Source organism: Leuresthes tenuis, unplaced genomic scaffold (genome assembly GCF_036924035.1).
Source record: "Leuresthes tenuis unplaced genomic scaffold, fLeuTen1.0.hap1 SCAF_16, whole genome shotgun sequence".
Classification (NCBI taxonomy): domain Eukaryota; kingdom Metazoa; phylum Chordata; class Actinopteri; order Atheriniformes; family Atherinopsidae; genus Leuresthes; species Leuresthes tenuis.
Genome location: NW_027325370.1, coordinates 25,697,661 through 25,975,030, shown reverse-complemented (window position 1 = coordinate 25,975,030; position 277,370 = coordinate 25,697,661). Strand labels below are relative to the sequence as shown.

The 277,370-nt window shown below is 41.4% G+C and overlaps 5 protein-coding genes across 9 annotated transcripts; 2 read left to right on the top strand and 3 right to left on the bottom strand.

The window, feature by feature from the left end:
* Window positions 1-61,272: 61,272 nt before the first annotated feature.
* hipk1a (homeodomain interacting protein kinase 1a) lies at window positions 61,273-104,012 on the bottom strand. 3 transcript variants are annotated; one of them, XM_072366479.1, is made up of 16 exons: window positions 103,535-104,012; window positions 102,124-102,857; window positions 97,502-97,875; window positions 97,291-97,414; window positions 91,850-91,969; window positions 91,649-91,735; window positions 90,674-90,855; window positions 90,411-90,561; window positions 68,316-68,520; window positions 68,092-68,210; window positions 67,441-67,589; window positions 67,212-67,364; window positions 65,443-65,610; window positions 65,104-65,291; window positions 64,596-64,720; window positions 61,273-64,342 (listed from the first exon to the last, which is right to left on the bottom strand). In XM_072366479.1, the coding sequence occupies exons 2-16, from the start codon at window positions 102,853-102,855 to the stop codon at window positions 63,929-63,931; spliced, it is 3,291 nt and encodes a 1,096-aa protein (XP_072222580.1). In that variant the 5' UTR covers window positions 102,856-102,857; window positions 103,535-104,012; the 3' UTR covers window positions 61,273-63,928. The 3 variants fall into 3 exon arrangements, with proteins under 3 accessions (XP_072222580.1, XP_072222582.1, XP_072222581.1); XM_072366481.1 differs by having other exon boundaries at window positions 64,596-64,714; XM_072366480.1 differs by having other exon boundaries at window positions 67,441-67,586.
* Window positions 104,013-107,850: 3,838 nt separating this feature from the next.
* acap3a (ArfGAP with coiled-coil, ankyrin repeat and PH domains 3a) lies at window positions 107,851-222,055 on the bottom strand. The gene is made up of 25 exons (XM_072367257.1): window positions 221,874-222,055; window positions 162,450-162,507; window positions 154,657-154,776; window positions 154,029-154,082; window positions 137,402-137,460; window positions 136,983-137,166; window positions 136,224-136,268; window positions 136,015-136,110; window positions 135,509-135,583; window positions 131,701-131,712; window positions 126,501-126,613; window positions 125,907-125,958; window positions 125,549-125,649; window positions 124,428-124,539; window positions 123,308-123,516; window positions 121,194-121,263; window positions 120,641-120,735; window positions 120,332-120,549; window positions 120,001-120,090; window positions 119,743-119,835; window positions 119,423-119,649; window positions 118,596-118,705; window positions 117,899-118,009; window positions 117,735-117,796; window positions 107,851-108,222 (listed from the first exon to the last, which is right to left on the bottom strand). The coding sequence occupies exons 1-25, from the start codon at window positions 221,918-221,920 to the stop codon at window positions 108,116-108,118; spliced, it is 2,520 nt and encodes an 839-aa protein (XP_072223358.1). The 5' UTR covers window positions 221,921-222,055; the 3' UTR covers window positions 107,851-108,115.
* A 27,582-nt stretch (window positions 222,056-249,637) lies between these two features.
* On the top strand, window positions 249,638-250,912 carry LOC140271608 (P2Y purinoceptor 1). Its single transcript, XM_072366878.1, is given in 3 exon segments — window positions 249,638-250,085; window positions 250,088-250,542; window positions 250,544-250,912. Coding segments are annotated over 3 exon segments (960 nt in total). The 5' UTR covers window positions 249,638-249,949.
* On the bottom strand, window positions 250,450-262,837 carry ints11 (integrator complex subunit 11). Of its 2 annotated transcripts, XM_072366877.1 has the most exons (18): window positions 262,788-262,837; window positions 262,640-262,692; window positions 262,319-262,416; window positions 259,583-259,656; window positions 259,245-259,473; window positions 259,014-259,112; window positions 258,897-258,931; window positions 257,571-257,709; window positions 257,401-257,465; window positions 256,836-257,025; window positions 256,657-256,740; window positions 256,487-256,576; window positions 255,246-255,408; window positions 255,030-255,140; window positions 254,135-254,196; window positions 253,675-253,817; window positions 253,256-253,385; window positions 250,450-251,342 (listed from the first exon to the last, which is right to left on the bottom strand). In XM_072366877.1, exons 2-18 carry the CDS (start codon window positions 262,665-262,667, stop codon window positions 251,277-251,279), a joined length of 1,806 nt encoding a protein of 601 aa, XP_072222978.1. In that variant the 5' UTR covers window positions 262,668-262,692; window positions 262,788-262,837; the 3' UTR covers window positions 250,450-251,276. The 2 variants fall into 2 exon arrangements, with proteins under 2 accessions (XP_072222978.1, XP_072222977.1); XM_072366876.1 differs by having other exon boundaries at window positions 262,640-262,824.
* Window positions 262,838-263,784: 947 nt separating this feature from the next.
* On the top strand, window positions 263,785-274,316 carry cptp (ceramide-1-phosphate transfer protein). Of its 2 annotated transcripts, none has more exons than XM_072367468.1 (3): window positions 263,785-263,844; window positions 263,969-264,121; window positions 273,206-274,316. In XM_072367468.1, exons 2-3 carry the CDS (start codon window positions 263,988-263,990, stop codon window positions 273,726-273,728), a joined length of 657 nt encoding a protein of 218 aa, XP_072223569.1. In that variant the 5' UTR covers window positions 263,785-263,844; window positions 263,969-263,987; the 3' UTR covers window positions 273,729-274,316. The 2 variants fall into 2 exon arrangements, with proteins under 2 accessions (XP_072223569.1, XP_072223568.1); XM_072367467.1 differs by having other exon boundaries at window positions 263,793-263,839; window positions 263,967-264,121; window positions 273,206-274,315.
* The last annotated feature ends 3,054 nt before the right edge of the window (window positions 274,317-277,370 follow it).

The following is a 277,370-nucleotide window of genomic DNA, read 5'->3' as shown; positions in this document are numbered from 1 at the left end:
TGTTTTCCTCCCAGTTTAGAGAGATTTGTTTTGTAAATTTCATAGCTGCGCTCTTCCTGCGCTTAGTTACTGAGGAGAGCGCTTAGGTTTTTCATAGCCTTTTCTTTGCGCTGCTTGGAGATCGCCCTGCCTTGCCTTTCCTTCCGCTGATGTGTCTGTGCCTGCCTTAGCTTAGCATGCTACATTGTTAGCCCCCAGCGTGAACTTGAACGCTCTCAACGGCAAAAGCTTGTTCAAATTGAACTTGTTGGAATATGAATGACCTTCAGCTCTCACTGGAGCGATTCGCAGCCGAGTGTGAAGCGGCTGGGATGAGAATCAGCACCTCCAAATCCGAGACTATGGTTCTCAGCCGGAAAAGGGTGGAATGCTCTCTCCGGGTCGGGAATGAGATCCTTCCCCAAGTGGAGGAGTTCAAGTATCTCGGGGTCTTGTTCACGAGTGACGGACGAATGGAGCGGGAGATTGACGGGCGGATCGGTGCGGCGCCTGCAGTGTTGCAGGCTCTGCACCGACCCGTCGTTGTGAAGAGGGAGCTGAGCCAGAAGGCGAAGCTCTCTACTTACTGGTCAATCTACGTTCCCATCCTCACCTATGGTCACGAGTTGTGGGTAGTGACCCAAAGAACAAGATCGCGAATACAAGCGGCCGAAATGGGTTTCCTCCGCAGGGTGTCTGGGCTCTCCCTTAGAGATAGGGTGAGAAGCTCAGTCATCCGGGAGGGGCTCGGAGTAGAACCGCTGCTCCTCCGCATTGAGAGGAGTCAGATGAGGTGGCTCGGGCATCTGGTTAGGATGCCCCCTGGACGCCTCCCTGGGGAGGTGTTCAGGGCCCGTCCCACTGGGAGGAGACCCCGGGGAAGACCCAGGACACGCTGGAGAGACTATGTCTCTCGGCTGGCCTGGGAACGCCTCGGGGTCCCCCCGGAAGAGCTGGAGGAAGTGGCCGGGGACAGAGACGTCTGGGTTTCTCTGCTCAAGCTGCTGCCCCCGCGACCCGACCCCCGGATAAGCGGCAGATGATGGATGGATGGATGGATGGAATATGAATTGAATGAGTTTCTTTCAGTATAAGGTTTGTGTTGAGTGGTTATATTGAACATTATATGTCGTTGAGCTTGGCGGAAATATGAATGTATTTGAGTTAAACAAAGAAAATTTCCTTCCGCTTATGTGTCTGTGTGCCTGCCTTAGCTTAGCATGCTATGGCAAAAGCTATGTGCTGGTGTTGAATGATTCAGAATGTGAATGTATTGTGATTTTAAAAGCAAAATGAGCACTCAACACAAGCCATATTCTCTATGTGCTAATGTTGAAATTGTCAAAATGAGACTTTTACAAAATATATGGCTTGTGTTTTGTACTATATGCTGTAAATCAATACTGCCTTTGCTTTGTAAGCTACACTGCGAGCTCTCAGAGACAAACATCAAATGTTCTCAACTGCTGACGGGCTGGCTGAGGTGGAATTAAAGCTTTGCTAATTTACTTTAGTTTTCCCTGATTAATCTAATTTAAATGAAGTAAGTTGTATTTTGAAATGAGCTTGGAGAATTTAGGAAAAACATTAAAGTGGCCTAATGATGATGTTATGTTATATCTGATTAATTAGAAAATGAACTGGCTTTAGCTCTGAAGCTGCTTGAAAAGCAGTTATATTAGTCTCTTCCTGTGTGGTGAACAGTTCAGGTTTTACTTTCCTCACTGACTTGTATAACTTCTATCTTCACATTATCCATGTTCTCTCTGCTGATCATCTTTTTCTTTTCTTTTTAGTGTTGTGACTGAGCTTGTCGGATACCCTGTAAGTTGGAAACTATTCACGATTTTTGTGTTTCCATGAATCTTTTTAGTTTACTGACAAGTGTATAAATTCCAAGGTTTACAATTTGAACAGTTACATATTCACTTTCTTCAAGTTTTAAGGACAGACAACTATAGTTTGTGTTATTAATCATATTCTGTTCTCTTTTTTTTTTTTAGCTCCTAAGCCTTTGGATTGCAAATTCCTCTGTGGAAAGCCTTCCTACCTACAGACTGACTTACAAACCTACCTACATACTCACCTACAGACCTACCTACATACCCATCTCTATACCCATACATATCTACCCACAGGACACACACACACACACACACACACACACACACAGAACACTCTCAGACCATTCACCTTTTACATCCTTAATTTGTTTAACTTTACTACATTCTACAGTTTTGTTACATTTAAACAGAACATATATTGAGCTTTGTTATTCTTTATAGTTTGTTGTCAGATTGTTGTGCTCTTCCCTCCTCTCGTCTTTCTGTTTTTTCTTCTATTTTTCTCTGCAGGATGCCGAGGAAGGGAAGGAAAGTCCAGGCCGCCAAGGACCGCTGGAGGAAGCTCGACGTGCCGGAGGTATATTTCTCACATTATTTATTTGAATGTATTACACTTGATGAAAATATATCACCATCTTTCTGTTTGTGCTTGTCAGTCATCCTGTATATTTAGAAAAACTCCAGAGACTTCAGGATATATATAATTTTTCTGTAAATTGCCCTCAAATTTTAGGTTAAATATGCAATTCTACTTAGTTATAAAACAATATTGACAAACAAATTTTTTAATCACAGACCTTGCAGTGTACTGTAGAACCAACAGCTTTGCTTTGCACACATTTAGCTTACACTGCTTTCATTTTTTTATCAGTATTGTAATGTAATTTTTACTGTTTAATTTCTCAATCTGTGCTGGATAATTAAAGTTATTCTTTGACCTTCAGGGCAGAGCGGTGCCAGGGACTGAGCTGGTTGGCCATCAGCAGCCCTCTGGGGCTAGCACACGTATGTAATCTGTTTTTATTTCCACGTTCAGGTTCATCCATGTTGTATAGCTGAAGTAAATAGTTCCTTTCACTCCGTGTTAACCAATTTGTCGACATATCAGTCTTTCTTTTTTCAGTAAAGGTTGTTGTTTGTTGTGTTTGTCTCTTCATGGCGGATGGGACGGAGTGGCGTCACAAGGTGCGCAGGTGGCAGACATGTCCTTTCAGCGGGAAGAGCCACAAGCTGGTCATCCCTGCCCAGCATCCCGATAAGAAGGTATTTATACATGTCTAAAGAACATTCAATATGAGTGCTTATGATTGGTTACTATCATTCCAGGTGACCTCTCTATAACTATATACTGCCTCTCACTGACTGATGCCTTGGAAAGGCTCCTGCTTCTTCCGCCCTGTGTCCCTGATCAGGATGAAGCGGGTATGAACAGTTAATTATTGAATGTTATTTTTCTAACGTAAATCTTCTCTCTTGTCCCAGTTTGTTCTTCTTGTAGGAGATTATCATCTGTGATTCGTCGCAGATGGAATCGTCACCATGCCGGAGGGGCGCTTCTCCTTTGGCGTGATGTCCACTCCGGGGGCGTGTGCCAACCAGCTCAGGAAAGAGGTACTGTCCTGTGCTCTTCCTCAGGTTCCTGACGCGGTGTGTGTCCTGGCTCCCAGCAACGACCTGACAGCCAGCAGGACTGTGGAGGAGGTGGGCGCAGCTTTTGGCCGTTACCTGGCCACAGTCTGCACCTGCTGGCCTAAGGTAAGCTCTTCAGGTTTACTTTGACTTGAAGCCATTGAGGTTCTCCGTTTACATCCTGGCATCATTCCTAATGACCCGTCATTGTTTTTTAAAGGTGTTCGTTGCGGACTTCGTCCCGCGGCTGACGGTGGATGAGGGTTACCAGAAACTCATTCGCCAGGAGTTTCACCGTGTGGCGGCCAGTTACGATATGTTTTCATCAAATGAATGCATGTTCAGATGGATTTAGGATGAGTTCTGCTTTATTAAAATATGAAATAATTCTACATGTTTATCTTTATTGAAACATTTTTTTTCTGTTTGCCTTTAGGCCTTAAATACTGCCACATGGCAGATGAGTTCCCTCTACACCGTTTGGAGCTGTGGGCCTGCGATGGTGTAAGTTTTTTGAAAATTATAAAGACTAACATTAAACAGCTAAATGTGGGACGTTTACAACCCTGTTTAATCTCCATTTTCTGTCCTGTTCTCCTTGTTTCTGCAGGTCCACCTCAGTGACGACACAGGGATGCCCATCCTTGTGCAGTTGCTGTGGCGGGCTACCTACGAGGCTCTGAAACCACCAGCAGTGAAGCCCCTCGTGCTTCACAGGGTCTCCCCACCATCACCCAGGATGCGTCCTCACATCGTGGTGAGAGGTGAGGTAAGAACTTGGACATTATAGTCATGTTTTTAATGTTTTTACGTTAGATAAATGATGATCTAATCATTCATCTTTTTTAATGTGGCATCATTTCAGTGGAACCATTCAGGGGGGAAGCTGAGTTGTCTCTGCTTCACCCGACAGGAGGATGGTTCTGCATCATCTTAGTGATGTTTTCTTTCATCACTTTAATCGTGTAACTGCATCTGACGTTTATCAAACCTCATCTCTGTTTTCCTCCTTTCCCCTGAATCCTCAGAAGTTCTCCGTTGAGATCCTGGAAGCCATGGAGCAGCTGTTTCCATCAGCCCTTGGTGCAGGTGTTCCTGCAGGCAAATGGGTACGTTGCTGCCTCGTTGTACATAATGGATGATGTAATGTTGTGAAATTGGGTTCCCTCCTTAATCCTCAGATTAATGACAAAGTGAGACATCTTCATTAAGAGCCTGTTTCCCTGATGTTTGATCATGTCGTGCATTTGCTCTCATTAGGCAGCGCCTGTGGAACATCGGGGGAGGTCTGCTGGCTTGAAGCGGAGGTGAGCCCAGCCACAGGTTTGTAATGTCTTTGATCCCTTTGTGGTGCAGTTTGGTCAGACGAGTAACTGTCAAACTGACATGGTTTCACTTTCATTCATGGCTTTGTTCTTGGTTTTCAGGTGTCACCGACACCTATTGTTCCTGTGCCTGCTGGTGTGGAGGAAGGTGTGCGGGTGGAGAAGGTTGGTGCCGTCTGTGTTCAGAACATCCACTGAATTTTCTGTTTTCTTTTGTTTGGGGAAAGTGCTGATGACTGATGCTGCAGAGCAGACTACACCTTCAACACTACACTGTAGAAGATGTTGACAGACCTTGGTTTCCTGAAGAAGTTCAGTTTGCTCTGCGCCTTCTTGCAGACGGTCTCAGTGTTGCATACGCTGCATCTTTACTAACTAATGTCATGTGTTGGCAGAGAGCTGAACGTCGCGCCAGACTCTTCAGGGGACGCGAGACCAGACCCACCGTCTCTTCAGCTGATGAGGTAAACTTCATTCTACCACTGGGTAAACGCAGGATATTTGAAGCACAAACATGTTAATGGTGACATGTTGCTGATATCACTACGTTATCACAAGTGTTGTGAGTTCTGTTTGGAATATCCAGGTTTTCATTTATAACCGAACATTGTCAGAATCCCTCCTGGTCCCCTCCTCCCCCTGAAAAGGTATTGTCTTTGTACACACCAGCATTAAGCTGAGTCAGCACAACAGGCTTCAGTTTCTGAACCCTTTTTTTTTTTTTTTTTCTCTTACTGTGTTTAACTGTTAACTGAAAAATTTGAATCTTCACGTGTAGTAATTGTTTCCTGTGTTATCTAACATCTGTTTTTCAACCAGATGATTCCCTTGGTGGCAGCAGCTCCTCCCTCGGCGCCGGCTCCTCCTGCGGCGCCGGCTCCTCCTACTCCAGCGGCGGTGGCTCCTCCCTCGGCGGCAGCGGCTCCCACAGCAGGACCAGTGATGGAGGAAGCACCCTCTTACTCCCATGTTGCTGCAGAACAGGTGTTTTTTTTTTTTTTTTTTTTTTTTTTCAATCTTTCTTCCGTTTGCATTCTTGTCAGAAATTACACGATGACTTTTATTTCACTGCGGGATCATGTGAATTTTCTTCAGGCGTCTCCAACTCCGAGACACTTCTGGGCAGACCATGAAGGCTCCACCCCCGTCCATTCTCCAGCTCAGAAGGTATCTCTTTCAATAATGCAGACATCTGACATTTGTTGATGTTCTGAAGCTAAAGCTCTTCTACGCAGCTGGTGGTTTTTTTTTTTTTATAGTCACTGCAATGATCCATTCTTGCAGATTCCCAGACTTCTGACACCTCAACAGCCAAACATATGGATGAAGAGCACTCCTTCACCTGATGAGGTACACACACATTCTTTCTACTGTTCTTGGAAACCCAAATCAGTGTATTTAAACCGTGTCAAACCCAGATTGTAGGTCTGAGTTCATGTTGATCATTTTCATGACAGGACTTCTGTGTTACATCTCTTCACTGTGTCGTACTGACTCTCAATTATAATGTCTCATCAGATGGCGAGCACTCCTTCACCATCGAGCTGCTTCCCGCTAATGGATGAAGTTCCTGGCCACACTTCTCGGAGGATTTGGACTGTGACATCAACTCATTCCCAGGGTGATATGAGGTATGAAAGGTTTTCTAAAAATCACCAGTGCACATGTAATGCACTCATATTCCTGGCCTATCATGCTGAGGGAATGCACTTTAGTACAGCCAACTTAGATAAAGTCTTAGAGGGGGATTCGCTGTACATTTGGACCAAAATTAAGCTTCTGCACGAAGGTAGGTTTGTAGATGACAACTTCACAATAGAGGAAACGCCAAACAAAATTCAAACGGACAGCAACATCTACAACGTGCACAAGTCTGACATAAAATATGGATTTCTGACGGATGAAGAAGACAGCCCTGAAAGAAGGAAATGGTGGCTGCCCCTTGCCACACGCCTGGAGTGTCTGTCTGAAGACGTCAGTCACGCTTTGCTCGTGGTCTCACCAGAGTGCTTTGCCGTGTTCCGTGACAGCACAGGCAGATACAGATTCTTTGATTCTTACTCGAGAAGTGCTTCAGGTTTTCTTCTCCCAGGTGGAAATGCCATCATGCTGACTTTCAGTCACCTGAGTGACCTGGTCAGCCACCTGCATGAGCTGTTTGGAGATCGTGGAGGTAAGACCAGCTACGAGTTTGTGCCAGTTTCTTTTGAAGCACTCAATGCTTCCTGTGGACATCCCACAGCTTCACAGAACCGTGCTGAATCAGCAGGACCTACAGAGACTGAAGCCCAAAGCTCTGTTGAAGACCCAGTGCCAGAGACCAGCACTGGTGAAAATCTGGAATTCAACGTTGGATACCGAGTCTGAATGCAGAGGCAACAGGAGACGTCTACAAGTTAAATAAACAACGGCGTCGCAAAGCAATTTGGAAAGTAAGTACACGCCAAACCCAGAAGCAAGAAACATCTGTCTTAAAACGCAAGATGAGAAGCCAGCATTACAGACGACGTTATGCCAGCCGTTCAGAGGTAAGGACCAAGAAGTTGCAGGCGATGAGATTGAAATATGGTAAGGATTCTCGATATCATAAGCAATGCCTCTCAGCAAAAGAGACACAGACTGGCTGCAAATCCTTTCCTTCACATACTTCACAAGTTGCAGTGTGCCTTGAGAATAATACAGATACATCAGTAGATCCTGCCAGCAAACTGTGCAGCCTGAAATTCCACCTGTGGTCAGTGATGTAATGCAAGCTGCCATATCTGCATTCAGGGAACAAATTCAGGAAGGACCAACTCTGATCTGCACAGTGTGCCACAGAACTCTGTTTCCTAATCAAGTAAAGAAATGCAACAGATCAAATTATGTGATTAATGTCCACATAGTTGCTGCTTGCTTGACAGGAACATATGTGCACGCATGTAACACTGAATGCTCAGCTCCTTGTACCGTTCCACCACAGAGGATGCAGGAGTGGATTTGCCACAGCTGTGACTGTCATTTGAAAAGGGGGGAAAATGTCTTCCATTGCTGTGGCAAATAATTTGCAACTTGCACCCATCCCACCAGAGCTGAGTCAATTAAATGTATTAGAAAGACAATTAATTGCCAAAATTTTGCCATTTGCAAAAATTGTAGCATTGCCAAAGGGACGGCAGAGAGCGGTACATGGAGCTGTGGTTTGTGTGCCATCAGAGGTGGAAGTAACCGTAAACTGTCTCCCAAGATCCAGACACAAAGCCCAGCTGTTACAAGTAAAGCTAAAAAGACGCATCAGATACAAGGGGTATCAACAATTTTTATAGCTGGGCTATTAAAACTTACATTCTGAGTACAAAGATGTGTCAATTGATGAGGATGCTACTTTTGAAAGTGTCATGGATGATCAGCCCAGCGAGACAGTTCCTGAACACCCAGATGCAGAATTGGAGAATGCAGCATCCACCATGCTAAATGACCAGATGGAGCCACAACAACCGTGACAGCTGGTGGAAGTGATGAACAGCCACAACCCACAGAGGCAGAAAAGGATGATTTACGTCCTGGTTTGGCCCTGGACTCTTGCATGCAGCCCTCTGACATAGCACAAGAGATTTTGTCCTATGGTCAAGGCATATTCAGCATCGCACCGGCCCAAGGCAACAAACCTGTTGGCTTCTTTCCAACACCCAAACTAGAAGCCAAAGCCTTCCCCGTCCAATTTCCTACTGGGAGGAACACCATATGTGAGGCCAGAAGAGTTAAAGTCTCCCCCAGTATGTATTTTAATGTAAGGCTCTTCTCTGCAGACACTCGCTTTGCAGTTGACCAGAGTTATTTATTCTTTGCACAGTTTGCCACAGAGACACACATAGCCACAAACAGCATGTCCATCCAGATGAGGAAAAGTAAACCCATTACGAGAGATGGATGCGTCGTCTCAAGCAGGATGCTTCAGGACAAAGACGAAGTGGAAAAACTCATCGGCGACAGAGATGCAACTCGCTTCATGAGACCACTGAGAGGGACCCCGGCTTACTGGGAGAAAGCACTTAAGGATCTCCATGCCATGGTCAGACAGTTGGGTAAACCAACTTTCTTTCTCACATTTTCAGCTGCTGAAATGAGATGGCCTGATGTTATATCAGGGCCATAAAAGCTCAACAAGGAGAACAGGTGGACTTTTCACAGCTGGACTGGAATGAAAAATGTGAGATCCTCAGCAGCAATCCTGTCACAGTCATGAGACTGATGGCTCATTTGATTCTGTCTCCAGCTCAACCAATTGGCGAGGTTGAGGATTATTTTTATAGGGTAGAGTTTCAGGCCAGAGGAAGTCCTCACATCCACATGTTAGCGTGGATCAAAGATGCCCCCAAATTTGGAGAAGACCTGGAGGATCGTGTGTATAAATTTATCGACCGCTACATCACGTGCCGGATGCCTGACCCAGACACTGACCCTGAGCTGCATAAGATTGTGTCTGAGGTCCAAGTCCACAGCAGGAACCACTCCAAGTCATGCAAGAGAGGTAATGTAATCTGCAGATTTGGGTTCCCAAAATTACCCGTGGACCACACAAGGATTACCTTTCCCAACCTTGGGGAACTGGAGGAGATGCTGGGTGATGGGGAGCCCAGCACAAGTGCAGGTAAGACCAAAGGTAAGAAATAAAAAAAAATAAAAAAAAGATTATGGAAAGCAACAGAGGGAGGCCAAAGAAAAATTGAAGCCAGTGAGGGATTTGTTGTGTGACCCAACGGTCACATTTAACAATTTAGCAGAGCTGCTACTAAGATGCAAGATGACCTATGAAGAATATTTAGATAACGTCTTCAGTTTGACCAACGGCCACGTGATTCTGCTGAAGCGCCATCCGAAGGAATGTTGGGTCAACACCTACAACTCGGATCTTCTCAGAGCCTGGAATGCCAACATGAACATCCAATTTGTTATCGATGACTGCAGTTGTTTGGCCTACATGATGTCCTATTTGTCAAAGCCAGAACATGAGATGACCGAGTTCCTTGATGGTGTCATTCGTGAAGTTAAAAAAACGAATGTTAATGAAAAAGACGAGATGAAGCAGATCATGCAGGCGTACGTCAAACACAGGGGTCAGTGCTCAGGAGTCTGTAGCAAGAACATGCAGCCTGCCCCTCAAAAAGTGCTCCCGTAGTGTCTTGTTCATCCAGACGGATGATCAAGGAGTGCAAATGAGTCTCCCCATGAGCAGGTTAAAGGAAATGGCAGAAGATAGTGAAGAAGTCTGGATGTCTGGACTCCCTGAGAAGTACACCTCCAGACCCCAAACGCGTGAGTTTGAAGGCATGTGTTTGGCTGAATTTGTGTCAGAGTACAGGGTGCTTTAAACTCAGGGTAAAAATTTCATTCCTCTGATGAACGATAAAGGGTTCACTCAGAAAAGAACAATTGGAAAACCTGTGGTGATTAGGTACACTCGATTTTCTGAGAAGAAACAGGCAGAGAAGTTTTATGGGTGACTTCTCAAACTCTATTTTCCACACAGGTCAAGCAATGACCTGAAAAATGAGGACCATCCCACGTACGAGAGTTTCTATAATAATGAAACTAAAGGGGAAATCGCAGTTAAAATATGGACAGATTTTAACAAAATGCGATATGAAGGACGTGGGAAGGAATTTGACAGGGCCATGGAGAGGCTTAAGGAGCAAGGTCCTCTTCAAAATGCCTGGAATTCTTTTGCACCAGAAGTCGAGGTCGATCGGTTCGAGTGTGTTGCCGAGAGAGAGCCGGTGAATGACGAGAATCAGAGAGAAGCCATTCCCGACTATCAAGTGGAGGGCGGTGCAACCATTCCAGCCATCGAGGTACCAAGACTAAGCCCAGATTTGGTTATAAAGTTGTACAGAAGCCTCAATGAGATGCAGGCATCTGTTTTTTACACTGTTCGGGACTGGTGCTTCAGACTCGTCTGGGGGCACAGTCCTGAACAGTTCTTTTATTTTGTTTCTGGAGGAGCTGGATGTGGAAAATCTCATGTGATCAAATGCATACATGAGGAGGCCACAAAGATCCTGCGCCAGCTCCCCAGATTCAGGGACCAGACAGACATGTCCCAACCCACGGTACTCCTGACAGCTTTTACTGGAACAGCAGCTTTTAACATCTCTGGTAAGACACTGCACTCAGTTCTGAAACTGCCAAGATTCCTGAAACCTCCATACCAGGGTCGTGGAAACTCGCTGGACGAAATGAGAGCAGTGCTGTCAAATGTAGAAATCTCCATGGTGTCCAAATAACTCTTTGCGTACGTCCATTGGAGATTTCAGCAGATCAGAGGAAACAAACCATTTGGTGGGATTTCCGTATTCGCAGTGGGAGACTTTTACCAGCTACCCCCTCTTGGTAGAGCCAAACCACTGTGCGTGTATGAGGAGGAAGTGCTTGATCTTTGGAAGGAAAACTTTCAGATGGTTAACCACAGAGATCATGCGTCAGAAAGATGATCGGACTTTTGCTGAGCTCCTCAACAGGATCAGAGTAAAGCAGGAGACCGATTCTCTCAGCGAACAGGACAAAGCTTTGCTCGCACAGACAGTCCACGACAACCAAGACTGTCCACCTGACGTCCTCCACATATTCGCAACCAACAAAGAGGTCGATAAGCACAATTCTGAAACGGTTGTTGCTCTCTGCTCTGATATCATCAGTATCAAAGCAGAGGATTACAAAAAAAAACCTCAGACAGGCCAAATGATTACATTGGGAACATTAAAAGGGGAAAAAAAGAGATTTACCCGACAAAATTGAAGCGGCGATAGGAGTGCACGTCATGATAATTCGGAACCTGGATGTCGAGGATGGGCTTGTGAACGGCACATTTGGAACCATTACACACGGTCACAAACACACAACAGGGACCAACCATGGTCAGGCTTATTGGACTCAAGCTTGACAATTCGACAGCGGGTCAGAGGTTTCGCCAAAAGATTAAGGGACCGTCGGACGACTTAGTTTACATTGACAAATCGGAGGAGAACCTCAGCTTAAAGGGTGTTATGAGGCGGCAGTTTCCAATGAAGTTAGCCTTTGCCTGTACAGCCCACAATGTACAAGGCATGACCATGCAGTCAGCTGTGGTTTGTTTGAAACACGTTTTGAGTCCGGAATAGCGTACGTTGCCCTCAGCAGGACAACGTCACTTCAGGGACTTTATATTACAGAATTTAATGAGGACAAAATTTATGGTAATCCACAAATCACAGCTGCACTGCAGGAGATGACACACACGTCATTTAGCGACACAAGGCCATTATTGCAATTGGGACAAACAATCGATCAAACACATCAATCATCACCATCATCCACCACAACACAAAGGGACTGCCGTCTCACATGGAGGACTTAAAATACCACCATGAATTGCAATTAGCTGATGTATTATGCCTAACAGAAACGCATCTGTCTGGCTCACACATTTCCCCACATTTAAGTGGGATACACCATGTTGACCCGCAACAGACACGTCTCGTAAGCAACCCATCCTGACATGGCCAAAAAAGATGGCGGCGGCGTTGCGGTTTACTGTAGGAGCAACATTCGAGCGGAACCACGGCGGTACAATTTTTACCCCAAATGAACCATTTATTGGATTCTTTGGACATGATGACCGTCCAACCCGTCGTCATCTGTGGAGACTTTAATGAGGACCTTATCTCCACAGGTAAAAAACCCATTCACCAATTGTTACAAATCACAGGGTACACACAAATAATCACCGCAGCAACAACCGAAAAGAACACTTTAATCGACCATATTTAAGTTTCCCAGCCAAATTGCTGCCTCCAGTCAGGAGTACTGCACACGTACTACAGCTATCAGTCCAGTTTATTGTGTACTGAACAATACTGGCTGCTGATTGGCTATTTATTTATCCATTTGTCTATTTATTCGTCTATATATTCTCAAATCATGAGCACTTTTGAATGATAATCATGGTATTTTATTTGACAGTTGGCAATTATGATGTTAATTATTGTACATATCTTCCAATCAGTGAAATATGAACTTTGATGATCATGGCTTAACTCAACCTGGTTCTCAACCTTTTTGAGTCGCGACCCCTGTTAGAGTTTTTAATTGTTATCTCATGATATACCCTGTTTTACAATTATATTCCTGTGCTTTAATTGCACTTATATGCTATACCATAAAAATCATGTGTGATGTATGGATCTTATACTACATTAGTTCTAATCATGTGATGATGAAATGTGTGTGTGAGTATGAACAAAGGGAGATGCTTCAGGACAGAGCCTTCCGGAGGTCAACTGAGTTTAACTGAGTTCAAACTACAACGCACAATGCCTGATTCAAACTAGTTTGTAGATGCATCTCTTTGAATGATTATCGTCAAGGTCTCACACTCTGAAGTTACAGATGTGTCTCCATACCTAAATGTTAGACAGAGTCACACGCTCTGAAATTTCTATGCAGCCTTTTGTTTTGTAAAACTCTTCCCCTTTTCTAATCTTTGAATAAAACCAGGCTGCTGCAAGGAGAGAGTCGGAGATTGTTGTAGGTTGCTTAGACACATACACCTGTGGCTGAAGCAGCGACGGCTCTCCCCTTTTGCAAAAGCTGAACTTTATATTGATCTCTTGTGTGGTTCTTTCTGTTTAAGGTGGGACTTCGTTAGTAATAACGAAAAACCCCATCAACTTGGTGCCGTGACCCGGATCCCAACATACCTGACCGCTGGCGGACGGAGGACGACGCGCTGAATCCGTGCACGGCCAGTGTCAACAGGACCTGGAAGAAAGTCCTGGGGGGTAAATTCTTCGCTGGGCCAGCGTCATAGGTCCGACTTCGTCTGCCAACGGTGGATTGACGGGATTCGGACGGAGTGAAACGAACCAACAGAGAAGATCAAGTAAGTGAAAAGCGCTGTGTTACGGGTCAGAGGCTCTGTAAGAAGAGAGGCCTTGTGTCCCAAAGAGTACAGGGTCAGAGGCTAAAAACCCTGAGTTCCAAGAGAGAGAGACTGCTGCAAAAGTCTGCTCTTTGTCAGAAGTAGTTCCTTGTCGAAGGTTTGCTTCTGAGTAGCAGGGAAAGAATTTGTGCTTTGTGCTGTACAAAATACTTGCTGCTGTGTAAATACGAGTGAATGAGTGTGTGAATGACAGAGTACACTGACTGAATCAGCATTACTGGTGGAAACCTAACGGTGTTAACACAAACCAGTAGTTTGTTGAAGTAGGTCAGTTTAATCTGTATTAAGGACATATATTAATAAAAATATACGCAGAGTACTAAATTAAGTTAAAATAAAAAATGGGTAATCAAACCAGTAAATCCTCCCCCAGAGGTGCCGAAGGTGATGAAAAATATATGGTTGGCAAATTTCCTGGTTGTCTACGTTATATGTCAAAGTGGCAGAAGAAGTTTGGTGTTGACAAAAAGTTGAAAGTTGATCAGTGGACAGGAGTGGTTGTGATGCTGGAAGGAAGCATAGCTGCAAAGCGTGGAGCAAAGAGGGAGAGAAAGGAAAAAGAGTTGCAGTACGCTAACTTGTGGTTGAAGGCATCTGAAGAAAGGAGAGAGCAGATTCAGAAGGCAAAACAGAGAAATTTGGGAGATAATAAAACAGCAAGCTTGTTTGTAAGACCAGAAGATAATGAAACACAGGCTAGCAAGCGCCCACCTCAAGCTGCAGTACCCCCAACACAGGCTGACGGGTGCTCGCCCCCTGCAGGGGCAGAGGCTATTTCTCCCACTGCACCCCCTACTCAGTTAGCGAATACCTCTGATTTGTATCCTAATCTGAGCAAACCTGTGCCTCATTTCACGTTGCACCCAAGTCCCACAAACCCCTTCGTCTCCCCTATGTGGCTTAGAAGTCATTCTAAAAAAGAAACAATGCCTCCTCAGAACACAGTCTAACATTATCCAATGATTCAAGTGGCCAATCCTAACCCTGGTGAAGGACAGGCTGCTCACATGTATGTGTACAGGCCGTGGACTTTAGAAGAAGCCAGAAGAGCTGTGGAAGGATGCACACCTGCAAAAGAGGATCCTGCCCAGTGGGCTGAGGACATGCTAGGAATCATCCTTTCATATAGATTAAATGGGCTTGAAGCAGGCCAAGCAGCCATGACTTCACTCGGGAAGGATTGGGCCCGAGTCAGAGGAGATTTTACTGGCGCACGTGATAATCGCGTGCCCTTTCCTGCCCCAAATGATGAGCCAGCCACACTCGGTGCTGAGTTTCAGGTTCAGTGGAACGCTCTCACAGGAAGAGTGGCAACATTGTACCGCAGATTATGGCCGCCTGGCGGGAATAAAACAGAAAAGTGATGAAGATGTTGAAGATTTCCGTTTGAGATTTGAAAAAGAATTCAGAATACATAGCGGTATCGAGGTTAATATTAACGATCGTTCTACTTATCAGCAACAGCTGAAAAATGGTCTCCTCACAGGATTCCGCCCTGAGATTGGAAATTGGATAAGAAAACATGTTGAATCCGCTGAAAGCACAGTCGGCCAGACCATGCAATGGGCCAGACATGCTGAGAGAGTGGTAAATGAGAAAGAAGGAAATTCAGATGTGTTTTACACCGATGGTTTGGAATCCAGCAGCTCCACTGTTTTCTTCCGCGGCAGCCAGAGAGATGGCGGTCGAGGCAAAAACAGAGGGAGGGGAAGAGGCCAAAGGCCCTTCCAGTCTGGATCTGATAGAAATTTTGACGAATGCTGGAACTGTGGAGAACAGGGACATTGGTCCAGAAATTGTCCAAAGAAAAAACAAGATAATCACAAAGGAGGAAGAGGAGACAGAGGAAAGTCTAACTCCTGACTAGACATGAAAACCTCTGACTCCTCTAATCCTACAGATGAGATGGTTGTTGATGTCCATGCAGCTTGGGACGTTTTGAATGCACTCAAAGAGAAACCCTATATAGTGTTGAAAATAAATGGTAAACCTAAAGAGTTTCTATGTGACAGTGGTGCATGCAAAACAGTTCTTAAAACACATGTCCCAGGTTTAAAACAGTCTCAAAATAGCATTTGGGTTAAATCGGCAGATGGACAAACACACAAAGAATATTTTTCGAAAGCTTTGACTGTTGCAGATGAAGAAGCTAAACTCACTATCTCAGCCTCTGTAGTGATTTCACCAAAATGCCCCGTTAACCTGTTGGGAAGAGACTTGATGACCCGGCTGGGCATCGCCATCGTCCCAATTAAAAACGGCATGAAGGCTTGCAGAGTCAGAGATGTTGACGTTTATGCATCCTGCACAGATGACAACAGTGTGCATTGTTCATATGATTTGAGCCCAAAGTTTGATTCTCACCTTCCTAGCAGAATGCTACGAGAAGCACGTGAACAACTACTAAATCCAGAGACAGAAATGACGCATAGTCAATTACATGTCACCATGAATGTTTTGACTGATCCCCATGACACATACGTCAAAGAATTTGCCAAAATGTCTCCTGTTGTAGTGGGATTGCTTCACATGTACACTGACCGAAGGTCATTTGCTGCTGTGACTGTACTCCTCCCTGTGGATCGAGCATCCAGCTACAAGTTATCAACTACCCCTCATATCTCTCTGTTCAAGCCTGAGAACATAACTTGGACAGATGCTGGCATGAGAACGAAAATGGCAGCAGTTGCAAATGATTATGAGAGCAGTGACGGAAACTGGAGTTACAGTCCCAGCTGTGACATGTGGAGACAACCTTTCGGTGGTGCAGCAACGTGCGAAGCACAAGTGCACCCCCTCCCATGACAAACTGACGTTTTTCTAACTGCCAAAGAAGAAGCTGAATTGGCAGAGATCCCAGAAAAACTGTGGTCAAAGGGTCCTTCTGATATTGGACTTTTAACATCCATACCTCCAGTACAAATTAAACCTCGATCAGACTGGAGGCCCAGAGTAAAACAATACCCTCTGAAACATGAGGCAGTGAAGGGCATCGCACCAGTGGTAACAGACCTTAACAAAGGGGAAATAATCAGACCATGCCCAGATTCCCCATGTAATACACCAATCTTTCCAGTGCAAAAAGCAAATGGTAAAGACTGGCGTATGATTCAAGATCTACGTGCTGTAAATGAAGCAGTTGAAACAAGAGCTCCAAATGTACCTGATCCACACACATTGTTGAACTCTCTAAAGCCTGATAAAAAGTTCTTTACTGTAGTTGACCTCAGTAACGCCTTTTTCTCAGTCCCAATTCACCCAGACTCTCAGTTCTGGTTTGCATTCACATATGAGGGTCAAGGATACACCTACACCAGATTGCCACAAGGGTTTGCTGACAGCCCCACTATCTTTACCCAAGCAATAATGGCCTGTTTGGCAGATTTTCACATGCCCGAGCGAAGCCAGTTGCTTGTCTATGTGGATGACATTTTGGTGGCATCAGAAACAGAGGAAGCATGCAGAGAAGACTCTCTTGCCCTGTTGCAGCACCTCTGCAGAACTGGAAACAAAGTATCAAAAGATAAGCTCCAGTGGGTGAGAAAAGAGGTGAACTATTTGGGCCACACACTGTCAGCCGCAGGCAGGCAGATACAAACAGCTAGAAAACAAACTATAGCTGATGTGCCTAAACCAGAGACAAAGAAACAAATGATGTCCTTCCTAGGACTTTGCAACTACTGCAGAGCGTGGATTCCACATTATGCAGAAAAAAAACTCACAAGTTGCCACTGTAAGTTACAGAGAGTGTTGGACCCCTAATTTCAGAGTGGTGGGGAAGCCTGACTACAAAGGGACCTCATTGTTTAGAGTGAGGTGTCTCAACGTCAGTGAAGAAACCAACTGATCCTCACTCTGATAGGCCGAGGGTGCACCTGCATCTCTGATAACTGAGCAGCAATGGGAACACAAAAGGTGTTACTCAGCTGCGCTGCGGCTGTAGCGTGTGTATTGTCTGTGTTCATCCTAGGTGTCCAAAGTGATCCCAAACCAAACCGGGAAAAGAGATGGACCCATGATGTGGACTACAAGGACTGGACATGGGACCCGAAACACCCATTCGACACAAGGTATGTGAAATCCACAGTGGGACAACTCAATGGCAGGTATTGGGTTTCAACATGGTAACATTGTGATCAATGACTCTGATTCCCATTGGGGAGTAGAAAACAGGACATGCAGTACATTGTTCTGGGCTAACGTGAACATTACAATCAAAGGAAAACCCACACCACAAGTAGCATATCTCCACATTCCCAAAGGGCAGAACTTCACTTGCTTCACTCAAGGAAATGAGACGCATCTGTGCAAAAGCAAGGGCTGCCCACAGGGAGGAGCCTGGATGGGAGCTCTAAACATCACTTCTGAGTGCCAAGACGGGATTGCCACAGCAACTGGAGAAGGCTCCCCAACCAACATGTCCGCACCATCGAACGGGACGTACCTCATCCAGAACGGGTGGTGGTTATGCGGACATAATGTATATCCGATGTTGCCCATCAACTGGACGGGAGTCTGTGCACCGGTGTGGGTCACCGACCACACCTATAAGATCTACCGTGGCCAATTACCCTCCCTTCATAAGCGACAACAGAGAAGTGTTGCAATCTTCAAACCACACAATCCTATCGGGGCTCAGATGTCCCATACGAACATAAGGTTTGGAGCACAGGCTCAAAAGTTATACATTCCCTCTTCCCTTGGGAGGGTATTGGAAAACATGCACTGTATATTGAAACTCTGAATTATCGCTTCCAGTCTTTTGTCAACTTTTCTTTGCAGGTAGAAAATGGCCAGAATCGTGAACTCCAAGCCACACGGCTGATGGTTCTCCAGAACAGAATGGCTCTGGACTTGCTCACCGCAGCACAAGGTGGTGTGTGTCACATTATAGGTACTTCTTGCTGTACCTATATCCCTGGAGAAAATGACACCCACATAAACGAAGCAATGGCCTCCCTGCTCAACCTGCAACAAACCATGTCACAAGAGAAAGCGCAACAACAATGGAACTTTCTCGCATGGCTGATGACCGGCACCTGGTGGCAACCAATATTAAAGATCGTGACCCCCCTCTTTGGTGTATTGATCTTATTCTGTGTGTTTACGACTTGTGTGATTCCCTGTTTCAAGTCTGTGATCACTAAGACGGCTACTTCCACCATGGTGAACCTACAACTGCTCCGCCAACCCACAGAAGATGCTGATGATGATGCTTTTAGTGATGATTTTAGTGATGACTCTGATAACTGTTCTTCACATGTGTAAAGCGTAAAGAAACTAAGAATGACCTCTACATTGAAAATGTCCAAAACAAGTGATGTAGACTGATGTACTGTTTCTGCCTACCACAGTGAACCAAAAGAAAGTTTGCTTGCTTCGCATAAAATGATTGCATATGCTTTTGTTTTTTTTTTTTTTGTATCTCATTCGATAAACAGGAGGGAAATGTTAGTTTTTAATTGTTATCTCATGATATACCCTGTTTTACAATTATATTCCTGTGCTTTAATTGCACTTATATGCTATACCATAAAAATCATGTGTGATGTATGGATCTTATACTACATTAGTTCTAATCATGTGATGATGAAATGTGTGTGTGAGTATGAACAAAGGGAGATGCTTCAGGACAGAGCCTTCCGGAGGTCAACTGAGTTTAACTGAGTTCAAACTACAACGCACAATGCCTGATTCAAACTAGTTTGTAGATGCATCTCTTTGAATGATTATCGTCAAGGTCTCACACTCTGAAGTTACAGATGTGTCTCCATACCTAAATGTTAGAGTCACACGCTCTGAAATTTCTATGCAGCCTTTTGTTTTGTAAAACTCTTCCCCTTTTCTAATCTTTGAATAAAACCAGGCTGCTGCAAGGAGAGAGTCGGAGATTGTTGTAGGTTGCTTAGACACATACACCTGTGGCTGAAGCAGCGACGGCTCTCCCCTTTTGCAAAAGCTGAACTTTATATTGATCTCTTGTGTGGTTCTTTCTGTTTAAGGTGGGACTTCGTTAGTAATAACGAAAAACCCCATCAACCCCCAATTTAACATGCATTGCCGTCCACGACCCCCCCCCCCCCCCTCACACACACACGCACACATGCACACTGCCTTATACGTCCCATTTACATAATCAGACAAGCACTTATGATATGAACTCACTTCAGCTATTAGTTTCTTTATCATTTTATTTTGAAACACATGGAAAAACATGAAGTAGCATCAAGAGGCTAACTTTCTGAGTAACAGACCGACAGTGGTCGCAACATCCCATCATTTTGTGGTTAAAATGTACCTAAACAAATAACGAAAACTTTATTTTCTTTTTAATTAAATAAAACGATAACCGCGCGTGCTAAACTAACAAAACACACTAGAAAAACAGCCCATGCTTAATTTTAAACACATATATTTCTGAGAGCTTAAACATGAAAAATAACGTGTTGGTCAAAGCAGAAATGTTTTTTCTGCAACTATTTAATGTGATGGCTGGGCCTGCTTGTTTGAACAGAGCAGCTGCATTCTTGGCTTTATGTTAGACACGGCCACGCGAAGATCACTCTCAACTCTGAGGAGTCGTGATCGCTACAGCTGCGGGACGGATGAGACTCTCCGCGATCGTGTGAGCCTTTTTCGATTGGGCCACTAGATATGCCAGCTCATATGAAGTTGCCAGGGCTTTTGCAGGGACAGTAGTACATTCACTCACCACTGTTTTTTGCATTTTTAGTTCTTGCTCTCTGCGCTGAAAAAAAAATCAATTGGTTTATTAATTAAGCTGCTGTGTTTTGACTCTAAATGTCACTTAAGGCTTCAAGCTCTCGTGTGCCAGCACCTCAGAGCAAATGAAACATTGTGGGTAGTCAACGCTGTTTTTTGTTGTGCAGGAAAAGCCATATTTCAAAAAGTCGGGCTGATATTTACGGAGCCTCGAACCTTTATTAGCTGCCGGTGTCGGCCCGGTCAGTGCCCTTCTTTTCTCTGGTGGTGGTTCTGGTGGCTGATCTTGGGACCCCTGCTGCTGCTGACTGTCTGGAACACTTTTTCTTTTAAGCCGTCGCTCCATTTTTCCAGCTAGCAAGGTTGCTGCAGATGTGGCTAAAACAACAACGTGCCTGTTTTTAAAAAAAATAAAAAAATAAATAAAATCTTTTTCTTCGTTCTCCCTCAACCCCCACCACTTCACCACAGAGTGCTTCACTGACCAGAATCTGACCCGCACAGATTAGAATCGCATACAAACGCTGTGTTGATACATGAATTTTGGACAAACAATGAAGCAGAAAACAACTCTGTTCGAAATTATGTAATTTAATATGAATGTAACAACGCTTACTTTTATAATGTTTAAGTAGCCTAATGTTTAAGTTTCCGTTCTGCGATTTCAGACTTCAGAACGCTTTCTGCAGCCGCCGCTCCTGCTGACAGCACACCGAGGAGAAAAAATTATTCTTTGCTCTGATGTGTTGATGACAACGGCAGACATGAGACTAGTGGACAGGTTCTTTGTTGTTGTTTTGGTGTAGCCTAGTTACGACCGACAGTAACTGGTTTTGAGTAATAAAATGCCTGTTTAAGACCAACCGCTTGTCGTCCTTCTAACGTCCAGTCGGAAGCTACATTAATTTTGTGCTTTTATATTTTTCCAAAATGATTTGGCGACCCCCAGAAATCATCTCGCAACCCCAATTGGGGTCGGGACCCCAAGGTTGAGAATGGCTGGCTTAACTAGTAGAGTGTGATTCTTCCTGATTGCTGTACCGTGCTGGTACGGTGATGCTTTGACAATTAGTTTATCATCCTTGACCATGTTTTTGTGAGAAGAGCATCATGAGTTTGTTCAGTCAGAGAGCAGCAGCAGACACAGAGGAAAGAAGCCCACAGTGAAGACCAACTACACCACCAGTGATGAGAAGCTCAGAGAAGGCAGACAGGACAGAGACGGAGCAGCTTCAGTCAGACAGAGAAAAAGATGAAACTGAGGTAAATGTTGGAGTCAAAGGTTCAGAGTTACACCTCACTCTGTTTAACGTGAATCCTTAACTCATAACATCACCAGATTGTTCCATTTATTCATTACAAGTTATCATGCTTTTGTTTTTCTTCTGTCAGAGAAACCAACACAACCCCCCCCAGAAAACACTGATGCAGCATCTTCGGTTGGAGAAGCAGGACCTCATTAGATGTAACGCTGCACTTACAGGTGAGACTTCTACATGTATGAAGACAGTTTCAGTGCTTTTCATCATGTGTGCTTGGTGCTAATTTCATGATTGTTGTCTCCAGCTTTTAAAACATGAGCAACCAGATGGAAACCAGCATGAATCCAGACTACAGTCATCATGCAGATGCTGCAGAGACAGACAAAAAGGTCTAAAGTAAGTACTGACACTACCCCTCACAGCTCACATACAGTAAGGATGTCTGTTTATGATTAATGCTGTGATTATGTGTCCAGCTTTCCATCTGAGGTCCTGCTGAACCGAACCCCTGCGCTTCCACAGGAGGATTCAAACTGCATTGTGACGTGTCCAAGGAGAAGAACTATGAAAAAAGATGTGTTTTTATCTTTACTCAATACATTGATTGTACTTTAGATATTTTTTGTGATGAATCAAAAAGAAGAAAATTGATCTACATTGACATGAGAAACTCAACATTTGGTTTCCTCTCTTTTTGTCTTATGAAGCAGAGTGACCCAAACAACCTTCAGCAACCACAGATGTGACCGAGGACTCAGACCCACATGCAGAGCAGAGCAGAGCCTGGAGGGACATGAGGATCATCAGTTTCTGTTTTCCAATACTGTCCTCCTCCTCTGGTTCAGATGGGATCTCTGCTTCAACCCCCCAAAAGGGGACTCGGTTGTCTAAAAGACCAGTAACTGAGCAGGTGATTGGATGTTTAAAATCTCCTCCTTAATCAGGTAAACATAATGGCTGCTAACATGTAAAGTGGTCCATTGTGTGCAGCCTGTCTGTGTCTGTGTGTGGACGGGCAGCAGTTTGGCACCCATCAAAATTTCTTTCTTCGACACTTTTTTCCTCCTATGGTCGGAATGGCGGTATGTTTTTTTTTTTGTTTTTTTTTTAACATACCGCCATTCCGACAGTTCCTTTTAATAGCCTATTTTTTACCCAAAACATTTTGCACTAATGATATGCCGGCGCAAATACGACCTAAAGTTTGGCGCAGAAACTCTGCACATACAGAGGCCACAGCCTCGCAAACAAACTTTAATAATCTATTATCAAAATCCCCTGAATTTCAAATATAAAAATACAGATATTAATGTAACTCTGGCGAGACTGAAACTGATTAAGCAGAAATACAGTGTCAGTGAGCTGTCACAACAGCCAGCTGGAGCGGAGCTCTCCACAGAGCCCATGCGTCTTTTGCACGCTCATCATATGCAAAAGTAATAATTGCAATTACAGATATCACGGCTACTGCACAGGACACAGTTGCGAGCACTCTGCCTTGCCTTCCCAATAGGAGAAGAGAGAAATGACAGCATAGAACGTATAAAACGCAACAATATGCAGTAAAAACGTTTATTCATGTTATTCACGTGATTTATGAGTACTCGCTCCAATTATGGGAAGCGCGGATGGGCTTTGCGCATTTGGCACAAACACAGCCGTTGTGCAAGGCTTTATACAGCCGGTTGATATCTTAAGGACCTAACTGGTCACACCTGGGAGTAAATGTCATGTAGAGATTGTTTTTACATGACATTACAGCTGAACATATAGCTTTCATCCACAAACAAACGTGGGAGAGCCCGAAGACGCATGTGCCAGACGCACATAGGCATGCGTAAAACCAATTTTGACCACTTCATGCTGTTTATTTGCTTTCTTTTAGTTAACTTTCGTTTCTTTTGGATTCTTGTGCGTGTTATGGAGCAGTTTCGTTTTTTTTTTGTTTTTTTTTCCTGGATTAAATTTTCGGAAGTTGAAACAAGTGGCATTGGAGTGTGTAATTGAAAACCACCGCGGTCTGCTTCTCCTCCTCCAGTTGCCGAGATTTTGTGTTTTTAATAACGCTTATCTGTAAACATGTGTTAAACATATAAATTGCATGAACAGAAAGAAGGGACTCACCTGTTGAGTAACGCACATTTCCTTATAGGGAAAGCCTTGTTGGAATAGTGGGACATTTGAATGTCGGAATAACGGGATGTCGGAATGGTGGGACGTTTGCATGGTGGGATGTCGGAATGGCGGGATTTTGGAATGGGTGTTGCCACCCTTGGATCTTATGTCCACGTTTCACTTCACAGACGTCACTTCACAAGACAAGCACAAATTACAAACATTTTTGTGTTTATTGTACAAATCAAACCTTACAAATAAGTCTGCGAGCATCACCAACAGTGATTGCAGCTTCAGGTTACAAAGCTCTCCTGAATGCTGTTCCATGTTAGACAAATGCAGCCTCAACAGTCCTCACGAGTGTATCCTGCTCAGCGCATCATTCAAAACACTGAACATAAATATAAAGTAAGTTAATGGCCAGTACTCAAAAAGAGAAAAAAAATAAAATAACACCTCATTAGACAGTATTGCACGTAGCTTATGTTCACCAATTGTTTTTAGAACACAGTTAAAACACACACGCAACGCAATACATACATACAATACATACATACAATAAAAACATTCATCCAGCTAATCACAATGTGCTTTAAAGTAAACCTTTAAATAAAAGAAACTGCCCGAATAAGATGACTTATTGAACAATTGATGCAAAATTGTTTCGTAATATTTTACCACTGTGACAATGTAAAACTCTCTCCAAACATCTCATTTTAAATGAAAATCTTGGGATTTGCACATGAAGAATTAACTTAAAATTGCAGTCTGTATGTTACAGTCCAACTGACTTTCATTTAATTCACTTCCATTAAACTGAACTCTGTGTATAAAAAGGCTTATAGGTTTGACATGATGTGGATACATGTTTTTTCAATTTTCAATTCAAATTAGTTCAGTTTAATTTGTATAGCTACAAATTACAACAAATGTTATCTCAAGGCACTTCAAAAATATAGTCCAATTCAAGCCAACTGGAGTTCAATTCATTGTAATCATAATCTAATCAAATTCAATTAATTAAATTCAAAATTAGTCCAATTCATACATACAGAGCCAATTCAAAACTAATTTCCTAGCTAAGGAAACCAACAGATTGCACCGAAACTTATCTTCGGTCCAATCTCCCATCCTGAGCATGCATGAAGACACGACGTGGAGAGGAACGATCCCCTTTTAACAGGAAGAAACCTCTGGCAGAACCAGACTCAGGAAGGGAGGCCATCCGCCTCGACCAGCTGGGGTTTGAGAGGACCGAAAAAAGGGGACAACAAACACCATAACACTATTCAATGGATACCTGTTGAGACAGGGAAACACAAGTTAATGACAACAATAATGCCAAATGTAGGGGGGGGGGGATTATTGAGATTATTGCTGTTGCTAACTCAGAGAGATCAACTGGACAGAAGCAATCTAAATACAAATCAGGTTCTAAAGATACTTCTAAAGCTGCTATACTTGATGATATACCAGTGATAAGCTCAGTCACTTCATCAAAATGCCCTGAAGCACAACACTGACAGACTTGACACTAAACAGACTGCGCTGTTGCTTTGATGCAACAGAAAGAAAGTGGGATAGGTTCAAATGAAACTGGACCATGATTAAAATACCAACACTTTCTGGGACAGCACAGTCACTCCAGATAAAAAAGTAAATCTGATAACAATGCAATGAGCTTGCACTCGTCTCCAGATTCGGTCTCAATTTGGTTTCGGTGCAGAGCTGCTTTCTCAGCTGTTAGTGCTCACATGTAGGGATACTGGTTGAGTTTTCGCTGGTAAGTGGCACTGGAGCGGGGGAAAGGCTGTGCTCCCAGCTGCTGCTGCTGTTGGTTGCTGTACTGTCCCGAAGCAGAGGTGATGCCGGGTAGGCGTAAAGGTTCGGGGTTGAGCTGAAGAGGGTGCTCTCGTGGAGGCGGTAGGATGAGTGGGAGGAGACGGTAGGGGGATACGTGGACTGCCGTCTCAGCAAGCCACTGCTAGCTGCTTGGTTTTGGAAGGATGACATCACAGACTGCTGCACCTGAAATGACAGACAATGACATTTAATTACATGTAAACTCAATGCGCTTTACGTGAAATGACAACAATATTGTCATTTTGACAATGTGAACATCAACTCTGAAAATCTGTTTGAATGGTGACTTTGGAAGGGCACTGTTTAAATGAAACCACTTTCTTTTCCAACGAGTCCTAGTTTGAGCAGCTATCAGGATGAATCCAGAATATTCCAGCAAACTCTGATGAACCTGCTATTTGAACTCTTACTTGACTCAGGTTGAGAGGCTGAGATCTGCTGGATGGAGCCCATTGATGGCGATCAGTTCTGGAGTCTTCTGGCCAACACGAGGGCTGAGCGGATGCCTTCTTGCACTTTTCAGAACCACCTGCAGCTTGATGTAACAGTAAAGAAACAGACAGGGTACTGTGAGGATAAGTGCAGATCACAGCAGCTGAAGGTAGAACAGATCAACGTCAATCACTTTACAGTGAACATTAGTAGAACTTAACACACGTATCCTGGTTATAAAACTGATGATCGGGGACAAATTTCAAGCTTGCCAAAGAATTTAGAGGTAGTGGGTAAAGAACCAACCAATGTAACCCAACTCGCATCTGTAACTGAGATTCAGGGTTTTTAAGACATTTTAAGACACCTTAAGACACCAAAAGATAAAAATGACTAAATTGCTTTTTTTAGCCTATTTTTCTCACAAGCTGTTTTATCCTATTAACTTTTGAACTTTTTTGTAGTTAAAAATGACATGGATATGATTATAATTCCAAGGGTGTGTGGGTGAATTTATCACATTATGGCCATCATAGTCTAACAGAGGGAGGGCCAGGTTAGTATTTTTCACCTAAATTATAGAGCACATTAGGGAGTCCACCAAGTGGGTAATTTAAAAGTGTTGAATATCTTTAACTTTGCTGGTCATTTCAGCGTTTGACATTGAGGTTCTTGTCAAAAAGAAGGCACCCAAAAATAGCTCAGGTTAATATAATAAATCAAGGATACCCCACTTATATTCCTTCTTTACTTCTAACTATTATGTTATTGTGAACACCCAGTGTATGCGTTTTAAAATATTGATTTTAAAATACTTAAAGTCGAAATACAACTGACACTAAAACTGTTGTAGTGTGCAGAACATCGGGGTATTCTTTTTAGATGGAATTGTATTAATGAGTGAGTGAGTTTCTGAGAACCTGCAGCTTCTGCAGCTTTGTGGGCTGAGATCTCTTCAGGCTGAGTCTTCACAGCGGGCATGGTGATGACCAGAGACTTGCAGTGCTGTGTGCTGGTTTTGGGATTCAGAGGGCTGCTGGTAGAGGAGTCGGAGTCATGAGAGTCGTGCACAGTCACACAACTGATCACGTTCGTCCTCCCTACAGAGCTGCAGCAGAAAATAAGAGTAAGACATGATTAGCATACGCTAAAACCTTATTGTTAAGAAAAAAATAGAGAAGAATTTAATGAAAAAAAAAAGTTTAATACAGTTGGTAGAGTCACTGTCCAAGATAATCTAATACAATGTTGCTGAAACAGGAGCTCACCAGGCAGCAGGGACCTTCGCGTCATCCTCATCCTCTGGGTCACTGTGGATGGTGATGATGCTGACGGCAGGACTTGGTGTGTCAGAGATAACGATGGGCTGATACTGGTCACCAGGAAAAGAAGTGTTGTGGACCACAGTGGCGGCCGACTGCACTAACGACACCACCCTGGAGGGGAGGGGAGAATGATGCACTCTCACTGTTTTGCACTCTCTTATAAAGGTCTGTTGATCTTTTCATCACTCTTTTCAAGCCTTTGTTCTGCTAGTGTTAAAACATCCGTTTCCTCCATGCTTGTATTTTGAAGGCGCGTTTTAATGTTACCGGCCTTTATTTTGGTCCTTTTCCAGCGGCACAGGAAGTACACAGGAAGTGTAGATCTAAGAAGGAAGGGTTCGGTCTGGCCACACAGTTGGGTTGACATGAGGGAGACGCTTCCAAAAAAGTCCGCAATTGCATTTAAGGAAGGAAGGAAAACGGCTACACGCTGTTGCTGTGCAATGCAAGGATGTGTTTAAAAATTATATGTGCCTAGTTGGAATGGGAACAAAGGTATTGTATTATTTCATTTGTTTTATGATGGGTTTCAGTGACATGTGAATTTAACTTAACTTTGGGCTATGGGAATGGTTTTAGGACTCGGCAGGCAAAGATTCCCGGGTTATTCCCCATATCTAGAAACTTTGTCTTACTTACTTACATACTATTTGTATTATACTTTTATTACTACTAATAAATAGGTTCATCATCTTTATAACACTAGTAACGGAAAGGACGAAGCAGCCTGATTGGATGCTAAACAGTCAATCAGGAAACTGAAGTTGACGTTGTCTATTGCAACAGCATAGCAACAGCTGTCACATGCCAGAAGCATGTTTTTTTAATTTTTAATTTTTTTTATTGAGATTGAATTATTTACAATAATAAAAGCCATAGACAATTGAGAAACAAGTTAAATAAAATAGAGACAATACTGAGGGTGGGAGTAATCGTGTACCTATTAGGGCTCGGTGAATGTTTTATGATCTTCATATGCTGGAAGGAGAGACTGTGCATGTTTCCTGTCAATCAGTTTTAAAGCACTTCGGTGAATGTCTAAAAGACTCTTTTTGAAAACATAGAAAAGTGGTTTTAGTTTTTTCCATTTGGATGTGTGGATGAAGAATTTTGCCAGGATAACCAGTTTTCAAATTAACACCAAACACAACATTTTCTCTTGTGAGAGGGTTGAGTTGAATTTTAGTTGATAGCCAGTCCTGCAGATCCTCCCACAAGGTCCCAGAGTATATGCAGTGGAAAAACAGATGATCTGCATTCTCAATTTTAGTTTCACGAAAAGCACAGTTGTTATGATTAATACCAAATCTCATTCTTAGCAATTCATTGGATGGATAAATATTATCCATGATCTTGAAGTGGATTTCTTTTGTTTTAGGGCTTATCAGAAAAGTGGGTTTTAGACCAGATATTTTTATCCATCCAATGTTAAAAGAAGAGAGACTTGCCATTGCATGTGCCATATCTGTTGTTCCATATTGGGGTTTGATGAGCAGGGAAACTGTGTGAACATGAGTTTATGTGAACATAATAAAACCTGTTTGTGGAACGAGAACGGTTTGGTTGAAAATTTCCCAACCTGACAATCACATGTAAGGACAAATTCAACACCAATTTTTTTGAAAATACATCTGAGAGAGTACCAAATACAGTTCAACTGGTTGATAGCTTTCATGAATTTAGAAGATATGGGCATAGAATATGCAGGATAAATACATCTGGAAGAACATTCTTAACTAAAATGGAATCCTTAGCCAAAGACCCTTTGTCCCTTTGTAATCACATATGGATTACATTCAGTAATTTTGTCTTGAAAATGTAATATTTCACAGGTTATTTCATCTTTGGTTATATGGACTCCAAGATATTTAGAAGCGTGAGAGTTGGCAGCCGCAACACACACAAAGTTTAGTTTGGGAACCTTTATTTTATTTTGGATTGAAGTCTTATATAATGGTAGTGGTCTTAACTTGTTTAATTTAACTATTGCCATTTTATCCAGCAGCCATCACGTTTTATTATGTGTATTGTTGCTGTAGCAGTCAAGCAATTGTTAGCTTCTTTTGTTTAATTGTTTATATGGTCCTGCTAGCTTTCTATTTTGGCATGGTTTGACAAAGGAGTGCTATATACCAGTAATATTGTGGCTAGTATTTGCACATGTATGGTTACATTGTTGTTTTAAGGTGTAAAAGTGTATTTGTACACCTGTAAGAGCTAATTTATATTTATTATTTATTTTTGTTCCATGTTTATCTTTTCTGTAGCTCTTACGGTGTTTCCTGAAGAAAAGAATGTCTGAAAGGTTAAGTGATTTTGTGTTCAGGAAAAGGCTGATGGCTGAACATAAATAAAGGCTTTATGGGACATCATTATGCTTCACCGTTGTCTTGCTGGGGTTTGCTACAACAAATGCAGTACCTATTTGGGGCGCCATATAGCTCAAGAGATTGAGCAGGTGTCCCATGTACATAGCTATAGCTATGTACAGCTATAGTTGCTTAACAGCTGGTCCAGGTTCGAGTCCCAGTTTGGGCACTCTTTCCTGCATGTCTGCCGCCACTCTTTCTGTCCCCTTTCCTGTCCAGCTACTGACAAATGATGGCCACAAGTACCCAAAAACACTAAACCTTGAGATAACAAAAAATATATATAGAAAACCTAATAAAATATTTTGAACAAACTGTTAAGATCTGATACAACAATTATACGTCTGTGTGCATTTAATGGGCTGAGGGTTTCCAAAACTGCAGAAACAGACACAGATGACCCAAAACATACTGTAGTTATGTTTGGTCACAAATCTGCTCTGAGATTTTTGCATTTTACAGCTTACCTTACATATTTCTTTTCTATAAACAATTATCAAACATTCATTATAAAATGTGACTGTGTGAAAGCCAGATGAGATACCTTGTTCTGTTCTCAGGATGTCGAGCCTGCGTTCTTTTGCCCTGTTGGGATCTTGCATGAGTGGCCCCTGTGTTGTGGTTTTGTGTGGAAGTGTGACAGCCGACGCCACACTGCTGGCTGGTGCTATCATACTGGCTGCCAGGATGACCCCTGAAAAAAGGGGTTGACATTTCCATGTCAGCCACCTTTGCTGGATATCCAAGAAGAGTTGTTGAGCTGAACCCACCTCCATCCAGGAGCTTGCTGGTTGTCAGATACTGGAGCTCCCAGTGAGTCAGTCACCACAGCCTGCCCCGGGTAGTGGATGGACATTCCAGGCATCTGCTGCCATGTTGAAGGGATGAGGATCTGCTGTGTCCCTGTTGGCCAGCCCTGCTGTACAGTCACACATATAAAAACAGAAGATAGATTCAAAGTGCAGTCACCAAGAGTAGAGTAGAAGTCGCAAAGACTATTTTGAAAAGACAGTGTGAGCACATGCATTAAAGGAGAACAATTATATAAACTATAATTCCACCAGTTCAGACAGGTCATAGGCACCTTAATGACATGTCTGTGAAATAATTTGGTCAAATTCCTCACGGATCAAGCACAGCATTTCGGATGTGTAGCTTTTTTTTTTCCATGGTGGCAGGTTGAGGTGGACATGAAATTTGCTAATATATGATTAAAGACCCTTATTGGTTTGAAAGCCTATAAGTAAAAGACAAAGGCAGATTGGACCCTGCATGCTTTTTATGCGGTTATTACTGTGGGGTACACAGTTGCTGATAGGTTAAATTGTTCCTGCATTCTCACCCTGGATGGTTGGAGGGCAAACTATGAGTGTTTGCTGGAAGGGTTCGGTCTGGGCACACAGTTGGGTCTATCTGGTCTGCAGAGGAATGCCCTGCTGGGTCCAGTCGGGGATGTTGATGGTTGCCTGCTGGTAGAGGCCAGGTTGATAGTTGATCAGCGGGACGTTACTGCTGAGGGACAGGGACTGGCCTCCTGCAGAGGCCATCTGGAAAACACATTATTAAGCTTTAAATGTTGGCATAGCAACCATCCCCACAAATGACATCAACTACATGTGGCTGCAAATACAGAAGTTGGGGTCAATTTACAGACAAACTGCCAATCACAATAGATGACAATCTTTTATCATGTTTTTAATGTAGAATGAAAAGCTGCTTCCCAACATACACAGGGGCAATAGACTGAAGAAGTCTTATTTCCTGTGTTTCCGCCTTATTACTGTTGCACTGTTTTCTCGAGAATTTTCTGTTTTCTCACATTGTTTGTTGCAACACACTTAGTTCAGATAAACTACTTCCACCATGATCTTCCATGATCTTGTCTAGTTCCCATCAGAAATAAATGAACTCTTTTTCCATGGTGATGGATCCATGGCACGAAACCACTGTGACTGAATACATTTGTTTTGATTAATTTTATTGGCATTACAAAAACAATATATGTCTCTTAGATGAATCCATTAGAATTAAGAACCCCAAAACAATTCTTTACTGAGCCAGATTTATTCAACTGAGTCCCATAAAAAGATTGCCTGTGGTTGTCTTCACAATCACTGATAATAAACCTGAGAAGTCTGATGGTTTGTTGAATGGAAGCATCTTGGAATTTGCTGTTGGAAACAGTTTGGAAAAGAGCTGGCACTGTTGAGAAATACCTATTTTTTAGATTATCTAGATGAACCTACTACTTCTCAACCTACTATTCCTCAACTGATAAATACCGAAGAAGAGGGAACAACAAGATAGTAACAAGATAGTATTTAATCATTGGAGAGACAAAAAATCCTGCTAATCTCCTACAGTAAAAGCATGACATTTTTTTTCAGCCAGACCACAGAAAGGGCAGTTGTTTAAAACACTGCTATTGAAAACAGATAAAAAGGCGTTTGTTGCAATAGCACCATGTAAAGTTCTCCGTTGGAGATCTCCTGTTCTCTTCTTCAGAGGAGGTTTATACAGAGTTATCCACTGTGGGCTCAGTCCACCTCGCCTCTCAGTCCACACGATCTCCGCTCTATTGCACAAGCTGGCTTTGTGGATGGTTTTTACACAGTTCATGTACAGAGTCTTTTTATCGGCCTTGTGCAGACTTAATTTTTCCCCATCACAGAATTTTAATCGAGGACTGCTGAGTTCTGTGAATCCAGGGCTCATGTGAATCTCTGGATGTCTTTGGAGTCAGGTTGAGTTTCTCCTCTGCCGTATCCGAGAAGAGGATTCTCTTTATCTGTCAGCCTCTTCCTCCTGAGCCCCTGAATCCTCCCCATCAGCCGGATAGAGCGCACCCCCAGAACAGAGCCCAGAGCTTGGCCATCTGTCAGTGTGGGTCCTGCTGCATCTACCAGCTGGTTCAGACAGACAACCTTTGTCCTGTACAGCGCCCCCATCAGTCCAGGCACAGTACTGCACCACAAATTAGAGGCTCCTTTAACAGCCAGTACAGAGAGTCACAATTCTCACTTCTTTTATGTTTAAACAGCGCCCAGGATTTAAAAGCACCTTGATAAAAAGGAGGCAACCCACTTCCCTTGAGAGAATTAAAACCAATTAAAAACAGAGCAGCACCCAGCCCCATGTTGTTAACACGCCTGAGTATGCAGCTGGCTACGTCTCTCCACACCAGATCTTCAGGTCCAGTCAGATATCTTTGAATAAACTGGAGCCTGAAGGTGGCTGTCCTACTAGCCAGGTGGACCAGGCCCTGGCCCCCCTAATCTCTGGATAGAAATAACACAGACTGTGGTACCCAATGAAATTTATCCCAGAGGAATTTGACCATTTTTACTTGGATCCCAGCAATGAGACCTGATGGAGGGTCCAGACAGGCTAACCTGTGCCATAATAAAGAGGACACCAGGTTATTTAAAACCAGCATCCTTCCTCTAAAGGACATTTGTGAGTGGAGCCACCTCCACTTAGCCAGTTTGCTGTCTACTTTCCCATTGATGTTGTCCCAGTTTTTCTTTCTCATGTCGTTGTTCCCAAGATAAATACCGAGGTACTCCCTTCTCTCTTCCATGTTAGGCATTGACGGGGAACAGGGAGGCCTTCACACCGCTCTCCAACAGCCAGGGCCTCACTCTTCCTCCAGTTCACCCCCGCAGCCAACACAACAGAAAACGTGTCAACTATAGAGTTTAAACTACTCACATCCTGCTGGTCTTTGATAAAATCAACAACATCATCAGCATATGTAATAATACATATGCATATGATAAAACAACACTGCTGTTAAAACCAGGTAAAATGATCGTATCTTCTGTAGGAGGGGTTCCAGGGAGAATGCATAGAGCATCCCAGACAATGCACAGCCCTGCCGGACGCCTCTATGCACTCTCAAAGGAGCACACAAGCCACCATTAAACTCTCAGTGTCACTGTACAACACCTTGATCTTGGCTATAAGACCTGCGCTGAACCAAAACCTCTCCATGACCTTCCAGAGGAAGCTGTGCTCAACGGGGTCAAAAACCTTTTCTTGATCTAATGAGATCAATCCAGTGTTTATGCCTAATGAACTGGAGACCTCCAAAACATCCCGAATAAAGTGGATATTATCTACCATAGACCTGCTGGGGACACAGTATGTCTGGTCCAGGTGGAGAGTCTGCTCCATGGCTCCTCTCAGCCTATAACGTTATACTTTGCAGTATCGGAAAGAACAATACTAAACCTTCAGGAATCCGAGAATACGCTTCTTTTCACGAGTTCTGCACGATTTCGGATTTTGATATTCAGTGAATTCCTTCAATCAAACCAAATTAAAACTGCTTATTCAAAAACTCATATTCATGCATATCTAAATAAAATCCTTCATCTTACCCTTTATGAGAAAGAACCACACTTGTGATTGAGCAATACGCTCCTTTTCAGCAGTTAAGCACGAATTCGGATTTTGACATAGAATGATTTCCTTCAAGCAAAACAAGTTAAAACTGCTTTGTCCTTCATATTTTTCCATGTCACAATAAATGTAAACAAAAACTAACATTGTACTTTGCAGTGTTGGAAAGAACAATACTAAACCTTCAGCAATTCAAGAATGAGCTTCTTTTCACGAGTTCTGCACCATTTCGGATTTTGAAATAAAATTATTTCCTCCAATCAAACCAAGTTAAAACTGCTTTGTCCTTCATATTCATGCATGTCTAAATAGGTTTCAAGCATAAACTCCTTCATCTTACCCTTTATGAGAAAGAACCACACTTGTGATTGAGCAATACGCTCCTTTTTAAAATTATTTCCTTCAATCAAACCAAGTTAAAACTGCTTTTTCCTTCATATTCATGCATATCTAAATAGGTTTCAAGGATAAACTCCTTCATATTACCCTGTATGAGAAAGAACAAAAATAAATATTCAGGAATCCGAGAATAAGCTTCATTTAAAAAGTTCTGCACGATTTCGGATTTTGATATTCAATGAATTCCTTCAATCAAACCAAGTTAAAACTGCTTTGTCCTTCATATTCATGCATGTCTAAATAGGTTCCAAGCATAAAACTTCTTCATATTACCCCGTTGGAGAAAAAACAAAAATAAACATTCAGGAATCCGAGAATAAGCTTAATTTTACAAGTTCTGCACCATTTCAGATTTTGATATTCAATGAATTCCTTCAATCAGACCAAGTTAAAACTGATTTGTCCTTCATATTCATGCATATCTAAATAGATTTCAAGCATAAACTCCTTCCTCTTACCCTTTGTGAGAAAGAACCACACTTGTGATTGAGCAATACACTCCTTTTCAGGAGACGAATTCGGATTTTGTTGTAAAATTATTTCCTTCAATCACAATGTTAAAACTGCTTTGTCCTTCATATTTATCCATGTCTTGTCACGTTTTATATTCTCTTCCATGTCTTGTCTCGTCATTTCCTGTTTTATTTTGAAATCACTGACCTTCTCCTCTCGTTTCAGGTCTGTTGCCCTTCCTCCCATGTCAAGAGGCTTGTCCTCCCTGATTCCCAAGTGTTTCTACCTGTTCCCCTTGGTCCCTCATGTGTTCAAATATTCTGCGTTTCCCTTGTCTTGGACAACATACTGTGTTTTCTCTGCACATGAGCATCATTACCAGCCCTTTGTCTTGTTCCTTGATCCATAGTTCCACAAGCCTGCAGTGAGCAATTTTCCTGAAGTGCTATCTTGTGTTGTAATTTATTCTTACCCATAGCCTTAGCATTATTTATTCGACACGGTAAGTTCCATAGCCTTGTTTTTCCTCCGTTTGCAAGGAGTGAATTTTCGTTGTTACCATTCATAGTCGCCTCCATTAAAGGAGAGCCTTTGGTTATCGTTAAAGTTCATAGAGCCTCTGTTTTGTTAAGAGTGCGTCTTTTGTTTTACTCCGCCTCGTTTTGAGAGCGTATCTTTGTTTTGTTTAGTTTATAGCTTTTATGTTTTCCTCCCAGTTTGGAGAGATTTGTTTTGTAAATTTCATAGCTGCGCTCTTCCTCCGCTTAGTTACTGAGGAGAGTGCTTAGGTTTTTCATAGCCTTTTCTTTGCGCTGCTTGGAGATCGCCCTGCCTTGCTGTGCTCTGTTTGATAATAAAACCCTCTTGGAATCCAAAAGACCCTGCGTTTGTGTCCTGAGTCCCCTGGTAACTGACAGTCTGGTAGTTGTTGTTATTGTTGTAGGCGTCATGGAGGACAGGAGTCCAGGTCTGGGTCCCGCACAGCGAGATCGCTCAGGGTGGGGTAAAGAGGTGTGGCATATGTAGCGAACTCAAGTGTGGAATTTAATACAAACTTAAGATTTTAAATGACTGCAACATTCTTTTGTGGGGATGGTCAGTGTGGAAATACCAGATGGGGGATTCTACATCAAAGAAGAGAAATTTACAACCACCTTTGCCCACAAAAGCATTTTGGGGGAGTTTTCTCAGCCCCTCTTTCCACAGACCTGTGCCATAAATTTAGATAAATGCATTAATAGCTTAGTGCTAACTAAGCTGAACAAACAACGGACCCTCTCAGGAGAGTATTGGGGCAAACCAGAACAGGACCCCTCCGACCATATATGGTTCAAAGTAAACAATGGTGACAGTTTGCCCTGACTCTGATTCAAGCCAGAGACAGCCGCTGCATGGAGCTCTCAAAATGATCTCACCCAGAATCAGTTTTTAACTGAAACTGTATTAAATGTGCTTTGTATCTTTGTACAAGTTCTTTCATGTTCTCAGTGATATCACAAGCTGCATTTTAATACCTTTTTCATGATCGTACGTGGAACGATACGGAAGATATTATTATTTTGGAAAATTACTAATCAGCTTATGGAGCCACATTGCCCCCGAGTGGTCCGTAGAACTGAATAGTTCAATCCAAAACTAAGTCAACAACTTGCATATGACATGTGACATTTATATGAAATAATGCAACTATTAACCAATTCTTCAGCTGTTTCTTATTGTATTCTGTGTTTAACACAGGAAAATAACATTGGTTGGTTCGTTATTCATACTTCATAACTTTACAGATATCCATCTGAATTTTGAGACTCATAACCATCATGTTATGTTATGTTATGTTGTTTTTATGTCTTTATATCCTAAGTTTATGCTATATATTTCCCTTTATATCTTAACAAGTTATGGTGTTTTAGAATCCTCTGAACAAATGTTTATGAGATGGAGGAATGCATCGAATTGCTTTGAGGCAAACCTCCTTGCAGGTCGCCTTACAAAATACGCCCAGGCAGACGTCACAACAATTTCAGGCATACCATGGGCTGAAAGTGTAGCGTAGGCCTACGTCATGCCCCGCCTCCGCGAATCAAACTCCGGAACCCGCGAGGAAAAGTTAGTTAATGTCCAGTTATGGCATAAGAGTTATTGCCCAGTTCGCATAGGTTCTTGAATAGAACATGGACGGAATATTGTAAGAGAATATTGAAGGTCCAGATCAATAGAGAAGATGAAGAGCAGAGAGCTCTAACTGATGGAATGAGAGTCTGGTGGAGAGTCTTTGAAGATGGCAGGAGAGGAAGATGAGACGGAAGAAGAAGGTCCGAACAAAGACCGAAAGAGAAGAATGTAGTAGAAAGATACATTTTGAGTTTTTGTTCGTCCGTCATCCTGTCTCCTCTCTATAGCACGTTTTAAACTCTGCTGCTGCAGCATCCTCACCTATTTTTGATCAGAAAAAGGAGCCAGCATTCGGCTTGTCAACCTTTTTGTCAATCTTTGGTGAATTTAAGTTCACCTCATCAGAGTTGGTCAGCAACCAAAACCAACTCCACCCTTGGACAGTTTTATCATTATTTGCGTGAATTCCGACACACCACCCATTCGTCTTCAAGCTACCAGAAGAAACCCAGGAACGCGACCGGTCCAGTCCCTGAAAGTCAACCACAACGAAGGCCGCGAGACGCGGAACCGAGAGAGACCCAGTGGGACCCGCTGGCGATGACCTGTGGTTCGGAGCTGACCTAACCGTAAGATCTGCCCTGTTCTTACATTTCAGACGGTATGCGGTGGGTGTCGAGAGAATTCGCTGTTAAAATGATAAATCAACCCAAGTTGTTAGCTTTTAAATTCAAATAGTAACACAACGCGACTATTTGAATGATTCCGGTATCCATCCATCCTCTCCCCTTAGTTCTTTTCAATTCACTAAGTGTTTCTTATATAATCATCCATTTTCAATGCATTTCTCCTGTTGTCTTAAGGTTCATGTCTTTGGTCATATCATTTTAATAAATGGTTCATACATATACATATATAAAATCAACCGGCTTTTGTGTATGTGTTCTTTACGTATGTGTGAGTCCAACAAAACGAGAATTCACGAGTAGCGACTATATGAGACTGGAATTTATTAGTTATTAATTAATCATTGATTACCAGAATACCAGAATCGTAAGATTCTGTCTTTTTCCTTCGATTGAAGGTGGTGCCCTAAAACGAGGTTAAATAAGGCTTATTCAGATAGTGAGAACTTTCGGATAAATCCTTATATCTTATCACATCACACTACGTGTGTCCGCTATAAATATATATTGTTGGTGCCTTGTGTGCCGGCGATATATAATTTGGCTACACAGAAGAAGGAAAAGTGTTATCAGTGTCGTATGGTGGTGGTTTAAGTCTTAGAAATAAATTGTCTTTTCGTCCACATACTAAATTATAATCATCATTCCATCCTGGCATTTGTTTAGCATTTTTCTTTCTTTTACTTCTCATATTCGCAAACCTTTTCTCCTAACTTTCTTATTTCTGACATACTAAAAGAACCTTCAGGGGGAAAACTCCAATTTTCTAGCAAATATCTAGTCCACTTTGCACTCTTTGGACCATATTTCTTTTCCATTATACTAAACCTAGATCCCCTGGGAGGGTTAGAAGTCTGAGACTTACTGTTTCCCTTTCTCGGACTTAGAATGGGGGAATATATTTCTTAATCAAAAGGACGTCTCCAATGAGGGCCTTAATCTGTATTCCTTTAAAAAATTCACTTACCCGTGAAATCTTTGTCTTGCGAATGACTCAACTGGGAAACCCTCTTATTCAAATATCTTATCATCTCAGATTATCGTGTTTTAAAAGAACTGATTCCAACGCTGGTATCCAGGAAACGGACCGGTAAGTCCTCTCTCTCCGAAAGGCCTTGGAGGTATGAGGCTGGAACCCTATTTCAGTCCAGGCTGCTCAGGCACTGTGGTCCAGGTAAATCAGTCGAGGGATCCTGTTCGTGAGCAAAGATGGTTGTGGAAATTTTAGAAAGGCACAGAGTCGGTTATTTTCTTCTGAGGAGATAAGAGGATTTTATTAACAAACATCCTTCAAGAGAGAGCAACACAGTACAAAGTACAGAATTGCACTGACAACTGAGGCAAAGACACTTCAGTTATATTGAACTTCATATGAGATGTCCCTGCAGGGTTTTGTGGCGTTCTTGTGTGCTGATTGGAAGCATCACCGACATTCCTCCACAAAGTGTTTGTGGACAAGATCTAAGCCAACATATCAGAAACATAAGCCAATTGCAAAAAAAACTTCAGATCTAAGGTAAGATGGCTGATCCATTGATGCGCGTCACTAATTAGATGACGAGACATTTGGCTACCTTAAGAGAGTCATAGTTACTCCCACCGTTTACTTCCGGGCTTCATTGAATTTCTTCACTTTGATATTCAGAGCACTGGGTTCATCGCTCCTTGGGTGTAGTTGATCGTTCTTATCTGATCTGCCTTTCCTCCCCAATCACAGTTGAGGTTACCCAGATAAAAAAAATAGGAAAGGTTGATTTTAGGAGAAAAGCTGCCAGCATTTAAGTATCGTATGAGTTGGGGCCAGGAATGACGAAAAATCCTCATCGGAGATTCTATCCCTGTAAAGTAAAGATGAGAAAACAATTAGATGTGGGAGGTATTGTCTGTCCCGTGACTTTGAGAAACCAATGAGAGGAATGGGTGGGGTTTTAGTAGTAGATAAAACCCAGAGAGAAGCCATGTGCGGAGAACAACGTCAGTGTGAAAGATAGCTGGTTCAAGATGATGAGGACAAGAAACAGAGTGAGGCCAAAAGAAGAGAAATCAACACAGACAATGGAGAGGGTATGGACTCCTCGGTCTCTCATTTGCGAGACTCCAGTAACAATACATCAAGATCCTCATCTGATACCAAATGCTCCTAAGAAGAGTATGATGTTTCTGTGCAGAACACAGCAACCACCGCCCGGATCTCTCCAGGAAGAATGGTCATTGGAGCCCTATGGAATGCGTGGAAGATGGGGCTATGTGTTCAAGTATGAAACAGGCGACCTCTGTCTGTATCAGCTCAACGAGGAAGATGAGAAACTGGGCCTTCTGACCACTGTGGGTATGCTAACTTCCAGTGACTGGGGAGTGTTGAAACTCGCCGTTCCCCGTCTTCTCGGAGGAGCACGAGGAGGTTTGGACTCAGCGGTTGAAGTGGTATCAGTGAAAGAAGAACCTGAAGAAATCCCGACAACGCCTGCAGCCAAACGTGCGAGATTGGAGGTTCCTCTGAATGACATCGAGCTAGCCAAGAGAAGGGTAGTTTTCACTGCTGTGTGGCAGTCGAGAACACAGGTGTCTTCCGTGCTGGCTACCGGAAATCTAATGAAAAGACGCATGGGGAAACCAATGGCTGCTTTTTGTTCTCGAGTGTTTTAACTCTGACTGTGGTGTGTTTAGAACGTTGCTTGCGATACCTCAAGCAGTGTGGGTGGAGAAGATGAATGAAATAGTGGATTGGGCTTCCCAAGTCTTCCACGGCTGCCAGAGTTGGATTGAAATTCTAGCTGTCAAAAAAACATGAGCTTTGTAAACCCGTTTCCTGCCAAGTTTTTCCTCTTCCAAGACATTAACCACACTCCCTGCAGGTTTATAAGGAGGCATATACACAGACCCACACATACAGCAAACAACTTGAAGAACGGGTTGAGAACCGACGTCCAAAAGATGCTATACGAGGAGGCCCCTGATTGGGATTTGGAGAGTGGTTCTCCATCGCTCTTGATCCCGCCAGGGAGTTCTTCTTCATCGTCCACAGAACCGTAGTTTGGATCACCAGACAGCGATAGATACAGCCAGGATCTGTATCACCCACCCAAGAGCTTCTCCGCCTCTTCTCCCGAGATTGAATTCTCACCTTCGGCACCAGATGGGGTCCTCCTAACTTTCTACTGGGTAGATTCCAAGACCACCACCGCCAGAACCAGGGTATTGGAGGAAGCAGAGTCTGATGAGATGGAGGAATCTCAGCTTCCATCAGGTCAAGGGACCCCGACAGGTTCTCGGGATGATAGAGGAGAGGAGGGTGAGGATGAATTCGATGGGTGGATACCTTCAGGTTTTATCAAAGTTATCAAAAACTGCAGCGTTACACCTCCTGAATGAGACCATTAAAAAGTTTATGATAGAATGCTGCCATTCGGTTGTACGGTGGACCACCCCAATTTATGCCAACATCAGTGCAAAGACGTGCTTGAGGACAAATTCTTTCATAAACATTACTGCGGTCTGATGCGAAACCTTTATAGTCAGCGATCCATTGCTTCTATTCAACATCCTCTGACTGCACGCAACATTCGTGAGGACGACGGCAGAGTCAGGGCTGTGGTGGAAGTTTACTTGTATGAACTGACAACGATGAAACAAATCAACATGCCTATTCACGACATGAATGAGCAGTTGATTGGAGAAGATGTAAAGAAATTGCAGCAGCTTCAGAACATGACAAAGTTTTAGGAGGGATAAAGGAGGGATGTAACTTTTTTTTATATGTCTATATTTTTTTCCTGTTTAGATTAATATTTGTGTTTACACTAATATTGTAATCATGTGTATATATATATATATGTATATATAATATATATCCAGATTCTGTATATATATATATATCTATATTGTCTGCACCAACTACACCAAATCAAATTCCTTGTAAGTGCAAACCTACTTGGCATTAAACTTGTTTCTGATTCTGATTCTGATTCTGAGTGAAATGAACATGGAATGTGCCAACTTCATGTCAACTTCATGGCTTACATACGCACATTCCTACAGCTTCTTTGGCGACACTTAGAGGTTTTATTATAACATAAAACATAGCTGTAAGCAGCGGGGGGGGGGGGGGGCTAGCAGCATAGCAAGCAAGCCTATGGTTGCTCAGGAAGGCATCATGAGTCCATTCACCAAGTTTGGCATCGATACATCAATGCATCACGGCCTCACTTCCTTTTTGGCATGTTGGTGCTGAGTTTGATTGGCTGCTACAGGCAAACGGAAGCGAATATCAAAAATAAACATGATAACTTTTATGAGGCTTGGTCTGAAGATTCTATGTGTCAAGTCCTCTGGAAATCAGACAATCTGGGTGACCTGAAATGCTTTTTGAAGAATTTTGATAAAATTCAAAATGGCGGAAAATCGAATATGGCGCAAATGACGTCATAGAGTGCGATGAACTCGTCTTGATCCAGGGATTCCAACGGTTCCAATATCCAATGAAATTTGGATCAACGAATCCAAAGATAAGCCCCCTAAAGGTCAAAGGTCACCTAAATTCTGGGGCCTCTTAAAGAAGTGGTCATGAGTCTGTGTTTGAAGTTTGATGTCAAAAGATCAAAGGGTTGCTTAGATATGGCCTCACTTTGACGTCAAGTTTGATTGGTTGTAGTGGGTGAACAAATTTGAAAGTGAAAAATTCATCTCCTAACTTTTGTGCGGCTTGGTCCATAGATGGTCAAAAGAATCTAGAATAATTTTTGAAGGTTTTCTACAAAATCCAAAATGGCGGAAAATCTAGTTCGGCGGAAATTGATGTCACCAATCCTTGGACTCGTCATGATCCAAGGATTCAAATGGTACCTCATTTGTGAAATTTGGACCAACAAGTCCAAATTTATGCAGCTGAATGCACTTTAAACTTTGACATTTTGGTGGAGTTCACTTTTTGGGTGCGAAATTTCTTGAATTTGCAAATGGCACTGTCCTGAAGACGTCAAACTTCAAAACTTTTTACCATTTTATTCTAGGGGCTACCATAGACTTCAATTACAGAAGAAAGTAGAATAATAATAGGAAAAGCTCCTAACACTTGCTGCTAGGCCCCCAATAAATGTGAAAACAATTAGTCCTCAGACTGAGTGATGTGCACATTTGAGACACATGAACAATTAATATTGATGAACAATTAACACACCCATGTGTCTGCAATCACAGGAGTGGATATAAAAGCATGTGCAAAGTGGTGCAATACATCCCATTGAAAACAATGCCTGCTTTAGTGGTATTAGAAGACATTGCAAATAGTGCAATTCGAAGAGAGCGTCTGTTCAGAGACAGAGAGGATTTGCTGGCACATGATAACAACTGGCTCATCAGCCACTTTTGAGGGCAATCCTCCTGGAACTGTGCGCAGGGCTGTGGCCAACGTTGGAGCGCAATTATCTGCATCTCAGCCAGGTATATCAAATTCCCATACAATGCAGTTGAACAGGCCAACATTAAAGGTCAATTTGCAGTGTGAGCCGGTTTTCCTAATGTAATCGAAGCCCTCGACTGCACACACATAGCTATAAAAGCGCCATCACATAATGAAATTTGTCAACAGAAAACATTTTCATTCGATCAAATGTAATTAACCAACATTGTGGCGAGGTGGCCTGGGTCAATGCACAATTCATACATTCTGAGAAACAGCATTGTTGGGAACAGACTACAAGCTGGCACTGTGTGCTGTGACTTCTTGGTGACTAACTTTATTTGTGTAATCGTCCTAACATTATTCCCTGTGATGTGCATTGAGCATGTGCGCCCCCAATTTCAATCCCGTCTTCACAGAATACTAGTCAGTGGTTAAAGTTAGTTTCTTGCTGTTTTTTGCTGGTTAAACTACAGTTTAAGATCTTTCTAACAATCCTGTGATTGTCTCTGTGTGCAAAGTTCCCATGTTAGTAAACAGTCGATCGCCGAATGAATGGACTTCTCCAGCTTTTGATTTTAGTATTGTTTCTTATATGAGGCTCAATTTTAAATAAGGGATCATATTGTTTTTCACTAACGACAAAACAATTATTTGAATAGATAATGCCATGAAAGGCTGTATGTTATGGCCTCTGTATGCCAAGCTGTCTAATGCTATACTGCCCACTGTGGAAGCAATAATAAACGCAGACTTAACGCCCTTTTTGTTAAGTTTCACTTTCAGTTAGAAGGTAGAAGGAGAGCACATGGCTGGTGCTGGAGACCATTTACTTCGTCTTTTGAGCTGTGGGAAGATTTTAATTTGGTATTGAAGCCACAGAAGACCATATCTGTAAGTTTCTATGTTTCATAAGTCTATTAGTGAAGATGCGTTACAACACAGTTTTGTGTTGTGTCGAGCCTCCGAGTGTTTTAAAGGTAGTTTGTTTGACTTGAGAGTGCCCCATAGTGTCCCATTAAAAAGGCAATTGCACCCCAAAAACGTATACGCTTGATCTCACAAATGGTGCTTTCATCGTAATTATGCTTTTAAAAGGAATGTTTGACTCGCGTACATTCACAAAAACGCCAAAGTGTAATTCTGGCGCTAGTTTTGCTTTTAAGTGTAGTGTTCTAATAAAATACTTGGATATATCATTTTATATAATGATTCAATGGCTTAGCCGACTAAATAATAACTACTTTCATTGCAATAATTCAATTACAGATACCAGATTACGACATAACTGCCACGTGTAGAGCCCAGTCATGCAACGTAAACCACAGTCTATTCTACAGGCATTGTTCATGTCGCCCCAAAACAATAAAATGATGCTATCATTACAAACCCTCAGTCACTTCTGTTCATCTTTTTTGGAGGACTGAGGACCAGTTGCTTCTCTTCTCCTCTTCTGGCAGTAATGTTACTGTGATGGTAAATTTAAAATTTTATGAATTTAAACCCACCATGAATGAACTAAAGAGACTCCTGATCATCAAGATGAAACCCACAGACTGGCAAAAGATAGCTGGAAAATTCCCATCAAATGCTGACATCCGCTGCAAACACATCACCTGCGAAGATGAGTCTAATGCCCAGTACAGAGACGCTGTCTGTCATCTCTGCAGTGCATTTACTCAAGCCTTCCCTGTAAAAGTTAACATGGAGAAAATCACCGCCTGCAAACAAAAGGATGGTGAAAACCCTGATGAATATCTCTCTGACAGAGGTATTCAACATCCACAGTGGCCTTCAACCACCTGGTGAGTTAAGCAATGCTCCAGATGTGTGGGAAATTCATCTCTGCAATTGTTTTTTAAGTGGACTAAAACCAAACATTGCCTCAGCTGTAAAAAAATCCTGCATTGGTTGGAATGATGCGCACCTGTCTGAGCTTCGCAGACATGCCATACATGCTCATGACCAAATACTCTTAAATAAAAGGGACAAAGAAGAGAAACACAAAAAGAGATGCACATGGCAGCAATAACCATGTATAACACAGTCCGAGATTATGAACTGAAACAGGATGAAGATAAAGAAAGAAGACGTGGCCACAACAAGAGCAGCCTACGGAAAACTCAAAGGGATATCTGTTACCTCTGTGGGGAACGTGGACACTGGAAACGTGACTGTCACAAAAACACCTCATCAGCAAACAAGTCGGACTGAAGGTGGTTGGGGGTCGCCAGAAGGAGATGGATTCCTGCTGAGAAGCCCAACCAACTTGTGAATGGAAAGGAAGGTACTTCACCACACTCACAGACACATGGTGACATCACTGAGTCACAATCTATTGAGAGCTCTCACAGCACACATGCAATTCTCCTAACATATGTTCATTACACATCTGATCATTACAAGAAATTTCCAGAACATACACTGAACATCACACAACAAAACATTGTATTCTTAGTTGACTCAGGAGCCACACATTCTGTGATAAAAACTTCAGAATTCACAAAAAAGCCAAAACTACGTGGAAATAATGTGTATTCTATTGGTTCATCGGGTCAAACAATTAGAGAGAACATAACCGTCCCACTCAAATGTGTAGATGAGTCACATTCAAGCTACCAACACGCATTCTTGCTCTCTGAAGTCTGTCCTATTAACCTGATGGGTAGGGACTTGATGTGCAAATTAGGCCTTTGTCTAATCTCAACCCCAGAAGGCGTCAAGAGTGCTCAGACTATCTGACCTGGCACCAAATGCTTCACACACCTTTGTCCACCACACTCCGAACATGACATATGCATGTCAATGGCAACTGCAACCACTAACAACCTTTCCTGAGTTTGTTTCAGCAAAAAACACAATTTCAACAGCCTCAACAGACTTCATGGCACCAGAGGACCTGCAGTGTACCTCCCATCTGTCACCAGAATCTGATGAATCATACGAGGAGAGCTCGTTAAGGGAGAGGTTTGACAAACTAACACTGACAAACATTTTTTGGACAGAACATAAATGCGCTGTGTCAGTCTATCTCACACCAGCTCAATGTAACATGTACACCATGGACTATTCAGTCCCACACATCCCTCTTGCGAAACACACATCAGATAATTGGGAAGATTTGGGCCAATTTGTGGAGTCATGTAAGCATGCAGCCGATTGGCAAGAAACATCTGATCAAACTGTCCTTTTTTAACCTACACTGCAGTGCTACTCAAGAAGGTTGACATCTGTTGTGCACGCAGAAAGAACAATCCAGCTGATACCCAGAAGTACTTCCAAAACTTTTTCTTGCTTGTCCGAAGATCAATCCACACATATCGCAGCCCTACAAGAAGTTCCTAAGACACTTTGGGCTGTCGGTAAATATGATGTAGGCCTCATCAAAGATTGTGAACCTGTAATCATCACTCCAAAATCTGACTTTAGACCTTGCAAGGCTCAGTATCCACTTAAACAAGAAGCCATCGATGGCATCACACCAGTCTTTGAGTCTCTTAAGACAACAGGAGTAATTGTTCCATGTAATGATTCGCCGGTACGCACACCTTTGTTTCCTGTCAAGAAGATCAGAGATAAAGACCAACCAACAGAATGGCATTTCGTTCAGGATCTGCAAGCAGTTAATGCAGCAGTCCAACCCAGGGCCCCACATGTTCCAAACCCCTACACCATCTTGTCTCAGGTTCCAAACAATCCACCCAGACAGCCAATTCTGGTTTGCATTCAACTTCAATGGGCGAGGCTACACATTCACACGTCTGTGCTAAGGATACTGCGAAAGTCCCACCATCTACAATGAGGCTCTCAGACAAAGTCTGGAATCTCTTGTTCTCTCCCCAGGCACTGCCTTGCTACAGTATGTGAATGACTTCATGATCAAATGGATGAGATCAAATGGACTCCTGAAACTTGCCTTACAAAGCACTCCAACTTTGGGCCTGCCTGACCCTACCAGACCGTTCACTCAAACAGTAGATGAAAAAGATGGATGCATGACTTCTGTTTTGTTGCAGGATCATGGAAATAAGCTGCGGCCTGTAGCTTATTTATCTTCAAAACTGGACCCCGTGGCTGCAGGTCTCCCAAGATGTATCAGATCTGTGGTGGCAGCTGAAAAGGCAGTTATGGCCTCCAGAGACATTGTGGGCTATTCTGATGTAACTCTCCTGGTCCCACATGCTGTATCCATGATTCTACTTGAACAAAAAACTTCCCATCTCTCCACAGCACGCTGGCTACGATATAACACAATACTTCTAGAAATGTCTAACATCACTGTCAAACGCTGTAATGTGTTAAACCCTGCCACCTTGCTCCCCACACCAGACGATGGAGAACAACATAACTGCATTGCTGTCCTCCAACAGGCTTGCTCACCAAGGCCTGATCTGCAAGAAACACCATTAAAAAAAATCCTGATTTGGTTCTCTTTGTAGATGGATCAGCTTCACGCGACCCACAAACTGGTCACAACAGAGTTGGATTTGCTGTTGTCACTAACCATGAGACTCTTCTCTCTAGCTCACTCCCCCCTCACTATTCGGCACAGGCGGCAGAACTGATAGCTTTGACAGAGGCATGCAGACTAGCTAAGAACAAAGCAGTAACCATCTACACTGATCCCAGATATGCTTTTGGTGTTGTGCATGATTTCGGCACTCTGTGGAAACACAGACAATTCCTAAAATCTGACGGCAAACCCATTCTCCATCATGACAAAGCCGCAGCTCTTCTTGATGCCATCTTGCTCCCAAAGTCTATTGCTGTTTGTAAATGCCTTGCTCACACTAACCACACAGATCCTGTTTCTCAAGGAAATGCACGGGTCAATGCTGCTGCAAAAAGAGCCACTCTCCAATCCACATTAACTGATACTCTGTTGGTATCAATTCCTGACTCTATTCCCACATCTCTTACAGCTGTACAGTCTTTTGCCACTCCACAGGAAAAAGCGCTGTGGAGCCGCTGCTGTGCCACACCACAGGAAGATGTGTGGCGAGGACCTGATAATAAACCTTGCCTGCCTAAACATTTTTTCCCTCATTTCGCGAAATTGACACATGGATTGGACCATGTGTCAAAAGGGGGGATGATGGATGCCATAACCCAACACTGGTTCACCAAAGGATTTTCAGTTCATGCGCAGAAGTTCTGTCAATCGTGTATGGTTTGTGCAACGCAGGTAAAACCAAAACAATCACACACGCCGCTCACCCATCACCAGACAGACCATTCGAACACTTAATGATGGATTTCATAGAACTGTCACCAGCAGAAGGAAAGAAGTACTGCTTAGTAATAGTTGACATATGGTCAAAATGGATTGAAGTATTTCCAGCAAAACACCAGAGTAGCCAAGTGGTAGCAAAGGCTCTGCTAACAGAGATTATTCCCTGATGGGGAATACCAACTAAACTGAGCAGCGATAATGGCTCTCACTTCTGCCATAACCCAAATCAGTGAATTTCTCGCTATTGACCTCAGACAACATTGTGCATATCACCCCGCCAGTGGAGGTGCTGTTGAACGAGAAAATGGCACTCTAAAATCAAAATTGGCCAAGTGTTGTGAGGAAACAGGACTGCCATGGACAAAAGCCTTGCCTATTGTTCTAATGCATATGAGAATGCGGAAACGATCTAGAGTAAACATGAGTCCCTTTGAAATTCTTTTTGGCAGACCTCCATCTCTGGGAGTAGAACCTGTAACCAGGCCACTCCCCTCCACTGGCCTATGTGAGGACAATATGTTACAATATTGCAAAAACTTATCCTCTTCTCTCTCTCAGATCTCGCAGCAGGTGAAATCAGCCCTCCCACCACCAGCTTCCACATCACTCCATGACTTCCAGCCTGGCGACTAGGTGGTGATAAAAGACCTAAGAAGGAAGCACTGGCATTCCAAACGGTGGCGAGGTCCATTCCAGGTGCCTCTGACGACACATACCGCTGTGAAGATAGCCGAGAGGGCAACGTGGGTTCACGCCAGCCACTGCAGGAAGATCCCCGAGCCAACGGAGGAGCCCAGCCGCCAACCTGAACGACACGAGGACGGACGACACGAGGACGAGCAGAGGCCGAGGAGGACGGACGAGGACGGACGACACGAGGACGAGCAGAGGCCGAGGAGGACGGACGGTGCAAGGACGCACAGACGCCAAAGAGGACGGTGCAAGGACGCACAGACGCCGAGGAGGACAACACGAGGAATCAACTCTGTCAATTCAACAAACACCAACTAGTCGTGTTCAACCAAACCCCACCATGCATCACTTGATTCTGATGCTGTCATGTTTGGCACAGCTGATGGAGGCTTACACCTACGAACCTGCCAGAACTGTCACTTTGACTGAAGGACAAAGTGCAACATTCACCTGCCTCGTTTACCCTGAAATTTGGCGATCAGGACGGGTTCAGGCACATACTCCCAAGTATGACAAATACCTATGCAGAGACCCCTGTGGCCCACACGATTGGCATTTGATCCTTGCCGCCACGGACAAAGCCCTTGCTCCAAACAGAGATCCCCGCTTCACAATAACAAAAGTCCCAAATTCAAACGGAGCTCAAATTACCATCTCTGATGTCAGGCCCACTGATGCAGGCACGTATTGGTGTGGAATTGAATATCCAAGCTCGGATATGTACAGACATCTCACAGTCATAGTCAGTGGACCACCAGACCCAACTGAAGCAACACCTAACATGCTGTCAGGTGTTAAGACTGTCTCTGTAACATCTACAATGGAAGACAACCACTTTTACACAAAAAGGAGCTGAATATTCCTGGTGACTGTTAGGTGTGCCATGCCTTAACAGCTAGGTGGCAAGCGAAACCTCTAACAGCAAGTGTTGTATTACAAGGTCATGTGAAAGAATCTTGGGGCAGAGAAGATCACGGTAAATGCACCGTTCCCCTGGGAATGATGATGGTGTTAATTGCTGGTCAACAAATCAGAAATAATGTCCCGGTGTCTCCACATCCCAATATTACCTGTGCGGACTCCCGTTCAACCCCGACTAACTTGGCATTTGAGGTCCCTCTACAGCATGCAGAGTCCAATGGTGTGGACTGATCTTTTTCCTTGCAACGAAGAATAAAAACTTAGCTGGCCGGCAGAAAAAGTAAGTATCTCTATGTTATAATTGGCTTTGATCTTAGACATTATAAATTCATATTCTGTATTTTCCTAAATAACCTAGCTGGTACTTTTCCACTCTGCTCATACTGCACAACAGATGACCTTAAATGGTCCAAGACCTTAGAAGGACATAAACAACTGGGTCAGACAGAATATCTCTATTAGGGCAGATAGGTCTGGTACATTAGATCCACGCCTAAAACAGCACTCACACACACACACATTGTTTATCACATCCAAAGAACACAACAAGGACAGCAGCTGGCCTGAGCATGTCACCCAAAACTGGCCAATTATACTCTGACAAGTGTGAAAACAACTTCTGTGAGATAAAGCTGAATATAAATATGACATGTTTCAGGCTTGGCCTGACGGATTTCCTGCGGGAGCTCTGGCATTCCGAGTCCAGCGCTGCAATATACTTTACTTGTGACCACTAATAAATACTTTTTTAATAAACGATTTCTCCAGCTTGTTCTTGAGCTTCCAATGAAAAAATCGGGCTAACAATTGGTGCCGTGACCCGGATTGGCTGACTCTGAGACCGTGTCCGATCGAGGACTTCCGGAGCTGGTTGGAGGGGACTCTTCTTCAGACAATTCAAGGCGCCTAAAACACAAGGTGAGCAGAAAACCTCTTGTATCAAGATATGTGAAATTTCTGCACATTGGTCATTCTAAACTAAATTGTCTGAATTAGGATGTCCTCCGATCACTAAATCAAAAGCACAAAATATGTGTCTGCAGGTTTAGTAGGTGGTCACATGTAAAGTATAAACACATAGTCTCACATAGGGAGAGTCATATGTGTCCTAGTTTAGTACAATTTGGCCAAATAAAAGACATAAATTAAGATAACATAAATTCATCCTGTCTTCTAAATTGAATAGGAATTAGATGCCAATGGGCGGGGGTCTATTAGTCCGCTATCCGGTGTGAGTAATCTCGGTATTACTGCATGACCGGATGTGAGTAATTTCTGCGCACAAGGGCGCTTGGACCTTTATCTGCAATCGGCGGTGGGTCTGTATTACTGCACTATAGGCGGCGTGAGTAATTTGTGCGCACGAGGGCGCTTGGACCTTTATCTGCAATCGGCGGTGGGTCTGTATTACTTCACAATAGACTGTGTGGGTAATTTCTGCGCACAAGGGCGCTTGGACCTCTATCTGCAATCGGCGGTGGGTCTGTATTACTTCACGTTTGGTGGTTGGACTGTAAAATCCGCAATTGGCGGTGTGTCTGTTTTTGTTTTTTTCTCTCCGCAATCGGCGGTGGTTCTGCAGTTGTTGTGCATAGACGATATACTAAGGGTTTATCTCTGCATAAGGACACAGGGCTAAGTTTTATTATTTTTCATGAAAATGTGGGGTGGTTTGCTACTTGGTTGATATTTTACTGTGTTAGTGGAAGTGTATCGAGCAGTCGAGACTGATCGAGAATTCCTACACTGACACAGATCTCAAGTGGTTCTGTAAAAGGGGGGCATTGGAATAGAAAATAAAGGGGAATTTAGTTAGGGTGTTACAGAGATTGGTGAATTAAAACGAGTGAAGGGACTGGGAGAACCCCCAGCGATCAAGCGCACAGAGTAAAAGATTCTGTGTAGAAGCTTCTTGGTCGGGTCCAACACTCGGGCATTGCGCCATTCACCCATTCTGATTAACACGTGTAAAACATTTAAACATGTCACAAATCATAGTTGAGAAGTGGAAAACAGGTAAACCCGGCTCATTGGGGTCGGTATTGTTTAACACCTTGACTAGATGGATAAAAAAGGTTCGAAGAGAAGATGAAAAAGGAGGGACTGAGAGAGTTGTGAACTGGACGAGAGAAATGCAAGAGAGAGGAATGTTTGGGGGGTGTGAAAGTGCTCCACCGCTACTGAGGGATTTCTTCATGTTTTCAAAACAAGCAACAGGCAGTAAGAATCAAGCAACAGCAAAACTAAAGGAGGCAGGTTTATTCCAGAAAGCAAGGGCAGATAAAGACGAAAAAAAACCAAAACATTTCTTGCAGACTGTCAGCATTTTTAGGAGAAGTTAAATTCTATATTCAGACGCAGTCCTCTGCACCACTACCACAGCATGTGCCAGACACAACGTCATCTTTTCCAGGGACACATCCTACTACACTAGAAGATAAGACACCTCTTCCCAACATCACGCATGCTCAATAACAGAAGCATGCCATTTAGCAAAAGAAAAAACTGACCATTTATACAGATTCAGCATAAACAGCTTAGGCTGTACATGTGGACATGTGTAATTGGAAAAGACAAGGTTAGATATCCTTAGCTTTGTCATAAATGCTCTCACCCTAAGATTATCTCATCCCAACCCTGCTTCCTTCTTCCCCCATTCAGCCCTGAGAGTGAGGACAGATTCTGATTGATCATTGGCCTGTACTTAAAGAGTACCAGAGTTACATATAGTTATTTAGTCGAAAAATTTACAATGATAATGGAAGTTTTTACTAGAGCATTTATCATCAATTCAACAATTAATTTATTTTAAAATAAATTTGAATGGGGGAAGCTTCCTCCCACCGTCCAAAAACAGGCATGTTAGGTTAATTGGTGACTCTAAATTGTCCTTAGGAGTGAGTGTGAGTGTGCATGGTTGTTTGTCTCGTTTGTCTCTATGTGTGGCCCTGTGATGGACTGGCGACCTGTTCAGGGTGTACCCCGCCTTTCGCTCGATGACTGCTGGGATAGGCTCCAGCCTCCCCCCCCCCCGCTACCCGATTAACGGACTGGCGGTAAAGAAAATGGATGGATGGATGAATGGGAGAAATACCAAATTGAATGGACAATCTGAAATCCGCTTTTCAATGCAAGTATCACAGTGAAGAGATAACAAAATAAAAAATCCAAAATAAATCCAGGAATACAGACTGTTTAAAACTAAACATTAGAACCAGTTTGTTGTTGAATTAAGATTTAACAGCTCTCTTAAAAAGTTAAGGTCAGACAAACAAACACAGGATTTAAATCTTTGATCCTTTAATTGAAAAACTGCCTGAACAAAAGATGTTCTACAAATTGAGACTTTATGATTTCCACCTGAAGCAGGTCTGAGACCGGACAGTCAGACCATATGACATATTAGAAAATATCAGGATTTAACAGCAAGGTCAGACAGATAGGTGTCAGACAGTTTCTTACCATCTTAAAGCATTAAAGGTTAGCCTGTATTGTGTTAGAGATCACAGTAACATGACTTAAAATTTAGCTGATCTAAATACTTCTCCTCTGCTTATTTTCACCAATTCTGAGCCAATTCATCATCAGTATTTATATTTGATCTCATTAAACCATTTAACTATTTAACTGCAGCAGATCTATGAATCAATTGATCTGTTATCTTAACAGAGCAGCAAAATGCTTTATATAAAGGTTTAAAGTGAGTTAGATTATTAGGAAATTAACAAGAACACGGCAATAAAAGGCACAACGAGAGTCAGATATCACCAATGAGTTTCTTGAAGAAGAAAACTCTAAAAGAAATTTAAAGACAGCTGCGCTGCAGTAAGTCTGAGTCATAACAAGTCAAGTCAAGGTTTGTTTTCATGGCACATTTAAAAACAGCCACAGCAACCAGAGAGCTGTACAGCTGAACAATATATTAATACTATTAGCAAATTCTAACCCTGCAGATAACTATTAATTAATCTAACAATAAACATTGAATAAATGAGTGAAATTAAAACAAAAACAGTGTTTACAGTTAAAGACATGCCTCTAAACCAGACATGTGTCACTGGAAAAGGAAAGGCTTTGTGACCTCAGCAGGCACCCCGGTTAAACACTTGAATCAATTACTCAAACTATATTATGCCATACTTGAACCAAAACAAGTTGCTATAGTCAAGTGCAGAGGACATCAAAAGGGAGATGGGAGAGTAGCGAGAGGCAACAGTGCGGCAGATAAGGCAGCAAAAACAAAAGCAAGATATACTGCATTTAACCAGATGTCTCAGAAAACATTGGAGGTAAAATCACAACAAGAATTATGTTTAGAAAACATTAAAGAACTTCACGAAGCAGCGGCACCATCTGAAAAGCAAGCATGGAACGGAAAAAAAAATAAAAAAGGATTCCACAAGACTCTGGAGGAATCATGAAGGCAAAATAGTAGCTCCAACTGGACTACTAAATTTGCTATGTCAAGAAGCACACAGTAGAGCACACTGTGCTAGCTCAAAAGTAACAGCGCTAATTTCACAACACTGGTGGCACCCCCATCTAAAAGACACAATAAAATATCTTGTGCAATCTTGTGAAATTTGCAAGCTGTTCAATCTCAAAGCAGGACTAGACAAGTTTCCCAGTACCTGATGCCCCTTGGAAGCAGATAGTAATTGATTGTACTGACATGGGAGCAGCAAACAGGACTGAAGGTAAACGATATCTTCTAGTGGGTGTGGATCCCTTTTTTAGATGGGTAGAAGCCACACCTACTAAAACCGAAAAAGGAAAAGAAGTCATTAAATGGCTTACAAGAGAAATTATTCCAAGATTTGGGGTACCAGAAGTGATAAGATCAGACAATGGTACTCACTCACTTTTCTAATGAAGAACTAAGAGAAGTAGAAAAGATGTTTGGAATTACACATAAGCTCGGTGCAGTCTCTCACCCAGCTTTACAAGGACTAGTGAAAAGAGCAAATAGAACCATCAAAAAGGCCGAACAGAAGTCTGTGCAGACACACAGTTAACCTGGGCTGAAGCTCTACGTATTGTGTTAGCCTAAGATTTACTCCAAATGCCACCATGAATGTTGTCATGTTGTCCCACATGAGGTCATGACAGGGAGGAAACACCCTGTCCATTTACAACTGCACCAACAGGCTCACCCCTTGTTATACTACAGTATGGAAACTTGTGTGAATGTGAAACAACTGAATAACACGGTGATGAGTATATCTCAACAGGTTACATAAATACTCACCAAGGAACAGGACCAGGAAAGTGAACAAACTTAACTGGTCCTCTCCTATATGGACAGGACGCAGAAGCTACAACACATTGTGTAAAGGTATGGTTGACTGAGAATAGACTGAGTAACTGGATCCACAAGGATCACTGTACTTAGGCTCAAGATCCTGCCGAAAGAACATTAACTGAGGTCCGGACTGACTTAGGAACCTCACCTACTGACAAAGACTAGACCACGGGGACTAAAACTCTATCAGAGACTGAACGGACCACTGACTATGAAACCAAAGGAAAACACTACTGTGGAGACTAGACTGTAGAACCACAGTAGCAGAAACAATAAAGGTTACAATAACTAATTTTCACACCTCTCCGGTGTGCAAGTCAGACAGTAAAAGCTCAAGTGACAAAGAACTACAACAATAGTCTGGACACACCCTCTCTTCCCACCACTCCACACCAGGTGACTAAAAGATCTCTGAAAAATGGCAATCCACAATCCACTTCAATTGCAATTTATTGAGAAACAATATGTACAATCCAATCTGTGCTCAGTCATGACATGTTGGTCGAAAGAAAAAGAGATGAATGGGATGAATAAAATGTTCTGTGAGAACAGTTTTAATCATATGTTCTGGTCCATTCGAGAAATTACACGGGAGATGACCCAAGTTGTTTAATCTGGTGCAATCAATCAATCAATCAAACTTTATTTTCATAACACTTTTCATACAAGAAAATGTAACACAAAGTGCTTCACAAGATAGAAGAAAATAAAACAAAACAGTGAAACCCAAGGCCACATACAGACACACACACACACGCACATATATACGCACACACACACCCACATACATCCACACATACTGGAAGAAAGAAGTAAAGATTAAGTAAAACATAATAAACTGAGGCAGAGCTGCTCTAAGTAAGGTAAAGCACAGAGCTTTGAACTGCACAATTAAAGGTCTAATACATGTCAAGGAAAAACAAGAAGGATCCTGAACAATTTAGCTAACATTCCAAAACAGCTATGAGCAAAGAAAAATATTACAAAATAATATCAAGAATCTGGGCCCTTAGGTCAAAGCATGCATGCAAGGTAACAGTGATCAATAACCAACCAAAGATCTGATGTCTGACAACACAAGCATGATGCTGTGGCACTGCTAAGGAAAAAGTTAGCAGCACAAGGCCACATGGCTCATCTAAAAAATAAATAAATGAGGAATTAAGACAAATAGAAAAATAGAATAAACCTTTGTCTTTGATTCTAATTTGTATGGAAATATGTTATTGTATCATGTGATGTTATAAGAAACTCTGATGCCACACTGTTGGTACCACATGAAGTGTTTCTAATTTAAATTAAAAAAAAATAATAGTAATTTAAAAATTAAAAATTAAAAATTAATGCTGATCCTGAACTGTCTGTGGATGGCTCAGCATCACGAAACACAGCCACTGGTAAGAATTAAATAGAATTTAGTATAAAGTAACAAGTGAGAATTAAGCAGATCATGCTGAAATTTTATCAAAAGCACTCTGAGTTGAATTAAGAGGACAGACACTATTTATCCCAAAAAGGTTAATCAGTTACTCATTGAGAAGAAATGGCTGCTTTCTTGATGCTGTGCTGCTCCCAAAATGAAATCTAACCACAAACATTTCTGTCCTGCAGCAACAACACAGGAGCAGAAACTGCAGTGGAAGAGTTCAGCAGAACTAACATACGGATGAGACTAAGTCTCATCGGGGGGGTGGGGACACAACAATTAATCATAGTTTACTAACACTTCTCAAGTTTTTCCCAAAATTCTGTGAGTCGTTGTCTTCCTTTTGTCTTTTGTTCTATGTTGTCTTGTGTTTTGTCTTTGTCTTGCTGTGTTCTCTAAATGGTTTCAAGTTTTTCCACAGAAAAAGTTGATGGTACTGGATTTCTCATTAATGCTGTACAGCAGGTTGGTGAGTCTAAAGGTACTGTCCTAAAACATGGTTTCTATTAACTGGCCAGTTGTTTTCTTTTTCATTTCATTTATTTTTATTTTATTTAATTTTATTTTATTTTTTTTTTTTTTCGGTTTATTTATTTGTTTTTGTTTGGGGTTCATATGAAAACTTAATTGGTCGACCAATGAATACTGGGATTAAACCTGTTAAAAGGGAATTCCTGAATATAGAACATTGTGAAAATGAAATGTTGTGCTGCTCGGTTCTCTCCTGCTAACATTCATCCACAGCTTAAATTAACTGCATCGGCAGCAGAACCTCTACAGGACTCACAGCCAAGTGACTGACAAGACGTCAGTCTGAAATTCTGGGAGGCATGATCATGCCAAGATAATGGTTGAACAACCACACAACCTTCAACCACTGTCAACAAAATAATCTGAATGCTCTCCTGAATTGTCCCAAAGAAAAAGATTAGTTAGGGAAAACGGGTGGTAAAGACCCCTTTGTGGAAGTGAAGTGCTGGTAACCTCTCCTTCCTAGTTAGCTCAGACTGCTGAACTGAGGTTCAGCCAGAAGGACAACCAAACACCAAGCAGTGACAGGATTGGACCAGAAGAGACTGAGCTGCACTGCACCACTCGGCACAATGTTATCATAAAATTTTCACTCAAAAGAAATTGTCAGTTTTTACACTATCATTACTCATCTGTTCTCAACAGGGTCATATCTTCATATTCACATCATGTTTAAATGTCTGTACTGTATTGTTTTGTGTGTTGTGTTTTGTGATGTTCCTATGTACTTTAATGATTTTAAGTAGACCAAGTACTAATCATAGCCAATCATAAATATGTCCATTGCCATTGGTGTGAATCGGCTGTTCGGAGCGGGACCTTAGGCACTGAAAGGTAATTAAGTGGTCGGTCGCCAAGGGGGAATGGGGCCATAGGAGAATTTTATCAGACATCGGGTTTTTCGCTCCTATTCGCTGCGAACAGTGGACGATCCTGATGGTGATGTTAATTGCCTTAAGCACGTTTTGGGTTTCAATATTTTATGAATTGTTGTAGCTTAGTTAATTATTGTTATGTGTTGTAATGGTACTTATGGGTGAGCAGGGTCTTGCCACTGCTTAAACCACATATAGTTTTGGGCCAAAATGAACTAAGATTCTACACAGAGATTGGGTTCGGGGCCACATACACACACTAATTTTAAGACATATTGAAACATTTATTGATTTATTCCTTGCATACACGTACAGGCGTGATACTTATAGCTTTTATGAAATGTGCTCATTGCAGAGTTATGATCAGTTGAGTAATGAAGGTTGAACTATTCTGGGAAAGAGGTTCTGTTCCCAGCATCATGATAAACACTCCTGATACAGAAAGGTTTAGCTAACGCATTACAATTGTTTTACACATGCATATGCAATGAAAACTTGCTTGCTGCTGATAATCGCAAAGAAGAACAGCTTACACATAACAGCTCACATAATGAAGTTGTATCAAAAGGGGGATAACAAGAATCTCCTGTCTGGTTGTGCTGCACCTCAAGGTTGGTGGCCACTTGCAGTTTGGGGACCTGCTAAGTTGGCTGCCGCTAACAGGTGTGACACAATACAGAATATAACGGTCCTACCTCATTTAGTTGACATGATTAAATCATGTCAAAAGGGGGAGTTGTTATAATTGGCTTTGATCTTAGACATTATAAATTCATATTCTGTATTTTCCTAAATAACCTATGTTCCTAGCTGGTACTTTTCCACTCTGCTCATACTGCACAACAGATGACCTTAAATGGTCCAAGACCTTAGAAGGACATAAACAACTGGGTCAGACAGAATATCTCTATTAGGGCAGATAGGTCTGGTACATTAGATCCACGCCTAAAACAGCACTCACACACACACACACATTGTTTATCACATCCAAAGAACACAACAAGGACAGCAGCTGGCCTGATCATGTCACCCAAAACTGGCCAATTATACTCTGACAAGTGTGAAAACAACTTCTGTGAGATAAAGCTGAATATAAATATGACATGTTTCCGGATAACGGGGCTTGGCCTGACGGATTTCCTGCGGGAGCTCTGGCACTCCGAGTCCAGCGCTGCAATATACTTTACTTGTGACCACTAATAAATACTTTTTTAATAAACGATTTCTCCAGCTTGTTCTTGAGCTTCCAATGAAAAAATCGGGCTAACATCTATTTCATTGCTCATCAGAGGTATTAGGAAGGAAGCGATTGAAAACTTCCATAACAGTTACCCTCCTTTGTCAACCCCTGTCAGTGCGAGCACCTCAACCCTGGACTTCTTCCTCGGACATCCATAACATTTCTCTTCTCTCAAAAAACATAATTAAAAAGCACCGCTTTGTCAGTCGGTCGGGTCGCGGGGGGTGCGACCCGACAGATTAAGTGGGTATAGAAAATGGATGGATAATTAAAAAGCATCAGTTCCAGTGCTATCTAAATCTCTACCTCTCTTATGTAAAGTTACATTATATTGGCATCTAACATTGGCTGCAATGCTAAAATATTTACCAACACTATATCTTCACTGGACGAAAGGCTTGTGGATCTTGTCGCTGAGAAAGACATCTTTGCTTGTTTATTTCTGAAAGAGGTTTGGCACTGTAGCTTTATAACAGCGCTTTGAATGGAAGGTGTTTATGAAGGAAATTTGAAAACCAAGCTGCCTTCAAACTGATCGCTAGATGCCAGTAATTGTTACACACTGGGGACTTTAAGACGCTTTGATATTTCCTTGCTTGAATACAATGAACTGGCAAGATAAACAAGGTTAATCACAAACATCCAAACAAGCAACATTCTGTTTTACCTAATACTTAACGTGACAATCTACAGATCTGGGACTGTTGGGTTTACCTATGTATTGTGGTATTCAGCTAAATTTCTATAAGAAATGATGATAGATTGTTAGTGAAACCAACAAATACCAAAAACTATCAAATACCAAAAATATTCTTCTATTATTCTATCATTATAAATTGACCACAGCTGTGTGCATGGTCGTTTATCTCATTGTAGGCAAAATAGCTGTGGTCAAAATTTGCAACAAGCATTATGGGAGCTTGCACATGACCTTTGCAATAGAAAACATGACCTTTGTAATAGCACTGGTTTGAAAAAGTCCCACTATCTTTCTTGCCTTGTTCCCTAATTTGGATATCCAGGAGTTTAGTGATGCCCCACTTAACAATGAGGGATGCCTTTTCTTAAGCTAGGTTCGCATATCTGCAGTGAACTTAACAGCTGCCACCTTCACATCATGGGACTTTGCATTTTGATTCCACCATTGCCTTAGAGCCTAAAAAGAAGAACTAACATTTGGTGCTGAAATTAAGTCCAAACAATGTCTACAGAAAATACAAAAACAACTAGGTAGGCAAAACATTAATAGGGTCATGTTTTTTACACCAAAATCCTCAAAACGTTGGTCCTCCACAAAGAAAAATGGCGTGTTGTCCTTGATAAATGTACAAGGCTCTTGTTTCCTGGTTGCTAACACAAAAAACGCAAGATAAGCACAAATATTGGAGATTTTCCAATTTGTTCTCTCAGCTCAATTTGGTACGATTGAGCCCATTTTTTTATAATCAATTATTCTCAGATGGAGTTTGTCCCAAAGTAGTGGAATCTCCTTTTATATCCAATCCTGACACCTTCACCTGGCACCAGTAATATGCTGTTCCAGGATACTTGTATAATCTATAAGCTTTTCTTTCGTTGCATCTTGATGCCAGCAACGCACCTCTTTGAGTGTACTCCACTGTACCTTTTCCTTAATTAAAAGTTCAAACGAACTTTTCTGAATATGGAGCTTGTTCATTGAAATGGGAATACAATAATAAAAAATTATGTTTTTGATGGATTTGTAGGTCTCATTTAGTATATATATATCATCACTGGGACACAAATTCTTCTTCAATAAGATTTTATTGCGATATACAGGTTAAGGTCCTTTGTGTGTTCTCTGTAATGTGGCACTTCACAACACAGCAGTATGTAAGAACAACCATCATTTCACCAAACCAATTATTTGTTTAGAAGCAGAAACATACTGAACATTTCATTATTCACAAATTAAAAGGCAATACCTGGAATTTCCACCTAAATGGATTCCCCTTTTACATGAGTGCGATACCCAATTGGATCTTATGTCCACGTTTCACTTCACAGATGTCACTTCACAAGACAAGCACTTGGAACATTTTACCAAACATTTTTGTGTTTGTTGTACAAATCAAACCTTACAAATAAGTCTGCGAGCATCACCAAGAGTGATTGCAGCTGCAGGTTACAAAGCTCTCCTGAATGCTGTTCCATGTTAGACAAATGCAGCCTCAACAGTCCTCACGAGTGTATCCTGCTCAGCGCATCATTCAAAACACTGAACATAAATATAAAGTAAGTTAATGGCCAGTACTCAAAAAGAGAAAAAAAATAAAATAACACATCATTAGACAGTATAGCACGTAGCTTATGTTCACCAATTGTTTTTAGAACACAGTTAAAACACACGCAACGCAATACATTTATGAATAAAAACATTCATCCAGCTAATCACAATGTGCTTTAAAGTAAACCTTTAAATAAAAGAAACTGCCCGAATAAGATGACTTATTGAACAATTGATGCAAAATTGTTTCGTAATATTTTACCACTGTGACAATGTAAAACTCTCTCCAAACATCTCATTTTAAATGAAAATCTTGGGATTTGCACATGAAGAATTAACTTAAAATTGCAGTCTGTACGTTACAGTCCAACTGACTTTCATTTAATTTACTTCCATTAATCTGAACTCTGTGTATAAAAAGGTTTATAGGTTTGACATGATGTGGATACATGTTTTTTCAATTTTCAATTCAAATGAGTTCAGTTTAATTTATATAGCTACAAATTACAACAAATGTCATCTCAAGGCACTTCAAAAATATAGTCCAATTCAAGCCAACTGGAGTTCAATTCATTGTAATCATAATCCAATCAAATTAAATTAATTAAATTCAAAATTAGTCCAATTCATACATACAGAGCCAATTCAAAACTAATTTCCTAGCTAAGGAAACCAACAGATTGCACCGAAACTTATCTTCGGTCCAATCTCCCATCCTGAGCATGCATGAAGACACGACGTGGAGAGGAACGATCCCCTTTTAACAGGAAGAAACCTCTGGCAGAACCAGACTCAGGAAGGGAGGCCATCCGCCTCGACCAGCTGGGGTTTGAGAGGACAGAAAAGAGGGGACAACAAACAACATAACACTATTCAATGGATACCTGTTGAGACAGGGAAACACAAGGTAATGACAACAATAATGCCAAATGTAGACAATGTCATTTGAGAAATTAAATGGGGGAAAAAGAGAGCAAAGTGAGGAAAGATGTGACAGATGAGGCTCCCTTTAGTCTAGGGCTAAAGCAGCTTAGCTATGGGATGTTTCAGAATGACCTGAGCCATCCCTAACTATAAGCTTTATCAAAAAGGAACGTTTTAAGCCTAATCGTAAAGGTAGAGAGGGTGTCTGCTTCCCGGACATATACTGGCAGCTTGTTCCACAAGACAGGGGCCTGATAACTGAAGGCTCTGCCTCCCATTCCACTTTTAGAAACTCTGGGAACCACAAGTAAACTTGCAGTTTGGGAGCGAAGTGCTCTGTCGGGAAAATATCTAACAATAAAATCTTTAAGATATGATAGAGCTTGGTCATTAAGAGCTTGATATGTGAGGAGAAGAATCTTAAATTCTATTCTGAATTTAACACGGAGGCAACGAAAAGAGGCTAAAGCTGGAGAAATATCTCTCCTGTTAGATCTCATCAGAACTATGGTCGCAGCATTTTGGATCAGCTGAAGGCTATTCAGAGAATTTGTGAGACAGACCAATTATAAGGAATTACAGTAGTCCAGTCTTGAAGTAACAAATGCTTGGACAAATTTTTCTGCATCACTCTGACACTGATTTTGTCAATATTACGAAGGTGAAAGAAGGCAGTCCTAGAAACCCTTTTTATATGTGCGCCAAATGATAAATTCTGGTCAAATATAACTCAAATATTTCCTCACTGTAGTACAAGAAGCCAACGAAATACCATCTAGAGCAATTATACAGCTAAACAATAAACAACGATTAAGGGGAAAACTTCCTTCAACAGTCTGGTTGGGATTGGGTTTAAAATACAAGTTAATGGTTTAGAAGATATTATTGCTGTTGCTAACTCAGAGAGATCAACAGGACAGAAGCAATCTAAATACAAATCAGGTTCTAAAGATACTTCTAAAGCTGCTATACTTGATGATATACCAGTGATAAGCTCAGTCACTTCATCAAAATGCCCTGAAGCACAACACTGACAGACTTGACACTAAACAGACTGCGCTGTTGCTTTTATGCAACAGAAAGAAAGTGGGATAGGTTCAAATGAAACTGGACCATGATTAAAATACCAACACGTTCTGGGACAACACAGTCACTCCAGATAAAAAAATAAATCTGATAACAATGCAATGAGCTTGCACTCGTCTCCAGATTCGGTCTCAATTTGGTTTCGGTGCAGAGCTGCTTTCTCAGCTGTTAGTGCTCACATGTAGGGATACTGGTTGAGTTTTCGCTGGTAAGTGGCACTGGAGCGGGGGAAAGGCTGTGCTCCCAGCTGATGCTGCTGCTGCTGCTGTTGGTTGCTGTACTGTCCCGAAGCAGAGCCTCTGAGGGCCAAGCTGCTGTTCTTCTGCAGCAGGGCCAGGGAGGAATAAGTCCCGCTCACCCTGCCGTGTCGGGATGCTCCAGCCTGCATCTGGTCCACAGCCTGGGACACGGAGGCCAGCGCGGCAGAGGCCGGGTAGGCGTAAAGGTTCGGGGTTGAGCTGAAGAGGGTGCTCTCATGGAGGTGGTAGGATGAGTGGGAGGAGACGGTAGGGGGATACGTGGACTGCCGTCTCAGCAAGCCACTGTTAGCTGCTTGGTTTTGGGAGGATGACATCACAGACTGCTGCACCTGAAATGACAGACAATGACATTTAATTACATGAAAACTCAATGCGCTTTACGTGAAATGACAACAATATTGTCATTTTGACAATGTGAACATCAACTCTGAAAATCTGTTTGAATGGTGACTTTGGAAGGGCACTGTTTAAATGAGACCACTTTCTTTTCCAACGAGTCCTAGTTTGAGCAGCTATCAGGATGAACCCATGAATCCAGAATATTCCAGCGAACTCTGATGAACCTGCTATTTGAACTCTTACTTGACTCAGGTTGAGAGGCTGAGATCTGCTGGATGGAGCCCATTGATGGCGATCAGTTCTGGAGTCTTCTGGCCAACACGAGGGCTGAGTGGATGCCTTCTTGCACTTTTCAGAACCACCTGCAGCTTGATGTAACAGTAAAGAAACAGACAGGGTACTGTGAGGATAAGTGCAGATCACAGCAGCTGAAGGTAGAACAGATCAACGTCAATCACTTTACAGTGAACATCAGTAGAACTTAACACACGTATCCTGGTTATAAAACTGATGATCGGGGACAAATTTCAAGCTTGCCAAAGAATTTAGAACCAACCAATGTAACCCAACTCGCATCTGTAACTGAGATTCAGGGTTTTTAAGACATTTTAAGACACCTTATGTCAAAAGATAAAAATGACTAAATTGCTTTTTTTAGCCTATTTTTCTCACAAGCTGTTTTATCCTATTAACTTTTTTGTGGTTAAAAAGAACATGGATATGGCTCATATGGATATGAGTTTCTGAGAACCTGCAGCAGCTGCAGCTTTGTGGGCTGAGATCTCTTCAGGCTGAGTCTTCACAGAGGGCATGGTGATTGCCAGAGACTTGCAGTGCTGTGTGCTGGTTTTGGGATTCAGAGGGCTGCTGGTAGAGGAGTCGGAGTCATGAGAGTCGTGCACAGTCACACAACTGATCACGTTCGTCCTCCCTACAGAGCTGCAGCAGAAAATAAGAGTAAGACATGATCAGCATAAGCTAAAACCTTATTGTTAAGAAAAAAATAGAGAAGAATTTAATGAAAAAAATACAGCTGGTAGAGTCACTGTCCAAGATAATCTAATACAATGTTGCTGAAACAGGAGCTCACCAGGCAGCAGGGACCTTCGCGTCATCCTCATCCTCTGAGTCACTGTGGATGGTGATGATGCTGACGGCAGGACTTGGTGTGTCAGAGATAACGATGGGCTGAGACTGGTCACCAGGAAAACAAGTGTTGTGGACCACAGCGGCGGCCGACTGCACTGACGACACCACCCTGGAGGGGAGGGGAGAATGATGCACTCTCACTGCTTTGTTACAAATGTAAATGACTCTTATAAAGGTCTGTAGATCTTTTCATCACTCTTTTCAAGCCATTGTTCTGCTAGTGTTAAAATATCCTCCTCCATGCTTGTATTTTGAAGGCGCGTTTTAATGTTACCGGCCTTTATTTTGGTGCTTTTCCAACGGCACAGGAAGTGTAGATCTAAGAAGCGGTTCCTTGACATGAGGGAGACGCTTCTAAAAAGGTCTGCAATTGCATTTAAGGAAGGAAGGAAAACGGCTACACGCTGTTGCTGTGCAATGCAAGGATGTGTTTAAAAATTATATGTGCCTAGCTGGAATGGGAACAAGGTATTGTATTATTTAATTTGTTTTATGATGGGTTTCAGTGACATGTGAATTTAACTTAACTTTAAAACTAGGTACCTTGAGGACTGGCTCAAGGTGCCTAGTTTTAGCCTGTCACTATTTTTTTTATCCCATTATTCTATTAGTTTTATTTATCAAATAATTAAGTATTTTATTGGGCCTTTTACTTTTAGTTCCTTGGCACTGTGATATAATTAATAGATTTGGGCGATAGTTTCTATTCTGGCTCATGATCCGGTGCTATTTGCAAGACTTGGTTTTACTTTGCAGTGTTAACCTCCCCTTTTATTCAGTGTGTGTTTTAGTTTGGGAACCTTTATTTTATTTTGGATTGAAGTCTTATATAATGGTAGTGGTCTTAAGTTGTTTAATTTAACTATTGCCATTTTATCCAGCAGCCATCACGTTTTTTTATGTGTATTGTTGCTGTAGCAGTCAAGCAATTGTTAGCTTCTTTTGTTTAATTGTTTATATGGTCCTGCTAGCTTTCTATTTTGGCATGTTTTGACAAAGGAGTGCTATATACCAGTAATATTATGGCTAATATTTGCTCATGTATGGTTACATTGTTGTTTTAAGGTGTAAAGGTGTAAAAGTGTATTTGTACACCTGTAAGAGCTAATTTATATTTATTATTTATTTTTGTTCCATGTTTATCTTTTCTGTAGCTCTTACGGTGTTTCCTGAAGAAAAGAATGTCTGAAAGGTTAAGTGAATTTGTGTTCAGCAAAAGGCTGACAGCTGAACATAAATAGCTTTATGGGACATCAGTATACTTCACCGTTGTCTTGCTGGGGTTTGCTACAACAAATGCAGTACCTATTTGGGGCGCCATATAGCTCAAGAGATTGAGCAGGTGTCCCATGTAGCTATGTACAGCTATAGTTGCTTAACAGCTGGTCCAGGTTCGAGTCCCAGTTTGGGCACTCTTTCCTGCATGTCTGCCGCCACTCTCTCTGTCCCCTTTCCTGTCCAGCTACTGACAAATGATGGCCACTGGTACCCAAGAAAACTAAACCTTGAGATAACAAAAAAATATATAGAAAACCTACTAAAATATTTTGAACAAACTGTTAAGATCTGATACAACAATTATACATCTTTTGGTCACAAATCTGCTCTGAGATTTTTGCCTTTTACAGCTGAACTTACATTTTTCTTTTCTATAAATAATTATCAAACATTCATAATAAAATGTGACTGTGTGAAAGCCAGATGAGATACCTTGTTCTGTTCTCAGGATGTCGAGCCTTCGTTCTTTTGCCCTGTTGGGATCTTGCATGAGTGGCCCCTGTGTTGTGGTTTTGTGTGGAAGTGTGACAGCCGACGCCACACTCCTGCTGGCTGGTGCTATCATACTGGCTGCCATGATGACCCCTGAAAAAAGGAGTTGACATTTCCATGTCAGCCACCTTTGCTGGATATCCAAGAAGAGTTGGTAAGCTGAACCCACCTCCATCCAGGAGCTTGCTGGTTGTCAGATACTGGAGCTCCCAGTGAGTCAGTCACCACAGCCTGCCCCGGGTTGTGGATGGACATTCCAGGCATCTGCTGCCATGTTGAAGGGATGAGGATCTGCTGTGTCCCTGTTGGCCAGCCCTGCTGTACAGTCAAACGTATAAAAACAGAAGATAGATTCACAGTGCAGTCACCAAGAGTAGAGTAGAAGTCGCAAAGAGTATTTTGAAAAGACAGTGTGAGCACATGCATTAAAGGAGAACAATTATATAAAATATAATTCCACCAGTTCAGACAGGTCATAGGCATCTTAATGACATGTCTGTGAAATCATTTGGTCAAATTCCTCACGGATCAAGCACAGCATTTCGGATGTGTAGCTTTTTTTTTCCATAGTGGCAGGTTGAGGTGGACATGAAATTTGCCAATATATGATTAAAGACCCACTGTGTATTTCCAAATAATGTTTATTTCCAGAATTTTCTATAAGTTTTTGTCAAGTTTATCACAATTTTCCCTCTGACATGTAAAAAAGTGAAATATGTGCATGTCAGGTTGTGTTGAAGTCCATTAGCTGAATACATGTACTTATTATTCAATACAATCCACTGAGGCTGAGCTCTGGGGGTCTGGCAGTAACTCCTACCTGTGTAAGCATAGGGGGCTGAATGTGAAGAGACTGGGAGGACTGGTTCTGAGGGACTAAAGGTACCGAGTTGTCCATTGTCACAGGGTAACCTGATGGCTTATTGGAGGTTTGAAGGCCTATAAGTAAAAGACAAAGGCAGATTGGACCCTGCATGCTTTTCATGCGGTTATTACTGTGGGGTACACAGTTGCTGATAGGTTAAATTGTTCCTGCATTCTTACCCTGGATGGTTGGAGGGCAAACTATGAGTGTTTGCTGGAAGGGTTCGGTCTGGGCACACAGCTGGGTTGGTCTGGTCTGCAGAGGAATGCCCTGCTGGGTCAAGCCGGGGATGTTGATGGTTGCCTGCTGGTAGAGGCCAGGTTGATAGTTGAGCAGCGGGACGTTACTGCTGAGGGACAGGGACTGGCCTCCTGCAGAGGCCATCTGGAAAACACATTATTAAGCTTTAAATGTTGGCATAGCAACCATCCCCACAAATAACATCAACTACATGTGGCTGCAAATACAGAAGTTGGGGTCAATTTACAGACAAACTGCCAATCACAATATATGACAATCTTTTATCATGTTTTTAATGTAGAATGAAAAGCTGCTTCCCAACATGCACAGGGGCAATAGACTGAAGAACACAAGTCTTATTTCCTGTGTGTTTCTGCCTTATTAATGTTGCACTGTTTTCTCGAGAATTTTCTGTTTTCTCACATTGTTTGTTGCAACACACTTAGTTCAGATAAACTACTTCCACCATGATTTTCCAAGATCTTGTCTAGTTCCCATCAGAAATAAATTAACTCATGCTAAATTTCCATGGTGATGGATCCATGGCACGAAACCACTGTGACTGAATACATTTGTTTTGATTAATTTTATTGGCATTACAAAAACAATATATGTCTCTTAGATGAATCCATTAGAATTAAGAGCCCCAAAACAATTCTTTACTGAGCCAGATTTATTCAACTGAGTCCCATAAAAAGATTGCCTGTGGTTGTCTTCACAATCACTGATAATAAACCTGAGAAGTCTGATTGTTTGTTGAATGGAAGCATCTTGGAATTTGCTGTTGGAAACAGTTTGGAAAAGAACTGGCACTGTTGAGAAATACTTATTTTTTAGATTATCTAGATTAACCAGTACTTCTCAACCCAATATTCCTCAAGTGATAAATACCGAAGAAAAGGGAACAACAAGATAGTAACAAGATAGTATTTAATCATTGGAGAGACAAGAGACCATGAATAAATTAACATGATGGCAAGGCTGGTCAAAGAGAACACAGAAAGAACAATGGAAACTACAACTCTGAAAAACGAACTAACAAACTAACTCGGTGTTCTTGACAGAGTTCTGCAAACAGCCCACGCGTGTTTGTAAGCTTACGATATATTTTATTAAAAGCACTTTGAAGTTTCTTTGAATTTTTGGTGTTTCCACCCAGTTTTTTCAAATAGAGGACATTTCCCACACTCTGTTACCACAACGTTATCTAGTGTTACCAAAACCCTGCAAATAGGAGATTGGTCAAAACCAATAAGCATGTTTACAGGACCTGGTGATAGTCCAACCAAAACCGGCCTTTGTTTACTTGTAAACATATTATTCTGACTAAAATTGTTTGTAACTGGGCTTCTTGAAACTGGACCAACACACCCAAAGACAGTGGTTGGCGAACAAGTCCATGCAAAGTTCCATCTTTTTGCATCTTGAGAATAGAATAGAAAAGAAAAACACTTTATTCATACCCCAGTGGGGGAAATCCAAATTAGTCAAGTAGCTCAAAAATTTTTAAATATATACAATGATTGTATATTAGACAACAACAACACTATTACTACAACTATTGCTACTACTACAAAGAAGAAGACGAAGAAGAAGCACTTTATTTACAGTTGGTATAAAACAACACAGACAGTTTACTAAAATGAATGAAAAGAATGAATCAATTAAAAAAGGATGCAAATTTCAGTTCTCCACCAGCCACCTGGCACTAAAGTCCCTCATGAGCCCATTGATGTGCAAATACATCGACGTTCCCTGTGGCTCTCTGGCAGCAAAACTCCAGCCTCAGTCTGGCCTTCACGTTGTACCTCCACAGAGTCACAACATCAAGAGTCGACCCTCCCTGCAGCCTGTCTCTTCGAGTCAGGTAGATGGACATTTTTGCCTCTCCTACAAAAAAGTTTAGGAGTTGACACTTTTCCTTTTCTGTTTTGTTGTATCTAACTCCACAAATAAAACCCAAGGCAGTAAAAAATAGCACCAAATAGGTTAAAAACATGAGTTAAAACAAAAAATCCTGCTAATCTCCTACACTCAGTAAAAGCAAGAAACATTTTTTCAGCCAGACCACAGAAAGGGCAGTTGTTTAAAACACAGCGATTGAAAACAGATAAAAAGGCGTTTGCAATAGCACCATGTAAAGTTCTCCATTGGAGATCTCCAGTTCTCTTCTTCAGAGGAGGTTTATACAGAGTTATCCACTGTGGGCTCAGTCCACCTCGCCTCTCAGTCCACACGATCTCTATTGCACAAGCTGGCTTTGTGGATGGTTTTTACACAGTTCATGTACAGAGTCTTTACTGTGCAGACAATGCACAGCCCTGCCGGATGCCTCTATGCACTCTCAAAGGAGCACACAAGCCACCATTAAACTTCAGCACACTCTCAGTGTCACTGTACAACACCTTGATCTTGGCTATAAGACCTGCGCTGAACCCAAACCTCTCCATAACCTTCCAGACGAAGCTGTGCTTAACGCGGTCAAAAAACTTTTCTTGATCTAATAAGATCAATCCAGTGTTTATGCCTAATGAACTGGAGACCTCCAAAACATCCCGAATAAAGTAGATATTATCTACGATAGACCTGCCAGGTACACAGTACGTCTGGTCCCGGTGGAGAGTCTGCTCCATGGCTCCTCTCAGCCTATTAGCTAAGATTTTAGACAATATTTTATAATCAGTGCAGAGGAGAGAGACAGGACGCCAGTTTTTTATATCCTGCAGGCTTCCTTTTTTTGGGAAGAGGGTGATGATGGCTCACAAGCATGATAAGGGCAATGACCAAGACACCAGGCTTTCATCAAAAACATCCAAGTTGTCATGGGCTAAAATGTCCCAGAAAGCCTTGTAGAACTCTACAGTGAGGCTGTCGGTGCTGTCTTCGCCCCTGCATGCTCTGCAGTGCAGCGTACAGTTCTTGTGGAGTCAGTGGCCTGTTGAGCTGTGAGTTAACATCTTCAGTCAACTGAGGAAGTCCACCACAGACCTCTTCCATCAGTTCTTCATTCTTTCTAAATTCACTTTTGAAAAATGAGGTGTAAAACTCGACAGTTCTTTTCCTCATGAGGCCTGGTTCTGTCAGCTCAGACTGACAAACTAGCTTTTTTCTGTCTAAAATTATTCCAAAAGAAGCTTAAAGCATCCCTGAAAGATTTATCAACAGTTAAAACAGAGTTAAAATGCCAATATGCGCTTTTGGGTCAAATATTTCTAATAAAAACGCTACATAAAACCAAAGAATGTTCAATAAAACCGACCGGCAAAATCTTACACATTTTAACGACACTGACTCTGTGCTTAAAAACATAAAAGCGATTAGAGTTGTCACAATACCAAAATAAGTAACCATGTTACTATACCAGACAAAGTATCACGGTTCCGGGTATTATCGCGATACTGCGGCCTTTTATTATTATTATTATTATTTTTTTTTTATGAACTGCAATGTATTTGTACAAGTTATTAATACTTATTAATTGTGAGAATGCATTAAGGCATTCTCACAATTAACTTTTTCTGATATTCAAACAAATTCCTCTAACTTTAATACTGTTTAACTCAGACAAACAAATGATACCTTAAAATGTAGGTACACTTGTCCTCTTTCAGCTGATGTAACTACTAAAGAGCTCACATTTACAGAATTTCAGCTATGAGCCTTGAAGCGAGAGAAACTTTTCAATTTCTCTCACTAACTCCAATGGAAATTTGGTCTGACACCAGAGACAGGTTCAACTGTGTTCAACTCGCTGCCGTTTAAATTTTTTTCACTCCATTGAAATAAAAACTACATTGCCGCGTTCCTCCAAGCCTTCTGCGTCTTACGGTCTTCAAATTATTTTCCTCGCTCTTCCAGTTTTCTCACAGGAGGTCAGTATCCAAAAAAGCAATTTCTGTAGGTTATACAGGGAGAGAGCTCGTTAAGCTGCAGCTGTTGACAAACATTGCTATCACTGATGACATCACTCTTCCACTCCCTGCTGTATATTACACTGAAGCCATTTTAACTATTACTCACTTGATTTCTGCTAAATTTTCACTAGATTCAGCTTTTTGAGCATGTTCAACTAATCCCATTCAACTTAAAAAGCATTCTCACTGCTGTTTCGCAGGAACAGCTTTTTTTCTAGTTACATATGTTATGTGCATGATAAACATAATACTAATATAAATAATCGACTTAGGATAACAAATCCACTGTCTTTTTAAAAAAAATGTATTTGACAATAATGCTCCACAACCTGCCAGCTGCATCTTTGAACCAGCTCCAACAAAAATTCAGTTTATAATATTTATCTTTCACTGTAATTTGCTGGGAAATGTTGATTTCAGGCTTGTTGGGCCCCAAATTCTTAACGAGAAGTTTTTCCACTGTCTCGCAAAAGGGTACATTACTAATGATTTCCCCGAATTTAGTGGACGCTGCTCTTGAACTCCGGTTGTCACCGCCATCATCTCTTTTCGTAGTCTCACGTATTTTTTTCCCTCATAGCGTAGGTCAGAGTCTGGGAGTCGCACTACGAAAAAAAAACTATTACTGGCTCCTCATGTAGCTTCAGCAATCCTAAACCGTCACCCATTTTCCGTAGCAGTTGGGGCTAAATCTCCAGCGCCCCACCGGCGTTAAATTTGGCGACGTTGATAGGCCAATTATTCATGATTTCCCCCTAGCAACCACAACTGGATTGGCTGTTTAGCTGCAGGTCTGGGGCTATTTGCCAATAGCCCCATGAGAGAATGATACACTGTCTGTCAATGGAAATTCACTGTTTAATGAGTGTCAGTTGGTGGAAATGATGTTTAAATAGTTTAAATTGCATGTAGGCACACACACTATTAAGTAAAATAGTTTTTTTATTTAAAAAAAAAAATGCTATTTACTTTTTCCTCTCAACAGCTGGTGGGGCTGAGCCCCAGCGCCTCCTAGAGGCCAGCCGCCACTGGGGGTACGTTTGTTGACGTAAAACTTGTGGCCGGCTACATCAGTGGCAGCTCAAACATCCCATTCACTGTGATGCCCGTCTCTGCCAACCTGTTTACCTGCTCCACCTTCTCCACAAACAACACCACAGCTTTGTTCATACGGGCAGCAGACCTCACTGAGCTGTGCCCGATCGCCTGCCCCACGGCCAGCGCCACCTCTTCCATGCTGCACGGACTGCACCAACAACCCTGTTGCCGTGCTTCTGGGACAGCATGGAGAAGCCACCAGATACCATTGTGGCCTCCCAGCAAGGCTTGGAAGCACACCCAACAAAACAACAAGAAACCTAAAATAAACTCTCAACACACTACACAAAGTACTAAAAACCAACACAACTAATGAAACATTAAACAAACAAAGACAAAGAGAAAAAAAGTAAGAAAATCACTTTAACTCTCAGCTGTTCCACTTCCACACCTCTCACACAGAAGAAGAAGAAGACAAAAACATTTTATTTACTTTTTAATAAAATACATGTCACTGTGTCAATATATCAAACAGGATAAATTAATTTTGGAGAAAATGTGCAAAATGCTGTCTGTTGTCAACAACATTACAAAGAATACTTTTATAACACCAGATGTTTTTAAAACTTTCTAAATCATCTCTGAGTTTTTAAAAACTGAATTCTAGCCTCAGTCTGCACCTGAGACTGCCTTCTGACCTGCTTTGTCTTGTACTTTGTTTTTCCTGGAAACATAAATAGCCAACTTCACCAGAGATAAAATTTAGGAGCAGATACTTTCTTTGGTAGGCTTTCTTGTGCCCTGCGCCATAAATAAAATGTATCATATTAAAAGGCTCATTAAACAGATTGTTCTGACTCCTGTCAGTGTCTTAATAATGTTTAGTGCCTCTAGTGGCAGGTCAAGGCTTTGCGCCTGAAAAGGTCTGACTTGAGAAGTGACCTCACACGCATAACACACACAGACTGGTTGTTGTTTAGGCCTTGGAGTAGATCCATCAGTAAATATGACCGCTGTTAGCTCATTTTGGTTGTTAATAGTGCATTACAGTTAAGAACCTTTTATTTTAGTTGGTGAAATAGTGCTTACAGTGCTAATCCTAACAGGTTCATAGCTAGAGCCTAGGCGGATTCAATTCAGGCCTCAGTCATGTTACATTTTATGTTTATGTGTGAAACATTATCGCCATTTACTGTGTTTACGCTGTTACTTACCTGTAAGAGCATATTGTAAAAGATGTGTGTATGCCTCATGTAATATTGTGTTGTACTTACCTGGTTTATAACCTGAAAAGAAAGAAGAAAGTGTGACCAGAGTTGTTGCATATATCTAATTTCATTGTGTTGCAGTTTTACAAAAAAGTCTCAGAGGATTTCAGTAAATCGCTCTCAACCTGGAATCACGCCTACTGGGTCTTTCTTGTTAGCTATCTGTCTACAAATACAGCTCACGTATTATTCAGGGCAGAATACAGATTAAACACAGTTGTTAAAAGAGTGAAGAGCACTGTGAGTCTCTTACACTCGTTAAAAACATGAAAAACCAATAAGCATGTTTACAGGACATTTACCTGGTGATAGTTCAACCAAAACCGGCCTTCTTAAAATACTCTTTAATGGATTTATTAATTAATCAATTATTTAATTGATTAATTAATTATTAAATTTATTATTAATTAAATTTATTAATTAACCAATTAATAAATTAATCTGACTGAAATTGTTTGTAACTGGGCTTCTTGAAACAGGAGCAGTTTCTTGAGTTTCTTGAGCACAAGTGTTTTACATAGCGCTTTCATCAGTCCAGGCATAGCTCTGCTGGACCAGTCCAGCCGGGCTCCATGAACTAGTGGCTCCTTTAGCAGCCAGAACAGGGAGTTAGAGCTTTTTTGTGAAACACGTTTAAAAAGGACCCATGACTTAAAAAACTCCTTAAACAGTAGGCAACACGTTTAACTTTAACAAAGTACAATCAGTTAAAAACAGTGCAGCATCCAGTCCCAAGTTACTCACACGTCTAAAAATGCAGCTGGCCACTTCTCCACACTAAGTCTGCCGGACATGTCAAAAACTTCTGAATAAACTGTAGCCTGAAAGTAGAAGCTCTACTGGCCAAGTAGATGAGGCCTTGTCCCCCCTCCTTTCTGGGTAAAAACAACACCCCCTGTGGCACCCAATGCAAACCATCCCAGAAAAAAAAAAAAATCACAATCTTTGCCTGAACCTGGGCTAATAACCCTGATGGGGATCCATGCAGGCCAGGCGGTGCCACAACAATGATGCCACCAGAATGTTCAGCACAAGAACTCTACCTCTAACTCTACCTGTAAGACATCTGGGGGAGCAGCCATGTCCACTTTTTAAGTTTTCCTTAAATTTTTTCTGTGATGCCTTCCCAGTTTCTTTTGGTGGCGGCTGTAGCTCAGGAGGAAGAGCAGTCGCCCACCAATCGGAAGGTCGGTGGTTTGACTCTGGCTTCCCCGGGCTACATGTCAAAGCGTCCTTGGGCAAGACACTGAACCCCACGTTGCCCCCCCAGTGTATCATTGGGGGTATGAATGTGTGTGAATGATTAGAAAGCACGTAGTTATGCGTATCTTAAGACGTGCTATGTGAGTGGGGTGAATGCAGCATGTAGAGAAGCGCTTTGAGTGGTCAGTTAGACTAGAAAAGCGCTATACAAGTACAAGTCCATTTACCATCTCCTCGCACCCGAGGAATACACCAAGGTACTTTAAACAATCTTTATTCCATTGTAGGTGTTGAGGAAAAACTGGGAGAGCATCACATCATCCACCAACTGCAAGGGCTTCACTTTTTTTCCAATTCACCCTTGCTTCAGACAGAGTGATAAAAGAAGTGGTTAACTCAACTAAAACATCAACATATTTCTCGGAATTTATCAGAACAATAACATCATCTGCATAAGCAGATAACACAATGTTCTCTCTAAAACCAGGTAAAATTAAGCCATCAATGCTTGTGCGAATCTTACAAAGGAGGGGTTCTAGGGAGAGTGCATAGAGCATCCCAGACAGAGCATAGCCCTGCCGCATACCCCTGTACACCCTGAAAGGAGCACACAAACTGCCATTGAACTTTAGCATAATCAATGTCAATGTCACTGTATAATACCTGGATCTTGGCAATAAAACCAGCGCTGAAACCAAACCTCTCCATGGTTTTCCAGAGGAAATTGTGTTCAACACGGTCAAAAACCTTTTCCTGGTCTAGTAAATGAGACCAGTGTCAATGCCCAATGAGCTGGAAACCTCCAAAACATCCCGAATTAGGTAGACATTGTCCACCATAGACCTGCCAGGTCTGATGGATGACCTGCTCCATAGCGTTTCTCAGCCTGTTCGCCAAAGCCTTCGAAATAATTTTGTTTTCCGTGCACAGGAGGGACACAGGGCGCCAAGTCTCGCAGATTACTTTTTTTTGGCAGGAGGGTGACAGCAGCCCTGTGGCAGGACAGTGGCAGAGAACCCAAAGCCAAACCTTCATTAAAAACCTCTAAAACATCAGCTGCTAAAATAGTCCAGAAGGCTTTGTAAAATTCAACACTCAGACCATCGATGCCGGGAGCCCTCTGTCCCTGCATGCTCTGCAGAGCAGCCCGTAGCTCCACCATTTGTAATAGCTGATCCAGCTGTGAATTAGTCTCCTTACTCAGGTAGCTCACTCCCCAGAACCCCTCCAACAGTGCGTCATTGTCCTCATGTGCACTTGCATAGAGGGATGAATAAAAATCCACAGCTCATCTCAGTGAGTTCTGCCCTGTGTCAGAGAGCAGAGAGTGGATTACCTTTTTCTGACCTTGCTTCTTCTCCAGGCCGAAGAAAAAGCGAGAGGGAGCATCAATCTCTGAGATGTTCAGGATCTGGGATCGAACCAGTGCACCCTGTACCTTTGTCTCCAGCAGGTTGGCCAGTGCCATTTTTTTTGGACTTGAGGACTTCAGTATATCCTTGATTTCCTGTGGAAGTGTTAATTGTCTCCAGTTCCACTATCTCAGTTTCCAAGTATTTAATAGACCAACAGGCATCCCGTGTAACATTGAGCGTATACGGCTGACACAAGAGTTTTATCTCAGTTTTACCATGGTCCCACCACTGCCTGAGACATGTAAAATCATCTTTCCTTTGCTTAAAAAGGCCCAAAAATAACTTAAAGCTTCTTTAAAACCTTTATCACATGTTAGCGCTGAATTAAAATGCCAATATGCGCTCCTGGGTAAAACATTTTTCATAACAACATGACATAAAACCAAAGAATGATCTGTAAAACCAACTGGCATGATTGTACAGCCCTTAAAAACATTAAAATGATGTTTAAAACGATCAAGTCTGGCTGAGGAGATCCTGTCCTCTGTCAGGTGGCACAATGTGTACTGTCTGCAGTCTGTGTGCATCATTCTCCATCAATGCAGGCTGACTGAGAGCAGACCAGCCGCTTTAGAATGAGCTGGGAGGCTGGATGAGGCTCTGAATGGTTACGGTCTAAAACCTCATTTCCAGTACAGTTAAAATCCCCACCCAAAAATAGAAAATCCTCCGAGCCACAGCAATTCAATCCATTGTTGATCTTATTAAAAAATCTCTCCCTCCCCGCATCATTGGTTGGGGCATAAACGTTGACAAAAAAAAAAAAAAGTTTGATGCTCAAATTTTGCTTTAACTAAGAAGCACCTCCCATTTACTATATGCTCAGCATCCAGAGATAACAGAGTGAATGTTCTGGAGAAAAGAAAGCCCACTCCTGCACTCTGAGTGCTGTGATGGCTTAAAAACACTTGTCCTTCCCACTCTCTGTTTCAGTCTGCCTCATTGCTGTCATCACTATGGATTTTTTGTAAAAACAATACATCGATATTTTTCCTCAGTGCTGACACAGCATTGAGGAAAAACCAGTGCTCTTTTCTTAGCCTCCCTAGCTCCATTAACATTTAACGTCCCCACTCTCAAAGAATTCATTGCGAAGGATATGTTAAAAACAAAGACTGTAAAATAGAGAAGTAAAACCAATTCCAGAACCCTCATCATGAAAGCCCGATTTGGCCTCTCACCTTAATCACCTGTTTTCTGAGTCTGTAAATCTCTTGATCAGTGAGACCTGTAGCTGCTCTGTGTCACGATTTATGTCCTGTTTCATGTCTTGTCTCGTCATTTTTCGTTTTATTTTGAAATCACTAACTTTCCCCTCTCGTTTCAGGCATCTTGCCCTTCCTCCCGTGTCAAGCGTCTGATTGTCTTCCCTGATTCCCAAGTGTTTCCACCTGTTCCCCTTGGTCCCTCATGTGTTCAAATAGTCTGCGTTTCCCTTGTCTTGTGCCAGTATGTTGTCTCCGTTTCCGAGCTTCATTACCAGCCTTGTTTTGAACCATAGATCCGCAGTCATAGTTTCCTCGAGCCTGAAATCGAGCGATCCTCCTTCAGAGCCATCTTTGTTGTAAGTTTTCATAGTCATAGTTTATGTATTTATTGAAACGGTAAGTTTCATAGCTTTGTTTTGTTCCTCCGTTTTAGGAGAGTTATTGATTTGTAAATTTCATAGTTCCTCCCCTACAGGAGCGGTTTTGGGTTTTCATTTATTGAAAGATTTTGTGCCGCCGTTATAGGTGAGTTTTACGTTTTCAGTTCAAGTTTTATAGTGCCTCTGTTTTGTAAGAGTGTGTCCTTTGTTAAATCCGCCTCATTAGGAAAGTGTGTCTTTGTTTTGTTATATTTAAAGAACCCTTTGTTTTCCTCCTAGAGTGGAGCACTTTACGCTCATGTTAACTGTCATAACTGCGCTCGTCCTCCGCCATAGTTACTGAGGAGAGCGCTTAGGATTTTCACAGCCTGTTACTTTGCTCTGTGAGGAGATCCTCATCCTGCCTTGTCTTGCTTTGTTTATATTAATAAACATCATTGACTCTGAAAAGACCCTGCATCTGTGTCCTGAGGTCCCTGACACTGTGCTTAATAATATGTGTCGTGTAACAGAGTCAATTATACAGCAGTAATATGTAGAATCATAATTACACAAAATCTGTTTAAATAGTTACCTGACATGTCTGACCTCCTCAGTCAATATGTGGAACGTTTGAGACTCAGTTTCTGTACCTCAACATTCACTTTCAAGGGTCCCTCCTATATATGTGTCTCATGCTTTTGCCTCTCCCCTTTTGCTATTGTACTCCTTGGGACTCCACTGGTCATAGAAATTTCCGAGTTTTAGCCTCTATTAACCTGCCAGCTTAAATTTATTGTGTAGTGCGCTAACGTATTTCTGTGTGATTTAATTTGTAGAGGAGCTCAAGTTGATCACGTTTGACCAGAGGATTTTGGTCTTTTTTACATCTTTTGTCAGGTATGTTTTCTGTGGTTTCATGTGTTGAATGCGGACCTTTTTGCTGTTGTACTCCTTGGGAGAGGAGCACAAGTTGATCACAATTGACCGGAGGATTTTGTTTTTCAGAATAAACGGAGAAAGATATCCTGGTCTGGGCCTGTTCATGTTCATAAAAACACAACGCAGACGCTAGAAGCTAAACGGTTACATTCGCTGAGTTATAAAACGTGACCAAGTTTGGAAAACGTTGTTCCAGATGCAGGCCCTTCATGCCTTTAGTCTGTTGCAGGAAAGTTTTTAACATTTCAGCAGGATACAGTTCACTTTCTTGACTGACGGTTATCTGACTGAGACAGCTACACAGCCTTTGCTGTGGCTGCTTTCTGCATCACTCACTTATTCATATGGGCAGCAGACTTTACAGAGCTGTGCCCGATCACCTGCCCCACGGCCGGCGCTAGCTCCTCCACACTGCACAGAGAGTCGGCACCAACCCTGATGCCATGTTTCCGGGACAGCATGGAGAAGCCACCACCCTTGCTGGGAAGCACACCCAACAAAATGACAAACCTAAATTAAACTCACAACACACTACTCAAAGTACTCAAAACCAACACAACTAATGAAACAAAGATAAGAGAAACACTTTTACTCCCAACATTTCTCTCAGCTCTTCCACACCTCTCACACAGAAGAAGAAAAGACTACATAAATAAATTTGAAAAGAACATGTCAGTTATTGTTAAAAAGCCTTATGGCTGTGAGGACAAAGGACCTCCTGAACCTCTCAGTCCTGCAGCGCAGAGAGATGAGCCTCTCATTGCAGATGCTCCTCTGTCCTGTCAGGATTCTGTGGAGAGGATGTTTATTATTCTCCAAAACAGAATATAATTTCCTCCTCATCCATTGCTCCACCACAGCACTGAGAGGGTCTAGCCTTCTGCCTGCCACAGAACCAGCCTTTTTCAGTAGTTTGTCCAGGCGCTAAAGTTTTTGTCTGTAGTGCAACTCCCCCAGCAGACAACAGCATAGAACAACAGCATAAAACGGTGCACTCTCAATGATAGTGTGATAAAACATGCATATCATGTCACTGCAGATATTGAAGGACCTGAGCCATCACAGGAAGAAGAGACTGCAGCTCTTCTATGTTGGCAGACCACTCCAGTTTATTATCCAGCTCCACCCCCAGGTATTCCCAAGTCTGAACCTGTCTCTAACCTCTCTTTTATATCTAAGATTATTGAGAAAGTTGTATTTAACCAGCCCAATGACTTTCTGAATGAAAGTAGAGGTCTTGATAACTAACCTCTTCTGTTTAATTTGTATATGCTCTCTTTGGGTCAGATATTGCAGAACTTTAACTTCAATTATCACAGTTATGCAGATGATACACAACTTTGTCTCTTGGTCACCAGATGACTGTACTGTGTCAATGTCTGTAGGAAATAAACACCTGGATGAGAGAGAAATTTCTACAATTGAATGAAGACAAAACAGATCATTTTGTTTGGTAGCAAAGAGAAGAGGGTCAGCATTGGTAAATATCTTGAGACTCGGGCCCTAACAATCACTGACCAAGTTTGTAACCTTGGAGTGTTGATTGACTCAGATCTGACTTTCAGCAGCGACATCAAAGCTGTCACCAAGGCAGCTTTTTACAAGCTCAGAAACAACAGAATTAAAGGTTTTCTCCCAAAAAAAGTCCAGGAGAAACTCATCCCATGCATTTATCTCCAGTAGACTCGATAACTGTAATGGTCTTTTAACTGGACTTCCCAAAAACTTCTGCGGCTCATCCAGAACACTGCTGCTAGAGTTTTAACCAGGACTAAGAGATCTGAACACATCACACAAGTTTTAAAATCCTTACACTAGCTTCCAGTCAGTCACAGAATAGATTTTAAAATGATGGTTTACAAATCCCAGAACGGTTTAGGCCCAAAATACATCTGTTCAGAGAATATAAACCTAGCAGAGCTCTTAGATCCAAGGACTCAGGTCAGCTCGTCTAGTCCAGAGTCCAGACTAAACATGGAGAAGCAGCATTTAGCTGTTATGCTGCAAACAAGTGGAACACACTGCCAGTGGAGATTAAACTTTCACCAAATGTAGACATTTTTAAATCCAGGTTAAAAACATTTCTTTTCTCACGTGTCTATACATTAAATCTGCATGATATCTTTTAATTTATCTAGACTGTTGCTCGTTTTCAAAAATGTAATCAATTTTAATTATTTTATTTGTTTCTCTTTATATTCTTTTACATTTTCTTAATGCTTTTATTTTATGTACAGCATTGTTTTGTACATGAAATGTGCTATACAAATAAACCTAACCTAACTTTACTTGACTTGAACAATCTGTATCTCCCCTCCATCAATGCAAACTGACTGGTATGAGTTTTAGATCTCCTGAAGTCACCCACCAGTTCTTTGGTCTTCGTAGTGTTCAGGAGCAAACAGTTCTTTTTGATTCAGCCATTAAAGTACTCCACAAGGTCCCTGTACTCCTTCTCCTGTCCACCATGCACACATGCCACAACTGCTGTATCATCAGTATACTTCTGAGGACTCTGAGTTGTACCTGAAGTCTGATGTGTACAGAGTGTGGGGTGGGGTGGGGGGGGGGGTACCCTGCGGAACCACAATACTGTGTTCCAGAAACACATCTCCCCATCTTGACATATTGTGGTCCGGCAGTCAGATAATCCACAATGTCAGGGAGGGATACACACCCATACCTTGAAGCTTGTCTTTCAGTATGGGAAGCTGTATGGTGTTGAAGGCACTGGAGAAGTCAAAGAACATGATTCTCACATGAGAAGCAGGCACATCCAGATAAGCATATGCCTGATGCAGCATGTACAGAATCGCGTCTTCCACTCCTATGTGCAAACTGGAGGTGGTGAAGATCCTCAGCAACCTGCAATCTCATGCAACGAACAAGGAGTCTCTCCAAAGTCTTCATGACGTCAAAGCCACCGGTCTGTAGTCAGCTCCATCGGTTGCGCTAATTTGGGCACCCGTAAGCGACAAGAAGTTTTCCACAGCACCGGGACTTTTTCCATCTGAAGGCTCATATTGTCCGTCAATGTCCATTTCTTCATCCTCCAGCAGTACAGCCCAGTTTGTGACATCAAAGCAGTCTCTCAATGCATCACTTGCCACTTCCTGAACGATCTGGTAGTAACAGGAAGTCTTTGTACACACAAAGACTTAGTACAGAAGGTCTGTATGTGGGTTGTAGATAGACCATGCAGTGATCAGATCTACCCAGTGGTGGAAGAGACACTGAAATACTGCCCTATAAGCTTCCTTCATATTAGCATAGAACAGATCTAATGTTTCTTCCCATGTCGGACAGTCCACATACTGTACAAAGCCAGTCAGGCAGGAGGATAGAGAGACGTGGTTGAAATCCCCTGTGATTGCAATGATTGCCTCAGGATACTGGGTCTGTAACCTAGAAACGGCGTCATGGATGACGTCACATGCCATTGTAGGTTCCGCCCTGTCCGCTCTTAACCCATCCAGGTTGGCACCTGTTGACATGCACAGGGCACTCGCAGCGCCAGGAATTTGATTCTGGGCGGGCCTCGAGAAAACTGGATAGGCCAGTTAAAATAAGCCAAAAAAAAAAAACGGGTTCCCCTTCATCTCTGTTTCAGCGCTTTTGTGCGGAACTGAACAGTGTCGATGCTAGGCTGCTGAACCCTGTCTCCTATAACACATAAAATGCTATCATAAGTTACCTCTGCCTATTATTTTTCCCTCCAGAAAATGTGTATACAGACAGCCAGACACTAACGTTAATGTTAGTCTAACTGTCAAAACCGTGCTGGTGTGAGGGGGTGGCTACAGGAGGACTTGATGATGAGAGGCCGGCCGAGCTGGATGGTAACGTTAACTTGTTGTCACTCGTAACCGTAGCTTCCTTGTGTTTCTTTGTGAAGCTATATGAAAACAAGCTCAACAGAAGACGCTAGCCCAGTACTCCAAGCAGAGGACGTGGAGGTGGGAACGGCTTCAAACATGGATGTTATTCAGAAACTTGACAGGATGAGAAACGACTTCGCCTCAAAGATTGATGTGGTACTGAAAGCTTTCCATGATGTCAAAAGAGATGTACGAGATTTCTCGTTACGCATGGATGAAGCAGAGGCGCGCATTAGTAATGTAGAGGACACAGTTGACTCAGAGAAACAGAAGTCTGATGCTCTGGCTAAACAAGTGACCCTCCTCATGAACAAACTTGACGACCTTGAAACCCGCTCTCGACGGTCTAACCTATGACTAATTAATGTGCCGGAGAAGATGGAGGGAACAGGTGCAGTTGCTTTCCAGGAGAGGTGGTTACCTGACGCACTGAAGCCTGCAACATTCCCGACACCGCTCCTCATCGAAAGAGCACACAGATTACCCGGTCAGACGCAGCCCAATCGTTCTGCCAGACCGAGAGTCCTCATCGTGAAGTTTTTAAACTTCCAAGATAAAGTGATGAGAGCTGCTCGAGCAAAAGGCAAAGTTATGTGTAGGGATCAAGAAATCCTGTTTATTATGGCTCTGACTTCCCCAGAAGTGTTTCAATTTAACTCAGTTTAGTAACATTAGTAACAGGTAACAAGTGGCCTGTTTTGAACATAAATAATAATATCTTAATTCTAGCTATTTGACAGTATAGTTAGCTTTTTGGTACGAAATTAAGCTGCAAATTTCACGTTCTCTAAATGCTGTTGTTGTGGAAGGTTTTCCTTTTTTTCGTCTCGCCAGGGGACACTGTTGACTAATCTTTCCTCATATTTTTTTTCTGCTTTCTTTGTAAAGTTATTAATTCAATGTATGCTTGGTTTGGTTTAACTGCGCCCTTGTTTACATTGGATCAGTGCATGCAATGCCCTGCGCTCAGAGATCAGGGGGAGGGGGGGAGGGAACGAAGATTCTGTCATGTTCAGGTTGACAGCCAAGGGGATGTTTCTAAGGCAGTTTTTAAGTTTTATGTTTGTTACTCTGTGCCGGTACTTTCCCCAAAATATTACAAAAATTTGGTGTATTAATAAGTTTATATGACTTCAAATAAAAGTTTTAAATTCACTTCCTGGAATGTAAATGGCATGATAAAATTGGTGAAACTTAAGTAGGTTACTACCAGGCTCAAACAGCTCAATTCATCAATAGCTTTTATTCAGGAAACGCATTTACTCAGAGATGACCTGTTGAAAGTTTGAAGAAGATGGCCAGGTAGGGTTTTGGCATCCTGTTTCCCTTCCTATTCTAGAGGAGTTATGGTGTTGATACACAACTCATTGCCGTTCCAAGTTAATAGTACTATTTATAGTAAAGCTGGTAGGTTCATGGTGGTTCAAGGAACTCTCTTAAGTGAAAATATGATGACAATCAAAAATTTTTTGAGAACCTGCTTTTGCTGATCACATTCTCAAACAAGGAAGAAAATTCAGCAATATATAAAAAGATCTGAATCTATGTAACCCATGGAGAACTTTAAACCCCAAACAAAGGGGAGTAGTCTTGTTACTCAGCATCTTTTAAAACTCACTCACTCAAAATAGTTTCCTTGATAAGCTGGATATTCCCCATATTCCTGAAGAGTCTAAAAATGAATTGGAGAAGGAACTAAGTTTGGAGGAGGTGCAGATGGGCTTCCGATAGATATGCATAAATTATATAAATAGAAATTATTAGCCCCTTTACTAGATGTGTGCTTGGAATCTGCGGTAACAAATTGCCACTCCCCCCTTCATTTCGTGGTGCTATGATCACTCTTATCCTAAAACCAGGTGAAGTACCAACCAAACGTGGATCTTACAGACCTATATCCCTTTTGAACACTGATGCAAAGATAATAGCAAAAGTACTCGCTATGAGACTAGAGAGGGTATCACCAGTCATTCTACATGATGACCAGAATGGTTTTGTAACAAATCGCCAGGGGTTCCATAATGTAAGGAGAGTCCTCAATTTGATCCATGCCTGTGAAGAATCTCTGGACACTGCAATTTTATCTCTCGATGCAGAAAAGGCATTTGACCGTGTCGAATGGCCCTATCTTCTTGAGGTGCTTAAATGTTTCGGATTTGGAGATCATTTTAGGAGATGGATTAGAATTTTACTAGAGGATTCCACTGCAATGGTATTTACTAATAACCTCATCTCTCAACCTTTTGGGTTATCTCGAGGCACAAGACAAGGGTCACCAATTTCCCCTCTACTTTTTGTAATAGCAATGGAACCATTGGCAATAGGGATTAGATCACGCTCTTCAATACATGGTATTAAAATTGAAGGTATGGAATACAATACAGCAATGTATGCTGACAACACTATTGTGTTTTTAATCACATCTTGCAGAGTCGATACCATCCCTGCTGGAATTGATTAGTCAATTTGGTAACTTCTCAGGTTTCAAAGTAAACAAAGAAAAATCCTCCATTATGTTTTCAAATGAAAGCGAGAGGAAGAGACAAATACTTCCTCATCCTTTTGTAAACGCTACAGAAGAGTTTAAGTACTTGGGCATCAAAATTACCCCTAAGATATGCAATCTCAGCTCAGTCAATTATGAACCCATGCTTGAAGAACTCTCAGAAGAGATTTCCAGATGGCCCACATTGCCTCTAACTTTACTAGGAAGAATTAATACTATAAAGATGATTATACTTCCAAAATTTCAGTATGTTTTTCAGTCGATTCCACTGGCCCCTCCACCTTCTTTTTTCTCTAAGACCAGGAAGCTTCTCTCTCACTTTATTTGGAACAATAGGAAGACTTTCTCTTCTATATTTACCGTATGATAGGGGCGGGTTACAGATGCCAAACCTTGAATGGTATTACTGGGCTGCCCAGTTGAGAGCTACAATGTTTTGGTTTTCCATGGATGTTCTTTTGCCCTGGCTAGAAATTGAAAAATTGTCTTCAAAGGGTTTGACACTGGACAGCTTTTTGTACTCAGCCCCTTTGAAGAAATTAAGGAAAAGTACAACTAATCCTTTTGTAAAGAATACTATTGTTGTCTGGCATATAGTACAAAAGATTTTGGGCAACATCAGGATTATCCTCTTTCTCTCTAATCAGGGGAAATTATCTTTTTACCCCAGCAAAAACGACATGGGCTTCAAAGCATGGTTGAACAAAGGTATTATAAAGTTACAAGATGTATATAAGGATAACACTCTGATGTAATTCAACGAGTTAAAGGCAAAGTTTGATATTCCTCAGAAACACTTTTTTAAATACTTACAACTTCGAAGTTTCATTTTAGCACAGTTAAAGAACTTAGTGCAGCAACCTCAAATGTCCACATTAGAATAATTTGTTACAAAGAACTGTTTTGTAAAAAAATTGGTTTCACAGTTTTATAATATGCTGGAAGATAACCATCATGATAACTCAGATAGTAAGAGACTGGAGTGGATACATGATTTAGGAGTAGACGTCTCATTAGATGAGTGGAGTAGAATATGTTCAAAGACACATACTCAAACTATCAACACCCGTTTAAGATTGGTACAATTTCACTTGCTAATGCGGACTCTCCCCTGTACGATTAAATAAATTTGATCCTAAGATACCTGATCTGTGTTATAAGTGTAATGTACATCAGGGTACTTTATATCACTGTTTGTGGAAATGTGACGAGACTCAAAAATTCTGGAACTCTGTGTTAAAATATGTGTCCCGGGTTACATCTTGCCCAATATCCTTGTGTCCTAAGCTATATATATTTGGCATTTACCCTGACAAATGCCCTTTGTCTGCTAAAGAGAGAAAAATGGTTCATCTCTGCTAACTACAGGCCAAACGACCAATGGCCTTATGTTGGAGGAATGTTGGTTGCCACTCTCTCGATTTCTGGTTAACTAATTTAACATCATGCCTGGCTCTTGAGAAACTGACATACACAGTTAGAAAGAGAGCTTTGGAATTCTATAAGATTTGGAAGATGTTTCAAGAACTAATTGAGAGTGGTGATGTTGGAGGGATAGTGAATGACTGACTGACAAAATGAGATAATATTTTATTTTCTGTGGGAATGAACATGTACAATCTTATTTCATTTTTACTTTTCCTTTATATTTGATGTTTAATGTGTTTATGTAATTTGACAACTGATTTCTTTTTGAGGTTCATTTTATTTATTTTCATGTATTTCTTTTGCCTTTTTTTTTATTTTCATTATATATTTTTTTATCTATTGATTTACTCTCTGCCATGTTCAAAGTGTTTACTGTTTTATGTTTTTACTTAAATGAAAAACAATAAATAAATGTTTCCAAAAAAACCCCAAAAAACCAGTATAATACCCCTGCCTTTCCGCTTACCACTCGTACTCAGGTCTCGATCTGCTCGTATGGCGCAAAGCCGGGTATATCCGCACAAGTCTGGTGTATTGTTGTTCAGCCAGGACTCAGACAGACAGATCAAACTGCTCTCCCTATACAGCTGTTGGTTCAGCACAAGCGCCTCTAGCTCATCACACTTGTTTGGTAGTGAGTTAGCGTTTCCCATAATCACCAAGGGCAGAAAAGGCTTGTATTTCCACCTCCTGCTGTGCCTCTTTGCCTTTAGTTTTGCTCCAGCTCTGCATCCATGATACAGCTGTCTTAGCTCGGTCGGAATTGGATGATTAATTCTGCATCCAATATGTGACAGTGCCAACAGTTCTTGTCTTGTGTACACTGCTCTAGTACTGGTAACAGTGCAAATTGTCAAAAAATAAAAATAAAACGAAATGTAAATAAAAAGCAGGTCACTAAAAATCACAAAAAAATGTTTAGATAAAAACTAAAAATTACATATAATTATATAAATGACGAACAAAATAAGGCCAGCACATAGCAACCGAAATGCAAAAACAGTAAAGGTTAAGTGTATATTAATACACAGCCAAATTCTCAATAAAGCTGCTCTCATTCTTTGGTTTCTTAGTCATATAGCTAAACACATCAGGAATTGTGACTGAAAATCAGCACATTAAGGTTTTGTATCAACTCACAGTTGCTTGCAGCATTTCCTGGCTGTCACTCTGCAATAATAAAATCCTGATTTTCAGGAACGGCTGGTATAATTGGGCTAACCGGGGTACATTATTCAATAAAAATGAGATTATAATATATAAATAATTAAAAAACTTTAAACAAATTGTTTTTTAACTTTTGATCAGTGGCGGAGCAAAATCTGAAATGAGACCATGAAATTGGTGAACACGGGCTAATTATCTACAGCCCAAGCCAAGCAACTCAGTTACACTTGACTTTTCTTCAACATTTGAGTGACAGGTTGCAAGTACCGCCCCCTCCATTTGCGGCTTGTTTGGGCTAAATCTGTACAGCCCAAAGCCAGAAGATTTGGGCCAATCACAGACGCCTCTACTTCATGGGAGTTGTGCACACGTGCTTGTGTGTGTAGGGCGAAACTTTGACAATGGCAGGCATCAACGTTAACAAAGTGGATTATTTACTTTCGAATCCGTTTTCTACAATGTCCTTAGAAGAAAAAATTTAGGTGATTGAATTGAAGCGCCAAAATCGTAGCTTTTGTGTAACTTAGTTTGAGAGAAAGGACTGGCTAACGGCTAGCCTAGCTAAAAAGTCACTTTTCTGACCCTGAAGAGGATCAAGTCTTTTCTGAGAAGTAGTATGGGACAGGCAAGACTGAGGCTGTGCTTTCTATTGAGCGGGACTTAATTCAGAAATCCCCTGACTTTAACGAAATGGTGGCTCCCTTAACTATTTTAGTTTTGTGCTGATGTTTGGATTATTGTGTTTATAAGCAAATTGCAATAGGCTAGAGTTGAAACCAATTTCTTAGTACAAGTCTGGGTTGACCTTTTTTTAAAACCTTGTATGGTATGAAAGTATGTGTATTTACAGAGAGATGGGTAGATGGTATATTTTCCATCAGTGCATTCTTCTAAATAGTGTTTTCGTGGTTTGTCGAAAAGGCCCATGCTGTTGTGATAGTTTAAACTTACATTCTAACAGGACACCTTATGTTGAAATACAACTACTTGGCTTTTATAATACATTAGCCCAGCCATTCAATGTCACCACAAGCCGTCACTGCTGATTTTAAAACTACATTACATTATCGGACAAAATATATTCAATAGCTTAAAGACAACGTCTGTGCAGGGAGTTTGGCCATACGTTCAGAACGAGGATCTCCCACAAAGAATGGTAGAAAGTTGGATTTATCACACAGTCCACAGCTTTGTGACATTGGACATACTTTGGTCAATTACTCAATTCTTCTCCCATGCCTGTATACCGGGATGAGGAAAGTAATCATATCAAATAGCCAAATCCAGATGTAACTGTAGCTCAACTCAACTGTGCATGTAACCATGCCGACTGTTCCTTGGACACAAACCATCAGTTTGAAGCCTGGCATGATTGAAGCCTTTATAATTGTGATCTTGATTCTTTTTTCAAGAATCTATCTTCCTTTCAAAGTGAACTCAGTAACTTGAAAACAACTATAATGTGATGAAGCCCCCAATTTAAAGAAATAAAAGATTTGTGTAGATGAAGTTTTCATGACCACGGAACTACAATACTCTGAAATATTACCCTTCAACGCTGTAATGTCACTCTTCCACAAATGAAGGCAATCTTTCATACCCAAGAAGAAACTGGTGAATCAGATTCTACAGATAGAAATTAGCAAATGCAGGGTTGAAGCACAAAACTGCCAAAACCAGGACAACAAACAGGACATCATGCTCTCACCTGATTGTGCTGGTTCAGTTGGCTACTGAATGTGACAGTGAGGTTGGTGGCTGCACTTGGGGTGTTGGTGCTGGCAAACATGTTTTTTCCATTTTCAAAGGCGCTGCATCTGCGTTTGCATATATCCATGTTTTGAAAGCAAGACTTCACACTGTTGAATTAAAATAGCAGCATAAGAATCATCAGACAGGAGAAACACTGGATTTCTGGAGCTGAAACGCTTCTTAATCCTTCCTTGTGAGAAGCCTCTCTGTTTGCCTTACTGTGAGCTGTGAGGGAAGTGCAGCAGGTGCGTCATGGTGACAAAAGGGTGGTTCAGCGTCTTCATGGGTGTGATCCTTTTGTCAGCGTCTAGTGTAAGCATCTTCTTCAGCAGGTCTATAAACTCCCGCCTGTCGGCCTTCTCTGCTAGGATGTCAGTGCCTTCCAAGGTCGTCATGTTCACCTACGGAAGGGTCAGTGTTTGTCAAACACCATTTACACAAATTTGTATCTATAAAGACATTAAATGTAAGTCAAGTCAAGTTTATACATAAAATACATAGAACACATAAAAGAATATAAATAGAAACAAATAAAATAATTAAAATTGATGCAGATTTCATACAAATACAAGGAGGAAATACTTTTTTTAAACCTGGATTTAAAAATGTCTACATTTGCTGAAAGTTTAATCTCCACTGGCAGTTTGTTCTACTTGTTTGCAGCATAACAGCTAAATGTTGCTTCTCCATGTTTAGTCTGGACTCTGGACTAAACATGAGAGCGAGCATGCTAAAATGCATAATGTGTCTGTGTTTACAGATTAAAATGCTTTTCCTTTCTACACACTGGAGCCTGTACTTTTTCCATTCATGTGTGTAACAGATGTATTTTGGGCCTAAACTGTTCTGGGATTTGTAAACCATCAGTAGGCTTTTAAAATCTATTCTGTGACTGACTGGAAGGATTTTAAAACTGGTGTGATGTGTTCAGATCTCTTAGTCCTGGTTAAAACTCGAGCAGCAGCCTTGTGGATGAGCTGCAGATGTTTAGTCGTGGATAAGCTTCTCCTGCTCTTTTTGAGAGAGAAAACTTTTAATTCTGTTGATGTTTTTGAGTTGGTAAAAAGCTGCCTTGGTGACAGCTTTGATGTGGCTGCTGAAAGTCAGATCTGAATCTAAACTAAAGAGTTCTACAATATTACCTGTAAACGACACCTCAGAAGTGCAGCGGTTAATCTGAAATTTAAAGGTTACCTGCATCATATCATCCAGACAGTTGAAGATGTATTTTCTTGCCTCCTTTGACTTGACGCCCATCTCTGCCTCATGCTCTGCTGGTGTCTGCAGGACCGAAAACAGCCACATCAAGTCCTCATCTTATGTACTCCACAAATAGTAAATGCAGAAATGTTTTATTTATTTTATTTCTGGGTTCAAATCAGTGGCGTTGCCTACTTTGAGTCTCCAGAGTGGGTAGCTCGAGTCGGGGCCTCTGTTGAAAAAGCGGCTGGTCTTCGTTCCTGCACTCAGCAGGTACTCAGCGGGAAGGCCCTGTGTCTGGGAGATGTAGCGAATCTGAGAGAAACCAGTGCAACAGAGTGTGACAATGAATGATGTGCTCCTTGTGACTGACAGTGGTGCTTATTTGCGCTCAATAGCAGTTAAGGGCAGTCACAATGTCTGGCCACACAATTGGACTGTTTGCAAAGCACATATGCCTCTTCTTTACTGGCTGAGTCATACTGCTTAAGGACAAAGTGGTAAAGAACATCTAAAGCGGCCGTAGAGTGTTTGCTGGAAAGTTAGCATTAGATCCTTTGAGCTCTGTGGGTTATGGGGTGGGGTCTTTGTGGATTGGATTTCCCATGTATGTCATCATATTTGGAACCTAGGATTCTTTGTAACGCTTTTTACATTTGAGATTTTTAGCAAAACTATAGAGAACTGGCCTCGAAAACCATAATTTCTTTGCCAATATAGAAATTCTAAATGAGAAGTTAAACCATTGGCTTTTGTTATAAATTACTTAAAAAAATAAAGCAAGTACACAATTTTTCTGCATCTTGGCTTATTTTTTGTTCAATAAATAAAGACAGTGTGATATGTCATGTTATCGTTCCTGTAATGTTGTATTTACATAATATCTGGTAAGGACCAGGGGCCTTATGTACAAAGGGTGTGTACGCCACTTTTTGGTGCCCAAATGCCCTCCTACGCACAAAAAAATCTGGATGTATGAATCTGTGTGTACGCATGAATCCAAGCACATTTCCTTTGTACATCCTAATCAACATGGAATTGAGCGCACATGTCAGAGTATCCGACTCCTCCCTGTCCATGCCCATACTTAAATATGCAAATCATATTTAAATGAGCCCTGCACCTGCGATTTCTCTCTCTGCACGATCAGAAAATAAAGGAAAAAAGAACAACTTCATGGAAAGCGAGGTGCTACTTTCTGAAGTGGAGGCCCGCAAAAATGTGCTCTTTGGTACGCTGTCCTCTGGCATAAGCAGCAAACATAAGAGGAGTGGGTGGGAGAGCATGTGTGAAGCTGTCAATGCTTTGGGGTCTGAGAAGCGCACAAAAGCAGAGGTGAAGAAGAAGTGGTCCGACATTAAGGTGGATGTGAAGCAGAGACTGGCTGCCCACCGCTGAAATGTGGCCAAAACAGGCGGGAGGGATAGGAGAAGAAGGGCCCACCCTGTTTGAACAGAGAGTTGGCGCAACTATGGGTGACACTGCTCTCTCAGGGGTAGTGGGAGCCCATGTGGGTGACTCTGATTACCCCCAAGGTACATATCTATGTTTTTGTGTATCTCACATCAAACATATTCATACAGTAACCTAGTCAGAAGTGTGCCGGGGAAAAGGTGAGGCTGATTAAGACATTTCACACTTTACGCACGGGTTACTAACATTTGCACACAGAGACAATCAGGGGCTTGTTAGAAAGACCTTAAGCTACAGCTTAACTATCAAAAAACACGATCAGAAAATAAAACCATCACAAAAACAGCAGGTTGCTAACTTTAACGACCAATTAGTTATGATGCTGTGAAAACGGGACAGAAATTGGGGTGCACATGCTCAATGCACGTCACAGGGAATAATATTAGGACAATTACACAAATAAAGTTACTCACCAAGAACCCAAGAATGTGCATTGAACCAGGCCACCTTGCCACAATGTTGGTTAATTGAAAATGTTTCCTGATGACAGATACAAATTCATCATCTGATGGCACTTTTATAGCAATATGTGTGCAGTCAAGAGCTTTGATTACATTAGGAAAACCGGCTCTCGCTGCAAATTGCGCTTTAATGTTGGCCTGTTCTATCCCACACGGCTGGCATGTCTCTGCTCAGGGTCTACTTGCACAATCCCAAACGGTTGGCCAGCTCCCTCTGGAATGCCACAGTTGCTAGGAACCCCAGTGTACCCATCACCTGCAGGCACAAGCAGCGCATGGCTTCTCGCCGTGTTGCGCTCCAACCCTGGCCGCAGCTCTGCGTAGAGTTCCAGGAGGATTGCACTCAAAATGGCTGATGAGCCAGTTACCATCATGTGCCAGCAAATCCTCTCCGTTTCTGAACACACGCTCTCTTCGAATTGCACCATTTGCAATGTCTTCAAATACCACTAAAGTAGCCATTGTTTTTAACAGTATGCATTGCACCACTATGCACGTGCTTTTATATCCATTCGTGTAATTGCAGACACATGGGTGTTTTAATTGTTCATGTGTCTCAGATGTGCACATCACTCAGTCTGAGGACAAATTGTGTTCACATTTATTTATTATAACAGTTTCCCAAAATCACCTGTAAGTGTCGCCAAAGACTCAACAGCTTTAGAAAAGTATGTACGTCAGCCCTGAAGTTGGTGTGAGGCACCACACATTTCCACGGTCATTTTGCTGACGTGAAAAAGTGCGTACATATTTTGTGCCAACGCACTCTTTGTACATGAGGCCCCGGATGATTTCTATGTGAAGATGACTATGTTCAAATCAGTGTTGTGCATAAGTTCAATTAAATTCAATTCAGTTTTATTTATATAGCGCCAAATTACAACAAATGTCATCTCAAGGCACTTAAATAACATAGTCCAATTCAAGCCAATTGGAATTCAATTAATTGTAATCATAATCCAATTAAATCCAATTAATTCATTTAAAAATAATCCAATTCATTCATTTAGAGCCAATTCAAAAATAACATCCTAGCTAAGGAAACCAACAGATTGCACCGAAAATTGTCTTCAGTCCAATCTCCTGTCCTGAGCATGCCTGACAGTCTACAGACTTTTCCTCTGTGGAAAGGAACAACTCCCTTTTCACAGGAAGAAACCTCTGGCAGAACCAGACTCAGCAGGGGTTTGAGAAGACAGAAAAGAGGGGAAAAAACACCATTCAAAAGATACCTGTTGGAACAGGGAAACACAAGTTAATAACCACAATAATGTCACATGTACAATCTCAGAGAGAAATTAAAGGAACGGTTGGGGTGGGGTGGGGGGTTGGGGGGGGAGTGAGGCCCCCAGCAGTCTAAGCCTATAGCAGCTTAACTATGGGATATTTCAGGGATCACCTGAGTCATCCCTAACTATAAGCTTTATCAAAAAGGAATGTTTTACGCCTTAAAAGTGGAAAGGGTGTCTGCTTCGCGGACATTTACTGGCAGCTTATTCCACAAGAGAGGGGCCTGATAACTGAAGGCTCTGCCTCCCATTCTACTTTTAGAAACTCTGGGAACAACAAGTAAACCTGCAGTTTGGGAGCGAAGTGCTCTGTTAGGAAAATATCTCACAATGAAATCTTTAAGATATGATGGAGCTCGGTCACTAAGAGCTTTATATGTGAGGAGAAGAATCTTAAATTATTTTCTGAATTTGCACATAAATAGCCAATGAAGAGAAGCTAAAACTGGAGAAACATGATCTCTCCTGTTAGTTCTCATCAGAACTCTGGCTGCAGCATTTTGGATCACCTGGAGGCTTTTCAGAGAATATGTGGGACAGCCCAATAATAAAGAATTACAATAGTCCAATCTTGAAGTAACAAATGCAAGGACTAGTTTTTCTGCATCACTCTGAGACAGGATGTTCCCGATTTTGTTAATATTACCAAGGTAAAAGAAAGGTAGTTTTATATGTGCGTCAAATGATAAATTCTGGTCAAAAATCACTCCAAGGTTCCTCACTGTAGAACTAGAAGCCAACGAAATACCATCTATAGTATGTATATAGACTATACAACGAGACAATTTCTCCCTGAAGTGCTCAGGTCCAAAGAGAACAACTTCAGTTTTGTCTGAATTTAGAAGCACATAGTTCTGAGTCATCCAGGTCTTTATGTCTTTAAGACATGCTTGTAGTCTGACCAACCTATTGGTTTAATCTGGTTTCATAGATAAGTACAGCTGAGTATCATCAGCATAGCAATGGAAATGTATGCCATGCTGTCTAATAATGTTACCTAATGGAAGCATGTATAAAGTAAAAATAATGTCCAAGCATAGAACCCTGGGGAACTCCATGACTTACTCTGGTGTGTGAGAAAGATTCTTCATTTACAAGAACAAACTGGAATTTATCAGATAAATATGACTTAAACTAGCCTAATGCAGTTCCTTTAATCCCAACATGTTCAAGTCTCTGTAACAGAATGCTGTGATCAACTGTATCAAATGCAGCACTGAGATCCAACAGGACAAGCACCGACACAAGTCTGCTATTAGAGGCTAAGAAGAGATTGGTAACTTTCACAAATACAAATATTTACTTAAACATTCCGGCAGAAGACTTTATAATCATTTCTATACCACACAAGAGTGTAACTAACAACTAACACACAACTGCAATAAGACAATACAGACGTGTAGTGACGGACTTAAACTGACATAAATTGCAGTACTAAAACCATAGTGGGGTTTTCACGGGTGAGCTCTGAGCCTAAAACCCGCGAGCTTGAAGGGATGTAATGGAAAAATCTGCTCAGATGACGGCCAGAGGAGAGTGAGTGTTATATAAGCTGAACTTTTAATTTGGCCTTGGTGCAAACAGCTGCTCTGTCTTCACCTGTGTGAAGTCACTCAATATAACTGAATCTGAGGTGGTGCTCCCACAACAGATTCTGTCACACAGCTGCTTGTCTGCTTTCTTAGTTTCTTTAAGGCATATTTTGCTGAAGGTGTTTGTTGTGAAGTTGCATTTCTTTTTAACCCGCTAAGAGTTACCTTAGCTTTTGTTCACTGTGCGACTGAAGCATTTGTCTCTGTTCCTCTACTGGCTAATAAACTTTTATCAGTGTGCAAAAATGCTGTCTTGCAGTTCGCTTTGACCAAAGTGTAGTGGAGCACAGTGCTGATTTGTTACTCCACTGGCTCCAGAGTACTGTTTTAAAAATATATTGATTTAAGTGATGTATGAGAAATGCTAACTAATAGAGCTCCACATTTAATGATCATTTAGAGGCAGTTATGCTCCAGAAGCATAATTTCTGTGATAAGTATCATATAATTAATGTGACTTCTTGATAAATGCAGAGATGTGCACGCATCTGATCAGATGACCATGGAGTCCATGTTCCAGTACTATGTACCATTTAAAGGGGATAATTCATAGGAGTTTATGAAAATAATGAGAAATGAACATGAACAGTTTAATTTTACGACTGTGAACCTGGTTCAGAATTTCAAATCATGAATTATGAACTTTAACAAATTCAGTTTCAATCAGCCTGAACTGAACTTTGTACTACCTCTTGTAAAGTGTGAACATGTACAACACTAATCCTCATGTGTAAAACATTTTAATTAAAAGAGAATGTACTTTCATTTACACATGACTGCAAAAGTCACTTCACGGTATTTATGCGAGTGCTGCAGATGACCTGATCGTACTCTGAGGCACCGGGATAAAGGGGCCATCCCAAGAACAGCTCAGCAATGACGCATCCCAAAGACCACATGTCGATCGCTTCACAGAAAGGAAGACCCAGAATGATCTCTGGAGCTCTGCAATTACAATAGATCAGTAGATGACATTATCACAGCACAAACACAATTGGGCAATAATTGGTAGTTCTGGGCCAAGATCCAAACCTGTAATATCGTGACTGCAGGTAGGTGGAGCAAACCGCTTTGGACACATGGCTAGCAGAGCCAAAATCAATGACCTTCACCCTGTATGGCTGCCTGAGAGGGTCGACCAACATGATGTTCTCAGGCTTCAGGTCGGCATGTATCAGTCCCAGGCTTTTCAGTTTCATCAGTGCAGTGGCTACCTGCTGCAGGATGGGCCTGATACACTTTAGCAACAGAGGACTGAACTTGCTGTGTTTCAGGAAGTCGTAAAGGTTCTGCTCCAGCATCTCAAACACAAGGCATGTGTGGTTCTTGTGCTGGAAACACTCATACGAGCGGACAAAGTTGAACTCGTCAGCGTTCTCCGTGCTCAGTCTGCTGAGAATGCTCACCTAGAGGGAGAGGACAATGGCTGATTAATGGATAGATGATTAATGGATTAACTGAATAGATATCGTACTATGCTGTGAATGCTCTATCACAGGTTTACAAAGCAGATTAAACTTTTTTAAGCTGTAGAAAGTAAAAAGTAGTAAATGCGGATAACAACACTCCCAGGAAGGTGACATATCATCACCCAAGTCTACTACTAGAAAAGAAAGTCTTAATGAGAGAAAATGCGGTGTTCATCACATGATGAAAACTGGAACACATCATAACTTAGAAGTTGAAAACATAATTTGCTAAACACATGGACGCATAAGCACAGCGTCAGTAATTCATGATGGGACAGAAGACAGAAGCAGCAGATACATTCTGAAGTGTACGGAGAGATATCATTGTCTGCCAAGTACAATAACAATGATTGGGTGGTGATTCACAGGACAGATACTCAATGACCCAAACATAGCAGAAAGTTAAGTTGAAGGAAGTGGGATAAAAGCAGTGATTCAGCAGAAACCCACAATCATTGAATACAATCACATTAAAGTTGTGACCAAGCATCACAAAAGTGGACAAAACATGCTTTGATGATATTTATGGCTTTCAGGCCTCTATATATTATTTAATAATTCATAATTATTATGCCCCCACTGTTGATGTTTTTAAAAAGAGGCTCAAGACTCCCCTTTTTAAAATCAGGCTTTTATTTGATTTGATTGATTTCCTTTAAATCAAACTTTTTGTCATATTTAATTTTATACTATTTTAATCATATGTTTTAACTACATGCTTTAGTTAATTTCACGAGCTGAAAAGCATTTTATCTATTTTGTTCATTTTACACCTTTTTATCTTATTTTACTGCTTTGGTCTTTCAGTTTTTAGCTCCAGTGTTTCGTCATGGGGGTCAAACACACTGGGAGCTGCTTTTGGTCCACTGACGGGGGTGCTGTCTAGTGGACTGCTCTTGTCTGGGTGGCTGGAGGGCTCTGCACCTTGGTGTGGGGCCTCTTGCCTGCCCAGGTCGGGGCTGTCTCTGTGGTGGCGCTCCCTGTAGTCGTGTGGTCGGCCCCCAAGGGTGGCTTTTTCCTTGACTTAGGTCTTGGTGCCCGGCCATGTCTTTATGAATGTGTGCGTGTGTCTGTATGTCTCTGTGTCTCTCAGGGTATTTATGGGGGTGGGAAGGTTTATTTGTTTTGTCATTGTTGTTTTTAGCCTGTGAGGCACTTTGTGTTGCTTTTTAAGTATGAAAGGTGCCATATAAATAACATTTTACTTGATTTGATTTTAATCTGACTTATTAAATGCAGAGCTATAACCTGATGATGAAGTTACGGTCAGCTAAAGTTACGGTTAAATGAAACAAAATATGGGAAAGTGGCAGGCTAAGCTGGTTGAGCAGGTACCCCAGGTAAATAATTGTGTTGAAGAAGACCCTGCTACGTTAACTACATGTAACCCTCTCTCTCCTCTGCCCCCCTGCGCAATTTTACCACTACAGTCCTTAGAAAACTCTTCAAAAATTGGCATAGATACATTTCTAGACCAAACTTTACATGCAGAAAATATGCAACAATAATGGCCAACAAATAGCATAATATTTTATAGCTTATTGGAATGTAAAGTATACCAGTGATGTTGGAATATTTATGGAATTAGTTGAGGAGAAATTAAGACTCGGGGCTCTTGACGTGAGTGGCTCTATGACTTAATGCTTCGGGGATGCAGGCGTTTTAAGCTGGCTAATGTTAATATTACAGCTGATGCAGATGAGAATCTCATTACTTTTGATGGGGATTAGATCAGAAACTGATGTACAGCACAACTTAACATTTCCTGGCAGTGTTAAATGAAACAGAAAGTTCTTAGAATTGAACATCAAGTAAGAGAGTGAGCAGGGTTTATGCAGGAATCCTGAGGTTAAATTTAATACCATTTAATACCTTTTTAATACCTTTGAAACATTTTTTTAAAACCTCAACGCCACTTGCCTCTAGCCAAATAGCAAAAACAGGATCAATAAATGGGAGGACATGCGCACTGTTACTGTTAATCCATTGCTTATTGTAATGCTATAGTGTGCATGCTCAACGGGCCTGACGTCACGCTGCAGCACCCAATCAGACGCTAGGATCAGACAAACCTCCACAGTCAGCATGAAATGTCAATGAAGCTGAGACTATCCAGGTGGATTCATGGACTAAACTCTGATACGCTACCTGTTGTGTTCTGACTTTGTTTATTTCATGTAGCCAGCTCCTAAAGCTGAGTCTGACTCACAATATATGCTGCAAACGGTGACATGAAGATTTAATTTGATTTGCGTCCGATGGGTTGATAGGAAGAGAGCCCCCTCCACCAACTTATCACGTTATAAGGTGATAACGGATTCTGGCATGGCAGCACTACGCTTCCGTGAAAACATTATAGACACTCTAATAGGCTAAAATGAATGAATTGTATATTTTACTATATTTATTTGAATCATTCCTCATTCAAATGCCTCAAATATGCATTCTTCATTTGACATATGTTTTCCCTTAAGTGAAGAATATAAACAGACAATTACTAAACTGATAGAAATAAAGACAATATGCCATTTCAACATGTATCTGCTCTGTGCCGTGTGCTGTGTTGTGCTCCTGCAGAAATATATAACTGGTTCAACATTCAACATTGAGAAATCAACACTGAATAAACATTTAATTTTCAATCGAAGACATCGCTGACATTTCAATCGCAAAATGACTGTTGACTCAACCGGTGGAAATTGATTGACGACCGGTACTGACGGAGTTAACCAAAATTAAACTTTAATTCATGTTTCCTTGCTATCAGAGTAGTATGCTGGGCTGCAGTAAATATATCTCCACATGAAAATGCATTTTTTTCTCACAGGCATCTACCACTTAAACTGCTCTCCACCTTTAGCTTGATGTGCTCCCCTTCCAGTGACTGGTGTGACTGACTGACTCACTAACGGTAGCAGTAACATCAAAATCCGACTTGTGTGTGGTAGTTACCATAGCGAAAGTGCGTGTTGTTGATGACGCGCAGCAATATGACCAAACTCTCTAGCTACTCTTTTGTGAGAGACCATGATAATCACATGCGCATTCCCAAAACCGCACATGGACTTCCAGTTGTTTTTTTTTTTTGTTTTTTTTTTTACTTATTCAGGCTCTCATCAAACATGAGCACAAATGACCCGGCCTTGTTGCTGCGGTCAACCAGCTCCTTCTTAAAAAAACGGCACCAGTCCGAATCGTATAACGTAACCGTTTTGTCTTCCCCGCATGTAAATGTTTTTGCAATTTCTGAATCGGGAAATATGACTTGAAACATTTTGCCGATTCCTTCATTTGAATTTAGGGATTGGTGCTTGGCAACAGTGTTAAGATACCACAAAACCTCTGCCCGGAGAGTCGGTGTCGCTCCCATCAATGTCCGGAGATCCCCAGGGCTGGCAGTGGATGAGGTAGAAGCCTGGCTGATGGTGGGACTCGGTTGAGGCGTACTGGGCACACGAACAGCAAATAGAATGGATATGGATAGCTGCTCTCCGTGACGTGTAGTCGATATGTGGCTCGCAGACAGCATGTGCGAGCGAACAGCGTTTATGCCAATCCAGGTAATACTCATAGTTTTCTTACAGAATGAACAATATGTCTGTCATTTCCAGCGACGGCCCTCAGCCGCGGTTTAAACTCCGGTTCGTCGGTCCATTTTCTGCTACATTTGCATTTCCCGATGTTTAATCTTTCTTTCTTTCAGCCTCAGTAATATAAATAGTAACTTAGACAGCAATACAAACTGAGCCCGCTAAAATGTTTACGTCATGACATCAGTCAAGTCACAGATTTAACCACGTAGAACAATCATGAATCTGCGCAGTATGGAAAATAGGTCTACTGTACAGTCTATGTAATAAATTCTGGCGAAGTTTTAACAAACCAACTTACCAAAAGTCATGTGTTATTTAAAAAAAAAAGAATACCTTGTAATCAGGCATTTAATACTATTTAATATTTATTAAGGGACTTATTTTTCACCAAGTTGATTTACTACCTTTTAATACTTTTTAATACCCCACTGACACCCTGGTGAGTTGTTGCTCAAAGTCTTGCTATTAGCACTTTGCAACTTCTGGGCATTAATTCTACAACTTTTGAACAGATTTCTTGAACGCCACAATTGCCAAAGCTTTCCGCTTATCCAAACTGCTGCTTTCGTTATTTTTAGCACAACATACTCACCTCAATTTGGCCTTGTCGAGCATAAGAAGGATGGTTTTTCAGTATCTTAATCGCCACTATCTCATTGGTGCCTCTCTTCCAGCATTTTGCCACCTGTCCAAAGGTGCCACGTCCCAGAAACTCTAGCACCTCGTAACTGTTGGACATGGAGCACAGAATCTCATGTTGGACCAGCTGGTAGTCGCCCTCGCTGTGGGAGTTGCTGCTCTTGGTGGTGGAGGTGGAGTGTGCTATGGACTGAGCGGTGGTGGTTCCCCCTCGGCCACCTGTGCGGTTGGAGATCACAGGGGCTGAGAGTTCCTCCAGTATCTGAACACTGTCGCTGCTGTCCACCTCCTCGCTCTTCCTCTTCAAGCTGTACTGCTTGTGGTAAAGGTCGCAGGACTGGGAGGAGGACTCTGCATCCTTTATGCGTCGGCTGGATGATGAGGAGGAAGATGAAGAGGAAGGAGGTCCATGAAGGCTACCTGTGCTGTCCGCTGCCCGCACCACTGTCTGCTCCCGGGAGCCAGCCGTAGGCGGATGCACCTGGTTGGAGTTGTATGCCAGGTTGAAATTGGAGCCGGAGGTGGAGGCTGCAGCTCCCAGAGATGGACTCTGCTGGTAGTAGCTGCTGTCTGCCAGCTGGTTGGACACATCCCAGGCAGGGTTCTCCACTTTGAGCCTCTTGGAACGAGAGTAGGCACTGGAGGACACAGAGGGAGAGGAGAACACCTGGAGCTGCAACGCCATGTCTGTGGGCAAGATTACAGATGAGCATCAACACGAGATCTGACGCCAACAGAGACAAAGATGATGCGAAAGTGTTGACAAATCTGCACGTTTTTTCATAATTCAATGCGTTTATTTTAGTTTAACATCTGTTAAAGTTCCTGTGCCTGACATTCAGAGATTTATTTTCTATTGTTTGTTAATTGATAGGAATTATTGATGGAACTAAAACAACCATTTTCGTTGCTTCCTGGTTCAATTTTAATCTCTTTTTCTCCAATTAGACAAATTACAACTGGCTGAATAACGGAAAATCATCACAAAACCTCTAACCACAGTTCATGAAACAGAAACCTTCATTTCAAAGTTGCGTATGACCAAGAAAAGAAGGAAATCTCACACTTGATACTTTTGAACAAACTATTTAGTTATCTTTATTTGTTCATTTAAAAACAATGGGGGGGGGGGGTCACGCCTACAATGACAGCCACAATGACAGTAGACAATACAACCAAAACCAAGCAGAGCAAAACAAAACAAAACAGACCCATGGTCACATGAGCATGAGCTGTACAGCTATCTTTTCATCCATAGGTCTTCTCTGCTTAAACCGGATGACATAGTAGGGTCAGAGTTGGGCCCTTCAGTACCACAGGTGCCTGACAGTAAGCAGACCGGCACCAGCCACGAGTGACAATACCTGGAATTTGCTGACTGAGCACACTGTCGCCGATTTGACATCAAGGCCTCAACATCTTCACGCCGGACGCTGCGTAGTGCTGCAGCGGATCAGGTGAGCCGTTAGCTCCCTGCAGGAGCTCCGACGGCTGCGGCACGGGCGAGCTCTGAGCCAAAACCCCGCGAGCTTGCAACTAGCATCCGAGGGCACGTCTGACTCCGACACGCAATCACATCGCGCGTCAAGCGAACAAAAATATCCACCGAGACCCCCAAAATGTCAGATGTCATCACGACGAGCACCACCGCCTGGACTGAGCTCCATCATCACCAGACCGTCTTCTCCGCTCGTCCAGCTTCCTGCCGACGGCGCTGGCGAGACGCAATATACGTCACCAGTGACGAAGATCGTATATAGCCGCTAAATCTCTTACTGCTCAATTCTTTTCATTCAGCCACTTTACTTCGGCTGACGAGACCATAGATATATTCACGCATTCGGGCTTGTCACGCACGTCAACACGGCCGCCATCTTGGGACGGGGTTTCTGACAGCAGTTAGGCTGTTAGAGCGGGTCTGACAGCTGTGCTTCTGGCAAAATGCCAGACTTTTGTGCCGCTTACGGATGTTCCCTTGAAAGAAACGCCGAAACGAATAAACTAGAAATAACATTTCGCAAGTAATAAGTTCTTTTATATTATTCAACTGTTATGGACGTGTTGAATTTGATGTATCTTTTAAGATAACATAAATGAAACTAGCGTATTACTGGCTTACGTCAGGACAAGAAAACCAAAGATGTTTTGTTAGTAAGACATCAGTAAGATGATGAAAGTGACATTTGGCAATTAGCCACTGTATAATATTGTGCTAAGTAGGCCATGTTATGTGTATATATCTATGTGACAAGATGATCTGACAAGCTTGCGATGATTCGCCTCCTCACATGACAAGATGGGCTTCTAATATAATTTGATGACACATAACATTTTTTTAGATGATTTTCCTACGGTAGTGTGGTGATTAGCAACGTCGCCTCACAGCGAGAGGGTTCCAGGTTCAACTCCCACCTGGGGCCTTTCTGTGTGGAGTTTGCATGTTCTCCCCGTGTATGCGTGGGTTCTCTCCGGCTTCCTCCCACCGTCCAAAAACATGCATGTTAGGTTTGGTGTCTCTAAAATTGTCCTTAGGACTGAATGTGAGCGTGTGTGTGGTGTTGTTTGTCTCTGCGTGGCCCTGTGATGGACTGGCGACCAAGGTGTACCCAGTCCGATGACCGCTGGGATAGGCTTCACTTTATTTATCTCTACTTGCATTTGTCTCCTTCTTTTTATTGTCATTGCACCATAACAAATTCATTGTATGTAAAAACATACAAGGAACATACAAGCAATAAAAAGGAATTCAGATTCTGACTGAATGCTGAATGTTTCCCTACAGTTTTTTGTTCAGTGCCCTCCTGTTTCTCACTGACTCAGAAGTCCTCAGGTTCTACTCAATATATATATATGTATATATATATACATATATATATATATATAATAGATCTTGTTTTCCTGACATTTAGGAGCAGATGATTCCTGCCAGACCACTTATCAAAGCTGCCCAATAGTTTCCTTCCCTCCAACTCCTGTTCATCTACGAAGGTGGCATAATTTAGAAAATAATTGTGTTGGTTTTTTTGTGTTTTGAATGGTTTTGAATGGTTTATACAATCAATAACGGGAAATGGCAAATACAATCATAACGGTGACATATGACCCTCGCATCAGTTGGCCATGTCTGAGCCATTATCATTTTCCATCTGAACATCTCTACCTGCTTTGTTTGTGTTGTGTCGCCTAAAATTAAACCTGTTATATTGTTTTCCTGCGCAGGTGTCACTCTGCAAAGAGAGGCACACTATGCAAACCTAGATTAAAAAACTAACTAGGCGCATATTTAACCACAAGAGGGCGCTGTTGTTTGACCTACAAGGGAAAGAGCAATGAGTCAGCCGACCAGACAACTTTTATTTCCACCCATCTCTCCTTCAGATATATTAACACCTCTACAGCATGTTTACATGAACACGAAGACTGCATTTCACAGTGATACTGCAAGTACATTCCATCAAAATGTCACAAAGACTACACCAGCATAGTCGATGCAAAATACACACATTTAATATCAAAATAAACTGCTCGTCAAGAGAAATAACACTGCGACTTTAAGGCGAGGAGAACTAACACTATAAGACACCTCTTATCTGTGGCTGGATTCAAGTTTGAATATGAAATATAACCGAGTGTATGCATGCAGTACACATACAAAAAAACTAACATTCATATATGTTAAAATAAAAAATAATCCTCCAATGAATCAGACACTGTTGACAGCAAACAAGTAGTCATTCAAGCCACAAGAAACAAAACAAGTGTTCATCTGACACTGTAGGAAAAATGTGTTCATGTACATCATTAAGAGGAAAAGACCAGCAAATCCTCAAAGAGTAAAGTCCTCTGCAAAGCAGAGTTTTTATCTAAAAATGCAATGCATCTATCCTAAATGTATTTTAGTTTTAGAGCCAGACCGATATGAGGCATTTTCCAAACTATCGGTATTGGCATTTATAATGGCCGATAAATTAATATTTTAAAAAAACGGACAAAACATTCTTCAACCATGTTATGAGTGTTGCCGTTGCATCGTTTATCCACCAGAGGGCACACCCTGTTGGCAACGAAGCCACAAACTCTACAAACAGCTGATCCAGCCAGAGTTGGAAAGAGCAAATCATCGGTGAAGTGTGTTCATGGTAAGTTGGCAACTGTCACGAGACATACATTGCTTGAATAACAATTAAAAGAACATCCACATCAGTTCTCTAAACTCAAATAATCATGACATAATTCATGACTACCATGTCTAGCTTTGCTGCTGTTACGTGTAAGCCGAGAGTGAAACCAATTAGCTCATACATTGTTGTTTCACTGTTGGTTTAACTCTTGAAAATGACTAAAGATGTATTTCTTTATAGCGCGACAGTTATAGCAATGAGACGTATCATCGCTCCCAAGCCCGTTATTTGGAAAGACTATGTTTTACAATAATTTGCGGCAGCATATGACGTTATCCATTGCTAAATTATGGCTTATCAAAGACTAACCACAAAGCTAGCTAATGCCATGACTATCAGTGGAAGACCACTCACATTAATGAGCTTGGAAACCACAACGAACTTATTCTGCCTAAATAAAGTAATGATTACTGTATTTATAACTAGCATATTTGTAGTTACAGATATTGTAAAACGTAAGTTTGTAATGCGAGGAGTGAACATTTAGACAAAATATCAAACAGCTTGTGCATAAAAGTTAGCTTTTCCTTAGCGTGTGCAATTTTGGATGGGCCAGAATAATTTAGGATGGGCCACTATTTAATAGTAAAAAAAATAATACTTACTAACATACATGGAGTTGGAAATTATCCCTTCCTGACTTGTTTAGGTTTATATTGCCTTCTGGTGTAGATTGGCTTTGACAGTGCGGTGCGCTGATCTCTCTCCCGTTAAAAGTGAATGTCACTCACCCAGCGGACCTCTCTTTTTCTCTCGCTCCACTGTCTCTCTCCTGTTACTACATCACGTGTTCAACCAAATGCACGAAAAGCCAAATCAAATCAGAAATGAGTAGACCACTTCTTTTTAACTCGCATACATATTTATTTTTAATAAAGTAGCCCAATGTGTCTCTCGAGCCATACTGTACTTATCTGTACGCTAACAATGGATGAGCTCGCCCAACCATTTCCATTTACTCGTCTTCTCTTCTGCCTGTAAGTTTGTCTAAAATACGAAATGTAAACTGTACAGAGCGGACGCAAAAAGGCTTGCTGTGATTGACCCAGCGCCAGTAATGAGAGAGGACATACAGGAATCGCACAACATATGTTTAGTCTAAACAGGAAGTGAAGTACAGGCACGGTTACTGTGACAACCAGTACACTACGTCATATACTGTGTATAGTTTATATTTTGCTGTTGTTATTTATCAGAACTTTTGAGAACTTTTATTTTGAGAACTGCTATTGTGTTTTTGTTCAAAGGGCTTTGAGTTTCATATCTTAAGTTTGTATTTTTATACATTTTATTTATCAGAACTTTAATATATTTGGATGTTTTTCTGTTCTGTTCTGACAGTAAAAAAAAAAGTTTATTTTTAAACTGGATTATCCTATTATTTTAGCGAGGACTCATAAATAACTACATATAACTAATGTTTGGGAAATCTGTATATGTTTTGTTACACATTTCTGGAAATTCATTTTTAATATATATATTGGCCGATATATCGGAATATCGGATTTTTAAATCACCAAATATTTGTATCAGTATCAGCCTTAAAAATCCCATATTGGTCGGGCTCTATTTAGTTTTAACAGACTTTTAATGTGACTTCTGTGGATATCTCACTGGAGTACAACAGAGCGTGTAGTAGTATATTATGATATTGGAACCTTTTGGAATCTCCTTGGGTTCACTTGTTGTGGTACCCCAGCTCTGACTAATGTACAGAAAGTTTCTCTGCTCAAGTTTTATGTCTCTCTCCAGATGCTTGGCCGACTATCTGAAGGAGTGTCGGAAGTGCAAACTCCTTCGCTTCAGTTTCTCTGGATTGTGGGATGCCATGTGGGAAAATTCCCGGAAGATGTCGAGGTACGTGGCGTCTCCTGAAGGAGAAAACAACAGGAAAGAACGGTGAAAATCACAGCCTGAGACCTGGTTTTCTTTGAGCAATCTAAACATCCTTTACAATAAAGTTAAGAATACAAGTGGAGGTGTAAAAACAGCGGAGGAGCCTCATGAGTGAAGGGTTAAAAACAGGCTGAGGCACCATGAAGCTTCCTCTCTTTCAGCTTTCCAAATACAGAGCGTTCACCTTTTATCATTTTCATGGCAACTGCTGAGTCTACATCCACAACACTCTTTAGCTAATGCAAAACAACAACAAAAAAGGAGGAAGTTTCTTACCATTACTTTATTTTAACCTCCACTGTTTGGTGTTTAGAAGCAGCATATTGAAAGAAGAGCTGAGACTATTGTTGCATTTGTCAATTTGTTGAAAGCAAATTAAATTAAAAATAGATTAATCATTTGAGTTTTAGAAAATAGTCAATGAACAGTCACTTCTGAAAATATTCCAGAGCCTGGGGCAGCAACGGAAAAGGCTTGGTCACCCCAGTGCTTGTATTTTGACCTGGGCACTTCCAGCAAAAGTTGATTTGTTGACCTCAGAGCTCTACTAGGATTACGGACAGTTAAAAGCTCAGATAAATACGATGGGACGAGGCCGTTAAGAGCTTTAAAAACAAACATTAAAATTTTAAAATCAATTCTATAAAGGACAGGAAGCCAATGAAGGGAGTTAAGAACAGGAGTGATATGTATATGTCTGTTAGTGTTGGTTTAAAGACGGGCAGCAGCATTTGTCACAAGTTGAAGGCGACTGAGAGAAGTCTGGGAGACACCGACATAAAGTGGATTGCAGTAGTCTAACCTTGAACTTATTAGGGCATGGATGGCTAGAAAACATTTTAACTTTGGCCAGGAGACGCAACGGGAAAAAAATAGTCCTGACAACATTGGTAATTTGTTTGTCAAACCTCAGATGACTGTCAAATGTCACTCCCAGATTTCTGACGGTTGAACTGAGCTTTGAAGGGGGTGCTTCTCAGCAGCAAGGACTGTTACACTAAACTGCAGAAACCTAAGAATAGGAAATTGGTTCAGATTTCTGCAAAACAACTTACAAAAAGCCAAGACATCAATGGGGTGGCTTAAAGGCATGTCTCTGAATAACCCCGTGTAGCTCAGTCAGAGCCTAGATTAAACCCTATAGAACATCTGCTGAGAGTACTGAAGATGGCCTCTCACATCCAATAAGCAAAATCCTTCCAAAGACTTACCAAACAAGTCTTGAAGCTCTAATGTCTGCCAAAATTGCTTCTACATACAGTAGTACATAAGTTATCTGTGAAGTCACGTTTTAACTTAGTCATTTAACGGCCAGTTAGTCATTTGACTTAGTCAGTAAGCATCCAATTCATAACACTAAATTGTGCAAGTGAAGGCAACCAAATATTTTCTGAAACACAAAGAAAGCTTACAAATTCAGATAAAAAGCTTGAAAGAGTAAAACAAGCAGCATGCAGAATAAAGCATATGCAATGTAGACAGCTGATAGGGGATGGTGCTGAGCAACTAAGAAGTTAAAAGGTGTCAACATAAATACCTAAATCTAAGAGGTAATATCTAAATAGGCAGTCTGACAAAAGACAAGCAAGACTACAGATATGTACAGCAACGTAGGTTTAGAAGATTTTATTGTGGACAGATACCTTACAAGAGGTTTGTTGTGAAGGTCAGGGAAGCCCTTCTTACTCTGGATAAAAGTAATTTGTTCATAAGTATGCAGCATGTAAGGTTTTCATCAAACCCATTACTCCTACAACACCTCAATGTTAATTATGCCATGAAGTGCTAGATATCTGTTCCATCGTTAGTGCCCATGTTAGAAATATAGTTTGTTTAGAAAGTTAGTACAACTGTCAAAGCATGGGAAAGATGTTTTACAAATGAAGCACAGATGCAAAGAGAGAGGTTAGTGTTTAGCCACACATTCTGTTTATTTTCAGTACAATTTTAGAGCATACTAGAAGGAAACATGAGCATTAGGTAGTGTTAATATGCACAAAATCTCTTTCAACATTTAAAGAAACTGTACAGATAACAGTCAGAGAGAGAAAAAAAAAATTTTACAAGCAAGAGAGTTAATAGTTTTTTGGTTTATATACAGTCACTGTAGACACACCAAGCTATACAAGATAGAATCCTTCAATGGCTGAATGCAAATCATTGTTTTATTTGTCACATCAGTCATCTTGCAAAATTAATTCACTTTGCTGTCCACCAACAAACAAACAACAAAATACACAAACTAAGAAAAAGATGCATTAAGTAAGGGGCAGTGTTCAAAGTGCTTTGAATCTATCACTGGCAAAATAAATAAATAAATAAATACATTTAAAAAAAAAGGGGGGGGGGGGGTGTAAGCGAGCTGCTTTTTGTTTCACTGCCAAATCATTTGAAAGCTTTTAGTTGGCAAATACAAGTTGAGGACTATGCACATAATTTGAAAAATCAAGTGGGGTTATGCAATCCAAGCCTTTCCCTAAACATAACAAATCTTTCACTTGATAACTTATTTGAAATGTCAACCATGCATGTTTTGGCTACACTTCAAACTTTCCGAGAGTTCGTCAACTAATTTTAATTTCAAATTTCATAGTGGGGTGGCTTAGTCAAAGAATTGTGTACTTTATGATCAAAGCATGAAATTTGTTACGGGTATAGCTGATGACATTCTAAGAAGAATTAGATATTGGGCCATTGTGGATTTTCAACATTTTAAAAAATTCATTGACATTCATTGGGGAGTTGATGCCCCAGTTAGTTTACCATACATTATATTAAGAAGTTACTACTTGAGTAATACATTATGTCATTGAAAATCCAAGATGGCGGCTGTGGTTAGCATGATGGGTTTAATTGGAATTGCGACAGTTGTGCAGATTGACTTGATAAGCATAATCTCCATGCTGAATAGTTTTTTTTAGAATACCGGATTCAAATCCTCATCTGAAGAATATTCTCGATACCCCATTATTGCTTACAGTCAATTAGTTTAATTTTGCTTCTAATCTCACAGTGTGGATGTTCCCCAACATCCATACCCTGAATTATTGTTTTGTATGTAACTTCATAAAAGTCTTGAAGCAAAACTTTATTTCATGTCAATAATGTCAAAACACAGCCAGGGCACACTGGTGACTCCACTGCTGTGAAACTCAGCATGGGGTTCAGTGTCAGCTAAATACACTCTGCTTTTACATCATGCTTCCTTAAGTCAATAGTTCAGTTTTCAATCAACTAATCTACCGGTTGTGGTGACAGTTCTGTGGTGGTGTAGCTAATTTCCTAAAGGCTACTTAATGTTAGCCCCACATTTTAGTGTAGACTTAAATGTAGTTAGATAGCCGCACATGAATTGACAGGATGTTTCAGCACGGGAGAGCCGAGCCAAGGGTAACGGGGCTTTATACGACATTCATATAGTTACCCAGATGGTGTACAGATCGCACAGGAATTAAATGACACTGGATGAACGATCGGACTAGGTGTAGGGTAATGTTTATCCGAACCTAGTTGCATCCCATACTTTAGAATCAAGAAGACCAGATGACAGTCGTTATCATGACCAATCAACAAGTGTCCAAGTCTCATTCATCAAGGATGTCTGCTCACTGATCAGTGAATTTGAAGACCTTGGAAATCCTTTCAAAGAGGAAAGTAAGGACCTGATTGCACTTCACTCCAAAGAAATTGCTGGTCCTTCCGCTGTTGAGGTAGTCAGGAAAGTGAAGCGTACAGGAGAGCATCAATTTGAAGCTTTCACAAGAGAGTGCCTTATTGACAGAACAAAATCAGTGGATATTCTGATTGCACGTAATAAGATGGTTGTTTTTGGCAATTCAGCTGTCAGGTGAGTATAAAAAAACAAGCAGCAATTAATCTCTGTAAAACAAGACATGCAGCTGTTTTCAAGGCTTGCTTGCCAGACCAGAGATGGAAACCTTCATGAGTTTTTTAGACACAAGAACCAGTCATGTCCACCAGCACTGTCAGATGGAGGTGGTCTTTGTCTAGGTGGGAAAAGTGACCTTCTTTCGTGCCTGGAAGATGTTCACAGTGCATACTCTGACAGTCCAAAGGTCACCTGCACAACTATAGATGGGGCAGCCACCATCCAGATGCTGAAACCAACAGATGTAAAGACATTCAACAAATATGCCCACAACATCTTCATCCCATATCTGACCAGAAAACTTAAAAGTGTGACCAGGCTTGATCTGTTTGTGGGACCGTTACTTGACTGATTCTTTGAAAAGAGCAACAAAAGCTAAATGTGGGAGAGGGATGCAGAGGCGTGTAGTAGGTGCTGCCACCATTCCCAGGAACTGGCAAAACTTTCTTAGAGTTGACAGCAATAAAACATAATTGTTTGCCTTCCTCTCTGATACCCTGATCAAAGGGTATGGTTATGACCAGGATGGCAAACAACTTGTTGTTACAGGTGATGTAGAAGTCCTCAGCAAGCCACCACTGCCAGATCTGTGTTCAGTTTCTCCATGCACTCATGAGGAAGCTGATAGACGTATGTTGTTAGATGTGGCCCACGCAGTAAGAAATGGTCACAAGAAAATTATGATTCAAACAGTTGACACTGATGTTGTGGTTCTTGCTGTGGCAGCAGCCCAGAAACTAAAGCCAGATGAGCTCTGGTTGGCATTCGGCGCTAGAAAGAGCTTTCGGTACTTAGCAGCCAATTAAATTTCTCAGGGCCTTGGTACGGAGAAGGCATGTGCTCTTCCAGTATTTCATGCATTGACTGGCTGTGACACTGTGTCAAGCTTTGTTGGCCATGGGAAAAAGACTGCATGGACTGTATGGGGTGTCTTTCCAGAGCTCACACATACTCTGGTAAAACTGTCATTCCACAGGAAGTAATGGCTACAATAGAAAGATTTGCTATTCTGCTCTATGACTGAACAAGCTCATGTACAGAAATAGATGTAGAAAGAAGGAAGTTGTTTGCAAAGAGGCACAATGTGCAGTTAATCCCTCCAACAAAGGCTGCTCTACATGAGCATGTTAAGAGGGTAGTATATCAGGGAGGCCATGTATGGGGTCAGATGCTGTTATCCACACCAGAGCTACCTTCTCCGTACAATTGAGGTTGGTCCAAGACACAAGAGGGTTATTATGAACCAATCTGGACATGCCTTCCAGATGCAGGCCAGTCCAGCTATGAACTTGTCTCCTGCAAATGTCAGAAGGGTTGTGTTAAACAGTGCAAGTGCAAAAAAGCTGCCTTAAACTGCACAGTCCTTTGTTACTGTGAAGAGTAGTGCTGACGTATCCCATGACAGAAACTATATTTGGACACAATCATCAGTTTTTTTGCATTGATAGTTATTGTGAAAAATATGTGCTTTGATACCAAGATCCACCATATCATATTAATAAACACAACCTTGTTGCAATTATAATTTTCATACCGTTTAGGGCATCTATCTTGAAATTTCAATTATATATACACATATATGTATACATACATGTAATAACTCCGAAGAGCTATGTATAGTAAATCAATCAACTAACAAGATCATTAATGTCACATTAAAACCAACACCAGTAAGATAATTAATCAGAAAACAGTTATCAATCCCAGCCATTTTGAAAAATGGCCATCGCAAAAAATTGGCCATCACGAATTTTCCAATATGGCGCCCATGGCCATTTTTTGGGGGCTGCCTTAAACCACAAGTGTACCAAATTTCATGCTTTTATCACAAAGTGCACAATTCCTCTGAAACTCTCAGCTAACAGACTCCACAATTAGTAATTTATACTGCTACAATGACATTTCTTTTGGGGATAAAAAAAATTTGTTAATTACTTCAATTCAATCAAATCATTAAATTGTTGATTGTAATACCTCTAAAGCTAATTGAGCTATGGCCATGACAGCTCAGTCTTTAAGAAAATAAATTTGGTGCTAAAAATTAATCAAAGACTAAACATTATGGAACTGTGTTGATATATTATAAGGTACTTCATGTCCTGAAAGGGACCATACTAATGAGCTGTTTACTAACACTAAGTGCTAGAAAGCATTAAGCATAAGTAAGTTTGTGGGTGTGGATTTTTTTTTCTCCTGAAAATCCCTAATTGAACTTGATTACACACAACTGTAAGAATGAAACATGAGTTTCATGAGGCAATAAACCGCTCAGGAAAAGAAAAGTACTCAATGTTCGAAGAGTGACTGGCTAATGCTAGGAAGTTAGCTCTTTACCTTGAAGTAACTCATCATCAAACTTCTAAAGCAAAACAGTTCATATCACGAGAAAACGATCTTTGTTATATCGACATAACGAAATAATTAATTGGTTATCACGAGAAAACACGACTTTGTTATATCGAGATAACAAGTCGTTATCACGAGATAACAGTGCATTAGAAAAATAATAATCTACGGCCATTCTCGGCTTCCATAATTACACCTAAAATCTGTAAATGTAAAATATAAAAGCCTTTATAAAAGCCTAATATAAAAGCTTTTGCACAGTCCTTTTTCATTTAATTGTTCGTGTCCTCCAATGAAAAACGGAAATGGTAAAAAAAAAAAAAAAAACTTGCTCATGACATCCATGCACTGATGTTATGATCTGGCAGTGTATGATTGTGGATATCCAGATTATTTAACAATGCTAAATGTTACATACTCATATTCGCTACATTGAGTGGAGAAGTTAACAAAAACAACAGGGCTTTGGAGAACCAGGGCAACCATGCATTATAAATAAAGAACATATGTAACAGGCCTAGTCATGATACAACGGACTGCCATAAACACCAATTTTAACAAACAAACACTGTACATATAGTATACTTTGAGTGATTTATCAAAAAAAATCCACCTTCCAGAACAGAAAAACTCAACCGACAAGTGATTCAATATGAAGAAACCGTAGAGAACTTTAAGGAGCGCTTTATATTGGTTTTGTGTGTGTGTGTCAGAGAGTGCGTGCTCGGTAAATAAACAAAATGTATCCAGCTTAAAAAAATATCAACTGCACCGTTGTAACAAATAATAGTATTAAAAAAAATACTGATTATCTGTAGTGAATTACTCATTGCACACAATTTCCATAAATTAAAAAAAAAAACTGAAATCGCTGTTGGTCAGAAAAAGTGCATCATCTTACTTTTTAATAAGCATAAAAAGCGTCATGTGATCAAACTTTCGGTCAGTCTGGAAAAATGATTCCAAAGATCATTTCCTACTTTTCTCTCAGTCACAGTTATTGCTAGCTTCATCTTATCTCTCATCACAGCCGTGATCTTCAAATAAAGTGCTGCAGAGCTTCTGATTAATATATCAAAAAACCATGAGCACAGGTTTGATTGATCGTGAGTTAGCTAGTCAAGGAGGTCTTATGTGGCTCATCCTAATGAGCCACATAAGACTCAACATGAATCCTGTAAAAAGTTTTTTCGTTTTTGAGCCTGGCAAAAGAAATGCACAGAAATCAGCTGTCTGGAATGGACATTTTGCTAACTGCATCAGGAAACATCTGATTCAAAAACTTTCCTCGTCGGCTTATGGGAAAGACGCTGGGGACTGTTTTCTGTTTAGCCTATGTTTGTGCTGTTGAGTCATTATAAAACTAGATTAGATGCATGCACAGAGTGCAGCACAAGTTCATTGGGCCTCATGCAAGAACATTTTCGTATTCTTATTCTAAATTTCTCTCTTTTTTCGTATGAAGGTCTCATACGAACATGTCACGTCAGATTCAACAAACGCTCTTAACTTCGGAAAAGTGTGTAAACGACCTGTGTAAATGATGATTGCCACCTATGCGTATTTAAGTGCACGTGCACGAGGATAGCAAATTTGCATACTCCAGGCGCAAAAAGTTTACGGGCTCTGAGATTGAAGTTCTGCTTTCAGAGATCCAAAAAAGAAAATCTTCTTGCATGTTGTCTGCCTGGGCTGGTTCAGGTAGTGGGAGACCCTCGTTCATGGCAATATTGTGCAAAACTCAGTTCCTTCTATGGGCTATAGAGCAGTTTGCCCCCCCCCCGCTGTATCGATACACATCCACCTGGCCTACTAGTGCGCACACTAGTGCGCTCCACAACAGTATGGGTGCTTTGATGCGTATATGTTTGCAGTCTATTGTTCCGATTATGTTTGGCAGTCCAGCCATGGCATGAAAGTCCGTCTTAGTTGTACTTGTTCGACAGCGGTGTATGGGAATTTGATGTACCATGGGTGATAAACTGATGAGAGCTTTGATGACCAAGAGTAGCACACAACACACAGAGGACTGGGACACACCCGATCTCTCCGATCTCCCTCTGAAAAGTTCTCGTGGCCAAAAATCCAAGGGTGGTGAGGACCTGGACGTGTGGTGGAATTGGGTTTGATTGGCGTGTTTCTCTCTGGAGTTGTGGCTCTAGCAAGCTGCATCTTTGAGGCAGCACAGTCCTTGGCAATCTACACTTACACTTCTCATTGACCTTTTTATATACAGTCAAATTATATACAGTTAAATTAAAATTAATCTTCAATTAGTGCATAATTTAAGCCAAACAAAATGTCAGCATAAGCCAAAATGTAAATGTCAGCATAATTGTGGGGTATAATGTATATATTTATTTATGATATCTTCAAAGTAATTAAATATACAATCCATTAGTCAAGTAAACTTGATTTGAATAACAGACTATTTTACGTGACTCCTATGACAGGTCTGGATCACTCGTAATTCTGTTCGTACCTGAAAGAAAACTCAAAATACAAAAAAATTGGTGAATGCGCAAGTTCTCTTAAATCACTCGTATGCACGACTTATCTATTCGTACGAGTGGTTCTTGCATGAGGCCCAATGTTATTAGTTAGTGTTCAACGGTGGCACAGACACAGGTGTGAATGAAGTCTCCTTGGAAGTAGGATAGTGTGCATGTGGTCATCATTCCAAAAGTGATGACTTACAAACATCTCATTCGATCAAACAGCTAAAACATTCTCAACCACACAGCTGCTCTTCTTGTATTGATGTTGATCTATGTTAACTGGAGTTTCAGGACTTTCTGTGTTTTGGTGCTGCAATTTCTAGTTATGCTTACAGCTAAACTAGGCAGTTACATTTCCCTTAGATCATTAGGTGAGGTAGCAAGGGCGAGATTCCCCAGATCACTAATGCAGGAAGCACAATAAAGGTCAAATCTGACATCAGTAAAGGAGATAAACACTGAGCTGCTCTTGTATCCTGAGAGTGTGGCTGACTGCTGGCAGGTTTCTGGTCTAAAAGTCAACAGACTGTGCAGGGGAGAGGAACACGACGTACATACTGATGTGGAGAAAAAAATAAATCTAAAAAAAGGTCTCTTTCAGACAAGCAACATGTCTCAAAATATCTATACTAGCACCCCCTGCACTATGTCACCCTGTTTGGACTTAATCAGCAGTCCACTATATGGAGACAGATAAACTCCTGAATGCATTTCTTATACTGCTGCTCAGTGGGGCTGCTGATTGGGTATTGACCTGGTTGTCCGAAGGGACCCTCCGACTCACGCATCTCCTCGTTCATCCTGGCCAGACGCAGCCTGAAGAAGAGACAGAAAAACAAGAGGAGGAGCAGAATGTTGATTATATGCCAATGCAGGCGTAAACAACTGAATCTACACCATGTTTGTTAATGAACATACAGTGTGACGATATCTGCATTGGCTTGCTGCACGGCTATACATAAAGGGTCCTGGCCATCTTCATCGCCATCTTTCTGCGTAGCTCCCCTTTTGAGGAATAAACAAACCTGCCTGGAAATATAAAAGAAATGGGGATCATTAATGACAAGCACACGATCAACCAGATTTGTCCTCTCCGAAGGCGTGTGTTCAGCTTAGCAATCCAAATATTTTATTTTCTAAAACTGTGTTTCAAGCCTCACAGTTGGTGTGCGCAGGTTCTTTTTAAAGAAACAGCTGTGAAAAAATTAAACCTGTAAATTTGCTATCAGTTCACGAGTACAGTTCAGTACACTCAGGAGTTTTGCTGCGTTAGTAGTTGCATTAGTGTGTGCAAAGCGACAAGGAAATATCAGTCCTACAACTGTCAATGATGTAAGTTAAAGCCAAAATAAACTTAATATCTAGTTCTGTAAAGACGAGGTCAGCTGCAGATTTGGGTGACACCACGTGAAAATTTTGTCGTCCAGACTTGTTTCTCCAGTTTCTGAATTTAAAGTGCACGAGGGCCACGGTTTCAGTCATACCGAGTTCAGCTTTATTGAACTGTAATCCATTTGTGCAGTGGTAACAAATGTTTTTGCAACCACTTCACACACTGCATCCAGCAGAGATGCAGCAGATGGAGTTAACAGCTCCTTTGATGCTCATGACTCACCCTGTGTGTCCCAGATATGTGGCATGATGCAGGGGGCCCCTCCCTCTCGCGTCCCTTTGGTTGACATCAGCAGTGTTCTGGAGCAGGAACTCACAGGTGATCAATGAACCCTAAAAAATAGTTACTATTTAGCCGGATATTCACAACAAAACTCTGCTAAATATTCAGGAAAACAAAGCAATGTAAAAATTAATATTCACACATTTGTATTAGCTAGTTGAGGCCTTCTCTTTTTCAGAGTCTTCCTCTTTTGAGACTGATGAGAACCGCCCATCCCTCTGAGTGTAAAGGTTTTGGCAGCCAACATTAAAAACTGTTGGTGATATGACCAATATTTCACATGCTTGTTTTTGTAATAGCCATTACCAGTGCTGTACCAATGGTGCATTCAATAACAAAATAGGAAATTCTAACTTCTGACTGGAAAAAAAATTAAAGAATGCCATTTGGAGATCAGATTTCCTTGTCGTGATATGGAACATTGATATATTGTTAATTATGAGCATCATAAAAAACTGAAGTTAGATGGAGATACAGAGGTTGGATAAGTTTGAGAAGTGAAGTAACTTTCCCCTGAACGTCTGAACATTTGACAGGATGTCACATTTTCAGAGCTATCGGGCCCAAAACAAAATGCCAGGGTTATGATTTCTTCCAAGTTTTGATGTGGTGGTGGGTTTCAACACTCAAATATGAGTATATAAGAAAAGGGTGATTTTTCTATAATGTGACCACTTTAGTGTTTATGGTCCATCACTAATACACAAACTGAGACAAGATGCTTCTGGTATGAGTATTTTCTGGATGTGCTTTGCTGACTAACTCACCCCAATCACAGCTTGTATGAGGGGTGTCTTTCTTTCGTCGTCATTCTTAACCGAGTTTACATCGGCCCCATGAGCTAATGCTTCAGCCATGACTGGCAGGTTGCGTGCTTTCGAGGCTTTGTAGAGCAGCGCTCCAGGATGGAGCTCCCTCACATCTTCCGGGTCCAACGTCTCTGCCTCCGCCTCCTGCTCAGCCTCACCACTCGAGTCTTCGGACACCTCACACTCTGCAGACAACCCAACCAGAGATCCTCATGAGGCTTCCCAAAACATGAAAAATTCCTGTACTTATTATGTACTGTAAAATGTTCTAGACCCACCCTCCTCTGTGACGCTGTTGACCACTGTGCCTAACACCAGGATGTCTGAGCTGCTGTCGGTGCTGCCGCCCAAGCCGCTGTCACTGCTCAGACCTGTCGGACCAGGAGACGCCACAACATGGACACATTATTCAACACTGTCTCGTTACAGGCTGATCAGAATTCTTTAATTCATGCACAGGCACGTGTCAACACATGATTCAAACATTGTATCCATATATATTCATAAGGGCGTGAGTCAACTTGTGAGTTGCTTACTCCGAGGCCCAGATCCTGTGTCAAAATAGGAGAAGAGAGAATCCAGTTCATCTGGACAAAATAGAGACTCTCGTCTGAACTTGGCAGCTGCTGTCAAACAAACATAGGAAAACAATACAAGTTAGACCACAAAGCAGAACCATTCGTAAAATAATTTTATATGTTATTGTCCTACAGTCTACTCTATTTTTTTTTTTTTTTTTTTGTACAGCCCAAGAGAATATGTACACATAATTTTGTATAAAGACATCAAATATGGAAATTATCAATTATCAGCTGCTGTGGGCCACAACTCGAATGTGAAACAAATTAAACTCCTCATCTCACACACCTGTGGAGAAGGTGGACAGTGAGGTGCTCCCAGGCTCTTGTTGGTATCTTCGCCGTGTTTTGGGTGCAGTGGTGGCACTGTTGTATCTCCGACACTTCTTCACGCTCCACTGCCGCTCCGACTTCCTCTCTCCATTGATGAGTATCTCCGTGGAGCCCAGCTTATTCAGGAATTTCTTCTCCACATACTTCGCCTTAATCCAAGCCTCTTTTTCTTGCCTGCACAGGAAAATGCCACATTAGATTTTAGCTCCTCAGAATAAGATACTTTTGTAACCACGGTTGGCTGTTTTTTTTAATACATTCCTACCTTGAACTGGATGGTAATGGCTTCTTCAGACCTTGGTCTTTATATGAGCCTTCATAGATGTGGTTGATGACACTGTTTCCGAGCTCACACATCAACTGCAATTGGGAAAAAAATAGAAATTATATTAAGATATTAAGGGTCTTCTCACTAAAATGGTGACCTGCAGCATTTCACTTGTAGCATTTCAGCTGCTGCCTGCCACCTGCCCCCCTTTCTCAAGACACATTCATTCCAAAGTGTGAGGTGGCCTTCCTTAGGTTGAAAAGCTCAGATAAATCGTTTTTGGGAGGGAGTTTGACTGTTATCAGAAACTAGTTCATACCGAAGAACAGACCATTTATGCATTTACTTCAGTGTAGATATATAAAAATAAGACCAAAGTGTGATTAACTTCGCTCACTTCTCATGTTTGTACGACATTGAACAACATAATTACAATTTAATAAAACCAAGCAAAAATGTGGCACATTTCCTTCAAACTGCAAACAGAGGGGAGGCTTAGTGTCTCAGATTTTGGAAACTTGTGCTCTAAAGTAATAACAGAAAACTATACCTTTAATAATTCTGGTTCCCAGGAGTCCAGTGTGAGTGAGCGCACCTTTGAACAGTGAACCCCAAGACTCCTGCAACAAAAGAAACCCCAAAACATATTTTGAGTACAAAAAGAAATGTTGCTGTACTGCGGTCAAACAACTTAATGGTAAAGGTGGAAGACTTTGATATGACTGTAAGATTCCAAATGAAGACCAAGTCAAGAGAACAAAGGCAGCTAATATGAAAATAGGAAGTTGAACAAATGACTCGTACAGTTTGGGGTTGTGCGATGACCTGCTCTGAATAGCTACAAGTATTATTCCAGCCTCCTAATGTCATGCAAATCACTGTCTGGTATCCAGGCAACAGTTCCACAGTCGGGAAAAAAACCGCATTGGGACAAAAAGCCTCGTCTGACCTCCATGGGAGAGGGAGCATGAATATTCAGCAGGTGGAAGCACACTCAGGAGCAGCGTTTGTGAATACATGAGCAGCAATGACCGTAACTTAAAAAGAACACACACAAGTGCTGAAAATAATTTATTTCACCGTGACACCTCGATGGCTAAAACAAACAAGAAAAAGACGCAATAGTGTGATGTAATAGTGCAGTAAACCGATGTGGGTCATGAAGGAATCCGATTTTCCACAGCATGGCACCTTCATTTAGAAGCTTTACATCCTCCAGATCTGTCAGTGAATTCAACTCTTGAGCGGACTCAATGAAAACTCAAACTCAAAGCCCAACTGATCCAATAAAGCAAAGTACTGCACTTTAATCCTTCAGCAGTGTGCAGCAGAATGTGCTTGCCTTCTTTAGCAGCACAAGGTTGAAGTAACGCCTGGCACCTCTTTCAGTGTTCTGAGCCAGCAGCTGCACAGCACATGGCAGTAGGATTCATTACTTAAATCCACTTAAAGGTACGCTATTTGTAACTTGCTTGTTGGAGCTACACAGTGCAGTGGTTTTACATACAACTATGTAAATGCAGTTAGACCCCGTTTTCCCGTTCTGTGGTTAAAGGGGAGTGTGTAAAAAGAGAAGGCTGAAAACCGAGGGTGCCTTCCCCTCAGTGAGAGATATTTTCATTGGCATTACCTCTGCAATTATTTCATAATTATTCTAATCCTTTTTTTTATGCATCAATAAATATTATAATTAATTCTAATATACAATCATTGTAAATATTTAGAAAAAATAAAATAATACATTTTGATCTACTCGACTAATTTTGAATTTCCCCCACTGGGACATGAATTGACTCACGCCCTTATGAATCTTTTCTTTTCTATTCTATTCTATAATAATTTCAAATAAAAGCTTCATTCTTTCATTGGCATTTTACATACTGTATATGGGTTTAAACATTTTGAGCATAAAATGATCTGTTGTAGTAGTGCTTGAATTTTCAAATGCTGAAATATGAGACATATAAGATATTTGCTTATCTTGAATTTAATGGCAACATCACGTCTCCAAAAAGGCTGATGGGCAACAAGCCAGTAACAGCACCTTAGAGAGACAGAGTCTCTCACAAGTAAGACCTGGTTCACACAGATGAAGGTTAAAGCTCCATCATACAAAGGAAAAGTCATATGTGAAATCCAGATCCAGAAATTCCACCGTGATTACTGGACCTAAGCCTGTTTAAGATTATAAAATGGACAGATGGTTTTAGCAGACTGTTTGAAATATTCCAGAAAACTTGGTTTCAGAAGCATATTTTCAAAGTCTTAGATCTGAGTGGATTCATATTTCTGTACTTTCAACGGAACAAAAACATGACTAGAAGCAACAAATACTTTTGTTCATTCTGAACTTTCCGTGACACCCTCAAGCTGAGATAACGCCACATCTCCTCTGTTATTAGTCTTAAAACTAATTTATTCAGCTCAAATACTTGACACAGAGCTCCTTGTGGAGCCATAAAGCACCAGTCATATATACATTAATACCCAAGACTTTAAACAAATGTAGGAAGATTTAGCAAAAGTGCAGTTTTTCATAAATAAGTAACATTTTAATGGAATACTGTCATCTATCATATGCTTGTCTCACACATGTAGTTGAATAAATGTATGTTGATGTATGTATGATTTATCTAAAAAACAGATGCTATTCCTGCTCTGTACCTGTGGATGCCAGAGCACTCGATACACAAGAGGATGCCCAGGTTGATCGAGGCCCAGCGAGGGTCGGCTTGACCACAGTCGCAGCACTGCTCGTTCCCTGGCAGACGCTGTATGCGCTGCAGGATGGTCTCCCCCCTGCCATCTCGCTCCCGTGGCTCACTGGCTGAATCTATACTGCTGGTGGACGGAGAGGCTGTTCTGTCCAGATGCTAAAAATAAACATTACACACGCATCCATTAGGATGCATGGCAGGAAAGCAATATATCTATTTCCTAATTTAATAGTGTCCAGCAAAGGCTCAATTCAACAATAGCAGGGAGAAAGAGACCTCTGACTGAAGTAAAAGTGACTATCACATAGGGCTGGGAGATAAAACAATAACTATCGAGGAATAACTTTTCCTTGATAGAGATATGAAACATGGTCGATATTCTTTTTCGATAGATTACATTCGTCCATCTTTTGACGGACAATACGAATAGCCAATGACAACGAGAGTTGCACCCGCGCTGAACCAATCATTTGGCTGGAATACAGCCATGCTAGCAGCTAGTCGTGGCATGTTTGTTTGGGCTGCTGCAGCCGTATAAAAAAAGAAAATGAGTGCTCCCTCGGAAGAAACGACGGAAGACACAGCCCAAGGCATAAGGGGTGACATTGTTGATAAGAAGGCCCCGAAAAGTTCGGTAGTGTGGCAATATTTTGGTTTTTTAAAGTCCGACATGAAACGGAGTACACTGCAAATTATGTCTAGCCACATGTTCCAACAAAGACAGGGATGGAATACCACTAATCTTTTTCATCACCTGAAGCAGCGCCACCCGTTTGAGCACAGAGAATGCAAACTTTTTTTGATTAGTTGACAGGTCAGATATAGGATTTTGATTTAAAATACCTGTTCTGTATTTATCTGAAACAGTTGTATAGTGTTACATGTCATGTTCAGCTTTGACAGAAAATAAATATTTAATTAAAAATTATCTTCTGATATCTTCAAATCTCAAATAAAAGTAACTTGGAACATTTAAAATTGACAAAATATTGATTTGTTTCATAATGTGATATATATCGACAGTAAAACTTAGCTATAATGTTTCATTACCAGTAATTATGACTCACCTCTATGTAGTAAGTGTCAGGGCTCTCTCTGTATGCTGAAGCAGTGCTAGCTTGAACTGCCTGAATCCAAGCTTGTCTTAGCTTCTCAGACTCGGCTTGAAGCATACAGCTCCTGTTAGACACACAAAACATTCCCCAATCAAAACGCACTTTCCTTACAATTGCGTATGCTTATGTGCACGTTAACATTTGCTAATTAGCAATGTACAGGTAATAACCAGGTATTTATAGCTTTCCCCAAAAATGTATTGATAATTTCCAAAAGCACAATAGAAAAAATGAAGTTAGTCAAGACTGCTAACAGTCTACAAGACATTGTAGCAACCTGGTGGTATTTTTTTAAGACATGGCAGTGCTTTGGACTAAATGTTTAGATGTTTAGCAGGTACTGTATGTTCACTCTGTTCATCACTCTCACATATTGACATGTGACCATTTTCAACACATTACTGAACTTTTATTTGAGCTGTGGCAAGAAATCAATCAAATGTTATGTAACTTAAATCGTGTTTAAATAAGAATTAAATGAACTAATTCTAACGTCAGCTAACATGTATCCTAACTGGTGCATAATGCTAACATTTGCTTTTGTAATTAACTTACTGTTGCACCTGAGACTAAGATTTCCTCAAAACATGTAAATTCATAACTAAACAAAATAAGTGTTATTACAATTTTCAAAAGCAGAGTTTCAAAATTGAAAGAAAAACTGATTGTTAGCATGTTAATAGTCACAAATCACAATCATCAAACATATTTTTCATTTAAACTCGTATTCTGGTAGGATTTTAATTAAAATTCTTCAACAACTACATTTTACCATTAATGTATTAATGTTAAATGTTACATGGATGCATCTTAGTATGTTAACAGTTGTTAATTGCAGCTCGTAATAAAGAATAGAAGAGGCTAATGGGAATGTAAACTGATTTTAACAGTAATAATAATAAAATAACAGTCACTGGGCTTCAACCTCTTGAGACCATGAATGTGTTTCAGAATCAAATTTTTCTTAGATATTTAGACTGGACCAAAGAGCACCAACCGACAGATACAACCCCGAGAGCAATGGTGCCATTACAGTTCAAAATTAAGTTTTGATGAGAGTGAGTGTCCCTTACTTGGAGGGGGAGACAACCTCAAAGCAAAACCTCCTCTCAATGTCTTCACATGGTTTAACAGAGCACAGTCGGAGGTCCTCAACCACAACCGTAAGAGAATCCTGCCAACAGAAAAACAACTTTTAATATCATTCCAAATCAACACAAGTAGAAATGAGTTGTTCAGATATTTTCCCTGGGGTTGGATGTCTCAGGGTACCTAACCGGCTAACAGTTTTTCCGTGGGGTAAAGTGAGCTCCGAGAGGTTAAGTACTGCTGTAGTGATTTTTTTTTTTAACTCTCCCCCTACATTATAACTGCACTTAACCTCTCAGAGCCCACAGGGAAGGCTGACATTTAAAAAATAGATGAACTTGCCTTGAGCTTCTTCTGATAGACCAGCTGACTGTTCTGTATGGAGAACCACCGTCTAGAGAGACAGTAAGTAAAGAAAACAATTTAGATGAATATCCTTTAAATGCAAATGTGTCAGCAAAGATGAAGGACTAGTAATACCAGTGATCAATTACACTGCTTCACTTTTTTGCTTTCATTAACCCACTACTATTTTTAATGTATGCTAGTTGGGAATTAGCATCTCCTGGTGAAACTGCGTTCCACCATATCTAATATTTGGAATTTTTTTTCCCATTAAAAACTCCTCAATAAAATAGAGTCTACAATACACCTTTTTCTTCTCTCAGTGAATAGGGATCTATAGGCTTTTTCAAACACGCCTCTCAAGCCGGGTCTGATGTACCTCTATTGCACAGTATTAATTTCCTCCCGTGTATCAGTATCATCTCTTATGTCATTAGGATTTTAGTGTGTGCTGTGTGGAAAATATTAGATTCTCTAGTTTCAGCTGTTATCTTTATATTACTGAGAAATGCAGTGTATGCATATTTGCTGTACATATCGTACAGTGTGATACAATGTATTACACATTGATATTTTTGTTGTGGTGGTTACCTGTTCCAGGTCTTGAAGGCATTGCTGGCCCTCTTAAACAAGTAGCCTTCCATCACCACACCATTAGGCGCATCCACGTTGAACTCCACCTTTGAGTCGTCATATGAAATGTCCTGAAAAGAGAAGACAAAATTCATCCTGACTGACACAGAACGAACTCTAAAGTCTCCTGATTTTTAAAAGCGTTCAGAGATCAAATAGGAAACCAAGCATTTTTCTGTTGCGAGTTGGCTGCAAAGATGCTCCTTAAACACTAGCAGCATTCAATGTGTACTATACAGTACAAAAGTCCGCAAACCAACCAAATCATCATAAATCGTCTGATCATGTGGAAACGTCACATGTGAGTCCATGTATGCATTTGAAAAAAAAAAACAACACTTCCAGTGTTAAGTACTGGGGTATTCATAACTCAACACGTGTGAGCATGATTCAAATTAACCTCAAACCTTCTAATGGCACTAAAATACTAGCCCACAGAATGATTCACCGAAATTTAGGGCTTGGGGCAGAGTTATGGTAATAATCTCTGAAATAAAGGCTTTTAAAAAGCACATAAAACATCACTTAAATTTGCTTAGTTGTTTTGATTACGTGCATCTCGCACATCGTCACCTATGCTGTACCATAGTATCAATTAAATTGTGCTTTTTGTGCATGTATTCCAGAGAAAAGAACAGACCCACCACAATGCATTCAGGTTGGTTGTGTTAACATGGAGAACGTGCTAACATCACTCAATTCTTATCAATTCATATCAACTATATGTACTTAATTTCAGCTGCCTGCACACCATTCACTTTTAATGCAATTAATAGAACGGTTTACTGTATTCCACATGTCACCGCTTTAACTTGTGAAAGAAAAAGAAAAAAGGTTGATTTCCTGCACACTGCCTGGAGACAACATTTCAGCAATGAAACCTTGTCAGGCACTGGAGTCAAAACGTCAGGAAACACTTTGTTTTACTACGATAACCAATCCCACTTAATCTCAGTCAATAACTGAGGCAGTGATCTACGCATGTCAGGCAAAATTAATAAATCAAAAAATAATCTTTGCTCTTTTAAATGCTAAAAGATGGTCAATGCAAAATCTCAACGTACAGAAAACCGGATGAAAGATTCTGTAAGTCTTCAGAACTCCCTAAAACAAATCAAGCACGTTAACCGTCTGAGGTCTATGATTACACCAGCGTGATCAGATCGCATGACGCCATTACGGCTCAGACCCCAGAGGGTTAAAGAATTACCTTTCTGAAAAAGGTATTAGTAAAAAAAATACTGTTAGTTTGCAGCAATGCTACATTTATATGCAATGCTACCGCTTTCCTGCCAGCATGCATTCATTTTAACAAGCATGTATATTGGATGACTGGGTAGTGTAAGTAGTATGATTGCCACCTTCTGTGTGGAAGACCTGGGTTTAAATCCCCTGCATGAAAGGCACTACTTCCAGTAGAGGTGCTTACATAACATAACATATCTAAAGTGTGCATATATCAACAAACATTATGCTGAGAGAAGGTAAGAGCGAGGGAATCACAAAAGGACAGCGATAAAAAGAGTGCGAGTCCATGTTACATATCTCTGATGTTGATTCAAAGTCATTACAAATACATAGACAAAATGAGACATCGTCATTCTTAGAATAAAGCTGATAATTCATTCAGTAAAAGGAGAGTAATGCAAAGCTACCCACCAAACTGTCGTCCCACTGGCAAAAGATATTAATTTTCAAATGTTTAGTGTGTTCCAGCAACATTGAAAAGCACACACACAAAAAAGAGTAAAGGAAAATAAAAAAGGAACTCCTGAGAAACAGATCTCTCAGAACAGAGGCATGACTGTCCTTACTCTCAGATGGCTGCAGCTCTCACAGCAGAGAGTAATGCTTGGTGACGCTGTAGTCGGGAGAGTAATTCCAACACTGACGTGTGCGCCTTCCATCCACTACAGCCACCGGCCTGCCGCACTGTGAGTAACTCAGGATTACGACTAATTATCATACAGCTGCCAATGTATCCATGGCAGGAAACTGTGATCTTCACCATACAGTACTGTAGATGCTCTTGACCCCAAAACAAGCAAACTGCTTTGACATTGGAGAGTTGGGTTTGCTGCAGTTTCACAGCTCCCTCAACACATTGTCTGTGCTGAAGTAGGTGGGATTTTCACCCCCATGGTGACCCAAAGGGAATTTGTTGGCAGGAAGCCAAGACCTCCAACAAAAACTACATTTACACAAACTGCCAGAAACTCTGCTCACTGAAGTCTCTGCAAGAAAGCTAACAAATCAGATAATGGAAAAGCTCGAATCAGAGCAGCTTACCTTCACCTTCTCTTTTGAATGTTGCACATCAGAAATGTGCGAGGATAAACCGAACAAGCTTTGCACCGACTGTCTCTCTGCAGTCTCTCAAGCCTATGACAAAGATCATCTATTTTTTAATAAAGCAACGTCATGCAGACTGAAACTGAACATTAGTGAATTATTGAACAAGCAGGAGACTTCAAAATGTTACAGGCAAATAAGTAAATTGCTGTGCAGCCACAGGAAAAAAAAACAAAAAAACAGCAGGAACATTGGATGATGCAGTCAACATGTCGTGATGCGTCACCCACCTGCTGCTGCTTTCAAACTGTAGACCATGCTGAACACCAAATGGTGAACTTTCTAATGTGAAAGGCTTTGTTTATCACCTGGAGGCTCCTTCTACTACAGCTTTCATCTGTAAAAATATCTGCCAGACATCTGCTCGGTCGTCTCCAACTAATCCTCCTCTAAACTCACCAAACTTCACTGCAAAGTTGTGCAACCTCATTTCAAAGCCTATCCTACCATGACACACTGATCACAATAGACAGTAACCAGGTCCAGTCTACAGGTCCCTGTTGTTGACTTTTTTGTGCAAAAGTGAAGGATAAAAAAGATATATACATACAACCCTAATTGCATAAGGCAGGCTCAAGTTAATGCTTAAATCGATAAATGAGATTTAAGACCAGTCTGGCCACTCAAATCCCTGCCAGCAGTACAAAGAAACTTTCCTCTGAACACATTTCTCTGGAAATAAAGCTCAGCTTTCCGCAACTCCTCTTCCAAGTTGTGTGGTTAATGTTTCAGTCTTTAGCCTCATATTATGAAGGTCTGAGGCAAGACATTTTGTGTTGATAAACAAATATGCTAAGATGTATTTGTTTCAGAAATCTGAGTCCTCTTTGGCTCCCGAAGGAGCAGTAGATATAGGCAGAGAGGACAAACACCTCTCTGACACCTTTTGCTTCTCAAATCTTTCATGAGACAGAATGGTTTAGGCAACAAGCAAAAAGTTGAGCTGCTACTAGGTTTGATGCTCAATTCAATTGGAGTTTTCTGGCACATTTAGTTTAAAAACATTATTATTTTTTTTTTTTAAATTGTTAAGAAATTCTTCCACAGGAGCTGTTACAACAATTCTGCACCGCCTTCTCACTTTCATCCATCGGGCAGGTGCTGCAGAGTCCTCTGTGACAGAACCAACAGACACACAAGCAGCTCGTTTCCCTTGTATCCCCAATCTTAAATAGCCGGCAAAAAATTATTTACCATCACTCTACAACACTGTACTGTAGTTCACCTCTGATACACCATTTCATGTCTCCTGATTTTCCACATCATTGTTATTATTATTATTGCTTTGCTTCTTTGGCCCTCTGTGTTGACTCTGTGTTTGTTGTACATATTTCAATAACAAGTACTGTATTCAAACGGTGTCACTGTATATGTATGCTAAGCTAGTAAATTGTCTAAATATTTGTTTATTACCAGATTTCATTAAACAATAATACTGAGTCCATACATTTGGCTTTTGAGAGGTGATTGTAATTTAGAAGTAATGAAAGGAGGCAATGTGTGTCATCACCCCAACAGCATCATCATAACATAAGCTCATAACAAAGTTTTGTTCTTCCTCTCTAGACTTATATATATTCTAGACTTGTATATATTCCCACATTTGTAATTCTTGTGTTCAGCAATGAATCAGCAGTCCTTCTAACATCACTGTCATTCAGCTGCATTTATGTCTTGCCCATGAGGCGATATGTGTATTTATAATGGAGTTCAACGTTCAACGCTTCAGAAAATTCTTTTGAAAATGTCCATTTACAAGCCTGCTGGTATAATTAAATCTTTCTGTGAGACTTCTCCTCTCAAGTTAAATCACAAAATGGATGTACTAGTTCATAAACTGATCTCAATTTCATCAGAAATTCATCCGCTTATTATTTGTCAATTAACAAGCTCCTGAACAGGCTGCACAAAAATGACCTATGATTCCTAAAAACAACTTAAAGTAGTGAATATTCATCAGAATCAGTTGTATTAGACAAAGTACGTAAACCCACATTGGGAATGTGACTCCAGCTATTGGCGTCTTCCTAGCGTTCCACAGAAATTAAACAAAGAATGCAACATGTAATAAAAACATTCAATCAATGTTTCATGACGACACGTATGTGCCGTTTCAGACAGTAAAAATAAACCCAGTAATGCGCAGCAGGTAGCTGACGTGCCGCGCTGGTGATGCAAATGAAGGGACTGCTGTTGTTAAACAGGAGCTCTCCATTAAAGCTGGAGTTAAAAATGAATGGCTTTGACATTTGGACGTTTTGGATGCTGTGTGTGCTCAGCCAGCAATAGCGACAGTCTGCACCTGGAGCACTTTAACTCCCTTTCTGCTCCCCTGAGTTTTGCTTGCACTGAGTAAAGACTGCCACTGTTGTTAATGTGTTGATGAAGACATTTTAAAAAAAAATTTCTTCTACAGTACTTTTACAGTTTGTAAAAGTAAAACAAGTGTTAAAGAGCATGAAGCAAGTATGAAGTACTGGGCTGAATTACTTATTTTGCAGGAAGAGCAAATTCAATAGTAAACAGTTTCACCGTTCTCTGTTTGAAGATGCTGCAAAGATCCCTTTCCATTAGCTGATGTAACATAAAGTTTGCATCTAGGCCATTCAAACTAAGTTTAGTGTTTCTAATTGTGCACTATAAAAGATTCAGGATCCACTTCAGCTTGCCCTGAAGGCCTTTGGAGTTCATCTGCAGCAGAAGAAAACACTGCTTTAACAGTGAGCGTTCGCCAACATTCCCTGCTAATGTGGATCACACATCAAACCAGAGCTTTGAGTAAAAACAAAGACGGAGGCGTACTCACCTGCATGAGGGTCTGGGAGAAGATGGTGGCATTGTGAACATGCAAGCAACAGAGAAGAAAACAGAGAATTAGGGTCTCCAGTGGCAGAATGGTTTAAAGCTTTAAAGCTGCGAACAGGAAGGCCTTTTCTTTGCAGTGCGATCCACTTCTGAACCTCTTTGTCGCTTCTTTGGGTTCTCCGCCATGTTGCTTCTAGCAGCACTCTCCTCCCCCCTCCCTTCTCATTGTCAGGTAAAACCAAGTTGAATGCATCATTTCCTGTGCACCAGTGCGGGAATGTCGCCCATCAACACCAAATACAAAAAGAACAAATACTGAAAAATACAGCGAGGTGTTAGAGGAGCCAAACGACTTAATCAGCATTATATCATCTCCTCTTGTAGTGGCTTGAGTGAAACGGATATTTATAGACACGTAAAAATTATGCACTGTAGCTTTAAATCGGGATAATATGATAAGCATTCAGGTGCAGTGCACCTCTGACTATCCTCCTTCCTGGCTTTCCATCAGACTTCAACAACAGAAAGCATCACTGATCAACCACAGCTACATCTTTGAGCTTGTGAGTTTATCTATTTACCACGACATGTCCCCTGTTGACGGATGTTGTATGAAGTGTCTGATCAATAACTGGCCAAATGTGACCCCAACCTTTCCCCATGGATCTGCTCACAGCGCAGACGACGAAGAACACATAGCAGAGCTGTCTGACAGATGGCCACTGATTCTGGGGTTCAGGGGAGCCAGACACTGGCCATCTGAAAATAAAGCTTTCTGAATTATTACGGATGTAGATGCCAGACAGGGAGCGCACCCACCATTTATAGAATTCCAATTATTTGAGTCACAGGCAATGTAATATATTCCTGCAGCGTACTGGAAACATATAAAAGTGTCGCTAATCGAAACTAAATGTAAAAGAGTTGACCGCTAAACTTTGGTGGAATATGCTTTCAGTTTAATGCTAAAATCAGCCTGCTAACTCGCTAATAACAGCAGATACGGCTGATGCGTAGATGTTTAGTAGCTATGTTTAACTGTTTACTGTATTTGTGTAGAATGCCAGCAAGCCAATTACCACTGAACCCAATGTAAGGTTAAAAGGAATGTCATTAGTCTAACAGATATTTCTTCATAGTAGACTCTAAACCTGCTTTGATCTTATAACTGCAGACATGCCCAATCACAGTAGTAGCTCGCTGACGGCAGCATAACAAGGGTAGAAAGTTTTTAATCCCAGACACATCGGCACCTGCGGAAGGTGCCAGGGAGGGTCATGGATGTCTACAGCAACATTCGTGGACATTAAACCATTCCAGTCAAAACAATAAATATCAACCTGGCGCTAGAAAAGGCCCAACATCCCTTTTGGTCGTACCACTTGCCCATACCCCACCATTTGGCATGCTGGCACATAAAGTATCCTTTTTCCTTTGGCAATACAGGAGTAGTCGGTATTTATCTGACCAAATAGCCCGTCATTCTCCTGTTAAGGGGCTAGATTACCACAAGCCTGGGAAAAGAAGAAGAAAAAGGGCCAATCAACCCTTTCTGGCAAAATGCAAAACAGTAGGGTAAAATTAAGAGGGGGAAACTAATACTGTGCAAAAAGTAATGGGACAACGGATTCTAAGGTCCACAGAATGGATTGTCTAGGAACTATAAAGTTTCGATCCCACTAGGTTCATCAGGTCAAAACTCCAGGAAAAACTTGCACTATAAAGACCAACTTTACTGTTAGATTAACGTATTTCTCACAAAACACATTGGTCAAACAATTGAGCTGTTTTGTATACAACTGAAGAGGATTCCTGGTTCGAATCCCGGCTGGAGCCTTTCTGTGTGGAGTTTGCATGTTCTCCCCATGTATGCGTGGGTTCTCTCTGGGTACTCTGGCTTACTCCCACCACCCAAAAACATGGATGTTAGTTTGATTGATGACTCTAAGTTGACCCGAGGAGTGAATGTGAGCGCAGATGGTTGTTTTCCTCTGTGTAGCCTATGATGGACTGGCGAACTGTCCAGGGTGTACCCTGCCTCTCGCCCAGTGACAGCTGAGATACGCTCCAGCCCCCCTGCTTAGTTGGATTAATATAGAAAATGGATGGATGGATACAACTGTTGCTCAAATTTGAACATCTTTTGTCTTTTTAATTCCTCTCTAGATGTACATTAGAAGTAGGTAAAGCTGTCCCAGAAGCTTCTACAGCCTGGATCAGCCAGCCTCTTTAAGTTTGGCAGTGCCATCCATGGAGCCTCTCTGCTGAAAATGCAAAACAAACTTCAGAGTCAACACTTTAAAGGACTAAAGGTTGTTTTAGCCTCCTGCTCGTGCATTTGCATTTATGTGCTGACAGTTGCCCTCTACAGATGACGACAGAGGGATTAGTATCGCTTAGAACACTTAGTTCCACCTGATTTAAAGCTTTAAATCAATGCCCAATGTTAGGGAGATTAATCAAACACCTCCCAGCAGCACAGGTCAAATCCCTCCCCAGTCACAACAGACACTACTGCACCAAGTGGGCAGACTGGATCTCAACGACAGAGCTCAGTCAAAGCCTGAGCATCACTTCAATCATGTCCCTTGTCTACATCATACACAGTCTACAACATGCGGAAGACATGCAAACATGAAAGGTAGTACTCAGCATGAACAGTCAGCCATCATCATCATGACCTGAGGTCCATTCATCCATTTTCTAAACCTGCTTATCAATTCAGAGTTGTGGAAACTTTCGGAGATTATCCCAGCTGCTTTAAGTGAGAGGCAGCATACTCACTGGACAAGTCGTCAGTCCATCACAGGTCAATACGGAGACAAACAACCACCATATGGTCAGATTAGAATGACCAATTAACCTAAAATGCATGTTTTAGAGTGGGAGTAAACCGTCAAACATTCACGTGCACAGGGAGAAGATGAAAACTCCACATGGAAAGGCCCCAGTCGAGATTCAAACCAGGAACCTTCTTGTTGTGAGGCGACAGTGTAAACTATCACTGCACCATGATCAATTGCATCTGTAAAGCCTTCTCTAATTTTGTCATCAATGTGCAGGTCCTATTTATTATAAGTAAGAAAATCTTATTCATCAGACAGTTAAACATGTTAAAAAAATCTCACTGAACAACTACATATCAACTCACAGTTGCTTGGTAAAACTGTCATTCTACTCTAATAAAATCTTAATTTTGTAACTGCAGGGTCATTTGAAAAAAGTAACAAAGACAACTTCTATTCCAGTGAATTCGGCTATACATGTACAATGATCTCCAACAATGCAAGTTAGATGCGGAAAAAAAAAGGGTCCTGAACATTTTCTCAAACATTACACACCATACTTTAGTGAATAACTCTATTCCACTCCTGTGCATGTATACCGGGACAAGGACTGTGCATGTAACTATGGTGACTGAATCCGCATGACAGGTCATTTATCATCTGTATCAGAATCATGGTGGCAAAAGCAGGGAAGTACATGGGAAAACCAGTGGAAATAATATTGTCAGGAAATCCCATCACAGAGGTAGACCGTATAACAACAACAAATTCTGATGATACCAAAACAACTTGACTGGAAATTCATGAAAGTAACTGATGCTCCTGACTGAAACAAAAGCCTTTGCAAAAAAGCCTTCAATCAGACGCAAAACCTTTTAGAAGTCTATGACAAGTAAGCAAAATGTAAAAAATTGTCTGGAAATCACAGACATTTCACCATGCTAAAATCTTTTATCTGAAAAAAGCCAACTCAATAATTACTCACAAATTTCGTAAGTCTGTGTAAAAGAAACAGGAACTCACCCTCTGCTGAATAGTTGCATGTTTGTGATCCATCTCCCTCTTCTCCCTGGCTGAGTCAATCACCAGCTGATCCAACTAAAAGTAAAACAATTGAGTGGCCTCAACATGGACTCTAACTACTGTTATACAACACACTGCAGAACTAGAGTGATTCAGTCCAGCTGGCTCTGAATAATTTTTCACTGGCAAACATAGACTGAGCCTCCCATCACACGCTGGTTGGGTCAATCTTTGGTAATGAAGAAGCGATTCAGTTCTCGACCTGCTGCAAGAGAAAGGCTACTCCACAATGACAAATGCTCGAAACACCCGCAGGAAAACCTGTTTTTTAAGGAATTTTCTGAAAATCAAAATTACAGTGCGTTACATTATTTCAGTCATCAAGTTGAAACCTAAAAGAAGTTTTTATGCAACTGCCCGATCTCAATGGTTCCAAAGAGAGACCCAACGCAAGGGGAGATGGCTCAGCTGGGTTGAGTGGTGCTAACGATGATGAAGATACTCACCTCAGCAGCCAGCTTCTTTGTGTATGGGTCCATCTCATCCAGCAGGTTGTAGCCCTGCTGGAACAGCGAGTACTGGGCATGCATGAACGACAGCATCTGCACGGGATACATGAACATCAAGGAGCACCATGAGCAGTCTGTTAGCCCTCTGTGTGTGTGGAACACATTACAAATATGCAGATGAGTCTTGGTGTTCTGCACAGACTTACAGCATCTAGGATCTCAAACTTCTTCCTTGCCTGAAGGACATTAATCTGCCAAAGAAAAAAAAGGTTTTTAGATATTAGATATGCCTTGACTTTTGCTTTACAATACACAATGCTTTGTTTAATATCTACAACTGAATCTAAATAACTCCCTTTAGAGGAGGTATTTTCTTTAAATTTAAGTGCACAGTAACAGCTTGAAGGTTGATTTGTGGTCCCAACGTGTCCTTTATACCTCAATGACAAACACGCCTTCAGGCATTTCATGGGTTAAAGCCTTTATACTGTATGTCGTAAGTGATGCGAACCAAAAAGACATTTTGTGCTACATTTGATATGTCACTTACATACATAGAGCATCTCCCTACAGCTTCGACCTTCTCTGCCTTGAGACATTTTCAATTAAGACTCAAAAGGGTCAGATGTCCGAGAGCTGCAAGGGAAGTCTACCAGCAGACAAACTGAAGAATGGAAAGAGGGCAGAGTCTCCTTTTGTTCCCGGCAGCAGTCATGTGTAGGGGGTTAATACTACTGGACAAAAAATACCCATGCTGTACATGACTAAGGCAACGAACGTGTCACACAAGTGGATGGACACAGAAGTTGTTGCAGGCTAACGGGCTATGTCTCATTCCCTGGTTGTACTGGCAACACAAGTCCATCAAGTGGGAATATAAAGTCATATCACGAACGAATATTTTGATAATTAATTAAATTTTGCTGATAAGGATCTGGGTGCTTTCTGCTGCTAATGTTTCTGACCTGCAGTACGTAGTCCAGCGCGAGGTGTCGGAAGCACTTGCGGGTGATGCTGAGTGCACTGGTGGCTTCCTCCACCTCATGAGGCTTGTTCCTGGGCGCCTGAGCGTTCTTCACCTGTGCTATTTCCATATCCTCGCGCACCCTGTCAAAGTGCTTCTTGGTCTCCTTAAACTTCCGAACATCCCTGACGCACAGAGGAGCAAAGTTCAAGTCAGAGACCTCACACAGAATTATGGTCCTAATTCAATGTTCAGGGCTGCAGTAGGTTGTACTCCGGTTAATATTTAAACACAGCAAAAAGGTTTTCAGGGGTAACAAGGGCATGTTTGCCTTTTAAAAGGTCATGGGCCCTTGCCTTTTTCAACATGCATTTTTTAAACAAATCAACAAGAAGTAACGTGAATCAGAGCTTTACTTACTCTTTCACAAAGTTGTTCAACTGCTGTTTCACAGACCGCTGAGCTTGGTCAAACAGTATCTGTGAAGGGATCAAACAAACATATTACTGCTTCTCGATCACAGTTTTTTTTTAATCTGGGGAGGTGAGAGGTATGGAAACATTTCAGACACTGCAAAGTTGCCAGATACCATAAATTCCGGACTATAGAGCGCACCTGAACATAAGCCGCACCGTCTAATTTTAAAAATAAAAAACATTTGGATTATAACCCACGAGTGCCCACAAGTTTTCAAGTTCGGGTCATCTGCTATGATTACCTCTGAAAGCTTTTGTCGTCTTTTTGCATTGACTTAGGTCTTCATGTTGGTGCCTCCACTGTCACACCATCGATTCACTGATGCCAAGATTACATGCAGCAGCTCTGTTTCCTTCTTCAACAGCCAGATTGATCGCCTTTAATTTAAAAGCTGCATCACATGCATTTCTTCGTTTGTTTTGCCATGTTGAGGGTGAGTACAAATGACTGATTTACAATAATTTAGTAGTGTAACTGTTTGATTTATTGTACAATTTCATTGACCACTATTCGTTAATTTTAGTGGTCTAATGTTCCTTAAAAATTTGATAATCAGTTTTCTGTCATCGTAAAAACTTTTGAGGCCATCGGGATCTCCCGGTTGGCCGGCCAGCCAGTGAGCTCAAGAGAACCAGTCTGTAGACTGCCCTGCGCAGCCGTGTGAAGTTCATGAGCGGCCCATTGAGTTAAAACTGTTATCAATCAAGCATGTTCCCGTGAAAATCTCCAAGATCTCCGACAACTATACCATAAAGTAGTCCAACCAATATATATAAAACTTAATATATAAAACTTGTTGTCTCTCTACATCTCACTCATGGTTGCTGGAGTGTCAAACTTACTCTCATTAATCCAGCCTACTGATTTTTGTTTAGCCTCCTGTCTTGAACTGAATTATTTTTATTCAGACCTTACTTAACTTTCATGACCACAAATATAAATTGGCCAGTGATTTAATTAGTTTTTTTGTTCATAAATTAGTGTAGAGTGGTTGGAGCAAAGCCTCGTGGGAAATGGGACCTGCGTATCGCCTTGCATTTATCCAATGGACGTAGGGAGATGAATGACCGGTTGCCAGAGAGAGAAAGCGGGCAAGGTTGAAGTAGTGGATTTTCTTACAGTCAAAGAGGAATCTGAATTGCATGCTTGTTTTGCTCTGTGTTACACCTGATGGAGGGAAAGAAGAGAAAGGAGAAAGGAGGACCCGAAAAGGCCAGAATGAAGAAGAAGCAGATGCTCGAGGAAAGTGCATCAAAATGGTAAAAAAAATTACGGATTTATTCTAAAACAACCAGGAGTCAACTAGTGATGCAGGTGAGTTGACAGGACACATTGTTACAAATTAGCATAACATTTGAGCTGAGTTCTTAGTCATATTTCCATTAAGTCCATACATTTTATTTGTGTAGTTGATATATGGGAGGTGGAGGGGATGGGTTGGGCCAGTACAGTCAGAAGTGTACTGGTGGATTTTTGTGTCTTACTCAGCCTCTGGTATCTGACGACACTACACAACTCAGTTTGTTCAGATAAAGCCACTCCTTAGTTCTTTAGCCAAGTTTAGTGTTCAAATTCAATTAGATCTGTCTCATAAGAACATCAGTGTCCTGCACAGCCCATGGATGAAGCCCCAAATTATTACAATTTGCTCAGTCCCTTTTTGAGTATGTTCAGGCCCTGAAAAGGGCCATTTATTTACTGGAAGAAGAAGAAGAAGAATTAGAGGTGATGCTAATTTTGTTGTCTAAGCCAGTTGCTGTTATGCAGTTAAAATGTTGCCTTATACAGCACTTCATACAACTATTCCTTACATTTGAAGAAGTCAAGCAACTTGCAACTGTTCAGCATTGTCACCGCTGAATAGTCATGTGAATTGTATATCAAGATGTGTTAATGCGGACAAAGATCATTTCAGAAGTCATGCTAAAATTAAGGTTTTTATTTAAGAAATGTTTGTTGTATTAGTAAAAATGTAGTCGTGTTTTTTACATTTAGGAGGACTGAAACTGACCATCATCCAAAATACATCCAAAAGTATATCAATGACCCAATAAGTACTTCAGTCAAATCTGAACAAAAAGCAATAATAATACAGCGTTAAATTTATACACTTCGAAACTGAATTCATCAATTCAATTGTACGTTTTAGTATTTTGTCTGTATTTATGATGGTTTCAGTCCTCCATATCTAGGTGGATTAAACAAAGGTGTCAATTAGTGAGCTTCATGTTGTTGCTAAGAGGATTTTGTTGGCTCTGGATGGAGCCAGGCCAGCCTCTTCCTCCGATCCGTGTCTTTATGTTAAACCCGTTGTCCACTCCCTGTAGCTTCACATTTAACTTATAAGCATGTATAAATGTATAAAGGGGAGAGTTGTTTTATTACTGGTGTTACTGACAGTGTTACTGACAGTTGTACATGTTCAGTATGAACATTTCATGTGTTCCCTTTTAATGACCATTCACAACGATGGGTCGGTGCAGAGCCCGCAACACTGCAGACGCAGCACCGATCCGCCCGTCAATCTCACATTCCATTCATCCCTCACTCGTGAACAAGACCCTGAGATACTTGAACTCCTCCACTTGGGGAAGGATCTCATTCCCGACCTGGAGAGAGCATTCCACCCTCTTCCGGCTGAGAACCATAGTCTCGGATTTGGAGGCGCTGATTCTCATCCCAGCAGCTTCACACTCGGCTGCGAATCGCTCCAGTGAGAGCTGAAGGTCACGGCCTGACGACGCTAACAGAACCACATCATCCGCAAAAAGCAGACCTGATTCTGAGGTTGCCAAATCGTACACCCTCAACGCCCTGGCGAGGGTATAGAGCTGGTCCACTGTTCCACGGCCAGGACGAAAACCACACTGCACCTCCTAAATCAGAGGCTCGACTATCCGACGGATCCTTCTCTTCAGTACCCCCGAATAGACCTTACCAGGTAGGTTGAAGAGTGTGATACCCCTATAGTAAAGAGGGGGACCACCACCCCGATCTGCCAGTCCAGAGGCAGTGTCCCCGATGTCCACGCGATGCTGCAGAGGCGTGTCAGCCAAGACAGCCCTACAACATCCAGAGCCCTGAGTAACTCAGGATGGACCTCATCCACCCCCGGGGCCTTGCCACCGAGAAGCTTTTTGACCACCTCGGCAACCTCAGCCCCAGAAATGGGAGGCCCCGTCTCTGCTTGGCATGTCGGTACCCATCAGCTGCTTCCTCCCAGTCACACCCCTCCAGCTTTCACTGTCATTGCCCACGTGAGCATTGAAGTCCCCCAGCAGAACGAGGGAGTCTCCGGTAGGAGCATTCTCTAGTGCCTCCCCCAGGGACTCCAAAAAGGGTGGGTACTCTGAACTGTTGTTTGGCGCATAAGCACAAACAACAGTCAGGAACTGTCTCCCTACCCGAAGGCGGAGGGAGGCTACCCTCTCGTCCATTGGGGTAAACCCCAATGTACAGGCACACAGCCGGGGGGCAATAAGTATGCCCACACCTGCTCTGCGCCTCTCACCACAACTCCAGAGTGGAAGAGAGTCCAACCCCTCTCAAGAGGACTGGTTCCAGAGCCCAAGCCATGTGTCGAGGTGAGTCCGACTATATCTAGCCAGAACCGCTCAGCCTCGCGCACCAGCTCTGGCTCCTTCCCCAACAGAGAGGTGACATTCCATGTCCCAAGAGCTAGCTTCAGTAGCCGAGGATCAGACCGCCAAGGCTGCTACCCATCTCACATGGCACCCGACCCCCTTGGCCCCTCCCACGGGTGGTGAGCCCGTCGGAAGGGGGACCCACGTCATGTGTTCCGACCGAGCCCCATGGGCACAGGCCTGGCCATCAGGCGCTTGCTGCCAGGCCCCACCCCTGGCCCTGGCTCCGGAGGGAGGCCCGGTGTCCCACATCCGGGCAAGGGATGACATTGTCCAAATTTATTTTTCATCATAAGGAGTCTTTTGAGCTGTTCTTTGTCTGGCATACCTGTTCCTACTAGGTTTTGCTTTTGTCTTCCAGCTTCCACACATACAGTAACTGTGAGACACTGGTATCCCAGGTGGGAATGGATTAATTCAGAGTGTGCATCCCTCCGCATGAGCAGACTTTATTTTGTTCATAAATCATGCAGAAAATGTACATTTAAAACCTAAAGACAGTATCACTTACATTACTTGTCTACTTTTTGTAAATACTATCAGCCACTAGATATGATATTTCACTGTTTTCCAACATTCACATTCAAGTTTCTATTTGCATATGTGCGTCAGTCTCCCCTAATTTCTAATATACATTATATTGCTAAAAGTCTTTTGCTCATCTGCCTTTAACTTAAGTGACATCCCATTCTTAATCTATAGGGTTTAATATGACGTCAGCCCACCCTGTGCAGCTATAACAGCTTCAACTCTTCTGGGCAAGCCTTCCACAGGGTTTAGGAGTGTGTTTATGGGAATTTCTGACTATTCTTCCACAAGCACATTTGTGATCCTGACACTGATGTTGGACGAGAAGGCCTGGCTCGCAGTCTCCGCTGTAATTAATCCCAAAGGTGTTCTATCAGGTTGTGGTCAGGACTCTGTGCAGGTCAGTCATGTTCTTCCACACCAAACTCACTTATCCATGTCTTTATGGATCTTACTTTGTGTACTGGTGTGCAGTCATGTTGGAACAGGAAGGAGCCACAAAGTTGGGAGCATGAAATTGTCCAATATCTCTTGGTATGCTGAAGACTTCATAGTTCCTTTCCCTTGAAATAAGGGGCCAACCCAAGGGGCCAAGCTCCTGAAAAACAACCCCACACCATAATCCTCCTTCCACCAAACTTTACAATTGGCGCAATGCAAAATACCGTTCTCTGATTGCATTGTAGAGAAGTGTGATTTTTCACTCCAGAGAACACGTCTCCACTGTTCTAGAGTCCAGTGGTGGCGTGCTTTGCACCACTGCATCCAATGCTTTGCATTGCACTTGGTGATATATGGCTTGGATGCAGCTGCTCGGCCATGGAAACCCATTCCATGAAGCTCTCTATGCACTGTTCTTGAGCTAATCTGAAGGCCACATGAAGTTTGGAGGTCTGTAGCGATTGACTCTGCAGAAAGCTGGTGACCTCTGCGCACTATGCGCCTCAGCATCCGCTGACCCCTCTTAGTCATTTTACATGGCCTACCACTTCATGACTAAGTTGCTGTCATTCCCAATCGCGTCTACTTTTTTTAATACCAGACAGTTGACTGTGGAATATTTGGTTGCGAGGAAATTTCACAACTGCACAGCTGGCATCCTACCACAGTACCACACTGGAATTCACTGAGCTCCTGAGAGTGATCCATTCTTTCACAAATGTTTGTAGAAACAGTTTGCATGCCTAGGTGCCTGAATCTATACACTTGGAAGTGCCATGGAAGTAATTGAAACACATGAATTCAATTATTTGGATGAGTGAGTGAATACTTTTGGCAATATAGTGTATGTTCAAGGAGTTAAACATGAGTCAATAATAATTTAAGTAAGAAAAAAAGAGCCATAATTGGCCTTCTTTGACAGGGCTGGTTTGTTCTGTTGTGAGAAATCAAACTGGTAAAAGCCATCAGGAAAATGGAGGGAAGCAATGGCCAAGTATTTTAAACCTTTCATGGATCCATGCATTTGGCTGTATACATACAGCCCACACTGAAACATATGTGATACTTTTATTTATTTTCTGGGTTTCAAAAGCATCCGAGCATGGCCGGGACAAGTGTCATTTAAAATTCTTGAAAGGGGAGAGTGATGCTGTAGTGTCGGGAGAGTGATGCTGTAGTGTCGCGAGATTGTGTGAGACTATCGGCAGATTCAAACAAGGCGCGCCTCAAATAGAGCAAACAATATAGTAAGATTATAATTACGCCAATAACTACTGTTTAAATAAATATATTATCGGGTGAAACAAAAACAAAACACTGGAGTACAGTGAAGAAAGCCTGGAGAGCCTCACGGATTTCATCGACGAGTGTTTTGACAGGATCGTCATGGGGAAAACTAACCAAACCCCATCTGCTAGCAGCAAGGCTTCAACCTCAAAGAGAAGTCGTAATGAAGAGTCACCCGGAGCGACGTCTCCAGCTGGTAATGATTCGACGGACATTTTAACATCGATCGATAACAAATTATCCAGCTTCGACGCCCGTATGTCTGTTAGAAATTCTACACAGAGAGTTCCAGGCATTACGGGAGTCGTTGGAGTTCAGCCAGCAACAGGTGCAGACGCTGGCTGCAGAAAACGCAGCCCTCAGAGGATCGGTGAAATCACTCACCGAAGGAATGAGCCGGATCTCTGATGAGAACAAGAGGATTAAAGAATCAATTATTGATCTCCAGGCTCGTAGTATGAGGGACAATCTGGTGTTTTCTGGAATCCCGGAGCAGGCAGACGAGGATCCTGAACTCGCAGTGAAAAACTTCATCCAAAATCAACTGAAACTTCCAGTAGATGTAGTGAAAAACTTTACTTTTCACCGAGTCCACCGCCTGGGAGGGAAGAGACCTGATGCCCGCCGACCGACCGATTGTGGCCAAGTTCGAGCATTTCCAACAGAAGGTCCAGGTGAAGGGCCGCGGCAGGGAGCTGAGAGGAAAGGACTTCAGCGTCAACGACCAGTTTCCCAAAGAAATCCTGGAAAGACGCAGGGTTCTGTTCCCCATCCGGAGAAAGTTCATGGAAGGAGGCTCCCGAGCTGTCATCGCGGTGGATAAGATATTCATCAACAGGCAGCTGTACCGCGACCAGGAAACCACTCCTTGGCTCTTCTAAACTCCAGGTGATCTGTATTCGTTAACTTGTATGAATCATTTCACTGTAGATGACATATAAGCAAGATGAAATAATCTATCCAATTCACAGTTATCTATCAAGGCAAAATATATAGCTCACTGCCAGTCTCACCAGCACAGGATATATGCAGTTCATATTTGTTTATTTGGGTATGTTTTTTTGTTTTTGTTTTTTCTATCTCACACTTCCACTCTTTCTTCCCCAACCCGCTGCGTTTCCACCTTAATAAGTAATGTTAACAAGCACGGCGCACATAGAGTTTTGAGCAGAGCACATAATCAAGTTCCACACAGCATCGACAGCGCAAGTACATATTGTAGCAAGCTCATACTGACAACTGAAACACCAACAATGGCATGTTCATGGAAGCATATATGCACACACGCACGGGATGATTTTAGCAAGCATCCAGCACTCACTGCGTTAGTCTGAGCATGTCCACACTGAGGTTTATCTCATGGAATGCGCATGGAGCTGGGTCCAGGAAGAAGAGATTAAAAATCTCCAATAAATTGAAGGATTTACAGGCGGACATTGTTTTATTACAGGTGATTCATTTATCAAAGACTGTAGCTAATGTTTTCACCACAGCACAGTTTCCTCATGTGTACTCAGCCTGTTACAACTCCAGACAAAGAGGTGTAGCCATTCTGATAAATAGAAGAGTCAATTTCACCGTAAACAACACAGTTATAGATCCAGAAGGTAGATTTCTAATAGTTAATTTATCTGTTCAAAATATGAATTTATGCATTGCAAATATATATGGTCCAAATGTGGATGACCCCTCATTTTTTCACTCCTTTTTCACTTCACTCTCTGATCACTCAGATAACACACTCATCATAGGAGGGGACTTTAACATGGTATTAGACTGGAGACAGGAGTAGATCGACTCAGTACTTCAGGAAGTCAGCGGAACTGGCAGTCCACGAATATTGTTAAACAGTATATGAAAGATTTTGGTCTTTGTGATGCTTGGCGCTCCCACCACCCCACTCTTAGAGAATAAACCTTCTTCTCACCGGTACACCACTCATATTCAAGAATAGATTATTTCTTAGTTAGCAGTTCCTTGATGAGGGATATTTCAGACACCAAAATCCACCCCATCACTATCAGTGATCACGCTCCAGTTTCTATCACACTGAAGAATAACAGAGTTACACCACCAGCTAGGAATTGGAGATTTAATACATCATTACTAAAAGACCCTGATTTTATTAATTATTTCAAAAGGGAATGGTCTGTATATTTAGAAAATAATGACCTGCGAGGAATGTCAGCTTGTACTCTCTGGGAAGCCGGAAAAGCAGTTATGAGAGGCAAAATAATCTCTTTTTCATCAAATAAGAAAAAGAGGGAAAGTTCAAGGATGTCAGATTTAGAACTCAGGATTAAATCATTAGAAATTGTCTACAGTACCTCCAAAGAGGAACACATACTGAATGAACTAAGAAAAGCTAAACTTGAATTAAACAAAATTATTGATAAACAAACACAGTTTCTGATACAAAGACTTCGCTTGGAGAACTTTGAGCACGGCAATAAATCTGGAAGGTTCCTAGCTAACCAACTAAAAAGAAACAAAGAGAAAACAACAATCACTTCTGTTAAAGACTCAAAAGGAAATGTCACCCATGACCCCGATGTAATCAACAATGCTTTTAGGGACTTCTATAAAACTTTATATTCATCACAAAATGATCCATCAGACAGTAACATAGATCAGTTTCTTAGTAATATCAACCTTCCAAAATTACAAACCGAACAGGCAATGGCTCTGGATTCACCTCTTTCAATAGGAGAACTCCATGAAGCCCTTCAACATATGCCTAGTAACCAGATGGTTTTCCAGCAGAGTTCTACAAAGAATTTTGGACTGTTTTGGCACCTATATTTCACAAAATGGTATTACAAGTTAAGCAGAATGGCAGAGTATCCCCACACATGAACTCTGCTAACATTATCTTGCTACAGAAACCAGGAAAAGACCCCATACTTCCATCCAGCTATCACCCAATATCACTAATAAATGCAGACCTCAAAATAATTTGTAAAGCCCTTGCCAAAAGAATGGAAAAAATAACTCCACTTATAATACATCCTGACCAGACAGGTTTTATAAAGGGTAGACACTCATCCACTAACACTCGCAGGCTAATTAATCTCATAGACTATTCTACCATCAACAATCTGGAAACCACAATAGTCTCTCTAGAGGCAGAAAAAGCATTTGATCGAGTGAACTGGAAATTTTTATTCGCAGCATTAAACAAATTTGGGTTTGGGTCACACTTCATCAACTAGATAAGGATATTATATAGCTCCCCAAATGCGTATGTCAGGACAAATGATCAAACCTCTCCAAGCTTCAGTCTGCAGAGAGGTACAAGACAGGGTTGCCCACTTTCTCCCTCACTTTTTGCTATTTTCATCGAACCTTTAGCAGCTGCTATCAGACAAGATAGAAATATTAAAGGCATCCAACCCCAAAATATTGAGCATAAAATAAGTCTTTATGCTGATGATGTTTTACTTTTCCTTCAGAACTCTCAAACGTCTCTCACTCACACGATCGCACTCATAAATAACTTCTCAGCACTTTCTGACTACTCTATCAATTGGTCTAAGACCACAGTTCTGCCCATTAACTGCAGAGTCCAGAATATACCTGCGATCACTTTACAGTCAGGAAATATTAGATATTTAGGCATAAACATTTCCTCCAGGCTCTCAGAGCTAACAAAGCTAAATTATGTGCAATTATTAAAGACAGTAGAGGACGATCTCTCTCGTTGGAAGTCCTTACCTATATCACTTATGGGGAGAGTTACAACCATTAAAATGATGATACTACCAAAAGTTAACTATTTGTTCTCAATGATCCCCATAAAACCATCTGCTACTTGGTTTAAGTCACTAGATTCATGCATCTCCAAATTTCTGTGGAAAAACAAACCACCACGTATTAGTTTAAAAGCCTTACAGAAGACCAAGGACTGTGGTGGATTAGATTTACCTCATTTTCAGCACTATTCCTTAGCCAATAGGTTACAGTATATATCAAAATGGTTTAAACCTAGCCCAATAGATGAACCATGGATAAATATAAAACAAGCATTGTGTGATAATCTGGAAATCTCTGACCTGCCACTTATTAGTCAAAATGTGTTTCAAAAGCATTAACATCAGCACCTCTCTGACAGCCTGGTGGGAATTTCTTAAAATAACAAAGTCTTCAATTGTCCCATGTAAGCTTACACCCATCTGGAACAATCCTGACATACTGCAAAACAAAAAAATGCTAAACTTTACTCTGTGGAAGATCAAAGTAATCAAACATCTGGAACATATAATCCAAAATGGAAATTTTATTTCATTTGATGAGCTCATATCACAACACGAGATAGGCAGCAATAAATTCCTAGAATATCAACAACTTAAGTCTATAATAACAAAGAAATATATCCTCCACCAACCAGACTTACAACTCCCGACTAGGGTAGCAGAATTTCTAAGCATCTGCACCCCAAAACTACTATCAAAAATATATAAATTATTGTCTAAGATAGATGACAAAATGTCTCTTCCATCCTCAAAATGGGAGGCAGGTTTATCCATCAGTTCTAGTCATAGCTTCTGGCCACAAATATGTTTGAACACCTTCAGAATGACTCGGAATCCTAATTTACAGCTCATTCAATACAAAATCCTTCATAGAACACACTATACAGGACAAAGGATGTTCAGGATGGGTCTAACACACTCAAACATCTGCTCACATTGCACAGATAACACACCTGATGATTATGCACACGCTTTGTGGTTTTGTGCGCCTGTCCAGAAGTTCTGTCTTGAAGTCTGTGAGGACCTATCAACATGGCTAAAGTGTAGCATCCCTGCATGCCCCACACCGTGCATACTGGGTGACTTAGACAACATCAACATGGAAATGAACTCAGCACACATGGTTCTCACAGTGTTATGTATCGCAAAGAAAACTACTCTCATGAACTGGAAAGCGAAGAACAATCTGTGTATTAACCAGTTTAGAAATTTTCTTTTAGATTATATTAGCATGGAAACAATGTCTGCCTCCTCAAAACATCAATTGGCTGAATTTCATTCTCTCTGGTCCCCTCTGATTAGCTTTATCACATAGTGGTGGTGGTGGGTTGCTGTCCCGTCGCTCTGGGCGGTCGGGTGTGTGCTGGGGGGGGCTGTGTGGCTTCGGGCGTGTGGTGGTCTCTCGGGTCGTGGAGGGCTGTGTCGGGCTTGGAGGGCAGTTTTGGGGGCTTGCGGGTGGGGCTGTCTTGCGGTGTGGGGCGGGGTCCCTTAGGGGCCTTGGGGTGGTGGCTGCTCTCTCTATGCCGGGTGGCCGGGCCGCTCTGGCGTGGGTGGTGGTGCTAGGCCTGGGCCCTGGTGGCTGGGCGCTGCCGGGGGGGTGGGGGGGTGTGGTGGGTGGGGTGCTGCCTGTGCCTGGGGGGGGGGCTGGGTTGCCCTGGACGCGCCACAGTATGGGTGGGTTGGTGCAGGTCCTGGTGCCAGGCTTGTTGCTCTGGGACCTCAAAGGTGTCCGCAGATGGTTGGTTTTTTTTCAGGGTGCTGGGGTGTGCGGTGGGGGGGGGGGGGGGGGGGGGGGGGGTGCTTTTCCCCTGTTGGGGGGGGCCTGGGGTATGGTGGGTCTCAGGCCCGGGCTGCTGCGACTGGTGTGACCGGGTGGTTTGTTTGTTTGTTTTTTGTAGAGGTCCTCCGGGGTGGGGTTGGGTTGAGTGGGGTGGGGCGGGATTGGTACCTTCTGGGGGTACAGTAGCTCCCGGAATATGGTCGTTGCAGGCCCCGAGCCTGGTGGACATCAGGCCCTCCTGCCCTGTGTTGGCTCCCAGGTAGCGGGGACGCCTATTGCAGCCAGTCCCTGGCTGCCCTCTCTGGGGGAGAGTAGCTCCCCCGGTGTATATCCCCATACCCCTCTCCCTTCTGGCTCCTGTACACAACACACACTCACACATCAAGTGTTTTGGGGGCGTGTGTGTTCGGTGGGGTGTAGTGGATGGGGCCACGTAGGTGGTCCCCTTTGGTTGCACTCTGCAGTTCCCCGCCCCTGTTTTAATTACACCTTAGACATTACTACTTAGCAAACACTCACACACACACATTAGGTCTTGGGGGGTGGTTACACTGAGTGGCATCTGGTGGGCGGGGCTCTTTGGGTATGTAGGCTGCCCAGAGTGCCGCGCTCCCAGTTCTACAAGTTTGGCTGCCCCTCAATTTTAATTGCTCACTATTAGAAAATATTGAAGAGCCAGAAGGGTGAGGGGAGGGGTCTTCTTCCCACACCCCTGCTTCCTGGTTGCTGCTCGGGGCGGGAGGGGCCAAGAGGATTAATTAATTGTTCTGCTGGTTCGGGGTCTGTGGTGGCTGGGGGGCTGCTGGCCCCCTGGTGTGCCCGCTGCACTACACCCCAGCGGAGTCGAGGGAGGGAGGACGTGTGGATGTATGGGACGTGAAAGTGTGTGTGGTAATGATTGGACATGGATCTGGGACTTGCTGTCGCCTGGCCTGCCTGTGCTTCTCCCGATGGGGGGGTGGCGTTGCCTCTCCCCGCTGCTCGCGACTTCACCCACCTGTGGGCACGTCTTGACTCCCAGGGCACTTGGCCAGGGGCGCTGGGGCAGGCGCTGACCCACTGTGTGGCTGTCTGGGGCGCTTGGCCCTCCTGGGTATTGGGTGGGGCCTCTGCCGGGGGGTTTGGGGGCGCTCGGGCTCCTGGGGCCCGGGTCCAGTGCACGGCCCGTGTCTGGGCGGCTGGGGCCTGGCGGGGTCGGTGGGCTGTTGCCACTGGCTCCCGGAGGGCCTCTGCCCTATGCTTATGGGGGCTCTGTCCGGGGGCTTCCTCTGCAGTCTTCTGGGTGGATGCGTGGTTGCCCCTGCAGTGGGCTTCCTGGGTTCTGTGCTCTGTGGGGACTGCTGGTGGCCTGGGTCTTGTGGCCCTCTCTGCCTGCTTCCAATTGCTTGGGGGAGCTGTGGATTGTGGCCCTGTACGCTTATACACTCATAACTAAGCACGGTTATCATGTAGGTCCTGTGCCATGGGTGTTGCATGTTCTCCCACACACACACACACACACACACACACACATTCATTAGTCCAGTAGCATGGTCGCTAAGTAGTTGATGTATTATCATGTCGTCTCAGGTCATCTATATCCACAGCTGTGTTGTATGCGATTGCCGCTTCTTGTGCTTGTTTTTGTTTGTTTGTGTGTTTGTTTTTTCTCTGCTTGTCTGCTTTCAGGTGCTCCTGGTGGCGCTAAGGCTGGATTCCCCTCAGAGGCCATGGATTGTTGTCTGTTTTGTTTTTTACAGGTGTAGCAGCTGGTTGTCTGGTTTTTGTTTCTATTTTTGTTCTGTTTCCTCTTCTTTCCTCTTCTTCTTTCCTTGTCCCCCGGTCCGGTTCAGTTCTATTACATGTCATATATTGTAAACAGAAATAAATAAATGGGCATCAAGGGGAGCTTTACATTTATAAAACTTCCCTTGGCAAAGCAAATCTGTTTGGCATCAAAGGTATTCAGACTACAATTCTGCTGCCATAATGCTGAACAGGACAAGGGGAAAAAATTAATAAATAAAAAGTAAAAAATAAAAAATAAAAAAAATAAAATTCTTGAAAGTCTGCTGCACAAGGGCAACAAAGCGTGCACAATGAGGGACATCCTTCTCAAGTAGCAGATACAACTTTCATAATTTATTATTTACGGAGGCGCCGCAGGAGTGCAACACATTTAAATGCACATTGCGTCTTTCCTGAAACAAAGAACGACCATGTACAGTAAAAGATGCCACTCCACATTGTTGTTTTGTCTCGGGGGGATCCCCCTCACCATGCCGCACTTGAACTTCCCTCCTCTGTTACTCATTACATCAAAGAAACAAAGAAAACCATTGACGGAGTCATATTAGTGTCAAGTCAAAGTTGCGGCACTAATGGATTGGAGGGAGGAGGAGGGGGAAACAGGAGGCTTAAGACCCAGCTGAGCATACAGTGGAAGAGGCCAGCTGGTCCCAGGCCAAACCACACTCTCTTATGACCTGTAAACTGTGACACACAAGCAAGACAAACAGGGGATCTGTCAGTCTGACAGAAAACGCTGACAGACAGATGGAGCTCCAGTAATACAAGATATGTACAAGATGACCAGCAATAGAAACAGAAAAACAACATATTACATTAACACAGCTAAAGCGCTCGTATAAATAAACTTATTAAAGACCTGCAAATAAAAAGGAACTCCTTATGAAATAAAGTAAAACACTAAAAACACACTGGAAAGTCTTAAAAATTACTTTGACTTCACTTCAGGTTCTATTCCTGAGAGTGTGAGGAAAAAAAAAAAAAAATAAATAAAAATTAAAGGGAAGCAAAACTTCCCCTTACATACGTTAAATGTTCAGTTGAGGACCTTCTTCTCTTGAATGAGAAAAAGGTCCTTCAATCTCCTTACGAATATAGGGGTTCTGCTGACAGTTGCAATCACATCCAGGGACATTTTACATTTCAATTTACTGCCAAACAGAAGCCAAGAAAAAATATTAAATAAAACTGAAGACTTTTTAATGCTTTTCACGGCTTTTTTTTTTAAGGGAACCTAAACCTGCACAGGAGCACCCATTCTGCCGCCGGCAGTCATGCACATCCATACTGGCCAACTCCCTGGCCTTAAGTAACACAGTCTGCAACATGTCAAGGTTATACAGGGCTACCCCAGTTATCCAGAAGCTAAATCTAACCCATGCCTGCACGAGTCCCCCATTAACCCTCCATCTGAGAAAGTGACCTCCCTCTCCACAAATAGGCAGGGAGCACAGACATAAACTTTGTGCATTTAGAAGCACAGAAGCACTCAGTGGTTCAAAGCTAATGGATTTCAAAGAGCTTCAGAGGGGCAGGGCAGTGGCTGAAGGTCAGAAGCCTTAAAGGTAGAGAGGGGAAACAACCCAGCAGGAACGCACGAGCTCCATTTCATAGAAGAGGAAAAAATTTAAAAACTCACTTTACGAAATGATTACGTCTGCAACCAGCCATGTTTTCCAATAAAGTAATAAAGATGCAAGACACTAAAATGGACTGAATTTCTGAAACACAAATCGGAATCTATGCCAGCAAAGTTTAACACCTCTTTTATAAAAAGAGGCGGATCGAGGCGCTGGCCATCCTTCCCGAGTCTGGTTCTGCCAGAGGTTTCTTCCTGTTAAAAGGGAGTCGTTCCTTTCCACAGTCGCCACAGGCATGCTCAGGACGGGAGATTGGACTGAAGACAAGTTTTGGTGCAATCTGTTGGTTTCCTTAGCTAGGATATTAATTTTTGAATTGGCTCTATATGAATTAATTGGATTATGATTACAATGAATTGAATTCCAATTGGCTTGAATTGGACTATATTACTTAAGTGCCTTGAGATGACAATTGTTGTAATCTGGCGCTATATAAATAAAATTGAATTGAATTGAATTAAAACTTGACATGAAGCCTTTATTTTATACAAAGCACCCTTAAAATAAAGCAGGAGTTGAAGTGACAACTCAAGGTTTCATTTATGATTAAAAAGTCACATACAAATGCTTTATAGAGGAAAACTATTTATTTTAAAACTTTTTTTTATTCATCTTAAACCCCTGATTCAACATTTAGTGACCATTTTCTTTGTAAAATGAAAAACATGTTTTCAAGAGGCCACGTCTACTGCTAAATACATGGATTATAATGCACAATAATATACTGTAGCTGTAAGCAGATATGATTTTTTGCCTCTAGTTGTCAATATTTTTGACGGGATGCTGGAATGCAAACAGACTTTCACTAACCCTGAAAATTTCCACATATTTATATATATTAAAAAAAATGTAGACTGTCAATAGATGATTTACACTAAACTGTCACCAAGTGTAACTTAATACTGGTGTAGAAACGTAATAAAAACATGCATTAACATACACTTCAAAATGCATTGACTATAAACATCTGTTTGTTAAAAAAACAAAAAAACAAATATGAACTACTGACCTAAAAGATAATTAGTAAACTGATAAACCAATTAACTGCTAACTGGAGTTGCACAACTGTCACAGCCACAGCTGTGACACCTGGTTCTTAACTCACCTGTGTTCCATCTTCCTTTGATTGCCCCGTTAGTTTAAATATCTGGTCTTCTCTGCCATTCTTCGCTCGTGTGTTAATGTATTTGTTATGCCTGTTTGGTTCACGACCTGGATCCTGACCTTTAGTGTTTTGTGGATTATTTTCAGTTCTTGGATTACCTTGTTTTTTTGTTCCGGTCCTGCAGGCCGACTTCCCTGCTCACCAGGCCACGTTTTTCCTCTGTGTGAGATTTTCTGTTATCCAATAAACTTTTGTTTGAACTAAGAGTTCTTGTTCTCCTGAATCTGTGACCGCACCGGGGCCCGCACTTCATTAGGGTGTGACAACGACCTGGCAATGCCAAATTTGTCTTTAATCGTGGCTATAAGTTAAGCTTTAAAGTTAGATAGTTTCAGGTTAAATGCATGCGCTTTGAAACCATTAATAAAGACACGTCTTCCCATGTAAACAATAGATAAGATGATATGATTGAGATAATTCACACACAGGTTTAATGATATGAGAAACAAGCTGGATGTCAATGTTGGTGTGGCCACTCCCATTGTAAAAAAAAGAAAGAGAAAAAAAGGACGGTCTCAATCAATCATATGTGGGACACAGCTTACCATGTGGTAGTTTATGATCTCCTGTAGGCTTTCCCCGCACTTTTCCAGACACTCCTGCAAAGAAAACACCCAAAAAATATTCTTTAGCCACACAGCACATATGGAAATATTCTCATAACTACTGCTGTAAAAGCGCTTTTGAGAATTAAAAAAAATAAAAAAAGAAGCAAATAAAAGCTGTCACACGCAACCCAGAATTAATCTGAATTCCATCTTCAAATACGGGAAACCGAAACCATCATTGCAGAGCTGATTCACCATTTTTGTTTATAATGGAAACTACACATAAGAACAAGAATTTTAATAGGAAGCTCTCAATTCGTCATACTTTTGAATGCAAGTGTGCTTTTAATAGTACTTAATGTCAGCAGCCATGAAAATACCCTAAAAACCATCTGCTGTGGGTTGAGCCAAAAGGTTCCAGGCTCAGTCTTCTCCTCGCTGACTAATCTGTTAGTAACAGGTTTATTCACACACAGACATAACTGCAGGACAAATGTCCAAAATGGAAGAAAGTCACACAACAAAAAACTACCAAATGGCAAATAAAGACAGTCAAACCACAATTAAGTGTGTATAGGATCAAAGAGAGGATAGCTAAAATGTCTCTGCCTCGTGACAACCTCACCGAGATCATCTCATCCTTCTTGCACTGCTGAGACAGGTCCCGGATTCCATTGACAAAGAGCTTGTTGGCATTGACGTACACCTTCCCAGCTTCAATCATCCCACTGCATAGCTTCACCAGCTGTGGACAAAGACACATGGAGGAGTTTAAGGAATGTATCACAGCACTCACAATAGACTGACACGAGCAGGTGTTTGCTTTTTGGTTCATTCAGAAATTGTAGAGACTAAATTTCTAAAGTATCATAAGGACAAATTAATTAATTTATCCACTGTGGAGCACGAAATATTTCTCTAAACAAGCCAACACCTTCGAACATTATGAATAGAACATAATCAATGTGTTTTCACATTATTTCACTTATTTTTTGACCACATAATGATGAAAAGAAAAGACTCAGATCCATCTTGCCTTTCTTCCCTCCTGTGCCACCACTGGAATGATTTGGCTTTGTCCGTGTTCAATAATTTTCTGGTGGAAATACTGTCTCAACTGATAGGCACTAGTTCAGTGCAAATGTGCCTTTAAACCACTTGGAATTAATCTGTTTTGGGACAAAAATAACCCCAAATAAATGGAATTTCTTATTAAAAATGTATGTCCCTGTCATGTTCATTGGTGCAAGAGAAGGAAGGACCCAGATGCAGACTTAAAAAAAAACTCAAAGGTTTATTCCAAAAGGCAAAAAGGCAAAACAGAGGAGCCGGTTATCAAAAATACTGTGAAACTATGAAAAGGCAAAACAAAACAAGACTATGGCATGGAATAATTAAATAAACAGGACTATGAATCCCCTCCTCCCCTCCCCCCCGAGCTGTCACCTTATCGTGGTGGGGGAGTTTGCGTGCCCCAATGAGTCTGGGAGCTATGTTGGCTTCAAGCCCCTGGTAGGGTCACCCAAGGCAAACAGATCCTAGATGAGGGACCAGACAAAGAACAGCTCAAAAGACTCCCTATGATGAACAAAAAATTTGGACCTCGTGATCCCTTGCCCGGATATGGGACACCGGGGCCTCCCCCCGGAGCCAGGCCCGGGGGTGGGGCCCGGCAGCGGGCGCCTGGTGGCCGGGCCTGTGCCCATGGGGCTCGGTCGGGCATAGCCCGAAATGATGACGTGGGTCCCCCTTCCGACAGGCTCACCACCCGTGGGAGGGGCCAAGGGGGTCGGGTGCTATGTGAGCTGGGTAGCAGCCGAAGGCGGAGGCCTTGGCGGTCTGATCCTCGGCTACTGAAGCTAGCTCTTGGGACGTGGAATGTCACCTCTCTGTTGGGGAAGGAGCCGGAGCTGGTGCGCGAGGCTGAGCGGTTCCGGCTAGATATAGTCGGACTCACCTCAACGCACGGCTTGGGCTCTTGAACCAGTCCTCTTGAGAGGGGTTGGACTCTCTTCCACTCTGGAGTTGCCCGTGGTGAGAGGCGCAGAGCAGGTGTGGGCATACTTATTGCCCCCCGGCTATGTGCCAGTACATTGGGGTTTACCCCAGTGAACGAGAGGGTAGCCTCCCTCCGCCTTCGGGTGGGGGGACGAGTCCTGACTGTTGTTTGTGCTTACGCGCCAAACAACAGTTCAGAGTACCCACCCTTTTTGGAGTCTCTGGGGGAGGCACTGGAGAGTGCTCCTACCGGAGACTCCCTCGTTCTGCTGGGGGACTTCAATGCTCACGTGGGCAATGACAGTGAGACCTGGAGGGGTGTGATTGGGAGGAACGGCCCCCCCGATCTGAATCAGAGTGGTGTTATGTTGTTGGACTTCTGTGCCAGTCATGGACTGTCCATAACGAACACCATGTTCAGGCATAAGGGTGTCCATATGTGCACTTGGCACCAGGACACCCTTGGCCGCAGTTCGATGATCGACTTTGTGGTTGTATCATCGGACTTGCGGCCGTATGTCCTGGACACTCGGGTGAAGAGAGGGGCGGAGCTGTCAACTGATCACCACCTGGTAGTGAGTTGGCTCCGCTGGTGGGGGAGGATGCCGATCAGACCTGGCAGGCCCAAACGTATTGTGAGGGTCTGCTGGGAGCGTTTGTCAGAATCCCCCGTCAGAAGGAGCTTTAACTCCCACCTCCGGCATAGCTTCAACCATATCCCGGGGGAGGTGGGGGACATTGAGTCCGAATGGGCCATGTTCCGTGACTCCATTGCCGAGGCAGCTGATCGGAGTTGTGGCCGTAAGGTGGTCTGTGCCTGTCGTGGCGGCAACCCTCGAACCTGCTGGTGGACACCAGTGGTGAGGGAAGCCGTCAAGCTGAAGAAGGAGTCCTATCGGGCCTTTTTGGCCAGTGACAAGCACTGGGAGGAGTTCGGTGAGACCATGGAGAACGATTTCCGGACGGCCTCGAAGAGATTCTGGTCCACCATCCGGCGTCTCAGGGGGGGGAAGCGGCTCACAGTCAACACTGTTTACAGTGGGGACGGGGCTTTGCTGACCTCAACTAGGGATGTTGTGAGTCGGTGGGGGGAGTACTTCGAGGAACTCCTCAATCCTACCAACACGTGCTCGGAAGAGGCAGAATCGGAGAGCTCGGAGACGGGGCCTCCCATTTCTGGGGCTGAGGTTGCCGAGGTGGTCAAAAAGCTCCTCGGTGGCAAGGCCCCGGGGGTGGATGAGGTCCGTCCTGAGTTTCTCAAGGCTCTGGATGTTGTAGGGCTGTCTTGGCTGACACGCCTCTGCAGCATCGCGTGGACATCGGGGACAGTGCCTCTGGACTGGCAGATCGGGGTGGTGGTCCCCCTCTTTAAAAAGGGGGACCGGAGGGTGTGTTCCAACTATAGGGGTATCACACTCCTCAGCCTCCCTGGTAAGGTCTATTCGGGGGTATTGGAGAGGAGGATCCATCGGATAATCGAGCCTCGGATTCAGGAGATGCAGTGTGGCTTTCGTCCTGGCCGTGGAACAGTGGACCAGCTCTATACCCTCGGCAGGATCCTGGAGGGTGCATGGGAGTTCGCCCAACCAGTCTACATGTGTTTTGTGGACTTGGAGAAAGCGTTCAACCGTGTCCCTCGTGGAGTCCTGTGGGGGGTGCTCTGGGAATATGGAGTGCCGGACCCCTTGATAGGGGCCGTTCGGTCTCTGTATGACCGGTGCCAGAGTTTGGTCCGCATTGCCGGCAGTAAGTCGGATACGTTTCCGGTGAGAGTTGGACTCCGTCAGGGCTGCCCTTTGTCACCGATTCTGTTCCTAACTTTTATGGACAGAATTTCTAGGCGGAGCCAGGGCGTTGAGGGTGTCCGATTTGGCGACCTCAGAATCGGGTCTCTGCTTTTTGCAGATGATGTGGTTCTGCTAGCGTCGTCAGGCCGTGACCTTCAGCTCTCACTGGAGCGATTCGCAGCCGAGTGTGAAGCGGCTGGGATGAGAATCAGCACCTCCAAATCCGAGACTATGGTTCTCAGCCGGAAAAGGGTGGAATGCTCTCTCCGGGTCAGGAATGAGATCCTTCCCCAAGTGGAGGAGTTCAAGTATCTCGGGGTCTTGTTCACGAGTGAGGGACGAATGGAGCGGGAGATTGACGGGCGGATCGGTGCGGCGTCTGCAGTGTTGCAGGCTCTGCACCGACCCGTCGTTGTGAAGAAGGAGCTGAGCCAGAAAGCGAAGCTCTCTACTTACTGGTCAATCTACGTTCCCATCCTCACCTATTGTCACGAGTTGTGGGTAGTGACCGAAAGAACAAGATCGCGAATACAAGCGGCCGAAATGGGTTTCCTCCGCAGGGTGTCTGGGCTCTCCCTTAGAGATAGGGTGAGAAGCTCAGTCATCCGGGAGGGGCTCGGAGTAGAACCGCTGCTCCTCCGCATTGAGAGGAGTCAGATGAGGTGGCTCGGGCATCTGGTTAGGATGCCCCCTGGACGCCTCGCTGGGGAGGTGTTCCAGGCCCGTCCCACTGGGAGGAGACCCCGGGGGAGACCCAGGACACGTTGGAGAGACTATGTCTCTCGGCTGGCCTGGGAACGCCTCGGGGTCCCCCCGGGGGACAGAGACGTCTGGGTTTCTCTGCTCAAGCTGCTGCCCCCGCGACTCGACCCCCGGTTAAGCGGCAGATGATGGATGGATGGATGGATGGACTATGAATAAACAGGACTATGGAGCTATGGCTATGAGGCGAAATGTGACTTCAAACATGGAAAGGTTGAGTGAGGATTTCGCAATGAACGATGGAAACTATATACTGTGGGAGGTGATTCGTGACAAGGTGCAGCTGTGAAAAAGAAAACGGGTGACTAGAGTGAAGCTAAGTGACAGGGGAAAAAAAACATGACAAGAAACCTGAAAACATGATAAAGAACCTGAAAACATAAATAACCTGAAAACAAGATTAATCAAAACATAGAACGTGACAGGGCCTGAAAACAAGAATAATCAAAACATAGAGCGTGACAGTCCCTAGCATTGAATTAATTTCTTCAGTGCGAAATTCAGAGATATAATTAAATAGAGTTAGAATTACGCTATATTCCTTTTTGCCAATGACAGTAAACAAGGATTGAATGGTCTATTTACATGTGACAAGACTTTATAAAATAGAGGCTCCATCTGACCATCCACTGAAGTACAAACAACACCTGAAGGCAGCTCCACATCATTCTCCCCAAATAAACAACTCTAATTTCTGTTTTGTTTCCAGCACAAAACCAAATGCAGATGAAAGAGGTCAAACATTTGTGTGTTTGCATATTTGTTGTCTACCATCACCTGTGTTCACACACCATAGAGGGAACAGGACATCAGCATGGCATCCTCAGCATGTGTCAGCACAAGTCTGTATGGACTTCATATTGTCCAAGACAGATATTAAAAGATACCAGTAACTGCTAGATCAGTATGAATAGTTTTTATTTGTGTGTACATTAATGGTTAATCCACAATTTCTCGGCAACTGTCAGCATGATAGGTACAACAAAGTCTGCTTTGTTTATCTTCTGTTTTGTTTTTGATGAGAGAATAGATTTCCTTGAGTTCTTCTCTGTGTTCTAATGCCAGACTTCTGATTTTCAGCATCCGTGACAGCAATCAGGAATGATGCAAATTAAGTTAAAGTCTGGAAAACTGTCCATAGGACAGCCAGTATGTCAAATGACTACAAAGGAATTTCTGTGAGATTTAACTGAATCTGTGGTGGAGCCTTTTAGAAAAAATAAGACAACTTAAGAGTGACAAAACTTGTGGAAAGGAAAACAGCACAGATAAACTTTACTAACATGTTAAATATAAAGTGTTCCTATGACTGCAGAAATTATCTAATTTAGGTGAAGTATAAAATATAAAGATAAATACATTTATACTAAATATAAATACAGTATGATATAAATACTGGTATACCTGTTTTCCAGCTCTGATGGCGGTAAAAGAACAGCCTGACTAATCCTGGCTCCATCTGACATGCACTGTGATTCAAAGTGAGGGTCAGGGTTAGGTTAGGGACAGGGCCAGATGGACTGCTGACATGAGCATTACAGGAAAGGCATCTGGCTGCCTCATTACAGGGCAAGTGGATACTTTGAAAACCAACATCACGTTTGATGATCCCTTGTTGAACTGTTCAGTCAAGTTGAGTGACATTACATTGTTCATTATGCAGACACATGACTGCCAGTGACTCAAACTTTTAATGTTTGCAACATGAAAAATGGGGCACCACATTACTGGGCATGAACAGCTGAGAGTCATATGTGTGTAATGACCTCTGTGACAAAATGTGGTGAACCACCAAGTAGGCCTCAGATCAGTGAGAGAAAATGTGTTTTGAAAATCACATGGTCCCATATGTTGCTTGAATTAATTTATTAATGATTTAAATCATGACACCCAGCATTAGACTCTTCTGAACAATGATTAGTGGGAGATATTTAGACTGTATTTACAGTTTTTTCAGTGGTAAAAAGACTTTTCATTCTTTGAGTTTATCAAGACTCAAACTGGAACCACAGAAAATTTAATTTTTTTCTGCAAATTAGGACTAATATTTTGTACATTTATTAAGTCTTAGACTTCTGAAAGAAGAAATTGAAATGTGGTATTTGTATGCACTTTTTTTTTTGTCCAGGGTGTACCCCGCCTCTCGCCCGATGACCGTTGGGATAGGCTCCAGCCCCCCCACGACCTGACCGACAGATTAAGTGGGTATAGAAAATGGATGGATGGATGGATGGAAAGTTTTCTGTAATGTTTTTAATTAGACCATTTGTGGTGTAGATATAGATATGCTACTACAACAACAAAAAAATCCCTATGTTTTTCTCAAGAAATGCTTCATATACAAATTCATGTGTCAAGTGGCTGGTTAAGGAAAAAAGTGCTTGCATGTACAAGGATTAAAGTAGATTTATTATATGCAATTGTGTGTTGCATATAATAACACACAATTGCATATGATAAATTTGTTGAAATACTTTATTTGTTGAAATAAAAGTATCAACGAGTGTGAAGCGGCTGGGATGAGAATCAGCGCCTCCAAATCCGAAATCCGAGACTATGGTTCTCAGCCGGAAAAGGGTGTAATGCTCTCTCTGGGTCGGGAATGAGCTCCTTCCCCAAGTGGAGGAGTTCAAGTATCTTGGGATCTTGTTCACGACTGAGGGACGAATGGATCGGTGCGGCGTCTGCAGTATTGCGGGCTCTGCACCGACCCGTCGTTGTGAAGAAGGAGCTGAGCCAGAAGGCGAAGCTCTCTATTTACTGGTCAATCTACGTTCCCATCCTCACCTATGGTCACGAGTTGTGGGTAGTGACCGAAAGAACAAGATCGCGAATACAAGCGGCCGAAATGGGTTTCCTCCGCAGGGTGTCTGGGCTCTCCCTTAGAGATAGGGTGAGAAGCTCAGTCATCCGGGAGGGGCTCGGAGTAGAACCGCTGCTCCTCCGCATTGAGAGGAGTCAGATGAGGTGGCTCGGGCATCTGGTTAGGATGGCCCCTGGACGCCTCCCTGGGGAGGTGTTCCGGGCACGTCCCACTGGGAGGAGACCCCGGGGAAGACCCAGGACACGTTGGAGAGACTATGTCTCTCGGCTGGCCTGGGAACACCTCGGGGTCCCCCCGGAAGAGCTGGAGGAAGTGGCCGGGGACAGGGACGTCTTGGTTTCTCTGCTCAAGCTGCTGCCCCCGCGACCCGACCCCCGGATAAGCGGCAGATGATGGATGGATGGATGGAAAAGTATCAACCTATCCGTTTAATAGTTTAATAAGCCGGTATTTTGCTATGTAAAACTAGAGCGATCGTTAAATTAAATCATTGTAGTTTTAAAAAATGTCACAACAGGAGTCTCGTCTTGAAGTGTTGTTGGCAAAGGTAAAAAATGTAATTATATTTCAATTTAAAACAACAGGGGAATGTCATTGGCCTGATCCCAGCTGACTGCTTGTAAATCGAGAACACAAAACAAGCACCAACAGTCTGGGTCGAAATGGCTTAACATTAATGGCAAGAATTCTTGCCTGTCTATGCCAAAAAAATTATAGAAAGACATCTTCAAATAATGCCTGTATTGACAGAAGGTCAAGGTCACATTTATTTATGTATTACATTTAAAGCACACATTCCAATTTGTCCTGTATAGTCTTGTAGCGATCAAACAACAAGAACAATTTTTGCTTTACAACAGAATTTACAAAGTGCTTTACAAGGGAGCCGAAAATAAAACAACTCAGGTCTGAACTCAGACTTCCGTTCTCTGCCCTTGAACTTCTTCTCCCACCTTCTCATATGTCTTCAAATGTGCATCCAATAGTTTGCTCCCTCAACATATGCTGACACATGTAGCAGGTGGATGACCAAAACAAATGTCTTACCTTGTCTAGCTTTGCCTCAATTTCCACAACTTCTGTCTCCACTTCATCGATATTTGCCCTGAAAAAGGAAAAGCGGAAAAAAAATCACATTTAATGTATGCAATACAATCAGTTACCAAAATTACTAACTAATTCCAGTAATTCATCTTGTTGGATAATGGCGCTTCTACAATCTACATCTACTTCTACATCTCAGAGAGCTCCAGGAGACAAATCTGTCACAGAGCCAAAGCCAGACATTGGAGCAGTAGCCAGTGAGAGTTTGGGTGTGCTTGAAGTGAGTGAGGGGCCGCAGTGGGAGCAATTTGGCTCTGTCAAAACAAAGTGGCAGACATGGTCTCTACACAGTGAGAGGAAACATGGCTGCAGGGCTTATCACAAAAACCACCTACACACTGCTGATGCCAACCACACCCAACTGGCATCTGGAGGTGTGATTTACACCCACACACACAGACTGAATGATGTAAGCTCCTCCATATATTGAAGTGATATCAGGTGAAGTGATCTGCAGCAGCTAGTAGCTTCTCAAGCACTATTTGCTTCCTGCTGCACAGAGTTTAAAGACAAGCTACAGCCAGCCTATTTGAAAAATCACTGTCCTGTGTCTATATACCCACTTTCCAACATTTAACACATTAACATCAATGTTTTTGACACATCTGTAAGGCTAGATTCATAATCCTTTTAAAAAAAATAGCAAAACTTACGACTGCATCAGAAATCAAAGTTCTAAACAGCCATACCTTGAAGCGCAGAATTTCATACAGTTTCTCCAGATAGACATGATTAGTGTTTGATCAGCACAGATCACCAGGACACAAAGTTGGGTTACATTTCCACATGGATATGGATATGGATATGTACAACTTCAACATTTCTTAACACAGTTTAGGGTCCCTTCCACATTGACACACAGTGAAACATTGTCTGGAATGCGGGGATGGGAAAAGCTGTATTTTAAGGCATAATTTTTTTTCCTAAACCTTAAACTTTTCCAGCAAAAGAGAAAGTAAGAATAAGGAGAAAAACGGTCATTTTACAAGAAAGTACTTGAACTGCCATCTCCAAGAACTCCCACCTTCACGGCAAAGGTCCCACTGCATATGAAACTGCCATCATTATTTAGTGGTTAAGATACACATGTTGACATATTGCTGGTGCAGTTGCTTGTAAATATCGAGATTCTACAAATACATGATTTGCAGACAGGGCCGGCTCTGGGCATAGGAGAACCAGGCGGTCGACTGGGGCGCCATCTACTGGAGGGGCGCAAAAATTTAATTCTAAAAGTGGAAAAAAAACAAAAAACAATTTTAATTATTATAATTATATAATAATATATACACTAAGATACAAATAATAAATTTCAATCTATTCTTCAAATTTCTTGACACTTTTTCTTCTAAATAAATAATAAAAAGAAAAGAAAAGCTCAATATGATAAATCCGGCTGACATGTGCCCTGAACCTGACGCTAGTGGAAGGTGAGGTGGGGGAGGGGCACTGCATCCCAGCTTCTTCAATTAATAGACAAGGACGTTGTCGTGTTAGTTTTAACAACTTTTTTTTTCATCTTTTATAATGAAAAGGGCACCCAAGCCATCAGGTGCCGCTTTTAGAAAGTGAAGGAAGGAGGAGGAGGAGGAAAAACTGGCCCAAAGCAGAGGTATGTAACATTAATTAACTTTGAAAGCATTAAGTGTTGATTTCTTCATTTTAGCTAACAGCTAGTGCAAAGCTAAGCTAGCTGTGTTAAATAGCAGTACTATACTGTTGTTACTATTACTAAAGTTACTACTCACAGACAGGTTCCCTAGCTATTATACTCTATTATCATCTTGCAAACGGCTGCCAAGCTGTAATTGTCTGAATTTGTGCAGTAAATAGAAGGTAAAAGCTTCAGAATAAAGCCTAAACACCATGAATGTATGAGAGGAACCCTGAGATAAACTATTTTTATTGTAAGCTTGGCTGTTGGGCAAAGAAGGTTTTCCAGCAGAGTTCTACAAAGAATGTTGGACTGTTTTGGCACCTGCATTTCACAAAATGGTATTACAAGTTAAGCAGAATGGCAGAGTATCCCCACACATGAACTCTGCTAACATTATCTTGCTACAGAAACCAGAAAAAGACCCCATACTTCCATCCAGCTACCGCCCAATATCTCTAATAAATGCAGACCTCAAAATAATTTGTAAAGCCCTTGCCAAAAGAATGGAAAAAATAACTCCACTTATAATACATCCTGACCAGACAGGTTTTATAAAAGGGTAGACACTCATCCACTAACACTCGCAGGCTAATTAATCTCATAGACTATTCTACCATCAACAACCTGGAAACCACAATAGTCTCTCTAGATGCAGAAAAAGCATTTGATCGAGTTTACTGGAAATTTTTATTCGCAGCATTAAACAAATTTGGGTTTGGGTCACACTTCATCAACTGGATAAGGATATTATATAGCTCCACAAAGGCGTGTGTCAGGACAAATGATCAAACCTCTCAGCTTCAGTCTGCAGAGAGGTACAAGACAGGGTTGCCCACTTTCTCCCTCACTTTTTGCTATTTTCATCGAACCTTTAGCAGCTGCTATCAGACAAGATAGAAATATTAAAGGCATCCAACCCAAAAATATTGAGCATAGAATAAGTCTTTATGCTGATGATGTTTTACTTTTCCTTCAGAACTCTCAAACGTCTCTCACTCACACGATCACACTCATAAATAAATTCTCAGCACTTTCTGACTACTCTATCAATTGGTCTAAGACCACAGTTCTGCCCATTAACTGCAGAGTCCAGAATATACCTGCGATCACTTTACAGTCAGGAAATATTAGATATTTAGGCATAAACATTTCCTCCAGGCTCTCAGAGCTAACAAAGCTAAATTATGTGCAATTATTAAAGACAGTAGAGGACGATCTCTCTCGTTGGAAGTCCTTACATACAATACAAAATCCTTCATAGAACACACTATACAGGACAAAGGATGTTCAGGATGGGTCTAACACACTCAAACATCTGCTCACATTGCACAGATAACACACCTGATGATTATGCACACGCTTTGTGGTTCTGTGCGCCTGTCCAGAAGTTCCGGCTTGAAGTCTGTGAGGACCTATCAACATGGCTAAAGTGTAGCATCCCTGCATGGCCCACACTGTGCATACTGGGTGACTTAGACAACATCAACATGGAAATGAACTCAGCACACATGGTTCTCACAGTGTTATGTATCGCAAAGAAAACTATTCTCATGAACTGGAAAGGGAAGAACAATCTGTGTATTAACCAGTTTAGAAATTTTCTTTTAGATTATATTAGCATGGAAACAATGTCTGCCTCCTCAAAACATCAATTGGCTGAATTTCATTCTCTCTGGTCCCCTCTGATTAGCTTTATCACATAGTGGTGGTGGTGGGTTGCTGTCCCGTCGCTCTGGGCGGTTGGGTGTGTGCTGGGTGGGCTGTGTGGCTTCGGGCGTGTGGTGGTCTCTCGGGTCGTGGGGACCGGGTTGGTGTGTCGGGCTTGGTGTGCCTGGGGGGGCTGGGTTGCCCTGAACGCGCCACAGTATGGGTGGGTTGGTGCAGGTCCTGGTGCCGGGCTTGTTGCTCTGGGACCTCCAAGGTGTCCGCAGATGGGTTTTTTTTTTCAGGGTGTTGGGGCGTACGGGGGGGTGCTTTTCCCCTGTTGGGGGGGGGCCTGGGTGATGGTGGGTCTCAGGCCCGGGCTGCTGCGACTGGTGTGACCGGGTGGTTTGTTTGTTTGTTTTTTGTAGAGGTCCTCCGGGGTGGGGTTGGGTTGAGTGGGGTGGGGCGGGATGGGTACCTTCTGGGGGTACAGTAGCTCCCGGAATATGGTCCCTGCAGGCCCCGAGCCTGGTGGACATCAGCCCCTCCTGTCCTGTGTTGGCTCCCAGGTAGCGGGGATGCCTATTGCAGCCAGTCCCTGGCTGCCCTCTCCGGGAGAGAGTAGTGGATGGGGCCACGTAGGTGGTCCCCTTTGGTTGCACTCTGCAATTCCCCGCCCCCGTTTTAATTACACCTTAGACGTTACTACTTATCAAACACACTCACACACACACATTAGGTCTTGGGGGGTGGTTACACTGAGTGGCATCTGGTGGGCGGGGGTCTTTGGGTATGTAGGCTGCCCAGAGGGCCACGCTCCCAGTTCTACAAGTTTGGCTGCCCCTCAATTTTAATCGCTCACTATTAGAAAATATTGAAGAGCCAGAAGGGTGAGGGGAGGGGTCTTCTTCCCACACCCCTGCTTCCTGGTTGCTGCTCGGGGCGGGAGGGGCCAAGAGGATTAATTAATTGTTCTGCTGGTTCGGGGTCTGTGGTGGCTGGGGGGCTGCTGGCCCCTTGGTGTGCCCGCTGCACTACACCCCAGCGGAGTCGAGGGAGGGAGGACGTGTGGATGTGTGGATGTATGGGACGTGAAAGTGTGTGTGGTAATGATTGGGCCTGGATCTGGGACTTGCTGTCGCCTGGCCTGCCTGTGCTTCTCCCGATGGGGGGATGGCATTGCCTCTCCCCGCTGCTCGCGACTTCACCCACCTGTGGGCACGTCTTGACTCCCAGGGCACTTGGCCAGGGGCACTTGGCCAGGGGCGCTGGGGCAGGCGCTGACCCACTGTGTGGCTGTCTCGGGCGCTTGGCCCTCCTGGGTATTGGGTGGGGCCTCTGCCGGGGGGTTTGGGGTCGCTCGGGCTCCTGGGGCCCGGGTCCAGTGCACGGCCCGTGTCTGGGCGGCTGGGGCCTGGCGGGGTCGGTGGGCTGTTGCCCCTGGCTCCCGGAGGGCCTCTGCCCTATGCTTATGGGGGCTCTGTCCGGGGGATTCCTCTGCAGTGTTCTGGGTGGATGCGTGGTTGCCCTTGCGGTGGGCTTCCTGGGTTCTGTGCTCTGTGGGGGCTGCTGGTGGCCTGGGTCTTGTGGCCCTCTCTGCCTGCTTCTGATTGCTTGGGGGAGCTGTGGATTGTGGCCCTGTACGCTTATACACTCATAACTAAGCACGGTTATCATGTAGGTCCTGTGCCATGGGTGTTGCATGTTCACACACACACACACATTCATTAGCCCAGTAGCATGCTCGCTAAGCAGTTGATGTATTATCATGTCGTCTCAGGTCATCTATATCCACAGCTGTGTTGTATGCGATTGCCGCTTCTTGTGCTTGTTTTTGTTTGTTTGTGTGTTTGTTTTTTCTCTGCTTGTCTGCTTTCAGGTGCTCCTGGTGGCGCTAAGGCTGGATTCCCCTCAGAGGCCATGGATTGTTGTCTGTTTTGTTTTTATACAGGTGTAGCAGCTGGTTGTCTGGTTTTTGTTTCTATTTTTGTTCTGTTTCCTCTTCTTTCCTCTTCTTCTTTCCTTGTCCCCCGGTCCGGTTCAGTTCTATTACATGTCATATATTGTCAACAGAAATAAATAAATGGGCATCAAGGGGAGCTTTACATTTATAAAACTTCCCTTGGCAAAGCAAATCTGTTTGGCATCAAAGGTATTCAGACTACAATTCTGCTGCCCTAATGCTGAACAGGACAAGGAAAAAAAAAAAAAAGCTTGGCTGTGTGCTGCAATGTAACCTATTATCCAAATAAATCAATGTTTACTATTTGGATTTTTCCAGGTGCAATGAAAAAATACACAACAGGCACCTGAGGAGCCTGTGTCACAAGAGGACTCACAGTCTTCAGCTGAACCATTCCATGAAGAATAATGAAAGTTTATTCAATTTTGGAATATGACGGAAGTACAATTACTTTTCATGATCTGTTTTTATGAGTAAATATAATATCAGCTTGTAGACATGTTCACTGTTTTTAAGAGTTTTGCTACAAAGTAATATATCAAAACAGGAATGCAGAAATTTCCTGGCACTGATACTTTAAAATGTTTGAATTCTACTGTTTTTTATTGCCTTTGTATTTGGTGATGTTAGTGCTATTTTATTGTTTAAGATTAATAAATGGTGATAACTCTTGTCTGGAGCGCCATATTACCCAGAGCCGTCCCTGTTTGCAGGAATGTAAATGTAAATACGGTTAGTGTCAGATTGTGCTTCCTAATCCGGTGTCAGAGATGAGCATGGTTAGTGGGTTTCCAAAGATGCTCAACTATTTCTGTCAGCCCCTTTGGTTTTTTTTCTTGACTATCACTCATGTGATATGGAGGTTATGCTGCAAATCACACAGCGGCTTTATGATAAGAGCATTTGTGGCATTTATCGGCCAGGGCTGGCAGAATATGGTAATATGGATCCAGTGGCGGGACGTGCATGTCACATCGAAGCCTTCAGTAGTGCTCCGTCTGAATCAGTCCACCTTCTATAACTATTTTATGGCTGTAAAAAACATCTTTTTATGTAGAAATGCAGTATGAAGAGCTGTTGCATCGCAGATAGATAACTTGTGTAGCCAAAACAAATGTATTTACTCAAGAAACAAACAAGTCTCCTTCTACTGCAGCTACAGCTGTCACACACATAAAAAAAGCATCAATAACAACCTCATATTATTGATTAAAATAGCAACATTTTACCAAAAATCCTGATTATTTGTACACAAAATCCATCCTCCTTTCTTTCCTCATTACTCTGTCGTACAGATTATCCGTTTCTGTTCCATTAAGAAGTCCTTTTCTATCGCCATCGAAGCTAATACTGAAAGTCGAGTAAGTACAAATACTTCATTACCTTACTTAAGTAGAATTTTTGGGTGTTATTTTTCATCTGACTTTTTACTTCTACTCCTTATAATTTCACGCAATTATCTGTACTTTCTACTCCTTACATTTTCAAAACAGTCTCGTTACTCGTATTTTAATTTTAATGCCTTTTATTAAAGTTGTTTGTTAAAATTTGACATTTCAAATTTAATTTTGGTATTTATTTGCTGGGGCTTATTTTGAAAATTAAATCTCAAATGTCCATTTCTTTTTCATTTTAATTAAGTGATAGAAAAGTGAAAGATTGAGCACTCTTGAAGAAGGAAATAATGCAAATACGATGATCGATTACTAATTTCATTTATGAGTTAAATAATGCAGCCACATTCTTAAAACGAAAAAGCATTTCTGCAAATGCATTTTAATTTGAATTATGGTTACGATTCGCTTCGCCACTGCGCACCCAAGTACCATGAGCCGAGGCCGTAACTACCATAGAGGACATCGATGTCGTGTCCTCTGTATTTTTACATTTTTTATTTTTTGCTTAAATTGTGGTGATTTTATATTTGAAGAGTCAAGAGTAGCGCGACTGTTTAATAAAACAGTGGCTCAGTTTCGGAGTATGTACAGACGTACAGAGCATATACATATACAGCTATACATGTATATACTCTATAACTCTGAGCCGAACCATAGACATTATTATAAAGAGAACCGACTGGCGACCGGATTACAGTGATTGAAGAAAGCGGAGGTTTCCCCCCCATTATAACTGGTCTGGAACTGCCACTGCCTGATGGCCCACCACTGTATGGATCTCATCTCTCTCTCTGGCCTCTCCCTCCCTGGCTCAGGGGACGAAGGCTGGCACGTGTTCTCCAGCCCCACAACTTTTACTCCCCTCATCTCCTTACATATGAACTGAGAAGGAAGAGGGACGAATACCCCAGAGAGGATATGCATGTCAAAATGGAAATATGCATTACCTTAACTACCAATACCATAATATTCCACATATGGAGGGGTGTTGCTATAACCTCTACTGATCTCCTAATAAACTGCTTTGAACCAACCACACCCTGAGATAATATCACAATGAGCAAAGCTGTTTTCATTGTTAATGTCATTTTTCAAAATGTGTTTTCTTTTTTTTATGCGATCATTCAGAGGGAGCTTAGCAGGCTCTCCATTTTATCTTGGTTATTTCTCTTCAAGTCCTCTCAGTAGCAGTGTCAGATTTCATTTTCAAATGTCCAAGGAGGCTTTAAGATTTCCTGATGATCAACAGTTTGTCGGCTGTTGCTTCTGCATGACAATGCATGGTGATGAATTCTGTAAGAATTCCAGTTATATTAAGAATTGTATTATTTGTTTCCTTGGACAAAAAGCATGTTTTACTGGCAGGCGTTATGTTAAAGCACCCATGATTTTATAGATCTTCATTTTCAATTCCCATTGGATTATTGCAAGAACATTAGAAGGGTGAAAGTTTTTTTTTTTTTTTTTGCAAAAGTAAGATTCTTTAAATTTTGTACGATGAAAATTTATATTCAATTTCAACCATATCTCGAGACACATCATGGCATAATACATTACAAGCCAGCTAAATAGTCAATAAAACATGGCTACTTTAACTAGACAACACCAGAAAACTAGTTAGTTAAACTAATCTTCAATGTTTTGAAACTGTACAGTAACTCAACTGTTTGGTCTGGCAATGGCAGCCAATGTTAGCCATACTCGGCAAACCCAACTAATACAGCTTACTTTCAGACACTCTTATTCCTCAGCCTTATAGAATTAATTTTCTTTCAATTTTGAATGTAGTGGTTGGAAACAGGGTAGTTTTTTTGTGTTCACACCATATGAACTGGATACTGTAGTGGTTCATTGAACTCTGCATGTAAGGATCTTATTTAGCTTCTTCCAGTAGGAGAAGAAACACTTACGATACAACTATTGGTGCCAGAAAATGTCAATGTACAACCACAATTATAAAAGGTACACAATGTTGGCTCTGCAGCCTTAAATTAGACAAAAAAAAAAACAGAATTTGATTTGAAGTTATTTTAGGCAGTTATAAGAGAGCTACAATGGATGAACACAGCATCTTTATTGTTAAGAAAATGAAACTTTGATAACTAAAACAAGCCATTTAAGGAACATAACAGCATTATTTGTACCCTTTTATTCAGTAGCGATACTAACATACCCAGGCATAGCACATAAAATGCACCACAAATGAAAAAAAGAAAAGAAGTCTGCGCTCATGACTCAGGACCTTCATGCATTTCCAAAAGTAGACCTTCTCTCAGTTGACCTACTGATGAAAAGTTTAAGCAGGGTTGAGACATCGCTTTCATCCATAAGGTCACTGTGAGCGTTCATAATGGCCAAATGTGTTAAGCTTGTCTTTTGGTTTCCACGGCGCTCATGGCGCGAGACGGCAAAATTACGTATTTCCACCTGGGGTGTGCAATGAAAAGGTGGCGCGGTGCGTAGTCGTGCACCAGTCAAAATTTGTAACTTGGTGCGTGCGGAGAACAACAAATAGGATGGAACAGTACAAATAGGCGAGGAAATGTACAGTGTCTATACAGGCACCTGTACGACACTGAACTGAAATAACATAGGGACCATGTCAACTCCCAGAACTCATGGACAGAGATTGGCAGAACTTTGGGGAATTTGCTGTTGTTTCATTCACTGGTATTCACTGGAAGCGGCTTTGAGTATTATGAAAAGCCCTTTATATAACTGATCTATTATTATTATTATTATTGTATCCAGAAAGGCAACAATAATTCCCAAGTGTGTCCACTGAAGAAAACTCTTTCAAAACAAACAAATAAAGAAGAGGTAACACAATACACTTAAAAGTCCTATAACAGACTATAATGGTGATTACACATGGAACATAATGCAAGGAGACTTTGGAGGTCAGGGGGGCATCATCATGCCTTTGAAAATTATAACTTCTGTAGGCTCATTAACTATTATGTAAGCAGAGGTGAGAATGCTGATCATTGATGACAGTGCTACACTTCCTGCTCTTGACAGGGGCACAGTTTTTTCTTCTCCACTTTCGTCATTGTAGAGTTGTTAGCGGTCGCATCCCTAGTTCCGACATCTATGCAGAACAACCTAAAGAGTTGGCCCCTGCTCATGCTTCTCCTGCACAGCACTGCACAAAATCCAGAAAGCTGCTGCAGATGTGCGAACTTGGGCTGACAGGACAGCTGCTGCCCCTAGGCTGTATCCTGCCCTACCTCCGTCTCACTGCACACGCCTCCTGTAATGGATGAACATGCTGCCCTGGGCTCATAGCCATGGCAACCATCTCCTAAGTGGGCAGCAGAAGTCCCTATTGTGCTTTTGTGCAGTGGTGAAAAAGTGTACTTGCATCCTTTACTCGAACCTCTAACATCACTTTTGTATTGTCCACATTTTGCACCTTTTTTTTTGGTTGCCATTTTTGGTTTCTTAGGTCAGTTTCTTAGATCAGTTTCTTCAGCTGCTATATGTATGTCTAGGTTCATGGCCAATGTGCTAATGGCTTATAGAGCTATTGTGCCGAACAGAAAACAAACTGCAGGAGAACATTTCAGAGAAACTACAGTGGACAAAAAAAAATACAGGACAGTAGAGGATTTCACACTGCTACATGAAACTTTGTAATGCAAAAAGTCTTCCACTGGACATTTAAAGCTCATATTAGGTCCATTAACTGACATGTGTATGGAGTCTTTTGAAAGGGGCATACTTCCTCTAACTTTAAATCTTACTCATATCTCTCTTTCTAATGAAAGATAAACCCTCTGATTTGTGTGCATCTTACAGACCTATAAGTTTACTTGGGGTCACTTGTAAAATATCAACCAAGCTTCTGGCTCGGAGGTTGGAGGAGGTGTTGCCTATCTTGGTCAGGCCGGACTAGACGGGATTTATTGGAGGAAGGTACTCCCACTCCAATGTCCGACTGCTTTTAAATGTTATACAGTTTTCTCAAAATATTTCAAGGAAGCCAGTTCTTGCGGTTTCGTTGTATGCTGAAAAGGCATTTGATCGGGTGGAGTGGGAGTATCTATTTGATGTTCTGGGCAGATTTAGTTTGGTTTCCGATGTTGTTGACTGGATTAAGGTGTTGTATAGGTCTCCAGCCATAAGAATACTGGTGAATGGTTCAGTGTCTGATGTTTTCCCCTTGAGTAGAGGCATGCGTCAGGGCTGTGCCCTCTCACCTTTATTATTTGCACTCGCATTCAAGCCACTTGCAGAGGCTATTAGGACCCACCAGGAGTTTTCTGGTGTTAAGTTAGGAGATAATGAATATAGCATCTTGCTCTATGCTGACAATATATTACTATTTATTATTAATCCTGAGAAGTCCCTCCCTACTTTAAAATCGATCGTTAATGAATTTGGCCTGATTTGTGATCATTTACATAGAAATAATCTGTTTGAAGAGCTTCAGTCAAGATTCAGAGTGCATCATAGCACAGAAACAGCACTGGTGAAAGTTACCAATGATCTCCTCTTAGCCTCTCATAGCGGACTTGTGTCTGTGCTTGTCCTGTTGGATCTCAGTGCTGCATTTGATACAGTGGATCACAGCATTCTGTTACAGAAACTTGAACTTGTTATTGGGATTAAAGGAACTGCATTAGGCTGGTTTAAATCATATTTATCTGATAGATTCCAGTTTGTTCTTGTGAATGAAGAATCTTCCTCACATATCAGAGTAATTCATGGAGTTCCTCAGGGTTCTGTGCTTGGACCGATTCTTTTTACTTTATACACCTGGTGAGATGGATTACAGACTACCTCACAGAGAGACCACAGTACACCAGACTGAAGGATTGCATGTCGGACACTGTGGTTAGCAGCACCGGAGCACCACAAGGGACTGTGCTCTCTCCCGTCCTCTTCACCTTGTACACATCTGACTTCTAGTACAACTCTGGGCTCTGCCACAAGCAGAAATATTCAGATGACACTGCAATAGTTGGCTGTGTCAAGGATGGACGGGAGCCTGGTTGGGGACTTTGTGGGGTGTTGCAGGTCCAACCGCCTTCAGCTGAACACCTCCAAGACTAAGAAGATGGTGGTGGACTTCAGAAGGAAGAAACCAAAGCTCCAACCTGTGTCCATCAAGGGGGTCGATGTGGAGGTGGTCAGGACATACAAATATCTGGGGGTGCAGCTGGATGACAGATTGGACTGGAAAGCAAACATAGACTCTGTACACAGGAAAGGACAGAGCCATCTGTACTTCCTGAGAAGGCTGGGGTCCTTCAACATCTGCAAAAAACTGCTGCAGATGTTTTACCAGTCGGTCGGTGGTGGCCAGTGTCCTCTTCTACGCTGTGGTTTGCTGGGGAGGTAACAGCAAGAAGAGGGACTCTGCCCGACTTGACAGACTGGTAAAGAGAGCTGGCTCAGTGATGGGCACAGAGCTGGACTCTCTGGTGACAGTGGCAGAGAGAAGGACCCTGGACAAACTGCTGTCCATACTGGACAACACCCACCACCCTCTGCACAACACCTTCATCAGGCAGAGGAGTGTGTTCAGTGGCAGACTGCTGTGCCAATCCTGCTCCACCAACAGACTCAAGAACTCTTGTCCCTCTGGCCATCAGGCTGTACAACAGCTCTCAGTGATGGTATTTCTGCTACTTCTACGGTCACTTTACATTTGTAAATAATTTATAGTTGTACAAAACATTTATAGTGTTTTTGTATAGATCCTAATGTATGTTATGTTACTTTTTGCTACTGGATGCTTGAATTTCCTTCGGGATCAATAAAATATCTATCTATTTATTAGACAGCATGGCATAAATTTCCATTGCTCTGCTGATGATACTCAGCTGTACTTATCTATGAAACCAGATTAAACCAATAGGTTGGTCAGACTACAAGCCTGTCTTAAAGACATAAAGACCTGGATGACTCAGAACTGTCTGCTTCTAAATTCAGACAAAACTGAAGTTGTTCTCTTTGGACCTGAGCGTTTCAGGGAGAAATTGTCTAGTTGTATAGTTACTCTCGATGGTATTTCCTTGGCTTCTAGTTCTACAGTGAGGAACCTTGGAGTTTTTTTTTTTTTTTTACCAGAGTTTATCATTTGACGCACATACAAAACTGGTTTCTAGGACTGCCTTCTTTCACCTTTGTAATATTGCCAAAATTAGGAACATCCTGTCTCAGGGTGATGCAGAGAAATTAGTCCATGCATTTGTTACTTCAAGATTGGACTACTGTAATTCTTTATTATTGGGCTGTCCCACATATTCTCTGAAAAGCCTCCAGCTGATCCAAAATGCTGAAGCCAGAGTTCTGATGAGAACTAACAGGAGAGAACAAGATGTTTCTCCAGTTTTAGCTTCTCTTCATTGGCTCCCTGTTAAATTCAGAATAGAATTTAAGATTCTTCTCCTCACATATAAAGCTCTTTATGACCGAGCTCTATCATATCTTAAAGATCTCATTGTAAGATATTATTCTAACAGAGCACTTTGCTCTCAAACTGCAGGTTTACTTGTTGAGTTTCTAAAAGTAGAATGGGAGGCATAGCCTTCAGTTACCATGCCCCTCTTTTGTGGAATAAATTGCCAGTAAATGTCCGGGAAGCAGACACCTTTTCCATTTTTACCTCATCTGTCACACCTTTCCTCACTTTGCTTTCTTTTTCCCCGTTTAATTTCTCAAATTATATTATGTACATTATTGTGGTTTGGTATCCTTTGAATGGTGTTATGGTGTTTCCCCCCCACCTCTTTTCCGTCTTCTCAAACCCCAGCTGGTGGAGGCGGATGGCCACCCTTCCAGAGTTCTGCCAGAGGTTTCTTCCTGTTAAAAGGGAAGACAAGTTTTGGTGCAATCTGTTGGTGTCCTTAGCTGGGATATTGTTTTTGAGTTGGCTCTATATGAATGAATTGGATTATTTTGAAATTAATTCATTGGATTTCATTGGATTATGATTACAATGAATTGATTTCCAATTGGTTTGAATTGGACTACATTATTTAAGTGCCTTGAGATGACAATTGTTGTAATTTGGTGCTATATAAATAAAACTGAATTGAATTGAATTGAAAGAGCTGTATAAACTGAATTTTAAAGCAATCTTGACATCAGTTAAAAGTTTGATCAAGATGAATGTATTTCCCAGGATTTTATACCCCATGCAAATGCTACCACTTTAGATAAATAGAAGAGTCATTTTAGATATTGAAGGTTCCTTGTTAAAATTTATATGCATGGAAAAAAATCTAGGTTAACGATGAAAACTTTACAATTGTCAATAGAGGGGGTGGGTTAATAATTGGCTTAAACATTTTCCCCTGTGGATGCTTGGCATTGTGCCCCTCCGTCTCTTTTCAGCCTTATTTCGACTGACATAGCGGAAATCCCAGTAGCGGTTAAAAACAACTCGGTCATGCAAAGCACACTTGGGATTTGCGTGATATCACTAAACACACTGACCGGAGAGATTTTTCATCAGCAGTGCAACCTTAGATTAATAATAAAGCTTTCTTTCCAGTCATAGGAATATTTTTGATGACTCAAAGGAATTGCGATTCGTTTCTGATTTATTTGAAAATGGTACCTTCATGTCTTATAAACAAATTCAGAATAAGTATAAAATTTCACATCGTTTTTTTATTTTCTTCAAGTGAGACATTTTGTAAAATCATATTTCACATTTCCAGATAACCAACCAATTTTAAGTTTTATTGAAAGCCTCCTTCTTCATTTTAATTTAACTGCCTTTACTAGGGAGCTTTGGGAAAAGGACTTCGGGGTTAAACTTATTGCAGAGGCATGGTCAGATGCTTTCTTATCTGCAAAGAAGGTATTTGCATGCAATAGACTCAGCGAGAGTCAGAATATAATTTTACACAGGCTGCAGCGCACCCCTCACTTTCTATACAAAATAGATCCCAAAATCTCCCTCCTCTGTAAAAAAATACTTTACTACTTACTACCACTGTATAAGGCAGTGTCCATTAATACTCAGATATTGGAAAAATGTTGCTAAAGAGCTTAGCACTACATTTCACAAAACAGTAACATTAGATCCAGTATTGTTTCTTCTAATCATAACTACGAGACAGCTCTCTTTGTCTACGAGACAGCTCTCTTTGTCTACAGGACAGCTCAATGTCCTTTTATGTGTAAACTCCTGCTCTTAGCAAGGCAATGTGTTCTGTTCCAGTGGATTCAGTAGAAACCGCTTTCAGTCACACAGTGGTACAGAGAAACATTTAAGGTTTTCTATGGAACATCTTAGTGCCATTTTAAAAAATAACAGCAATGCCTTCTATGATATTTGGCAATCCTTTCTTGAATATCTTCTCCGTGATCTGGTTCAATTATAGAAGAAAGGGCAACCACCACTTGTTTTTAAAAATAAAACAAAGACTGGTGAATCCCTTGACATGACCTCATTGTAAATAACATAATTATGATCCAAATGTGTTTTGATGTAACCCATGTCCATTATTATTTTTATTTTATTTTATTATTATTTTGTAACTTTGCAAGAGCTGTGCTGTCTGGTTCTTTGTTTGTTAATGAAAAATCAATAAAATATCATTGAAAGAAAAAAAAAAAAAGAGTTCATATTAGGGTATAAAGAAAGTAAAATTACTTAAACATCTCCAGTGAATTTTATACCATACCGCCATACTTTATTACCTATTCAACCTGAAAGAGTTGGAGCTCATCGCTAAAGATGAATGGGCAAAAATATCAGGAGAGACATGCAAAAAAAAAAAAAATGTATATATATATATATAGGAAGCATTTGATTGGTGTAATAGTCATTAAAGGCTTTTCTGTTGACAGTTTACAAAGGGTATGAATCATTTTGGACATTCCACTTTTTGTTCAAATGTAAATAAAAGCTGAGAAATAATTTATTCCACAATGATGCCTCTTGTACATTTTGGGTGGCGGTTCACGTTATGTTGCAAGTGGTTGTAATTCAGTAGAAGAAGTAGTTATTCTAACATGAATAACTATTCGAGTTGGACAAAACAACAACTGTAGCGGACATCCACAAGAGGAAAATCTAAAGAGAGCTCTTGTATAGCAATTACTTTTATTTCTGGGAATATCTGGGATATGATATCATATCTGGCCCTGTGATGGACTCACAGCCCGTCCAGGTTGCACCCTTCCTTTCACCCAATGACAGCTACAAGAGGCTCCAGCCTCCCCACAACTCTGGATAAAGCGAGTACAGAAAAAGGATGGATGGATATTTCATATCTGGAATGATGCTGTTCAGTCATGTGAGTTTATTGTTTGTTAACCAGTAACTGCTGATGAGTCATTATCTTCATCTTTGTCAGTTCAGACATAATATGAGTAATTTCTGTTCCCCATAATGTTCCTCAAATCTTCAAAACAGGCAAAAACCACTTCAGGTGAGATTATAAACCTTTTGGCACATTCACCTTTTCTAAATCCAAATTAAAATGAGCAAATGGAAACCTGTCTAACGTTAACTGACAATGGTTTGTGTGGAGACAGCCAACCCACTATGTAGTTTTTTTTCAGTGCAGGATGTTCTCAAAGTTGATGCCAATGTTAACAGCTCTGCCTTTATCTTTAGAAGTTTTAAAGAGAGCCATTGTAACAGAGGAGAACAACTCACAAAGACTATGATAAAATTAACAAAAAGAGATGTTGGCCTATGTTTTGTCTTGCGTTTAATACATTAATAAGAATGTTTCTGTCATCATTTGGAAATTTTCAAGTTTCGTCAATCCAGACAAACATGCAATGCCAGTGTTCAATGGTCACCGGATAATTCATGTTTACGAATGTTGCAGTTTTAAGTGGCATACATCAAAAGTTGTCTGGATAACAGATGATATATTAGCAAAAGTAATGTGTCTTTAGCTTGGGATGAAAGAGACGAGGATTTTTTGCATGTTCAGTGACCACTGCGTTCAGCATAACTACTATTTAAAGAAACAGTAGCTATAAGGGAGCATTTCAGACAAAAAGGGGTAGCAAGTGCAGGAGGATTGTGCAGAATAATTGTGTTACATTATTCACATAGTCCCCAAAATTGACATTATTAGCTTTTAAATGAGGATAAACCTGCAGGGAAGTCACAACTATCATTGTAAACTTCTGTGCGACAGCACAAACTTCACCAGAAGCTGTAGAAAAGCACGGCAACCCAGACTTTGAAACGGCCAGAGTCGCTAACGTCAACCTCATGACCTCCTAAGAAATATTTACATTTAACCAGCTGCCATCACATATACTTCATCATTGTAATAATTTAAGAACTTGCGCTGCCGCACCATCTGCCATAATCCAATCCTATTGCATTTATGGTGCAGAGGGAGATCAAATGTCCCCGGTACAACCCTCCTGGACATGCGTTTTAAAGCCCCAACTGTTGTTTCATAAGCCCAGGCTTTTATTTCCACTTGAAAGCCTAAATGTGTCCCTCGAACTTTAACTGGTCTGTTTTCGGTCACAGGAGCAGACTGATTTAAGATTAAGATAAGATTTATTGTCATGTATACACTGTTTGAAATACACAAAATTTCTCCTCCGCTTTTAACTCATCCAGGTTGACACCTGCTGAACACATGCATGTCACACACTCAAGAGACGGATGCCATACACTGGAGCAGTGGGCAGCCTATCACAGCACCCGGGGTGCATGCCTTGCACCTCGGGCACCTTAGCCGTGGTAAAATAAGGTAAGGTGGTGGACCGACACTCCTCCAGCTGTCAGTTTCACCAATGTTTCGTTCCAACACCCCCTCTGGAAGTCTACTGAGCCAAATACTTGTGGACCAAACAGCTGACTGGCAACGTTTTTCCAAAAAAAACAATCCACCCTCGCAGACAGCCCACCCATTCATTCAGTGGGTTCAATACAGAGACCACCAAGCAATTTTCTGACTGAGGCCTTAAGTGAATGTTCTAACTCCAAAAAAGGACACAACCACTGAAGAGTGTCTGATCAATGAATACTTCCACAGATAACGATCAATGACTGTGCTGATGGCCAAGAAGAAATCACAAGTCACAGAATCACTGTTGAATGTTTTAAGGATAAAAACTTACAAACCACTTTTGTCCCACAGTATGGTAATGTGCTGGGTTATACCTAATTCTTATTTTAACGGTTGTCCCATTTTGTATAAAAATGTCAAAAAAATTCACATTCACTTACACTCAGCAGTGCAAGTCTCACGTTTGGAGCTGGAGCGACGATTGGTGGCAGAACCTGTCATGTGGTTTCATTGGGAGTCATCTGTTCTGCTGTTAGAGAAGTTGAAAAAAAAGCTAAGAAACTGTATCACAGTTTATTCAGCCAATGCACAAAGATATGCCATTCAATGTGAAAAGAGATCACTAAAGTCTCAAATGTGTGCAGTCAGTGCAAGTTCTGGTTAATGCCCGATAATGTCCGAACAAAATGAAAAACCCAATGACATTAAGTTTATATCCATGAAATGCTGACAGTTGATAGCCTTGCTTAGGTAGTTTTAATAGGTTAATGATTGTGGTAAATACTCATTATTAGCATTGGTTGTCAGTCATCATTCCTGATAATAAATAGCATTGTATTAACTGTGGTGAGAACAAAACCTGTTGTCAGTTGCAGAGAAAAAGAAATTTCCACTTCTTCCATCTTTCATTAAAAAAAAAAAATCTGCTGAACTTCGACAACTCTAAAAACTAGAGTGCTTGCCTGACTTTATGCAAAAAGCAAAATTGTGTGCTCTGCTGGGGTGACCCAAGGACCACCTGACTGAGATTGTCCTCTTGAAAAAGGTCCCCTACCCCAAAAAGAAACTGTTCCCATTTTAGCAGCAGGCCCTATATGTTAGCCTATCTCAACAATGAAAGGCCTCGTAAATCACAGACAAGGAGAGAAGCTCAAGCAGGCTGAGAGCAGGACTGCTGTGTCTGCATGGAAACGTTTACATGACAATCTGACATGCAACAGCACTGCTGGGAAGACAACTGTATAATCCAGCGGTGTCAAATGAACTCCACGAGGTGAACTCAGCAAAGTTTGTTGCTGCAAGTAAAGAGGCACGGCAGAAATGCTGAATTAGATTAGACCGTGTCCCAGAATTGATTTGTGTAGATTTCGTTTTCAACATTTTGTTACTCGCGTATTTTAGTTCAGATCAGCAGCAGACCTCTACAGCACCACATTGACATTATTCTGTCAGTTTAGGTCTTTGTTACTGTATTTCAGGAAGTCCAGAAAAGCGGCAAACTCCAGAAAGCAAATATTCTGGTTAACTCTATCTCTGTAGGTTAAGCTAAAGATTTTATTTACTCGAAGCTGGCTCACTTTGGCCAAAGCAGACCGAGGCAAATCACCTTGGTGACAGATGCTACAGGACTAACCTACTCGAGGCAAGGACACCTCATTCCAATAGAATCCTGACTGGTTCTCAGTTTGTCACCAAGTGGGAAGAGATTGAGAGCAGCAGAGAACTACGACCGAATGAGTCAAACCCTTTTTTCTGCCGTACTTTTCATATATTCATTTAAATGTGTGTTGCAAACAAATAGAACCTCAGTTCCAAAAAAAAGTTGGAATGCTGTGTAAAACAAAAACAGACTGCAGTGATACTCAAATCACTCAAACCAATATTGAATTTAAAATACAGCACAGAAAACATATCAAATGTTGAAAGAAAGACATTTTACTATCTTATCAAAACATGTTAGCTCATCTTGGATTTCATGGCAGCAAAACGATGCCAAACGGTTGGGAGATGGTCATGTTTACCAAAGTCTATTCTTCTAACAACAGTCTGTCAACATCTGGGAACTGAGGAGACGATTGTTGGACTTTAAGCAGAAGAACGTTGTGTCATTTTGAGCCAATTTACGATTCAAATTGCTCAAGAAACCTGGATTTTCTTTGACCTTTTTGTGTTTCGTGATGCACCAAACAATTTCAACTGAAAGATCTGGGGTCTCATGTACAAAGACTTGCGTGGATTTCGTACTGAAACACGCTCAAACCCAAATGCCCTCCAACGCATAAAAATATCCAGATGTATGAATCTGTGTGTACGCATTAATCCAAGCACATTTCTTTAGTACATCCCAATCAACGTGGAATTGAGCGCACATGTCGGAGTACCCGACTCCTCCCTGTCCACGCCCTGATGTATTTGGTCTGAAGGGGATATCTAATCTGTCAGTGGGATGTGTACTCCGCCTCAGATGACCAGTTTTCCTGCTGTGGGTGAACTGTTTGCACTCCATACCACATCCTCCGCTTTCTTTTTGTCTGTTGCTGCCACACCCCTGCCAACATTTCCTCCCTCATGCTGATGCGTTGGCTGTATGATGCTTCTCTAAGCGCCACTGACCACAACACATAAATCCTGTGAGAATTAGGAGCCGTGCTCCCTTAGAAAGTGACCCAAAAGCACTGAAAAAAACAAGCATCTGGTAGGGCTGGGCGATAAAACAATAACGATAGCTATCAAGGAATAACTTTTCCTCGATAGAGATATGAAACATGGTTGATATACTTTTCGATAGATTACATTCGTCCATCTTTTGACAGACAATACGAATAGCCAACGACAATGAGAGTTGCGGCGCGCTGAACCAATCACGTGGCTGGAATAGAGCCACGCAAGCAGCTAGTGGTGGCATGTTTAATTGTGCTGCTGCAGCCGTATAAAAAAAAAAAAAAAGAAAATGAGTGCTCCCTCATAAGGCGTAAGGGGTGACATTTGTTAATGACATTGTTGATAAGAAGGGCCCGAAAAGTTCGGTGGTGTGGAGGTTTTTTTTTTTTTTTTTAAATCCAACACGAAAGAGTAGTGTGCACTGCAAATTAAGTCGAGCACATGTTCCGACAAAGATAAGGGATGTGTCCCAAATCACTCACTCATTCCCTACTTCCTATATAGGGAAATAAATGTAGTGCACTATATAGTGAGCTCAACAGAAAAATCATTTGGACACTATCGGACAATACCCTCGGCGCCGGTAATTACGTCATTGCTGTCGCACAATTAAAACGTACCATATTAATAGAACAGAATAGAATAGAAAAATACTTTATTTATCCCCCGGGGGGGAAATTCAAATTAGTCGAGTGGCTCAAAAAAAATTATAAATATTCACAATGATTTCATACTAGACAACAACAATAATGATAATAATTAATGACGAAATAAATTAATTTGAGAAGTACATGTCAGCAGTCACTATTAAAAAGCCTTATGGCTGTGGGGACAGAGGACCTCCTGAACCTCTCAGTCCTGCAGCGCAATGAGATGAGCCTCTCACTGCAGCTGCTCCTCTGACCTGCCAGGGTGCTGTGGAGAGGATGTGTATTATTATCCAAAACAGAATATAATTTCCTCCTCATCTGTTGCTCCACCACAGCACTGAGAGGGTCTAGTCTTCTGCCTACAATAGAACTGGCCTTTTTAACCAGTTTGTCCAGGCACCTACAGTTTTTGTCTGTAGTGCAACTCCCCCAGCAGACAACAGCATAGAACAGTGCACTCTCAATGACAGTGTAATAAAACATGCATATCATATCACTACAGACATTGAAGGACCTGAGCCGTCTGAGGAAGAGGAGACGGCTCTAGCCCCTCCTATACACTGCTTCTATTTTGGCAGACCACTCCAGTTTATTATCCAGCACCACCCCCAGGTATTTGCAGGTCTGAACAGTCTCCATCTCCCCTCCATCAAGGCAGACTGACTGGTATGGAGTTTTAGATCTCCCGAAGTTCACCACCAGGTCTTTGGTGTTGGTAGTGTTCAGGAGCAAAAAGTTATTTTTGGTCGAGCCATAGAAGGACTCCACAAGGTCCCTGTACTCCTTCTCCTGTCCACCGCGCACACATGCCACAACAGCCATATCATCAGGATACTTCTGTATGTGGCAGGACTCTGAGTTGTACCTGAAGTCTGATGTGTACAGGGTGAAAAGAAAAGGAGCCAAAACGGTACCCTGCAGAGCACCAGTAATGCATTCTAGAGTTCCAGAAACACATCTCCCCATCTTGACATACTGTGGTCCGGCAGTGAAATAGTCTACAGTCCATGATGTCAGGGAGGGGGCCACACCCATACCTAGAAGCTTGTCTTTCAGTATGGGAGGCCGTATTGTGTTGAAGGCACTGGAGAAGTCAAGGAACATGATTCTCACATATGAGCCAGGTACATCCAGATAAGCATATGCCCGATGGAGCATGTACAGAATCGCGTCTTCCACTCCTTTGTGTTTCTGGTAGGCAAACTGGAGGGGGTCAAGATCCTCAGCAATCTGCAATCTCATGCGACAAAGGAGTTTCTCCAAGGTCTTCATGATATGAGATGTCAAAGCCACCGGCCTATAGTCATTCAGCTCCACCGGTTGCCCTAATTTGAGGCTGTATGTGACAAGAAGTTTTCCACAGCACCGGGATTTTTTCCATCTGAAGGCTCATATTGAAGAGCCTATGAACTGCTTGTTGACCAGCACAGTCCCTCAGAAGCCTTGGACAGACTCCATCTGGGCCTGCAGCCCTCCCTGACTGAAGTCTCCTGAGCTCAGCTCTAACCTCCTCTATAGTTAGACAAAGAGGTTGTAGCGGTGGGATGACGACAAGAGTGATGTTGCTATCAATTTTAGAGATGGGGGTGGGGGTGCGGCTGGACAGAGGAGGCCAGGTGGTGGGAGTAGCCACAGATGTGGAGGAGCAGGTGTGCTCAGGATGCCTGGTACTGACAGCTACTGCAGAGGTGGATGTGCAGCTGGTCTCACACAATCTTGTCCATTGACTTCTGTGTTTTTGTTAAATTAGAGGCTTTTGATTACTGTCATGTAATTTTTATTTTCGTATTTTGTTCTCTAATTAAGCATATTTTCATATTTTGTTCTCTTCGCTCTTTAGTAACAGCAAGTTACAGTGTAACCTACTGGAATGTTCTTTTGGAATGTTTCCTGGTACATCAGTAGGCTTTTAAAATCTATTCTGTGACTGACTGGAAGCCAGTGTAAAGATTTTAAAACTTGTGTGATGTGTTCAGATCTCTTAGTCCTGGTTAAAACACTAGCAGCAGCATTCTGGATAAGCTGCAGATGTTTAATGATCTTTTTGGGAAGTCCAGTTAAAAGACCATTACAGTAATCGAGTCTACTGGAAATGAATGCATGGAATAGTTTCTCCTGGTCTTTTTGGGAGAGAAAACCTTTAATTCTGTTGATGTTTCTGAGTTGGTAAAAAGCTGCCTTGGTGACAGCTTTGATGTGGTTGCTGAAAGTCAGATCTGAGTCGATCAACACTCCAAGGTTACAAACTTGGTCTGTGATTGTAAGGGCCCGAGTCTCAAGATATTTACCAATGCTGACCCTCTTCTCTTTGCTACCAAACAGAATTATCTCAGTTTTGTCTTCATTTAATTGTAGAAAATTCTCTTTCACCCAGGTGTTTATTTCCTCCAGACACTGACACAGTACGTCTGCTGGGCTGCAGTCATCTGGTGACAGAGACACAAAGTTGTGTATCGTCTGCATAACTGTGATAATTGATGTGAAAATTCTGTAATATCTGACCCAAAGGGAGCATATACTAGCAGAAGAGGTCCAAGAATTGACCCCTGGGGGACTCCACAAGTTATGGCCACTCGCTCAGATTTATAGCTGCCAATTGTAACAAAATAATTCCGGCCTTCTAAATAGGAATTTACCAGTTAAGGACCTCTCCACAAAGTCCAACCCAGTTTTCCAGCCTGTGCAACAACTGTGATCTACAGTATCAAACGCAGCGCTGAGATCCAAAAGAACCAGGACTGAAACATAACCAGAATCAGTATTCAACCTGATGTCGTTTAACACTTTAAATTTTCATTTCTTTCATTCAGAAAGTCGTTGAGCTGGTTAAATACAACTTTCTCAATAATCTTGGATATAAAAGAGATGTTAGAGACGGGTCTTTAGTTGTTCATCATAGAGGCATCTCGAGTTCTCTTCTTTAGGAGTAGCTTAATGGCAGATGTCTTTAGTGACTTGGGAAAAATGCCTGATGCCGGGGAGCTGTTAACTATTTGTAACTGAGATCACTTTCTACTAAGGTAAAAACTGTTTTCTAAAAGTCGGATGGTGTTATGTCCAGAGTGCAAGTTGTTGATTTCAGATGCCAAACTGTTTCCTTAAGAATTTTTAGATCAACAATATTAAATTGTGACAAAACAGAGTTATTTGTAGGTTTTAGACACAGATTAGTTTTCTGGTTTGTCTGCGTGGCGTGAATGTTTTGTCTAATTGTTTTGATTTTTTGGCTAAAAAAGTTGGCAAATTCATTGCATTTCTCAGTGGAGAGGAGGTCTGGGTTTGACTGTTTGAGAGGATTTTAGAGTTTTAGAATTGTTGACATTCTTATTAATCATTTCAGATAAATGCAGCTGTCTGGCCTTGCACAGCTCATTGTTATAGCGACGCAGACTTCGCTTATACAGCTCCTAGTGAATCTGAAGCTTTAAATGGTAAATCTGTTTGAAGAGTTTCAGTCAGGATTCAGAGTGCATCATAGCACAAAAACGGCACTGGTGAAAGTTACCAATGATCTCCTGTTAGCTTCTGATAGCGGACTTGTTTCTGTGCTTGTCCTGTTGGATCTCAGTGCTGCATTTGATACGATCGATCACAGCATTCTGTTACAGAGACTTGAACATGTTATTGGGATTAAAGGAACTGCAATAGGCTGGTTTAAGTCATATTTATCTGATAGATTCCAGTTTGTTCTTGTAAATGAAGAATCTTCCTCACACGTTGGAGTAAGTCATGGAGTTCCTCAGGGTTCTGTGCTTGGACCGATTCTTTTTACTTTATACATGCTTCCATTAGGTAACATTATCAGACAGCATGGCATAAATTTCCATTGTTATGCTGATGATACTCAGCTGTACTTATCTATGAAACCAGATGAAACCTAGAGGTTGGTCAGGCTACAAGCCTGTCTTAAAGACATAAAGACCTGGATGACTCAGAACTGTCTGCTTTTAAATTCAGACAAAACTGAAGTTGTTCTCTTTGGACCTGAGCGCTTCAGGGAGAAATTGTCTAGTTATATAGTTACTCTAGATGGTATTTCCTTGGCTTCTAGTTCTACAGTGAGGAACCTTGGAGTTATTTTTGACCAGAATTTATCATTTGACGCACATATAAAACTGGTTTCTAGGACTGCCTTCTTTCACCTTCGTAATATTGCTAAAATCAGGAACATCCTGTCTCAGGGTGATGCAGAGAAACTAGTTCATGCATTTGTTACTTCAAGATTGGACTACTGTAATTCCTTATTATTGGGCTGTCCCACATATTCTCTGAAAAGCCTCCAGCTGATCCAAAATGCTGCAGCCAGAGTTCTGATGAGAACTAACAGGAGAGATCATGTTTCTCCAGTTTTAGCTTCTCTTCATTGGCTCCCTGTTAAATTCAGAATAGAATTTAAGATTCTTCTTCTCACATATAAAGTTCTTAATGACCGAGCTCCATCATATCTTAAAGATTTAATTGTAAGATATTTTCCTAACAGAGCACTTCGCTCCCAAACTGCAGGTTTACTTGTTGTTCCCAGAGTTTCTAAAAGTAGAATGGGAGGTAGAGCCTTCAGTTATCAGGCCCCTCTCTTGTGGAATAAGCTGCCAGTAAATGTCCGGGAAGCAGACACCCTTTCCACTTTTAAGATTAGGCTTAAAACTTTTCTTTTCGATAAAGCTTATAGTTAGGGATGGCTCAGGTAATCCTGAAACATCCCATAGTTAAACTGCTATAGGCTTAGACTGCTGGGGGACCTCATCTGTCACACCTTTCCTCACTTTGCTCTCTTTTTCCCCCTGTTTAATTTCAAAATTGATTTTATGTACATGTGACATTATTGTGATTATTAACCTATGTTTCCCTGTTCCAACAGATATCCTTTGAATGGCGTTATGGTGTTTTTCCCCCCTCTTTTCCCTCTTTTCTGTCTTCTCAAACCCCAGCTGGTCGAGGCGGATGGCCACCCTTCCTGAGTCTGGTTCTGCCAGAGGTTTCTTCCTGTTAAAAGGGAGTCGTTCCTTTCCACAGTTGCCTCAGGCACGCTCAGGACGGGAGATTGGACTGAAGACACATTTCGGTGCAATCTGTTGGTTTCCTTAGCTAGGATATTAATTTTTTGAATTGGCTCTATATGAATTAATTGGATTATGATTACAATGAATTGAATTCCAATTGGCTTGAATTGGACTATATTACTTAAGTGCCTTGAGATGACAATTGTTGTAATCTGGCGCTATATAAATAAAATTGAATTGAATTGAATTAAATGGACTTGTATTTGTATAGCGCTTTTCTAGTCTAACTGACCACTCAAAGCGCTTCACTACATGCCGCATTCATACAGCACGTCTTAAGATTCTTAACTACGTGCTTTTTCTAATCATTCACACACACATTCATACCCCCAATGATACACTGGGAGGCAACGTGGGGTTCAGTGTCTTGCCCAAGGACGCTTCGACATGTATCCTGGGGAAGCCAGAGTCGAACCACCGACCTTCCGACTGCTCTTCCTCCTGAGCTACAGCCGCCCCTGTATTTTCCTCCACTTTCGTTCAGCTTTCCTGCATTCTCTTTTCAGGTTTTTGACCGTTGTGGTGTTTCTCCACAGTGTTTTCTGTTTGTTCAAGTTGCTCTTGATTCTTATCGGTGCAACAGCTTCCATTACATTCAAAATTCTTAAGTTGAAATCCAGCAGTCCATCAACCAACTGTGCGCTCATTGTTGGTGACATAGCTATGGCCTCCCTAAACTGAGCACTTGTTTGCTCATTAATGTACCTCTTATTAAGTGAGAAGCTGGTTGTTTGAACATTCTGAGTGATCAATAAATAAAATAAAATACAAAAATGGTCAGACAAGGCAAAAATCAATGATCACAACAGAAGAAATGTCAAAACCTTAAGAAATTAAATGAAATTACAAAATTACTCCTGCTTAAAGCAACAAGAGAAGTTTGTGAACCTTAAAATCATGCGATTCTGACTCATTTGGAAGTATGTTGACTTTTGTGATGCCCATTCCACAGCTTGAGACGGTCCCTTGAGTGCCCGGAGATCCAGACTTTGGTTCCAGCCCTGCACCACATAGTTTTGTTTTTGATTGTGTTTTTGATGGTCTCTTTGTGGCCTCTTCAGCATGGCAAAAAAAAAAAAAAAAAGTATGTCTCCGACTGCACATTTGCAGGGCTCACACTGAGATTTGTTTCTATGATAGTGATGTCATTTCCCACAATTGTAAGGGGGGCCAAAGAGCAAAAAAAAGAATTACTTTAAAACCTAAAAGATTCTGGCAAGAAAAATAAGATGGAGCGGAGTAAAAAGTCTAATAACTTTATGTCGCACTAACTTCTTCTTCCAGCTCTCAATGAAGGTGGTCGCATTTCTACTCTCTCCTGATTCTGCCCTCTCCCATATCTCTTCTGCTTCTCTTGTCTTGTAATGTCCTGTCCCAACTTCAGTGCCTCTCGCTGCATTGCTCTCAAACTAAATCATGGAATTGATCGGCTGGTCTCTCAACGCAATTGACAAAATCTTTGCTACAAGAAGCTCGGGTCCAGGGGAACCCGTCTGTCCCGACGGAACGTTTGCCACTGGGTACACGAGGGACTCCTCGGAGAAGTGGAGAGTTGTGTGCCTGTCGATTCTTTCCGTTGAAGACGTCTAGGATCTATAAATATACGGAACCATGGTAACGGGCTTTCTGCTGATTTGATTAGGCATTCCCTGGTGTATCGCAAAATTCAGAAGTCGGAGACAGCGGTCATAGGCCCCAAGCTGCCCGGTATGTTTGAATTGATGGGCAGACCTATTGGCTCTCAGACTGTGGTTATTAATCGCAATATGGAAAACATCTTGGAGAAGCTGGTGGCTTTGCACAGGCATATGGATCGTTTTTGTGACCAGAATGGACAAACAGAGTGAGTCGTGTCCACTGAAAACGACTACTCGCCCTAACCAACTATCATAATCTAATCTGCATTCCTGCTCTCCTGGCAACAGCCTCGGCCAAGGCCACTGCTGTAACAACTCTCCTGAAATCACTGTTGTGAGACGCTCTGAACTACTTCTCCCCCTCCGTTCTTCATACACCTGGGGCCTCATGTAGAAAGACTTGCGTGGATTTCCTACTGAAACATGGCGTACGCTCAAACCAAAATGCCCTCCAACGTACAAAAATATCCGGATGTATCAATGTGTGTGCACGCATGAATCCAAGCACATTTCCTTTGTACATCCCAATCAACGTGGAATTGAGCGCACATGTCAGAGTACCCGACTCCTCCCTGTCCACGCCCCTACTTGAATATGCAAATATTATTTAAATGAGCCCTGCACCTGCGATTCCCCTCTCTGCAGGATCACAAAATAAAGAATAAAGAATGCATAAAACGGAAAAAAGAATAACTTGCTTGATGGAGTGGAGGCCCGCAAAAATGTGCTCTTTGGCACGCTGACCTATGATATAAGCAGCAAACGTAAGAGGAGTGGGTGGGAGAGCGGGAGCGAGGCCTTTAATGCTGTGGGGTCTGAGAAGCACACACAAGCAGAGGTGAAAAAGAAGTGCCAGCACAGTGCCAGCTTGTAGTCGGTTCCCAACAATTCTGTAACTGAATGTATGAATCGTGCGTTGAACCAGGCCACTCCCACAAAGCATTTGGGCATCACATACGATCTGTACATTGATGGAATGAAAATGTTTCCTGTTGATATACAAATTCATCATGTGATGGGCTTTTATAGCACTGTGTGTGTAGTCGATAGCTCCGATTACGTTAGGAAAACCGGCTCTCGCTTCAAATTGCGCTTCAATGTTGGCCTGTTCAACTGCATTGTGGGAATTTGATATACCTCCTGAGATGCAGATAATTCCGTCTCACTCAGCTGGCATGACTCGGCTCAGGGTCGACTGGCACAGTCCCAATCAGTTGGCCAGCTCCCTCTGGAATGCCCCGGTTGCTTAAACCCCAGTGTGCACATCACCTGTGGCACAAGCAGCGCATGGCTCCTTGCTGTGTTGCGCTCCAGCACCAGCCGCAGCTCTGCGCACAGTTCCAGGAGGATTGCCCTCAAAACGGCTGATGAGCCAGTTGTCATCATGTGCCAGCAAATCCTCTCAGTCTCTTAAAACACGCTATTTTCTAATTGCACTTCTTCTAATACCGCTAAAGCTGCCATTGTTTTTAAAGGTATGCACTGCAACACTTTGCGCATGCTTTTATATCCACTTGTGTAATTGCAGACACGTGTATTAATTGTTCATGTGTCTCAGATGTGCACATCACTCAGTCTGAGGACAAATTGTGTTCACATTTATCTATTATAACAGTTTCCCAACATCACCTGTAAGTGTCGCCAAAGAAACAACAGCTGTAGAAAAGTGCGTACGACAGCCCTGCAATTTGCGTGAGGCACCGCACATTTCCACGGTCATTTCGCTCTTGATACATCTGATCGTTGACGTGAAAAAGTGTGTACGCCACTTTTTTGTGCGTACGTACCCTTTGTACATGAGGCCCCTGGTGATTGTTGACTCCGACTGGGACCCAATCAAGGACTTCTCCATGGCAACCTGCTGTAGTATCACGATGACATCTTGTGAACTGAAACATTGGTTGAGAGCCAGACATAGCAACTCATTGGGCTTACCCCCATCCCACGCCTTCGTGTGTCTTGCGTTTTTATGTGTGAAACGAGCAAATGTTTGTTTATGTTGGATAGTGACCTATGTTACTGTTCTTGATGTGTTGAGGTTTTTTTTTCCCGGCCCCACATTGTACTCCCCATTTTTTTCCCCCTCTCCTCTTGTCCCCAGCTCCCCCCTCCCCCCCAAGCCTCCGGTGGCGCCCCAGATGGCAGCGACCGTTCTAACTCCTGTCTGTTTCTCATGCACATTGGAGTTAGATAAACGCAATTTCGGTCTGCTGGCAATGTAATGTTGTAATGCTTGATTGACAATAAAGTTTGCTTTGACTTTGACTAAATAGGGTAGCAAAAACATAAAACAAAACTGCTTGATCAAATTGAAGAGGTTTTGAAATGGAAGTTAGTCACAAAACCACTGAAAAACTGCAGTTTCAGTGACACATTGAGGATCTGGAACAATACTCTCGTGTGGATGATTTGGTAATCAGTAGACTCAAGAGAAGACCTCAAATCTTTCTGGAAGCTACAGCTGGTAGAAATCTTGTCCTACTAAGCGCGTTACTCCCTTTGGAAAAAAACAGGTGCTTCTTCTGTTCTACAAAAGTCAAAACATAAATGTACAAGCTAATTCAATCTTAACTTTTCTACTTCATTCCCACCAACTACTAGTTATGGTTAGGTGTTAAAAGTATACGGTTAGGGTTAGAAAAATATACATTGTCACAGACTAGTACTAGTAAGTTTTATACCCACTGGTTGTGGCACAAAAAACCACTGTCATCTCAAAATTGCAAACCCAGGATTGTGAAACTGGATCTGTGGACAAACATTCATATTTCATCATTTCTGGCGAGACTGGGCTGGCACAAGATACAAACAATGTGGATGAGGTTGCTAGATAATCTCTTACCTAGCAAAGCAAGGCAAGATATTATTCTATTATCATGTAGTTTGGCTTTAAAGGTCTATATAAACCTTTTTAAAAAATCTATTCATTGGATCAGCATAGTCAGAAGGATTTATCCACTGAGGACTATTGATATATGGGCAATATTTAATTTGACAGCCAACATGAGCAACTAACCACATCTTCTTCGTATCAGAAGTTGGCACACTCATTCACACATACAGTAGAGAATTGCTGCCAAGCCATGAGCCCACCATGACCACCTCTGAGCAGCTGCCCTCAGCCCTGTCTGCAGAAGAGAAAAGGGTTTACCTGCTAAAGAGAAGAAAAATAACTCTCCAAGGAGGCATTTCCTCCCTTCAGCCTGCTCAAATCCAGAGCAGATCTACCAGGACCACATGCAGACCCTCTCCTAATGGAGACAGCCACATCATTTGAACTGAAATAAATAAACAACTTTACACGAGTTCATTAGAGAGAAGAGAGTAGTCACTAAAAGACAAAAGGCTCTTAGATCTTCAAGACATGCAAATGTCGCAAGTACAACTGCCTCCTCTTCATTGAAGTTTCCTTCTAAGATTCTTTTTATGTGTAAATTTAGGAAAATAACATTGTTTCCATTTATAACTTGTCTGACTCGTGGATTCGTGCTGCTAACAAATTGTCGAAACATCTGGATTATCTCATTTTAGCTTCCATTCAGACAGATTAATTTAAGGGTGCACAACACAAGCACAGCCAGACATACTAGCGGAGTATTATTCCAAACACTTCCGCCCACCCCACCATAACTGATGTGTGACAGCACAGGCCTGTACGCAGTAATTATAACTCAAATACCCCGAGATGTGGCATAGCCTCTCTCCTGCTATATCTAACGTAGGGTCAGCTTTGGAACAGACGTCTCCTGCACAATATCGCCTTTCATTCTGCAGTTGGACATCTGGATGGGTTTCAACACCGGAGACTGTAAGAGGAAAGGCTCAAAAGTGACTGGAAGCAACATCACATGCTGATCATTCTGGAAAAGAGTGCTGAGCTCCCCATGTTACGACTGTAAAAAAAGCATCTTTTCAGTGTCTCTTAATCTGTCCAGACAAGCCTGATCACAAACTTTTTGTTCCAAGTCCCCAAGAACCAGTACGATACCGCCCTACAGGACAATTACCAGGTTTCTGAACACATGCATTCCCAAATACATGAGCTGAGAGAAACTAACAAACTTTATTAGTGGGATTAAGAGGCATTTACCTCTCATTCACTTTGTTGATCCCAGTCAGGGCATCGCATCTTACGCTTATTTATGAGGCACAGCCGGTATGTAAAACTGGGACAAAGACAATCACAGAAAGTTCTGGGAACGTGGCAGCTCCCAGAAGTTAAGTTAAAATTTCTCTTATAGAAAGAAATGGTTGGTATTTCATTAGTCAGACAGAAAACTGACTCTTTGGGGATTTTTTTCCCCCATCAAATTAAATATTAGAATTTGTTGCTTTGTCTTTACCATGCACAGATTATTAACAACTTCCCAACATTGGACATAAAACCTAGCATGATCTAGAAAAGAAAGAAAGATTTTTTTGATTTTGAAATAACCTTTATTCCAAAATCTTTCTATTTACAGTATTTATTTTTTCACAAGCTCAAAACCAAGCTAAAAAATCAAAACAAAAACATGGAAAAAAACAGACAAAAAAAAATTGTAAAAGTTCAGGATCAGAGAGTGTTCTCTAACAGAGCACAGGACGTATCCCCATATATTTACAAATTCCTGTGTTTTTCCAGTCATTTTATAAAAACTGAAATCTAAGCTTCAGTGCAATTTGTTGGTTTCCTTATAGCTAGTATATTAATTTTTTGAATTGGCTCTATATGAATGAATTGGATTATGATTACAATGAATTGAATTCCAATTGGCTTGAATTGGACTATATTACTTAAGTGCCTTGAGATGACAATTGTTGTAATCTGGCGCTATATAAATAAAATTGAATAGAATTGAATTGAATTGAATTGAATTTTGATCCGAGCTGCCATCAGTGCAGTCACCATGGCCACCACGTCTTCTGACCCCTGACCTCTGACCCTGTTCTTTCCGGTCTTCCAAATGGCCAACTTTGCTGTCCCTGAAACAAATTTATCAATTGGTGTACAGACTTCTGTTTGGCACAATACCGTGGGCCAAAAATAAAAAGACTAAAAGAAAACACCTGACCAGACCCCTTAAACCACCTCTGAAGGTGTCTGAAAAGAGCCTCTAATCTTGGACACTGGACAAAAAGATGGCCAACTGTCTCGGAAGGGGAGCAGAAAGGACAGGCGTCCCCATGTTTCGATCAAGGTGCACCAGATACCTGTTCTTAGCTATGGCCCCGTGTACAATCCTCCACTGGAGGTCTTCTGTCCGTTAGTTGCCAGGAGGTTTGTACAGGGACCTCCAACAGCCCTTCGGGGAAGCTCTCACGCCAAAAAACCTCAATCCACCTCGACACCTTCACCCCTGCCAGCGAGCGTAAGTTTAAGACCTTGACGCAGAGGAAATAAATGTCTTTCTTCCCCAGAGTCTCAAAGTCGGTGGACTCGGAAGTTCCTAGACTCAGCAAGTCATTCTCCTCTGGTTGCCATTGTCCCACAGCTGGACACACAGCCAGGGAGAGAAAAACGTACTCACACTCATCATCCCATTGGTCAGATAGAGTCCGGTTTTCAGCAAACGCCCTGAGGCCTGCTGGCAGGGAAACACAGATCTCTTCCACCAGCCTGAGCAGCACTCTGGTGGACTTGATGCACAGCTGGTCTGCCAGGTGAGGGACAGATGTTTTTAATAGATAGCCAAGTTTCACCAGTCCAGCCTCTCTCAGTCGAACTCTCAGGCTGGCAGAAGACAGAACCTGAGAGGTGATGATGGTGTTTCCAAAGAGTAGCTCTTCAAAGAGCCACATCCCCGGTGTGGTCCCAGTCTTCCGTTTAGAGGTTAAAATCTGCCAGGGCTGGAGCACCGACCGGTAGAAAGAAGTCAGTCCGATTAAATCCACAACCTGAGGCTGTATCCGGAACAAGTGTCTGTCAAAGCCTAGACGTCCAGCTTTCCTCAGCAGGAGACAGGCAATGTCCGTCCATGGCAGACCAATTGTGTGGAGCAGCCTCTGGGTGGTTTGCAGTCTAAATGCTGCAACACAAGACATGATGTCCACAAGTCTTTGTCCCCCTTCCTGCACGGGAAGATATAGGACAGCAGCCCGGGTCCAGTGCCGCCCAGACAAGAAAAAGTCCACGATTTTTCTCTGAATGTCCTTGATCAGGCCTCTTGGTGGAGGCAGGACAGTCAGCTTGTGCCAAAGGGCCGAGGCGACCAAGTTATTAGCAATGAGAACCCAACCCCTGTAGGACAGCTGAAAGAGCAACCATTTCCATTTGGTTAGTCTGGCACACACCTTTTCCAGAACACCCTCCCTGGTAGTTTTGGCGTCTGTCTGTATGTCCAGTGTCCGATAAGTAAGCATAAGCATAAGCTGCATAAGCGTGTAGTCAAGTAATTTACATTACTTGACTACACGGTTTCTGAGAAGAATTCTACATATAGAAGGTGTCTGTCAGAGAATGCTGTAACCAGATTTTAAAGAGTTGATTTCATCATCCTTTTCTTCACTGCCATGTGCAGATATGACAGAGGACGGCTACCTAAATTTGACTCCAGTAGAACTTGACTCTCTTGTTGACAGCACTATAGCTTCAATGCGTACAACACTGGACAATGTTGCCCCTCTGAAAAGGAAGGTAATCAGTCAGAAGAGGTTGGCTCCTTGGTATAATTCACAGATGCGTACGTTAAAGCAGACTGCAAGAAAGCTGGAGAGACAGTGGCATTCCTCTAATTTAGAAAAGTCTCAATTAGTCTGGAAAGATAATTTAATAACATATAAGAAAGCACTTCGTAAAGCTAGAACTGCTTATTATTAATTATTGATAAAAGAGAATAAGAATAATCCCAGGTTTCTTTTCAGCACTGTTGCCAGGCTGACAAAGAGTCCGAGCTCTGTTGAGCCATGTATTCCTTTATCTCTCAGCAGTGATGATTTCATGAGATTCTTCATCAATACAATTGTTTCTATCAGAGAGAAGATTAATGGAATCCTTCCCACTATTATCACTTATGTATCATCAAGTAGAGCAGCTTTAGAAGCATCTTTAGAACCTGATTTGTATTTAGACAGCTTCTGCCCAGTTGATCTTTCTGAGCTAACAACGGCAACAGTCTCTTCTAAACCATCAACTTGTATGTTAGACCCAATCCCAACCAGACTGTTCAAGGAGGTTTTCCCCTTAATTGACACTTCCATATTGGATTTGATCAATCTGTCTTTGTTGACAGGATATGTAACTCAGACTTTTAAGGTTGCTGTAATTAAACCTTTACTTAAAAAACCTACTCTTGATTCAGAAGTGTTGGCTAATTATCAACCTATATCCAATCTCCCTTTTTTGTCTAAAGTTCTTGAAAAAATAGTTGCAGTTCAACTTTGTGATCATTTACATCACATACATAATCTGTTTGAAGAGTTTCAGTCAGGATTCAGAGTGCATCATAGCACAGAAACAGCACTGGTGAAAGTTACCAATGATCTCCTCTTAGCCTCTGATAACGGACTTGTTTCTGTGCTTGTCCTGTTGGATCTCAGTGCTGCATTTGATACGATCGATCACAGCATTCTGTTACAGAGACTTGAACATGTTATTGGGATTAAAGGAACTGCATTAGGCTGGTTTAAGTCATATTTATCTGATAGATTCCAGTTTGTTCTTGTAAATGAAGAATCTTCCTCACACGTTGGAGTAAGTCATGGAGTTCCTCAGGGTTCTGTGCTTGGACCGATTCTTTTTACTTTATACATGCTTCCATTAGGTAACATTATCAGACAGCATGGCATAAATTTCCATTGTTGTGCTGATGATACTCAGCTGTACTGAAACCAGATGAAACCTACAGGTTGGTCAGACTGCAAGCCTGTCTTAAAGACATAAACTGTCTGCTTTTAAATTCAGACAAAACTGAAGTTGTTCTCTTTGGACCTGAGCGCTTCAGGGAGAAATTGTCTAGTTATATAGTTACTCTAGATGGTATTTCCTTGGCTTCTAGTTCTACAGTGAGGAACCTTGGAGTTATTTTTGACCAGAATTTATCATTTGACGCACATATAAAACTGGTTTCTAGGACTGCCTTCTTTCACCTTCGTAATATTGCTAAAATCAGGAACGTCCTGTCTCAGGGTGATGCAGAGAAACTAGTTCATGCATTTGTTACTTCAAGATTGGACGACTGTAATTCCTTATTATTGGGCTATTATTGGGCTATTATTATTATTATTATTATATATTATTATATATAGAGTAGAGCTGTCCAGAGATAGGACAGCCCTGTCTAATCCCCCTCCTTACCTTTACTGGACAGCTCAGTCCTCCACCCACCTTCACCAAACAGCAAGCATCCGTGTACCCAGCAGTGACAAAAAAAAACAAACACCAAAACCAAAAGCCCTTAAAGTGCTAAAAAGAAAACCATGATCCACCCTGTCGAACACTTTTTCTTGGTCCAGTGAGAAAACCCCGATATCAAAACTATACAATTTACACATGTCAAACAAATCCCTCATTAAAAACAGCTTGTCCATGATGGATCTGTCTGGGACACAGTAGGATTGGTCCCTGTGGATGATCCCATCCAGCACTTTTTTGAGCCTGTTGGCAAACACCTTAGATAATAGTTTGTAGTCTGTGCACAATAGAGCTACAGGCCTCCAGTTTTTTTTTTAAGAGCGCCAGATCCCCTTTTTTTGGGATGAGGGAAAGAACAGCGCTCCTGCAGGAGGCCGGCAGTAAACCTGTCCCTGAACACTCTTGCAGCACATCCCACAGGTCAGCACCCAATACCTTACAAGTTAACAATAGATCTCAATTTGCAGAGTTAATATTACTTAACATTTCACAATTTTATCACTCCAAGCAAGCAACTTCGTAGCAAATCATTCTCAGGGTCTCCTGGGCGTAAAATTCATCCGAGAGCACATCGCCAAGTATAGAAATAAGAATAATTAATCATTTACGATAAGGGTGCAACGATTAGTCGACGTTGTCGACAAAAGTCAATAACATAATTAGTCGCAGACGTATTCAACTGTCAATAATTGTCGGTTACGTCATCACGTCTTTTTCACACTGTCAAGCTGAACATAATTTTTTGAGTGAGTCATCTCTCTTCCTACCAATCTCTGCTTAGAGATGAATGCGCGTTACAGTAAATGGTAGCGGGAGATAACCTGTATAAACATAGTGAAATAGCTGCAACTGAATTATCGTCCTCTCGTCCAAAAGCGTCAATGGTCTGGGAGCATTTCACTCTCAACACCCAGAAAAAAAAGATTACCTGCAAGTTTTGTAAAGCCAACCTCAAGTATCATGGGAGCACATCTGTCATGCATCAAAAGTTGAAGAGAAAGCACGTTGGAGCTCTGGGAGAAGCGGACTCAACATGGTAAGATATTTAGCTTGTTAGTGTAGCCTGCTACCTATAAATAAGTGGAGTTGTCTTGAATTTTAACAAAGTGCAATATTAAAATTGTATTATTCAACTTCACAGTCTAAAGTTTCAACCACGCTGTATTTTTTTTCACTTGTTCACTCTTTGATATTTATTTGGCTGTTGTGCATTACTGCCAACACTCTTCTTAGCATTTTAGGTTAATGTTAAAAGTCAAGATAAAATATGGCTTGAATGTATCCTTTTTCAGTTTTAGATTTTTCTAATTAGTAATTAGTCATTTCAATAATCGCTGATTAGTCAACTATCAAAATAGTCGTTAGTTGCAGCCCTAATTTACCATATAAAAATTTACAAAGGGAGAATCACTTGAAATAACAATATATATGTCTTGGATCTGAGTTTCAAAAATTAAATGCTAAACAAATACTTGGAGTCAGGTTCATCGAAAGTTTCAATACATTTTCATTTGAATTCTTTCTAGGAAAACGCAGAAACCAAGTGTTCCTGTTGAGCTTTGCAGCTTTTACTCGCGCTGAACTCGGAGAATAAGCCGACAGAGGCAAAGATATTATTTAGCTTCTTTTAGTATATCTATTTGACACTAGCACACACTAATTTCTTGAGTCATGGAGGAATGAACTTGCAACTCACACTGTACAGAAAACAAAAATAATATACAAAACGTGATGACACAGCATGAGCTTCTGAGCTTTACACTTAAGACCCCACTGCAGTGAAAACAAGATACCGCATCTACATAAACAGCAGTACAATAACGTCACAGATTAACACAGTCTTATGTTGTGTGTCTCATAACAATTCAGTACACTAAATAAAATAATGTTTCTTAACAGTTCCACAGCAGGTCCGTGGTTTTGGAATAATTCACATCATCAGATCAATTTTAATCAATGCCATGGAATCCTGTTTTGACATATTTCGTAGGTTATGCTGAAACAGAGAGACGCATCAATTACTGTTGCTTATCATTACTGTGGGCAACAGATTTTGGGTGTCTTGTTCAACCTGTTTTTTTTCTTATTTATTTATTTTTACTTAATACTTAAGTTTTGGAATAAAAAAAAAACTACTTTCCCCATAGCTTTTTAAACTCTTCTTCAAGGTGACCAAAAGGATGTTTGTTTCAGGAATGCTATAATCTATAGACCACATTTGTAACATCTAATGTTGTTTTAGTGCACTATTCACATTATTGATGTTACCTAAGAACATCAATAATGTGAATATGCACATCCTCAAGAGTTTTGTGGTTTGAGCTCCATTGGCTACTAATGGATCCCCTGTCTGTGCTGGACAGAGCAGCCACATTACTGGGGAATAGACAACAGCAACGGCACTCAGTCCAGTCAAAGCTCAATCTGCTGCATATGATGAGAAGACGGGCTCGGAAGGAATAGATGAGGCTGATGTATAAATACAAATAACAATTTTACCATCCACTGTTCAAAGTGAAATTGGGGGCAGGCATGCCTGAACTTCCTGCTGACACCTCTACTTTTGAAATAAGAAAAAAACGTTGTTGAAAACAAAAGCAATGAATGGGAATGTGGCCAGCAGGTCCAGAGGGACCTTGAGTTGTTGTGGGTCAGCAGGGAATTCGTTCAGGAGATCTCACAAACAATAAATTCCTGCTCTGACATGAACATAGGTCCAGCTTGCAAACCAGCACCACAGATCAATTAAAGCACGTGTCACAGCAGAATGTGTTCACAAAAGCCACAACAAAAACAATGCAGCAGTGAAAGCGAGCTTTATTGTGGCTGAAGAAATCACATGTGCTTCAAAGTCTTTTTCAGAGGGCTCGTTTTTTAAGCAGTGCATGCTGAACGTCAGTGTGTAACCCGACCAGATACACACTTTTAAAAATATCAGTTTATCAAGAAACACGTTCGCGGACTGAGTTAAGGAACTGGCAGGAGACCTGGCAACACAGCTGGCCGAAGAGCGCAGCTATCCATTTTTATAAGAGGCATGAAGTTGGACCTCACCGACATTTTTGATGCGATGGAGAAGTCTGTAAGTAAACATGTATTGCCCAGGGAAAGGTTGGTGGGATTAACATCAGACGTTGCACCAGCAATTTGTGGAGGAAAAGTGGGCTTGGTTGGACTAATGACAGAGAAAATACAAAAAAGTAACTGTCAAAATGTGCAGGGAGGTGCTGAGGATGGATGATATAGTGACCACGGTCAAGAAAACAGTGAATTTCATTCGGTCGCGTGGCCTCAATCACCGTCAGTTCCAGCTGTTCTTGCAGGACATGGGCTCGGAGCACGGTGACGGGCCGTACCATACAGAAGTAAGATGGCTTAGTCGAGCAAAGTCCTCAAAAGATTTTTTGAGCTTCGGGAAGACATTGCTCTTTTCAGGCAGCGTAAGTTTGGATATGAACTGTCAGATCCAAACTGGCTGTGTGACTTTGCTATGTTGTGTGACATTACTGAGCATCTCGCCCAACTGAATCAGAAGCTGCAGGGACGCAAACAAGTCATCACGCAGCTGTCCGATATGATCACCACTTTCCAGCGTAAACTTGACCTATGGATGTGTCCTGTGAAACAGGACAATCTTGTCCACTTTCCTGTTTGTCAGATTATCTCAGCCTCATTTCCTGGTACGTTTTCATGTGCTCAGTTCGATACCAAACTGAGCCAATGCACGAGTTCAATCAGCGCTTCTCTGACTTCAGAGCACAGCCATCTTTACCAATCCTTTCCCCGCCGATGTCTGCACTGCACCCCAACACCTTCAGATGGAGTTAATAGAACTTTAAAGCGATAGTGGCCCTTAGAGCAAAGTTCCAGGATGCTGCAATCCAGGACTTTTACCATCTACTGTCCCCTGGTTTGATCCCACAGCTTCAAATTCATGCTGCCCGTGTTCTGTCTATGTTTGGGAGCACCTACATGTGCTAACAGGTGTTTTCAATAATGAATCTAAACAAAAACAAGATGATCACTGAAGATAACCTCCATGCTGTTCTACGAATTGCCTCAGCGCAAGACCTAAAACCAAACATTGACAAACTGGTCACGGAAACACGGTGTCAAACATCTGGCCAGAAAACACATAGGTAAGCATTTTTAAAAACCTAATTAGAATATAATAAATTGTATTTCAACCAAGAAGAATGGTTGAAATGTGTGCAATTTAATGATTGTGCTTGCATTTTGGTTCGTATTTGTTAAAGTTGACCCCTATAGTTGTTAACTGAGACAACTTCTTCTTGTTGTTGAATTTATTACACATATACAACTTTATATGAGTAAGAATGTATTTAGTGTTTACAGGTTTATGTGTTTATGCAGACAAAAGTTTACTGCAATTAACCATCTCTCATTAGTTGGATGTATGCAAGGCTGTGTGCTTTGTTTTTGTAAAATGCTACATCTGTCACATGTTCTTAGCAGCTCACAATTGTTGGTTGTACTGTAATTCTGCCCCTCTCAACTGTGACAAATAAAGATTTGAACAAAGTTAATGTCATAACTTGTGTTTGATATTTTTCTGTTTTCAGTTGGATAGTTTGACCGTTGATTGACAGAAATCATTTTAATTTATCAGGTTAAGAAACCCACATTACTCCGTCAAAATAACAGGGCAACAAGCAAAAATCCTTTTTTTTTTTTTACATCTATGCAAATATATGTAATATTTAAAACTTGAATAAGCAATTCAGAGTTATTCAACATTAATGAGTCGTTACATTTTTACATAACATTTGGTTACATTTAGTTACATTTATAATGTCTCATAGTTATAACTAGCCCTTTGAGGGCAACCATTATACTGATACGGCCCTCGGTGAAAATGAGTTTGACACCCCTGAATTGAAGGTAAGAGCAGAGCTGGTGATGCAAGAGTCTGTAACTGTACTTGGCTAAATTTTCTGCTGTCTTTAACTCACTACAGTGTCTTCCTGTTGAGCAGCAGCTGGGCGATACCAGATGTAATTAAAAAAAAATCTAAAGCTGCAACTGAATTTATGTAATTCACAGAGCAGAAAGACAAAGGGTGTTCAATTCATCCCAATAGAAACATTCAACGCTAATTTGTAGGAATATCGATATAAAATTTCACAGCATGTTAATATGAGTCGGTTTTTTTCCGGTAACTTGCATATTTTGCATCGAGTAGTTGGACCCACTTTATTCAGCTGAAAGTTAAGCTAATGAAAAGAATGCGGAAAAGCATGATACAAACGTAACCCCAGTGCAGATCTTTCAAAAGTTGTTTGGATGGAATCTTGTCTTGTCTTTGGCTTAGTCTGGGCTGCACAGGTGTGGTGGTTAGCACCGTTGCCTCACAGTGAGAGGTTCAACTCCCGGCTGGGGCCTTTCTGTGTGGAGTTTGCATGTTCTCCCCGTGTATGCGTGGGTTCTCTCTGAGTACTCCGGCTTCCTCCCACTGTCCAAAAACATGCATGTTAGGTTAGTTGGTGTCTCTAAAGTTCTCCTTAGGAGTGACTCAGTGGGGTTACATGAGTCCCATCGGATCAGATTAATGGCTAAATTACAATAAAATGTAGTTATTCAGTTCATGTAGACACCTTAATCTGATAAAAATGGATCAGATCGGGTTACTCGCGATCGAATTAAGACACTGAGATAACTCGATCCAAATGTACACTGAACATGCATGTAGACAGTAGTGGATTGGATTGAGCGTTCTGCACATGCTCAAGATTTTTTCCCGAGACCGTCACCCAGAAGTCGAAGGAGACGATAATACTGTTGTTGTCACCGCTGTCGGAAAGACATAAACAACACGATGGAGAATGCACCATTATGCCTCGCGTTTGTGCCATAACCATGCTCATCATAAACGAAATGTAGTGGGACGTAGTTTCATCTTACTCTTTGTTCGCCATCTTTCTCGAATGCCTTAGTATTGTTGTTGTTGGTGGTGGTGGTGAAGACGTCAACCGGAAGTGGGTCTATTAGCGATAGTTAAGATGGGTACAGCGCCATCTATCGTACTGGGGTAAGACATGCTTTGTGCCAGTGATTCGATTCATTCACCGCCATATATCCAAGGATAATTACTGCCCCCGCACCTTTCAAATCGTTTGTTTGGCAGCATTTGGGGTACCCAGCGGAAATTATAAATGGCAGTAGAGTGACTGATAAGGCATGGCTGTGTAGTTGCAGCAAGTGGTCAGTGACATACTTGGTCAGGCTCTGTTTTCACTATTTGCACTCTGTATTGACAGAGTAGAACTTTGATTTGGTTTTGCACATAATATTGTTTGCACTTGAAAAAAAAGATAAATATTTTATTTTAACTTTTATAAATTTTAGTTTTAGTTCAATTTGTGGAAGAAGAAGTTTATTTAAAGCTCATGCTTACATCATGCATGTAAAGAGTTATAACAAAACAAATGCATGTGCAACTTGGTTAAATAAAAGTCTGTTGGTCCAGTCATATATTTTGTCATTGTAGTTTTCAACCCCTTAACAGGCGGGGAATTTTTGCCTGCAACTCCTAAAAAATGCATACCCAAAGTAAATTGAAAGCTGTTCTTGAACGCCTTGGAGTAGAGGCCTAGTTGAGGTCTCTTTTGAAAGAGAACACTCTGCATTTTCACCCACAACAGTCAGAATCTCGGTAAGTGCTACTGTCACAGAGTAATATGAGCTTGAATACAGTGAAAGAGATGGAATTTTATGACTGCCAAATTTTTATTTCCAAATATGTGTCTTAAAAGTGACTTTAGAATAGGGCTGCGGACTGAAAAACACAATGGAACTACAGCCCGAAGGCTTACCTAGTCCCACTTCAAATTTGACTGCAATACAACAAAAAAAATTTATTTTGTACAGGTTTTTATAAGGAAAGGACCAGGTGTGCCAAAACTGTGCTGTTTGAAGAGCCTTGGAAAAAAAGGCTGCCATTCTTGAAGGCTTCAACATACAGTCATGATCTTGGGCTCTAATGAAAGGTTACACTTGAGACCGTCTTATCTCACATCTAGATCCTCTGTCAGTATTACTAACAAAGAGTAACAGAAGCACAAACACATTTTGTCTATAACCAGAGCTTTGTGCATACAATAAAAGTTCAAACAAATAGTATGGTCTTAATGCAATTAGTTTATATACATAAATAATAACATAGCAAACAACACTGAACACTGTTCACAATTTGTATTGACATTATTTGCTGTTAGCAGCATAGGGGCACATCACAGGAGTCTTGGTCTGGCAGTGTCTACACCTCAAGCATCCAGCTTTGCTGTGTCCTGATATGTGCACAGGTTTGTGATGACTGCTAAGGAATGGCCCAGGTTCAACTGAGGTGGTAGACCCCGTCTCTGCCAACTCCAAGGCTAAGGTCTCCCTGAATGTCTTCCGGTGCAAAGGAACCTCACCTCTGTTTCTGCCATGTTGTTTGTGCAAGATACAGTCACAAAAGCAATGTCCACAAGAAAGTCTACTTTTGTGTTTTGTGCAAGACCTTGTCTTATCTTATAAGGTCATGTGACCCCCCCCCCCCCCCAGTACCTAAAAGGACAGTTGGAAAAACAAACAGTTTCAAAACATGTCCATCACACAAATTATTACATTCCAAAAGGCAAGAATGCACGATGATGTGCAATTTGCAACTCAAGAAGCTAGACTATTTCACTGTGACGCTTTTTACGCGTTACATTTGCCATATATGGAAGAAGAGAAAACCCCACAACCTGCATACCATTGTTTTGAGAATTTCATTAGCTATTCAATGCGCCATTCCAAAGTAAAATCCGCCGCAACTGGTTCGAGTCTCACACATAAGAATAGGTGCAGATACTTTTGATGCATCAGTGAGTAACTGACTATTGTGCCCCAGCAGACAGGGTAAACAGTCATCTATTGGAACAAGCAACATGTCATTCAAAAGGTAAAAGACCAGGGCTGTGTCGGTATCACGGTGTGCCTAATACATGCATGCTAACTGAAGTTATGATCAAGAATATGCGGAAAAATAAGCATCTGACCGAAATTTTGAAAGTTTGCTGCTTGTTGTAGACTAACTATTTTACTGGAGTACCGTATTTTGCGCATTATAAGGCTCACCTGATTATAAAGCGCACCCTCAATTATGGGGTCCATTTCTGTACTTAACCCATACATAAGGCGCACCTGATTATAAGGCGTATGTATTCCCTAATGTTCTCTGATTGGTTTATCGCTGCCAGCACACGTAGTGTGTCAGCAGGAAATGGTCCGACGGTCAAAGACAACATCGTCGGTCGATTTTACACTTAGAAACTGCACATCTGTCTGCATCACCCATCTCAGACTGAAGAACGGGCACTCACTGGGACATGGGCAAAAGCATTAATGATGAGCTAAGTACAAGCTTGATACAATCTTCGCCCCATTCAGAGTGAATGGCTGGGATCCGCCTAACCATGGATTCACACCGAATGCAAAGCGAGCGACGGAAGTGGCCAGTTGGCCGAGAGCGAAGAGGCGCGGCAAAAGTGAACGTGGTGGTGAGCGGCGCGAAGGGAGAGCGGTGAGTGATGTGGAGGGGGATTAATGCCCTGATGAATGCTCGGTGCTCCCCGCGGTAAATTCAAAATGACGGTATCTGTGACAGATTTTGGAATCCGGTGCACACATAAAGTGCACTGGATTATATGGCGCACGGCCGTTTTTTGTGAAAATGTAAGGCTTTTAGGTGCGCCGTATGGTGTGGAAAATATGGTACATTAACTGGATCCTTGCCAACGTAACAGGACCATTTTTGTTGAAGTTTTATCTTTTCTTAGAATACTATGAAGCTTTATAAGTGACTGACATTTTTTTGTGTTTGCGACTGGTTTTACATAAGTGTTTACTGTGTCCACAGATCTAATTGCATCCTGGATTGGTATACATAATTGGAATTGCAAGACCCTTAGCTTTCCAACGGTATATAACATATGTAGGTACATATAAAGGGGGGCTGACGAAAACCCCAGATTTGCACTGAAGTATGCAACGTCCCCACGGTGGGACATAAAAACGTTAAGGGGTTAAAATCTTGTCTCGTTTCATTCTCGTGAACCCAATATCGTGTCTCGTCTCGTGAGCTGAGTGTATCGTCACACCCCTAGTGACCACCTACAACCATTCCTACATTTGGGTGGGGAGGTGGGGACAATGTTATGCAATTAGGCCACCAGAGCCGATGCATAAAGGTTTAACAAAAAGGGTCGCATAGAGGAAATGTGACAGATTAACCCCTTCAGTACAATCATGATCTATAGTATTTACACCAACAGTAAGTCAACAGTTCCCTCCCTGTCTGAGTTAGGGCAGCAAGCTCTTCCTGTGCACCATCACAAGGGAAACAGTCTTGAATGGACAGTCTCAGATTGTGTATTTATCATTTAATAGGATGTGTGCAATGTCACAAAAGCATTGTAAGAGTGGGTGGGCGGGGGTGCACGCTGTTGATCAGCAGGCTGACAGGCAGCCGAGAGGTCAGGGTATGAGAGGTCTCTGCTGGTGGTGCAGGTTTATAATAACTCAGGGTGGTCCGAGATGACTGCAATGCACAAAAATGTCAATGTAAGGACAAGGGAGAGGAAAGAAGGAACACACACGCAGAGGATCCAGAAGAGGCCTGGACTGTGAGAACCAGCCTGCACAATGTTCCATTGAAGAGAGGAAGACAATAAAGCCCACAGACATGGTGCTTCTTGCAGGCTTTTTCTGGGCAGAACACCAGACTGCCTGTGACATAAACGGTGCAAAACAGCTCAAGTAAGCCAATCCTACAGTGTAACACTGACATTTTGGTGAAATAGCTGAATTCCCCCCAGTGAAAATCCTTACACATGCGTGATGTGTCCAGCAGCAGCAGGACTAAGCTGGGAGACTTCCCAGCATTTTTGTGGGTCAAACACGCAGCTTGGCTTGCACTAGAAAGACATACCAGACGTGTGAAGCATTCAGCTCCTTCCTGTCTGGAAGCTTGAGAAGATGCTCGCAGAAACAACAGCTTAAACGACAAGTAGCTTCTAAATGAAATATGTTAATGTGCTTTTCTTTCAAAACAAACTTGAACTAAACAGTCATACCTTGCAACTCATCCTTAATTGTGAAAGACACAAAACATTTCACCTTAGACAAGAGATTCAGTTGGTGTGTGGAGCTGAGGTGAACACTGACCCATCATGTGAATGTCACGGTGTCAGTTCAACTCACTTACAGACAACAGGAGAGGTGTCACTTCCTCCCAGGTGTTTCCTCTGGTCTGAAGTCAGCAGTGGGTCCCTGACGTCACTTTTAGACTTGCTCCCATGACCCTTAACCCCTTTACAATCAGTTCATGAACCTGAATGTTGACAGGACTCCTGTGTCGACCAGCTGAGACATTAACATACACTTACATTGGTATCTTTAAATATAGATAAAGAAAGATAGAAAGACAATGACGAAGTATGCTGAAGTGCAGCATGTGGTAACTGCCTGATGTCAGTACCAATGCTAATATGTGGCTCTGAAACAACCCTCAAGAAGAAGAATCAAAGAGACACAGATTACACAGTGAGACAACAATAAGTGAGAAGACAACAATAAGTGAGAAGACAACCCCCCCTCCCAAAAAAAACAAGTTAAGTGGAATGCAAAATACAGACTGAGCTGTCTATTCAGCTAATGAAAACGAGAGCAGTGAAAAAAATCTGAAGCAATTTGTTGTGTCGTGGAAAATTAGGTGAGGAATACAAAAAAAACTCATCAACAAACTAAGGGTTAGCATACAATTTATGTCCAACTTAATTCATCTGATTTTATTCATAGACAGTATTAGGAAAACACCACTTCAGAGCTTGTTCCATAGTCATGTGTATCATCGTGACAATCAGGATATTTTGTCAGGATAACAGGTAATGTACTGCCAGCTGTCACATTCATGAAGGTAGTGCACAATTAAACTGCAAACAGCTCGTCCTATTTATTGTGTGGATTTACAGTCATGTAAAAGAGGTAGAAAATTGACCTCACAGTCCTGATTCATTATAAATCAAACAGTGCCATATTTTGGTACTTAACTTTGCGCTGCAATTAGTCAACAGCCTGCATGTCATTATTTTTCTAATGTTCAACTTGCTACCATCGCTGCCGCCAGTGATCCTTCCATCCATCTTCCATACCTACTTCATCCTACTCAAGATGAAGCCTATTCCAACTGCCACTGGACACGAGGCAAGTTATATTCTGGACTGGTTGCAAAACATTTCTTAAAGCTAATTGATGCCTTCACCCAGAACTGAAGATTCTAAACCCTCCTTGAATGACATGGATATCAACATCATAAATACCTGAATATGGTGTTATTGAAGATAACCGTTGCTTCTTCACCAAGACCTTCCCCAACATATTCAGACTTTGGTTACATGTCCAGCATCCGATTCTGCAATACCAGCATGCCATTTTAAAGCACACACTGGTATGGAATCACACCAACTCTGATTGGTTCAGGAATAACAAGTGAGGTGAACAACCTTCCTTTATCAACTGAAAAAAAATATATCCATTTGGATAACAGATTAACTGTTTGAGTCAGGCTTAGATATTGATTTAGTGTTTTTGTTATATGCAACTTTAGAGAGTTTATTGGACAGAATAAGCTCATTTAAGATTTGGTTTGAACAATTCCAACCCTTGTGGATTCCAAAAAAATTGTTTTCTTCCAATCAGCCAAATAAAGAACTGCTTATTAATTGCAGCTCTACACAACACCATCCAATTTACAATCATATAAAAGCTGAGAGAAGATTACACACTTTTCTTTGGAGGTTGGAACCAGAAAACCAGATTGTACAAATACTAATGTATTGCTTTATACAAAAAACACTACATCTTTTTTGAAAACCCATCAATTGACAGGACTTTTGTAAAATAGGTGAAATCATGAAAGCAAACTTTATTAACACTGGAAGATGTTTAATGGTGTTTAAAAGGGTTTATGTTGTGACTTAGGGCTGGGTGTCATAACAGGGGAGTCAGCAACTTCCTCACACACATCATCTCCCAGGGGTTCTGCCCTTTAGTCTAAACCTCCATCCATCTATTTTCTATACCCGCTTAATCCGTCGGTTGGAAGGTCATCTCCAAGTGGTCATCGGGCAAGAGGCGGGGTACACCCTGGATAGGTCGCCAGTCCATCACAGGGCCACAGAGACAAACAACCACACATGCTCACACTCACTCCTAAGGACAATTTAGAGTCACCAATAAACCTAACATGCATGTTTTTGGATGGTGGGAGGAAGCCGGAGTAATCGGAGAGAACCCACGTATACATGGGGAGAACATGCAAAGGCGACGGTGCTAACCACCACACCACCATGCAGCCCTAGTCTAAACCTGGTTTCAATATTTGATCAAAATGACACACTTCCTGACACATCCCTAGACCAAGTTCGGGCCCAGCCGCGACCAGAAGTCTGCCCCCGCACACAGAGGAAGGCAGGGAGGATGGAAAAGGGGAAGAGAAGGAGAGTGTGTGAGGCAGGGAGTGAGAGGAATGGAACTAATGAAAAACAGATGCTTGTACACGTGTGATTCAACATTTCAAATTTGAGCGGAAACGTAGCTGAGAGCCCGGATCAACAGTCATTCCTTATTCCCCAGGTGGTAACAAAGAACCACAGCTGTGCAAATGAAATCTCCACTCCTATCAATAACTTTATCCCATTTCCTGACCCACAGGGTGATAACTGTTGACTACACAGCCATCTTCCTCCTGAGAGCGAGGCTTTCTAAGCAGCCTTGTCATCAAGGGAGAAGTTTCACAGACATGACATTAAACAGAGAAATCTGTTAGTCATAACTTTCTATTTGCCCTGTCAAAGCCAGATTCTTCTCTGTGTGAAGCTTTTTCTAGGCGTGCTGGTCAAATTGGGCCAAAAACAAGTAATCGTGTCTGCTTTCTGGGAGTCTGCTGACAAATGACGCACAGCCATGAGTAAAGAGCCAAAACAGCTTAGAGGACAGCTCCTCACATGCTGCCTCGAAAAAACAGCTCTTCTCCTACAGTGCAGTCTAAAAACTCGCTGAAATATGGACCACGAGTTCAGAGCGATGCAACCAATATGTGAGGAAACTGGGCGTTTTCCTTTTAGAGACTCATTTTGAATGCAAAACATGTAAGCCTGTAGCTTTAATGAGAAAAAAATTCAAAGTTTTATACAAGTAAATGAAGCATGTTAAACAGTGTAGTGGTAAGATTGCCACCTTTCATGTGGGTGACCTGGGTTCAAATCCCCTGCATGACATAAACATAAACAATCTGACCAAAGCAAATGATGCAGATAACGATGCAAGAAGACAGACCACTTTCAGATTCTATAAATTGTGAAAAGACTGACCTTGTCAGTTGTGGATTTTCTTCGAATAATCATCAAGAATGAAAGTTTGTTTCTGGATTTTGTGAATCCATACCGAACAATAAGACAACTAGCTTCTCAGTAGAACCTAGTAAAAAAAAATAAATAAATAAATAAAAGTGATATACATAACCAATTTCAGCCAACGCTAGTTGATCATTTGTACTGCGTTGATCATTTGCGGCTATTCACGATATCAACTCAACCCAACACTAGCAATGTCTCCTTCGGCATGTTTTTAAACAACCATGAGAACGTTTTACTCTTGAGGTTTCTGGATATTACACATGACAAGATGCCATAAAATGCATGCACATGCATACTCTTGGTAATTACTTTAGTCATTATTTATGTGATTTAGGAACTCAGGTGAATTCAAAACCAGTAAAGTTCTAAATAGGCTATTGCTCGCATAAAAGATTTGCCAACGAGCAAGCTAAGCTATTGTTGGTTTGGCTTGCTTAGATGTGGAAGAATATGTTAACGTTAGCATCCAGTGCTAAAGTTACTCAAACACCAGTAAGGTATCGTACTGGTGAGATTGCAGGGTGTTTTAAATCGTGAAATTTTATTTTGAGATGTTTAATCTGCAGGCTTGTTGTTGCGCCCCATCTGACAATTTTTTAGCTCTGTATTCCAGTTTGTTCATGAACAGCGTCTTTGCTCTGCATGATGTTTGATTCAGAGTCCTGAACGTCCTTGTTCGTCTGACTGTTGAGAACGAATGCATTATAGATTGCGCTACTTCAAGAATTCTTGTTTTCACACAAACGTGTGTAGTAACCAGTTCAAAGAATTATTTAAGCTTCAAACCCAAAATACAAACAAAATAGCACATCACTCGGCATGCCCAAACAAATTGACAGTTGATTTGACTTGATGACGTAAAGCGAATAATTTTACATACTTTTAAAACAGACAAGATATAATAGCTGGTTAGTTGGTAAACTTTCTGGTACAAGTAAATTTGTGAAGTTTCTATTTCTTCAGAAACAGGCAGCCGTTTATCCTTGTTTTCAGCCTAACAGGCTGCCTTCTGCAGTTTGAGTTTAAACAGAAAAATTGAAAAGTTGCAAATCTTAAAAAGGGACAGATCATAGCAGAGAGGTGAAAAATAGTTCCACTACTGTTCTGCTAGATAACAATGAATTGTGTTACAGTGCATCTGACAGCTCTACTTTGTAGCTCAGTTCTAACATGCCCATTTGTCTGTTTATGTTAACTCAGAATTATAGTCCAGTTCAAGATCTACCCTGCATGGAGTCTCACTGCAGCCGACACTCTCTTAGCAGAGTTGAAGGTGAGCAGATAAAACTACAAAAAAAACTACAAAAAAAAAAACAAAAAAAAACAAAAGGAGATTCCAAACAACTTGTTGTTAGCTACAGTCAAGTACACTAGTTCTCAGTGTTTCTCTCATGAATCTAGACGTTTCTTTCTTTGCAGTCCTGTGCCACAACACATGACCTGACCTGTCTCATGGCAAATTGGAGCTCTTCTCCTACATATCAAAGAAAAGAAAGTAGATTTTCTGCTACAAAACAGTACAAGAGATCCGATATCTACAGCCTTAAAAATTGAGATCAGATGTTCAGCTTGCATTACTATAATCCATTCTGCAAAGAAAAACAAATACCAAATTTTGTTCAGACGCACTCTTAAGTGAAAGCAAAGACTGGAATTGTCAGCGTTAAAAATCTGTGTGAGAGACTGCGTTCACTGGCCCAACTCTTGTTTTCCAACTGAATACTAATACCAATCTACAAGAGTTCGTCCATCATTTAGAGTTCAAGATGTTGCCATTGAGCTGATGTATCACATCACATCGTGCTCAGTCTTTGGCAACCCCCGAATGGCTGATCTGAACAAGAGCAGAGCTGCAGCTGTGATGTTTGACTTTGAGTTTTCAGAGAACTTAAGAAACCGTTCATTTGGTTGTGCAAGCAGGTCCAGGTCTTTGCCACTTTTCAGGATGTCGGACAGAAGCAGATTAGCGCAGTGTACGGTATGCAGCACCCTGCTTTTTCATGGCTCTTTGTATGTGCAGTATGTGAAACGTCTTGCTATTCATTAGAGTGAAATGAGGGGGACAGCCAAGGCTCCAGCAGCAAAGACCCTTCTTCCATACAAAAGGCACAATAGGGTGACATAATCTCTGTATCCCATAGCATTCCAACAGGGATTAATTTCAATTTACATAAATCATCAAATAACTTCAGAGCTCCAGAATGTATGAATACACACATCTTTATGCAACACCGTGTAAAAAAGTTAAAATGTGACCCTTTGCTGATGTGTGATCCTTTGTGCAGGACTCACACATCAGCAAATCAAGGAAGGTGTTCTATAATTTGATCAATACTCAAATATGTAGTTACATGATCTTTGTTACAGTTAGAACCCTATTTTTTCCCCCGACATATTCCACTAACTGGAAAACCTGGAGAACTATATCTGGAATTTTGTGTCTGGTCAACTGAAAGGAGTGGCTGAAATGGTATATGTGAAGCTCCCAAGGGTGATGCATGAAATATGATTATTTTTTCTGACTTTTAAACAGATGGTTTCAACTAGGGGCGCAATGGTAATCGTCTGTTATTCCGTCATGGTATTAATGTTGTGGTTCTGAAACAGGTGGGTAACATGACAGAAGTGAATCAAATAGATCTCAGTCCTTCTCTGGAAGAAGTACAAGTTAAAAGCTACACCATGAAAGCTAAAAGTTTTTGCTTATCTTTAATCATTGCACAACATAAAGATGAGGTATGTTGTTAAGACTGACAGCAGCTCCAATAACAGTGGCTATTCGTACACCTGTTTGGAAATTACACACCTATTTTAACTGCCCACTTTATATATCCACCACCATTTTATGTCTGAATTCTGAGACCAACCTTTTAAGTTGCTCAACTGCTATAAGAACTACAAAAGTAGAACAAACCGAATTAGAGCCCCGACCGATATGAGATTTTTAAGGCCGATACCAATACAAATATTTGGCGATTTAAAAATCCGATATTCCCATATATATATATATATATATATATATATATATACATACACTTTAAAAACAAAATTCCAGAAACGCATAACAAAACATGAACAGATTTCCCTAACATTAGTTATATGTAGCTTTTTATGAGTCCTCGCTAAAATAATAGGATAATGCAGTTTAAAAATAAACTATTGTCACAACAGAAGAACATCAAAATATATTAGATCTCTGGGTCCCCCCAGAAGAGTTAGAGGAAGTGGCCGGGGACAGGGATGTCTGGGTTTCTCTATTAAAGCTCCTGCCCCCGCCACACGACCTCCGGATAAGCGGTAGATGATGGATGGATGGATGCTGCCTGCTCTCAGTGTTGTTCCACAGCAAACACAAACACAAGAGTTTGCGCAGCAGAGTAATCACTGCACACAAACACAGAAGTACAGAGCATCACTAGCTGCAGTGACACATCAATGTAAACAAAGTTTGGTCAAGAAGTCATTGAGCCATGAAATCAACATACTGCTACGAGGCAGTCATACCGGCTTCAGACAACTCCAAATACGCTGCTCAGATGTGTTGAGTCAGACAAAGATCAGGTGCTAGGTACTGGCTAGATGGACACAAGAGTGCAAACACCATCTGAAGCAATACGTATGATAATCTGCAGTCGCGGGGCTTTCAAACAGCAGGCATATATAATAATCCATCTATACATGGGTTCACCATGGATCGCTCTCTGGGCAGCCTTCTTTGTGTTGCATCTGCATATTTGCAATGGAAACGCAGGCCCCATTGCCGTCAGTCCATCTGGGTCCATGAAGTCCTAAGAAACAGCCCTCTCCACGGAGAATATCACCAGCTGATTCAGGAGCTCGGCTTCGATGATGTTTTGTTCCAGGCTATTTCTGACTGGATAAAAGTCAGTTTGATGACCTCCTGACCAAGGTTGGTCCACGGTTCAACAGGATGGATAACAACTATCGCCGAGCTATTGGTCCCGATGAAAGCCTGGCTATTCGTCTGCGGTGAGAATGAAACCTCGCGCAAGCACGCACACAAACACACATAGGGTGGCCAGATGTCCCGCTTTTATTTATTTTATTTCCCTAAACTTGTCTGAACATCATAGCATCATAGCATTTTCCGCCTTCAGAATCCAGATTGGTCCATGATTGGCTGTCGGCGCTTATTAATTATGCTCATTTGCATGAAGTTGAGCCTCTCTCAACTTTTCAAAGCTCACGACGCTCAAGAAGCTCACAACACGCCGCTCACAATGCCGGCTGCTCATCAACTCCAGCCTACATTGAAAATGAATGGCCGCTCAAGACACTTTTGGTGTGAGTGCCCAGTTATAGCTCATCTTATCAGTTGAGACCTGAAACCAGTAAACATCAGCTAAAAATGAACCCTTGCTTTTAAAAATGGGTCCATTTAAATAATTTTAAAACTTTAATTATGTGACCGTCATGCCCAAGAGTCATCCTGATGTCAACCTGTGACATCTAATCTGAGGACAGCAGCTTAAAAGGCGGTAATAAGAACCAAACTGTCGGAATCCATACTGTCGGCAAGCAGTCTGAGCTCTCGCTGACAAACCGAAAAGCCACATGTCAGAGACAGTGGTACAGACCTGATTTCCTACATGATTTGACATGCATGGGAAACTGTGGTGCGTCATGCCAATCCAAATGGCGAAAAAGACCTGATTTTCCTGCTTCCTTGCTGTCATCCACCTCTGGGGTTGTTACATAACGCGACAGCACTGCTCTCAGCTTCAGAAAGAAGCCATATGAATGCTCTCTGAAAACATCGTCACAGGCTTGAGTGGCTGCTGCAAGAAGCAGTTACTTTGCCTCGATCAGCATCTCTCCTAGTCATCCAAACATTCTGGGCAGCAAAGAAAAGGCCCCTACTTACTGTAAGTTGGACGAATGCTCACTTTCTGAGAACATATTTCTCTGGCAAGAAGCAAAATCTGCTCAACACATAAGTAGGACGAGGCCCAGGCCTATTTTTCATTCCACAGTTGCAGATAGGAGATGACTCCATTCTAGAGCACAACCGATTTATTGGCAGGCCGATATTTTCGACCGATATTATACTATAAGCATTTATAATGGCCGATAAATTAATATTTTTAAAAAATGGACGAAACACCCTTCAACCATGTTATGAGTGTAGCCGTTGCATAGTTTGTCCACCAGAGGGCACAAGGTCCCTGTTGGCAAGGAAGCCACAAACCCTACAAACAGCTGATCCAGACAGGGCAGCAAACAAGTTATCATCAGTGAAGTGTGTTCATGGTAAGTTGGCAACTGTCACGAGAGATACATTGCTTGCATAGCAATTAAAAGAACATCCCCATCAGTTCTCTTAACTTAAATAAGCATGATAGAATTCATGACTACCATATCCAGTTTTGCTGCTGTTACGTGTAAGCCGAAAGTGAAACTAATTTAGCTTGTGTTGCTGTTAGTTGACTGACTGTCCGTTTAACTCTTGACAATGTGACTGAAGATGTATTTCTTTACAGGGGAACGCCGGTATTTTATACCTAAATCTTATTTCTGGCATGAAATACGTTTATCTACTCACCGAGAACAGTTTGGCGAAAGTCAGCGTCCATCAGAAGCTATTTAGATAACTTGTGATCGGCGTGTATCCATATAACGGAGTGAACAGGGCAGGGTCGATGCAGCCTCTAAATAAGGCATTATCTGTCTTCATTTCACCAGTAGTTTAAGAAGAATGAATGAATGAACATGTACTATAGCTCTGGTAGCTCATAGGTGCTGTTATGCATTTGCCCAGTTCCAATTTGAAAGTAACTTAATTTCTTCTTCTTCTTCTTTCGGCCTCTCCCTTTATCAGGGGTCGCCATAGCAACTCGATCTCACATCATCGATTTGGCACGTTTTACACCGGATGCCCTTTCTGACGGAACTCTCACCATTTATCAACATTTGAGACTAGAAATACACTGGCTCGTTCTCCCCAGTGGCTGGGCGGTCACACCTAGGGACAATTTAGCATCACCAATTAACCTAACATGCATGCTTTTGGACGGTGGGAGGACACACGGGGAAAACATGCAAACTCCACACAGAAAGGGTAGGGAATTGAACCTGGAACCCTTTAGCTGTGAGGCAACGATGCTAACCACCACACCACCGTGCACCACTACAAGACACCATTACACTCCCCTAAATGCTCTCAGGATAACATTTTACACTACCAAAAAGCCTGTCAAGCTTTGAAAAAAATCCAACATTTCACGAAAAAATAAATAAAAGGTGCCAGCGATTAATACATGTTTGTGTTTGCAGTTCCATGCAAAAGTTTTCATACATTGTTTGGAGAACTGTAAATTAGGGCTGCCACAAACGATTATTTTAATAGTCGACTAATCACCGATTATTTTTTTCGATTAGTTGACTAATCGGATCATACGTAAATTGAATGTAAAACATACAGCTTATCGCACCAGGATGCAGCTGCTCTTATATAACCATCATCATCTTTCAGCTTGGAGTGTTTAAGGTATATGCCAACAACAAAAAAAGGCAATTAATATCATAGTTCATTAACCCTTTCATGAAATATGCAGCTTGTTGCAACAAACAATTATTTAACTGTGTAACAAACACACAAAAATAAATGCTTAAGGTTTTTTTTGGTTTTTCTTTCCTTCAGTTGTCTCTGGCATCAAACATAGTTGCACTTAAATCAAATGATGTAGGCAAGGCACCTGAAACTAAGGAATTATTCACAAAAATTTTTGGTCTCACTGACTCAAATATAACACCAACATGTTCAGTATGGACTCAGTCAGGACATTTGCTTGCTGAGGTGCGCGTGTAGCTAGTTTTGTAACAAAGCCGTCCATTGACGATGAAAGTACTTTTTCAGCCACAACAACATGCTTCCTTTTCAGGTGCTCATGCATCGTCGTTGTGCTGTAGTGGAAGGCAAGTTCTGCCTTGCAGTAGGGGTGGGCGATATGATGATATTAAATCGTGAACCATTGCAACGTGAAGACGATCCGTAACGATCTGTCAAACTGCAGAGATCATGGGATCGTCTAGGGCACATTCTATAAATTGCAGTTCTATGCTGATGCACCGACGCACCAGACGTATTACGTCTTCAACCTGACCGACCAATCACAGCAAATTACGGGCAGTGACGCACTTTCTTACCCGCCTCCTTGTTTGTGTGTGTAGCAGTAGCCGCATGGAGAGCCATGGCTGAAAGCCAAACGGAGGAGTTGGTCACTAAAAAAAATTCCACCTCTATTATATGGAATTGGTTTGGATTTTCTGCAACTGATCAAGCGTAAGCAAATGTAATTTTCAAAGTTTGCACAGAAACAGTTTGCACGTCGGGTGGCAACACGACGAACCTGTTCAATCACTTGAAGCGAAAGCATCCCAAACAGTATGCTGTGAGCCAAACAGCAAGGGGCACTGGCACAGCAGGCGGAGGCAGCAGCTAGCGTAAGACCAAAACAGACAACATTAACACAGGCATTTGACAAAGGCACTCCGTATGACAAGTCAAGCAAGTGATAGAAAGAGGTAACAGAAGCAGTTACCTTTTATCTTGCAAAATATATGGTACTGTTCAAGACTGTAGAAAAGGAGGGGTTCGAACGTCTGCTTCAAGTAGTTGACCCACGGTACAAGCTGCCCAGATGAAAATATTTCTGCAACACTGTCTGTTTCTCATTTTTCAATTTAAGATTGTGATCAAATCGAAATCATGATTTTTTAAAAATCGTGACATGATATTTTTGCTATATCGCCCACCCCTACCTTGCAGATATTGCTTTTATCTTTAGTTTTCTTAAAATGCTCCCACACTTTTGAGCTCCCTTGCCAGGTAGTCATGATACCAGAGCCCGTCTGGTTTAACTTCCTGTGACATCACGACTGACCCCGGTTATCACTACTGCATATGTGTGTCAAGGACTGAAAGCCAGACGCAGCAGTGGAAGGTGCTGCAGCAGTTTTGAGAGAAAAGGAAAGTTTGAAGGAAAAAAAAAAGACGCATCGACTATTAAATTAGTCGTCGACAATTTTAATAGTCGACTAATCGTGGCACCCCTACTGTAAATAGGTTTGTCTAATCATGCAAACATAAATGGAAAATACAGAATATAATGTTCTTATAAGAGTTCTTACAAAGTCAATATTTGTTCAGATCACCTTTATTCCTCAACACAGCCTGAACCCTCTTGGACAAGCTTTCTGTCATTTCTTTAAGCAGTCTTCAGGAATAGTCCAGGCTTCTTGAAGGACATTCCAAAGTTCTTCTTTAAAGGTTTTATTCCGTTCTCTGTCACGATGATCCCAAACTGCTTCAGTAATGTTGAGGTCTGGGCTCTGGGGATAATTCATCTCTCCATAAGATCTGTTGCCACTGATTTTCAGTCTGCTTCTTGTCCCATTTGGCATACCTCAGCCTTTTTTTCCCCCCATTTCTCTTGCTTCAGAATGGCTTCTTGACAGCCACCCTTCTATGGAGACCATTTCTGATGAGGGCTTTGGCCGACAGTAGATGGATCAACTGAAGGTCTAGCAGCTTATCTCAAGTCAGATATGTCAGGTCTGCTGGATTCATTCTACTGTTTCAAGGATATCACTTTCACCACTGACAATCTAGTGTAGATAACGTTCATTTATTTATTTATTTTTTTTAGGACTGAGACCTCTTTTGTTTTCCACTTGTTTGATTTTCACAACATATTTAAGGACACACTGCACACACATGCAGATTTGCATAAGTTGTCAGCCAAACTGTGATGTCGGACAGAGAGGCTGCTTGTGACAAAGTGCCTAAAGACACTATCTAAGACTGATTGACTAACTAAAACCTAGTTGTTCGTTAAGCAAACCCTTTGTATCACTTCAGTTACTGTAGGTGGCCGTTTTTATGCTTGCAGGGTTCATAGGTCAGTCTTAAGAGGCACAATAAACAAAAAAACAAACAAATGAGTAATCACACGCACATATCTCTCTGAAAATGGTCAGGTGAAAGGACTGGAGTGAAAAGGAGTGAAACAGCAGCCAATGTCAAAAAAGACCTTCAGAAAGCCTGAACAGTTCCTCAAGACAGGGTTACAATAATCATGTCTGTCTCCTTTTAAGCAAAATATAAAGAGAGGATGAGAGTCTCCAGATGTTTGCACTGTATTCCATAAAAGTGATAAAAGATCAGCAAAGATTAGAGAAAAGTCTAAAAGTAAGTACAGATGGATCCATGTAGCCATATTCAACAATCTATGCATTTGCTTTACTCTATCAGGCAGCTTTTAAACTTCTGGTTTCTTTTCCCTTTTTTCTCCCATAAGCCACACTTATGTTTTGGTGCTTTTCCTTTAAGTACAAGATCTGAGTGCACTCCCACAGCTGCATCAGAGTGAAAGCACCCCAGACAAGCGGGTTTCTCTCTGAGCGGTCACAAAACCAGGTTTAGATGTGGCTGGAGAAAAATTCCTGCCTTATTCATGTAACTTTCTGGTGAGCCGCAGTCAGAGGCTTCGGAGCAGTCGGTGTGGAAATCTCCAGTTCCCCCCTTAGTCGCTGATTGAGCCCAGTGTTTGGGACAGAGCCAAAACCATCAAAAATCATCAGAAAGTGGACTGAACTGACCAGTAGCCATGTCTTTTCTATTTCTTAATTTGATTTCAGTTTTTTTTTTTTTTTTGTTAGAGCTTTTTCTTAGGAACTAGCTGATGAGGATAATAGACTTAGGAGGAATTCCTGCTGTAAAGCATTGTTGTAAATCCACCAATCACCTCCTCCAGAGTAGGACAAATGTGTCCTGCCTTGGTAGCAACAGTTGGTGATAAATCTTTAAAAACTCAGACCATGGCGTTGGGAGAAAAATAAATAAATAAATCAGCTCCCACTAAGTCCATGTGACCGCTCATGTGGCTGCATTGCTCATCAATATCATCTTCCTTTCTACAAGGCGAGAGGCTGCCAAAATACGAACATATATGGCGGATGGCTCGAACTATGATGAGCTATCATTCATCGCATCAAAGTGTGAACCCTTCAACGCGCCAGAAGACACACGTAAAGGTCTGAGGCAATTTGCGAGATTTATCTCCTGAATAAATGAGCGCGTGGAGAGGGACCGAGAACGTTCAAACACTCCAGCGAGACAACAAGGCTCGTGAGTTTCTTACTTACCTAAAGCGGGGTGAATCTTTAATACAGTCTTCAAAATCCACCGTCATCTTGGACTGGAAAGAAGTTTCCACGAGTTTAAAACACGGATTTCATCTCCTAGGTGGTTAAAAGAACAGATGGACGTATCCAACACAGAGAGCCTCCCTCCTTCTCCTGCCCCTCCTGCAGCGGTTTACTCACTCTCTGAGTCCCGCTCTGACTAGCCCGCGCCGATACAGTCTGTTCAAGAACCTGTGATGCCTTCAGGTGCACGAGTTGAAGTCGAATTTTTAAATCATTACGTGAATCAGAATTTACCAGATTAACTTAACCTTTTAGCATCAACATCAAAAGATACTTTCTATGTAAATTAATTAAAAATAATGACAAAGAGTATGATATTATAACCGTGACAAAAACTGCTTTTTCCACACAGTGAGCACTTTAATCTTTCATCAAAGAACATTGTGTTAACAGTGGTCTTCTGATTGCATTTTTTTTCTTATGTAGCATTTTGGCTGTAGTGGTTTTTTTTTCTGAACTTTGTGATATTTTAATGCGCAGCATTTCATCTGAAAGAATACGTGAATGCAACTCAGTTTCATGCATATCATTAAGGGTAGCTCAATGAACAGTGAATTCAGTACAAGTAGGCTACCGAAAGAAAAATTAACCTCAAACAAGAAAGTAGGCCCAGAATATGTTTAATCAACTGAACTGCTTTGAGGGCTGTTTTTAAATCAATACATTCATAATACTTTCAGGCGATTAATCCTTTCTTAAAATGTGGAACCCAAGAAGTCACATTTCTGCAATGTAATATAAGGTACAATATTTCTTAAGGAATTGTAGTGATTAGTAAAGAGGATCTGGAAGACAATGTTTTGGCAATATACATATGAAGAGTAATCTAATCTAATCAAATCAAATGGCTTTATTGGCATGACATACATTGTACATATTGCCAAAGCAAGCGTTTTGAATTAAAAATCAAAAAAATAATAATCAAAACAATTAAGGAAAACAACATCTACAGTACAGTGTTGTTCTTACTGTGGAAATAAATGTATAAATACTGTAAATACAAAGAACAAAACAACAAATGTGTGTGTCAGCTGACAAGTGTCATTCCCTGTCCCTCAGTCCATGGTAGGCAAAAACATAGACTGCTGCTAATTTATTAGTCTTTGATTCTTCCCCTAGCAGGATGGGCAGTTTTTTCTTATCTGATCATTTAAAAAAAAACTTTTATTATTGATTCAAATTTTGAGAAATATGTTTCTCTAATATTTATATATTTTTCACATTTGGTGAGGAAGTATGATTTTGTTTCTGGTTGACGAAGGCTGCTGTGACAGCACAGCCTCTGCTCTGCAGGGAGCCAGGTTTTCCTGTGCATCCCTGTTTCAATAGCAAGGCTGTGTTCACTCAGTCTGTACTTTGTCAGGGTTCGTTTTAGTTGCTGATAATCTGCTCAAATAATTTGCTCAAATAATCTGCTGTGGTGTACTGTCGATTTAGGGCCAAATAGCACTGTATTTTGCTGTGTTTTTGTCAGAGGTGTATAGTAACAAAGCAGATGTACTTCGTTACACTACTTAAGTAGTTTTTTGAGAATTTGTATTTTTTATTTACTTTTTTTTAAATCAGGACTTTCACTTTTACTCTACTACATTGAAAAGCTAAAAATGTACTTTTACTCTATTACTTTGACATTTGCCACCTCGTTACAAATTACGGTAAAACAATCAAAGAATTATCTGGAATATACGAGTCCTAGAGGACGAGAAGAACAACGTATAGTACTCTCGCGAAGAATAAGGTAAAGGGCGGGATGAGCAGGGCGCGGAGATCAGCAGCACTCTATGGCAGCCGCAACGCATGTTGACGACCAGGGAGACACAGAAGACGCTACAGCTTCGGTAGAAGACGATGGTCACCCGTGGTCATACCCGGCAACAATGTTTGGCTACCTCGGGATGGGGGAAAATCCTTAAACCTACCGAATGAAGTGCCTCTTGTGCCTTCCAAAGTGCCACGAGCTAAAGGCGTTTAAAAATTCTCTATCCAACCTTAAGAAACACATTGAGGTAAGTGAATTAAGTAACGTTAATGGCTGCCAATGTCATTTCATGTGCCAGGAGGGGTATAAATATGCAGGGTGCGATTTGTGAAAAAAAAACAGAGGGGGTGGGGGGTCATTTTGAGAAACATTTTATTCAGAAAAACATGGAAACATAAAAACTGTGGATTCTTGTGTAGATAAACCTTACACTTAGGCTACATAACGTAGGTGGTAGGCCTATTTTGAACGTGAACTTAATCACTGCATTTGTGGACATAGTTTCTCAAAATATTGTTTTTAAATTTGCCAAATAAAAATATAATTTTGATTCTTCCCCGATATCAGTTCAACAGAAAACATGACTACTACATGACTATAGGCCAACAGTCAAGCTTACAGTAAACAGAGTTTATCTCAGGGTTCCTCACATACATTCGTGGTGTTTAGGCTTTATTCTGAAGCGTTTACCCTCTATTTACAGCACAAATTCCGACAGCTTGGCAGCCGTTTGCAAGACGATAGTAGAGTATAAAAGCTAGGGAACCTGTCTGTGAGTAGTAACTTTAGTAATAGTAACGACAGTATAGTACTGCTATTTAACACAGCTAGCTTAGCTTTGCACTAGCTGTTAGCCAAAATGGAGAAATCAACATCTAATGCTTTCAAAGTTAATTAATGCTACATACCTCTGCTTTGGGCCAGTTTTTCCTTCTCCTCCTCCTTCCTTCGCTTTCTAAAAGCAGCACCTGACGGCTTGGGTACCCTCCTTTTCATTATAAAAGATGAAAAAAAAACGTTGCTAAAACTAACACCACAACGTCCTTGTTTATTAATTGAAGAAACTGGTAGTGATGTGTCGTTCGCGAACGATTCGATCCCGAGTCAATTTTTTATATGACTCGGGAGTAACGAGTCGTCTCAGTGAGTGATTCGTTAATTTTCATGCAGTACCCTTCGGCGGCTGCTGCATAAACTCAGTCAGCATGACAGGAAACAGAAATGATTAATTCATTTCCATGCAGTACCCTCTCTCGCCACATGGCAGACGGCAGCTCAATCAGCTCAGTCAGCAGGATAGGAAACAGTATTAATTCGTTCACGACTCAACTCCTCAGGTGACGGATCCTCGCACAGGAAACAGTATTGATTCGTTCACGACTCAACTCCTGGGGTGACGGATCCTCGCACAGGAAACAGTATTGATTCGTTCAAGACTCAACTCCTCAGGTGACGGATCCTCACACAGGAAACAGTATTGATTCGTTCACGACTCAACTCCTAGGGTGACGGATCCTCGCACAGGAAACAGTATTGATTTGTTCGCGACTCAACTCCTCGGGTGACGGATCCTCGCACAGGAAACAGTATTGATTCGTTCACGACTCAACTCCTGGGGTGACGGATCCTCGCACAGGAAACAGTATTGATTAGTTCACGACTCAACTCCTCGGGTGACGGGTCCTTGCACAGGAAACAGTATTGATTCGTTCACAACTCAACTCCTTTGGTGACGGATCCTCGCACAGGAAACAGTATTGATTAGTTCACGACTCAACTCCTCGGGTGACGGGTCCTTGCACAGGAAACAGTATTGATTCGTTCACAACTCAACTGCTGGCGCCTAAAAAAACTGTGAGATCGGGATGTAGCCTAGCGACAGAATGTCAATAAATGATGTGGAAAGGAAGCTTAAAGGTCTTTACAGCACAAAGACAAAGCAAGGCAAGTGTGATATTTGGAGAAGTTTCTCAATTGTCGTGAATCTCTTTATTAATACCCTATAAAATTACGTGTTTTCTCCTGCAGGACGGGAGAAGACACAAAATCAATGCATTTCTATTATTGTGCGGGCATAAATTCTCAAAGTTTTGCGGCTGTGGGTGGGAGTGTAAAACGCGTTGCGGGTGGTAATGGTCAGAAATTCAGCGGGAGCGGGGTAAAGAAAACAGTCCCGCACAGGGCTCTACAGTGGACTGAGAAACGGAGGAAATGAATGATGTCTGATTTGTGATGTTCATTCATTTGTCATGAAATCATAATTAATTAGTGGTCTTCGGTCTTGTAGATATGTATAGTGTTGTTGTGTATATAATGCGTGAAGTGTGTAAATAGATCAATGATAATGTAATAATGTGAATAGATACTTTTGAAAATTATATCAATATATTGATTTTGTGTTATACTCTACCATAAAATAATAATAATAAAAGACACAATAAATGCACTATGTAGCATTTTAGGGAACTTGTTATTTTTTTTTCCTCACTTAAATGTGTTACTAATTGTCAAAATCAATGTCATGTTTACATTCACTTGTCCCCTACCAGCTGTCACGTGACAGCAACCGAGTCACTGTCGGGCTTTAAACAATGGCAGGGAGGACACAAGTCACCTTATTGTGTATTTGCTTTCCCAGGTTTTCACATGGTTTGAATTGTTTGTGGCATTGTATTTTGTTAGCTCAGCTGAAGCAAACTACGTTGCCTTCAGTGTTAAGTGTTTTTTTTATTTTTATGCCCACAGTAGGGCTACAGCGCTACCTGCTGGAAAAATGAACGACTGTTCGAGAGTAAAAGATCCAATTCAGTCAAAAGAGTCGAACTTCCCAACACTAGAAACTGGGATGCTCTGCCCCTCCCCCACCTCACCTTCCACTAGCATCAGGTTCAGGGCGCATGTCAGCCAGATTTTTCATATTGAGCTTTTCTGTTCTTTTCATTATTTATTTAAAAGAAAGGGTGTCAAGAAATTTGAAGGATAGGTTGAAATTTATAATTCGTATCTTAGAGTATAATTTTTCATTATTTATTTTTTTTCCCCACTTTGAGAATTCCTTTTTTTGCGCCGCCTGGTTTGCCTATGCCCAGAGCCGTCCCTGGTCAGACTATGAAAACAGTCTGATGACGCACTTGACCCTCTCGCCATTTAGCGAAGCAATCTGGCTCAATGCAGCCCCCAACCAGGGATTAGCAAGTGACCCATCGGCCTGGGAGCTCTCCTCAGCCAGGGAGATGCTGCTGTTCACCATCTGATCATTATGTAGGCGTGGAGGAACCCGGCAGGACGGCCGGCGTAGGCGTGGAGGAACCCGGCAGGACGGCCGGCGTAGGCGTGGAGGAACCCGGCAGGACGGCCGGCGTAGGCGTGGAGGAACCCGGCAGGACGGCCGGCGTAGGCGTGGAGGAACCCGGCAGGACGGCCGGCGTAGGCGTGGAGGAACCCGGCAGGACGGCCGGCGTAGGCGTGGAGGAACCCGGCAGGACGGCCGGCGTAGGCGTGGAGGAACCCGGCAGGACGGCCGGATCAGGCGATCTCAGCGGGCTGTGCCGGAGCGGCGATCTCAGCGGGCTGTGCCGGAGCGGCGATCTCAGGAGACGGAGTAAGAGAGACAAATGGGGAGTTGATGAGCTCGCGGAGAGCGTACGACTCCGAATCTGCGCCGAATACTTCCACCAACGCCTCAAGGTGGATGGCTCTCACTCCCTCCCAGACAGCCTGGAGTGCGGCTGTCCCCGGACTGCGTCCCCAGCGGAACACCTCCAGGACCTGGCCCGACAGCGACCACCGCTGGAACATGTCGCCGCCCTCGGCAAGGCATATCTGCAGGGAGGCGAGTCGGCGCTGTAGCTGCGCCAGAACTGCTGGGTCCATGTCTGGCAGAATCCTTCTGTCAGGATCGATGGGAAGGTAGGACCCAGATGCAGTTCTCTTTTAGATAAAAAAAACAAGGTTTATTCGCAGAACAAGACAGGGAGCATGAACAAAGGGCGCGGCAAAGCCGGATCATCAAAATGACTTGACTACAAAAAGAACTATGACAAACAAAACGAGGCTATAACAAAACAAGGCTATGAAAAACCACTAAACAAACAAGGCTATGGAAACCGGACTTATCTTTAATGCAACAAAGCATAGAGGGATAGTGAGGATTCTTCAGTGACTGAAAGTAAACCAGGAAGCTAAATACTGTGAGGGGAGTGATCAGTGACATGAGGTGCAGCTGTGAACAATTAACCAGGTGACTAGAGTGAACTGAACGTGACAGGGGAAAAACATGACTAGAACAAAACCTGAAAACATGATTAACATAAACTATGACATGACAGACTGTGACACAAATAACGCGGGCTACATAGATAATTGGCAATCTTTCTGGAGAAAACCTGGTATTATGAAGAGAGACGGCATCCATCCCACTTTGGAAGGAGTGGTTCTCATTTCTAGAAATATGGACGAATTTATTAGTCATCCAAAAACATGACAACCCAGGGTTGAGACCAGGATGCAGAGTCTTCCTCCACCTGATGCTACCCCCCAATCAAAAAACACAAAAGGAGACAATCCTCTTGTGCAACAAAAATATAAAACAAAAACTTTAACTGAACAAAAACATCAAACTATGAATTGTGGTTTGCTGAATATTAGAGCTCTCTTTTCGAAGTCTCTGTCAGTGAATGATTTGATTTGTGATCATCATATTGACATATTTTGTCTTACAGAAACCTGGCTGCAGCAGAAGGATCATGTTAGCATTAATGAATAAACTCCCTCTGACTATTTAGATGTTCACATTCCTCGAACCACAGGCAGAGGAGGAGTGGCAGCTATCTTCAGATCAGGGTTACTAATCAGTCCTAGACCCAAGATTAGTTTTAGCTCTTTTGAATCTCTGATTTTCAGTTTTTCCCACCCAAAGTGGAAATCACAAAAACCTCTTCTACTTGTTGTTGTGTATCATCCACCTGGCCCTTATTCTGAGTTTCTGTCTGAATTCTCAGAGTTTTTAATCACAGTTAGTGCTGAGTACAGATAAAGTCATTGTACTGGGTGACTTTAATATTCACGTAGATGTTGAAAATGACAGCCTAAATATTAACTTTAATTCTATATTAGACTCTACTGGATTTTCTAAAAGTGTTCACAGACCTACTCACTGCCTTAATCATACCCTTGATCTTGTGCTGACTTATGGCATTGAGAGTGAACAGTTAACAGTGTTCCCTCAAAATCCTGTCTTGTCTGACCATTTTTTGATAACTTTTGAATTTACATTTCTTGACTATACGGCTTCTGAGAAGAATTTTACCTATAGAAGATGTCTATCAGAGAATGCTGTAACCAGTTTTAAAGAGTTGATTTAATCATCCTTTTCTTCACTGCCATGTGCAAATATGACATAGGACAGCTACCTAAATTTGACTCCATTAGAACTTGACTCTCTTGTTGACAGCACTATAGTTTCAATGCGTACAACACTTGACAATCTTGCCCCTCTGAAAAGGAAGGTAATCAGTCAGAAAAGGTTGGCTCCTTGGTATAATCCACAGCTGCGCGTGTTAAAGCAGACTGCAAGAAAGCTGGAGAGACAGTGGCGTTCCTCTAATTTAGAAGAGTCTCAATTAGTCTGGAAAGATAGTTTAATAACGTATAAGAAAGCCCTTTGTAAAGGTAGAACTGCTTATTATTCATCACTGATAGAAGAGAATAACAATAATCCCAGGTTTCTTTTCAGCACTGTAGCCAGGCTGACAAAGAGTCCGAGCTCTGTTGAGCCGTGTATTCCTTTAACTCTCAGCAGTGATGATTTCATGAGATTCTTTATCATTAAAATGGTTTCTATCAGAGAGAAGACTGATGGAATCCTTCATACTATTATCACTATTATTCTAAAGCTGCTGCACTTTGATGATATCAAGTGCAGAAGTATCTTTAGAACTTGATTTGTATTTAGATGGCTTCTGCCCAGCTGTTCTCTCTGAGCTAACAACAGCAATAGTCTCTTCTAAACCATCAACTTGTATTTTAGACCCAATCTCAACCAGGCTGTTCAAGGAGGTTTTCCCCATAATTAACACTTCCATACTAGATTTGATCAATCATTCTTTGTTGACAGGATATGTACCTCAGGCTTTTAAGGTTGCTGTAATTAAACCTTTACTTAAAAAAACCTACTCTTGATTCAGAAGTGTTAGCTGATTATCAACCTATATCCAATCTCCCTTTTTTGTCTAAAGTTCTTGAAAAAATAGTTGCAGCTCAACTTTGTGATCATTTACATAGAAATAATCTGTTTTAAGAGTTTCAGTCAGTATTCAGAGTGCATCATAGCACAGAAACAGCACTGGTGAAAGTTACCAATGATCTCCTCTTAGCCTCTGATAGCGGACTTGTGTCTGTGATTGTCCTGTTGGATCTCAGTGCTGTAAATGATACGATCGATCACAGCATTCTGTTACAGAGACTTGAACATGTTATTGGGATTAAAGGAACTGCATTAGGCTGGTTTAAGTCATATTTATCTGATAGATTCCAGTTTGTTCTGGTAAATGAAGAATCTTCCTCACACACCAGAGTAAGTCATGGAGTTCCTCAGGGTTCTGTGCTTGGACCGATTCTTTTTACTTTATGCATGCTTCCATTAGGTAACATTATTAGACAGCATGGCATAAATTTCCATTGCTATGCTGATAATACTCAGCTGTACTTATCTATGAAACCAGATGAAACCAATAGGTTGGTCAGACTACAAGCATGTCTTAAAGACATAAAGAACTGGATGACTCAGAACTGTCTGCTTCTAAATTCAGACAAAACTGAAGTTGTTCTCTTTGGACCTGAGCGCTTCAGGGAGAAATAGTGTAATTATATAGTTACTCTAGATGGTATTTCCTTGGCTTCTAGTTCTACAGTGAGGAACCTTGGAGTTATTTTTGACCAGAATTTATGATTTGACGCACATATAAAATTGGTTTCTAGGACTGCCTTCTTTCACCTTCGTAATATTGCCTCCAGCTGATCCAAAATGCTGCAGCCAGAGTTCTGATGAGAACTAACAGGAGACATCATGTTTCTCCAGTTTTAGCTTCTCTTCATCGGCTCCATGTTAAATTCAGAATAGAATTTAAGATTATTCTCCTCACATATAAAACTCTTAATTACTGAGCTCCATCATATCTTAAAGATCTCATTGTAAGATATTTTCCTAACAGAGCACTTCGCTCCCAAACTGCAGGTTTACGTGTTGTTCCCAGAGTTTCTAAAAGTAGAATGGGAGGCATCAGCCCCCTCTCTTGTGAAATAAGCTGCCAATAAATGTCCGGGAAGCAGACACCCTTTCCATTTTTAAGATTAGATTTAAAACTTTCCTTTTTTAAAAAGCTTATAGTTAGGGGTGACTCAGGTGATCCTGAAACATCCTATAGTTAAGCTGCTATAGGCTTAGACTGCTGGGGGACCTCATCTGTCACACCTTTCCTCACTTTGCTCTCTTTTTCTCCCAGTTTAATTTCTCAAGTGATATTATGTACATGTGACATTATTGTGGTCATTAACTTGTGTGTTCCCTGTTCCAACAGGTATCCTTTGAATGGTGTTATGGTGTTTTTTTTCCCCCTCTTTTCTGTCTTCTCAAACCCCAGCTGGTTGAGGCGAATGGCCACCCTTCCTGAGTCTGGTTCTGCCAGAGGTTTCTTCCTGTTAAAAGGGAATCGTTCCTCTCCACAGGCACGCTCAGGACGGGAGATTGGACTGAAGACAAGTTTTGGTGCAATCTGTTGGTTTCTTTAGCTAGGATATTGTTTTTGAATTGGCTCTATATAAATTAATTGGATTATTTTGAAATCAATTAATTGGATTATGATTACAATTAATTGAATTCCAATTGGCTTGAATTGGACTTGAGATGACAATTGTTGTAATTGGGCTCTATATAAATAAAACTGAATTGAAATTAATTGAATGTATACGGCTGTCTTTGTGGCCACCGTGTGACATGTAGCAGAAGTGGGACTCTTTTCTGCCTTTGTACGTAGAGGAAGGGAGCTGTCAAGTCACATATTTGCTTCCATTAGAGGCCCCTCCATGACAGACTTAAGCACTACTGCAGCATTGAATCACTAGGAGAGATGTGTGTGTCTCTGGGATCCTGACCTACTTTTGCTCCTTTCTTTGGTCTGCTCAAGAACACTGCAAGTCTCACTGCTGAGTTTACATCTTGTAACGTTATCCCTTCAGACTGCAGCTGCAAGGCACTACAAGCCACTACCAGTGAGGCATGTACGGATAACACATGGAAGTTTTCTATTATACATGTGTTATCAGGTGTTCTCAGCACAGTTACTCCAGAGTTCATTTTAAATGGTTTCAATCTTGAACTCCTGAGCTCATATCAGTACAATATGAGCGATAGAATATACAATACTGCTTTGACAGATTTCTCTATTCAAAATGCCAAGAATGTATTGAAAACATGTATATTAGTCTCCTGGCTGCATGTTAGATATGAATCATCCATCAACTGGCTGATACAGCTCTAAGACATTTTTGTCATCCAAAGGAGCTGTTTCCAATGAAAGTATATGGCAACTTTATTTATTAAAACAAAAAAAAACACAAGAAAGCATGCAAGACATCATGCATTAGCATAGACAAACATATAATTATATACATATCCAAAGAGATACACACACACGTGTGTGAGCACACAAACACACACATATACACAAAAATTGAAAAAGCATTTTAAAAGCAGTGATAGAATAGAAAAGTTTAGTTTAGTTTTAGTTAGATGTTTCCAGTCTCAGCGCTCAGTTAGGTTTGCTGGTTATTGACCAACAAACACTAAACAGTCTTGCAACACACCACACAGGGCAAAGTAAAAAAAAAAAAGTTTCCTTTCTATTTAAGCGAACTACAGTTGAAAATACAAAGCTAACCATTATGATGAATCAGTAAAATAGGCCTACTTTGTTTTGTTCTTTTAAATTAGCAAATGTCAGCATGCTCAGACTAAATTAAAACGATGACCATGAGCATCTTTTTGAGCCAGTTTGCGCACAGAGCATGTGCTCAATCACAAAGACCTGACTCTAAAACAACATTTTAATTTGCTGAGACCAATTTGCTGTTTAGCTATTTAGCTTGATTCAAAATTGAGAGAAAAAGTCATCGTTATTGATCATTTTCTAGATTGTGACGTGTATTACGGCCATTAAAGGTCATGATAAAGAGAGCTTTTGTAGAGCTGAGGGTGGTCATCTTTTTAATAGAAAGGTTCAACATTAAAGATTATGGTGAATTCAGTTGTAAACTAAGAAGAAACTAAACAAGAAAAACATATTAACAAGAAAAAAAGTATTGAATTATTGATAACTGTTATAGGATTGATACATAAATGTATACATAAATTATTTATTTATCATAATTATTTTGTTCAGGGAGCCACGTTACTCATCACCTACTGAGGGAACTGAACAAAAGGTAACTCAGTGCCAAAGTGGAAAGTTATTGTGTGTCAGTTAGGATTGATTCCAGTATCTTATTGCAATGTTGCGTATACCTCAAGCAGTCCCCAACATTGTGACTTCATCTTTCAGGATTTTCTCCAGTCTTTGTTGACAAAAGCTGAACCAGTTAATTAGGGTCACAAGTTAACATGACTTCCTTTCAAACAAAAATAAACACTTAACTACTGAACTAACACAGTGATACAGATGATGTGTTAATAATACTTATTTGAATAAATTATACTCTGGGATATACCCAAAGGCATTTGATATATGACCTCCTCTAAAGTCTGAGACTGACATTGCCAGAAGCCGTCTGCACTCACTCCAAGATCTCTGGTGATTTATTTAACAGTCCTGCCAATGCACATTAGCCAGACAAGAAACCAGAGTCTTTACATCACTCTTGGGTGTGAAGCTTGTTATTGGATTAGGTCAACTGCTCTGTTGTAAAATAATAATGTGACGGGTCCGCTTGGTGTATATAGCATATTAATTTGCCATATTTATGTTGTACTTTGATTTAAAGGAAGATGATGGATCCATGAAACAATAATGTGATGTCATGAGCTGTAATTGTGTCTGCGTTGCCCACAATGAAAAATAATCTCCTTTTGCATTCTTTTTCTTTTTGGTGTTGCATTTATAACTACTGTTTAACAGTATGAGCTAATACTCATAGAACCAGTTAGGTCCACTAATAACCATTTACAATCACAAATGTTTGAAGTAGAAAAAGAAATAATCACGCTGACGGAGGACAGACAACAACAACTTACAACTTGGCAGTGCCATCACAGAGTAAAGTCACCCAAACACGCCAACATAAATGTTCATAACAACCCTACCCACACGTGTAAATGACAGATGAGTAATGCTTTTCCTTACAAAGTAACTATTGTTGTTTTGTTATCAGTATCTTTAAAATGATTACAGCAATGTGCAATTATACAGCCCTGTGCGAGTCACCAATCATTGGGGCTGAGGTTGTTAAGGCAATTAAACAACAAGCCCTGGGTGTGGATGAGATCCTCCCTGAGTTTCTTAAGGCCCTGGATGTTGTTGGACTGTCTTGGTTGGCACGCCTGTGCCTTGGTACTGGCCGACCGGGGTGGTGGAACACAGAGGATCTGTTCCAACTACAGGGGGATCACACTTATCAGCCTAGATGGGTAAGTCTATGCCTGGGTGCTGGAGTCCAGCAGGTAGTCGAACCTCAGATTCAGGAGGAGCAATACGGTTTTAATCCTGGACGTGGAACACTTTACCAGCTCTTTACCCTCAAATATCACTATGTTTGAGGGTGCATGGGAGTTTGCTCAACCAGTTTTCATGTGTTTTGTGGACTTGGAGAGGACTGATGACCATGTCTATTGTTTTCAGCCATTCGATCCCTGTACGACCAGAGTGAGAGCTTGCTTCGGGGTGTACCCTGCCTCTCCTGATGGCAGCTGGGATAGGCTCAAGCCCAGCAGACTGTGATAGCTGATTGGAGTTTTGACATTGGCTACATTGTGTGGTAATGATGTTAGGCTAGGCCCACTTGCTCAAGAAGTCACAAGATTTACTGTTGAAACCCCTCCTCTGCAATGGATTGTCCCTGTCTATGATCCCTAAGTGGGAAACAGTTTCAGGATGACATAAAGGATGGAAAGGGTGAGTAAAGGGTCAGGGATGTAAGAGCTAAATAGAAAACAAAGGAAAATACTGCTCAGGAAGACTGAGTCAGCTAGACTCATTTCAAATATTCAGAGGAAACAAGACAGAGAGCATGAAGGGAAGGTCAATGGTTCTTACTCGTTTAGCCATTGTACATAAAGACCTTAAAATGATGGTCCAATATCTATGGACATACAAAACTTAAATACCAAAAGATAGATGAAAGGAATAATACCTTTTTTAATAGACTGTATGTAGAAGTTCTTGAGCGCAGTAGCTCTACAAGGCACTTTACAATGTCTCTCATTTACTTATTTACACACTAACATGCAACATGCTGGCCTGCCATCAGGAGTAGCATGAGATTCAATGTGTTGGTCAAGGACACTTGGGCAAGTTGACCACTTGAATCACAGCTTTGCTTAGCAGATCCTTAATGGGCGAGGGATCCAGCCTGAATCTGTCACCCTACCAGTTCTTTGAGTCTTGATGTGAGCAACACAGTTTCTTCTGTTTGAAAGCGTTTGGTTGATGCATCCCGAGTGCTTTCCATTTTAGGTTTTTCAAGCAAGTCCACACTGTTTCACAAGAAAGAGCAGGAAAATGTCTGGATTTTCCTGCTTGGCCCGTAGTCAGCAAATTGTTTTAGCATTTGAAGAATGAAGAAGCTAGGAGTCCCATATTTGTTGGTTAGAAGTTGCCGTAAAATTTTTAGGGCTGCATTTATATGAAATTGATCTGAATTTTTTGGAAGTGATCAAGATGTTTCACTTATAAACCAATTATAGATGCAAAATGTTCCCACATCTGGTGTTTGCAGAAAGGAGAAATTGAAACAAAAATATATTTTGCATCGTAAATATCAATATTAAAGCTACTGGCCATGTAGGCAATCAGTCATTTGAATCAGTAATGTTGCTGCCATCAAATTCAAAATGAGTTAATATTTTCCTTGAAGTAGTAAAGAGTCTAACTTTAAACATTTGGCGTGTTCTTTTGTGACTAGCACATTAGTTTAAAAGATTATTGTATTTTCTAAAATAAAATATAGTTTACAGCATCCTGTCACAGCTTATGTTTTTCTGTCACAGTTTATGTTTTGATTGCTGTTATGTTCAAGCTTTGTCACAGTTTATGTTTTGATAATTATGTTTTCAGGTTCTTTGTCATGTTTTTAGATTCTGTTCTTGTCATGTTTCTCCCCTGCCATCATCTTCTCTCATGTTACCTGTTTCATTGCCATCAGCTGCACGTCATTCACTAATCAGTCCCTCCACAGCATTTAGTCTCCTGGTTTCCTTTCATTCATTGCAGAATCCTCACCTACCCTTGATGTCTTGCTCGCGAAAGTTAAGGTTGGTTTCTTGTCTCATAGTCACAGTATTTATTCCATGCCATAGTTTTGTTTTGTCTTTTCAAAGTTAAGTATTTTTTTTTTTTAGATCCGGCTCTGCTGCACCTTTTGTTCTGGCTCCTGTTTTTGTGAATAAACCTTTTTGAATTCAATTCAAAGAACTGCATCTGGAAGAGCTGGAAGAGCTGCAGGCTTGTAAGTTCCAACCCACTGAAACACAACACACACACAAGCACAAGCTGAGCACAGATAAATATGAAGTACAGTGACATTATTGTGATATGATCACACAAAATTAAAGCACATTTTCCACATAATGATTTACAGACCTCACAAGATTGTTTTTTTTTTTCTTGGATCTCTCAACAACTAGTTTTTTTTTTTTAATGGTGACTGTTTCATCACATGATGCTATAAGAACATCAAAGGACAAATTTAATATCAAATGACCAGATGTGAGTGTGTCTCCTCTTGAATAGGGCTTGACCAGATTCGGAGAGAATGCTGAGGCTGTCGTTGCTAGGCAATGGCTCTGTACTGCAGAGGGAAACGGGATGAAGGACAATCACAAGAGCTTCTTGCTATTGAAGTCAGATAACTCCTCAGGAACTCAGCTGTCTGACATACTTCTGCTGGCTGAGATCTGCCGACCTACTGTGGTTATCACACCACAGTGAACACTTCAGATTAAGACAAATGTATTTAATCATTTCCTTTCTGGTCACATTACTGGTTATTCGGGGAAGTTAGGCTTAGGTATATTCGTCTGTCCACTGCCTTCTTCCAGGGTTAAATATTTTCCTTACTATTGGTGAATTAACCTTATGCTTTATACATTAATTCATGGTGCCAAGAGGACATTCCTCAAAAATGTGTACTGAGCCCTCTTCTGTACACTCACGACTGCACCCCAACCCATCTCTCAAACACCATCATCAAGTTCACTGATGATAACACCATGGTATCGCAAATGGAGATGAGGTAAACAGACTGACAACATGGTGTTCAGCAAACGATGGGGAATGTATGAAAAGGGTCCACTCTTTCAGATTCCTGGGCTTGCAGATCTCTGACGACTTCTCTTGGATTGTCAACACTGCAGTGGTGGTAAAGAAGACCCAGCAACGATTCTAATTCCTGAGAGTCGTCAGGAAGAACAACATGGAGGAGAGGCTGCTGGTGATGTTCTACAGAGCCACCATAGAGAGCATCCTGGCGTACTGCATCACAGTATGGTGCTCGATAGCAGAAAGGAGAGCACTGCAGAGAGTCATCAACACAGCCCAGAAGATCACTGGCTGCTCTTTGCCCAGTCTGGATGTAATTGCCAGCTCTCGCTACCTCTGCAGAGCCAAAAACATAAAGGATCCATTCCACCCCATTATATGGATATATCATCTATTATTTTATTTAAAATTTTTATTTTCTATTTTTTGTGAAGATTTGTATTTTTGTTAATTATATATATTTTTTATCTTTTGCCTATTTCCACCATTCTTTAGTGGAAGGTCAGTATCAGCCAGCTTGCTTCTTATAATGCTCCTCAAGTTCTCAGAACCTTTTAAATACAGTCGGCAAAAGGCCCTATGTCTCGCTATTATCCTTCCAAAAGGCTCTTTCATCTCTGCAGTGGACCCCTGAAATTCTATTAGAGACTGTTGTTTTTTGGTCACCTCCTTGACAAGAGCTTTGTCTTGGACTGTAGATTCTGTTAGGACTTCTATTTTTTTAAGTCTATTATCATTTCATAATTATTAAAGGTAAATGGACTGTACTTGTATAGTGCTTTTCTAGTCTAGCTGACCACTCAAAACGCTTATAACACTACATGCCACATTCACCCATATTCATACACAGATAGATGCATCAGTAGGCAACGTGGGGTTCAGTGTCTTGCCCAAGGACACTTCGACAGGTGTCGAACCACCAACATTCCGATTGGTGTGCGACTGCTCTTCCTCCTGAACTACATGTGTAGCCTGAGCTACAGATGCCTCTGGGAATATTCAGTACTTAAGTAGAAGTAGAAGGTCAGTACAATTGCTTGGATTTGATCATTTTGCTTTGCACGACAGAGGGTGACCATTTACAGGCATTGACCAATAAGTGGCAGTTTAAACCGATTAGCTCACTGGTAGACTAAGACACACTGACCACGATTTGGAGTCTCTGTATAGCCTCTGTATATTTTCCTTTTCATAAATGCTTTCATTGTGGGATATTAAGATGTGGAATGAAAGGTCTGGAAAAATGTCTTTACAGGTGAGGTTTTCTAGCACAGCTGATTTTTAGTTAAACCTTTATTACTTCCTTAAACACTAATGCAAACCAAGGAAGATTGGAGCCTGGAACCCTTTAAAGGTGAGTGAAGTCCTTCGGAACAGAGAGGCACATTTCTGATTTGGGTCTTTTAATAGGTTTTATTAAAAAAAAGTATAGAAAAATGCAAACTTCAACTTTGAAGAAAAGTAAAAACAAAAAAAACTAACAACTGACCTCACAACAAAAAGAAAACAACTTCCTTGTGAAAAAGAGTTTACCTGCACCTTTAGATTGAGTTTGTACACATAATCTCACACAATGCCACCATTTCGTGGTGAGTTTTGACGAGCACTTGTATATACTGCCGCTTTCTCAGACTGTGTTCTGCTTGTTGGATTTCTTCTTTTTCTCACCTTTAACTCTGTGAAGCAAAAACTTTGTTACATGTTATATCAACAAATGTGAGGATTCTGATACTGCAGGGAAAAATGGAACTGAAATTGAAAACTGATTACTTACTCACTGAAGTTGTGCTGGCGTTGCTGTGATTTACAGAATCCTCAGTCGTGACTGCAGGCCTTAATGCTCGTAACAGGTATTTAGGTACTTGCTGGAAAAAAAAGCATTTGACACCAAACTTAACGGAAGGTTTATTTTATGACGTGGCTGTGTGGCATTTTTGCAATAGTGTTATCAACAAAAAAATTTACTTCGAAGTTCAGTTCACATAGATTAGAACTTAAGTTCAAACTCATTTCAAATTCTGTTCACAGTCCCAGAGTTAATTATTTCATATTCATTTCTCACTTTTGTCATGACCTCTTAATTTCCATCTTTACATGGTCGATAACATCGTGGAAAGTTATGATGTACAACAACCTGGGCATCACAAATTACCCCGGGGAAAAGAATGCACATCTCTGCAGTGATCTCTTTTATTACTATCAAGATGCTCACAATCAAACAAGGATTAAAAAGGAACATTATAAAACAGAACAGCAGCTGTGCACCAACATGAGGTATGGGAGCACAAAAGCAGATAATCCTACTTAATGCATGACACAGGTAAGGACAGAGTTTCTGTACAGTTGTCTGCGTCAAGGCCAAAAGAAAAGTTCCGCTTACATTACTGTGGTTTTCCTTCTGTGGTAGAAAGTCATCTACTCCACCTTCAGATTCAGATCGCAGACCTCACTCTTTTTTTCTACCCACACTGCTGTCTTCTGAAAAAGTTGTTTGTTTTAGTACTCCCTTTTTGGCACTTTCTGTCATGTTATCTACTGTGGGAACGTTGCTGTGCAGTTCTACACGCCTTTAGTAAGAATGTCTGTTATTGTCCCAAATTTCCAATAAAGCTGCTCTCACTCACATTTTTTTTCTTTTGTCAGAATCTTAAATGCAAAAAAAAAAAACAAAAAAACAAACTCAACAAATTCAGTCCATGAAGCCAATGTGTCATCTTGTGGTCACTTAAAGCATTTCCAGACTGTTGCTCTGCTCTAATAAAATCCTAATTTTATTATTGCTGTGTCATTTGTCGAGCATATTAAAGACAACATCTGTGCAATAAATTCCACTGTCCTTGTGAGTATAATGATCTCCCTTAGAGAAAGTTATTAACGGAAGAATGTCTTAAGCGTTCTCTCACACGGTTCACAGGGTTATAGCATCCGAACAAACTTCTGTCGATAATTCTGCTCCTGTACATGTAAACTCGGGCAAAGATGGCAGTCCAAATAAATGGACAAGTTGAGCTGTAAATGTAACTCAACTGAACTGTGACCATAACTATGCAGGGAATTCAAGTCCTGAATACTTCACAGCACATTGACACAACATACAGAAGTCTTTGAATGAGTCAGCACAGCTACACCAACTGGTGTCCCAGCAGCTGTATTCATCATTGTGCATAACCTGTGTCAGCATTCTGTTCGTGTAAAAAGAGAATTAAGACATCTGAAGAAGGCAGTGAGAAGCCAGCAGACCTCTAAACTACTTCGAGACCAGCTGAAGTCACAGTGAACAAAAAAATTAGTCCAATAAGGTAAAGGAGCTTTTCCAAACACTGACCACAGATACCATTAACAGTACAAACACAGAGTGTTAACTGACCTGATATGAAGGACCTGTATCACAAAATAATGTAGAGATAAGACAGAGTAGCTCTCCTCTGCTGATCTTACCTCTCCTCCTTTAAAAATCTGATTTCTTCCACTTTTTAGTGACAATTATTTAAAATTTGCAGACTCAATAAAACACCCCTTCTGCTCTTCCTGCACAAATAAATACATACAATAATTACGTGCACATACATTTCCTGAGAAAACAAAATTAGTCGGTCATGTGAAATGTCAACAAAGTCAGACAAAGCAACTATTTTCAATTAATGCTACCAAACACCATTCAAATTAGGCCACTTCTCCTCTGGGTTAAGTGACTACTTCTGTTGGCTGATGCCTTCACACCTTACGACCAAAGGTTTAGCACCCCATATATACACCTAATTAAGAAAAAACACAATGGCGAGACCAGTAGAAGCTGGCTTCTCTGCAGAGAAACTTCTAGTGGGTCATAAGACATGGTTTAGAGGGGTTACTGTTACATGAGTCCTTATTTATTCCTTAGTTATTTTAGTCCTTGGTTATTTTCCAGGAATATTCTGCTTGGAGACTGATAACACTGCTATTTGTTATATAGTGACTCTGGGACGCCAGTGATCACTGTCTAGCCTCCTGGAGGTGTCGTGGGCCCAAGTAGATGAAACACTGATGGAAGGAGGTTCCCACCTGATGACCCCAATGACATGTTGGTCAGCACTGCTCACTGGCTTATATAGGGATTCTAAGGAGTATTCACAGAGTCTGGTCCATTTTCTTTTGTAGCACAAGTTTCTTGTGTTTACTTTGAATTCAAGTCTAGCCTAGCTAGTGACTGCTGTGAATAGGGCAGCTGACAACAAGACCATGTGACAGAATGGAAAGACAGCTGACAGGAGGCAAAGAACCCAAAGGTGCTGCCATGGGCTAGTAATCCATGGTAGCAGTAGTGAGGCCTAGCAGCTTTGTTACAACCAGCATAAACTACAGCTAAACTAAGGAGAATACCCCTAGGGTCAGTGAGAGCAGGGGATAACTCAAAACAAAGATAATGGAAGATAACTCACAGGCAGACTACATGGAAACTGACACTGGTGTAGCGTACTCAGGGACGCACAGAAATGGGGAAGACCCAAGAAACTGGTTTTCCTTTGATCTGTTGGTGGTAGTTTCAAAACAAAACAAAACCACCTAATTTACAATCATGAGAAAGTAGGTGAAAAAACATTCAAACCAAGGACCTTCCACCTTTGGAAGATTCTGGAGTCACATTAACATCTGCTCGACCGGCCAGAGCTGGGTTTGAATAAACAAGGACTCACCTTTTGGTACCAAATGGGGGACTAGGATGGTACCAAGAAAGGACATTACCACTCTTATCTAAAGAGTTGTTAATTAAAATGTGACACTTACCACTCAGACAAAACACAGACTTTTTGGGAATTAAGAAAAGTCTACTGAGCCAACTCCAGACGGATTAATGAATCTGTGACAAATATGCATCATAACTACCTATCAGCTGTGAAACATGAAAACCGACAGCCCAAGCTTCATTTTAAGACTTTTCACAACGTCATATAAAAAGTAGTTATTCTGTCATAAGTCTCCCGTGGAACCACAGTGCCATCTACAGATCGGTGGTGCCGAACCTTTGAATTAGAACCATTCTGCATTTAAATACTCCTGTAAATACTCCTGTGACTGCAGCATTGATATAAATGAACTGTATGCCACAATAAACCAGAGGTCCAACCGATGGGATAACATTCAGTAAATTAAATGTGTGTAATAACCATCTCCACTTTAAACTGATACGACTTAAACTCACCACAATCAATTGTCTTTTCTTATATGGACGCTGTCAATTGGTCCCTGTTTATCATGCTTATGTTTCATGTCTGTGTTATAAGTATTGCATTAATGTACTATTTGAATGTGCGTTGGGATGCCGGGATAAGAGAGATTTAGGAATGAAGCCATTCTGTTACGCCCAAACCAAGTCAGACATCTGTCAGAAAACGAAACTCCGCCCTTAGTGTAAACCAAGAGCGCAGATATTCAAAAGGCTTCTTGCGCTCTGCTCTAGTAATCTCTTGCAACCCCTCTTCTCTCGTAAATTTCTTTAGGTTTAGACTTGTCTTTTTTTTTTTTTTTACTTCGCCCTGACTTCGCTTATTTTCTTTTCTTCACTGTCTTTAACTGAATCTAATTCAGAAAGAAAGGATCCGAGCTTTGTGTTTTTGTTCATACTAAGTTTTTTAAAGTTTCGTTCAAACACGCCCGTCGTTTGATTTTTGGTTATTTTGAGTCGGCACCGGTCTGAAACCACTCAGCTTCAAACTCCTTCAGCCCGAAGGGACCGAGACACAAACCTGAGAGACACCGGCAGACAACCATAACGCCAGCGTAGGTCGGGACACAGAAGTAAAAGCTATGAGCTCCGCTGTTTCCGACCACTAAGAAGGAACTCCAGGAAGCTGACCACCTGGCAGACCTGCAGCCTTACTGTATTCACAGTAGGCTGCTTAAGTTTTGTGCTGTGGTTGGTGCTAAGATAGGTGCCGATTTGATTTAACCAATATTTTACCCACCGTTAATAAGCTCTCCCAGTATTTAGTACGAGACCTGTGTTAGGAGTGATATTAATACAAAAGTCCTATATCTCTCTAATCCCTGTCCCTGACCGAAACTGTGGTGTTAAATCATTATTACTATATGTCCTGAGCGAATCATAAGGTTTCTCTTTTCTGTTAATGTTAAATAAATAACCATATATAATCACTAGCCGTGTTTCATGTTTCTTAAGTAATTCCGGTCAATTCAGACGAGAACTCTCTCCTTCAGTAATGACTCCTTGTTGAGAAATTCTGAACATAAGTGGGAGGTGGTGCCCTGAGGTTATAAGATTATTAATTAGTTTTATATCTAGAACTCTACACTGTAACGAACATGACTATGAGTTGGAGATGTGACTCAGTGATGAATGGGGCACTGACCTATTCTTTAGGGCTAGAGCTGGGCAGAATAGTTCTCAGATCAAAGGGAGCGTAGTTGGAGAAAATTAAAGCAGTAGACTAGAGGGAAATAAGCTTCAGGTTTGTCCTTGTGGCTGGCATAAAGTAACGTTAGTTAGGGGATTTAAAATGCATCAGGGAAGAAGGAGATGTGTGGTAAAAGAAGGTCAGTGTGGCTGCATCGAGCAGTACTTTTTAAGAAGTCAATGGAGTAAGTCGGATGAAGTACAGCGGAAGGTAGAAAACCACAGTCCGAAGGATATAGTAACACAGCTATGGAAGTGGAGGAGGACGTTCTAACAAGGGATGCAGCTGATACTGAGGTGAATAGGTCAGTTAGAAAGAGAAATGTGGAGCAGAAAGCTAGAGTTAAGTGGATTAGGCTAAATGGCAACAAAGAATGGGAGGCAGTCAATAAAGATTTGTCAATAATATTAAGTAGGCTAGGAGGAAATGCAAGTGATAGGCTAGAGAAGAGAGATATTATTTACTCCTATGGTGTAGAAAGACTTGGGGTGCAAGATAGAAAGAAGGTTGAAAGAGTACATTCAGTTAAGTCTAGACGGCAAAGAGAAATGGAGAAATTGGTTAAGGAAAGAAAAACTTAAGAAAGCAGTGGAAAAGAGCTACAAAGGTAGAAAGTGAGGGAATTAATGTTTTGCAAGAAGAATTGAGAAGCAGGCTAGCAATACTCAGAAGGGCTGAATATCTTAGGGAAAAGAGAAAAAAGATAGATTAAAGCTGCAAGCAGCCATGAACAGGCCCTCGCAGGTGTGCACATCGGGGTATGCGCTGGACTCCGTCTGATAAGCACAGCACAGTCGTCCGTCAAGTTTAGAGCAGGATGTGAGAATCCCAGCCAGGCGTAGTACCACCGGACGTAGAAAGTGATGTTTCTGGCCACCAGCAGGTGGCGCTATAAGCTTGTGTAAATTTTGTCATATGTATGCATTCTGGGAGTCGTCAAAGTTTGAGGGTCTGCCACGGACACACCATTTAGAAATTGGAAAATCTGATCACAACATTTGATCCCCCATGGGTGAAGAGTAAGCACACCAAGTTTGAAGCCAGTAGCATTAAATCTGTAGGAGGAGTTCGATCAGATGCAAGGCGTGTAACAAGGCAAAAACGGCACTAATTTGCATGTTCAATTCAAAATGGCCGACTTCCTGTGGCCCAAGCGCCATGATGTCCAGAGGCGTTTTTGTGCGCCTGGGCATGATGAAGGCGTGTACCGAATTTGACCAGCCTACGCAAGAGTAAGCCCAATGGCAGGGGTATTTTGAAAATTTGTAGGGGGCGCTACGGAGCCATTTTCCTCCGGCCACAAACAAAATTATTTATATACGTATGAGATCGTCAGCTTGGACATGTGTGCTAAGTTTCATGACATTGTGATGATGATATAGCTTTTAATCCACAAACGCCATGATCTTTGCTGCTTAGCCAGGGCCACACCCTTCAGACTGTGGAAAAAATTCTCCTAACTTTTAATCCCCCATGGTTTAAGAGTAACCTGACCAAGTTTGAAGCCGGTAGCATTAAATATCTAGTAGCAGTTCGATCATAGGCGAGGTGTGGAAACAGAGGGACTTTCCAGCCACCAGCAGGTGGCGCTATAGGTGAGTGTCACTATGTGTATATGTACGCAGTCCAATCAGAGTCCCCGGCAAGCCTATGAAGTTTGGTGAAGATCGGACAATGTATGCAAAAGTTATGAGTGACTTTGTGTTTTATGGCCAGCAGTGGCGAGTCGTCAAAGTTTGAGGATCTGCCACGGACACACCTTGTACAATTTAAAAAATCTGATCACAACGTTTGATCCCCCATGGCTGAAGAGTAAGCACTCCAAGTTTGAAGCCGTCAACATTAAATTTGTAGGAGGAGTTCGATCAAATGCGAGTTGTGGAAAAAGGCAAAATGGCACCAATTTGCATGTTCAATTAAAAATGGCTGACTTTCTGTGGACGTGGCGCTATGATGTCCTGAGGCTTTTTTGTGCGTCTGGGCTTGACAAACGCGTGTACCGAATTTCGTCCGGCTACTCAAAATTAAGTCCTACGTCAAAGATATTTATTCATTTTTCTAGGGGGCGCTATCGAGCAATTATGACGCAACTACATTAAGACAAAATGGCGGACTATCCCTGATGTGCATGCCAAAATTGGTGAGTTTTCACGCACGGCAAAAAAAATTTCTGGAAATTTTGATATGGGCATGCCCTACTGCCCATTTCTGCCCCCTTGCTGCTTTGCTTATGAGGTTACAATATGTTGTGGTCCAAATCGTCCCGAGTCTTTAAATGTTTGAACGATGTGTGTACGATAAACTATGGCCGAGCAAAAGGCTTCAGAAATCAGCATGTGTATTCATTAGCATTCAAATTACGACAGAATTATCATTGAAAATTCTCAAAAATTGTAAATGCCACCCCAATGAGACTTTAGGATGTTGTAATCCAAACCTTCCCGAGTCTTTAAAAGTTTGAACGATGTCTGTACGATAAAGTTTGGCCGAGCAAAGCCTCTCCAAAATCAGCATGTCAATCATTAGCATTAAAATTATGACCAGTTTAAAGTGTCACATCTCAAAAACCGTAGTAGCCAGCATAACGAGACGCTATGTTGCTAGACAACATATGTTGTAGTCCAAAGCGTCCCGTGTGTTTGAACATTTGAACGATGTCTCTACATTATAGTGCGGCCGAGCAAAAGTCCTCCAAAAATTGGCATAATAACCTCATAGCATCAGCTAATAGAGCATGTCTACGTGATGTAACGTTAGCATTTTAGGCTTCCCTGCAAAATGCTAATGATGCTAGTATGTTAGCAGTTTAGCATGATGTTAGCATCTGCTGGTTCTGTCAAAGTTGGTTCTGGTTATTTCTGAGGTGGCTCTGGTTATATTGCATTCACTCTGAGACTCCCCCTTAGGAATGCATAGGATTTGTGTTGCCACGGTAACAAGCCTCATGTTAACGATTGGGCAAATTTTAACGTTAAATTTCTCAGAAACCGTAATAGCCAGCATAATGAGACTGAAATATGTTGTAGTACAACGCGTCCCGGGTTGGGGAACATTTTAATGATTTTTCTACAATGACCTGTTGCCTAGCAACAAGCGTCCAAAATCAAATTTGCACTTTTTTTAAAATTTAAACTTGGCTATCGCAAAAAACGGAACACCTAGCGTAACGAGGCTTAATGACCATTTAGTACGAAGCGACCCAAGTGTTTGAACGCACGAATGATGTCTCTACGATAAAGTTGGGCCAGGCAATAAGCGTCCAAATTTCTTCGCTTCCTGGCTTCTACCGTTACCATGGTAATGCTTTTGATTGAGACAAGTAAGGCCCATCAAGGCACGATGGAGACGCACGTAATGACGTATGCATTACATGGGTTGCGAGTTTCGGTTCGGGCCGAATTAACAGATACATTTTTTTCGTTTTCATGGTAACAAAATGTTCAGAATCCTCATTGAAATGCATTGGGATGACGCGACAAAAAAAAAAAAAAAAAAACATTTAATCACAGCTTCATGAGATTTTAATATGTTGTAGTCCACAGTGGGGCGAGTCGTGGGATATATTAATGATGTCTCTACGACAACCTGTTGTCTCGGTTGATGTGGCCACGGTCTGTGTATGAGATTCCAGAAAAAATGGAAAGATTCTAGCTTTTACATTAGGAAGTGGCTAGGTGTTCCCAGATGCTTAAGTACTGTGGCACTGTATCGGAAAGGCATACTCCAGCTCCCAGTATCTCGTCTAGTAGAGGAGTTTAAATGTACTAAATTTAGGACAGAGCTCCTGTTAGCTGGGAGTAAAGATGTGGTAGTTAGTAAGGTGGTTCCAAACCCAACCAAGGGGAGGAAATGGAATCCAAGAATGGTAGCTCAGGAGGCAAAAGTAACTCTTAGACATACAGAGAGTAATGTGGGTAATGTCCAAATAGGCTGGGGAGGCTTGGCCCAGGCAAACCGTTCTGGAGTAGAGCAGGTCCCAAGGAGAAGAGAAGGCTAGATGTTGAGCAGCTTCGTAGACAGGAGGATATGTTAAGAGGTACAAAGGCAGTGGCTCAGACTAAGCAGGGACAGTGGTTGAATTGGGAAGGTGTAGAGAAGAAAAAGCTTATTTGGAAAGAGCTGTGGAGTATGGAGGAAAGGAGTATTAGAGTTTTGATAGGGGCAACATATGATATGCATTGCCAACTCCCCAGGACCTAAAACTCGCAACTCGTTATGTATGTTATGTTCAGGTACTGCAACTCTAAGGCACATTTTGTCAGGTTGTAAGGTTAGTCTGTCACAAGGCCGGTATATGTGGCAACATAACCAAGTATTAAGAAGCTTAGCTGCAGGTACTGAAGATAAACGAAGGCTTTATGTGGTGACTGGGCCTGGGTCTGGCACTTGCTGTCCTTGGGTATTGGGTGGGGCCTCTGCCAGGGGGTTTGGGGGTGCTCGCGCTCTTGAGGCCTGGGTCCAGCACCATGTCTTGGTGGCGGGGGCCTGGTGGGGTCGGAGGGCTGTTTCCCCTGGTTCCCGGGGGCTTCCTCTGCATTCTGGGTGGATGTGTGGTTGTCCCTGCGGTGGGCTTCCCAAGGTCTGTGCTCCATGGGGGTTGCTGGTGGTCTTGTGGCCCTCTCTGCCTGCTTCTTGGGGGGGGGGGGGGGGGGGGGGGGGGCTGGCTGTGGATTGTGGTCCTGTACACTTATACACTCGTAACTAAGCACGGTTATCATGTGGGACCTGTGCCATGTGTATTGCATGTTCATGCGCACACACACACACGCACGCACACACACACGTTTTTCCTTGGACACTGGCCGTTTTTCTTTTGCTTTTGATTTGTTTCACAAGCTACTTAACACTAAAAAAGCTCCTCACTCAAGGGGTGAAGCAGGGTTGAGTCCACACATAACAGAGCACTTGGCAAATAATCAATTTTAAATAGCATCTTTAAGGACTTCCTTGTTTAATTAGTTCTCAATTCATAAGTTGCATTGCATCGATGCAAGATGCCAATGATAATGCAGTTTGACGGACAAAATTGTGTTTTTGCACCAACAAGGTGATTTTCAAAAATTAGGCCAAAGCGAGGCATATTTCTGTTTGCAGGGTCCTTAAAAAGAAAATAAAAAATGAGAAAACCTCAAAAGTGAAGGACAAAAGGAAAAATTGGCAGGCCATCTACAGCAGATGAACAGTATCTGAAAGTAATGAGGTGTCCTTAAGACAAAAAAAAAAAAATTCATCCAAAGAAAAGCTTTGGAATGTCTTTCAAGAAGTGTGGAAAATCATCCTTGAAGACCATTTAAAGAAATGACAAGAAAGCTTGTCTAACAGGGTTCAGGCCGTGTTGAGGAATAAAGAGTCGGGACAAATGTTTAGCTTATTGAAACTTTACAATCGCTCTCTCCCTAAATACTACATTTCTATTTTTGTACACGTTTAAATAAGCTGCCACACTTATGTCCTGTTTTCCTGGGAATATCTAAAAATAAAATAAAAATCAGGGATGGCTTACGACTTTTGTACCCTACAGCAGGATTTGTAACACAACAGAAATACATTTATTTTAAGCAAAAGTTAGTTATGCTTTTGTGTTTGCTCTCATAACTGTTTGAAATATAATAGAGAAGCTCTTTGTCTTCACAATAATAACATCATATACTTGAACAAACATACCTCATGCTGCAGTGGGTTGGTCAAGCATAAATAGACATATGGTTTCTTGTGCCTCACGCTACACCTTCACACTGAAACAGGAGATTACAGCTGAACAAGGAGCAACGTGTTATTGTCGCACTGTAGTCTGAAAGGAGCAGCAGCTTGCACTGCAGTTTGCAGTGGAGCTCTCTGCTTTTGGAGGTCAAGCAAATTAAATGTGTTTTTTCAGTTTTTTTATTTTTAGAAAATATTAAACCTATCAGAATGTGGCTGAAATCTACCAACAGTAACTTATTTAGTACTTAGGATTCAACCTTGTGGAAAACTCTAGCAGTAGAAGGAAATATTCAACATCTCAAACACACTAGCTTTAGTTTACATTTGTTGGCTTTATTCACAGTTGGTGCTTTCCTACCTTGTTTCACTTAATTTTTTATAGTTAATTCCTCAAATGACAGCAATAAGAATGTTTTACATCCTTTTGTTTTTAGATATGTGAGCTACAGCGGTAAGAAAATGACTTCAGTCATATAAGCGACCTTGTGAATGTCAAAGTGGAAAAACTGAATGGAAACATGTCGTCTCCCTCCACTTACAGGAGACGCCCTGTGATGTGGGTACATTTTTTCCATTGATCTGACTCAAGTAATAAAACAAACAAACAAAAAACACTCCACTACATCTGCCACCATGAATTTGACAATCTGCACCGACCCATTAGCGGAGTTCCAGTACCACCTCTTCCCTGCGGTCTACATCCTCGCTTTAGTTGTAGGTCTACCAGGAAATCTGGCTGCGCTGTTCATTTTCACCTTCAGGATCACGCCAGCAATCTTGCTCTGGCAGACATAGGCATCCTCTGCACACTCCCCTTTCGGATCCACTACCACCTGAACAGGAACAACTGGATTTTCGGGAACTCTGCGTGTCTCCTCACGGGAACTCTGTACTTTGCCAACATCTACATGAGCATCTGCTTTATGACCTGCATTTGTGTGGACCGCTACGTAGCCACCGTGCATCCACATACTTATCTGAGGCTGTGGGGCCCCCGGTACTCTCTAGCTGTCAGTGTGGTGCTCTGGTGCATTGCTGGAGTGGCGATCCTGGTCTTTATCCTCATGGGTCCACTGACAATCAGGGACGAATCTCTGGGCCAAAGCTGCTTTGAGAAATTTGCCAGGACAGAGTGGGAAAAGCGTCTCAGGCTGTTTAGCATTCTAAGCCTGGTCTTTGGCTCCCTGGTGCCCTCTGTGATCATTCTGGTGTGCTACCCTCTGGCAAGCGAGGCGCATTTCCATGATCAAGACTCAAACGGCCCAAAAAGCTGTGAGGGTCATTTACACTATCCTCGCCATCACACTGCTCTGCTTCCTGCCCAATCATGTGGTGTACCTGCTGCACCTCTTTCAACGCCTGGACATCATCCAGAGTTGCTCTACACGTGACGCCATCTACAGCGCCAGGAGGGTCACCATGGCGCTCGTCACCCTTAACACATGTCTGGACCCCGTGCTTTACTACATGACCACCAGCCATTTCGATTGGGAAGACTTAGAGGACGTGGTTGTGGGGAACGGTCAGCAGGAGGAGGGGTGTCTATACCATAACGGTGTCCTGAGAGGGATGGCACCACACAGTCACTGTAAATAAACCTGTAAATGCTAAGTACAGGACTGCAAAAAGAAACTTTTCTGTAAAAAGTGTTTATTTGTGTTTGTTCCTTTAAAATTAAGCAATAACTCAGAATTTCAGTCTCTTATTTTCTATAAATTAGTCTGTAATAGTTGACCATAACCCTATAAAGAATAGCCCAATAAAGACAGGAGCCTGTGTACATGTGAGGTACTATCAGACCATCCCAGTGAGAAAATAAAAGAGCAGATTTAGCCCTGCTGTTGTTAATGTTTACATGTGATCATCTGTGATTCTCTGCGCTGGGGAGAATAACGACAAATAAACTCTCCCTGAAATGTATTTCCTTGGAGATGATAACATTTGGGGGCAAAAAAGTATTTCAGCAGAGTCCAGACGGAAGCCCCTTTTTCAGCAGAGACGAGAGGAAGCTCCCCAGGTCTTCGTCCTGATAAAAAAAAAGAAGGTTTAAAGAAAGTTTAACAGAACTAAGAAAGAACGCAAATAACCCACTTTGACACATGAACACAAACACCAGTAAAGTGAAACCACTTTACTCTGACTTTAACAAGTTATTAAGGTAGGGATTCAAAGGTTAATTATAATCTACAGTTAAGCTAATTGTTTGAACTCTTTTGGTTTCCTTGTACCAGTCCTTGAAAGAGCAACAATTTTCTTCAGGTGGAAAAAAGAAAAATGAAGAACAACATCACTTCTTTTTTTTTTGTTATATATACATCTTTGCCTTCACATGCTCTGCAGTGAACACATGAAACCACTGAAACCTCCCTCCTTCCATTGCGCAGCGGCTGAGTGCAGGTTCCCCCACCCTCTGCCTTCTTCTTACTCTCACTTCGAAAGGCCTTTTTTTCCACACAGTCCACCCACACAATGGTTTTCACCCCTCATTGTTTAAGGTCTCATCTCCCCGGTGGGCACAAGCAAAAGGTTGAACCGTCCTCCTCTCGGCTGCGTGGTCAGACTGGATTTACCCAGTATCTTCAGGTCAGACAGGGATTTGCGTAGATATATTCAAATTTATCACTTTCCTGGTGCTCACTGCTGTTAAGGTGGCTCTTTTCACCTTTGCTGCTTGCTTTATGCAATTGTATGAATATAGGAACAAGTTTATTGAAAATCTAGGATAAATCCTAACTCAGACAGGTAGGTGTAGATAAATACTGATACTCAAGCAACCTTATTTTATTAATGATCCATTCCTACGCTTCCTACAAGTGGACGAACCAATAAACGCTTAATAAATTCTGCTTCATAATGAGAAGACACGCTGACATGGATGGATTAAAAAGCAACCTCATAAAGGGCGCTTGGCCACCATTAGCTTGTCATCCCAGTACTGACACTTTTTGCTTTATATCCAAAAACGTCATAAGGATCATAAGGCCCTCCGTTCACGATCCGTATTCCACCAAAATCTTAGGAAGCTGGTCTCACTTAAAGGATCAAAGTTGATCTTAAAATGGAGGTGGATACACCTGGCCCCTCCTGCGCCTGTTTGATCTGTGATCAAAGTGACGATTAAATAACAAGTTGTTTTAGGTCTGATTACTTTTGATATTTATGATATTTCCATACATAAGAGAGGCAGAGATTTAAGTTTAAATGAAGTTGCAACAACTGAATGTCTATGTGTGTGCTAGTAAGACTGTCTCCTTAATTCACCGTTCTGCAGGCCTGTATACTGCTTTCCTCTCACTCCTCGCTTTTGTGGATACACACAGATACATGCAGTATTGAAAGCCACATCACGAGGGGCCTCATCTGTTCTTCTCCAATGCGTTGTAAAGGAAAACAGCGATTTATGGAGCCTAATTTCTGCATCACGTGACGCCTCCTGTGTGCTACAGAAAGATGTTCCGCCACACCCACTCAAATTAGCTACTGCTAAATCTTGATGCTACTGTATTACGGTCATGGCGATAACGTGCTGATACAAGGTCTTCTTAATCTGTGGGGCCGACTGCTAAAGTGTTTTCATTGGATGGGAAACTTTGGATATTTTAAACCTTTAATAGTCTTAACTATGTCAACTTTGGCAAATTCCCAACATATCCTGCCCACCATTAAAGCCTTATCAGAAAGAGCAAAAAGGGGAATATTTCTCAAAACTGGCAACAGTTGCATATTCACACTTCTTCACAGAACGTCTTTAAACAACTGCCGAGGAAGCTGGTGTAGCAAGAAGAGACGTGAAATGATGGGGAACAGTGGAAATATGTTTCTAACTGCAACCATTTCTCTCACCATTGCAAAGAGGAATAAAAAAGAGGAAAAAATGTGGGGAAGTAATACGATCTGAGGAGACTTATTGGTAAAATCAACTAAATGATCGTGTTATACCTGGTAACTCCAGGAAAGCAGCAGAACCTTGGCGTTGGTGTCTTCAACGGAGGAGGACACTTTGATGACGATAGACTCCACCATGACTGTGCCATCAGGGAGGTGCTGGATGGTGTAACCTTTTAACACACTGAAACAAACAGATGAAAAAGGAAAATATAACATTTATGTTATCATGCAACATATATAATGTATTATGTTGCAAAGCACAGTATAAATCAACTTCCATAGAATCTGTTGCACACGTTAAACATCTATCAAGTCACAAGCATCCACAAGTTATAATTTGACTGAGGAAAATGTAAAGGTATTGTAAAGATATTACATTAGAGAAAGACGAGCGGTGATGTTTCTGGTTGAAATGCAAATGAATGCTGATGAACTGTAGGTCGAAGGAGGCTCATTAAGCGTCCCCTCACCTCTTGAGATGTGTGTAGATTCTGTGGAGTGTGTCGGGGTCACTGTGAGGATCCTGGAGCTGCACTCGGCAGGTGAAGCGCAACTGATGCTCGTTGAGGCCCAACTCCTTCAGGGCCTGCTCCGACGACACCAGCTTCAGACTCTGTGTTCAGGCAAAGACACCATCGGGTTAAATAGCAGTAATAGGATAAATGATGATGAGAGCAGCTGCTCATGAATAAAACAAGCCCAGATCCACTCACCAGCTAGTTATTACACCAACCGAAAAAAAATACTGGGTAACACAATCGTTTATAGGGTTCAGCTTTAGAAAGGACGTGTTATCTGGGCTACTTTCACTTTTATAAATGTAGTAGACCAAGTCATAAAGTATAAAGTAAAACAATTCAACAGCAAAGTGAATCAGCAGCTTTTATAATCATGAAAACAGGATTTATGTATCCAGAACAGCCAACTTACATTTTCTTTCATGATCAGGGTCCCATGCATGGTGCAAGGTTTTTTGGGATCTGGCAGGGGCCCTGTAACATTATGACAATGTTATTTACAAGAAATGAACCAGAAAAGAGGAAACACCCACAGTGTGGACCAACAGTGGAGGAAACTATAAACAGTAAATACATTTCATCCTGATTATAACTTTTATGTTTTATCATGTTTATCATTATATCATGTTCATTTGCAATCATTTATTACTTTCTGTGACTTCTAAATCTTTTATCTCCTCATCATTTAGGATTAAAATGAGCTTTTCAGAAAAACTGATGCAATCAATGTAAAACCAATCAATAGAAAATATCGGCATGTTAACTTTATTCTGCCGACAGCAAAACCAGCACGACAGCCAGCAAATGTAGTCAGAATGTTTTGCTCTTATGCATCATCTAAATCAAACTAAATTTGAGAGAATTATCATTGAAACTATTTTTACATTTTAATCATTTCATGCCTCCAGCATGCGTACGCAAAACTGTGCAAGGACCCAGCTGCAGAAATCATACACAGGTCTGTAAATACCAAGAATGATTGGGAGCCGGTTTTACAACATGATTTGCTAAGTTGCAATCTGTACAAAAGTCATGTCTATAAGTCTAAAATCATTGCTGCACTGTCCACACAAACATGACCTCTCACTTTCTCTTGTCCTTTCGTATAAATGTCACCACGACAACTAAACTGGGTCATAATACTGTACGGAAGTGGCACAAGTAGAGTAAAACACGCTGAAAAACCACTTCAATCACAGTGAGAGAAATCAAAATGTTAGTCTAAAAAAAGTTAGTCCAGAAATGTGAAATTAAACTTTGTAGGCACGCTTAACCTGAACCACCTTCAACCACAGGACAGAAAATACCTCCAAGAGCCATCTCCCTCTTGAGCAGGTTGAGTGACATGTCCACAGGAACGCTGGGGTTTGTCGTCACAGTCACCGTCTCTCCGTTGGCAGGCATGTAACAGTCTATGTCTGACAGTCAAAAAAGTATTAACCGGGTTGGAAATTCCCTCTTGCTCTATTGCGAACATGCTTACAATATTTTAAACATCACCGATGAGTTGAAGCTGCACTCACTGAACTCCTGCTCAATCTTGCCCTTGAGGAACTCCATTTTGACTGCCTCCCCGTGCACAAGCAGCATATTGCGAGGCTCTGCCATGCGGATGAGCTGCATGATGCCCTTTGCATCTGCATGTGCACTGAAAGACATGTACTCCACCTGCAGCTTCACGTCCAACTGTAACAATCACAGACAGACTCAGATGCAGTCACTCTATTCATAATTTTTTTAAATGGTCAGAATTATAATTATCTTTTTTTTTTTTTTTAAAGGAACAGCTAAAAATAAGTTCTTCTTTCTGAGTTATATTACTGATTATATGTACTATTTCAGCAGAGAGTTAATAAAGTGCAGATAAATCCTTTTCAATAGGTGAATAATCATATTTCCCAAAACTATTAGAGCTTCTTTGCAAATAAAAGGGGACACACGATGTGCTTGAGAGCATGTTTTTGGGCATCTGAAAATAGTGTAAACTGCTCTACCAGGTCTTGGTCTAATTTTATATATCCTGACCAGCAAAATCTGATTTCTAATAGGCGTTCTTCTTCGCACTTGTTAACTTTGGTGTGAAGTAGCCCCTATAGACAACAATTATTAATGTTAGCCTCAAAAATCTAAAGAAAAAGAAGAATGGATATTTAACTAGAGTATAAGCCTGCCTGTTGGCTGTCATGTTCTGTGGCGCGCTGTTCAACAACCTAAGCAAGCTCAAGATATAACTCTAGGCAAGACTGCATCTACCTGAAATTAAAGGGGATGTAACGATTTAAGAATAAAATTGCTAGTCTAATATCTTTTTTAAATCAGTCTGATTATCTGGGCTCAATTTGCTGTGTTTGATAGTGGGAGCTCTTAGACAATTTAATGCATGCCCTGTCATATGGTAACGGTGTACTTCAAGGTTTATTGAGTACTACTAATCTCAAAAGTGTCAGACCCTGCTTAAGAAAGGTTATGGAACGGAGCTAGTGGGTCACTCCATGCCCTAAAACAGTTCATTGTGAAAGCAGATATAAATTCACGGTGGTAGGACGAGCTATTGTCTCTGTGGTATTTTGACCAAAGCATGTTGGAAACACTTTCTTAAGACCTCGGGAAAGTGTGCCAATAGTTAAAGAAGGCATGATATGTCTTCTTTAATTATCAGACGTTATGAGAATAATGACAAGATGAGGGGTGACAGGAATAGGTGTCTTTATCTGCTCAACTAAAACAAAATATTATCTTTTTTGGAAGAAAATAAGACTCTTACTGTTGCTCTTCCCTCTATCTCCAGCTTCCTCTGCCCATTTAGTATTTTATGGCCAATTGTTCCTTGTACACAATATCCAGGCATGATTACCTAAAAAGAGATTCAAATTTTTAGATTACAGTGTAATTCACAAAACATAAAAAGCTGTCCACTTCCGTACTAAGACTCACCATGTTCTTCTCATTACCCGCCCATTTCTTGAATATCTGCAAAGACTGGCCTGCGTGCAGCATACCTGGTGTGGCGAACACCACCTGAAAAGTGCCCACATCTTTAGCTCCACTGCTGTTTAAATGATCAATCAGAAATTTTTAAAATTTGCACACTTTGGAAGAAAAAAACGACTCACCATTGGTCCAGGATTGTCTGCATAGGAGCGATCAAAGGCCTTGATGTGCTTAAATTCAAACATGTTTCTTTGTACAAAGGTTTTTCGAATCTTCTGGTTGGTCCATGTTATGAAAAGCTTGTAGTAATGATTAGCTTTCTCCGTCAGCCCAGTGGAGAAGTAGATTGGGGCCTTCAGGTTCATTCTCTCCCTGTGTAGTAAGAGAAGGTACTTAGAGCCTGCCCACTGAGTCAGTGAAAACCTTTGTATAATAAAATTACTCTTTCAAACTTAGTCAAATTAATATAGCTATTACAGGGAGCTCCCGAGACGAACATGTTACCTTTTTGTAATGTAATCATGCGCAATTACTCAACACTGAGAAGATTTCTGTTTAACCAGGATGCAAACAGTCTTGAGGCAGAAAAGTGGCTTTAATCTAATATCATTCAGCCAGGGAACAGACAGTGATTATCTCCACACATCACTTTGTTTGCTGTCTTATTCCTAGATCTGAAAAAGATGTCCTCAATGAAAAAAAAGCTAATGCAATGCACTGATTCAGAGGTTTCTTTAAAAACTCTACCAAAATGTTTCCAGCAGTATGCAAAGCTCTTGTGCTCGTCCGAGAGCAAAAACTGGAATGAGAACCTGTAAGGTTTGAAAGAATTAAAGATGTTAGAAAACATAGAAGATTTGAAAGAAAACAGAAACTTCCACCTCAATATGCAACATTAAACTGACTAAAAATTTTACCTTTCCTCCTCGCTCTATGCTTTCATGCACCTTCTTCAAAAAGTCCCTCTCTCTGCACCTCTTTGAGTCACGGATGGTGGTGGCATACGTGGACTCTGAGATGAGGATGTCTGGACGGCACTTATCGATCCATGCAGCACTGCAGCAACATACAACGCAAAGATCATGCTCAGCAACAGAATTTTGAATACACCAACTGAATGGTCATGCACACAGAGTTGGCCGGTTACATAAAAAGTAGAGCCGAGCTATAGCTGGACTTGATCAGCTAATTGGACCAGCTTTCTTGTCACAATTTACACTTATACCCAACCCCCTTAACCGTCACAAATTAATCTGCGGACTGTAGAAGCTTCCAGAATGCTGTTACTTGTGTATTCTAAGGACATTTTTTGCCTTTCTTTAGCACTCTGCAAACTTCTTTAGAGCGTGTTTTGCTTGCACCGAATTCTATTTTTGTTAATATTTTCTAAATACAATGAAGTTGAATTAGGAAAATATTAAGTTCAGTGAAGACACTGAAAATAGTTTTATTTCTACTTGTGTCTGTTAATTACAAGCTCAAAATAATAATGATGAAAAAAAAACAAAAAAAAAAAACTTTCCCACTACTCTGGAAATTGGATTTGTACATATGGGATTATGTAGCGACCTGTCCAGGGAGTACCCCGCCTCTTGCCCAATGACAGGCGCGACAGACTCCAGCCCCCCTGCAACCCTGAGTTGGATTAAGCGGGTATAGAAAATGAATGAGTGGAAGGGGTTATGTAGTAACAAAATTAATATAAAGAAAAGTCTTTAATACAGGCTCCTTTTTCACCATGAAGAATTGATTTACACAAAACAAAAAAGCGCTGTATGACTGCATAAAATCCAGCCCAATCAAAATTTCTTAAAATTCTTTGGACTAATTGACCTTTCTCAACAGCAACGGAGCGTAGTTGAGTGCTAATATTATGCAAAGGTGACAATAAGAAAGCTAAACTATGTAATACGAATTTTCTATGTATTTTATATATATTTTATATTTTCTTATATATAATATAAGAAAATAAATATATTTTTATATTTTCTTATATAATTATAAAATATATATTCTTATATATATTTTGTATTTTCTTATTTTCTATTTTCTTTATTATATATATATATATATTCTCTTTGTTAACACCCCATTTTCTCATTGCATAATTGCTTTTGTATCATACAGCATTGTGCTACAATGAGGAAAATTGTAAGAAATAAAAGCCTTGAATAAGCATGTGTGTTAAAACTAGAATATGACAGCACAGAAGATTTTCATTAAATGCAGTAAAGTCAACTTACCCTAAATGCCTGTCTGGTGTCATATTATAGTCTCCCTAAAATGAGAAGATATTTTCCTCAGATTGCCAGTTGCTAAAATTGCCAGCCATAACACACAGTTCACTTGTTTACACTCACAGTGTAGACCACAGACTCTGATCCCACTTTGATGTGCACCATAGCAGCTCCCAGGACATGGCCTGCATAGTACGCCTTGATCTCCAGCTCATCGTCCACCTGCCGGCAGCACAACAGAAACTGCTTGATTTGCCATCAAAAGAGAGGAGCAGTTGGCACAGAAAAAAAAAAAAGATTTGATAAGAAAAAAAAGTGTGACTGAACACTTCAAACGTGATGTCAACATTCCACCTGGACAGTTTGGTGGAGATTCAAAGGAATGACTTTCTTCATGCAGTCCTTGATCATTTGAGAAGTGAAAAAGTTAGTTTCTCCCTTCTTGTCGACGGTGATCTTCCGGAAATCCTCCAGTAAAATGGGACAAATGGCCTTGGTAGGATGAGTCATGTAGATGGGTCCGTCATAGCCCACCATCTCACTCATGTAAGGCAGAGCGCCACAGTGGTCCAAGTGAAAATGGCTGAGAATACAGGCAGTGAAATGATGACAAAGAGTTGTTATAGGACTTTATGACAAATACTGTTGACTCAAAAAGGGTGAAACGAAGACAAGAAACTAAGAGAACAAACCTAATGATCACACAGTCCAGAAAGTCTGTCAGACGGCCATTCTGGGTTATGTAAGAAAAGTCCGGAAAACGTCTCTGGAATGATAATAAAGAGTCAAGTTTAACTGAAATTATACTGGAGATGATCAACAGATGACACTTCATTTTGAAAATACAATTTTAAAAACAGATTTTCAGCGCAGTGCATCTAATCAATAAAGAAGTAAAAACATTTCTGTATCTCTGTAATGGACACCCTTCACAAGAATGGTCAATGATAAATGGGTTGTACCTGTAAAGTTGCTTTCCTAGTGGAATATTTAAAGTGCTTTGACACTATGAGCCACATTCACCCATTCACAGACACCCATAAAGCACCTCTTAGTCTACACACACGTTACAGGATATATCCAAAGACACAGTCCCTCACAGATAGATGAATCAGAGGCACTGAGTTCAGTGTCTAGCACAAGGACACTTCGACATGTGGTTTGGGGAAGTCAAGAATTCAGTCACCACGACCTCCCAATTAGCAGACAACTACCGGTACTCTTTCTGAGATTTAGAGACAGATTTTATGTATGAGTGCAATGAAAATGAATTGCAATTAGTCAGTTTTCCCAAATCTTTGGCTGTGACTTTCAAAATAATTGGGCTGTATGAAAGCAGATAGATTTTTTTTTTTTCAAGCAATAGTCAGTTTGACTATCTATTTTTTTCCTTTTATAAATTTGTATAAATAGTTTTTAATTTAGTTATCGTTCAGACGTGGGAAGATGCTGACTGAAATAAATGTGTGTTTAATTCGCCACCCTTTGTTTATTGGATGCTTATTGAATCAGTGTATATTTACACATTAAACTAATTGTGAGAATGCTTTAAGGCATTCTCACTATTGTTTTCCTGTTTCCGTTTATTGCGAGAATGCTTTAAGGCATTCTCACTATTGTTTTCCTGTTTCTCTTTATTATTATTCTTTATTCTGAGTTATTCCGTACGTTTTTTGCCGTTTAACTAGTTCTGCATTCTTTAACCGATTTCAACCATTTTGGTATCGAAACGTTCAGCTCCTTCAGGAGATTTGACATCATTTTAACTTTTAACTGCTATAAAACCTATATTTTACACAGGACCTTGATATAAATCACATCAGTGTCTTCAGCAGACCTTTCTCTTACTGAAAAGTTCAATTTTTTAAAATTTTGACTAAGCCAATTCTGAAATATGACAGTTTAAAAAACATGAACATTTTTGCTCCTTCTTGATTTTTATGAATGAGAAGATTAGAGTGGCAGACTGATCATTTTAACTTTTTCTGATATTCAAACAAATTCCTCTAACTTTCATGCTGTTTAACTCAGACTCAAATTATACCTTAAAATGTAGGTACACTTGTCCTCTTTCAGCTGATGTAACTACTAAAGAGCTCACATTTACTGAATTTCAGCTATGAGCCTTGAAGCCAGAGAAACCTTTCAATTTCTCTCACTAACTCCAATGGAAATTTGGTCGAATGCCAGAGACAGGTTCAACTGTGTTCAACTCGCTGCCGTTTAAATTCTTTTCACTTCATTGAAATAAAAACTACATTGCCGCGTTCCTCCAAGCCTTCTGCTTCTTACGGTCTTCAAATTATTTTCCTCGCTCTTCCAGTTTTCTCACAGGAGGTCATAGTATCCAAAAAAAGCAATTTCTGCAGGTTATACAGGGAGAGAGCTTAAGCTGAAGCTGTTGACAAACATTGCTATCACTGATGACATCACTCTTCCACTCCCTGCTGTATATTACACTGAAGCCATTTTAATTATTACACTTGATTTCTGGTAAATTTCCACTAGATTCAGCTATTTGAGCATGTTCAACTAATCCATTCAACTTAAAAAGCATTCTCACAGCTGTTTCGCAAGAACAGCTTTTTTTCTAGTTATATATACACTGCATATAAAATATAAATATGAAATTCAAAAGTAAGAAATTCAAAAGTAAAGAATCAACTGGATAAAGTTTAACAAATAACTAATCTTCATTAGGTTAGGCTTTTACCTGTAAATTGTGATTCAAATTAGAGTTACTGATTTTTTAGTCCATGCCTTTAAATGCAATTTTACAATGCAATATGCATTATTGACACCATTACTATTTATTCCCATACTTCACCCAAACGACAAAATATGTATGCAGTGCAGTGCAGAGAAAAGTGTGAGGACCTCCATAAGGGAGAGACCAAACAACAGCCCCACAAGCGCATGGCACAACATAGGACAGCCAGCTCTTTAGGTCAACAGTCAGCAGTGAGTCTACATCTCAAGGAAAAGGGACACTCTTGCGAGGACAGAAATGTACATATTCATACATGTTAAACTGGAAAAAACATCTTTTAACAGAGGAGGTGGTCTCAGGTATCACCTTCCCAGCACTGCCCCACAATGCAGCATTGTCTCTCCTCCCCAGGCAGTTTCACAACCATTCACATTTTGGATACTGTGACCAAAACTCGCCATTTTAGGTAGGTAGACAATTCATAGGTGATAATGACTCAAACGAGGCATATTGGTCAGGGGGTTCGGTGACATATGTGACTGTAAGGACTATAAGCTGACACTCCCCACCATCTAGTTTACAACTGAAGAAGACAAGAGATCAAAACGTCTTCGAGATCCAAGAAGTCCAGTTGCCTTTATTCAAGCTCTTATGATTACCATGCCCTGGATGACATATCCAGTGTGCATGCTGCCTTTGCTAAATATCTGTCACTCACATCGTCGTTGTATCCCATGTGCATCCCACAGTCCAGCATTATGTTTTTGCCTCCGATGGAAACAAGGATGCAGCTGCGGCCGACATCCTGTCCAGCACCTTGGGGAGGGAACACAAAAGCTCAGAAGAGACTAAAAACACACCGATTTGTCAGCTATGGCTAACAAACAGCTTCTGTGGGCAACTGCAGGAACACCAAATGCACAGTTTTTGTTTTTCAAAGACAGACACTTATGGCAGCACTAAAGTTGTCCAGTAAGCAGTCAAATACACAATGTTGATGGAACTAGCTTAGCATATGCTAGTGAGCTAAAGTACTCACCAAGTGGTGTTACTTTTATTTCAGGCATGTTTTCTCATCGGGGCAGCCTGCTCCTGTAGACAGATTAATGACACCAAAATATCACAACTTGACTGTCTCTAATAAACAGCCACTTAATCAGAATGAATGTGTATTGTCTAAAACTTACGCGTGTGGTGCTTTCACGTACAGCGAAAGCTGCCTTCATGGAATTCCGGCCAGAGCATTCAAAATAAAATCCCTTATCAGCGGGCGAATGTGACTATGAAGTTGTAGACAAGACTTTTCCAGCATGAAGCACTTGAATTTTAAACTATTTAGCATACTAGTATTTCTGCAACATGTTGGATGAAAATATTATTATGTAATATTGATCTTTTTACTTCTCAATATATCAAAACAATTGTATGATACATTATTATACAAACAAAGATACCTGTGGTAATTCAGAAATGGTGTCATCTCGTTTGCAAAGCAGGGTAACTGTTGTTGTGTACAATACGATGCACCTCTTGCAGCAGAGATGAAATGGCATTCCGGCAGACCAGACAGTTGTGAAGACTCAAGTGAAGTCAAGTGGTGTCTCTTTACAATACACTTAAGAAAAAGTTCAACAACAATGCCATAATTTTTGCCTCTCTAATTTAACATAAACTCTGTATGTATAAAATATACCAGTTAACACAGCTGAATAATAAGATTGTACTCATCTGCATAAGCTTTAAGTATCCAGAACTGGCTGATTTCTAGTATGAAATGTAAAAAAAAAACTGCAACATAAATTTCGCTTGCAATATCTTGTGGTCAAAACTGATGTCTTCAAATAAGACATTGTTTAAAAATTTCAAAAATTAAACATCAGTCCATCCATTTTCTATACCCGCTTAAGCAATGCGACTCCCAGCAGGGAGTTGCTAACGGTTTCTATCTATCTATCTATCTATCTATCTATCTATCTATCTATCTATCTATCTATCTATCTATCTATCTATCTATCTATCTAAAGACAACTTCTATGATTTAGCTGTGACCGTGTTCCAATTTACAACAATAGGTATCAGCATTAGAGTGTTAACGTTTCACATTTGAGCTGAAATGTAACATTTCCGGTGCTTTTACTTTGAAGGTTTTTTATTCAATTTCCTATAATATCCAGTCGGAGTTTGCGCAGTTGAGGTGGATTAGAGGAGGAATGACCTGACGTTTCTTGTTGTTGAACTACTACAGTAATGCTCACTTTTCCTTTTCCTTTGAGCTTTATTTGCAGGCTATGCGTTATTCCATGATTGTTTTCAGGTGAACTTCCATCTGTTCCTTATTCATATGCTGTCTCTTTGCTTTTATCGACAGCACTTCCGTATAGAGTACCATGGCTGGTTCCGAGGCTTCAGAGAACCAGAAATTCTGTTTACAGGAGGTGCTCGACACGTTTAAGCTGTGTCTGTCGGAAAACAAAGAAGTCTATCTTGAACACTATGTCGCTGGTTGGCGCGGCCTTGTGAAGTAAGTGATTTAGAGAAATATATTCTGGCATTTGTTGCGTAAACAGTAAAAGGTAAACCTATTCAGAAAGTAAGTGTCATATAGTAAAGAATAAATAATGTTTCTACAGTATCGCTCAAAAGGGCGAATAAACTAAAAACGTTCTAGTTTTCCTGCGCAGTTTATGTACTTTTTTTTGTCACACTGTTAATGAGGCTCAGAGTCCCTGGAGTCAATTAACACACATTTATTCTTGCAGCAAGGACACAAGTCTGTACAACGCATCAGAAAGCTGACCCAGAGTTGTCTGAGTTAAAAAAATTATACTATCGCTATTTATGTCTTCTACTCTGAGATCACTAGCCACACAAGGTTATGAGACATTCAGTAAAGCAAGGTTCAAACAGAAATAAGATAGATAGGAGGGCTTCTCCAGCACACAGTCAGTGGGTCTACATGACGAGATTAACTCGATTATAGCTATAGTTGAATTATGCTCCTTATCTGAGCAAGTGCAATTATCCTTGGATATATGGCGGTGAATGAATCGAATCACTGGCACAAAGCATGCCATACCGCAGTACGATAGGTAGCACTGTACCCATTTTAACTATCGCTAATAGAGCCACTTCCGGTTGACGTCTTCACCACCAACAACAACAAAACTAAGGTAAAGATGGCCAAGATAGCGTCGTGAGCGGGAGTTTTTGAATGTCTCCTCCAAAGATATTACAGTATGTGACCATATTACTTAAAACTCAATGAAACAGACAATTCTCCAGACCCGTTTTGTTTAGTTTATACAAAAGGTGTTCTACAGGCGCCATTTCCTCTCTCTTTAATGGGAAAAAAAGGACAGAAAAAAAGAAACGCGGCAGAGCTAGCTTCAGATCTCAGCGACATGGCTGAATTCATGGATGATGACTCCTCAACTGAAGCTTTGCTGTTAACACCTAGCAAAAGCCCTCCTTCCAAATTAAGAGCTATTGACAACGGCGACTCAGCAACTCGTGTCATCCTAGAAAAACTCTCATCCATTGAAAAGTCGTGTCAAGCTACTGCCAAAGCCATGGAAGCTCTCACGGCGACAGTGCAGCCTCTACTAAATCAGGTAACCACCTACAGCGAGAAAATACAGAAAATTGACTTAGAGACAGAGAAGCTGCTGAAAGAAAACCTTCAACTGAAGATAAAACTGAATGATATGAAGCGTCACGGTAGACTGTGGAATCTGAAAATACATTGAGTGAAGGAGGAAAACGGGGAGGACATAAAACAAATCACAATAAACATTCTCTCCAAAGTGGCACCACAAATTGGCGACAAGATGGCACTCGATGTGGACATTGTCCATCGATTGGGCACCATGAAAAAGATTGGCTCTCCTCGCACAATCATCATTAGATTCACCATGAGATTATACCGAGACATCATCTGGCGGGAAGCGAAGAACTCCGGGTATCTGCGCGACAACAATCTCCGCATCAAAGTGCCTTTAACCCCGGAGGATGCAGCTGCCAGAGAGAAACTGTGGCCTTTGGTGAAGAAGACCAGAGATGAGGGGAAGAGAGCATCATTCAGAGGCCCCTTCGCTTACATTGAAGGAAAGAAGATTGACTGCTTGGAGGTGAAATGAGAGAAAAGAAGAAAAAAAAAATTGATCTAGTTGAAAAGATAAATAGTTGAAAAACTAGCCTCTTACTGTTATATGACTTCATTATCATCTATGTCATGAGCTAGCCTTTCATCATATTATACCTTAACATACTTGCAGAGACTTTTACTTATGATCTCAATGGACTCTGTTCTTTATGCAATATTTCATGATTCGTTCTTATATTCAACAGACCCATTGTGCTTCATCACCGGGTCTGCTCTTTTCAACACGAGGCATATGCTCGGCTACTGTTTGATAACCTTTTGCTTGATACTGTTCAACGGGTTCCCTAATGGTCGCTGCTGCCTTGTTTTTGGGGGTGGCATAGTTCATCTAAGCTCTCAGGTTCCTTGCTATCACTAAGCTTTCTAGTCTTAGTACTAGTAGGTTTTTTTTGTTATTGTTTTTGTCTGTCCCTTCTTTTATTTGTCTCCTGTAAGGTCATGCAGCATTTTGAGTTCAACTCACTTAATATTGTCTCCTTAAATGTGAGAGGTCTAAGAGACTTAACAAAACGAAAAGCACTTTAATTCTGTAAACACACTGAAGCAGATTTGATTTTTCTACAAGAGACTCATTCTGGTGAATCCGATTGCAAATTTTCACAATGGGGAAATTCTGTTTTCTTTGACCATGGCACAAACCACTCTGCTGGTGTTATGATTTTACTCCAAGTTTAGAGGTGACGTTATTACACACGTGGACAAAATTGTTGGTACCCCTCAGTTAAAGAAGGAAAAACCCACAATTCTTGAAACTTACAAAAGTAACAAATGAAAATTTATTGAAAATTAAATAATCAAAATCAGCCATTACTTTGGAATTGTTGATTAACATAATTATTAAAAAAAAACTAATGAAATAGGGCTGGACAAAAATGATGGTACCCATAACTTAATATTTTGTTGCACAACCTTTTGAGGCAATCACTGTAATTAAACGATTTCTGTATTTGTCAATGAGCGTTCTGCAGCTGTCAACAGGTATTTTGGCTCACTCCTCATGAGCAAACTGCTCAGGTTTGATGGGCGTCTTCTCCAAATGGCATGTTTCAGCTCCTTTCACAGATGTTCAATGGGATTCAGATCTGGGCTCATGGAAGGCCACTTTAGAATAGTCCAACGCTTTTCTCTCAGCCATTCTTGGGTGTTTTTGGCTGTGTGTTTTGGATCGTTGTCCTGTTGGAAGACCCATGACCTGCGACTGAGACCAAGCTTTCTGACACTAGGCCACACATTTCTCTCCAGAATGCCTTGATAGTCGTCAGATTTCATTTTATCTTGCACACATTCAAGACACCCTGTGCCAGATGCAGCAAAGCAGCCCCAAAACATTGCTGAGCCTCCTCCATGTTTCACCGTAGGGACAGTGTTCTTTTCTTCGTATGCTTGGTTTTTGAGTCTATGAACATAGAGTTGATGTGCCTTACCAAAAAGCTCCAGTTTCGTCTCATCTGTCCAAAGGACATTCTCCCAGAGGCTTGTCAACATGCATTTTTGCAAATTCCAGTCTCGCTTTTTTATGATTTTTTTTCAGCAGTGGTGTCTTCCTTGGTAGTCTACCATGAAGTCCACTTTGGCTCAAACAACGACGAATGGTGCGATCTGACACTGATGTACCTTGGCCTTGGAGTTCACCTTTAATTTCTTTGGAGGTTGTCCTGGGCTCTTTGGATACAATTCGAACGATCTGTCTCTTCAATCTGTCATCAAGTTTCCTCTTGCGGCCACGTCCAGGGAGGTTGGCTACTGTCCCGTGGGTCTTGAACTTCTGAATAATATGAGCCGCTGTTGTCACAGGAACTTCAAGGTGTTTAGAGATGGTCTTATAACCTGCACCTTTAAGATGTTTGTCTATCATTTTTTTTCGGAAGTCCTGGGACAATTCTCTCCTCCGCTTTCTGTTGTCCATGTTCAGTGTGGTGCACACCTTTTTACCAAACAGCAGAGTGACTACTTGTCTCCATTTAAATAGGCAGACTGACTGATTATGAGTTTGGAAACATCTGTGATGTCAATTAAAGTTAATCATGTCACTCTGGTCAAATAGTTTTCAATCTTTTATAGAGGTACCATCATTTTTGTCCAGCCCTATTTCATTAGTTTAAAAAAAAAGAAGAAATTATGTTAATCAACATTTCAAAAGTAATGATTTTGATTATTTAATTTTCAATGAATTTTTATTTATTGTTACTTTTGTAGGTTTCAAGTGCTTTCAGTGAGAATTGTGGGTTTTTCCTTCTTTAACTGAGGGGTACCAACAATTTTGTCCACGTGTGTAAATCGATTACTTCTAGTGAAGGAAGGTGGTTGATATTGATAGTAAATGTTGACAATGCCTGCTTTCTTCTATGTAATATATATGGTTATAATTCTCACAACTCCAATAGGATCTTCTTCTCTGATCTTATTAGCAAGGTAATTGAGTTACAAAATAAGTATACTTATGCTCAAATGATTGCTCATTTTGATTCTGATGCAGAATCATCATATGGAAGCAAATGAGAACTATTCAAGTTTAAGGTTAGAGGGCTCGCTATCAAACGTAGCAAGGAGCTGAAAAAAAAAATCTAAGAATCTACCTTCTTGCTAAAACTTGATAGTCTCTTAAAAAAAGATAATCGCTCTGATGAAGAATTAACGGAATTGAAAACAACTCAGTTGGAACTTGATAAATTATATACTGATTTAGCCAAAGGTTCTGTCATTGGATTCAGAGCTAAGTGGATTGAGGAAGGTGAAAAAAACAGTAGCTATTTTTTTGCTCTTGAAAAAAGAAATTATAAACGTAAATCTTTGTCTGTCTTAAATATCAACAATACCTTGTGTAAAGACCCTGCTCAAATATTTGACTTCATCTCTTTGTTTTATGAAAACCTTTACAAATCTGAGTTTCAGGAAGACAGATGCGAAACCTTTTTACAACAAGTGCGTAACTATGTTCCAATTATTACAGATGATTTCAAGACCTTATGTGATGCAGAGCTCACAACTACTGAATTAAATAATGCTCTGAAAAATGAGGCATAGATGGTCTTCTGGTCTTCTATGTACACTTTTGGAACCTTTTAGAGAAGCCCATCTTCAATCTATTCAAAGAATGTCTTAGAAAAGAGGAAATGGTGATGAAACAGGGAGTTATCTCCTTAATACCTAAATCTGGGAAAGACTCTCAGTATATAGATAACTGGCATCCTATAAGCTTACTGACTACTGAATACAAATTACTTACCCTAATTTTTGCAAATAGATTGAAAAAATATTTGGATCACCTCATTAATGAAACACAGACAGGTTTCATGAAGGGTCATCATATAAGCTGTAATATAAGACTAGCTCTAGATTTGATTGATTATGCTGAGTCTATTGACTCAGATGCCTTTTTCCTATTTCTGGATTTTTGCAAAGTCTTTGACACTGTAGAACACAGATTTCTCTTCGCCTCCCTGGAGATGTTTGGCTTTGGATCTAATTTTATCTCCACTATCAAAATGTTGTATAAAGATATTAACAGTTCCAGTATTATTAACCATAACACTTCCAAAAGATTTTGTATCCACAGAGGCGCTCGACAGGGATGCCCCATTTCTCCTTTTCTTTTTATTCTGGTGGTGGAGCTGATGTCTATTAGTATTCTGAAAAACACCCTTATGAAAAGCATCTCCATTTTTAATAAGTAAATTAGAATCTCTCAGCTTGCTGATGACACTACACTGTTTTTTCCAGCTTTATCTTTGTACTCTTCAGATTCCACCTGCAAAGCTAATGCCACCTTTTTTAACTTTATATGGCGTATCAAACACCACAGATTAAAAAAAATCTGTTCTTTCAAATAATAGGTCTGAAGGGGGTCTTGAAGTCATCAACTTCATTGACATCAATAACACCTTCAAAATGAATTGGTTGAGAAGATGTTTGCGTAATGGTGAAGATTCCTTATGGTATTTCATTCCCTCCAATATCTTTAAAAAATGCGGTGGTTTACAGTTTCTCTTAAAATGTAATTATTCTCCTTCTAGACTAGAAAGAATTACACTTTAATATTTTACACAAAATCTACCCTTGCAATGCAATGCTACCGAAGTTTATGGATATAGACAGTAAATGTGTCTTTTGTGATGTGGAGGAATCTATTGCTCATGTATTTTGTGAATGTAATGTTGTGCAGGAATTTTGGATGGACTTGAGAAATCATTTATCTAACTTTCTTAGTGTCTCATACCTATTCACCAAAAAGGTGAAGACTCTATAATGTGTGTACTTCATATTCTCTGCATGACCAATGTATGTACCTTATTTCTATTTTTTATTTATTTAATTTATTGTAACTTTTTTTTTTTACTATTTAGTTCTTGGTGTCATGACATTTGTTTCATGAAATCAATCCCTTTTTGTCTGACCTCATGATTGTAATGTTCTTTAATTGTCAATAAAGATTTGTTTAAAAAAAAAAACTAAGACGAATGAAGAGCAAGATGAAGCTACGTCCCTCTACATTTGTAATAAGCATGGTTATGGCACAAATGCGATGCACAACGGCGCATTCTCCATTGCGTTGTTTATTTCTTGCTGACTGCCGCGACAACAACAGTAATATCATCTCCTTTGACTTCCGGGTGACAATCACGGGAAAAAATCGTGAGCATGCTCAATCCGATCGACTGTCGTCTTCATGCACGTTCAGCGGGCATTTGGATCGAGTTATCTTGTGGTCTTAATTCGATCGCAAGTAACCCGATCCGATTTCTTGTCAGATTAAGGTGTCTACATGAACTGAATAACTCAGTCTTATTGTAATTGATCTATTAATCCGCTCCGATGGCACACATGTAACCGCACTGACTGTCCCATGACCCTGCAACCTAAAACATTCTCACACATGGTACTTGCTTTTCTCATAGTATAACGTCATGATATTTTTTTAACATTTCCCTCCTGTTTATACTAGAAGAGGGTGTAAATCGCAATTCACAGTAGATTCATATATACACATGCTTTTTAAATTTTTTTTTACATTATTTGCATAACCATGTATGTCTTCTTCATCATTGTTTAACACTTCAGGGAGATTTACATTAAACAAATAATTGAGAATTCACTCGGGGTAATGCAAGGTACTTCTTAACACTTAATCATCATCTTTGTCCTCCTTGTCATTGCCATCCTGTACCTGCTGATACATTATGCGGGTAAGAGTGGTCTCACATCAGTTTTTGGTCCTCTCAAGCATGGGATACAACAACAACCACAGGTGACTAGTATGTCTGCTACAACAGACAGAAATAGCAGTACTGAAGCAACTAGTCCGCTCCACCGGCCAAACCACTTCTCCATCATGCCAATGAAGGGATCCTTGAACCTGGAGTTCTCTGCTAGCTCTGCAGAGAGGGATGCAAGTCCCTCTAAGGCAGGGATGTCAAACTCCGGTCCTCGAGGGCCGCTGTCCTACAGGTTTTAGATGCTTCCCTGCTTCAATGCAGCTGAATCAGATCAATGCATCATTAGCAGGCTTGTGCAGAACTTAACAATCTTTCGAAGAGATCAATTTCATCTGAATAAGGTGTGTTGAAGCAGGGAAGCATCTAAAACCTGCAGGACAGCGGCCCTCGAGGACCGGAGTTTGACATCCCTGCTCTAAGGCCTTGCTGATCTGGGGAAGTATGGTTAGGAATAAATATGCAACAAAAAGTTCCAAACATTTTACACACCCCTCCTTTCTCTGCCAGCAACCTATCCAAAACCATTCTATTATGCCGTGCCATAAGGAAAGTTGGATCTAATTGTTCAGCTATGCCTTTAACAGCATCTCTAGTGTAGTTCACAAAGCGCTGTTGGTTGTAATAGATGTAATTTATCCAATCAACATTCTTATTGTTGTCCACCCGAACAGAAAATAAAGTTTGGGGGTTACACACTTAAAATCACGCTTTCATTTATTCCACAATAAACATAAATACACAGATCTTCAACGTGGTCTATCCATAAGCTTCGGGTCAAGTCATCTTCCATCAGTTGCAGATGATCTTTATTTCAAGCTGATCAGGTCATCTCTGGGAGAATGATACAAGTTTGGGCGCATGCTTTCGAGCTGAGGTTCGTACGTCTTGTCACTACTTTTAGGCAATATAGAGTGAGTGCTTTCTGAACCCAGTTGCTAATATTTTGAGCGTCTCGTTTCAAAACAATAACACACTGTTATGTTGGTTGGCAAAGTTTTCTTCTGTTTCTTTATTTCTCCTGAGAGAATGTTGGAAAATCTGATATGAAATTCAAACTTTACGATAAATTGGTTATTCTCTTGGGAAAAAAAATGCTGTTTGCAAATTAAAGCAGTATTACCTGTTAACTTGGACCCTTTTGAAGAGTTTAAAATCACTTTATGAAGTATAAGAATTAGAGCTATTAGACTTCAATGTTGCTGCTTTGAGGAGATCACAAATTTGTTTTGGTAACATGGAACCTTGTGTTGTTTTGCAGCATTAACAATCTGTGTCCTGGCTTTCCTTGATACCACTTTATATTATTAAAACTGACTTAAACCGAAGCTGCGCTAAAAAGCTCTGACATTTTCTTGAGTATTCATACTTTTGAAGGGTTCTGTATATAAACATTAAATCACAAATAAAAGTCCTGCAATAAAGTCATTCTTCAATATCAGTGGAGACAGTATTTTCAGCAAGGTGTACTTTAAAAAGTGTTGAGTCTCCTGTCTGACAGCACTGATGCAGGAATGTGTAAGCGGTGAGTTCTTCTGGCTGGCTAAGCTGGAGTAAGTATTAACCCTTTAGAGTTCAGTCTTTAGTCAAGCTTCTCCTAAGGGATCAGATAAATCTCACTTTAAAAAAAATGTATATATATATATATATTTCATCATCCAGAATTTGTACGCTTGTCAGTGTGCCTAGGTGCCTTGAAATGGCCTTGTAATCCTTCCCAGACTGATGGGCAGCAAGAATTGCTTCTCTAAGATAATTGCTGATGTCTTTCCTCCTTGACATTGTGTTAACACACCTGAATGCTTCAGACATGCAAACTGCCAAAGTTGACCTTTTATCGAGGCGCTCACACCTGCGGTTGATCAAATAACCAAGTTACCTGATTAGCAGCTGTTACTTATCCACAGAATTCCTGTGGCAGGAGTAAGAATGTACTTTTTAGTTTATCACTCACTGCTTTGGCATTTTGGCTTAGCTTTGTCTCATTTTAAGGTAAGGACCAGATAATCTTTTAAACTTTTAATTTTTTTATGCGTAAAAGTTTTGATTTAGAATTAGAAAGTGGTACTGAAAGGTACACCTCAGGTGAATGTTTAGAATTCCTCATGTGAACTGAAGTGATAATAATGTTTAGGCATGTAGAGTTCTACTCTTCTGAACTAACCACACTGTGCTGTAACAGCAGAACAAACATCATAGAGGTACTCACAAAGTGTGTGTATTTATTCACCAGGTTTCTGAACAGCTTGGGGAGTGTCTTTGGCTTTATTTCTAAGGATGCTGTCAGCAAGATCCAGATCCTGGTGAGCTACCTGGGTGGAGAGAACGGTTCTCAGTATGTCACTGTGCAGGCCATGGTCAAATACGAACTGGAGAATGACCTGGTGGACCTGACAAAGAGAGGCAGACATCCAGAGTCAGGCTGCCGCACTCTGCTGCGGCTCCACCGTGCACTGAGGTGGCTGGAGCTCTTCCTGGAGCACCTTCGCACCAGCAAGGAGGACAGCAAGACATCCGTCATGTGTGCTGAGGCGTACAACGAGTCACTGGCCCAGCACCACCCTTGGCTCATCTGTAAGGCTGCAAGCATGGCGTTCTGTGTGCTCCCGGGGCGCCTTGCTTTCTTTGAAGTGATGAATGTGGGCCCCCCCGAGCAGGTTGTGGCCATGCTGGGAGAGGCCCTGCCTCTTATCTCTGAGGTGTACCAGATCACCGAAGAACTTTACACAAAACATAACCTGCTTGACTTACCATAGAGAGAAACAAGTGCTATTATCAGCTCCTGTACATAATGAAATATCTATAACACGTTCCTGCTGGAGATCGGTGAAGCCTGCTGCTGCTCTTCTTTGATGACGCTGACATATGTGTTATATCTGAAACAGATTTTAAGGACACACATCGGAAGCCCCTGCATTCCAGCTTTCAATAAAATGCTGCACATTTACCTTTGTGTCAATGTAATGCGCCTTTAAATGCTCTTTAAATCCAGCGTCTCTGTGTGGATTCAGTGGTTTTTAACTTGAATAGAAGGAATGACACTGGGGGCAAAGAAGTCTTTGCTCATGGTTCAAAGTTGTTGATTTCATAATTTAATAAACAAAAGAAGACCAAACTGAAGTTTGTCATTTAGAGCTACAACGTCTACAACAAGACAATGATACTGTTGTTGTAGCACACACTGATGTATGTTTCTCATACAGTGGGGATTTATTTATTTATTGTTTTTTAATTAAAAAAAAATCAAATCTGTCCCTGCTGTATGTGATCTCAGTCTATTTTTCCTGTCAATATATATGTCAAGTTCACAGCTTCATACAGAAACAATGCAACTTAGCACATTTATTTCCACTTGCTTAATGGGTTGGAAGTTTTTTGTTTTTTTTTTAAATGTCAGATTCATCTGTTTGAATTAAACATTTTGTTCAATAATCAGCCGTTGTCCAAAGTAGAGCGGAGGAGTGAGTTAGTTAACAATTACATTAAGTACTAAGGTTAATTGCAACAACATCTTTTGTGTGTAGTATATTTTCTTCTTCCTTGGTAAGAGCAGTTTGTGGAGAGGAACTAAAGAGTTATTTTTTTCTAAAATTAGTATTTGTAGCCTACGTTTTCTGTTAATTTGTTTTCTCTACTTAGTTAGCTGACAGTTACTTTGGACAATATGATTATTTATACAAAAAATAAAATAATAACATGTTATCCGCAGACGTCTTCAGACAATCAAACACTGAATGATCTTTTTTTCCCCCACAAAAAATGAAAAGAACATAACCGTACATTTTGATGATTTTAGCTGCAACAGACTTTTTCCATCCCTCCAGTTTTCACGACAACCAGTGTCAAGGCAACTTAACTGACGTTTATGAGAAAAGAACTTCCTGCTTTCTGCACTTCCTGCTTCAACTGGATAGTAAGGAATGTGTGCTAATGGTACAATAAGACTTTAATTCTAGGGCTAGGCACATTAACGCATTATTTTTGCTTTAACTAATTAATTCATTATTGCCGACAATTATTTATTATTTTTATTGTAAACGTCTGTTGCTCATCGGCTTTTATTTTGAAAAAAAATCAATCTTGAGCGATGTTGCCTGTTTCATGCTCTTCCATGCTGCGGTCTTGTTGCCAATTAGCATACTTAATTGGTCGGGGCTGTGTTTTCACTCTTGGCTGTTGTGTGGTAGACTATATATGGCTTTAAGACAACTTAACTATGAACTATACCTTCTCTTTCTCTCTTTCTCTGTGTGTGTGTGTGTTTCTAGTTGTGGGAGCTGTTGTTTCATTGAATATATATTCATATTGAAATTATGGCATTGATTTGAGCCCCACCACTGTATGGGTTAACCCCACTGTAGTTGAACCAGAAAAAATACTCTGACGCCGCCACTGACTTCAGACAACAACAAACCACAGTGAACAATGGTCAAACATGAATGAAGAAGATGATGAGACCGCTTTGGTTGGCCTCCTTGGATAGAAAATTTTGTTTTACAAAACTGACGGATGGGGTGGTCAGTAGCGTAGTAGTGGGTTTTGCAAGCGCCCCGCGTATAGAGGCTACAGTCCTCACTGCAGTCGGTCCCGTTTCGAATCCCGCATCGGACGCCTTTTACGACGTGTCATTCCCCCTCTCTCTGCTTTCTGTCTCTTTCTATCTGTCATGTCCATTAAAAGGCATAAAAAAAAAAACAGACGGATGGATGGGGAATGGTACCACCTTGAAAAACAAACAAACATTGTTTTGTTGCTTAAGTTATGTATTCAGTCATTATTCAATAGTATACTAAAATCCATGTGAAAAAAAATGCTTCTCACTGTTTTTAGGTCAAATATTTATATGCGATTAAAAATGCGATTAATTTCGATTAATCAAATACAAAGCCTCTAATTAACTAGATTAATTTTTTTAATCGAGTCCTGGCCCTAGTGTTCAAGTAAAATAGTTAAGCCAAGAAATAGTCTCCGCTGGTAGAGTGCTCTGAAGGTCGGGTAAATCATGCACTTAAAGAGGCCAAAGTCCTCCAAAGGGCGAGGCAGAAGCGACAGAAGCTTCCGCTCTCGGTCTCAGTCTGAAATACTGCAGACCACAACTGTAACAAAGGAAGAAGTTCTTGAATACCCCTTTTCCACCAAATCAGTTCCAGGGCTGGTTCGGGACCAGTGCTGGTGCCTGTTCACAACTCGTTCAACTTGCGAACCTGCTGAGAACCAGTTTACTTTTCCATAGCTTGGGGTGCTAAGGGGAGCCACGTCATTATGTCATTGTATACGTCAGTTATATCGCTGCGTTTACATTTGGGCTGTCAAAATTGCTCAAAAATGACGTTGAAATATTCCTATGTCAATGACTTACGCATACGCAAGCGTAAGTCTGACTTACACAGATCAGCCAGACTGCCAGGCGATGACAGCATTATGTCAATAAGAGGACAAACTAATACAACGAGACATAACTACTTGTATAGGTAGTTTATTTAAGTTTAAACATATTTGACAACATATTACCTTTACGAAAATAAGTAAATGAAGTAATGGCCAAGACCGCAGACCTCACTCTCACATAATAAGCTAACTAGGGCTTACATAGGTTGCATACGACTTTGTCTCGAGGCTCCACAATTTTTCCATCAACTGACCAAAATCTGAAGCATTTCCAGACAGATGTTTTCATATTTATGGGGGTTAAAATCACTTTCTCTGCACCTGCGGCCATGTTGGGCTCTGAACTTTATGGCATCTTCAGGTAAGTCAACTTTCATCACTGTGACACTGTGCCAGACAGTGCGCCCACTCGCAAAGAAGACAGCCGCACCGAGGCTGCACGGATGTCCACATTCAAATTTAAATTTTCACCTCCCAATGTCTGTTTTTAAAACCTATTCGAATTTAGAATATTCTCACAGCCCTCGTTTGCATACACCTTGGCGCAAACATTGAAGTAACAACACAGAGAAGAAGAAGAAGCAGCAACAACAACAATAATGGATGACTTTGCGTTTGTACAGCTGCTGCTTCTGTCTGCTTCAGTGGGATCGAAAAACGGCAGATCCAATATGTTTGTGTTGATCGACAGGTTTTAAACGGACGGCGATTATGTTCTAGGAGACAGGTAACGTTTTGACTCTTACTTACACTGAATGTGAGATGGTTATCTTAGCCTTTGTTATGAGCTTCTGTGCATCTCTGAGAACGAGCCCGCAGCAAAACACAAACTTAAAGAATGCGTGGTGCTGGTGTATTTTACATGCCGTTTCTTTGTCCTTCCCTGTGCAGAATGATGGATTTGTGGAGTTCACAGGTTGCTGTTCTATTGTGCTGCTGTGGGAGTTGGGGGGTGGGGTGGGGTGGGGGTGTTCTGAACTCACTTTAAATCTGAAATAAAAACCAAACAA

Excerpts from the sequence above, each read along its gene's own strand:
- cptp (XM_072367468.1), top strand. The coding sequence starts at position 263,988 with ATGGCTGGTTCCGAGGCTTCAGAGAACCAGAAATTCTGTTTACAGGAG. Across the intron at positions 264,122-273,205 it reads GGTTGGCGCGGCCTTGTGAA|GTTTCTGAACAGCTTGGGGA; the intron begins GTAAGTGATTTA and ends TTTATTCACCAG.
- hipk1a (XM_072366479.1), bottom strand. The coding sequence starts at position 102,855 with ATGGCGTTGCAGCTCCAGGTGTTCTCCTCTCCCTCTGTGTCCTCCAGT. Across the intron at positions 68,211-68,315 it reads TTGCCCTCCAACCATCCAGG|GCCTTCAAACCTCCAATAAG; the intron begins GTAAGAATGCAG and ends TTTTACTTATAG. Across the intron at positions 67,365-67,440 it reads CAGCAAGCTCCTGGATGGAG|GGGTCATCATGGCAGCCAGT; the intron begins GTGGGTTCAGCT and ends TCCTTTTTTCAG.
- ints11 (XM_072366877.1), bottom strand. The coding sequence starts at position 262,667 with ATGCCTGAAATAAAAGTAACACCACTTG. Across the intron at positions 255,141-255,245 it reads CAAGATTGAGCAGGAGTTCA|ACATAGACTGTTACATGCCT; the intron begins GTGAGTGCAGCT and ends TTTGACTGTCAG. Across the intron at positions 253,818-254,134 it reads CCCTGATCATGAAAGAAAAT|AGTCTGAAGCTGGTGTCGTC; the intron begins GTAAGTTGGCTG and ends GCCTGAACACAG.
- acap3a (XM_072367257.1), bottom strand. The coding sequence starts at position 221,920 with ATGACGGTGGATTTTGAAGACTGTATTAAAGATTCACCCCGCTTTAG. Across the intron at positions 125,650-125,906 it reads TCTATCAGAAGAAGCTCAAG|GATTCTCTTACGGTTGTGGT; the intron begins GCAAGTTCATCT and ends TTCTGTTGGCAG. Across the intron at positions 108,223-117,734 it reads GGGTCCCTTCGGACAACCAG|GAGACGCCACGTACCTCGAC; the intron begins GTCAATACCCAA and ends TTTCTCCTTCAG.